The sequence below is a fragment of the Chionomys nivalis genome, chromosome 8 (assembly GCF_950005125.1).
Source record: "Chionomys nivalis chromosome 8, mChiNiv1.1, whole genome shotgun sequence".
Taxonomy (NCBI): domain Eukaryota; kingdom Metazoa; phylum Chordata; class Mammalia; order Rodentia; family Cricetidae; genus Chionomys; species Chionomys nivalis.
This window is the reverse complement of record NC_080093.1, coordinates 36,637,426-36,925,783: the sequence shown is the minus strand read 5'-3', so window position 1 is coordinate 36,925,783 and position 288,358 is coordinate 36,637,426. Positions and strand designations below refer to the sequence as shown.

Below are 288,358 nucleotides of genomic sequence, written 5' to 3'. Positions count from 1 at the left end.
TGGGAGTACCCTCTGTGTGCTGTAATTACCATTAATGAATAAAGAAACTGCCTTGGCATATTGATGGGCAGAACTTAAGTAGGCAGGGAAGACGGAACTGAATGCTGGGAGAAGGAAAGAGTCAGGGAGATGCCATGGACCTGCCACCAGAGATAGACATGTTGGAACTTTGCTGGTAGGCCATGACCTCGTGGTGATACACAGATTAATAAAAATGGGTTAAATTAAGATGTAAGAGTTAGCCAATAAGAAGTTAGAGCTAATGGGCCAAGCAGTAATTTAATTAATACAATTTCTGTGAGGTTATTTCGATTCTGGGCAGCTGGGACAAACAAGCAGGCCCTCCTCCTACAGAGAGCATGTAGAAGAATGAAGGGAGGCTAGCCCAAATTCAAGACCAACTAGACTCTCTGAAAGGAGCAGTCCTCCAAAATAGAAGAGTCTGAGACATACTAGTTGCAGGACAAGCCTTGCTCTTGTCTCCAGGAGGAATCCTGCTTTTAACTCATAAATCTGGAGAAATCCAACAGCATCTCAGCAATCTCTGAGGGACTACTGTGGCTGATAATATGGACAACAGTCCTTTGGTCCCAGGCTGGACAAGCTGGATACTGTCAGCCTTCCTTACCATGGTAGCAGGATTTTATTCCCCCGAGACCCAACAGGTCAGTTTACAGATGGTCCTTCAACAACAGTTGCCGTCTGGAACAAAACGAACCCTCATGTGACCATGCCAAGGGAGACATCTGTTCAACCCTGGATGAGCAAGCTGAGAAATTTTATGGATGTTCTCCAGTGGGGCCCCAGGATACATAATAGCTTCAGGGACAGAAAAGGAGAGACGATTTCTGCCTGACTCACTCAGTATGAAGCAGTTCCAAGAAGTATGACCTTCCACCTTCAGCTCTGCTAACAAATGAGGCAGACAAGCATAGAAGATGCTGTCGTCTCAGATCCTATTCCATTTTAATTACACACCACCTCTTCTTCTGATAATATCCTAAGCAACCTGGCTGTTTTTCCTGCATGTACTATGTCTGGTTTCTATTGCTGTGATAAACACCATGACCGAAAGCAACTTGGGGAGGACAGGGTTTATTTCAACTTACAACTCTCGGTCACAGCCCATCACAATAAAAAATCAGAGCCAGAACCTCAAGCAGGGCAGGAATCTGAAAGCAGGAACTGAAGCAGAACCACAGAGAAATGCTGTCTACTGGCTTGCTCCCCATGGTTTGTCTACTGTGCTTTTGGGGGAGTAAGGGGGTTGAGACAGGGTTTCTCTGTAGCTTTGGAACCTATCCTAGAACTAAATCTTGTAGACCAGGCTGACCTCAAACTCACAGAGGTCTGCCTGCCTCTGCCTCCTGTTGCTGGGATTAAAGGCATGCGCCACCAACACCCAGCTCTACTGTGCTTTCTTATATCGTCTAAGACCACCTACCCAGGGTTGGCACTGATTCCAGGGGGTTGGGCTCTCTCATGTTGACCATCAATCAATATCTCTAGCTTGTTTGTCAACAAACAAAAAAAAAACTGACCAGAACACACCCGTATCTGAATAGTGTAATATCAGACACTGTGGTAGTTTTAATGTAATGGGCTCCCATAATCTTACAGGGAGGAAGGACACTATTTGGAGGTTTCTCTTTGTTGGAGTGGTTATGGCCTTGTTGGGGGAAGTGTGTCACTGTGAGGACAGGCTTTGAGGTTTTCTATGCTCAGTATACCACCCAATGTCTCAGTCATCTTCCTGCTACCTCTAAGATGTAGGACTCTCAGTTATTCCTCTAACACCATGTCTGCCTGCATGTCACCATGCTCCCCGTCATGATGATAATGAAATGAACTTCTGAAACTATAAGAGAGACAACCCAATTAAATGTTTTCTTTATGACTTGCCTTGGCCATGGTGTCTCTTCACAGCAACAGAAAACCTAGCAAAGACAGACACACACCCCCACCTGCATTGTGCCACATATTAACCACTCTCTGAACAACAGTGTTTCTTCACCCTTAACAACAATTACCTTTAGGGGATGATGAGATAGTTCAGTGGTTAGAGCCTGGGCTAGCAGACCTGGGTTTACTTCTCAGTACTCTGCTTCAGGCAGTTCATAAGCATCTATGTCTATGTTGCCCTATTAGAGCTTCCAAAGGCAACTACATTCATGTGCACATATCTCCGCATAGACACACACATGCACATAAAGGAAAATAAAATAATCCTTTAAAGACATAAATGTTGGGCGATTTCTGCTCAAATATACCCTCGTTGCATCTAGTTGTAAAGATTGGGAAAGCTAATCCGGCCTGAACTGGCTTGCTAGTGAGTGCATGAATAATAACAAAACTGTGTCCTCAAGTAAATTTTAGAGTGAATCCTCTATGTATCACTTTGTGCATATGTATAATTAAACATGCATACGATTAAAATCAGATGAAGTATGGAAAAGGGCATGCACAGTAGAAAAAAGATTTTATGATCTAATCTGTCAATCAAAAGAGAATCACCCTTCTAACACCCTTTAAAAGCCAAACTATTTCTCTTGAGCCCCACAAAAGGAATCCTCCAAAAATAATCATGGCCTTTGGACTATTTCTTACTCATGGGACCCACCGCTCTCTTAGGGTGTATTTCTTTCTGATCAGTAGTATTTGCCTTGCTTTTGAATTAAGCTACTCCCTGCTATTTCACAAATCTGTGTGATTCCTTATTTTCATTTCTTTGAATAGGAGTCTGAAAACCTGAAACCATCCTACCCCAACCCCAAAAACTTGGAACAGATCTAGTAGAGGTGCAGCAGCCTTAGGAGGTCCCTTCCCATACCTCTAACACATTACCCACTTTGTTCTCCTCAATGATAAAACCTACTGCTGCAGAATCTCTTCCTTGCTTTTCTTCATACCTCTGTTTTCTAAGAATGTATCTCCCAACAACATAATTTTACCCTCTTTTGAATTTTACATAAGTAGAATAATGAACTATTTTTTGTACCAGACTTTTTAAAACTTATTTTTAAAATTATAATGGAAGTCCATTCTCTGCAGGGACTGAACTCAGGTCATCAGGCTGAGGTAAAAAGTACTTCTACCCATCGAGCCATCTTCCTAGCCCATACATTGAACATTTCTTAGCTTGACATTATATTTGTGAAATTCATTCATATTGTAGCACACAGCTACATAAGCCATGCTCATTACTGTATAGAAATCCACTGCCGAATCATACCACAATTTATTCCTGTTCTCCCACCAATGGACATTTTGCTAATTCTTAAGTTTAGTCTATTTTGAATGAAGTCATTGTAGTAAGTTTTCTTATTTTTTACTGAACATGGAATCTTTATTATTTAAATCAGAGTATCTTTATTTTATGAGATATGCCAAATTGCTTTCCAATTTGCTTAAGACAGTATCTATTCCCAATAGCAGCATAAGGGAGAGGGGACTACTTGATGCCCCATGCCCTGGGCATCAACTTTTAAATATATATTTAATTTCAGCCTTGCTATGTAATTTTAAAGTTCATTTCTCTGGTGACTAATAATGTTAAGCTTTTTGTCACACTTGATAATTAATTTAACATAGCTTACCTGAGGAGTTGTTTGTTTTGTGTACCTGAGTACACACACACAAAAAAAAAGTGGCCATTTTTTTAAAAATTTTTTCTGTTTGGGTGTTTTGCCTGCATGAATGTCTGTACACCATGTGTAGGCTAGGTGCTCTTAGAAGTCAGAAGATGGCATTGAATTCTGAAGCGAGAATTACAGACTGTCATGAACTGCTGTGTAGGAACTGGGAATCAAATCTGGGTGCTCAGAAGAGCAGCAAGAGTTCTTAGCCATCGAGTCCAACATAGCCGGTTTTGTCTACTTGTCCATTGAGTATATTTGCCCATTTTGCGTTGGGTATTAACCCTTTTTTATTGAGTTTTATGAGTTCTCAATATTCTAGCCATTTGCTGATTGTAATAAAAAACTATGAAGTGTACATTGCAAATGTCTCCGTATCTATGGCATACCTCTTTGCTATTTCCATTTTAATATTCTTAGCTTTATTATAACCAAATCAATTCACAGTCCTTAATTTTAAGAATGCTGTTTCTTTTTGTCCGTTTGTTTGTTAAGCCAGTATCTTGCTATGTAGCTTAGGCTAGCCTCATCCTTCAGAGTGCTAAAATGTTAAGTGTGAACTACCACACCTGACTAAGGCCAGTGATTCTTAATATTCGGCATACTTTTAAAAAATTGATTTTTATAAACCTTTTTCACATTATTTTCACAGATAGAGTCTACAACCTATTTAGACTTTATGTTTTTGTTTATAGTGCAAGTTGAATTACATCATCTTCCTTTGTTTTCCTTTGATAAAACAGCATCTTCTGCATCTCTCAGCAGGATCACTTTTTGGCAGTGTTTAAGCTTTTCATCAGATCCTTGGACTCTTACTTTACAAAATGAAGGCAACTGTACCTTCACGGTTTCTTGTCCCTTGCTTACCTGCCTCTCATCTCCCCAGATCTATCAGCTCGAGCTTCAACATCGTAAAAATTAATCACAATTCATTACTCCATGTTTATTGCTTGGATGTGTTAAAAGTTGACAGTCAGTGTCTTAGGGTTTCTATTGCTGTGAAAAGACACCATGACCATGGCAACTCTTATAGAAGAAAACATTTAATTGGGGCTGGCTTACAGTTCTGAGGTTTAGTCCATTATCAGCATGGCAGGAAACATGGTGTCACGCAGGCAGACATGGTGCTGGAAAAGGAGCTGAGATTTCTATAACTGAATCCAGAGGCAGCAGGAAGAGACTGAGGCCCACTAGGCCTGGTTTGAGCTTCTGAGACCTCGAAGTCTACTCCTAGAGGCACATTTCTTTCAATAATACCATATCTACTTGAACAAGGCCATACCTCCTAATAATGTCAGCCCCTATGAGCATATGGAACCATTTTTATTCAAACTACCATAGTCAATAGCAAAATTGCATTATTATCAAGCAAGTTATTCACAGTAGCACCAGAGTTCTGATAATTAGATTCTCTTGGGACAATTATGATCTCATGATTCTTGAGTCAATAAAAGATAATACACAGACAATGAGGTTAAACAGAGTCCCATCTTAAAGTTTACCAACTGCTAAAAAAAAAAAAGTAATGCTTTAAATTGTTTTAGATTGAGAAAATGACATTTCTATAAAGTGATTTGATTTATACAGAGTTTCTGGTCATTCATTGTTTTTTGTTTGTTTTTAAACGTATTAAAATGAGGCTAAAATTAAGTGGTTGAACCATATTCTAATATTTAAATATCTAGCTGATATAATTCATGTTTTCCTTGAAACAATTCTTCTGTGAGTCAGCCGAGCTCTTCTCTGCTCTGGACAGATGTCCTCCCGGGTCTGTACAGTGGTCATCCTGGGTCACCCTGGCTCTGGACAGATGTTCTTCTGGGTCTGTACAGTGGTCATCCTGGCTCTGGACAGATGTTTTTCCGGGTCTGTACAGTGGTCATCCTGACTATTGTGTCTTCAGTCCTCATATCTAGTACCACTCCCTGTCTAGCTGCGAAGACTTAGACAGGTGCAAATTCAACAAACATAATGCACAAAGGACCATCTTCATTTGTGACATCACTGTCAAGTTGGGGGAAATCTCCAAACTCTAGTCTTCAACATGATGGCTGTCTATAGAAAAATCTCAAACATTCCGCTGAAGCCTTGTATTCATGACTAAGAGTCTCTATAGAGAATGTGAAAGTAAGAGAGGCACTAGTTAGAAGGAAAGGGGGTTCCTCAGGAGATGGAGAAGGGTGAAAGAGGGGGGATAGGTTAAAATAATCATATAATACATATATCAAAGAATAAAAATAATTAAAAGGAGGAAAAATAAGATTCATCAAGAAAAGACATTGGTTAAAATTGGCCAGAGGAAGAAAAGGCACAGTGACCTCCAAGGTCACCTGGATACAGAGATTCCTTGGCCTTGCTTAGGGGGTCAGGATCATTACCTTCTGACCACTGAGAAGTGACAGTAAGCACAGACTATTTCAGCCCAGGAAGTGTTCACTGAAGCTCCATTACAGAAACAAAACTGGCGCCTATGTGGCTTGTTTAGTTTCTTATTTCCAGCCCCTTTCAGTGTGTGGTGATTTGAAGAAAAAAAAATGACCCCTACAGGCCCATAGGGAGTGGCACTATTAGGGGGTATGGCCTTGTTTGAGTAAGTGAGGCTTTGTTGGAGGAAGTATATTACTGGAGATGGGCTTTGATGTCTCAGAAGATCAAGCCAGGCCTAGTTGTTGTGGGATACTCTTTATGTACACTGTAAAGATATATCCTTGCCAAGATGCCTCTTGATTGGTTTAATAAAGAACTGGATGGCCATTAGCTTGGCAGGAGAGAATAGGTAGGATTTCCAGGGAAAGAGAGGAGCTCAGAGTTAGAATCCAGGTGCAGAGGAGATGCCAGCAAGACACTGAGAAAGTTGGAAATATGTTAAGGAGGAAAGGTAAAGAGTCACGTGGCAGAACATAGATGAATATAAAATAGGTTAATTTAAGTTATAAGAGCTAGTTGGGAAACAGGCCTAAGATAAAGCCAGGCTTTCATAATTATCTCTGAGTCATTAGTTGAGGTTTAGTAGCCCAAAAGAAAATAACAAAGCTTACTACATCTAGTGTCTCACTGGCTCTTCCTGCTGCCTTAAGACCCTGATATAAAACTCTCATCTATGTCTGCAGCACCACGGATGCCTGTGTGCCATTATGTTTCCTACCGCGGTGACAACAGACCAGACATCTGAACTGTAATTATCAGAGTTGCCATGGCCATAGCGCCTCTTCACAGCAATAGAAGCCCTAGCTAAGACAAAGTGTGAGCCAAATACCTCACCCTAAATCAAACTATTATTGTCTGTCTAACAAAGATTGTCACAAGCACTCCTGTACAGCATGGCATTCCCAGACTAGAGAGTTTCTTATCACCTGCAGTCTTTGGTGCCATTGTCAGCTCTTTTCTACCCAAGTCCACATCCTCTTCCTTGGGGTTTTTACTTTCACTTTGTTGACACACATGTTCAAATGTGGAGCATAAATATTAAATTGACATTTTAAGCCTTTGGTCTTCTGAGGTTTTACAATGGATCTCTGCTTTTTATCTTACTGAACTCTGACTCATGCATTTCTTTTGAATTGAAGATCTCGGCTCTCATTTCAGCTGGGCAAATCTTATTCCCATGCTATGGACATTTTCTCTTGCTAGGAGGCCTACTAGCAGGCTACAGAACATCTTAGATTGATACTTTGGCTCTGAGCCCAAAGCACCTCCAAGAGTTTTCACAGTCCATAGGTGACGTCCACCCTTGAGGTCCCCAACTTTCATATCCCAGAGTCCTTTTCTCCTCTTTTTTCTTCTGTGTTCTGTTTATAAATCTGAAATGTGTTTTCTCTCGAGTTGTTGACCCATAACCACCTAGAATACTCTTCACTCTTGAGGATTCTCTCTCTCTCTCTCTCTCTCTCTCTCTCTCTCTCTCTCTCTTTCTCACATGTACACACACACACACACAGAGAGAGAGAGAGAGAGAGAGAGAGAGAGAGAGAGTTCTGTCTCTTGCTCTCACTCTCTTGCTCTCTCACTCTCTCTCCAGTACTGAAGACTGAACCTAGGGCCTTGTACATGCCAGGCAAGCACTGTTGTCACTGAGCTACATTCTCAGGAGCTGGAGAGATGGCTCAGAGGTTAAGAGCTCTGGCCACTCTTCCAGAGGTCCTGAGTTCAATTCCCAGCACCCACATGGTGGCTCACTGAGCTATATTCTCAGCCCTCTTTTTACCTTTTATTTTTTCATTGTCTTTCCAGACTGTCCTTCTACTCATTTTATACCCCAGGAATGCTTGAATGTACGATCCTTCTACCTCAGTGTCATAAGTAACTTGGATTACAAACATGTGCTATCAGGCCAGTGTTGCCACCTTAAGAATTTACAGGTGTATTAAAGCTAGGTACCTGTCTCAGGGTTTCCATTGCTGTGAAGAGACACCATGACCGTGGCAACTCTTAGAAAGGAAAAACATTGAATCAGGGTGGCTTACATTTTCAGAGGTTGAGTTCATTATCATCATGGTACAACATGGTGGCATGCAGGTAGACATGGTACTAGAGGAGTAGCCAAGTGTCCTACCTCTTTTTGCCGGCAACAGCAAGTGAACTGAGGCACTGGGTATAGTTTAAGCATATATGAGAGACCTTAAAGTCTGCTTCCACAGTGACATACCTCCTTGAATAAGGCCATACCCACTCCACCAAAGTCACACCGCCTAATAGTGCCACTCCCTTTGGGGACAATTTTCTTTTAGACCACTACAAGTGTTCACACCTTTCAAATTATCTTTCAATGGCTACATCAGTGGCAGGAGAGCAGCAATAAATATAAAGGTACTTGCTTGTCAGGCCTGGAAACCTGAGTTTCAACCCTGAGACCCACATGGTGGAAGAAGAGAATGAATTCCTGAAGTCCTTAACACTGAGATAGGCACACAGCAATGCCAGTGTGCCTTGTGCTGTCATTCCTTCCAGCTGGGCACTAACATACACTTATTCTGTTCCGAGAGTCATGGAAACAAAGAAAAATAGAAGGCAAGGGCAGGGAGTGCCTTAATCCTCACAGCGTGTTGACTTTTATTAATTCTCCCAATAGCTGGCTCAAACCACACAGTGGAATTAAAGTAGGAGCTTCTCCCAACACAACAATGATATGCGTGTCTAGATGGCTACTGTAAGATCCCCCAAGGAAATGTGGGTTATGTGGAAACTGAGCACCAAGCTCACTCACAACTGTTCGTTAAAACAGCCAAAAGTGGGCAACTGTGACGAGGCCAAACAACTTTGTATTGTTGAAATCTTGGGTGCTGTTGTCTGTCTAAAAGTTTCCCTGCTAAGGATGGTAATTACACATATGAAAATACATTTTAAGGAAGATTTCATGAATGTCAAGAAAGACCTGAATTTGATTAAAGCTATCTAACAGTAAAATATAAAGCAAGTAGGATAAAAAATTTCTGGCACTGTCCTACGTTTAAAGGTTGATGTGGTTAAGACACTAAACAATGTCACTCTTGTAAGGGTTCTTCCTATGTTCTGTGTTGGAGTGGACCGAGCCTTTGCAAGACTCCAGAGCCTTCTCACTCATTCAGTTCAGATGTTTCCTGGCTTTTGAGAATCATGGTAGAAATGTGAAGTGAAGGCTTAACTCTCCTTACAGAAATTTTTTGAAATTCTGGAAATTGCTTGTGTGTGTGTGTGTGTGTGTGTGTGTGTGTGTGTGTGTGTGTTTAGCACAGGGAACTTTGTCTTTACAAGGTATCGTTTGTAGAGGCTCAAGGTATAAAACTACTGAAACCAGAGTTGAAGTCATAAGAGACAAGATGAAAAAGGATGGGAATAAATGGAGATCTACTCATTCATGCTCTCTTAGTCATTTGTTGAACAGGGTGGGGGAGCTATTGACCTGAAAGTATCTAACGGCATGTAGAACTTGACTAATGATCCTCAGACGTTCAGCGCTTAAACCAGAGTCAGAGCTTCTGGAGATCTGATTGCTCGCTTCATCCGTTCATTCTCTCCACACTATCCACTGGGTGTTTGCAGCATGCCAGGGACTCTTCTAACCATGAGAAATCAGTTGTCAGCAAAAGAGACACACTTTCTGCCTGTTGCCATGTATGCGTGGAGCATACATGATCATGGGGAAGGACAATAAACAAAAATATGCATGACTGATAAGAAAATGAACACAAACAAAAGTGAAACAATATAAGAGAACAGTGCAAGATGGTATATAAGTGTGCGGGACGTGAGGGCCCAGGGAGAGTCTCCTTGTTTAGGGAATCTTTAAGAAGAAAATAAAGGGTTGATGAAGCCGGCTCCACAAGGAGAGCTCTTGCAACCAAACCTGCTAACCCGCGTTCAATTTCCGGGTGGCAGAGACTGGAGGATCCCAGGGTATGAGAGCTAGCCAGTGTTGCAGCTGTGAGTTCCAGGTTCAGTGAGAGACCCTGTCTCAAAAAAATAAATAAATAAATAAAGTGGAAGGGCCCTAGAGATAGCTAATCAGTTAAGAGCAAGTACTCCTCTTCAAGAGGACCCGAGTTCTGTTTACAACACCGAGGTCAGGTGGTTCCTAACGACCTGGAGCTCCAGCTCCAGGGAATCTCCCCCCTCTAGATGCTGAGAGCACTCACGTGCTCACTCACACCCTTACAAGGACACATGCATACACATAATTTTAAATGCTAAAATTAAACTATATTTTTAAATAAGGTTAAAAGTGATAAAAAAAAAAAAACACATGGTGTCAGCTTCTGGCCTCCACGTGTACCTTGCCCCATACACACATGCAAACATACACACACACACACACACACATATTTAAACATGCCTTACACAGACACACAAAATGAAAATAATATTTTAGGATGGGAGATATTCCAGCAGAAGCAGCAGTAAGTGTAAAATCTTGAAAGCAGGACAGCACACAGCATGTTGGTGGAAGAGCAAAGAAGCCTGACTATCAGGAACCAAGTGAGCAAGGATGGCAACAGTCGCTAGCGTGTGAATTGAGGACATTTCTCTAAGGAAGATGTGAGTCATCCTCCCTGGAGCCCATTAGTCAGTGATGCAGTAGATTTCCTCTCCTAGTGTCTTCTCCATTGCTCTTAGCATAGAAAACTGAGTACAGTACAAAGAAAAGAGGTTTGTTTGGGCTCACAATCTGGTATAAGATTGAAGGGGCACATCTGGTGGTCTTCGTGCGAGCAGAGGAGGGACAGACTGGGCGTGGATGAGATACCTAGCCAGGCTGGCTTCTGGAGTAGACTCACTCTCGATAGCCCATTAACCTAATAATCCATTTCTTCATTAATCTGCGATTACAGACATTAAACTATGCACGAAACTAGAACCTTAGCAATCTCTTAAAGGTCCCACTTCAATCTTCCTACTAATATTTCATAATGGAGGTGAAGTTTCAACATAGACTCTTTTGTTTTGTTGTTTGGATCCTAGAAATTAAAAGCAGGGCACACCCAGGCAATAACGTGTTTTTCTGTGTGGAGAGGGATTTGCTGTTGTTGTTTTGTTTTTAAACAGGGTCTCACTGAGTAGCCTTGTTGGAACGCATAGAGATCTGGCTGCCACTGGCTGCCAAGTGCTAGGGTCAAAGGAGGGTGGATCACGAAATTGACCCAACAGCATGGTATTTGAAGAATGAAAATTATTTTCAAATAATAGCAATCTTAATATATACATGATAAACAGAATCAGATTTTTTTTTTCTTTTCAAGACAGGGTTTCTCTGTGTAGGCCCTGGGCTATCCTGGAATTCAGAGCTCTGCCTACCTCTGTCTCCCTCCTGAGTGCTGGGATTAAAGGTATGGACTACTATACCCCACAAGAAACTTCTTCCTTTTGGCAAGAAACTATAAAAAAAAATATTGAATTTCATTTGCTTGTTTATATTTGTCATTGTTTCAGCTTGGTCACTTTCTTGAGACAAGGTTTCACTTAGCCCAGGCTGGCCTCGTCATATAGCTGAGGATGACTTTGAATTTCTCAATCTGCTGCCCACAGCATCAAAGCTCTTGGATTATAGGAGCAGACCGCTGTGCGTGTCTTACAATACATTTCATTTCTTAACTCTTCTGCCCAAACCAGAGATGGGAAGTTTATGATTTATTGTCCGATACAGTGCAGAACATCCCCATCTCTTCTGGAAAGTACCATCTCCCTGTGTGCCTGGCCTCAAGAACAAAGTGTCCCTGGTGTTTACAGGTCTCACCACATCCTGAGTCAGTTTCTGATGTTCTCCCTGCTCGGATTACACTGTGGTTTGTTCCCAGGAAAATGAGGGCTGGTGAAGGATGGATGCCATTAATAACCCAGATCTCCTGGCACATAGAACACATCTTGCTTTAAATCACAAAAGCAAGAAACTGTTGCAAAATTAGTGGCTTCACTCTGTACCTCTGGATTTCATAGGGTGTCTAGGAATGTAGTTTTGGTCAGAGAATTCAATTACTCAGCAGTCTGAGCTGCATTGGTGGAAATTGATTTACTTTTCGGTTTGTGTGTGTGGAGGAAGCATCAGAGTTTAAGTGAAAAGAGTGTCTTCCCTTTTGCCTTTCTTTTGATATCAAATTTATTTATTACTTACGTATTTTGATATATTTGTCTCACACTCAGATCTAGAACTCATTAGGTCCCTTACACTGGCCTCTACTTCATGACAATCCTCCTGTCTCAACCTCCCAAGTGATAGGATTACAGGCATGAGGCCCCATGCCCAGGTTGGAGTCAGTTTCAAATATTTTTTAGGTTGGCTTAAAAACATCTTAGCAAATAGTTATGTATCTTGTGTTTACTTTAAAAGGACAATCTGGGTCCCATCGTCCCCTCTTGAGTGAATCATGCTTTTTCTGGCCCTCTTTACAATTTATGATCAAGTTGTATTTTATTTACAATTCTAAGCACAGCAAGATGATTGTACAATTAAAAAACATTCAGTCTTTGATTTGTAAAGTGTGTGTTGCCCCATCTAGCTCTGTGACATTGAGCTCCAAATCTTTGTTTGATTTAGTCTCCAAGTGCTGAGATTAGAGGCAAGTGCCACCAAACCTGGCATAATTGTATTTTAATAATATTTTGACTTTGGTGACATTTGGTTAATTGCAGATTGTTCTCTCTCTCTCTCTCTTTCTCTCTCTCTCTCTCTCTCTCTCTCTCTCTCTCTCACACACACACACACACACTACATACTTAGTTTGAATACTAAAACATCTAAAACAAGGGAAAAACAGGCATTTACTAGATCTATTCTGCACAAAGGAAGGACATTAGATTGAAATGTTTGACATTAAAAACCAAATGAGCCAAGCATGGTGGCACATACCTTTAATTCCAGCACTTGGCAGAGGAGGAATGTTATAATTTAGAAAAAGCACCATGCAAGAGAAAGATGCCTGCAACAGAGCTCAGGTGGAAGGATTTTTTTATTTGGGGGAAGTGAATGGGAAAGAGGGGAGGGGAGAGGGAGACTGGCATCTGGGGACAGGAGTAGGAGAGGAGAGGAGAGGAGAGGAGAGGAGAGGAGAGGAGAGGAGAGGAGAGGAGAGGAGAGGAGAGGAGGTGGGAGAAGGAGAGCAAGAGAGATGGATGGTGGGCAGAGCCCTTTTGAAAGGGAACATAGTGAATGTAGGCAGGTGGTGTTCATAGCGCCTACAGCTGAGAGCGTATACCCCAAGGTCAGTTCAGTGCAGATCCCTGAATACTAGCATTCCTCCCTGTTTTTAGTTATTATAAAAAGGTGAGGAGTTAGAAAGTGGTAGAAGGTGAGGTGGAGATAAGGATGCCATGTTCTCTATTTTCTGCTCACCTGGGGGTGTCATTCATCTTTGGGGACCTGGGGAAGCTGGGGTGCTGGCCATGTCCTGGAGTATTTGCTGTTTCACTTCATTGTCCGGACTCTGTGGAACTGTCAGGCACTACTTGAACCTGGCAAAATGCTGTTCAAGGTGGATCCAAGTCGACTCCATAGGGCTTAAAGCACCTGATCCTTTCCCATCACCACAGCATCACCCGGACGGGTTTGGTGGTCCTGTGCCTCAAGCTCTACGGCCAGCAGCTGGTAGTCCTGTAACAATGGCTGATCAGGAATAGTCAGAGGGTCTCCAAAAAACAACCCGATGGCTTAGCATTTATGTATGTATAGATATATAAATAAATGCCAAGACAGAAATCAGATGATCTTAATAGACATCTAAGAGGTCTTTGAAATGATTCGATATCTCTTCATTGATGTGGAATGCCCTTCTGTATGCTGTGTATATGTGTTTCTTTTATTGGTTAATGAATAAAGCTACTTTGGCCTATGAGAGGGCAGAATATAGCTAGGTGGGGAAGCCAAACTGAATATAGGGAGAAAGAAGACAGAGTCGAGGGAGATGTCAGCAGCCACTGGAGAAGCAAGATGTAGGGTAAACAAATCACAAGCCTCATGGTAAAATAGAAAATAATAGAAATGGGTTAATTTAAAAGTAAGAGCTTTTAAATAATAAGCTCAAGCTATCGGCCAAACTTTTATAATTAATATAAGTCTCTGGGTGTTTATTCAGAAACTGGTGAGCAGGAGAGAAACCTCCATTTATACTTCATGCTAAATCTTAAACTACAATATCCCAATATAATAAATACTATATAAAACAAACTAATATTCAGCATCATAATAAATGGGGGAAATTAAAATTATTTCTTCTTAAGTCTGGAAGGAGATAAGGTGCCTACTGTAGGAAGAGATGAACCAACCTGGTGCCTGCCTGAGCGCCTAGCAACAGGCACTGTCAGAAGTCCTGATGAAGCCCAGCAAATGAGGGGTGACCATGCAATCAATGTCAACAGATCTGAACACAGCCTGGGTGCTAGGAGGAGGGTACCTAAGGCTCTCCCCATTACTGAACAAATGAGTCTGCTGTTTGCCTTTAAAAATAAATTAAATAAATAAAAAAAAAGACCCAATGGGAGTGAGAAGGTACAGACAATGACACAGCTCCCATGAATGAGGCAGAGAAGTAAGACCCAAGGGTCTGCAGTCCCTAGTGTCCCAGGAAGTCAGAGAAGCTCAACTGTGAGACAGGCACAGGCCATCCAGTAGGTTATCATGCAAAGTGCAGGGGCCAAGGACTCTGAGCCCTAGAGAGACACAGTCATCTGGTACCAGGACTTCGAGAAAAGCTAGAAGGCAAGGAGAGGACTGTGCTTGAGAAATGAAGCCTCACATCCAGGGGAATGGTCAGAGGTGGATAGCCCTGCCAGAGACCCAACTGCCAATATTAAATGGAATGCAAAATGAAGAGTGAACAAGAAAGCAGATTTGTTGCGGGTGAGAGAGCAGATCTACTGAGGGTGGAGCAGGTGGGTAGGGTCCCAGCGTGAACTGATTACCTTTAGGTGGGCTCTGCCTCTAAGCAAACAGGAGTTAATGTGAGAGGTTTACTGGGGGACAGGGAAAGGGTGACCCCTCCTTCCATCTATCAGGATCACTGGCAGAATGTTGCAAAGGTCCCATAAAATATAGGATATAGAGTGCCAGGAAGTAGATTTTTGGTAAGCTTATTCCCCATGAGTGAGGCAGAACGAGATTTAATGGTTTTTTTCAAGCGAGGATTGGAACGAGAAAGGCACAAGCCACCCAATGAGCGGAGGCCATAGGGCAAAACCCAAAGAACCCAAGGGTCCAAGAAAGGCACCGGCCACCCAGTGAGTCATCATGCAAAGGGTAGGTGCTGAGGGTTCTGAGTCCGAGAGAGCCATGGCTGCCTGATTCCAGGACTAAACGAGGACAAGAAACCACGGTCCCTGGAGGAACAAGCCCTCAGCCGGGGAAATAGCCAGAGCTGGGGGAAAGGGAGGGGCTCACCAATCATGCCGGTTTTGGATGGAGGGACCCAGTGATCCCTAGAAGTGAGGCTGTCTTAAGTGGACCGGTTCCCACAATCCCGGCGTGCCTCAAACTACCTGTAGACTGGAGAAAGTGCTAGAAGAGCCTTTCCCATTCAGGGAACCAAGGAAGGGACAGCTGGGTACCTGTGAGTTGGAATCCAGTCTGATCTACACAGTGAGTTCCAGGCTAGGTGGGACTACACAGTGAGACCCTGTCCCAAAATATAAAAATAAATATATCTTTTGATGTTTTGGAGTCTGTGTGATTGAGTTCTATCTATTAATTTTCTTGTTTTGTTTTGCTTTTTGTCAGCGTGACAAAATACCTGAGACAAACAGCTTCAAAGAACGAAATGTTTTATTTGGCACGTGATTTCAGAGGTTTCAGCCTGTGGCTTGTTTTCTCGTGGCCTCCGGCTGCATGACATAGGAAATTGTTCATTTCAGAACAGCTGAGAAGCCAAGCAAAGTGTAGGGTGAGCTGGAGACAATCTGCAGTGCCCTTAGGCTCTACGATGGCTCATCCCAGTGAGCTAACTTCCTCCCTCTAGACTGCATCTCCTACCTGTTTCCATCTAACTGTGCCACAGAATGACAGTCAAGCCTTTACCATAAGACCCTTGTGGGAATACTTTAGATCTAAACCACAGCTCCCCGAGAAGCAGGGAGCTCATCACCTACCAGCATGGACTTCTTTTAAGAGACAGGATTTTTCTGTGAAGGCTTGGCAGTCCTGGAATTTGCTCTGTAAATCAGACTGACCTCAAACTCAGAGATCCACCTGCCTCTGCCTCCATAGTTCTGGGACTAAACGTATGAGCCACCACCAGCTCACTTTTTGCTTTATTTAACAGATTCTTTTATGTTGTTGTTGTTCTAATAAAACTTTATTCATAAAAAAAGTGAACTAGATTTAAAGGTTTCCTGACCTCCAGTTTGAACAAGCAATTTTTTCTTTTTTACAAATAACAAAAAGTTCCAGGGTCTGGTCAATACTGCAGCAGTATGGTTTCTTTCAGGATCTGAATTCTTTCTCTGTGCTCTGCTCTTTTAGATAGTAAATGAACTAAAAATTCATTGAAATCATTTGAATGAGCAGTGAAAAATCATGAACTCTTATGTAAATTACTCATCTGATTGACTGTTTCCTCAAGGCTCTTGTCTGAAGCCTGGTCAGTAAGGAAGGTACTCCTTAAACTCTCCACTAGAAAACAGTGGTGGGTGAAGCTTTTGAAAAGACAGAAGAGCTGGGCGGTAGTGGCTCACGCCTTTAATCCCAGCACTCGAGAGGCAGAGGCAGGCAGATCTCTGTGAGTTCAAGGACAGCCTGGTCTACAAGAGCTAGTTCCAGGACAGGAGAAACCCTGTCTCGAAAAATCCAAAAAAAAAAAAAAAAAAGAAAAAAAAGAAAAAGAAAAGAAAAGAAAAGACAGAAGAGGATTCGATACTAAAGAGGTTCCTCTGAGTGGTTGTGGGGACATCTCATTGTCTACAGCTAAAGTCTAGCCCTTACCCTAAAACTATATTGTTCTAAAAAAAAATCTGAGAAGATCAACATATAAAATGGGAAGGTATGTTTTAGCACACAGTTTGAGACCATGGATATTTGGCTCTGTTGCTTTTAGGGCCTGGGATGGCAAAGTACATAGTAGCAGGGGCACATACTGTTCACCTCCGAGTGGACAGAAAGCAAAGAGAGGGTACAAGGAATAACCCCTTAAGAGCACACCATCAACAATAATCTTCCTCTGTTAGGCACTGATCCTCAAACACATGAGTATTTGGGGAGCATTCCAGATCAAAAAACTACAGTAGCCTATGATCTTTGCCTCCAGAACTTAGAACCAGAACAAACCAGGGATTGGATTTGGGGCTTTGTATAACCTAGACAAGACTCTTCCACTCCTCTATCCTATCTCATCTTCTTTTCTTTAAAGTTACTTGACCCTCAAGTATTTTGTATTAGCAACACAAAATGTGTTAACTGTTTATTTTTCCACTCAGTATTGCAGATATCTTGGCTGCCTCTATGTTTTGGCAGTAATAAGCAATGTTGCTATAAACATCTGTAAGCAGGTTTTGTGTCAACACATCTGGATCCCCTTTTGGTATGTAGCAAGGAATGTGACTGTATATACCAAGGCATGTATAATTTGGGGAAGGGGTGGGCATCAAACTATCTTCTAAAGTGCCATTATTGTACTCTCAGTGAATGTGACTTTGTCATACCTTACTAGGGTTTCATGTCTGCCAACGTTCCAGATGATTGGCCTTTCTAGCAGGTTTTGGGTGGTATTACTGCTGTTTGTTTAGAGACAGGTTTTATCTTGCAGCCAGGTTAGCCTTGAACTTATGGTCCTCCTGTGTCCATCTCTCAAGTGTTAGGCTGAAAGGCAAACCTACCACAGTGTGTTTTAATTTTTCATTTTCCCTATAACAAATCGTGTTTAGTATCTCTTCACACATTTGTTTGCCATCCGTACATTTTTGGTGAAACTAACTTTTGTTTGCTTAATATTTCCTTTTTCAATTTGCTTTTTCACTTTATTTTTACTGGCTTCTGTATCGGTGTGCAGCCACATGTGTACATACGCTCCTACACAAGCACACGCAAGAGCTTGCACGCGCACACACATACACACACACACACTCCTCTCCACCTACATGGTTTTGGAATTGCCCTAAGTAGGGCCCTGAGAGAACAAAGACAGCATAGAAAAACTGGGATGAAGTGGGTTTTACTCTCTAATGGAGACACACCAGCAGCCAAGACACCAAGACGCTCAGCAAGTTGATTTTATACATCTGCATAAGGAGGGAGGTGTATTAGATACCTGAACCAGGAAGTAGGATTATCTTATCATGGTGAGAGGACTCCCAGGCTCTAAGCATCTGGAAGGAGGAAGTTGTGCTGTATACACTATCACCATCTACACACCAACCAGGGCAAGTCTTTGCCATTTCCCCGAGCCTGACCTGGAGAAGGCTTTGTCATTCTCGTGGGTTCGAGGCATTGGGGTCCTTGACATGAGCTTGGCATGCTCATGTGAACAACACACATTCAACTCAGGATTTAATTTCATGTCCCCAACACACACATGATTTTCCTTATATGTTTGTTTGTATGTTGCACAATTAAAGATAACTGTACTGCTGTGAATTATAATACAGAAAAAAATTAAATTGGATATATATCAATAACTACAGTTCCAGAATTTCAAGGCTCTGACTTTATTTTGTCCACTCCACAATTACTGGAACAACAAGGAATAAAACAAACTCTCTATTTCTATAGGCTTCTATTTATTTACTAATCAATAATAAAAGACAGTAGGTAGTTACAAATATTTATCCATCGACAATGTAACTTTCATTTGCAAAATAATACATAAAGTTTTGAGCTAAATTAAAATGTGATTATAAATAAAATGTCTAAATAAATATAGCTCTGCTAACAAATTCATAAACCAAGCATTTGTAAATCAAGAAAGAAGTCCAGGGAGCATGTATCTTATCTATTCAGAAGTGGATATAGCCACTGGAAGAGAGCATGTGTAACAAAGAAAGCGTGCTCCAGGCTAGCCTTGTGGAAGAGTAGCATTTAGAGATGGGATCAAGAAGTAGAGCCAGCCATGAGACAACCTGTTAAGAACTGTCGAAGGCTAACTTATAGCTGTATGCAGTGAGTTATGTACTAGGAAAGGATGCTTGACACCAAAATAAGAAATGCAGCCAAGAAGTAAAAGGGAAATGCTCCTCGTGACACAACTCTGAACCAAGGGCCACAAGGCCAGAAGCACTAGACACCTAACAATCAAGACACACACTGCATGCTCAGCTTCTGTCTACTCCACACCAAGGCAGATGGCACTCGGGTTGTTGGATGTTAATGAACACTTAAGTAGGAAAACCCTACACAAACCTACGATGCCAACTTTTGGCTTGTTGCCTAGGATTTGCATTCTCTAGGACACCGGCCCACCCATCCTGCCCTCTCTTCCTTTGCCAGTCTTCTGCCGGAATCATTCCCTTCCTAGGGGAGTCTGCCCACTTTCTGTAATTCTTTCCTGTGACCTGACAGCTAGGGCCATAGGACAGTTCCTCACTAAGCAAGTTCTGGATCATCTTAGGTGCGGGACCTGAGTCACCAGCCTGGTCTTTCCTATTTTACTGGCTGACTCCACCCATGAACCCAGGTGGTCTCTGGGTAATTCTCAGTTAACTGCTGGCATTGGAATCAAATTAACAGCTCACATTTGACATGTTGTGTTCAGTCACAAAGATTTTTTTTTTTTTTTTTTTTTTTTTTTTGGGTTTTCAAGACAGGATTTCTCTGTGGCTTTGGACCCTGTCCTGGAACTAGCTCTTGTAGACCAGGCTGGTCTCGAACTCACAGAGATCCACCTGCCTCTGCCTCCCAAGTGCTGGGATTAAAGGCGTGCGCCACCACCGCGTTTTTAAGACCAAAGGATCTTGTTTCTTAAAGGGTGATGATATTATGGCAAATTACATGTACATATTAAGCCATTCACTTCTTTTGAATTCAATTCTTGATTTACACAATGCTTAGTCTTTTAGTCTTAAAAAAACATTTCAATATTGACCATATCTTAATTGTGTCAAAAACATCTTGAATTGGGTAAAAGACTATCATGCTACTTATTTAGATTCTTCAATGAAGCTGTTTGTAGTGAAAGTACATATGACATTAAAATTCACAAGGTCAGGGCTGGAGGGCTGGGGTTCAGCAGTTCAGAGCATCTGCTGCTCTTACAGGGGATCTGGGTGGGTTCCCAGCTCCCTTCATGGTTTACAACCATCTGAACTGGTTTCAGGGGAAGGAGGCGATACCCTCTTCTGACTTCTGTAGGCACCGGGCATGAACATGGTATACAGATATAGTTCAGGCAAAACACTCATACATAGAAAATTAAAAAAATTTACAAATCATCACAAGGTCTACAAAACTAATACATGTGTTATTACTTTCTCTGGGGGGGGTGGGGGGACGGGGACACCAGCCAACCACTCATTTAGCTGAGAACAAATAGTTGATTTTCTAATGCATGTGTATTCCCATGTGAAGGACAGAGGACAACGGGAAGAAGTCAGTTCTCTGCTTCTGCCCACAGGGATCAAACTCAGGTCTGCAGGCACTTTGAGGCTAAGCCATCTCCCTCGCCCGCTAACTTATCGTAGCCCCTAATTAATACAGAGGCAAACACTGTAAAGAGCTGCTACATCGCATTTTTAACTGATCCGCTCTAAATATAACTCCATAATCCTTTTGGTTGGCAATTTCAAAAGTGACTTTTAAATACTGAGTTGGTTTGCCCTCATCTTTGAAATGTGGGAAGGACTGGAAATAAAGGAACATGATGCAAATGTCAAATTGCACCCGAAAGATTTCAGAACCCAACAAAAGCCTTGATTCTCCTGAAGTATGGGGGTGGGGAAAGAAGAGCTATCCACAGCAGGATAACTAATAATGCCAGAAGCGAAGCTGTCATTTTAATTCTATCTTTATCATGTGTGATGGCTATTCTTAGCTGTCAACTTAACTATATCTGGCATGAACACAATCCAGAATTGGAGGGCTCACCTGGGAGAGATATTTTGCTGGGTTTGAAGTGGGTGAATCCATTAGTCCAGACCCTTGAGGTAGGAAGACACACACCTGCACTCTGGGTCTTGAAGCAGGAAGACACACCTTTCATGCTGGCCACACCTTCTGCTGGAAGCCTGCATAAGGCCTTGGAAGAAGAAAGCTTTTGCTCTTTGTCTGCTTGCTCCTGCCTTGCTAGCAAGTCCATTCCTTCACTGGCATTAGAGCATACTTCTTTGGGATTCCAGTGTCTACTGAAGACCAACTGAGTCATCCAGCCTTGTGGACTGTGCAACTTCTCTGTTCTTGGACTTTCTGTTCATAGGCCTCCACTGCTGGATTAGTTGGACCATAGTATGTGATTCTATAAATCACACACACACACACACACACACACACACACGAATTGTGTTAATTCAAGGCCAGCCTGGTCTATAAAGAGAGTTCCAGGCCAGTCAGGGCCACCACGACACTCTGTCTCAAAAAACAAACCAAACTCTGTCTCTTGAATTGGCTTATCAGCACAGGTAGTGGAATCTGATAGAGCCGAGGCTTATCTTTTCTTAAAACTCTAGTTATATATACTGCAAGCAATTTTAATTTATCTGACGGTTCACATAAGTCAGTGTCACCAAGTGAACACCCTAAAAGCATAAGTACATGTAGACAATATACAGGTCTTACTAAAATCACCAGATTTTTGTGTTAATTGTCAATTTTAAGTTATAATATTGATCAGTTTTAATTTGTTAACATTAAGCAATCCTTAATCCAAAAATGACTCAGAATAAATAAAACAGAAGAGTCTTGATTTTGAAGACAGAAAGTTTAAGCCGATTATTGATTAGGATTTCAGCAGATGTGTAGACATCGGCAACTTGATTTTAAAACGACTTTGTTGTCGTTTAAATTGCAAAGCTCGTTTTTTGAAACGGGAGAATAAAGGGAGACAGACAGTAAGTTCTGCTCTTTTTTTTTTTAAATCTCTTGTTATTTTTATCCTCAATAAGTCTGGTTTCCATTAGCCTTTCCACCCTCTAGTGCTCCAGGCAATCATCCTTTATCACGACTATCTCACTCCGACAAATAGACAGGACAACATTTTTCTCAGGAAATTACTGTGATAAATTAAGGAACCCTAAATGAAAAATCTGTGACGCTGAAAATGGCTGGTAAACAGGAGACGTTATTTTTAATGTTTACTAGTTTGTGGAAATAAACACCAAAGATCCTAGAACCAATGACCCAGACTAAATCTCAAATACATTACTTGATCATAGCAATATAACCCTGAAATAGGGATTTTAAACATGTTATGTCGTTATGTCCCAGAGTTGTTTGATTTGGAGCATCGGGACAGAACCCCTCCCCCACACTACTCACATAATATCAAAACAACGAATCCCCTGTAAGTATGACCTAGAAATAAGGTTCCTGTGCTCCAGGCAAGGCCAACTCTGGTGGTACCTAGGGGAAAGGCCTAGAACTTTTAAATATTCAAGGTGAAGAGCCCTAATTGCATTCTAGTTGTAGCTAAGGTAGCCCTAACCATGTTGTGTATGTGGGTGGAAACTACATTTGTGCCCAGAAGCCGCGAAGAGGCAAGCAGAAGTGTTTCTGTTCGTGCTCTGGGCAGGTACCCAAGCTGGCCCTTGCCTGGGGTCCGGCTTATTTGTCCCCTCGCTCCATTTCTTCAGTCTTGTCCCGATTCTCCGTGCTTCGCTGAGATAGTCAATTCCCAGGCTTTTCTACAGGCTGGCCTAACAGTTCAGAACGGCGGCGCGGGACTGGGACTGGCGGGCGGTCGTAGCTCAGAGCCAGCAGCGAACCGCGACCTTGGGCGGCGGCGGCGGGCGGAGCCGCGGCGAGAGCCAGAACCGTGCCAATCTCCTCCCGGCCGCGCTGCCCGTCCCGTGGGGAAGGTACAGCGGCGGAGCTGGGGACGAGGCGTGAGAACTGGGCTGACGAGGGTGGCTGAGGGCGGACAATAGGGTTAAAAATAGACGCGCTGCCTCCGTGGACCGGCCGCGGCAGCTCCACCCAGGGAGCCAGCGGCCGGAGAATGACTAGGCTTACGGTGACCGCAACCTCCGGGCTCGCCCCGCCCCCCAGGCGCGGCCCCGCCCCCCGCCGGTGCCCGCAGGCCGGGGGCGGGGCCTTGGACAGCAACGTCACCGCGCCGCGGCGCGCCGACCGGGTTTTCGCTGACGCACAGGCCCCGCCCCCTCCGCCCTTTTCCTCAGATCCCGAGCGCCGGTCAGAGCGAGAGAGTCAGTCGGCCGGATCGTGGAGCTGTGCGCACCCAGCCAGGCGTCCGCTCGCTGCCCGGAGCCGCGCAGCTTCCCCGGCGGAGGCGGAAGCCCGAAGAGCCCCGTCCTCCAGGCCTCTCGGCGCTCAGGCCTCCCCGCGCGCTCCGTGTGTCTCGTCGCTCGGCCGGGACGCCGCTGTGGAGGCGTGAGGCGCCGGCGGCCGAGCGCCTGGAGCGGCGGTAGCCCCGCGGCCTGCGCTTCTCCTCCTCCCCCGCCGCCCTCCCACCCTAACCGCGGCGGGGCCCGGCCGCCTCGGCGCTTCTGCACGAACAAAGGAGGCCCCCGCGGCGTCGGCGTAGCTCCGCCCGCCCTCCGGTCCGCTCCGGCCCGCGGCGGCCGCTAGCCCTTCCCGGAGGCCTCGGCCCGGCCCACCGCCCGGCGTCGCGCGCCATCCTCGCTAGTGCATCCGGGCCCCCGCAGGGTAAGTGGCGCGGGCCGGGACGGCGCGGGGGCGGGAGCACGCCCGAGCAGCGAGCACAAAGACGGGCCCGGGCGAGCGGGCGGCCGGCCGGGACAATGCCCGGCGTGCTGCGACTCCCGGCGCCCACCGACCGACCGGCCGGCCGGCAGACAAAGGCCGAGGCGGCTGCCGTGCCCGGCTCCCCGCGCCGCTGAGTCGTTCCGGCGAGGGGCCGCCGAGTGCATGACTCAGTGCTTTTTGGAGCAGGCCCTGCCGGGCTTCCCGGTGCGCGGCCTGCGCTGCGAGGGGGATGGGGACCGCCGGGCCCCGGACTCGGTCGAAACCGCTGGAAGCCGGCCCCGCCGCTCGCTCCCGGAGGCTTTTTAGATTTTTCCAGCGTGATTAAGCGGCTCCCGCCGGATCCTGGTCACGGAGGCCGATGGAGCGCCTCTCCCTTTGTCTACGGGAACCTTGGGGAACATTAACATTTTGCTCGCCTTCCATGCCCTCCATGGAGCTCTGTTTTGAGGAAGGTGTTATAAGTTGTCTGTCGACCGAAGTTGCCGAAGAATATTACCTGGATATTTAGGAGGAAGTTATTATATAGGTCAGAGCCTCGTCTCCTAAATTTGGTAGTCAGTAACTGGGGGAATAGTAAGATAAAAATAAATTTTCTCATTTTGGTGATTTCTTTAAAAATGATTTCATAACTTAAGTTGATGAAAATAGCTCACTTTTACCTTTCAAGTTTATCCTTCAAGCGTCCCACCCCAAATGACGGATTTGTTTAGTTGTACCTTTTTTTTGTGTGCCCAGGACTGGTGTTAAATTTGTAAAAGGAGCTTTTAAAGAACTGAGGTGACCGAGACCTGTAGACTAGGACTCGCCCAAGGTCAGGCTCAGTGGCACTTTAGAGCCTAGAATTCGGGTCTTAGCTCGAGGTTAGTGAGTGGTCTTGCCATTTTTAGCTATGTGCACCTGAAATAGCCAACCCATAGTTTAAAAGAAAAGCTCGTTCATTTCAGTTTTTGAATTGGAAAATTCTTTAGTCCAGCGACGTTCGTTTTAGGCTATGAACTAAGAAAAGTGGTGAACTTTCTTCAAAAACAAAATAAACCCATTGCAGCTCTACCTGGAAGGGCTAATGGATGAATACTAAGTTTCTCACAACTTGTTTTGTTTTGCTTTTTCAGAATAGAAGGGAAATAAGTACACTATATGTAAACTGACAAACAGCCTATAGTTTTCATTAAATATAAGGAGTGTTTATGCTTCTGAGCATTCTCCACTGCCTTCTTACTCCCCTCTTGCCCCCTTTTCAATAACATTTTATTTTGTTCTTAATTCTACTTGGGTATTGTGGGTTGAAGGTGAAATTGTTCTTTGATTCTGCATTAGAAAAACCTGGAGGCCTTAATTGCATTTTGTTTTGTTATGTGAGATACATGAATAACTGCATCGTTAGTTCTTGGGGTTGTGTAGGAGTTGGCAGGCTCTGAGATATAAATAGAAGCTGATTTCAGAGGCCCCTGTTGACTAGGCTTTATGTGAGAGCCTCCATCCAGCTCAGCTTGTCACATTGCAGCCTTGTGACAGGCTGAAGCGCCCTCCCATGTGATCTGAGCTTCAGAGAAATATTAAAGCAAGCTGTGCACATGTGATGGCATTTAAAATCTGACTTACTAGGAGGGGGGTCTTACGCCTTCTTTCTTGCCTTTCTCTGTGCTCAAGTTTAAGAATTTGAGTTTTCTGAAGAAGGTGGAATCCTTGTCTAAGTGGGGAAGTCATTAGGTGTGGGATCTCATTCACGTAAGAAAAGTACTTTCTTACTGACTAAAAACCGGCTCGATCAACCGTTGGTCTTAAAATTCCCTCCGTATACTTTTAGAGAATGCCAGGTGTCACTGGAAGTTAGTGTAGTAACTGACATTAGCATAGTTCCTGAAAAACGCCCAACTTTCTGCATAGAGTAAAGGTCAGCGTGGAAAAACTAAAGATACATAATTTTTTATTTGAATTATTTTTTTGTGCTTGTGTTACACTCAACATTTAAAAACCTCAACTGAAAGTGTTTATTAAACTGCATAAGTAATCTTGAAATATTTATGCTGCCCAACTCTGAAGTGAGTCAGCTAAATTCCACTCACTATTTAAAGAGACAGTGTCAACTAAATTACTACTATTGTTCTAAGCAGTGGCTTTTAATCATTATAGACAAGCTTGATTTGCGCAAATTAAGTGCTCTTGTGCGAAAGAAAGGAAAGATTGCTGTCATTTAACTGTTCAAGACTGGGTACTTATGGTCAGCATTCTGTCCTGTCAAATTGATTATTCCTCCTTTCTTTGTTTTTTGTAATTTTGGTAAGGAATTAATAGGTTGTGTCTTACTGTGTAGTAGCTTAAAAAAATGCATGGCCACAATTTCCTTTTAACCAAATGCTCCCAAATAATGCTTTTTACATAATTTTTTTGAAAAGTTAAGTTTTCCTAATTTTTTTTCTCTTACATAATGGGAAACTTAGTAAATTTAGCTCATTTTTGTGCCAATTTAAACAACTTTTGGAAGGCCCAGGTATGCTTGCTAGGTAAAGTTCTATCTGGTAGTCTAGCATTAAATATTAACCATGACCAAAGAGTGTGTTTTTATATTGCTTACATCATCAAATTTGGGTTTGGAAAGTTTTTAGGTTTTAGCAAGAGAAAAATGCTTGTTAAAGATAATAGAGACTGAAAAATCTGATAATTTCTGCTTCGCAGGTTTCTAGGCACTGAGGTGCTTGTCTTAGTAGAAGTATTACTGGTGGGGCCCAAGTATGTCTTCAAGTCAGGTTCAGGGTGTGGTTTGAAGAAAACTGTAGGTGGGCTGTAGAGTGCTTGATGATCTCATAAGGAGACCTGGGTACAGTTCCCAGCACCCCCCATAGTGACTCACAACTGTTAACTCAGAGTAATATGCACATACATACATGCAAACATTTAATGCACATATAATAATCTCATACAGTAATCTTAATTTAAAACCTGTAGGGCTAAATCCAGGATTCAGCCAACGTGAACTAATAAATATCAGATAGTGATTAATTGGATTTTTTTCTTCCTGTTTATGTGTTTACCCTATTGAAGTAACCATCATTTGAAATAGTTGTACAAGAGCAGAAAGTTAAAGAGACAAATACTTAAAATTGATTCAGACAACCCTAATAAACTAGCAAGGTGACATCTTCAGAAATTGAAGTTCAGTAGTAAAAGATGAAATCGTGTATTTATTTTTTAATGGTTTAATTTCTTTTTGGTTCTAGGACAATTCTTTCACATTCTTTTGTAAGTCAATAAGATACTCATTTCTGTTTAACATAATCTTGGTTTTTGTTAGTAACAGACTTGGTGTTTAAAAATAACAAAGGAATAGTGGTGATTGTATTCAATCTGTTTTCTTGTGACATGCTAATTTCTAAAATTCTGTTTTGTTTATAGCAGAAAAATATGGCTCAGGAAACTAACCAGACCCCAGGGCCCATGCTATGTAGTACAGGATGTGGCTTTTATGGGAATCCTAGAACAAATGGAATGTGTTCTGTTTGCTACAAAGAACATCTTCAGAGACAACAGAATAGTGGCAGAATGAGCCCAATGGGTAAGTTGTTTCCAAGGAAAAAAACACTTGAACTGGTGGAGAGAAAACCTAAGAATCAAGAGAATATCAAAAACTCAAGGAGAGAGTGCCTGACGAGCTAAACATTAAGACAACAGCTCAAGTGCTTGCCGTGACTACCTCAGGAACAAGTGACTGTTCTACAAAGATCTTGTAATATTTTTAGTTTTCCTTTTTGAAGTTTTCATACATGTGTTCTTTGGAATATGACCTTTTTTGTCTGAATATCAAGTGTAGAATTGCAGTGCAGTGAAGGTGCTTAGATCATTAAATTAAATGCAAGTATTGATACTTACTAAGTCTTTATTAAATGGGCTTTTGCAGTGCTGATTTGTTTCTTACAGCTCCCTTTTTTTTACATAGGGACAGCTAGTGGTTCCAACAGTCCTACCTCAGATTCTGCATCTGTACAGAGAGCAGATGCAAGCTTAAACAACTGTGAAGGTGCTGCTGGCAGCACATCTGAAAAGTCAAGGTAAGAGTGAACATTTCTGTCTCTAACAGAAAAGTCAAGATGTCTGTGCTATATGTACAATAACCAAGGTGGTTGTGTCAGGTGGCCTTGCCTTTGCCTGCATTGTGCACTGAAGGATTCCATTAATAAATATCTGGCTCTTGGATCATTGATTAAAAGTGTATATCACAACTTAACTCCATAAACCCCTCAAGACCACTGTTAAAAATGTTGTGTTTTTATTTCTTTGTAATTGAGGATTAGGGGTTGTAAAGAGTAAGACTGTTGACTGTATTACAGTGCCCTTTTGTCCTTAAATTATAGGCAGTTAAAACACTTTCTAGGTCTACAGTGTGATTACTATACAAATATGCAGCCATGAGTCAATGAGCCATTTATGAAATTACTTTATTTTTACTCATTATTTATGTTTGGCATCCAATATCTTTTCCAAATTTTTAAATTGATGTGGTGCCGTTTGATCATGTTGAAAATAACACATAATTTGAACTTGAATGACAACTTATCTCAAAAAATAATACCCTTAACATCTTTAAAAATAATTGTTTGCTTGAACTCAAATAGAAATGTGCCTGTGGCTGCCTTGCCTGTAACTCAACAAATGACAGAAATGAGCATTTCAAGAGAGGACAAAATAACTACCCCGAAAACAGAGGTGTCAGAGCCAGGTATGCTTTTTAAGTTTAATACTAGTTCAGTTCTGAATTTCAAAGTATGAGAAAGAATTGAGTTGGTAATGGGATTCGCTCCTTTTATTGAAGGACCAAAGAGGAAGGGCTATAAATTACAGACCAAGCAAATAAGTAGTATCAAAAAATATATATATATAAACTAGTTAGTACTTTTACCCTCTTCTGCTCCTCCCTTCATTACCCTCACTCCTAAAAACAATCAAGTAGTCTGGGAACTGTTTATGTGGTAAGAACTTAATGACTTTAAATGTCATGGCCATGGGGAGTTTTATAATAACTGTTTAGTCTCAAGTCTGTCGGTGTTGTAGGAAACAGTAAAGCAAAAGAACATACTAATGCTGAGAATTGAAAAAGTGTGGGAGCCCCATTGCATGTGTTGTGAAATTTAAATGTATGGAAGGGCATTTATTTTCGATGGGTAGTGGTTTGGGAGCTATTTTTATAGCACCATCTAATGTTGTTCTATAATGTTACAAGAAGACCGACTTGTGTTAGTGTTATCTGTATGCACATGATTTACTCAAATCAGCTTGGTTTTACTGGGGGGGAGACAGTGAGGTATAAAACAAATGTAGGGGGAAATGGCAGGGAATAGCATGCTGTCTCAAAGACTTGCTAATATGCCAGTTTTTTGTTTTCCCCCTGTACTGTATCAATCTCATAGTCACATTATTTGGTCATGAAATGGAAAACTGACCAAATATGTTTAACACACACATACTCTCCCTCATTTTCTCTCACTCACTACTTGGAAGTGGATCTGTAGCTAATAACCACATTTGTTACTTAATAGAAATCTATGATTCACTGCTATTTGTTTTTTCTTTACTTTTCTATCCTCCACTTCCCCTGTATATCTAAGGAACTTATAACATTTTAGGCATGAGCAAAGGAATGGCTAACACTTACATAGCCAACTACTTACTCTCATAGCATTAGGGGAAATTATTTTAAGTTATCATAGTAGTTTTAGGAAAAAGGTGTAATGTTTTCTGTTGTGCTACTAGGCTGTTGTTAGCACTGTATATTTGCTAATAAGAATTGAGAGATCAGTTTACATTAAAACAGTCTGCTTGTCCTGGAAACTTGGTCATATTAAGCATTGGAATTGGCTTATTGTTTAGGCAGTGGTTTTGTATGACTAAATTTGCTGTTCTTGTTCTATGAATTACAGTGTAAATCTTAAAGTATACAGTTAGGTTTAATATAAATATAAGCAGATACAGTTAGGCTTAATATAAGTATTAGATTTTTGGAATTTCAGTTTGAAGAACTAGTAGGGTTGGAGCTTTAGTAAAGCAGTCTGAATTGTGACTAATCTTGTTAATAGAAATTAAGAAAGGGTGGAGCCTTTTGATAATGTCAATTAGTCAAAGTAACAGTGAAATACAGTGTTGTGCCTTTAAAAAAAAAAAAAAACCTGGTCGGAAGCCCAGTTTAGTTCTATGCCTGTTATCTTGCCACCCGTGGGATTAGGCAGAGTGATGGCATCAAATTCTAGGGCAGCCTGGGCTACAGGTATAAGACTATGTATCAGAACAACGAAAACAAATCTTGATCTAGTCTAAAATGAATACTTCAGAAACCTATCCAGTATGTTTGGTAATCTTTGTTTAAATTTTTAGAAAGCAACTGCTTTTCTTGATTAAAAGAATTTAGCTGGTCATTTACTAGAGGTATATACTAGTATAGTAATTGTCCGAAAATATTCAAACTTAGGAAAGGGCTACTTAAAAATATATTCTGAATCTTAGCTGTTTCTCTTAAATGTTATTCTTTTAAACTTAAATAATTGTCAGTTAATGATTGCCACACAAACCCTAATTTATAACCTTGTCTTTCAGTTGTCACTCAGCCCAGTCCATCAGTTTCTCAACCCAGTACTTCTCAAAGTGAAGAAAAAGCTCCTGAGTTGCCCAAACCAAAGAAGAACAGATGTTTTATGTGTAGAAAGAAAGTTGGCCTTACAGGTATTAACTCCAAAAGGAACTATTGGTTTTACACATTTAAAAAAAAGGAAGGATCCGCACATATCCAGAAAGGGTGGACCTGGTGGGTTGTTGAGAAGTTGGATTTCATTTCCATCCAGTTGTAATGTTGGCCTAATCATGTAATTATCATTAACCTCAGGCCTTGTGAATTATTTTTCTTTATTTGATAGATAAAATCTGTCCCTTTTGATTCCTTTTCCTTTGATGCTTACAGAGAAAAGGTAGCTGAACTGACAGAAGTGAATACCTACTTGGAGCCAGGCATGATATGGTCTAGGTGTTTTTTACAACAGAATTTTGCAGTTCGTTGTATATAGTTTTCATTTGAGATACTCCACTCTGGTGTGGTGTGGTAAGGCCGTGTTTTGAAAAGTCATCCTAATTCTAGAGCTTGCCTGAATTCTACCCTATTGTCAGGAGTTGACAGTCTTTCATAATTAATCAAAGCAATAAAAATCATTCTTTTTCTCTAGTGACTAGAGTGCTTGTTTCCCAATTGATACAAGTTGCCAAGTGATTTCTTCTTGTTTGTGCAGGGTTTGACTGCCGATGTGGAAATTTGTTTTGTGGACTTCATCGTTACTCTGACAAGCACAACTGTCCATACGATTACAAAGCAGAAGCTGCAGCAAAAATCAGAAAAGAGAATCCAGTTGTTGTGGCTGAAAAAATCCAGAGAATATAAAATTACTACATGTGAAGAGACTGAAACTTGTTTTTATTTTAATATATCGTAGGAAAACATTAAAGAGCAGATGCATGGCCATTTTCCTTTGATGTTCTCCAGAGTTTTGCTTTATATTTGTCTGTCTTATAATTGATATTTTAGGATGTTTGGGTGTTTGTTACAGGCAGAATTGGATAGATACAGCCCTACAAATGTATATGCCCTCCCCTCAGTAAAATTGGACAAAAATCTGCACAACAAATTAAAATACACAGATATTGGGAACAAAATTTAGTTCCATGTGCCAAATTGAATGAAATCTCTGCATGTTTGCAGCATATCTGCCTTTTGGGAATGTAATCAAGGTATAATCTTTGGCTAGTGTTATGTGCCTGTACTTAAAAAAAAAATGGTACACCAGAAAAGGACTGGCAGTCTACTACCATAGTCAAACTTCACCTTAATTTCGACATGACTTTTGGAAGCAGGAAGAAAGCTACAAAACCAGTATTTTGGTGCCATGTGTAAACCTGGTTAAATTGGTCTTCTAAAAGCTGTCAATTAGGACATTCTGCGAAAGGTAACGTCACAGCTGGTTATAAATAAAACCATCGAGTCAACAGCAGGGTGCCTGAGATAATCTTTGGAGCTTATTGTGCTGGCCTGCACCAGAAGATACCTGCATTCTCATTACTAAAAATTGTAGCACAGAACTGCACTAGGATTTGTTTACAAGAAGAAATTAAACTCTACGTTTGGTTTTCACATACAGCAGCTCTGTTAAATGACATGCATCTGAGTTTTAAGTTGCAAAGATATCTGAACAGTTAATTTTTCATGTGCATCTTTTGTTGAATGTTTTGGTTCAAGAAAGAATGTTTAAAGCTTTTTAAAGACTTCAGTTCTTAATGTAACTGTACCCTTCTGCATGGAAAATCATAACCAACATGGCTGCAGTAGACTTCTTTAGTGGTATCCAGCACCACTTGCAGAGGGCTGCTTTATCATATTGTATTTGGGTGTAGGACTCTAGTGTTCTTGGGTGTATTGCATGGGCTGCATTATCTACAGCATTGTACAATAACAACTAGAAAAGGCAGTATACTTCACTGATGCTTGTCTGGTAATATCACTTCTGTGTTATAATGGAAGGTTTTTTGTGATGTATGAAACTTGTGTTTTTTATATATAAATGAGTATAGTTAGATTAGTGTTGTGGTAATGCCTGTTTTCATCTGTAAATAGTTAAGTATGTACACAAGGCACTACTTCTGATTTATTGCAGTGTTCAGTCCTAGTTTTCTTTATTAAAACATTCAGTTTTGCTTCAATTTTATGTACTTTAGTTCTGAGTTAGATTTGCAGATGTGTACAGATAGGTTCATATTTATGTATTGCACATAATCATGCTATTCAGCATTGATGCTATATTGTATTATGTAAATAATAAAAGCAGTGTACAGAGGGAAACTTCTTGTTCATTGGGTTTTTAAGCCTTAGAACCTAAAACAGGGAAAATAGGGAAATACTCATTCAACTTGATAAAGACTCTATATTCCTAATTTATTTATCATGATCATTCTTGAACTCAGTCACGTGAATACTATGAGTTAGTCATGAAACTTACTCAGCTGTGGTAAATGCTAGACAAATGAAGAGCTCAGGTGAAATCCTAAAATTTAAAAAAGGAATGAAATTTAAATAATTGTATATATGTATGTTTTCTATGTTGTGTCTCTTCTGGTGACATAAGAATCCTGAATGATAAAGTAGGTATGACTTTTTTCCTTACAGAAAACAACTGTTTTATTTCTGTATGCGTTTGACTCTAATGTGGACAGAAAAGAAAGCACATATTTGGGAAGAGGCTTAAGATTTGGATATATATAAGGGGACCTTAAGAATTGGATTTAGACAATTTAAGAATATCAACTCAGGAGAATTATTTCAGTGTGTAAGGCACTTAGGAAGATTTTGGATTCTTCCTAGACTATTGGACTCAGTGTCTCATTTGAGACTAGACTTAACTGCTATGTGTATTGAAATTAAGTCCTATGTTAGTCCTGTAAATAGGCAAATCTTTGCATGTAATCAAGTGGGCCTTATCTCCAGGGCTTCTAACCCAGTGGATGGTTATGAAGGAAAGGTGGAGTATTTGTTTTTGCACTAAGGATTTAGTATTGGGCTATCATTTGCTTTAAGGCCTCACTGCCCTGCTCCATTTCTTAAAATGATAGTACGTAAAATTCAATGTGGTGGGCTACGTTCCTGGCACCCGACCGCCAGCACGGCTAGCTTTACCCGAAATAATTACATGGAAACTGTATTCTTTTTTTTTTTTTTTTTTTTTTTGTTATTTTTGTTTTTTGAGACAGGGTTTCTCTGTGGCTTTGGAGCCTGTCCTGGAACTAGCTCTGTAGACCAGGCTGGTCTCGAACTCACAGAGATCCGCCTGCCTCTGCCTCCCAAGTGCTGGGATTAAAGGCGTGCGAAACTGTATTCTTTTAAACACTGCCTGGCCCATTAGTTCCAGCCTCTTATTGGCTAGCTCTTATATTTCTAATAATTTCTAACCCATTTCTAATAATCTGTGTAACACCACCAGGTGGCTTACCATGAAAGATCTTAACCTGCGTCTGTCTGGAGTAGGAGAATCATGGCGAATGCCTGACTCGGCTTCTTTTTCCCAGCATTCTGTCTGTCTACTTCACCTACCTAATTTTCTGTCCTATCAGGGCCAAGGCAGTCTCTTTACTTAACCAATGAAATTAACACAAAACAGAAGACTCTTCCCACATCAATTCAATGGCACTTAAATGTTTGCTACTTAGTTTTTCAGAATGATATTTAGGACTTGGATAAAAACGTTTTGTTGCATAAAGCTACATAAGAGGCTAAGATCTGCAGCTTTGTTTTTGATTTTGAAATGATCTTGCTTTGTAGCCAAGGCTAACCTTGATTTTATGGCAATCGTCCAGTCTTGGTATTGTAAGATTGTCCCACCGTGCCTGGCTGGGTTGTTGATGTTTGAGACTAGTTGCCAACTGCAAATCACCTTTTAGCCCGGGCTGATCTCAGATTCCTACCTCAGCATTTCAAGTGCTGCCATGCCTAACTTAAGATCTCTAGCTTTGACAGTCGAAGTGATTGGAGTCATTCTGAGTTGGGTTTTCCGTGGATATGTCTATATTAAAGTTCCTAAGTAGTGCCTGGCGGTGGTGGCGCACGCCTTTAATCCCAGCACTCGGGAGGCAGAGGCAGACGGCTCTCTGAGTTCGAGGCCAGCCTGGTCTACAAAAGTTCCTAAGTAGTAACCCACAAAGGGTAAATATCTAAGGTAGTAGCAAAATGCTAAACATGTCTGGTTTTTCATATAATACGTTCTTAGGGTTTCAAACTTGATTATATGGCTATATGAAGCCTCAGCTTGTCCAATATCCACCACTTGAGGTAAATATGCATTTTAGGTAAATGTCATAACTTAGATGAGTCTTTACTTTCTGTAAATAACCTGCATATGTATAAATTCATTTAATGTGTGTCTTCATTTGAAACAATTTTTAAAGTAGATGTCAGTGATACTAGGTCATAACTGGAGAGTTAGTGTCATGAAGAATGTGTGCCCGAGGGCTGGCAAGTTCAGTTTCCAGCACCTACATTATGACTGCTTGTAACTGCAACACTTCAGGGAACATTCTAGATTGGGTAGGTACCACAAGCCTAACAACATGGGTTTGAACCGGAGGACCCAGAGAAATTCCCGTCCTTTGACCTGCATGCAAGCACCCAACACAAAAACTGAAAATTGTGTGTACAATTTTATATTCCCACAGAATACTTTTCTGTCCAAGTAAAAATGAGCTTTGTAGCACAAATATAAATCCATTTTGTTTACAACAACTAAGTGCTTTTCTTTCGATAGGGGATGCATTCTTCACATGAGAAGTTTTTTAATTTTGAGACCGGTCCCTATGTAGACCTTGGCTCCCTTGGAACTTGCAATGTAAACCAGGCTGTTTTTGAACTTTGAGAATATGCAAATTGATACTCTTGAATTTTTTCCTGATGATTTTTTTTTGCAATTGCCACCACAGAACTTAGATTGTAGCTGGACATGTAGCATTTTGTACCTCTAATTCTAGCACTCCAGAGGCTAAGAGGAGGATTACTACAAGTTTCAGGCCAATCTGGGCTGTGTGAGACACTTAGGATTTGGGGGTTATGTGTATCTGAAATGATACATACAAAGGCAGTTCAGGAGTTAATTTTGTAATTTACTCAAGTTAATAAGAAATCTATACATTATTAGCATTCTGTCACGGGCAGGAACTGTTCACAAAGAAATAGCCCATAAACTCGTGTGTGTAACACATGAGCTCAAACACTCATGTATAAATAGCTTGTGTGTGTTGTGTAATCAATCCATGGCAAGTTGAAGTTCATTGGCCTTTTTTTCCATGCTTCTGTTTTCTTGTCCCTCCCATCACTAAAGATAGTCAAACATGCAAATTAACACCTAAATAGTGCCTGAGGCTTTCTGTGGTGTCTACTACAAAACCCCTAGCTTTTTTGTTTTGGGACTTTTTTAGTTCTATGTCCACACCTATGAGAAAAATACTTCACTAGAGTAATATTTAACAAGGAAGCCTTCCTTGGACTTAAGGTATATAGCTAATAAAGTTACATAGAGGATTAAATGGCTTCTAACATTATGCTTTGAGGTTAATGTAAAGTCATTCTGCAGTAAAAACTTAGAAGAATGGTTACTCTGCCAACTTGTTAGTCTAGCCATTTGCATTTTACGTTATACAGATAAGCTAAAACTTTTTATTTTTTTTTTTTTTTTTTTTTTTGGTTTTTCGAGACAGGGTTTCTCTGTGGTTTTGGAGCCTGTCCTGGAACTAGCTCTTGTAGACCAGGCTGGCCTCGAACTCCCAGAGATCCACCTGCCTCTGCCTCCCGAGTGCTGGGATTAAAGGCGTGCGCCACCACCGCCCCGGCAAGCTAAAACTTTTTAAAGTGCCATTTTTAGCTATACTTATATTCAATTGACATAAAAATTAGATTGTGTTGAAGATCTGAGCTCAAATAACCAATTTTATTACTGCCTAGACTACCAGATGAGAAAAATAATACCAGCTGATACTTGAAGCAAGTTCAGTCTACTCATGTGTCCACCTTGGGCAGGGCTTTTAAGCATGGGTGATATGTTTGTGGCTTTAGAGGAAAGTGAGGCTTCTGTGGTGAATTTTAAAAAGTTTGTCGGTTAACTTGGTAAGTTGAGATGTGTAACTAGCAAGAAGCCCACATATAACTGGTGACTCTTCTGTGTAAGACATGACGGCTATGTAATTTAATACTAAAAGGATTCTGCCAGTAAGAAATACTGGATGAAGGAAGTAGTAAGATGACACTTATTCCTGGAAAACTTAGAACCAAGGTATAAAATGGAAAGATTAACAGTAATGTTGCCTTTATTAAGACCTTTCATTGGGCTCTTTCATGTTTTGTTGTGAGTTTTCTTAAGTGGTTTTTTGTGGTATTAAGAATAGTAGGGCCGGGCGGTGGTGGCGCACGCCTTTAATCCCAGCACTCGGGAGGTAGAGGCAGGCGGATCTCTGTGAGTTCGAGACCAGCCTGGTCTACAGAGCTAGTTCCAGGACAGGCTCCAAAGCCACAGAGAAACCCTGTCTCGAAAAACCAAATTAAAAAAAAAAAAAAGAGTAGTAGGAATCTTAAATTTCTGAAGTCCATGGTTGATTTTGTATATGGTTCTTCAACACAGTTAACTCAGTTTTATTTAATTCCTACTAGGAACATCTTGATGTGATCTTGATGTGATGAAACAAGTTCTGGTTTGGCATACTTAGCACAAGTGCAATGGGTTTAAACAAAAGCTAGAAATGGTGTGAATTTGCTTACAGTTACTAAGAATATCAGGAGCAGGGTGATTAGGCAGAATCCCCAGTATCCAGCAGGCAACATGCTCTGGTGTCTGAAGTGCTGAGGCAGCCTAAACTACTTTTTGACCAAATTGGAGTTTTTGACCATCTTGTGGAGTAGGGAGGCTTTTCTTTTCTTTTCTTTCTTTCTTTCTTTCTTTCTTTCTTTCTTTCTTTCTTTCTTTCTTTCTTTCTTTCTTTTTTTGACAGCATACCAGAAGGGATATTCTATAGGACCGATAACCAAAAAAGAAAAAAAAAAAAAAAGAAAGAAAAAAAAACTTACTCAAAATACTGTTGACTAAGAGGGTTTGTGCAGTGTTTTAAGATCCTTATACAGGTGCTGCAATAGAAATTAAAGTATATAATTTTAAGTTTCCTGGCAACCACTTCTGAATAAAAAGGATGAAATTAATTTTTGTGTATTTTGCTTAACCTCATATATCCAGAGTAGTGCCAGTATCCCAGCACTTGGAAGAGAGACGCAGTCAGCTCTCTTGTCAATTTGAGGCCAGTTTGGTCTAAAGTGAGTTCCAGGCCAGGCAGGACTACACAGTGAGATTCTATCTGAGAATAATCTGTAACTCTGTAAATGTTAACTCTTGCTCCTGAGTGCCTTCATCTATATAGATGAAATGGTGAAGTGGGTAATAGGTTGAACAGCATTAAACACAACAAGCCATTTAATGAGGTTAAATATTTTACTATTTTTCCCTTTTTAAGATTTGTGCGTGTGTGCATGTGTGTGTGTGTGTGTTTGTGTGAGTATATGTCATGTGTTATATTCAAGGCCCTCAGAGGCAAGAAGAGACTGTAGGATTTCATGAGTCAGAGTTACAGGTCTTGGGAGCCATGTGGGTTCTGGGAGCCAAACTTGCGTCCTCTGGAAGAACAGAAAGGACTCTTCGCACACACCTTTACAAAATCAAAACCAGAGTCTTAGTGGGTAGCCCAGGCTAGTTTCAAATTCAGTGTCCTCCAGCCTCAGCCTTTCCACTGCTGGAATTACAGATATACATCGCTATACCTTGCTGTTTACATCTCTTAACGCGACTGAGAACCTCTGTAAAAGGCCTATTCAAGGTGTCTAAGAAGCCTGATTTGGATAAGTGGAATGTAAGAATCAGTCTTTTGTAGTGAACTGATATCAATGTGGTGGAAGGAAAATGGAATCCCACCACTAGGCTTTCTTCATTGCCTTCTGACTTTTAGCTGGAGTCTGGCAGTCACAAATTACATTCTGTATTTGATATGTTTCTTCTTGCTCATGGAAACTGCATTTCCATGGTGTATTTCTTGGTCAAAACAGATCCATGACCCAAGATTGGTTCTAAATTGCCTTTTGGGGAAGAATCTTGAGTCCTTTCAGAGGGAATTATGTGTCACATGAGTCAAGGATACCAACTTTGCCTCCTTTACAGAAACAGTTGAAGACTAGTACTTTTCCTCGTATCAGAGGCAACAAGAATGGGTATAGGTTGAAGGAGAATATGCATTGATGAGGCACAAAAACAGCATTCTAGTTGGTCAGGCATGGTGGCATACACCTTTAACCTTAGCACTGAGGAGTTGGACTCTACATGAGTTTGAGTCCAGCCTGGTCTACATAGTGAGTTCCAAGCCACCCAAGAGCTATAAAATCAGACCCTGTCTCAAAAACAAAGTCATTATCACATCTTTCTGTGACAGATTTTTCATCTGACCACAACAAGATCCTATTCTTGAGCTGTGTTCTGGAGCCATGGCAACTAGAGCAGAACAAACAGTGGTAGCCAGATCCATGGTAATGGATCAGGAGGCCCTCACTTGGGTTCAAGTATTACTTCTCAGTTGCACATGATCTTGGGAGATGTTAGACCACATAAAGAAGTAAGACAGGCAACAGGACTTGATGAATTTGCCATCTCCATCTTTAATGAGGTGGGACTTAATGGCAATGTATCTGTTTGTAGGATTACCCATACACCTCTAAGTAACCCCTCCCCTGTGCTCTTTAAGAATGCACAATAAACTCAATCGTTCTCACCAAGTTGAACTTTATTGAAATAATGTCAGTTTGTTGGTGATACCTATCCAGGGTGGTTGGACTTTCATTTGTGTTTCCTGGAAAAGTTAACATTTGCCTAGTTAGTCTTAGTGGCTGTTGTGGTTTGAATGAGAATGAACTACATAGGCTTATATGTTTGAATGCTTGGTCCCCAGTTAGTGGAACTGGTTGGGAAGGATTAAGAAGTGTCACCTTGTTAGAGGAGGTATGTCACTGGGAATCAGCTATGGCCATACCAGGCCCAGTCTCAGTCTTTGTAACTTCATCTTACAGGTAAGATGTAAGCTCTCAGTTACTGTTCCAGCACCATGCCTACCTACCTGCTACCATGCTCCCTGCCATGAGAGTCATGGACTAACCCTCTGAGTCTGTAAGCAAGCCCCCAGTAAAATACCTTCCTTTATAAGTTGCCTATGGTGTTTCTTCATATCAATAAAACAGTAACTAAGACAGTGATACATATCTGAAATAGAGCACTTGGGAGGTAGAAGCAAGAGGATTGCCACAAGTTTGAAACCTGCCTGGCCTATATACCAAGTTCTAAGCCAAGCAAAACTATATAGTGAGATCCTATCTCAGAAAAACAACATCCTGTTCTTCCTCCTCCTCATCATCTTCTTGCCTTGACATTTTTCTGATATCCTTCTATTACTCCTCTCAAACACAGACCATGGTCTTACTTTGTTTGGTGAATATTTCCAAGCCAAGAATGTGAGTTTCAAATGTATTACCTTACACATTTGTCTTAACCTTTTCCAAATCTTTCATTGTATTCCTAGCTGAACTGTATGATGAACAAAACCGATTCATTCTACACTGCTGTCTGCATGGCTGAAATAGTAGAGAAGTTCAGTCTCAATCTAATCAGGACAGTGGTTCATTATCATTATCACTCCTCTCTTGATGTATGATTTCTACTTGAATTTGCATCCCAAACTGATTTGGGATGTCCTTCTGTATATGCGTTACTTTTATTGATTGATGAATAAAACTGTTCTGGCCAATGCAGAGCAAAGTCAGGCGGGAAATCTGAACAGAGCTATAGAGAGTAGGCAGAGTCAAATAGACTCCACGTAGCTGCCGAAAGAGAAAGACACCAGAGCCTTATCAGTAAGCCACAGCCTTGTGGCAATACATAGCCTAATAGAAATGGGTTAATTTAAGATGTAAGAGCTAGCTATAAATACATCTTATCCATTGGCCAAACAGTGCTGTGATTAATATAGTTTCTGTGGGATTATTCGGGTCAGGGTGGCTGGGAAACAAAAGCGCAGTCTCGGTTTACATCAAACTGCTAGTGCAGTAGAACTATCTTAGAATCAATCTTTAAGCTCTTCTAATCCTTTGATCCAGATGCAGACTTGGTGAGGTTTGTTTAAGTCATGTTGAAGAGTAGAGAGGCAGCTTAAGTATTTTAAAAAAGACATTCTCAAACCTTGGATCACCAACATCAACTGGAGAGTTAAAAATAACCACACATGCATGTGTGAGTACTCTCCTGGTCTTAATTCATTCCCAGTGTATCAGAAAAAATGGGAGACCCTGTATTTTTTTTTATTATTCTACCCTATGCAATTTTGTCAAGCAGCCATCAGAAACACTGTTTTGGAATATACTTACTCTCTCCTATAAACGAGACTTATATAATAAAAAGAGAGGGGAACTTAGTCCTGAGGCTCACTCACTTACATGTGGTCCCCTGGGGCAGCAGTGTTAGAAAATGGGGCTGATGCTGAGAGATGACTGGATCATAAGGGTTCTGACATCATCAAGAGTTAATGAACTGAAACATAGCCAGAGGGATTAGGAGGTGGTAGACATGATAGGAAGTCAGCTCTGATAAAGGGAGCAGGTCTGGGCTACCATCAAGCTTTTCTCTGGTCTTTGCTCGCTCTCTCTCTCTCTCTCTTTCTTTCTCTTTCTCTCTCTCTCTGTCTGTGTCTCTGTCTCTGTCTGTGTCTCTGTCTCTCTCTGTCTCTGTCTCTGTCTCTCTCCTGAAGTCAGAAACTCATTCTGCTATGCCATCTCCACCACACTGCTCTGCCGTACCACAGGCCCAGGATGGTGGTGCCAAATGACCACAGACTAAAACAGTCAATCAGATGCATCTGTCTTCCTTTAAACTGTGTTGTTGTTGTCATTGTTCTTGTTTTTGAGGAAACTTGTCATCATGTTAAGAAGTTAACAGTGGGTATACACGGTCTCATGTGTATACAGGAACACATTAAAGCACTCCACAAAATATTGACATGGAACCAAACCATTTTGATGAGAAACTAGTGTTTCTCAATGTGTAGCTCAGATGTTAGTCTGGTGGTTCTGAAAAGCACCCACTTAAACCCATCATTTCTTGGAATTCAGTAAAATCCAACAATAAGCCTCCAGCACCAATGAATATACCACTCATTTTTACCCACTTATTCACTGATACCCAGCTATTTACCATCCTTAAAGGAAAGCTACATAAAGCTTCCAGTCACTCACTCCCAAAACACTCCCACACATACCCACCTCCAGGAAAGGGATGAAGGAGGGGCACTGTGAAAAAGGATCCATTTCTAATGCACTGTGTTGAGCTATTTAGAAGTTGAGTGGGAATCTAGGGCAAGGAGGTCAGACAGTTCCCAGCATCCCACTGCACATTCCTATTCAAAGTCATTTTCAGACCAGCAAGCAACTATTTAATTGAGGGTAAATACATATTCAAAAGACATGGGATCGGCAAGATTGCTCAGCTGGTAAAGATGCCTGCCACCAAGAATAACCACCTGAGTTCAATCCCTAGAGCCCACCTGGTATAGAGAATCGTGTAAGGAAGTGTGTCCCCAGTCTCACTGAGAAATGCAGTAGAAAAAAATCAAGGACCTTGAGATTCAGTTGCTCCAGCTTTCTCTTAGAACTAATGTATAAGGAGTTTGGGGGTGAGTTGTCTAATATCTTTGTTTTCCTAATACAAAGGGATTCTAAACAAGATGCCCAGTGTTCTAAACCCAGTCAAATGAAACAATATCCAGAGAGTTAACACATTATTTATCAGAGCAGACACTGAGACGCAAACATTTTATATCCCACCACCACATGGTACTGAGCCTACCACATACAAGGCAAGTGCTCCACCCCTGATTGAATCTCCATCCCCATTTATACATTTTTTTTTTTTGTCATAAGTTTCACTCTGTTAGTCAAGTAAAGAAATACCTGACCTGGAAAGGAGTATAAAAGTCATCAAAGCCAAGCTACTGTACTGATAACTGGGTAACAGAGTAGCCTTCTTTCTGTGGAAGGGAAAGAGATCAACTGTTAGCATAAACCCTAGAAGTGAGGACTCTAAAACCTACCTAAATGAGATGACCTGCAAGGAAAAAAACATCTTGAGCTCAAGATCAGCAGAGTCACAGGGTCTAGGGAAAATGCAGACCTAGCACGCTGTTCAGGAAGATCCATAGGTTCCTCCTTCAGAAAGCAGTGAACTTTAGGACATAGTTTAGACAGTGGCACATACAGGCAAAATAGACTGAATAATTACCTCTCGAGTAATAGAGTTCTCCTCCAGAAGAGAAGTAGAATAATAGGGACGGACGTACAGAGGAGACACGGCATTGAGCTATGCGGCAGGTGACAGGAATGTCTGAATAGTATCCCCTTAGTTTTCTCTTTTGGGGGCACTGTGCGTGTTTGGGTGCTGTGTACATGTGTGCGTGTATGTATATATATGTACATGTAAGTCGTGTGTGTGTGCATGCAAGTCATGTGTGTGAACATGCATTGAAGTCAGAAGTTGAAGCTGAGTGTCTTCCTTAGTTGCTTTCCATTTTCTTTTATTGAGACAGAGTCTCTCCATGAGTCTGGACCTCACCAATTTTGTTAGATTGGATGACCAGAAAGCTCGGGACACTAGCCTGGCTTTACTACCCCAGCTTTGGGGCTATAACATATTTGTTGGAGAATTTGAACTCAGACCTTCATGCTTGAGTGATAATAAGCACTTTACCACCTGAACCATCTCCCCATCCCTCTCCTTGGAGCCTCTTGACTTGAATATTTCCTGAATGCAGAGCCATATTGAAATTTGCATTGAAGGCAACTTCAGGGTGGCTTACCTTAATCTGGCAACAGAGAACTTCAGGAGAAAATGATCTATAGACAGCTATCTCACTGAGTCTAGGCCTATTCACTTGACATTTCTTTTTCTCTGAGAAAACTGACCCACAGTACACATGATTTGGACATGACAAACTTACTTTCCACCAAGACCAAAAAAACTAAACCAATAACATTCTTGGAATTTATTTTATCTAGTCCATTAGAAAAAGCCTAGAAATTGAAACCAACATTTATTCATCTCTTTTTGCAGAGTTAGGACAACGGTGGCATGTTTTTAAAAGCCATGAATTACATACCCGCACAGTCAGAACCTCATTATGTCAGCGATATAATAAAGATGTGCAGTGAGCATGCTTTAACCCGGAACTCAGGAGGCAAGGCAGCCCCATGACTATGAGGTCAACCTGGTCTACAGAGTAAATTCCAAGTCAGGCAAGTTGATAATGATCAGGGGTCTCACACTGAACAGATGTAGCAAAACAGAACACACCCCAGATCAGCCTAGTAATCAACTACTCTTAGAAGTGATTGGAGTCTTTTTTTTTTCCATGAAAAAAAAAAAAAAAAAAACAACTATTACCTTATAACGGAGGTTCCAGAGGGCCTAGGGAGTTGGCTTGGTCCGTATGTGTATAGACAGAAGGATCCCTGGGACTTGCTGGGAAGCCCTTTTAGCTGAGTCATCAAGGTTCTGTGAGAGACCCTGTCCCAAAAATTGTTTAGATAGCAATTGAGGAAGACAATGGAGCTTGATCTTAGGCTTCTAGCCACAAGAATTATGAAGAGTAAGACTAAGATAGTAATTTACCCCTAGTCTTAAAAGGTTAAACAAACTAAAACAGTGGTGATCTGAGTTGAAAACACAATACAGCTGTTAGACATTAAAAACAACAACAACAACAAAACTGTAGCACAAGAACTGTGGTTTTTATTTTCCCTTTTTTTTTCCATATGAAATGATTTCTGGTTTTTGTGTACTTTTTAGCTTGTAGCAACATTCTAAAAGAAAAGGTCTCAACAAACATAGTATCAGTGATATTTCCTTTACAACTTCATGATAAATAAATGGATGTCTCCTTCACCTTCATCACTTATATGAAACCAGTAATATACTTACTATATGCAAAGATTGCAATCAAGCAATAGGCGTCTGTTGGACTAAAGTGAACAGTTTGACTACTGGAGGAATATTAAGAAAAGAATACAGATAGAATCTTTGACATTAGATACATTTCTTTTTGGGTTAGATATTCTAAATGACAAGAATTTTCCACCATAGAAATAAGAAATCTATTTATATATCTTTCACCTCAACTAGTTTGTAATCTCCTACGCCCTCCTGGAATCATCAGTGCCTAACAGTATTTTGCCCGAAGTACCTAAAAATCCCCTGTGTATGTTTTACTCTGTCTCTCTCATTTTGCCGATTGATTGTGTGTATGTGTGCATGTGTGTGTGAGGGAGTGTGTGTGTGTTGCATGCATATATGCACATGTGTGAGGAGTGTACCCATGCAGGCTCAAGTGGACGCCAGAAGTTGGCATTGGGATGCTTTTCTCAATTGCTTTTCCATCTTGTTTTTTCCACCAGTTTCTCTCACTAAACCTAGAACGTTCCTGTCTCTGCTTCCTAGTGCTGGGCTTGTAGACACATGCTTACTACCCAGCTTTTTATGTGGCTTCTGAGGGATCTTAACTCAGATCCTCATACTTGTGCGGCTAACATTTTACCTACAGAGTCATCTCCCCAAACCCTAAACATGACATCTCTTAAAGACTAGATTCATTATAAGTGGAATATACACATTTCATAGAGCTACAGATGACCTCGAGAAAACTGAAATTTATTTCCCCCCTGTTCTGGAATCTAGGAGTCTAGACTCAATATGTCAGAAGACTTTCTTCCTTCTAGAGGCTCCGGGAAAATCACTTCCATAACTGAATTCTAATTTCTGACAGTTGTAAATCATTCTCCCTCTCCTCTCTTCTCTCCCTCATTTCTGCCTCTATATTTCCTCTTCCTCCCTCTTCTCCCCTCATCCCCTCCCCACCTTCCTCACTCCCTCCCTCCCTTCTTTCTATAAGCTAAGGATGGAACCTAGAACTTCATGCACCGAGGCAAATGACTGAACTACACCCTCAGCCCTGAAGCAAATTCTCAAACATCTAGACTTATAGCTGTGTTATTTCAGTCTATAATTGTCTTCATGGCTGTATTTGTAGTGTGTTTGTGGGTGTTGATGATGTGCCTCGGTGTGTGTCCAAATCTTCTCTTGAGACAGCTGTCATTGGTTACAAAACTCATCATACTTTGACTTTCAAAGTCCCCATTTCCAAATAAGGTTACATTAACAACACAGGGAATTAGAACTTAGTCCTCTCTCTTTGGGAGAGAACACAAAAATGACTAAAATGTATGAGCAGGAATTATTGCTTCAACTATAACAACAAAACACAGAGAAACAGTCAAGTTGCCTACATTCCAAATGTTTCAGGTAAACTGTAGTTAAGTCCTTGATCATCAGCAGTGGCCACAGATAAAAACCATCCTCATATGTCCCTTTCCTTTGACATGACAGACTCCATGAAGGAAAATAAGCCTTCTTTCAGAAGTACCATAGTGACTATGAAAACATTTCCTATGGTAGGGAGAAGTAATGATGTCCATTTTCAATGTTCTTACATACTTGGAATGATTTGGAGAAATATGATCTGTAGTTATTTTGTAGAAATATGCTAAGGACACAAGAAAACAATAAAAACCTTCCATATAAAAAATTCTGGTTTTTTTTAAAAAAGATTTTTTTACATGTGTGTGTCTGCATGAGTTTTGTGTACCACATATATGCAGGAGCCTATGGAAGCCAGAAGAAGGTGCTGGATGCCCTGGAATTGGAGTTAAGAGGCAGTTGTGAGCTGTTATGTGGATGATGGCAACAAAGCTCAAATCCTCTGCAAGAACAACAAGTGCTCTTAACCTCTGAGTCATATCTCCCGCCAAAAGCTCTGCTTTAAAACAACAGAACTTTTACTAACTTTAGAGGGGAAAAACAACTGTGTGCTCCACACTTACGAAACTACCTTAATAAAGTTAATATAACATCCTGTAATAATGAGCTATTGGCTATTTTTTTCATAAAGATTATCACTACTTTAAAAAAAAAACTAGAAGGGACTTCATCACTTCATGAAATATTTTTTTTCCCAGGAGGAAAAGTTCTGATGGCCCCCGTGTGGCTTCAAGAGCAGTAGGCACATGTCTAGTCAGGCTTAAAATGAAGTGGGAGTGTTTATAACTGGGCAGTTAACAAACACAGATCCAGCTGGGCCAACTGGAGTTGGGGGAACGCTAAGGGACAGGGGTGTTCATGAGAATTGTTACTGACAGACCACAGCTGCAGACGCAGACAGACCGGGAGGGATTCGACCTTCAGGAAGTTTTGACGTGCATTTTGAAAAACTGATAATGAATGGCCAGCTTAGTTTCCTCAGACCAACACAACAGTAAATTCAAGCCCACAGGGGGCTGATACATTAAGAAAATGCTTGTTTGCTGGGGCCTTTTACCTCTGAAAAATACTTCAATAGATTTTTGAGTGGAAATAAAAAGCCTTCCACGTTTAAAAAAAAAACACATATGATGTATGTAAATTAAATTCATGGCTTTACACACACTAAGAAAATATACTTTATCTGACATAAAGTAATTATATATTTATAGGATCTAGTAAGAATTTAATTATCAGATTTGAATAATTGGCATAGCTCACCTCAGATGTATTTCATTATATTGGGAACATTAAAATCCTCTTTAGAAATATTCCTTTAATTATTACCAATCATAGTTATTCTTCCTGTCTAGCTGCAGCCCTGTCCCCTCTGATTACACCCTTTCCATCCCTCCACAGGCTGGACACCTTCAGCAAAGCTCTGTGTGCTTTCCAGAGTCCTAGGTGAGAAAAGTTGTGTTTGCTAAGCATGGTCACAGTGTGCCAAGGGCTAAAGCCATACACTAACTGGGGCAATACTTCGCAAATTTCTTTTCAAAGATATACAAAAAATAAAAATATAAAAAATGTAAAACAATCTGGTGTTGATTATAGGTCATTCTTATCCAGGACCCTACTCTTTTAGAATCTTTATTTTTAATGAAATAAAATTCATTTTTAATAACTTATATATTTTTACTTTTTAAACGTGCATTGGTGTACATATATGTCTTGTGAGGGTGTCAGATCTTGGAGCTACAGATAGTTGTGAGCTGCCATGTGGGTGCTGGGAATTGAACTCGGGTCCTCTGGGAGAACAGCCAGTACTCTTAACCACTGAGCCCATCTCTCCAGCCCAAAATTCATTCTTTTTGTTATTAAATCAAGTTAATTTCTTTTAAAATAATCTATAATTCAGATTTCCCTTCTCCTATTTAAATGGATTGATAAGACACTTAAATTTTAGTTTTAATAATACTTTATTAAATGGGTGCGGGAACTAAAAAGAGTAATCTCAGAAGAATTGGGGGATCTCGGTGGCTCACTGGGAGCAGAGAAGGAACTAAGCAGTGTTTTCAGTGGGTTGAGAAGAGCTCTGAGTCTTTGGAAGGCTGTGCACCATGTCTGAATCACACAGAAACCCAGCGAGATCTAATTAGAAAGACACATTTCAGTTGGTAACCAAGAGACACTTTTGCTAGAAATCTAAAATTTCCCTCATCAGGAAGCAGTTTAGTTCTCTTTCTTATAAATTATCTAGATATGATCATTTGAAAGAAGAAGATCCTTATTTTTCCTCTTCATGATGATTAGGAAATAAATGCCTGTTTGGTGGTTTGATTTATGCATTCTACAATAAACATATATCAAGATATTGCATTGTATCTCATAAACCTGCATCATTATTTTCTAATAAAAATAACATTTTCAAAATGGATTTTAAAAATAGGTCCCTGAAGGCAAGTGTAGGCTGCTCTGGGGTTTGCCCGAAGCAGTTCGGTGACTCAGGCTGGTCTTGAGTTTGGGTGTTCCTCTTATGTGTAGTGACAGTCATGCCTGAGACAGTACTGTGGTTTTGTGGTATTGTGGTTCCAGAACTCCCTCCCAGAGCCTCGTTTCCTCCCCCACCTGCCAGAACTGAACTCCGGGTTGGGCTTACTATGCTGTCTCCTGGGAAGCTCCCCATAGGGCTTAGAGCATCTACTGTGCTCTGGCATGTCACCGACTGTTACCTTCCAGGCCATTGCTGTCTTTGTTTAGATTGCCCTGCACTGGCCACTAACAAGTGTCTCACTGTCCCTCAAGTTTAAACATGGCTCAGTTCTGGCTTGACTATTCAAGAATCTGTGCTAAGCATGCCTACATCTTTGTTTCCAGAGTGAACGCAAAACTCTGAGGTAGATGGGGAGGAAGAGAAAGGCAAACACACACCAGGGAAGTCAACAACTCATTTGTCTCCTAAGCTGCCTGTGGATTTAAACATAGAAATGCCCACGGCTCCATGTCTCAGCTGCAAACCTGTGACTGTTGAGGTTGGAAGCACAGCCCATGAGTGAACTTCTGGTAAGCGATGACACTGGAGTTAAGCAATCACATTGTACACTAAGATTTGCATCTCTTTGTCCACAAAGGCCGTGTTAACACAGACGTTCTTTCTCCTTACAGCTGAACTCCCCAGATGTGAGAAGCCTCCCACAACTGCCTCTGTCAAGAACACCACATTGTCTTCTGTGGCAGTTTGAATCTTAAATGTTTCCAAAGGTCCATGTGCTTAATACTTGGTTCTGGGCATGAAGGGCCACTAGGCAACCTTTAGGGTGTGGAGTAGGAGAAAGCTGGCTGATTCTGGGATGTGGGGATCCTGATTTTCTCTTCATTTTCACTTCTCGGCTACCATGAGGAGAGCAACTTCCTTTCTCATGTGCATGGGCCAGGATGTGCTGCTTCGCCACTGGTCCTGAAGCGATGGGCTGACTAACCATGGACTGACACCTGCCACTGTGCTATATTTTCTCAGAGAAATGGACACAAGCATCTTTTCACCACAGATAGTATACCAGTGATAGACAAAGTGCCACTCTATCAAAATCCGGCTTTGAAAACCAAGGAATTTATATGTGCTTATTCACAGAGCATGGGTGAGTTAGTTATAGGAATATGGGCATCTCTAAGACAGATGACAGCCTCCTGGCTGTGTCAGAGTCCCCTCTTTGTTAACCTTCCATTTTCCATACACATTAGCATTTCCCAAGACCACTTGCAGGTGGGGACATACAGGAAGGAATAACGGTTGGGTTCCCCGTTGAGGGTCCCAGGACTTCTTGTCTATCATTGTATAAGAAATATCAACAGCTCTGTTGTCATCACCATAGGCATAACTACCTCTAAACTGGTCCATTCAATTAGTTGCCATAGCTACCAAACCAGAGTAACAACTCCAAGATGGCAACGGGGCGAGCATGCTTTCCTGGAGGAAAAGGGCCCTACTCCAAAACCATGAATTAAAATCAACCTTTCTCTTTTTTAGTTGATTATCTCAGGTAGTTGTTACAATACCAGAAAGCTGACGTATCCACTTCCCCTTTTCTAAAGAGGACTGCTTGCCATCCCTGGGTAGACATGAAATGCTGTCTCCACAAGTCCTTGACTTCATTTTTCTCCCTCCCCAGCAGGGTCTTTCTGGGCTTTCAGTTAATCAGCTTCCATTTCAGGACCTGGTGTTCTCTCTGTTCCTTTCCCATCAAGCCCCACGGCACAATGAGTTCCTTTCTTGAGTACCTCCAGCCTGTGATCACTAACCTTCCCTGCAGCTGTCAGTGAGAGGCCTGTTAACCAGCCAATCTTGAAATTCTTCTGCAGACAAATAAGAAACACATTTGTTCCTGAAACAGCTCCCAGTACATTTAAGTCTATCAGTTTCTTTGGTGTTCTCACTGCTCAGAGACTTGGATATAGGATGGAGACTGAGTTTCGGTGACAGATGGTGGGGATACTCTTTCATTTTGCCATAAAGTTAGCCCTGCCAGGGGCCAGGAAAAGACCTTTCACTTGGAAAATCAGTGACTGTCTGGTGTATGTTCGTAAGCAGATGAGGAAGGGGGTGGGGAAGGCTCCTTTCTTCTTTTCAAGCCAGAGAACACGCATGCCTTTCCTTTTAGGCTAACCTACCTTGCAAGACACCATAACAAAGCTATCCTCTCCACACTGCTTTATTTATGATACCATCAGTGCCTGCGCGTGTTCATTAATGAAGATTGCATTGTACTTGAGCCCCAGCAAGAAATAAGAAAATGAGACTATTAAAGATAATCCAATAAACAAACTCATGAAAAGCTGTCTTCCAGTGTTATTCGTTGCTATTTTTAAAGAAGGCAGACGACTAAATGAAATACAAATGCTGAAATTAATCTTCTTGAGGTTGATAAACAGAGACCATAAATGCAACTTAAAATGCCTTTTAAATCTTATGCTGGCTAAGAAATCACAGGTTTATGCGTAGATGAAGTATATATTTTATTCTTCTAGCAAGTTCAGTCAAAGTGGGGTATGACTTAATGAGGGGAAGATTCTTGATACTAGAAGATCATGATAAAATACAAAAACTACATTGACGAAAACAAAGAAATCCCAGCTCTAATCAATAAATGGCAGGCCCTAAGACAAAGTATCAATGAGGCAAATCCAGAATGTTTATTGATGATATTTTTAAAAGACTGGTATAGTGGTGGCACATGCCTGTAATTCCAGCTCACAGAAGGCTGAGGTAGGAGGATCGAGAGTTCAAACCAGCTTGGACTACAAAGCCTATCCAAGGATACTCTGAGAGAGACAGAAAGAGAGAAAGATGTGTATATCAATATCTATGCCATTTATGTCTATACCTAAACATACACCTATGCCTGTATCATTTATGCCTATATGGAGAGAGAGAGAGTTGACACGGTTCCAAGTATGACAGAAGACAAGATGTCAGGTCTGAGGGAAGGGGCTATAAAGGAAGAGAAGACCCAGACCTGAAGTCCGTACTAATAGTCATAAGGGAGATTGGCCTTCATGTGGTTTGAATAGCATTGCCCTTTCTTTCTCCTTTTTTTGTGACTTTGCATAATAGTGATGAACAACACATCCAGTCATATTAGGAAGCCTAGATACCTCAAAATCCTGACTAGAAGCAAGCCTTTGCTGTACGCTTCACCATTTCCCACACTGACAGCCTGATATGGAGACACTGGAGAACCAGAATAATGCTTTTTAAGGAACTGGAGTTAGGGGCTGGAAAGATGGTGGCTAGGAGCTCCTTTTTTAGAGAACCTAGATTTGGCTCCTAGCACCCACATGGAAGCTCACAAACATCTCTCTCTCTAGTTTCAGAGGATCCGATGCCCACTTCTGGCCTCCACAGGCAACAATGAAGGATGAGATTCTCTGATCAGCAGATAGGGATAGGTATCATAACTATGTAATAAAGGCAAACGTCCCCACCCTCTTGACCTGAGACAGAAACCTGGCACCTGAAAGCAAAGACCCAGAAACTTCTTGTTTTCTTCCATTAGTAGGCCCTCCATGCTTCTGGAATGCCTGGAGGACTTCAAGGCCAATCAGTCACCAACCCTAAATCAGGACAGGGAAACTATTCAAATAGATCCATACGTATCACCTTACACAAAACTCAACCCCAAATGGGTCAAGGACCTCAGCATAAGGCCAGATTCACAGAACCTGATAGAAGAGAAAATGGAGAATAGCCTTGAACTCATTGGTCTAGGAAAAGACTTTCTGGAAAGAACAATAGCACAGGCACTAAGATGAAAAGTTAATAAACAGGACCTCATGAAACCGAAATGTTTCTGTATGGTAAAGGACATCACCATTCAGCCAATATGGCAGCCCACAGAATAGGAAAAGATTTTTACTAACTACACATCTAATACAGGGCTAATATTCAAAATACATAAAGAATCAAAAAACTAAATATCAAGAAAAAACAAATAACTCAGTTAAAAGTGGGATATATATCTAACTAACCACGAGACCATTCCTGTCCTTGAGTGAGCAGCCTTCTCTCCAACATGCGCTTGCCGCTCAGAAGCAGCCTCACTTTCTGTCTTGTTCCTGAGGTTTGTTGTCAGCAGTATACCTTTTACTAGATAGAGTGCTCTTTTCTCATGGGCAGAACCAGAAGTCTCTTGTAGCCCTTAAGGTTGTTGGAAAAAGCAGGGCAGGCAAGCTTGAACTCAAATAACTTATAAGTCAGAATGGACTCCAGATGGAAACTGAGTCACACATGGGCTCCTATAATCTTCACATCTTTCAAACCCTGTAGATGAATTTTCAGAGGGAAACTATACAGCATCTGTGACACAGGTCAGCTTCCTTATGGATGGAATGACACTTGACAGAAAGTGGAACTAAGCAGACTAAGTTATTAGAACTCTTCAAAGGACCAGAATCTCTGGAGAGGCAGAATGGAATTATGCAGGGACTTGTTGGCTTAGCTTGCACATTGCCTTTCTGCAAGTTAGAGAGTCAGGAAAGCCAGCAACTGTTTAGTTCACCAACCTGGGAGCTACAGAGCAAATATGTCCAATGATACAGCCATGCCTGAGGCTGCTCTGGAGGACTGCTGGGGCACATTTTCATTCAAATGCTGAAGAATTTTGTCTGATGTCTGAAAGCTCCCATTCCCAGAGAGAGAGAGAGAGAGAGAGAGAGAGAGAGAGAGAGAGAGAGAGAGAGAGTGTGTGTGTGTGTGTCTGTGTGTGAATTTTCCCCTCTAGCCACTTTTTGTTCCAGCTGGGATCCCAAACTGAAGCATCCAGGCCAGCATGGGACTTCCACCCCAGTTCACTGACCCTCAGGCCAGTCATCTCCAGAAACACAATCCAACACACAGTCAGATGTATGTCTTACCAGTTTTCTAAATGACTCTCAATCTGGTCAAGTCACCACGATTAACAATTACATTGAAGAAGCAGATAGACAATGACAACCATGTGGATACCCAGTGATACTGAATGTTGGCACGAGAGGCTAAGGTCTGTAGTTCTACCATAACCTTAAAAATTCACAAACTGGGACTGGAGAGTTAGTTTGGTAGTTAAGAGCACTTGTTGCTTGTTCAAATGATCTGAGTTCCGTTCTGAGCATCCCTGTGGTGGTGCACAACCATATTTCACCCTCTTCCGATCTCTGTTGGCACCAGGGATTCATGTAGTGCACATACACACATACAGGCAAACCACTCAGATACATAACAATTCTGAAATCGCTTTTCAAAGAATACACAGACTTGGGACTTTAGATTCATGGTTCTGTGTTGATTTCAACACTGCAGCAGCACAATTAATTAACTCTCCTCTGGCTTCAAATCATTTTTTAAAAAGTGTTACCCAAAGTATAGAGTAGATAATGCTATAGACAATAACCATCACTATAAGAAGAAAAATAATATACATATATTCTGTATAAAGTGATAGAAAATACATCAAAAGTAATGGAAGGAAGTGTTGACTATTTTCACCAAAATTGTATTATCATAATTGCTACTTTCTTTTTTAAGTAGATAATTCTTTTAACTATAATTATTAGTGCACATTAATATGTACATGTTAATAGATTTCACAGTGCCCTTTCCCCGTCTGCATATATCAGGCTAATTTCTACTAATGATATCATGCACTCTGGTTTCTCCAATGTGACATGTGGGGGCTACGGGACCTGGCTAACACAACAGTAGAGAGAATTAGTATTTGTACTCGTGTGTCATCTTTGAAGCAAAAGGGGTGACTTCAGAAAGGAAGAGGTCACAGCAGAAGCAGCAGAATAACAGTGCCTCAATAATCAGTGTAGTTCTATTGAGATAATGAATGCTTCTAGAAGACAACAGAAACGCAGAAAAGAGGTAGTCCCTGATGAAATGGCACTAACTAAATGTTCCTGGGCCGGGTTGTGAAAACAGCCTGGGTCTGAACACAGGGGGCAGGGGAAATCTTAATTTTGCTAATGGAAAGATTTCTCTTCTCTGAAACTATCTTTTATTTTGTAAATTATTTTCAGTGGGTGTGTTTGTGTATGTGAGCTTTGAACATTTTTTTAATACTTATTTAATGTGTATGAGCGATTCACTGCGTGTATGTAGGTGCACCATGTGTGTGCCTGGTGCCTAGAAGGCCAGAAGAGGGTGGATTTTCTGGAACTGGAGTTACAGATGGTTATAAGCACTTTGCGGGTGCTGGGAACTGAACTGGAACCTCTGCCAAAGTGGGAACTGCTCTTGATTACTGAGCCATCTCTCTAGCCCCAGACATTCTTATTCTTGTGATTACTTTGAACCTTTATCTAGTTTCTTAAAAGTTAATGAAGTGACAGTGTTAACATCGAGCAAAAGAAACTGTTGACAAGGAAGGAATGGGGAGGCTGGTGGAAGGGGACCCAGCATGCTCAAGCCGTCACTCCAGACTCTAAAGCAGGTTCCAGTAGCTAAAACCCTGACAACAGTGCTTCCCTGGGCCAGTGTTTTAATAGGAATTAGCTTGAGAATTCCTAATCTGAAAACCCAGAATCCAAAATGCTTCGGCCCCTGGAGCAATTTGAGCGCTCACAAGATGGAAGAAAAAAACAAAAAACAAAAAAAAAAAAACACTGAACCTCATGTGAACAACGCAGTCAAGATGCCCATAGGCTGAACACATAACATAACTCTGGCGCTCAGGACACAGCTCGGTGAGAGAACTCTTGTCTAGCATGCTTGAAGCTCTACTTCCAGCCTCCAGCACCGCAAGCAAAAGAAAGCAGAAAGTCTCAAATTATCTAAGACCTGTGCATAAAGGACCCATGAAATGAGCTTTGCATTTAAACATGAGTTCCATGTTTGATTATAATATTCCACCATCCAAAATAATCTGAAGTCAGACATGCTTTTCATCTGAAGCTTTTTAGATAAGGAATATCTAGGCTGTATTGTCTATAAAGAAAATGCATTATTAGTATTCGTGAAAATAGAAACTAAATTTCAGTGGAGCTAATTTGCTCGAGTTATACAACCCCCAAGATATTTAAAACTTGTGCCAGGGACTCTCATGCCCTTAACTTCCCTGGGAGACACTTACTGTGAGGCCAGTACTTGGTCCACAGAACCTTCTTCTGTGGAAGATCTCAATGTCCACCGGCCATTTTGTCTTCCATGACTTTTCAGCAATAGGCTGGGACCTCCAATGTAGGCATCTTCCCAGAGTTGTCTAGCATGGCTTCCCTTTACTGTTTTCCTGACTGCAAAGTAAAACCTATGGTTGTTAGATGCTGCCTGGTGAAACAGACTTTCCCGAAGCTGCATCCCTTTGAAGGCTAACATGTTTTCCACCTCTTGAAAATCAAAGAAGTGGTGGCACACACCTTTAACCTCAGCACTCAGGAGGCAGAGGCAGGTGGATCTCTTGAGTTCGAGGACAGCCTGGTCTACAGAGTTTTTGTCTCAAAAAACCAAAAATAAAAATAAAAAACTAAAAAGGCATGGAGGGAGAAGTGTGACAAGAATAAAAGACGGTGATGATTGACAGTAAGAAAGCAAAACTTCTTTGCTGAAATCTGAGCAACAGACACTCCTGACCTTGCTTAACCAAGAATGGGATGCTGGGATGGAAAAATCCAGTTCAGGGGATTTCACCCGCTAAAGAAAAACTTCAGAAGTCAAAATCTCCTCCTCCCTAAGGTTTGGAACACAGAGGGGCAAGGGAAGGAGCCTAGCAGGGAGCATGAAGAAAGAGAGGAGACAGAACCGAATGCTTCGGCTCCGTTCTGCTTCTATCACTTATCAGCCAGGGACTAAAGGCACTTATTGCTTTATAAGATGGTTACAAAAGTTTGATGAATAGTTTATGAAACCTGTTCAGGATAAGTGCTAAATGAAGCTTAGGTACAAATACACTAACTCAATTGCAGGAGACGGGTATTGAGTATTACATAGACTCCCCAGTGTTTGCTGTTCCAAGTTACCACAAACTGAGGCTTTGAAGCAATAGGAATATATCTCTTCAGTTCTAAACCCAAGGTTTAGGCGGTGTCATACTCTAAAGGCTTTGTTGGAGAATCCTCCCTTTCCTGTCAGCTTCTGATGTCCATCCCACTCCTAGTGGCGGTAGCATTCCAACATCTGCCGTCATCTTCACATAACCTTCCCTGTGTATCCGCTTCTATGTTGTAGAAGGATAGCCATCATTGTGTTTAGGGAGCACCTAGGGTTATGGCAACACAAAGCCCTTAATTACATCTGTGAAGAACTTTTTCCCAATAAGGGCATATCACAAGATCTGGTTAGCAGAACAAGGACATATTTTCTTTGTCTGTCTGTTTAATATATGTGTGCCACAATATACATGTGGAAGTCACAGGACAACTTTTGTGAGACTTGGTTCTCTCCAGCCCATGGGTTCCAAAGATTGAACTCAGAACATCAGGCTTGACAGCACCTTTACCCACTGAGCCACTTCCCTGTCCCATGTCCCATTGATATAATTTAGAGGCTATTATTTAACTTACTTGACAGCAATTAAGCATGCCTTCTTGGAAGAAGATGGTGGAGGACACCTTTAATCCCAACACTCAGGACGCAGAGGCAGGTGGATTTCTGTGAGTTCAAGGCCAGCCTGGTCTCCAAAGTGAGTTCCAAGACAACCAGGACCCTTACACAGAAAAATCCTTTCTCTAAACAAAACATAATCATCATCATCATCATCATCATCTTATTTTTAAAAGGAATGCCTTCTTTTTTAACTAGGATTATCTAGGTACCAGACCTACTTTTGCTGTTTCCTATGTGTTTTTTCTCTGGTTCAGGAAACATTTATTCAAGCTGTGTATTAGACTAAGTGCCACAAAGGCTACAAGAATAAAACAACTTGACCGCAAATCTAAAACGATGGGGACATCAGGGAAGTGGAGGAGGTCTTAGAGGATAAGATGCCACTTGAAATTTGAGGTACTATAGACACCCGTGATGGGGAAACAGAGATGAGTAGAAAATAGCCAGAGTCATAGGAGCCAATGCAGAGAGCATGGCAGAGCATGTGGTATACACAGCAAGTGGTTTTAGGTTTAGACTGGGTTTCTAGTCCATTTGTCTTTGTATACATTTTAGTAAGGCTGTTATTAATATTTTTAATTGTTTAAGGGAAAATGTTAAAAGAAAACTGTGACATCTAAAGATAATGTGTACACATTTCAGATTTTAGGGCTCATCACAAAGGGCTATTGATGCATATTCCCACTCACTGTTGAAGACTGGCTATGGCTGTATTCGTACGAAAACAGCAGAGCTGACCAACTTCTTTGAATATGGCTGAAAAGCCTAAGATGTTTACAGAAAGGCTTGTTGGTTCCTAATTTAGAAGAAGCCTACCAGAAAACAATGGAAGAGGTCATACTGACCCAATCTGCCCATTTGACCCTTGGCAACAGTCTGTGCTCTGCCTCCTGTTTCCCCACCGACTTGTGCTTATCTTTTCTAAATCTCCCTTTCAGGGGTTATTTGCTAATTCTTTGAGGGCAATTTTTCTGTCTTCTACAAGCTCTGATGGAATGATAACCAGTTAGTGTAGGTTACATCTGGGCATTTTGGAGAACCCAAAACAAAGAATTGCCTGAGGTTTGCAAATTACAACTTTCTTCGATACATGCAGTTAGTTCTCGCACCTATCAAAAGCAAAGTTTTGTTTGTGTCGTGATTACTTACTTCTTCATGGTTAGTAGGGAGCCATTTGCTGCTAAACTGTCCCTTGTTCTTCGGGAGAGTTCTTTTTCCATGTATTATGGACTAAATTGTGCTCCCCCAAATTCAAAACTCTACCACTTCAAAATGTCACTGTCTTTGCAGATAGAGGTCCTGATTGAGGTACCGAAGGCAAAATAAGCTTGCCAAGCCCTATTTCAGTGCAACTGCTATCCTTATAAACCTTATAGGACATAAGGCTATACAGAGAAACCACTGTGCACAAGCGTAGACAGAAGTCAGCCATCAGCAAATCAGGGATAAAGATTACCAAAATAACCAGTTCTTGATTCCAGACATCTAAGCTCTAAGTTAACCTCTGTCTGAGGTATCCAGTCTATGCAACTTTATTGTGGCAGCCTTAGTTCTTACTAAATAATGATATATCCACACTGTATAGGACATGTGTACTGTACTGAATGAAAACTGTACTCCATGTAGTATATTCATAAGAATTCCATGTAGAGCCTTTCTACAAATGGACAAAACACATGCTGTCTCTATGCCAGTTTCCTTATCCTCTCTCCCATCTTACAATTCACTTTGGCTATAACCATCCTATCTCCATGTTCTCCATGTATACATGCATACATATGTATACATTTATATACATATGTACACAGGTTTAAATACACACACACATATAGTGGTTCTCAACCTTCCTAATGCTGGGACCTTTTAATAAAGTTACTCATGTTGTGGTGACCCCCAACCATCAAATTATTTTGTTGCTACTTCAAGACTGTGATTTTGCTACTGTTATGAGTTGTAAAGTAAATATCTGTGTTTTCTGATGGTCTTAGTCTACTTCTGTAAAAGGGTCATTTGACCCCAAATGGGCTGTGACATGTAAGTTGAGAACCACTAGGTTAAGAAGACTCAGAAAGTTTAGCAGGTAGAGTTCCATTCTAGATACCCACTGAAGTTTGTCTCATGGCTCTTATTGGAAACAACTTTAGAGACCAGCTTATAGTCCTTGGGGCTGACTGCAGCTTTTTTCCTTGCAAGCGGAGGTGACTGTCTCTGAAAGTATTTAACTGGTGACTATGATTTTCTCTACTGTCAAATGGTGCCATGGTAGAGTTTTCCTGTGCTGGCAGCTGCTCTCGAATAACCACTTGGAGTCTTAACATTAACTATAAATGCTAGGCTGATAGCTCAGGTTTATTATTAACTAGCTCTTACAACTCAGATTAACCCATTGTTATTAATCTATGCTTTGGCACATGGCTTGGTGCCTTCTCTCAGCATGGCATGCCCGTTTTGCTTCTCCCTGCATCTACTGGCAACTCCAGATTCCTCCCTTCTTTCTTCCCAGTCCTTAGTTTTGGTTGTCTTGTCTATACTTTCTCTCTGGCTACTGGCCAATCAACTTTTTTTTATTAACAATAAATAAACAATTATTAAACAATGGTTTTAGGTAGCTTTTGTATGACTCAGAGTTTGCGGCTGTAAACTGTCTCAGCAAGCAGACAACAGAGGTGGCCACGGGTGGTATACTCTGGTGTCAGATCCTTTGTGCTTGTTACAGGTCCTGGCAACTTCAGTTCTCCAACTGGAATAGCTATGGCTAAGCGTAGGAAATCATAACTTCTTAGTCCACAGCAACCGTTGGTTACTTACATGCGAGCATTCCTCCACCCTTGACAAAGTTATCCCTGTCACAGCTCCCAGGCCTGGAAATTAGTGAGATTCTTGGCTTCATGAAGGCTTGAGAACTCTCAGGAGCTCTTCAAATGACCAGGGTTTGTGCTGTCTTTTCTGGCTTCTTACAACCTTCTCTCCTTCAACATCAACTCTCTGTTCTCTCAACTTCTGTTCTATCTTTTGTTTGGGCATCAGTCACTCCCAGTTCAGCAGCCTCTTCTTCAGCTGTCAATAGCCCACCACCTGACCACTTCTGCAGCTTGGCCTACCACCCACTTCAGCTGTCAAGCAGCAGCCAGCTTCCTGGCCACTTTTGCAGCTTGGCCTTCCAACTGCCTGGCAGTTGCAGTCACTGATGCTCCAACAGCTCTGCCATTGCTGCCACCCTATCACCAGTTATCCTGCATCTTTATTTATTCATTTATTTATTTATTTATTTATTTATTTATTTATTTTTATTTATTTTTGGTTTTTCGAGACAGGGTTTCTCTGTGGTTTTGGAGCCTGTCCTGGAACTAGCTCTGTAGACCAGACTGTTCTCGAACTCCCAGAGATCCACCTGCCTCTGCCTCCCGAGTGCTGGGATTAAAGGCGTGCGCCACCATCACCCGGCTATCTTGCATCTTTAAAGAAAAAAAAGAAAAGACCACTTAAGAGGAACACAGGGGGATATTTGGACCAATCAGAGCACACTTTATATACAGATTTAGAGTTATGCTTATGCCAGTCACAGTCTCGCCCCTTTACTGCCAATCATGGCAGTTCCTTTGCTAGACCACCAGAGGAAGTTTCTTTCTCTGTCTTACATAGGAATGGTTGCAGGGTCACTTAGAGTCCACTAAGGTTTATGGTAGCAGGAAGTCAAGTTCCTTTTATGGAGATAACTTGGGATTCTACCCGGGGAGTGGTTTGCCTCAGAATGTTTTGGTCTAGGGTATGTGACTTGTTTTGTTCTAGCAACAGAATGTTTAATTATAAATGTAGCCCACAACTTTCAACTGGTATGTTCACTTCCTTGTACCATGTTAATGTAGCCTTTCGCCTTACTCCTACCTTTTGAGGTCAGGGGTATTTTAAGCAGTGGGAAATTAAACGTGGGCGAGTTTTCAGTACTCATTGGAATTTCTATACTATCCTATCTCTTTCTCCATTTTATTATTTTCATTCGCATCTTCATATTCTTTATTATATTTCTAAATCCCCATGCCTCTACCCTGGCAAGAGATATTCTTGTTGAGGCTGGTCCCTGGCACCAAGGGTATATCATTTCAACAATCCTGTATCATAACTTAGTTCTCGGGATCTTGATCATCTGTCTCTTACACAGGTATTACACTGGACCATTGTATTGATTGTATTTTGCTATTTGAACCAAGTGAGTTGGAGGTGGCATCGTCTTGGGGGTGGGACCTTAGAAAGCTGGGTGCTGGTCACATCCTGGGGTAGCTGGTCGCTTTACTCCTGTCCAGAGTTTGTGGTATGGAACTGTCCTGTGTCTCTTGGACCTGGCAAGGTGTTGGCAGAACAGAGGATAAAGTTAAGTTTAGGAAAAGGAAAAAAAAATTTCAGGACCAGGGATTGAGAAGGCTGTATCTGACCTATTTAATATGGATCCTTCAATTCAACTCCCTGGAACTCACAAGAATTTTTTGGGTTTGTGAAAACATAAGTTTTCGACATATATATTGTATAAACAGTAGCATATTTATATCAGAATAACTGTGACAGATGTTTTTGCACAATGAAAAGCATTTTTAAGACTATGGAAGGCAGCCGGGCGGTGGTGGCGCACGCCTTTAATCCCAGCACTTGGGAGGCAGAGGCAGGCGGATCTCTGTGAGTTCGAGGCCAGCCTGGTCTACAAAGGGAGTTCCAGGACAGGCTCCAAAGCTACAGAAAAACCCTGTCTCAAAAAAAAAAAAAAAAAAAAGACTATGGAAGGCAGCATGAGAGAGAGATTTGATAACTTGTGTTTGTCCTCACACCTTTATAACTTGCAGGTACACACCTTAATAACTTGTATTTGTATTTTACTGAAATTTGTTTGGCAAGGTTGTCCTTTTAAACTGACAATACCTCTCAGCTGTCAAAATGCATCAGAGATCTTTGAGAAGGACAAAATTTTACTTGAGTTATTGATTAAAAACAACAAAGAACTTACTTGGTTGTCTACCTACAGCCTCTCCTAGGGTCCTCCATGGTCATTGAGGATCGTATTTGCCTTTTGCTGTTAGTGCAAGGCCGCCAGGTTTTAGAAAATCATGTGGGTTAGAAATCTGTAGGAAGACAAGCCTTCCTTTACCTGAGCAGCTAGGCTGTCAATTCCAGTGATTCTGTCCATGTTTGGAGATCTTCAATTTAGATGAAAGGCAGTTTGTCCAGTGGTCAGCACTTGGCGGTTGATGAAGCAAATTGTGGATGGAAGTTGTTCTGTGCCCATCTGTCTTCTGTCTTCTTTGGAGGAAACAGAGTGCTGCTAGGAGCCAACCTGTCTCTGTTATGAAAAGTCTTTTAATAATTAAATATTTAAATGCCATATTCCTCAGATCTCTGAGCAGTTGAGGGCTGTTTATCGGGTATAACTAGAGTATAGAATCTGCCTGGAGAACTGAGTCTAAGCTTGACTGTACTGGCTCTCAACTTAACAGGTGATATTTGTACTTGTGAAAGACAAACAAGAAAAAAAACTGTTTGCAATAGAAGCTGAACAGTGGAACTGACAATTGTAGAGAACAGCTTAATATATTTTAAAGCAGGGCTGGATTACATAAACAGTATTTTTTTGTAAGAGACTTATAAGTACATACCAGTTTAAAACATAAGACTTACTGTTTTGTAGTCTAGAATGAGATACACTGAACAGACAATTATAACATTTAATAGTAAATATACATGCGTTTACACTCAGTTGAATTTAAGTTTTATGCACATAGAGTTAAATGAAAAGTGAGCAAAAAAAGCTGGCTGGGGAAAGGACCTCATGTGGAGAGCCTACTGCCAGTGCTCTTTGGTTAGGGGCAGAACCTCTGGCTCCTCCCTTTGTTAAGTTCAAAGAAAATGGCAGCATCCATGGTTGTCCACATGGTGTGACTATTTAAATTTAGCCATCTGCTGGTAAAAGTTAGATATGTGGTTGGTTTTCCATAGCTAAAAGCACGAGAATGGCAAAAATGATGCAAACCCCAGGACAACTAGCTGGACGTCTCCAGGCTAGTGCAGGGGTTGATGAAAAAGGCAAGATGATTCCTGGCCTGTTGACTCAGGAACCAGGGGTTAGGACTGCTCCAAGCAGTCCTTATAGCAGTGAGGACCACTTATGAGAGGTTCAAAAGAAAAACAACACACACACACACACACACACACACACATACAATATCTAAACAGCGCAAGAACCACTCTGAGTGGTCCACTCATGTTTTTAGCTATGGGAAGCAATGAGGCAGAAAAATATTTGAGGGGTCTTGGGCCCCAAAAACGAATGCACTGCTCAGTGAGTGCAGTGGTGAGGGAGAACTAAAGAAAGGGCAGTCACGCAAGAGGCTCTAGGCCAAAAAGGGAGCAGTGTCTGAGGGGCCCCAAGCCCAAAAATGAATGCACCTCTCAACAAGTGCAGTGCAAAGGGAGAACCAGAGAAAGGGCAATCATGTGAGAGGCTCTAGGCCAAAAAGGGAACAGTCTTACCAGTTATCCCAGTGGACTGATGGAAAGTTGAGAAGTGACCTAGCTGAAGGTCCAGGTTTAAAATTTTCACCCACAGCTCAGCAGTGGTAGAAATAGGGTTCCATGAATGGAAGAGAGATAAGGAGGCAGCAGGAAGGGGAGTGCCGGTGGGACAGAATGCCTGTTATGCCACCAAGCTGGGAACCGGAGTCGAGCCCACAAGACAGAGCAGGTCTCTTTGTTGAGAGAGACAACAGACATAGATGGAGGACACAGGGAGAAAAGTGAGGAATTCAAATTTGTGTTCACTCTCGATCTAAACGCTAAGAGAAAGAACATTTTTATTCTTTAATATGGCATCAGTATATACAACCCAAATCAAGGGCCATCTTGCTAGAAACATCTCTAGGAGCCTAGGGCTGTGAGATATGCAGAAATATTTCGTCTACGGTGGTACTCCTTCTAAAGTACATGCTTCTTCTCTCCACCAAAGAAGAAGAAGAAGGTCTAATGACTCATTTGGGTTTTGGAGATAGCATGTCGTCACTGGGATGTGGTACTATTTCCCATATACCAAGTGCTGCAGAAAGTTGCTAGTTTTGAGTGGGGTCAGAAACAGGAGAAAGCTCTTCAACAGGCCCAGACTACCATGCAGGCTGCTCTACCACTTGGCTCACATGATCCAGCAGACACCTTGGCACTTGAGGTATCAGTGGCAAATAAGGACACTGTTTGGAACCTTTGGCAGGTCCCTCAGGGCAAATAATAGTAGAGGCCTTTGGAATCTTGGAGCAAGAAGCTAACATCATCTGCAGACATCTGTTTTCCCTTTGAGAGACATGAGCCTTAGTAGAAACTGAGCACTTGACGATGGACTTTCAGATAACCATCCTTCCTAAAGTTCCCCTTATGAGCTGGGCATTATCCGACACACCAAGCTACAAAATGGAATATATATCAGCAATCTGTTATCAAGCAGAAGTACTACATGATTGATCCCAAATAAGTCCAAATCACATAAGTTAAATGAAGAAGTTATCTAAATCCCTTTGTCTTAGTAAATGTTCTATTGCTGTGTTGAGACACCGGGACCATAGCAACTCTTATAAAGGAAACCATTTAATTGAGGTTCGTTTCTAGTTCAGAGATTTAGTTTATTGTCATCATGGCGAGGAGCATGGCAGCATGCCGGCAGACATGGTGCTGGAGAGTAGCTGAGAGTTCTACATCTGGATCTGCAGACAGCAGGCGAAGCAGAGACACTGGGCATGGCTTGAGCATTTGAAACCAAAGCCAACTCCCAATGACACACTTCTTCTAACATGGCGACACCTGCTCCAACAAGGCCACAACCTCCTAATCCTAGTCAAGTAGCGTTACTCCCTAATAACCAAGCACTCAATGTTTGAGCCTACGGAAGCCATTCCTATTCAACACATGGCAGCTTTGATTTCTGCTCTAGTTACAATTCATTCCGTCCCTAGAAATACACTTCTGGTCTCTTGGGGATATGTCCTATGATTGATTGGGTCAGAAAGAGAAGACTGGGCCCCCATTTGCAAATGGTTCTGCTCACTATGCAGGCACAACACAGAAATGGACAGCTGAAGTAGTACATCTCCTCTTGGGACAACCTTGAGGGACAGTGGTAAGGAAAATCTTCCCCATGGGCAGAATGCCAGACAGTGCACAATGCCAGACAGTGCGCATGATTGCATTTTGCTTGGAAGGGAAAGAGCCAGGTGTATAATTATGTACTGTTATGGTCGGTGCTGAGTGTCAACTTGACAGGTTCCAGAATCACCCAGGAGAGCAATGTGACCAGCTTCTTCCAGCTCCTGTCAACTTGACACTGCTGCCATGAAGGACTGAATCCTCTAACTGTGAGCCAAAATAAACCGTTCCTTCTTTAAGTTCACTTTTGTCAGTTTTTTCCACAAGCATGTGCACACACTCATGTGCATACGTTGTGCACACACGCATAAAATAAATAAATTTAAAAGAAAAGAAAAAGAATATGGTATAATATGAAAGCTATCATCATATTACACCATCAAGTGAAGTTACAGAATGAAAATAAAATATGCCCAAATAATCATAGCTATTTTTAAATACAAAGAACTAAAAACAAAATGCATAAAAATAGACTGAGGGAAATTTAATGGTTGCAGAATGGTAAGAAGCTCTTTTGAAATTGCTATTGTTCTATTCTCAGATTCAGAATATACTCTTTTATTAACTATTAATTATTCATATCTTTTTTATACATATGTCTTTCTTCATCACTGAGCCTTAATGACTACATTTTGTACTGGGACAACAACGAGGTTCTAAAACTCCAGCTTGGACTGGATAAACTGAGGCAGCTGCTGCTACAGAGAGTCAAGGGGGGATCATCTGGCCACAGGGTGTCTGTGGGCTCCAATAGGGCAATGAAAGTGAGCTGCCGCACATCAGTGAATCATAGAGCCCTGGTTACACCCAGCTGTTCTCATGACCATGATCTCTGTGAGGACAGACTGTCAAATGCTCCTACGAAGAGTTATAAGGAACATTAGCTCAAAAAAGCACAGCGGAGAATACTAGAACGAAAACTCAATAGGTCTCAGGATCTAAAAGATTCCTCCCTTTTTAACTCTTTCAGGTAAGAATACACCTAATATAAGGCAGTTTTCAGAACGGAATTCTGTCCCCTCCCCTCGCTTCTTCCCCGACAACACCTCATGTGACTCCCTCAGATACAAAACAGGCCAAAACAACTGCTCTGGTAAAAATAGGGATCAGACCATGTGCTCCGCTCCACTTGATCTGTGTAGATCTGAGGCTTCTTGCAGAATAATCAGGAAAGTGCTGTTCAAACAGAGGTAGCTGGCTGAGGAGCTGTCTGGGAGGGAGGATTGTCACTAGGGCCCTATTGTGGTTTGAAAGAACAGCCAGGCAAAAAGGCCCATTAGGAGCAGCTGTGTCTACATTCCCAGCTACTCGAGAAAAGCATCTGTGCCTGTCTCCAGCCCCCTCTCCCAAGGAGCCCTGACCTTATTTGAGCTGGAATTGCACAAAGGGAATGTGGTCCAAGCCTGGCCCAGTGGGTTCTGAACTACCCTTTTGTTTACCATTCATCAGTAGGTGGCGGTTCCAGCTCCCTTTGATTTCTGTGGCTCCGGAGCAGTGAGTTTAGACCTGAGATGAATAAACAGCATATCATTTGGTGTTGGCATGGTTCCTGGTAGCCAGGGCCAAGCGAGGTTTAAAAAGGATTAGGCTTAGATTAGAAAAGGGGCGGGGTTCGGGCTAACCCCCTCAACCCCATATTGTGGTCTCATAAATGTCTCCATTTCATAAGAGGACAGTGGGTTGACAGCCTTGGTCTGACAGCTCCAGACGTAAAGGCTGGGTCAGCTGTTTGTTTTCAGAAGGCCCAGAACGGCTCCTTCTGCGTGTAGTTCCCCTGTGACAGCTCTGGGTCCTTGGGAATTTGTGCAAGGCTCTAGGCCTTTTTTTCTAGAAAGTTGCCACAAGAGCTTGTGCCACAAGTTGTCACAAGTGAAAACACACACACATACATGTGCATACACACACACTCATGTGCACGCACACACAAACACAGACACACAGACACACACATGCATGCATATACGTGCATGATGCACACACACTTGTGTGCCAGACACAGACCACACATATATGCATATATGCACATGCACACATACACACTCACATGTGCACACACACAGACACACACATATACTTTTGTTATTCTTATAAGTTCTGAATCACTCAGGCTGAGGCTATCCAGAGGGTCTACAGGGCTCGGTAGAGGGAGACCACATTTACCCCTCTTGAAGGCAGGATGGTGTCCTGCCAGAGGCCTCAGTAAATAGCCAGACTCTTGGGTGACCCCTGTCAGACTGAATGGACCTTGTCACCAGGCCAGGTTTCCTTGGCAGTCTGGCTACTCGCTGGGGGCTCTGGCAGGTGTTCCTGTTTATGACACACAGTCTTGCTCCATTCCCTGGCAACAGCTTGCAAACCCAAACTATTTCATCTCCCAGGACAAACAGGTGAGAGGAGAGAGGGAGCAAAGCAAAATAAGACAGGCAGCTTTTAAAAAGCACCCCTTTCTAGGTCCCCTGGAACACTGTCTTTTTACCTTAGCGTGTCCTGCTCTGGCTGCTTCTGCAGGAACTTCTGGCTTGCCCACAGGGAAAGAAGTTGTATGAGGGGCCCTCCCCATCCCAGTTTTCTGATTTTCTCTCTCAGCAAGACTTTTCTGTACTATTTTAAAACTTAGGAGGGGCTCACATTTTTCACACTCAAGTAGCTAGTCTCATCCTGAGGGTCTTATTTTAGGGGAAAAACAAACCTACAGTGTCTGTATAAGCTGTGTGGGGGAGGTGACAGCACAGGGAAGGCTAGCGGAAGCTCCCATAGGCCTCTTCTCTTTACCACACCAAATCCTGCCTCAGAACCCTTGCAGGTAGACTGTTGGGCCCTGATGAGCCCAGTTTACCATTCACTTTTTGGGTGACAGCAAACAAGATGTGTGACCCACGGAACCAGTGTTCTCTCAGGATAAAAATGCTACTCATTTCCTGGCCCAGTCCTGAAAACATGGGTCAAGTTATATCAGGTTTCCGATTCCAAGTTACTTTCAGTAACTGTTGACTGCTCATACCATAAGCCATTCTTATTCCTCCGGATACTACCCTGTGCTGCAGTGGTCTGAACATCTGTGTCTCCTCAGAACACACATATTGAAACCTAACCATCCGCGTTACCCTATCAGAACGGGGCCTTTAGGAGGAGATGGAGACATGATAGTGGAGCCCTCATGAATGGGATCAGCGCCCTTGCAGAAGAGTCCCAGCAGGGGCTGGAGAGATGGCTCAGCAGTTAAGAGGGATTGCCCTTCTTACGAAGAACCTGGGCTCGGTTCTCAGCACCCATGTCAAGCAGATCATAGCCACCTGTAACTACAGTTGCAGATCTAACATTTTTTCCTGGGCTCCTTGGCTACCCGCCTACCTACCCACCCACCTACCCACCCATGATATGTGGGTGCGTGTGTGTGTGTATGTGCATGTGTGTGTGTAAATAAATAAATAATCTTTAAAATAAAAAAGAGCCCTCAGAAACCCTCAGAGAGTTGCCTCGTCCATATCCACCATGTGACAGCATGGCAAGAGACTATCTGAGAATCCAAAACCAGGTCCTCAGCAAACACAGAATCTGCTGGCCTCTTGATTCTGGACCTCCCAGCTTCCAGAGTCTTATGAAACAAATACCTGTTTTGTAAGAATGTAGTTAGAACAGCCCAAACGGCCTAAGACAAGTGCCTGAAACACAAATATAGGCTCACTACCATTTGCCCAAGACATTTCACGAGGCACATAGAGGATGAACAACTAAATATATTCAGTATCATTTAAGCATCTGAAAGTTCTACCTCTTAGTATTATTCTTAGCAGGGAGGTCAGGAAACACAGGATGTACTGTATAGACTACTACTACAGAGTAAATATATTTACAAATATTGAAACTCCTCTCTTCCTTTTACAGTCACTGCCAAGCCCATGGAAAAGACAATAGAGGTTTCTGTCAAGATTTATTACAGAGCCGGGCGGTGGTGGCACACGCCTTTAATCCCAGCACTCGGGAGGCAGAGGCAGGCGGATCTCTGTGAGTTCGAGACCAGCCTGGTCTACAAGAGCTAGTTCCAGGACAGGCTCCAAAACCACAGAGAAACCCTGTCTCGAAAAACCAAAAAAAAAAAAAAAAAAAAAAAAAAGATTTATTACAGACACAAACGACAACCTTTCAGCTGAGTGCCACGACTGTCGTTACCACACTTCAAATACAAACACGGCTCAGAGCCGTTAAGTAAATGGCCCAAGCCCACAGGGCTCCTAAGTGTGAGAACTAATTATAAATCTCGAGCCTCTTGTTTTATGCTGCGGTCGCCTCCCTAAGTTCTTATGAGACTGTTGCTCTTTTTTCCACTCCCTAAAATGATGCGTTTCGGTGGAGAGTCCATCTTTGCTTGCTTTGAGAGGCCTGACAGCCATTCCAGCCCCAGCACAAGTCTCAGATGGCTTAACACTGTCCAGAGCCAACCTGGATTTATTTAAAGCCGGCTCCACATTGTTTCTTAAACTGCTGGATAATCTATACCTTAAACACCGTGCAGAAGAAAACCATGGAGTTGTACCTGGCCTTCAATGCTCCTTGGTGAAGAGGGAGCAGTGACAACGTTCACTTAGAAGTCCTACAGTCTATGTCACTGCAAATAAAGAAGTACTTCAAACCCATGCAAAGATACCGATTATGGTTTTCATAAGCACTTATGTGGGGGTCTCGAGTAAACACTTTATCTCTACTGGCCCTGAGCAGTTTGGGATCAGGAGCAGTTTGGGATCGGAATTAAATTTCCTTGTCTAATGTTTTTATTTTTCTCTGCTTCTAAAAGTGGCAGTTTAGAAAATGTAAAAAGTCTAAGAAGCCAATGGAAATATGGCCACTTTCTTAATGCTTGATCTGAGCTCAGATTCAAAACTCATTTGTGTTGGTACCATTGCTTTGTGAAGAATTAGAAAGAAAAACCTTCTGATTCTGAAACAGTTTATGAAGTTGAAGTAGGGAGACATAAAATGTTCTCTATGTGGTATTATTATGGGTGAGTCCCACGGAACTAAAGGAACAGCTAAACCTGTGGCGTTCATAAATACTCTATATTGCATGGCTAGCGGCACTCCTACTAGGGTGGTTTCATGAGCAATGCCCTCTGTAGTCTCACGTATGTGAACACTTGGTCCCAGCTGGTGGGACTGCCTCGAGAGGCTATGAAGACTTTAGGGGGTACAGTCTTGCTGGAGGAAGTATTTTACTAAGGTAGGCTTTGAAGATCCGAATCCTTACCTCACCTCTGGTTTGCTCTGTGCCTTCTATGGATAACAAAAGGCAGTCAGCTACCTTCCTGCTCCTGCCACGATGGCCAGATTATCCCCAGCATGACAGGCTTTATCCCCCTGGAGTTATAAACCAAGGGAAACTTTTCCTTCTTTTAAGCATCAGCGTATCTTATCATAGCAACAGAAAACTCTGTGTGTGTGTGCGCACACATGCGTGTACGAGTGCATGTGTGCACATGTATGTACATGTGCTTGCATGTGTGCATGTGTGTGCATGCCTGAGTGTGTGTATTTGTGTGTGTTGAAATAGGATCTCACTGTGTGGGTCAGGTGGTCTCATGCCTGTGACCATCTCCCTGCCTCTGCTTTCCAAGTGCTGAAATTACAGATGTGTACTACTGTACCCAGAGGATCTGGAATCAGGAACTTTTATAATTGTGAACAAACAACTTCACTGGCAATGTGATTTCTCATTCACCATTTCTTTCTAATTTACTTCTATTTATATAAAGTTAAGATACTATAACTAAGAAAATTATAAAAAAATAATATTATATGACCACAATTATGTATTTGCAATATAGAACACCTACATCTTAAACAACTGTGGTCTAAGGAATCTCATGTGAGTTTCTTTCCACCTAAAGTGATCACCAAATATTTTAAACCCATTTTAGAGACTTTTTATATACTTGTTCCCTATGATCACATAATAGAAGAATTGTGTTTAATTTCCCATGTTCTTATACCAACTACATTGAATTAATATCTTTTGAAAATATGTCCAGTGGTATGTAAAAAAGCAAAAAGGAATAACTGGGTAAATTTGGCTCTTATTTTCTTCTTTATATTCAAATTTTTTTCATACACGTGTGAAATACATGCAATGTATTTCAGCACATTTTCACCTCCTCTTCCCCCTCCATTCGTTTTCAAAGTCAGATCAGAGGGGAATAGATTTCATTTTAAACAGCATTACATCCTATGTCATCTGGGGCCCTAAGTCCTGTGAAGCAATTAGTGATTTCAAGTTTGCAATCCACAATCTGAGAGGCCTTAATTGCTTGGGTAATTACTTATTTATGTAATATTTATTTAGTTGCTTATCACTCCTCTTCATCTGAGAGCCTCAATGAGATTCATAAATATTAACTTACTGTAATTATGTTTCATTGCAAGAAAAGTGTATGATCCTGTTATCAGTCACTTCAAATCATTGTCTGGGCAGCTGATCTGAGGGGATGACTTATCTAGGTTGTACAGTGGAGCCAGAGTTGTTTGGTGCCATCGATTTCCCCTTAAATTGAGAAAATTCTGGATGACGTTTCAGCATTGCCTGATGATACATAGAACATTGAAACAAGTTCATCTTCATCTTCTTAAACACGTCCAGCATTTTCCTGATGAGATCAGAAATAGTCTTTCTCTTCGTTTTAAGACAGGGTCTTGGTGAATGGAGAGCCAGGCTGGACTGGAATTTGTGATCTTCTGCCTCAGTTTCCTTAGTGCTGGAACCACAGGTGTGTGTCGCCATGCCTAGATATTAGACACATCTTGAATAAAACACACAAAGGTTCATTCTTGAGGTCCTGTAGGTCAGGGATCCTTAATCTTCTTCCATTCGAGACTATTTTTAACCTAAGTAATTTTTAAGCTACCCTGATACACAGTGCTCTGCGTTAGGTATACAAATCAAAGATTTACTGACAATAAATCATAAAAACTTTTATTTTAAAACAATTCTTTGGTATATATGTATTTTCAGTACTTATTAAAGATAAAACTCAAAATTTTACACTGACAGGATGGTTGTACTTGTTTATTTTTACACAGAGAATTAAATCCTGACTGGATATTTGATTCTGCAGGATGTAGAACATTTTTCCCCCACAGTGATGAACATTTTAATTTTATAATCTTGATGCTGAAAAACTCCACTATATATGAGGGGAATCAGCAGAAATGTGTTTAGGACCATTGCAGAAATTGTTGGAAATTCTGTACTAAACCCATCTGAATTCATTAATATTTGTGTGTGTGTGTGTGAAACTCAAGCAAGCTACTCAAAAAGAAAAACCTAAAACCAGGCATTCTAACACAATATGACCCAAAGCTATACTCATCTGATACCTTCTGAGGAATAATGGCAGGAAAATACCAAAAGTTTTGTTTTCCTTAAGCCAGCCATTATGCCTCTACGGGGCAGAGCTGCGTGCACACAGGAAAAGCGCTGCAGCTGTGGCATACAATAGTCTTGGATGCGAGCTGCTGCTTCCAGCAGCATTGCTGGTATTGCACGGTGTGGCAGCCTATGCAGTGTAAAGTGCAGGAGTCACGTGTTCAGGCCCAAGGCTGAGGTAGAGTCACACAGTCCAATGTGGGGAAGCACAGCCTCCGTCCGATGACTTTTGACTTTTGGTTGTACGATCAGAAACCTTTTACTGTTGCCAAACCTTTTCATGACCTCCACAGTCAGTTGTGTGACCCTATGAAGGGTCACAACACGTCCTTTGAGAGACTTGACTCCAGATAACCTGTATCTCACTTCCTAGAGTGACCTTCAGGAACCAATTTACCTGGCCAACAAACAAGCAAATGCTCCTTAATTATAAGCATAGTGATTTAATAAAAAAGATCAACAAACATTTCTCTGTCTGGTTAGCAAGTTTAGGCTTGCCCATTGTCCTTTCCACCTAGGCCCTGTAGACAGCAGAATTTTCCCTTTTAACCCTCATCTCTCTTGCCTGTGTCATTTCATGTCACATCTTGACCAGCGTTCTTATCAAGTGGGGGAGCACCATATAGTGGATTGCAATTATAATCTCTGGTCATGTGTTTGTGACATTCTACTTTTTTTTCAACATGATTTATTTTGAATGTTATTTTTAACATTTGAATGCAAGGCTTTTAAAGCTCAAAGCTCCCTTTGAAGTTGTGTGTATCATGCATTGTTAGTCTTGAGTGATGGATCTGCAGGGCCACAGGGAAAAGGATCTGAAAAGAGGTCCAGAAATGTGGTGGTGGCTGCGACATTCAGCAGCCAGGGTGTAAATGCAGCTGCCGAACACCACTCAGAATAGGAACTGGATTAGACTGTCAGTCTGACTCCTGCCTGGTCTGTTCATACTCTAGTGTCTCTGAGTCCACAAAAGGGTCCCCAGTACTCAAAGGAGAAGGAGACGGAAAAGGAGGAGGAGGAGGAGGAGGAGGAGGAGGAGGAGGAGGAGGAGGAGGAGGAGGAGGAGAAGAAGAAGAAGAAGAAGAAGAAGAAGAAGAAGAAGAAGAAGAAGAAGAAGAAGAAGAAGAAGAAGAAGAAGAAGGAAGAAAGAAGAAGATGCACTTTTCCAAAAAAATAAAGAGAGGCAAAAGGTCCTCCCTTGCAACTCTGAACTATGCACTTTTCCTAGTCGATTTAATAAATCAGTACCTGTACATATCACATGCCAATCATTTTGGTCATTTACCATTTAAATGATGATAACCATGTTGCTCCTGTTATCACTACATGACAGATATGCGCCCACAAGAACATACTTAGATGGTTTTCCAAATGCTTCCTATTTAACATAATATCATAAGAAGTAATTACCTTATAAAATTACAATTCCCCAAAGGCCTTTGAGTCCAGGTGCCAATTATTTGTCTTAGGTAAAACTTAGGCTCTGCAATTTTCATCAGATTAATTATATTAATTTTCTGTTGCCTCATCTCATTTTTCTGGCATATCTTCTTAGAAACTAATGGAACTTTCCCCCAGAAGCAACGTTAGAGCAGTATTTTAAAATTCAACATTAATCTTGAGGAGCCCTGGGTGGAAAGAGTGAAGTGACCATTTTCCTTCTGCAGTTCCTTTGCTTCTTTTTTCCTGGTCCATACTAACTCAGGAACATATAGGAATCTTGACCACAAGCCCTGTGACCAGCAAGTCAGCTTTTTATTATCATCTTTTTAGTTTTTATCTTTATCTACTTAGAGACTTCTCTAGTCTCTATGAGAGAGGGAAAAGGCATTGTTAGATGGAGATTTCTTTATCTTTATTCACGGTATCTGGACGTGCTCACCTCGGTTTCAACATGCATAAAAGAGAGAAAACAATAGTTATCTGGCCGGGCGGTGGTGGCACACGCCTTTAATCCCAGCACTCGGGAGGCAGAGGCAGGTGGATCTCTGGGAGTTCAAGGTCAGCCTGGTCTACAAGAGCTAGTTCCAGGACAGGAACCAAAAGCTACGGAGAAACCCTGTCTTGAAAAATAAAAACAAAAACAAACAAACAAAAAAAAACAATAGTTATCTGATGTTAATTAATGGAATTGCAGTGAGATTAAATCAGATAAGGAATTTGAGTAATGTGTCTTTTATCTGGAAGCCGCTCTGTGTGTGGACAGAAAGTTATTAGCTAACCTCTCAAATGCCTCAACAGTTCTTGTTAACTCACCTCTCTCGCCCTCCTCTAGTAACTAACAGAAAACAACAAGCTTTTCTTTACTAACAATAATCTCACTTTTAAGAAGAAAATTTCCTCCTTCTCCGGGCCATCACAATTATTCTCTATTCATCTTTCCTTGTGTGGTCACAGAAGGACGCGGTAATGAAAACCGAAGGAGAAGTCAGAATGTTGCCTTGACTTGGCAACAGCTGATAATGAGATTTCAAATATGAATAATGTTGTCAGGTAGAGTCCATTAGAAAATCACACTAACATGGGAGGCAGAGGCAGGCGGATCTCTGTGAGTTTGAGACCAGCCTGGTCTACAAGAGCTAGTTCCAGGACAGGCTCCAAAACCACAGAGAAACCCTGTCTCGAAAAAGCAAAAAAAAAGCAAAAAAAAAGAAAAAAATCACACTAACAAGTGATCCAGATAAACAACAAGTAGCTTAAAAGCTACAACCTGTGGCTCAGGCAAGGTGTTCTGATGCGCTAGCAAATTGAAAGGTGCGGCTGCTGGACTAGTTCTCAATGATAGCTTAGCTTAGAGGAAACGACAGCGTGAAAGCCCCACTTACAACATTGCCTAACAATGTTCAAAAGATGTGGTAAATATGGTCAAAGGCATGGGTGGGAGACCAGAACGGGCGTGACACAAATGGCACAAACACCCTTCTTGTGTGGTGGTTCAGGTTTCTCAGGGCGCCCTGAGAAATGACGGTCAGGAACATTGCCATTATTTATTTACCCTTATAAAGCTGAGGCTCAGGCACAGTCAGAAAACTTCCTCCTGTCACACAGCTAGAGAGGGCAGTGGCCAGGACATGAATGCAGACCTTTCGGTTCTAAGTTCACCCCAATAAGCTGTTTAGGGGAATCAATTGGGGTTGCTTTGTGAAAAACAGCTTTGGTTATTGTTGTGTGATGCTTTGATCATATTCTGATAATAAAGCTTGCTTCGAGTCAGAGGGCGGAGCTAGTCACTATTAACCATAGAGGTTTTGGAGGACTGAAGACAGAAGACAGGAAGTAGTAAGGCGAGGCTTAGAGATGGCCCTTTTGGATGGCGGAATGGAAGAGATATGAAGCCACTACCACTTCTCTGATCATTCAGGTTCTTACCCCGATATCTGACTCCTGATTTTTTATTAATAAAGAATAATTAGCTAAGTGCATCAGATTATGCCACTTTATGAATAATAAAAGGACGAGGTTTTTATTATTTATTTATTTATTTCTGAGTACTTTCACCTACTTAATTTAGAGAAATGCTTAGAAGCCTTCACCCCAGACATGAACTTTCAGATTCTTCTAGTCTTTAAATGTGTTCTATATCAACATATTTGGTTTCTGAGCAAAATACAGGCAAACAAATGAATTGGACATGGGAATACATTCTAAGACACATGTCATCATTCAATTACTTTGTTCCACAAAGATGGCTAGTCTTATTGGTCCCTAATCACATGTGTGGTCCGTCATTGACAGAAATATCTTTACATGATACATGACTATATATATTCAGAAGAGACCCTGGGCAAATACATCCAGAAGAAGACCAAGTAGGACATGAGCCCCAAACCTATTGGATTTTCTTCCCTAGTGACCTGACCTCCACTTCTTTGTAATAAGGCTTATTACAAAGCAAATGAAAGATAATGGGTTTGGTTACTGTGTTCAAAAATCATACAAACCTTTAATAATCTTGCAGGAAATAAAATAATATTAACAACAGGTCTACACACACAAAACCACTCGCATGGTGAAATACATACGTTTTAAGTATGGTTTGATGCATTTTTTACATGTACGCAAGTGTAATTATTTCCATCAAGATCCAGAACATTTCTGCCAACTGCAGGAAATTTTACCATTCTAAACTAGTAAGAGAACGGCTTTTGTCTTTGGATTTAAGTACTGTGTGCAATGCTATTTAAATTTCAGGGGGGTCCAGAATGGGAGACGTTTAAGGGGCGTGTCAGGCACATGCTGAAGGTCACTTTCCTTGCTGTTCTGCTACAGCTCCCTTTTCTGTGGCCCTTGTAGCTGCTGCCTCTCCAAAGAGCTGCTCTGACCCCAGAGTTTTGAGTCAGACTGTCCCCACCTCTCCAACTTCAGGACTTCCCTCTCCTCCCCTGTCACAGTGACAGCCCGAGAGACAGACTTGAACATCTTGCCTTAAGCAGACTTGGGCTGAAACTTAAGACAGAACTAGACCCACCCTTTGGATTGGTGATGGGTGTTGAATGCTGGAAGACTGGAGACTTAGCGAAAATATCTTACTACAGTGAGCAACAGTCATATGAGAGGGAGGCGGGATCAGGGAGAAGAGAGCCAACAGAGCTGGAGAACGAAAGCTGATCTGGCACTAAGCTCCCCTGTCCACCCACACGTGAAACAGGATCTCTTCTCTCAGCTCTTACTTTACACTGCTCAATAGAGAGTCTCTTCAGCAGGCTGATTTGAATGAGGTTTCTGTCACTAGCAGTCCAGATGACCTGACCTGATGAGTAAGTATCTCAAAGAACAAATTCATTCTCTATGTGAAAACAGAGTGTTTCTTCTCTTCCTCCTCTTCCTTCTCCTTCTTCTTCCTCCTCCTTTTTTTCCTCCTCCTCCTTTTCTTCTTCATCTTCTCCTCCTCCTCCTCCTGCTTCTTTTCTCCTCTTAAAAGAAAGTAGGCAAGTTGAGTGTGATGGTGTATACTCTTAATCTCAGCACTGCAGAGGCAGGTGGATCTCAGTAACATCTAGGTCAGCCTGGTCAGTTCCAGGCCAGCAGGGGCTGAATAGTAAGATCTCCTCTCAAAAGAGAAAGGTGGAGAGGAGGAGGGGAAAGGGAGGGAGGAGGAAGCAGTAGCAGAGCTGTAATTGAATTGTTGAAGGAAAGGATTGAAAGTTTTGCTCTTCAGACAAGAATGAAAAATATTGCATTTGTGTGTTTTGCTTTGAATATAAAAATCTTTCACCTCCATAAAACTCTGTAGTCATCTATGTGACTATGTGTAAAAATGCAGAGAGACAGAGAGAGAGGAGGGAAGGGTGAGAAGGGGTATGACTGGAGGAAGAGAAAAGGGTGGGGGAGGAGGGAGGAAGGAGTACCAAGTTCTCCAGAGCACTGGCAGGGCACGAAATAAACGGAATAGGAGGAGGTAACCGTAACAATCTTGAAATTCGACACATTTAGCAAGCTGGACTGCAACCAGGTGTTTAGTTCCACAAACTCATCTCAGTTTCCCCCCAAAAAGATGTAAGGAAACACATTGGCAGAGCAAAATAAATTTATTTACAGTTTGGTGAAACTCACAGTTTCTCTTTTTTCTGTCTCACTGTTACAGCTTTACAGAAAAGATGGAACTAAAGTCCATGTATATTAACTGCGAACTATGCATTTATTATCACATGGGCCTGGGATTCCTGGGGAAATTTTAAGACTAATTGTTTCAGGAGATTGGGCCAGGAGTTGGCCTTGGTCATGCAAGGTCTCTGGGAACACACACTGTTGAGCAATGCCAGCGACTCCACAAGCAGTGAGGCAGGGATCTGAGCATCTCCTTTGGAAGTATGGGGGCAGCACAGCTTGCATTATTGCATTATTTCTCAGTCTGTTTGACAATAACATTATTATCTAGTTCAGACTTTCCCCATCAGTTCTAACAAGAACTAAAAGAGGTCAGGCATGGTGACACATGCCTGGAATCCCAGTTCCTGAGGAAAGAAAATGGTTAGTTGAAGGTCTTCCTGGGCTACATTGTGAGTTCAAAGCCAGCTGAGGCAATGTAAAGGGACTATGTCTGATGACAAAATTTTGGGGGTGGTAAGGGTACATGTGATCAAGATATATTGTTTACATAAATTAAACTCTTCAAGAATAGATAAAAGATATCGTATTTTAAAATGTAGCCATTTAAAAAGGAACAACCTAACAGTATAAAGCATCCACACAGCTTGTGCAAGGCCCTGTGTTCAATTCTTAGTACAAACAAAAAACAATAACACCCAAAACCCCAACTCATCATGCAAGGTATGGGGCATGGTAGCATGTTATAATCCCAGTGTGAAGGAATGCTAAGCCAAAAGGATCCTGTCTTCAAGGTCAGCCTGGGCTGCATAAACCCAGACCTAGTAAGTCCCTTTCTCAAATGAGCAAAATACACAAATAAGTATCTATATAAAGAAAAATAAAGAAACATAATAATATACCAGTCTTATTTTTAAGCATGACTTATAAGGAATTTCAATCAATAAAAACTTCCACTTTACTGATGTGTGAAGTTGGCTTTCCAGCTTCACTTAAGTGAAAGCCAGATGTATGCACCTGACAGTTCTGCCTCAGAATCTGTGCATAACACTAGGCCTCTGGCAGCTTAAATCAGTTGCCATTCTCCGAGGTTACCCATGAGTCTCAAATAAGGCCAAATGTGAAAAACGTGTGCGCTCTATGCACAGAACTGTTCTACCCTAACTTGGAAATTTCCCCATTTGTTTACTATTTGTTCAGTCCTACTGCATTTGTCTGTTTGTGAGACATGGACTATTACATAGGCAGTGTCTAGGCCTTCAGGAATTACGTGAGGAAAACAAACACAGCACTCTCACTCTCCTCTGTCTAATTCCAACTGCAGGAAAGCAACGGTATGTAGAACCTACAGAGAAGGAGAAGTCAGATATCACAGCTTGGGCTTACAGGGAAACAGATTCTGAGATGGAAGTCGGTAGTCAAGCCATGCATTTAAGAGTGTTCTCAGGATGCAGACATGTATGAACAGAGGAAAGTAAGTAAACTGACCAGAACAGCTATGTACAAACCAGGCCTGGCGGGACTCCACAGGAAGTGAGGAGGAGATGTGGGCTTGTGAACCAATCACTGGATGCTGATGGCACCCAGGCTGGGGTATGAATTTACTTGGGCCAGCTCTGAGGCCTGTCAGCTAACATCCATCTCAGAAAGAGATGAAATAATAAATCTCACTTCAAAGGGAGGCTTTGACACAGTGAACCTTACTCACAACACCTGATACTATTTCAGGTTTTGGAATCAGTTAATTTGATGGCACTCAGTTATACTGATTTCACACTTTTCTTGGTCTTGGTAGGACTAGGTCAGGGTGAATTTCCTTGAGCAGGAATCCTTTCTGAGTGTTGTCCACTTATTAATTTATCTGTAATTGCCATAGCAGGGGCACATTACAGCCAGATAGTAGCCCTACCTTGCTAGAGCGACTAATGAGAGTCACGGTGTTTGGATTTACAGTCACACAGAACAGTCAGATGCCGCCAGAATGGCCTGCATGTTTCTAACTCACTGGTATAATGGTGCATCTCATGGCTGAAATGATTGACTTGTGAAGGCTGCTGTCCCATGCCATTTGCCGTTAGAACCCCTGTAAATGAAGAGGATACCATCAAGCTTGTGGAGACACACAAAGGGAATAGTACCATTGCAGTCCAAGAACTTCAGAATTTTGAAGGCAGATTTCAGTAGGGCCGATTGTTTTTCTTTTCTTTTCAATAGGGAAGAAAATAAAAGAAAATAAGATCTTCCTTTCATTCTTTTGGTAGAATTTCTTCAGGGTCTCACTGAAATGATGTGGAACCCACAGATTTTTCAAGCATAGCTGAAACATGTTGCTGGCAGATTGACAGCAAGGGCCTCTGTGCATTATTGCTGAATGAACCAATGATCAGAATGGTCCCCACCACATTTCAGATTCTCAGAAATGTGATCTTCATGTTGCAGAAGCAAGTGACAATAATAATTTGAGAAAGACAATGTGGGCACCCGTGACAATCTGATTCCTAATCACCTAAAAATTAGGAACATCAGAGACTCTCAATTAGAAAATTTCTCATCTTTAGAAAAAGATGCTTTGTCGTATTTCTGTCTCATTACCTCTATGGGGTTTGCAGAGAGTTTGAAGGCAGCGCTATGCAAATTTAATTATACCCTGCTCCCTTGATTATAGCATGCATTTGGGTTGTTTGTCATGTGAGGAGAAGGAACTTCAACTTTGTGACACGAAAGGACTGGACGTGCCAGAGAATTATGTATTCTGTTATTTGCTAAAGTGTAGGAATTACAGCTGAGACATGTGCTTAATGCTGAGAACCTCTAATCAGTGTGAGATTGTTCATATTCAAAGCTGCGTTTACAATAGCAGAGCATAGTATACAGGCACCTTCTGTCTGCAAATTGAGTACAAGCATGCATTGTAACTGAAAGCCCTCTAAGATGTCCTCAGATGAAAGACTTAATGAGTCTGTTCATTGCAAGGAAAATAAAAAGGTATGTTTGAAAAGGACTCAGTCCCAGCACTGAAGAAAACCAAGCAAGCAGAGGACAGAATTCAGCAGTAGAGCATTTGTTTGATATGAACAAAGCACTGGGTTCAATCTCTGACATGGCCAAGTAAATTCATGAAATATAACAAAGTAACAGGGGCTGGAGAGATGGGTCCGTGGTTATGAGTACAAGCTGCTTTTGCAGAGGACCTGAGTTCAGTTCCCAGCACCCATGTCAGTTGGCTCACAACTGCCTGTAGATCTAGCTCCAGTGAAGATCCAACACTCCCTGGCCCTGTGGGCACTGCACTTGTGTGCACCCCCACATATACACGTTGCTATGATAGGGTGCGAGTTGGGACCTTCACAGGTCCCACTGATGAGGGGCGCTAGATTCCCAAGGGTCAGGGCCAAGGTATGCCTGGATACTAACACACATAATTTTAAAAAAGACACAAATCTTACAAAAAAAATAAAATAACAAAAATGAATATTTCACATCTAGGCTGTCAATGTGCCACAAAATAGTCAGACTGTATACAAAAATTTCGACACCAGACATGAGACACCCTCTTCTGAGTTGTTGGTCAGGGATGTCCAAGAGACTCCAAAAATATTAAAGGTTATTGATATTGCTCTTGATTTTCTTGGAAGGTAAGTTCTTATCACTAAAGACACCATGAACCTCAGACATGGGATCCGGGTGCCTGAGCGGAACCTGCCCTGAAAGCTTCCTGCTAAAGGACTGTCTTTCATGGTGCCAGAAGGTGCTATGCAATCTTTGAAAGGAGAGATGCTACCAACAATTCCACCCAGCAATGGTGCCTATGATCCACAACAATGAGCAGTTCTAACTGTAAGGGTGCAGTAGTGGCACAAAACACTGGAGGTAACCAGCAGATCTGACCAGACTTAAGGCCCACTCACCAGAAACCAACTACCAGGGCCAGGGAAGTCATGAATCTTGGAGGAGCACTTACAACTGCTACTGTACTAAACCAGCACAGCCCCTAACTATGTTCCAAATATTTATCCTTGAACCTACAAACCAGTGGAGTCCTCACTTCTCATCAAAGGAACTTCTCGTTGCAACAGATAGAGACAGTTCACAAAACTAAACCGATGGAAGCGCAGAGAAACGTCAGAGAAGCTACACCCGTGAAGTCCCACCAACAGGGCTGTCTTAACAAGACAACACCAAGCATGCTAATGAAGTTACAGATGGCTAGGAGCCAATATATGGGTGCTGAGAATATAACTCAGGTCCTCTGGAAGAGCAGCCAGTGCTCTTAACCACCGAGCCATCTCTCCATCTCCAAATTTGTATAACATTTGTAATTACGCTAAGCGACAGAGAGTGAAAGAATGCATCCTTTTATCCTGCAATACTTTACCGGAATCTAAACCACCCAGTAATTGGTTTTTTAAGGTGCATAGTAAAGGGTCGTGAAGTCTTGCTTCCAGAGGCATGCCTGAGAAGTTTGAGGAAGTCTCGCTTTATTTTACATTGTTTATAACCTTAGTCATCACTTTTTGGGGGATAGAGAGGAAGACTCTTTGCATCATTTATTTTGAACAGTTATTTTAAGCACAATTAAAACAATGGGATAACTCTGAAGATGACAGTAAAAATCATAGCCCTCTTGGTGTAGACGAGTCTTGTATAGCTTCTGGCTGAGGCTGCCAGTGTTTATTTTCCCTCTGAGCGCCAGCATTTCTAAGTCTGCAAGCAGCAAAAGAATACCTTCCTGAGACCCGAGCATTGCAGCCTCACTTGAGGCAGTGGGGTGAGCCGACTCCATGACAGTGAGACATTTTCATTAATTAACACACACACACACACACTTCTACATTCTGATGCCCCTTGGGCCTTTGGCTTCTTCCACCTAATCTTTATCTCCCCTGACTTTCTGTCTCACTTGGTTAATTGAAATTTGAAGCAAAGACATCTTTGAAATTTTTTGATGAATCTAGGATTTGAAAGGCAAAGAACATTTTTGTTCTCATTGCAGGACTGAATTCATTTGTTTGTATGTTCATTTGTTCACTGGATACAAAAGAACTATGCCTTGAAAGAACAGTTATATCAACTTGATAAGAGCCTGAGGGACACAAGGTTGAGGACAAGGTCTTTGAACGAACAGGGGTGGAGGACCCCGTTCCCCTCTTGCTGCCTCATTCCTTTGCCTTTGCCATTCACCCCGCTTCTACATGCCTAGGAGGTGGGCAGCCCAGAACTCTTGGTCCCTTAGACCTTACTGACCATCCCTTGCATACCATTTTATGACATGGGCCAGCAGTTACTTAGGATTATTTAAAAACACTTCTAACAAGTCATCTGGTTGTGTTGTTTTTAGGAGACTATGAAACCGTTAGGAGGTATAGCCCAGCTGGAGGAAGCAGGTCACCTTAGCGACCTTAAAGGACATACCTCATGCCCTGACTCTTGCTTTCTGACGTGAGGAGTCAGCCTCTGCCGCACATCCCACTACCTTTGTACATTGATTGCCTCACTGCAGACACCCAGACTCAGAGATGAGTAACACTACTGGATCAGGCCCAACCACAACAGCCTCACTGTAACTTAATCAGGTCTGCCAAGGCCCTATCTCCCAAACCTGGGATACAAAGAGTTGGAACATTAACAAATGACCCGGGGAGGAGAGAGAGGCAGGAAACCAGGTTCTACTTCCTTATGGACAACTGCTGAAAGCTAAACTGAATGTCAACGGGAAAGCTCCAAGGCCTCAGGCCTTCCAGTTTTCCCACTCTGCCCTGACAGGAAGCCGTTTGGGGGCTCTTCCTTAGTACCACACATATCCGGGTCACGGGGTGCTTTCTTAGTACCACACATATCCGGGTCACTAGAAAGTATACAGAGGTTTGTGTCCAGGATGCCATTCATGCCATCCTGGAACACCAAGGTGGGGTGGCACTCTTTGCAGCTTGGACTGAAACCCAGCCAAGCTCATTGTGTTATGTTTAGTCACCAGACCTGCTAATCCCAATGGCAAGAGTAAGACCACTACCACAATTTGAGCCAAATTTGAAGTGCTATGCCTAGATTGCAGGATCCCCAAAACCACCATGGAGTTGGAATTCGTATGTAAAAGCCAAGAGCTTTTATTCAAGCTTAAGCTTAGACTCTCTCTGTTCAACGCAGCGGTTGAGAGCAGAGTGTGCCAAGCCCAATCAGGGTAGGATTTTATCATAGTAGAGGTTGGGGTGAGAGGATTTCCAGGGTTCAGGACCCTGACTGGCTGGCATTTATTTGTCTAGGGTTCTTAGCAAAGGGAGAATAGGTGAGTCCCGGGCTCAGGAACATCTGGTGGTCTTATCTAATCTTATCTAATGGTTGGAATGTCAGGTTCTTCCCGGTAGAAGTTGGCCCTCCCTGGGTGGTGTGCTTATGGCTTTTCCTGGAACCCAGTGCTGCCTGCCATGACAGCTGTGTGACCTGGGCCCCTAGTGTGGCCAGGCTGCCTTGGGCCCCACAGAAGCAACCTTGATTTTTTTTAAATTGGGGTTCACCCAATAAAAGAGCTGGCCAGTGATTGCCTCTTGAGTCAGGTTAAAGAGAGCAGCCCCAAATCCATTTCTTGGACCCTTTCAAGAAGTAAAATTACAAGTAGTTGCAAAGCAGGTTTGCAGAGACAATGGGGCACTAAGGAAATACAGGGAAAAAAAAATCTCAAAAAACATCACGTGGTCACCATGTGATTAGGGAGGACTCGGGAAGAGCCAGGGAGAGTCAGGGAGGGTATGGCTATTCTCAAAAACAAGTCAGGGTCACAGGTTTGGGGAAGATCAGGTTCCCAGAAACAGTAACTCAGTTCTTACAGTAACTAGGAACTTATTTTTAACAAGGCAGCATAATGGCTTCTACCTTCAAAATGGAGTCAAGTAGGTTCCTCACCCCCCAGTCGATCTGTATGGGCTTCTGTCCCAGAGGCCTTCACGAGCACAGCCGCTTAGCCAACTCTCTGCATTCTCTTCTGCAGAATTCGATGTAGAAGCCGTGGTCTGTTCTATGCCCCTCTTGTCTCACTTGCTGCTATTGTAGATGTGATGGAGTCCATGCCAAGGGAATGAAGGACTCCTCCTCTCTTGTCTGCAGTGCAGGACCCTTCCGCCTCCAGGGTGGCCCTCCCCACTGTAAACCCTCCTGTAGACACACTCAGAAGCAGGGTTCCATGGTGGTCCTAAAGCAATCAGGTTGGCAAGGAAGAGAAAAACCCTCACAGCACCCTCTGTTTCACTCCCTGCCCTGCCAATTCCCTATTCAGCTGAAAAGGTCACCGACTTCTAACAACACTCCCTCCAAGGTCATTCACCCGTGCCCTCAAATCTGGACACCAGTGTCACCCCTTCCTTGCAAACCCTCACACTTCCTGATGTGTTCATTGCGAAATCTGAAGGGGACAATGTTGCTAATTTCTGACACTACCTTCTAAAGCACTTAGTGTCCTGTAGGCAGCGAGATTCTGCAGTCATTGCCTGACGGTAAACCCTGGTCTATGGACTCCAAGCAAATATCTTAAATCTCAGTCTACCTATACTATAGAAAAACATATAATAATAGTTGTATGTATTGTAGGCCTGAATGAGTCAAATCAATAACACTTATAAAGAATTTGTCATTTTGTCTAACATTTTCTTGAATTCTAACTTGTTTCAGGCTTTTTTGTTGTTGATGTTGTTGTTTTGTTTTTTCCTTCAGAATGTTCCCTGTTCTCAAATGGTTCCACAAGGGACATACTTTCTGGTCTATTCATCATGAGTAGACAAACAGTCAAGTTTGTACCGCAGGATCTCCTGATTATTAGGCCTCCCTGGAGAGATTATGGCCATTCTGAACCTACACACTGTGTTCCTAACACTGCTCTCAGTGACTGATATTTATTAGTCACGACCGATTAGTCAGCGGATTTTATATAGATGTTAAATGTATGTCGGTAGGCGGAGTGAGAACAAAAATGTATAAGAAGTGTTGTTTTCCTTCAAGACTTTACAGTCAGTACACTGCGTAGGTCAGCCTCAGACTCCTGGGCTAAAGCACTCCCATATCAGCCTCCTGAAACAGCCAGGATGGCTCACCCAGCTTTTTAGAGAGGTGTGACTAACTTCATTGGGAAAACCGGACGCACATATATGAAAAAGGAAGTAAAATGACAAGTCAACAAATGCAAATAAACAATGAGACAGAAATCCTTTGCCAGTTCCGAAGATCAAGAGAGACAGCTCATAGTGAGCCAGAGTGGTCAATGAAGGAAGACTTCACAGAGATGGGCATCATGCCTACACTGTAGGAGACATCCAGGTTTGAGTAGCAAATGTCCCCATAGGCTTGTGTGTTAAAGCATATGGCCCCAAATGGTGGTGTTATGTGGGAAGGTAGAACTTTATTGTAGGTGGGGTCTAGCTGAAGGAAATAGGCCACTGGTGGCAGGTCCTTGGGGTTATGTCCTGGCTCCTTCCTGTGTCCCTCTCCTCTCTTCCTGTCCACCATGAGTTAGCAGTTATGTCCTCCATTGCCCCTGTCAGTGTGCGGTTACTGAAGGACATGCGACCAAGTGATCTGACAGTTTGAAATCATGAGTCAGTATGAATATTTCTTACCTTAAAGTATTCTCTCAAGCATTTGGTCACAACCACACAAAAGAATGTAACATAGAAGACTTGAAAATGTTTCATGGTTGAAAATTAGCATATATTGAAGGAATGTCAGAAATCAGGTATGAATAAGAAAACTACCAAATAGGAAGAAGTAACAAGATGGTTCACATTAGTAATTTAAACTGACCCTGAACACATGTGTTGGAAGATACATTTAAGACAAAACTGATTTTTGCAAAATTCCATAATGCCTTAACTTCAGGGCAGTTTGAAAGCAGTAAGATTTTAATGGCATGGAGCCCTAGCCAAGCCAGGCCACATCAGGCTGCCCAGGGGCTGACAGAAGTCTTAACACACTTGCCAAAATTTTGTTCTAAACAGCTTAAAGAATAAGTCCCTGGGGAGAATAAATGCACTACTGTTTCTCAATGTGTTTTGCATAATTATAACCTGAAAGTGTCTAAAAATGACAAGTTGCATATTACTAAAACAACCAAAGGCGTGGTTGCAATTAATTTTGCATTAACCTAATGACTAAGCAAGTCCAAAGGTTTCAAAAAGAGCCAAGGGAATGGAAGCTGGCCATCATGGTTGAGAATAAGGCAAAACTAAATGGTTCTTGACCTTAAACACACTACCAAATTTTTAAAGACAATAAAAAGTCGCCATATTAGGCTGCACAGCAAGCTAGGAGTCGGATTTCACTGAACAAATGCTTCTTAAGAACGGTCTACCTGAAACAATGGGATAGCACATCTGTAAACAAAGGCATAGCACATCTGTAAACAACGGGATATCACATCTATGGCAGCTCCTGTTGGAACCCAGCACATCCGCTCCTACCTCCAAGACTCTTTGACATTCTTTGTGTTCTGCATGATTAGAACATTAAGTGGGGACCAGGGTACAACTGGAAGGAAGAGCCCTACCTTGGCACTAATAACCTAAAGCTTCTGCCTTGGCTCCCAAGACTCATCTCTTTCTATGGAGCTGGGGATCCATGGGCATTCCTTTTGACTGCCCCATCTGGAATTAAGGAGTCTTCATAACTTCTTCAAATATTGTGAAATAATTTGGGGGGATTTCTTTAGCCTTTTTCCTCCATAGCTGACCTATGGAGAAGGGGAAGGGGGAAGACAACATCGCTGGTGGGAAATCTCCAGTGTTAGGTAACCAAAGACGGGCAGTCTGTGTGAGGTTGACAGAGTTCAGAGAGGCAGGCTCAAGCATCCAGATCACTCACATAAAGTACCTTAAGACTCATTCAGGACAAAATGTTTGTGGATGGGCGTCTCCCCCCCCCATGCCATTGTGTTCCAGTGTGAAGCAGTGAGTCTGTATTCCAAATGCAAACCAATGTCCACTTTAGCATTGGCCCCATGGTCATCAGCAGACCAATGTCCACTTTGGCTTTGCCCCCGTGGTTATCAGCAGACCAATGTCCACTTTGGCATTGACTCCCATGGTCATCGACAGATCAGTGTCCACTTTGGCATTGCCCCGAGGTCATCGGCAGATGCCAGAAGATGAATCACAGTCCCCAAGACCTACAAACACAGGAACTCTGTCCTGAAGGCACAACCCTCCTCCCACAGGGCAGGTTCCTGTACAACTGGGTCTAACATCCTAAAACCTCACTGTGTGCTTTTTGTCCTTTATTCCTGAGCTGGCATTAAAGCCTTCTGCATGTGTTTACTTGCACGATACCGTATTTCAGTAGGTAATCAGTGCTTTCTTTGCATTCAAATCTTTGTCTGCTACCTTGTCTTTTATTAGTATCTTTTGCTTTAAATAGGCATCAAGCCAGAATCAATGTTAAAAGTTCATATATCTAAACAAAGCCTTCATTTAGAATACCTGGAAGAAACTCCCATTCTTGTATCCCTCTCTTTTAAAGCATTTTAAATTACATGTGTTATTTTAATATTTATCTTATCATAGTTGTTATGATCTGCTGGCCTGGTCTGTCACCTGGGTACCCAGTCCCTTTAAGAGACAAGCCCTGTCCTCTTCTCCCAACCCCTTCCCTTCCAAGGGTGGGTAGGGGGTATGAATGGATATCCTGCCTCCTCCATCCTGCCAGCTCTCTCTCTCTCTCTCTCTCTCTCTCTCTCTCTCTCTCTCTTCCTCTCTCTCTCCTAAAAAGGTAACTTCTGCTCTCTCCCTCCCCCTCTCCCTCCCCCTCTCCTCCCTCTCCTCTTTTCCTTTCCTCCCCCACCCTGTCCAGTCTCTCTTTGGAAGAGTTGGCTGCTGCCTCTTCTCCCCTCCTCTTTTTCTCTCCCTCTCCTCTTTCCCCTTCCTTTTTATAACCCACTAAATAAACTATACCCACTTTCTTCGCATAGCGTCTATCCATCTCTTACCTAATGTAGCTTCTCATGAGACCCTCAGGTGGTGGGGTCCAGTTGTACTTCGTGGCCAGCTGCCGCCCCTCAGGGAACTGTGCCATTGTATCTAAACCATTACAATAGTTATGTATGTATGTATGTATGTGTACGCATGCATATGCACATGTGTGTTTGTAGATGTACATGGGGGTTGGAAGAGGAAGTGTTGGAATCCCTTTGAGCTAGAGATACAGACATTTGTGAGCTGCCAGATATGGGTGAAGGGATCCAAATTCCTGCCCTCTGATAGACCATTCAGGGCTGAGTGCTCAAAAGCCACTTATTCTCAGCTGCACGGGGCTGACCTAAGCCCTCTGCATATACACTAGAGTTGTGTAGCTTGGTCCTCTATGGAGCCCCTAACAGTGAGAACATGGGCTGTCTCTGACTCGTTTACTGGTTTTTGGGACCCTGCTGCTTGTACGTTGGGAGCAGTAAGACCCTGGATCCTGAATTTCTTGTAATCCCCTGATCTGAGTGCCTACAGCTGCTCTGAGAATGAGACCTTCAGGAGTTCCTGATGGCAGGAGAGTGGTTTCTGGTGGGTTTGGCTGGGATGTGGCTATCTCTATATAATCTGCCTCTGAACACAATAAAGGGGGCATTCTTGGGGAATTCAAGGATGACCCGCGTTGCTGTCTCTCTGTCTGTGTGTGTCTGTGGATTTTAACCTCCAGCTCCCTTGCCCGAAGCTTGGTAACTGGGTTCAAGAGCACTGAGCGCAGACATGGGGTCGCAGTGCATGGCACTTGTACTTGGTTGCATTGCCCAGCCTTAATACGTGGGGAGGTGCTTGGCCTTTTGCAACTTGATAAGCCATGTTTTGTTGATATCCATGGGAGACCTGCCCTTACCTGAACAGAAAGGGAGGAGGAGCAGATGGGGGGTGGGCAATGGAACTGAAAGAGGGGCGGGGAAAGGACTGGGAGGAGAGGAGGGAGCGGAAACTGGCTGGGATGTAAAAATTAATTAATTAATTAATTTTAAAAAGAGAATCAGTAGTTGGTCACTCTACAAGGCTGGATATCTAAACCGATATCAAGTACATGCTGGAATCCCAAAGAAATAGGTTCTAATGCCCGTAAAGGAATAATCTTGCTATCAAGGAGGAGGCAAGTAAGCAAAGAGCAAAAGCTTCCTTCTTCTCTGTCCTTATCTAGGCTTCCAGCTGAAGGTGTGGCCCAGATTAGAGGTGTGTCTTCCTGACTCAAGATCTGGATTAAGGGAGAGAAGATTTATTTTGGCTTCTAGTTTGACATGTGTCAGCCCAGGCTGGTGGACACACATGACAGAGCACAACACTGCACATCGTGGAGCCTCTGAAGCCAGAAGAACAATAAAGAAGTCCAGGCTACCTAGAGTCCCCAAGGACATACCCACAGTTAGCTCCCTCCTTCAGGTAGGCCCTACCTCCTAACTTTCATCACTGCCCATAATAACATCATGTTCCGACTTCAGCCAGGATCAGAGTCCTTACACTAAAATCGTCACTGAAAACACATCTCACACTCTCCCAGACGTGTGTTTCACAAGTCACCTAGATATTTATTAATCCAATCAACTTGTCAATCAAAAGTAACCATCAGAGTCCCCTGCCTGCAGGCAGGAGAAGAGCTGCAAGACAGTTTCTTAACTTCAAAGTAACTTACCTGAATCCAGTTTTATGTTATTTAAAGATGTATTTATTTTTATTTCATGTGTATGGGTATTTTGCCTGCATGTATGCCTATGCACAATGTGTATGTGGTGCCCTTAGAGACCAGAAGTGAGCATCAAAGCCCCTGTAACTAGAGTTATAGACAGTTGTTAGCCACAAGGTGGGTACTGGGGATCAAACCCAGGTCCTGTGCAAGAATAAGAGCTCTCGGCTACTCTAGTTACTTTTCTAACCCCAACTTAATTCTTTTAAAAGCAGATTTAGATGTACTATCTTCTATGATTAGACAACAGGTCTTATGAAGTAGGCAAGTGATTCTAATGTGGGCTTGACAAATTAAGACCTGGCCGGGCGGTGGTGGCGCACGCCTTTAATCCCAGCACTCGGGAGGCAGAGGCAGGCGGATCTCTGTGAGTTCGAGACCAGCCTGGTCTACAAGAGCTAGTTCCAGGACTGGCTCCAAAACCACAGAGAAACCCTGTCTCGAAAAAACCAAAAAAAAAAAAAAAAAAAAAAAAAGGACAAATTAAGACCTGGTTAAAGAGAGTAATTGAACACCAGTAATATGGGAAAGATAAAAATCAAAGGTGGGTCTCCTGAGTCCATATCTGATCCATGAACGCCACCAAAGTATTCGTGTCTGTAGCTGTAATCAAGCCATTGCTTACTTGTTGCTTATCTACAGAACGGTATTTAAATGTAAAGACAAAGGCAAAATCAAACAACAAAACCCTAATGATTCAAATTAAGCCAAAGAAGGCCAGGCAGTGGCTGCGCATGCCTTTAATCCTCAGCACTGGGGAAGCAGAGAAAAGTGGATCTCTGGGAGTTTGAGGCCAGCCTGGTCTACAAGAGCTAGTTCCAGAACAAGCACCAAAAATTACAGAGAAACCCTGTCTCGAAAAAAAAAAAAAAAATTAAGCCAAAGAAATCTTTAGTTGAGTGTAATACTTTTTAAAAAGACAGTGTTTATTGCTTAGGTTTTCTAAGTAACTGCTTCATCTTTGCCTTAATATTGTTCATGTTTGCACAAAAATCCTGACAATGGTGCTTGACAGCTAACCACCTGTGGCTGCCTATGCTCACTCTGTTGAAAAGTGTTCCTTCGCTGGGCGGTCGTAGCACACACCTTTAGTCCCAGCACTTGGGAGGCAGAGGCAGGCAGATCTTTGTGAGTTCGAGGCCAGCCTGGTCAAGAGCTAGTTCCAGGACAGTCTCCAATGCTACAGAGAAACCCTGTCTCGAAAAACAAAAACCAAAAAAGTGTTCCTTCAATAGTTTATGATTTATGGATAAATTTTATTTTCTGTATTTCCTATTTAAACACCCCAAGCACATTATGGTAAAAACACTAAAAATTAAAGTCTTTGGAAGAGCATGTTAAACCTTATGAAGAAAAAATAATTGAAAACTGTGTCCTCTGCTGGAATATTGGCGTCATGACAGTAGTGGTGCAACAACCCAAAAGGAATTTGCAGTCTAATTAAGAACCACTGGAAACCCACTTGCAAGACTTTGTTATGTTCAGGTCCATGAACTACAGGTCTTATTGCCTATTTAAAATTACCTCAGTCACATACCTACTCATGCAAATTATTTGTGAGGGCACAATAAAAGCAAGTAAAAAGTTTGCCCCTTAAAATTTTGAAAAGAAATCATGCGTGTTATATATACATATGTGTGTACATGTAATTATATACAGATTATAGCTATCCTGCTATCTATAATTGAGAAATTCCTATTCATCTCAGAACTCAGCTCAAATCCATCTTTAAGCTTAGTCCTAACTCCCTGAAAGAGAATTTTTTTATTTCTCTGTGCTTTGCAAAGTAGACTTTGTGTGACTATGCTGTGCTCAACTAATTCATTTCTCTTTTGCTTCTAAATAATTTCAGAGACATTAAGTGAAGTATGAAACAACACGTAAAAATATTCTCTTAAAATCTGAACTTCATGTGATGTCTTAGAGACTTGTAGTTTGCCGTGGCTGGATTGAGACCCCAAGAGCGTTGGCCTTGCCCCTGGGCTGGGCTCCATTACATACATGAAGAAACAGAGCCCATCACATAATACAACTGTACAAGTTCCCTCATGTAGGAAAGAGAAAAGTAAGAACCTCAGCTCTTTTTCTGGATTCCAACCGCTGTTTCCATTTCAGCTTAACCATTAGCTTTTCATAGGGTAGAAATAAGAGTGTAGTCCTTTGCTTCTAAAAACTCACCCATTTATGTATGAATGTATTTATTTAATAAAGCTAAATCAGTGATATGTGTACAATTCTCAACAAAAAATATATCAATGATTATACACTTTGACTAAGTGGTGCTGAATGATTCAATAGAGAAAGGAAAATCTCCTAAGCAAACGGCAGACACATGTGCGGAAGAATGAAGTCGAGCATCTACCTTATGCCCTATACAAAGCCTTACTAAAAATGAATTGCACAGCCAAGTGATAGTGCTAAAAGAATGAGTCTTTCTCCAAAAAGAAAACACAGAAGTACACACCAGTGACCTTGGACTAGGTAAGAAACAATTTCTTAAATATGATAGCAAAAGTAGAAATTAATAAAAGAACAAAAAAAAGATTGTGTTTCCACAAAATCAAGACTTTGGGGTTGAAGAGAAAGCTTAGTCAATAAAACACAGAACATTTGCTTGATTTCTAGCACCCATGAGGAAAAATTGACTGCTTGTAATCCCAACTCTGGGGAGGCAGGTACAAGAGGACCCCTGAGAGTTGCTGGTCAGCCAGTCCAGCCTGATCAGCGACGCTGGGGTTCAATGAGGGATTCTTTCTCCAAGCATAAGGTGGACTGTGAGTGAGGAAGATGCCTGACCCCAACCTCTGGCCTCTTCACACATAATCACACACATGAACATGCACACACACATGCATAAACGCAAGAGCTTTTGTGCTTCAGAGAATACTACAGGAAATAGGAAGATAGTCCACCAAGTGAGCGATATTTGCAAATTATATATCACTAAAGGTCACTTAAAATTCTAGATATCATCTGCACAAACAGTGACTCTGGGTCCTCAATACTTTTTAAGAGTGCTAAGATATCCAAGGTTTGAAAGTTTGAAAACTCTGCAAACTTTGCCAACTTTGCTGTTCACTGGAACCAACCTAGGAAGCGTGAAGAACCTCTTTTCCGGTGCCCCATGCCCTTAGATCTGATATCATTAGCCTGAAGTCCAGCTGGGAGTATGGAGATTCATTTTTACAGCTTCCAGGTGAGCCTAATGAACAGCCAAGGCATAGGAACACTGCTTTTATTGACTTACCAATTTGTTGGTTATCTAGCTAAGCATGGCCATGGCCAACAAGATCAGTTACTGTTTCCTTGATATGACCAAAGGCCATGAGCAAACTTGCAAAAGAAAGAGTTTATTTTGCTTTCAGTTCCAGAGAGAGAATTCATAAGAGAAGAGGAAGCATGGTACCAGGTAGCCAGCGCAAGAAGCTGAGAGGTCACATCTCAACCACACACAGGAAGTGGAGGAAGCCAGCAGGAAGTGGATTAAAGCTCTCAAAGCTTAACCTCAGGGACATACTTCCTTCCACAAGTCTGTACCTCCTAAGACTTCCATAACCTCCCCCAAATAGTGCTGGAGACCAAGTGTTCAAACACACAAGCCTGTGGGGCGGCAATTCTTGTTTAGACCACTACACTGAGTATTGAGAACTCAGATACAGACCATAACAGCGGGTGGGCAGAGAAGAGTCAGGAACAAACAGTAGAGTCACCAACTTAGTCCCCAGTGTGCAACTAGATGAGATGGGGATTTTAGCAGCTCTAACAATTACACACAAAAATATCTTCATTTACCAATAATGTTGAGCTTATTCAGACACCACTATATACATTCAAATACCATGGGAAGGAAGATTTGAGCAGCTTTGGGGACAGAAAGTAAAAAGTATCTATACAGTGAACTCCAAAGAACAGGAGTAAGATCAAAGAAGTCAGCAGGGACAAAATTCCTGCAAACAACTGAATGGGAGGAATGTTGTTTATACCTCTTTTCTTTTTTTTTTTTTATTTTCTTATTTATTTATTTATTTATTTAGTCATTTATTTATTTTAGCTTTGGAGCCTGTCCCGGAACTAACTCGTGTAGACTAGGCTGGCCTTGAACTCACAGAGATCCACCTGCCTCAGGCTCGAGTGCGGGGATTAAAGACGAGCACCACCACCACCCAGCTATAGCCAACCTTTTGATATTGCAACAGGGTGTTGTCACCTACAAGGTTCATGCTCGAGAACTGTAGTATTATGCTATACTGTGGTTAAGAGTACCTACCACTCTGTAGAGGAACTAAGTTCAGTTCCCAGCACCCAATGTTGTCAGTCACAACCACCCGTAACTCTAGTTCCAGAGGATTTGATGCCTTCTTAATAGACACTATACTCATACACACACAAACCCAAATATACATGTTCATGTATACACATAATTTAAAATATTTTTTAAAAAATCATGTAAAAAAACTTCATAGTGTTCACTAAGTGACAACTTTGTGTGGCCATATTCAAAGCTCTTTTGGGGTGTTAATGGCCCATGGGCAGCAGAATATCTCAGCCTCAGCTAGATGATCACAGCCTCAGCCCAGATCCAGATCTTTTGAAGGACTGAGCTAACATACCTGGCAAACATAGTCCACACTTCAGATCCCAGTAGCCTCTCGCCTAAAAGATCAGAATTATTATTCTTTACTGGAATGACACAGACACCCTCTTCATGAATTTTTTTTTCCTTTTCTCTGTCTCAATTCGCTCATTTTTGTCTCTTGGGATGACTTCCCAGATAAACTTTCTACAGCCATGTTCTTTTCTCAGGCTGCCGTTCTCAGGAGAATCCTAACAGACACAAACACCGCGATAGACTTGATTTGCCTTGCACATTCACAGGATATTTTATTAAAAACAAGCTGCATTTGCCAGTCATGGTGGCACATGCCTCTAACCCCAGCACTTGGGACACAGAAACAGGCTGAGCTCTGTGAGTTTGAGACCAGTTTGGTCTACATCTTGATAGGTCTAGGACAGCCAGAGCTACACAGTGAGACCCGGTCTCAAACAAATAACAAACAAAACCAAAACAACCCCCCACCACACACACAGACACACACACAGACACACACACACACACACACAATTAAGCCAAGTAAACCAGGTAGCAATTTACCCAGAGTAAATTTAGGGACATGTCCAGACTTAAAGGGTTTTATTGTTACTTTGCTTTTATGTTTCTGTAATTTCAACAGAATAGACTTAAGAATTCTGAAAAACGTCACCAAAATCATGGACACTAGGAAATAGGGTTTGTGTTTGACCTCATGGGTGTTGGTCAGCAATTTTCAGATATGAGCTTTTCCACTCACAAAGCTGGTATTCCAAGCCTGTCTGAGATGACAGTTGGTCAGGACTTCAAAGGCAGCTTTCCTGACAACCTGGCTCTTGGCTTTTTTTCTCTTTCTTTCTTTCTTTCTTTCTTTCTTTCTTTCTTTCTTTCTTTCTTTCTTTTTTTCCAGGCTGGCCTCAACTCACAGAGATTCTCCTGCTTTTGCTTCCCAAGAGCTGGTATTAAAGGTATGTGTTACCACCACCATGTTGGTCTTTTTGTTTGTTTTTGCTCTAACAACAACAGCAGCAACAGAGAACAGGTTCTGTATATTTAGTGTAGAGATTTCTTAGTTCCTTTTTGGGGCCACAGTCACCTCTTCATTTAACCTTTAGCTAGAGCATAACTGTCCATTCTCTTGCTGTCCTTGGCACCCTGGGTTCGAACTCTGGAAGGTCTGGAGAACAAGGGTTTGAAGGGAGCTCTCGGCAGAGCTCATTGAGCTGTCTTGTTGACTCTGCTCTGAGAAGGCTGAGATGAATGAAAGCATTTGTGTGTTTTCCAACAGGCTTTCTCCAAAGGTTCACAAATGACAATCAGGTGTTAAGCATGTAAAATGTATTTTTCCCATAGACACAGCTATTTCTAGGGTGATCAACTCTTAGTACAAAAATCCCATGTCCCCAAACACCCTCAGGCATCAGAAACGAAGACAGGTTGTCACATCACACTAGCTATTTCTGTTTCTAAGCCAGTTCTCAGGAGCCTAATAATCTTCGATATAGCTAAAAATTTACTCTGGGTCTCAGATAATTCCTTAGTCATGGAGAAGACAAGATTAGATACTGGAGTGAGTGAGAACTTCCAAGTCAGCCAAGAGAAAGATGAGATGATAATATTTCACAGAGAACTTGCTGAGACAAGGGTAACTAAGGAAAGAAGTGTTTCATGGCAGGATGTCTTCCAAGGACAGCACAGAGCACAGGACCATCCCAAGAAAGGGGAAGAGATCAAGGGGACCCTCAGAAGAGATGAGAATTGGAGGGGTGGCTCATATTTCTAGGCAATAGCCCACAAAAAGAGGAGTGTCTACCTCAGAAAGTACCAAGGGCCTTGTTATATTGGATTGTGTGTGAGTGTGTGTGTGATGGTGAGCGTACTGTGCCTCACAGCTGTCAGGCAAGTGCCGTGTCACAGAGCTACACTCTCAGCCCCCGCTCTTGGGTTTTTTAAGTGTTTTCTGTATGACCAGCGGATGTGAGCTGCAGTTCTGTAGAGTACACAATGCAGGCAGGCTCCGAGTGACCACATGTGTGCTTCTTCCGGGCCTATTGAGGCAGCAGGTGGAAAGTATTTGTGTCTGGTACTGACAGGCTTCTCCCTGCCCGGCTCAGCCTGCCATGAAGTCAATGGCATGAAGGCTCATATGCAGTTCCCATCCCTAGCTGTCTACGTTACTCATGCATTCAGACTTCCGGCCATGGGTACCAGAGCAAAAGGTTCCCTTGATGATGACAACAAAGATGCTTTCCGCCTCTTCTCTTCCCATCGTCGCTCTGCCTTTTCAGACTCCAGTGTGATGAGGCCTTCACTTGACCTAAGGAGAAAAGTTTAACTGGAAGAGGGAGGGGATGGCAGGAGCGGGTTAGAGAGTAGGGTTAGTGATGGATCATGAAAATGCAAATGAAACACTGGACAAGCTAGGAACAGGAAGACAAACTAAGACAGGAATTTTTTTTTTTCAGGAACAATTTTGTTGTCTGGGACTCAGGAGGCAGAAACTAGAACCTGCCTATGGCAGAGATAGATATTATAAAGTTTTTATTTTAACTCGGGCCCCATACCCAGTCCATCTGTCTCACTTCTAGGAATTCTCCAATCTACATGGTGCTTGGTGGGATGTGTTACCCACCTCTCACTAAGAGAGCTCCAGATAAAACCCTCATTCTTCACTTCCATGACAGAAATGAAACCATGTGTTCTTCATTTAGCACCATCATAATGAAACATCTGAGGCTGGGCAGCTCCTGAAGGAAAGGAATTTCTTTAGCTTTCAGATCGGTAGGTGTAAGGCCCACATCTCCCTATGGTCCTCTGGCCAGCAGAGTTCCAAGGTGGCCCTGAGGATCATACAGCAAGCATGTTGTATGCTCATGGTTCATGGGTGCATGCATGTGTGTCCTGGGTTCTCTTCTTCTGACAAGCCCACCAGTATTCATTCCGAGAGGCACCATAATCCATTCTCTATTCTAACTTCCTCCTAAATGTGAGATTAAGTTCCCGCCTTCCTCATACCTCACAGTGGGTGGGAGTTAGATTTTCATTCCTGAAACGAACCGTATCTGGCCTATGATCCCCATGCTGGACAATCAGATGAGAAGCGAGGACATGCTCCGTGGAGCTGCAGCATCCAGTGGGCCCTGGTGCTCAGTTCTAACTGTGTTTACCAGAGATGTCGCCCAGCACTTGCTGTTCTCAGCCTATTTTGACTCTGGTTGCCCACAGTCAGACCACACAGGACCATGCTGTTATCTGATCATCAGGGTTGTTCACTACCTTGATTTTTAAAGCAACTCTCCTTAAATTAGCCTGAGTTGTTTGCAAGAATACTCCTGGTTAGGTTAACACCCTCACCCTCACCCTGTGTCAAAAAATCGCACATTTCTACATGTTTTTAGCATACCCAGATCTGTTTTTCAAAATCTTAAAACACAGGCAGGACCAGTTTTTGTTCCCCGGAGACAAACACTTTCCAAGGACTATTAACACTTGAATTGTCATGGCAATTCCCATCAGGATAATAGCATAGTTGTCAAACGTTTCTCTTGGTGGGCAGAAAAAGAACTCCATGAATTAGAAACGTGAAAACATTTTTATTGACCTAGTGATACAGTCATGAAAGGAAAACAAAGCGATTGACATTGTTTTTTCAATTATTGTCACAGCAAGATGCCTCTGAAATGTGTCTAATTGGATTGAATGGCCCTGGTGATGAGTCTGCAGTATGGGCAGATCTGGCCATACACGCTAATGCTTGCAGAGACAAATCATTTTCACACTCTTTGTTTAGTTTCTGAGATTAGCACCGGGTTCTAGCCCAGCTGAACACAATGTTTAGATACGCTCTCGTTTGCGTTCTACTTATAAAATGCTTTCTTCCGGTTCTGCCTCGTTGCTGGCATTATTTAGTACCACGGATGTGCCACTCACGTCTTAGTTGCAGTCATTATTCGATGAATGATTCGACTCAAAAGATGATGATAAGTCACACTTGACCTAGAAAAGGGAACAGTGAGCTTTCAGGTGCAGTCTGCTTAGGTTCGGCAAAAGAAGTTTCTCTCCACCCTGTTATTGGTCTCCCCAAGAACATGATCTCAGTGGCATTATGAGACAGTGAGTGTGTATGGATGATTATGTATGTATCTGCTTTATTAATACTAACAGGATATTAATAATTTCATATTGTTGATAAGGATGAGTTTCTATAGAATCATAAAGAGCAAAAATGTGGGCCGGCAAAGATGGCTCAGTGGTTAAAAGCATTTTTGCACCCCTATCAGGCAGCTTATACTCTAACTCCAGTTCCAAGAGATCTGATGCCCTCTTCTGGTCTCCATGGGCACCTGCACTCACGAGTGCCTACTCAAGACACAAATATCATTAAAAAGAAATCTTTTTTTAAAAAAAATGTGTGTCAGTGTCAAACTGCAGAGATGCCTTCTCATTTTGGACCAGTCTGAGCCCACATCACAGCCACTCAGTGCAGGCAACTAGTCATTCAAACAGCAGGAAACAGAGAAAGTAAAACTTATAACCGTCCAGACAATCTTGAGGGAAGTATAAAGATCCTGCTGAAAAAGGGGTACTTTGGATTCACTGGAAAGAGAATTTCACTTGGTTGCCTGGGTCAGATCTGGTCCCTAGTCACCAAGCAAAAAGAATACATTTTCCAGTGTGCGGTCCCATTAAGAACAGTAGCAAACAAATAGGGAAGTGGTCATAGAGTTCATAGTGTCAAATCATGAGTAAAATGAGGCTGGCTGCCCGTCCAGCAGAAATATGGCACTCCTGAAGACACTGTTGGGACCAGGCATTAGAGAAGCCAACCCTGAGCATAGGCCGGGCCAGGGCAGCCCCAGGTGCTAGTAGAGCAAGGATTGGGAGGCTCGTAGAACTAATGAAAGGTGCGGGAGACAAAAATCCAGGCATGGGTGGCTTCGCCCTGAGACCCTTAGCCATATGACCACTGCTTTACTGAAGAGGCCGGCCGAGAAACCACATACTGTGGAGAAATCTTTGTCATAGGAAGTCCCTCTTCAGGAGCCTAGTGAAAGCGCACCGGGGAGCCTTCTCTCTTGGGGCATCTCTGGGGCCCTCTACTGGTAAAACTGAGCATTACACTAGATGTCAAAGAAAGACTCTGTCAAGAGCTTCATGACATCTTCACAGGTCACACCACGCAAGGGCGTATTGGAAGCTGAGAGGCGGCAAGCTGATACTTCTACCACACTCTACTTATGGATGCTCTCATTTCAGTTATCTTTGGGATCGGAAAGAACTGTCTCAGAACGGAGTACCTGTGACCAGTAGTTTTCCCATGAGTCTGTAGGCCGATGGAGTTCAGCTGGATCTAATGCTATGTCACCCGGAGTGCTGACGATATAGAGGCTCAACTCCGGAGACTCTTTGCAAATATGGCTCTTGCAGAGATACCTGGAAGGCAGGACTATGTAGTGGCATGCTTCCCTCCCTCCCTCCCTCCCTCCCTCCCTTTTTCCCTCCCTCCTCCCCCTCCTCTTTTGCCTTCCTCCCTTCTCTACCCTGTCTCTCTTCCCTCAATATTTTTGTTCACTCTCTGTGAAATACCAAGACCTACTCATCTTTATGAGCCTTCCCATATGTTCTGTCTACACAGCCTCTTCAATGATAGGCCTTTTCACCTAGACTTCTTAGATGATGACTTATACCTTCCAAAGACAGACATTCCCAGGCTTTCTCAAAGGCATAGGCCCAGAATCAGCACGTCACTTCTGCTGAACGCTATTGGCTGACGTGAGCCCCGGGTATGACCCAGATTTAGCGTGTTAGCTGACTACGAAGCAGACACGCACACTGGGAGTGCAGCTAGGCTGGATGTGGTCTTTGAACGACAGGCTTAGCCATCTGTTTTCTATAAAATTGAATTAAAATGTTTGATTCCCAATCATCATTTTCAAATAATAACCACCTAGTAGTAAAGTTTTTAATAAAGATTTTAAAAGACACGAGGAACACTCCCACCTCTTCCTCTGTCCCCTGGGCCCTTGGAAGGCAGTTTATTTCACCTGCGTCTATTCATGCCTTGGCCACTAGGTGGCACACTGGTTAAACATTATCTTCACCTCCACGGATTGCTGCTGAAAAATGTCTTTTACAACGTTGTAGCAAACACTGGTTTCATCCACTTTCAAATAATTTTTTTCCCTCTAGCCTCTGGCTCACATGGAATACTTCCCTTCAATTCGGTAAAGACTTTTCTAATAATTTATGTTGTCCTATAGCGAATGATTTAGGTTAAATGAATTTCCCATCGGTGAATGTAAGCAAATAAAAGCTGAGCAACCATTTGGCACAGGAAAATTGGTAACAGATATTTTTAACTCTATTTACATATCTATTTTCTGGAAATAAGGGAATTATCTTGAATGTCCGGAGCAGAGAGTTAATACTGTTTTCTTACCCAAAGGTTAAGCTGTGACCCGAGAGTGACCCAGTGATTGCCAGCTCCTTCTGTAGAGCCTTCTACCTAAGAATGAGTTTAGACAATGAAGAACTATTTAACACATGAAATTCAAATGTCAATGTGTGTGAGTTAGTTTTTCAGACTGCGCATGCCCATTTTTGCCATCTGCCTTTGTACTGACGTCACAGAGCCGAGTTGCGGGCCGGGGACCCTCTGAGGTTCTCTCACTTCATCTACAGAACTCAGAGCATCTACTCTCTGCCTCTTTAAAAGACAGTTTGCAGGTCTCTGAGCTAACCTGCAAACCTCGAGCAAATCTTGCCAACTGCCCTACTAATGCCCTGCTAATGCCCCTCATGTGGTCTAGGATCCAACCCAGTTGCTTAACTTCTTTTATCTGAGAAGTCGGTGTGTCTTTTCCTTGGATTTTTGTGAAGATTAATTGAGTTGATACAATAAACCTCTGGACTGATGCTTTGCCCGTAGAATCAACACGCACAGTGTTTGCTATTCCTATGACTTCAGTCCTGGTTTTGCGTTTCATTTTAAAATATGCGTATGTTTCAATAAGCAGTACATAAGATGACCACAAAATTTAGGCACTGCAAATGCGGACGAGAAGGCTGCGCGGTGTAAATGGATTCCCCAGTTCCTGCAGAGGCAACTGCTTCAGACAACTGCAAGCAGCTCCGCGGGGGCTAGCTCTCTGTGTGCGGGCTTGCAGCTACAGCAATTAGGAAAATGTTTTTTGTGCTTGTCTATATGATAAATTCCCCAGAACTGAACGATTAAGGTGAGAGGACACGAGTACCCTTAGTTTCTGAAAACTGTCATCAAATTCACCCTCTCAGATTATTCCCTTGCTGCCTCAGTAGTAAAAAACAAGGGCGCCTGTTTCATGCAAATGTCAGATGGTGTGTGTGGCGGGGGTACAGGGGATTGAAAAGACAGCTTTGTATATACTAGACAAATGCTTGATTACTGTGGTATATTGCAAGGTCACATGTGAGATTATTATTTTATGTGTTTGAAGAACTATAATTTCATTTCAGTGGCTCTTATTTGGGGAATATTCCTTTACACTATGCATGTGTTGCTGTGATTGGTTTAATAAAAATGCTGGCTGGCCAAAATCTGGACAGGATAAGGTTAGGGGGAGAGCCTTAACAGAGAATGCTAGGTAGAAGAAGGGTGGAGTCAGAGGAGTCATGAGCAGAAACAGAGAGAAGTAATATGGTCATACCGTACTGAGAAAAGGTACCAAGCTACATGGCAAAGATAAGAATTATGGGTTAACTTAAATATAAGAGTTAGCTAGTAACAGGAGTGAGCTATTAGCTAAACATTTATAATTAATATTAAGCCTCTGCTTGGTTACTTGGGAGCATCTTGTAGAACAGAAACTTCTGCTTACACTTAATATTAGCAAAGATGAGCACCATTTCTTATGAAGATTCAACTATATTTTTCTGTGAATTCAGTGCTTCTATCCTTTGGTTGATTTTAAAGAATAATTGAACATTTTCTGACACTTATAGAATTTATGAATTGAGGAAATTCCTCTATGACAGGAGCTGTACTCTTTTTTTCTAAGTGACCAGAGGTTGCCTAGGTCTGTTCATGATATTTGTGTTTTGTTTTGTTTTGTTTTTAGATTGGATCACTTTCTGTAGCGTAGGCTAACCTAGAGCTCACTATGTAGCGCAGGATGGCCTCAAACTTTTGGTGATTCTCCTTTTACCTCAGCTTTCTGAGTGCTGGGAGTGCACTTGGGAGTCACCATGCCTGCCTAGTTACAGTTTCGAAAAATCACTTGAATTTTGACGTATATTAATATAATATTTATGAACACTTTCAAATTAACATAAAACTTTTGGATGATTATTCTCTTGACTTTTTTTTCATCTTGTGGGGGGCTTCACAACTTGGTGTGTAATTCAACAAACTAATTACACTGCGCGTACACCCTGAGCAGTAAAATCTATGTATTTGTGAATGTGCATATGTGTGAGTGTGTTTCTGTGTATGTGTGTCTCTCTCGGTGTGTCTGTGTGTGCACGAGAATCAGTGTTTGTGTGTGTGTCTGTGTGTGCCCGCACTCATGTGTGTCTCTGGAACTGAACCTAGAACCTTGTGCACAGTAGGCAGCCATTTTACTACTGTGTTATACCTTGTTGCAAAATCTTTTGCTTTGTTTTGTCAAGACAGGTTTCTCTTAAGACTGACTAGGATCTTGTGACCTTCCCACCCTTGCCTCCAAAGTACTGGGACTACAGGCGTGTACTCTCCTGTTCGGCATCAGAAGACATTTTAATTAATATTTTCCTCCTTAAATGGGTTGGCTCTTTGCTATTATAACAATTAGGACATCCTATGCCGGAATCTCCCAGAGAGACTCAAGGGAACTGAGAGTGTTTAAAGCAGATCTGTTCCACCAAAGGAGTTCTGTACAGCAGCTACAGGGGCTGCTGGCTGGGAAGACACTTCTGTGGTTGTTAGGAGGCTCTCCTTGGCTTCAGAGAACACTGTAGCTCAGCTCCCAGTTGTCAGCATCCATAGACTACAGTCAACCATAATGAAGTCAGGGGCTGTGAAGCATCCACTTCCAGCCCTAAAGTCAAGCCAAGCCAAGCCTGCAGCAGGCGGGACACCAAGTTCTGTCACCGCGTCATCTAACTTTTCTTTTAATCATTATACTAGTAGAAAGTGCTTTGATTTGTGTAGCGCATTTGCTTCATGGAAACACCGACAGCTACAGCAGGAGACCAGCCAGATATGAGTGCCACTCCGCTTTTGTTCGAGATTGGTGCAGTAGAAAGAACAAAGCCATGCCATGGAATTGCTCTTCTGTGGGCATACGCATGTCAAGGCATGATCGTGAGGCACATTGCTGTGGTGAATCCTAGCAGACATGCCCTGAGGTGAGGCTCATTGTCCTCAATGTCCTGAGTTTGAGTGTCCTTCAAGAATAACGGACACTTCGTCCTACAGAGGTCCCAGGATCTCCCTGCTCTTCCAGTAGCATCAGAATACCGTAAAAACTAGTCAGTAGGCGTGAAGCTTCTGGTTGGGCACCAACTTGATTCTCCATGCTTGATGACATAAGTAAATTGTATCTTCAGGAAAGAAACCTTTACCTTTAGGTTACAGAGTGTAACCAAAAGCTTTAGCAACAGTTTGTGATGCTTGGGGGAATCTGTGGGACTCTGCCTAATGACTAACAAGATGAGAGCCATTCCTTGCACTGTGTGTATTACTTGGTGGTATAATATGTCTAGCTGTGGTATTCTCGCTACCAGTATATGGTGAGTCCATATATATATATGTGTGTGTGTGTGTGTGTGTGTATACACATATATGTATATATGTGTATATATATGTGTGTGTGTGTACTTTAGGATTAAATATATTTAGAATGATGTATATATACACACAAACACACACACATATGCACACACACATATGTTAGAAAGCATCTACGGTAGCAAGTTTCCATATAGCTTTTCAAAAGGCCTTTGGTGTTACTTGTCCCCATATTCCCTGGGCTCCCACCCCTTCTCCCCACTCACTACTCCCATTCTTTAAAGGATTTAAACAAAACAAACCTGCTTTTGTTGGTAACAAAAGCTTACTGTTCTGTTCCACTGAGAAATTTCTTTATGGACTCCTGAAACGCCTTATCACAGTCTTGTATTTCTTTTATGTGTAATTCCTACGTTTTTCAAATCTTTATTTAAGTACCATAAAATAATTTGCATGTGTCTGTTAACTGCTATTACAGAACACACTGCCCTCAAATTGGGCATTATTATTATTATTGCTAATTCATGTGCATGAAGTTTCTCTTCTGCATATTTTGTCTCAATTGCTCTCTAAAAGAAAAAAAAAGCCAGAGTTAGTTGTGTCTGTACATTCATGTAATATCAGTACTCGGGAGGTGAGGGCAACGGGAACAGATCATTCTCAGGTACGCAGTGAGTGTCAGCTACACAGGTCAGCCTGGGCTACATGAAACCGTCTCCACCCTCCATACTCCCCCAGAAAACTGTGGAAGGGTCTCTATCGCTGTGATCAAACACCAGGACAAAACACCCGGAGGAAAAGGTTTATTTCATCATATAGCTGGTAGTGCATCTCCTGGGGACGTCAGGGCAGGAACTTGAGGCACTTACCTGGCGGCAGGAACTGAAGCAGAGGACCATGAAGTAATGCTACCTACTGGCTTTGTTCCTCATGAGTTGTTCAACCTGCTTCTTGTACAGCCAGGACCACCTGGGCAGGGGTGGAACCACCCACAGTGAGCTGGATCCGCCCACATCCATTGTCAATCAAATATTGCTGCACAGGTTTGCCCACAGGTCACTCTGGTGGGGACATTTTCTCCATGGAGCCTCCCTCTTCAAAAATGACTCTATTTTGTGTCAAGTTGACATAAAACTAGCCAGCCCAGTATCCGGTCCTGCGTGGGCTGCAGCTTCTGGTACATGCGTGAGTCAGGTAAGACAAAACCGCCATACAGTAAGTCAGATGAAGGGACTTTTTTATGGTGGGTAGTCCGAGGCAGTACAGTCCGAGGTTTGGCAGAGAACAGAAAACTGCCCAGGGTGGGCAGAGTCTTAATGCATTTGCTTGACATGTACCTCCACTGAAGGTCCTCAGGCTTTCTACCCAAGGGATTGAATCCCTGGGCCACCACATCTTGAAACCTGGGCAGTTCCTCAATCCTCAGAAGCTGCCCTTCCAGCAGCCCCTCCAGCTGTTCTGGGGAAGAGGGAGAAGGCTCGCAGACCTTTCCCGAGGGCATGGGGATAGGGGTAAATTTATAGATCAAATCTATGGCTGACCTTAGGCTTCATGTTGTAAGTTATGAACATAAACATATAATACTATTGAGAAATCATATGTGGGAAGCTTTATATACAGAAGATCCTTACCTTAACATTACTTGATTACTATTCAAAAATAAACTCATAAAGACTTCAATGGTTTCATTAATCTTTAGCATGTATTCCACTTTTCTGGTCCTATTACTGAAGTGTGAGCACCCAGGTAGCTGGGTGCTGTCTTACCTGCCATCTAAGTACCTCATCACTTAATCCTCATGACCTAAAGATGGACACTGTTGTATCCTTAAACAAAAGCCAAAAAACAAAACACTGGAGCCATGGAGGCTTACAGCGATTTGATTTGCCTTCCTCCACCCTGTCTTCCTGTAATGGTGAGGCCAAGCTTAAACTCAGATACTGGCACAGTGCTGATCCAGAGGGCATGGGTCTGTCCATCAATAGGCGCTCAAGAAACCAGAATCCTAAAATGCTACAGTGAAATACAAACATAGACTACAATTTGGGAAACAAAATAGAATAGTATTGAAAATAGCCTAGGACATCACAGTGTACTATTTTATAAATCCTGCTTTAAAGTTTCACACCCGTTTATATGTGTGAACTGATTCTTTCATCTTGTATAAACCATAGCTTTGCCTGGCATTTTCTTACATGCATACAACGTACTGTATACATCCTCACGGCTCCAAACTATCCTCTTCCTTCCTTTCCCCTCCTCTTGATCCCTATTTGTCCCAGTACTCTCCCTTCTTCTTCTTCTTTTGTGCCGTTTAGGTCTTTTGTCTTGATTCCATGTATGAGGGAACACTTGCAACCATTGCCTTCCTGAGTCCAGCTATGTTGTGGGAGCTACTTCCATTCCTTCAGCCAACAGATTTTAAGTTACCAGCCCACTTGGGCATGGTCTCGTTTGCTTTAAAAAGCAGCAGTAGCCATGTGCTCGCTCTCTTGCTTCCGGCTCGCTTCTGGCTACTAGATTCCTTTCCTGATCTCCCAGAGGGCTGTTGTCTGGGACGGTGATCTATAAGTTTTTTCTCTTTAAATAAGTAACCATTCTATTAATCATAATTACAAACTGGTGTGGGATTGTTTGTGAGTTACGCCTTCACAGCTAGCTTTTCCTGCTAGGATGACCTTGAATTCCATTTATTGACATACAAGCAACATGATTTTCATCTCCTCTGCTTTTGTTCTTTTGATGTTTTAAGACAGGGTCTCACAATGTGTCCCTGGCTGATCTAGAACTCACTGTGTGAACGAGGCTGACCTTGAACTCATAGAGACCCACCTACCTCTGCCTTCCAAGTGTTAGGATTAAAGGATTAAAAAAGTTTTTAACATGCTTTATTAGGTTTAATCCTAGTGGGTCTTTTCTTTGTTGACTATTGTGAATGGGACTGTTTTCCTGATTTCCTACTTGGTGACTTTGTTATTGATGTATTTTTTTAACTAATAATTTTGCAAGTTAATTTTGTATACAGCTGCTTTGCTGGAAACATTTGTCAAATCTAAGAGTCTTTAAGGTATCATATTATTTACAAATAGGGACAAATGGACTTCCCTTTTTCCCATTTGTATCTCTTTTATTTCTTTCTCTTACCTTATTGTTTTAGCTAAGATTTCCACTTATCTATTGAATAAGAGGTATAAGATTAGAAATCCCATCTTGTTCTTGATTTTAGAGGCAATGGGTTCCAGTTTGCTTTTCAGTAAGATGTTGGTTATAAGTTTAATGAATATGGCCTTTGTTACGATTTTTCTATTCCCAATTTCTTCAGCATCATTAACATAAAGCAGTGTTGAAACTCATCTAAAGCTTTTTCTATATCTATTGAGATGACCATATAATTTTGGTTCTTGATTCTATCTACACATTCTAACATGTTTATTGATTAATGGATGGTGAATTATTCTTGCTTCCCTAGAATGAGACCAACTTAGTCATGGTTGTAATGTGTTATTTGCAGCATTTTGTTGATAACTTTTGCATGTTTATTTTTGCTATTGTTGTTAATTGGCTTTTGTATTACTGCATCTTCCTTCATAAAATGAGTATTTTTTCCACTTATATTTTATAGAATATTTTCCTTTCTTTCTCTCTTTCTTTCTTTCTTTCTTTCTTTCTTTCTTTCTTTTTTTGAAATAGGGTTTCTTTGTAGCTTTGGAGCCTGTCCTGGAACTAGCTCTTGTAGTCTGGGCTGGCCTCAAACTCACTGAGATCTGCCTGATTCTGCTTCCCAAGTGCTGGGATTAAAGGCATGTGCCACCACCACCTGGCTTATAGACGTTTAAAGAACAGTATTGATAATTCTGCAACTGCCTGGTAAGATTCACCTGTAAGTGTGTTTCCAGTCCTGGGGTTTCCTCTGATGGGAGACTTCTTGTTCAATCTCATTTTTAGCAACTGTTTATTTAGATTATGTATATATTCTTGGCTCAAGTGGTAAACATATGTATTCAGGATTTTTCTATTTTTTTTCTAGATTTTCCCAGTTTGCGAGAATGCAAAATTCAAAATAATACCTAAATTTCAACGTAATTTTATTAAGTTAGGCCTTTTTCTTTAAGTTGACTTGGCTAAGGGTTTGTCCTTTCTTACTTTTTCAAGGAATCAATTCTTTAATTGATCCTCTTTGTTGACTTTTTTGTTGCTAGTTCTTTAGTTTTGACTGTGATTTTTACTATTTTTCCTTCTATAGTTTTACATTTATTTTATTTTTTTATTTCTAAGGCTTAGAAATATGTCATTACATCTCAAAGATGAAATATTGAGAGCTCCCCGGTTTTTAAAATGTAGCTGCTCGTACTCTCTTTTTTTTTCTTTTTTTTCTTTATTTTATTCTTTTTTTTAATCTTTTTTTTTATTAATTAATTTATTTAATTATTAAAGATTTCTGCCTCTTCCCCGCCACCACCTCCCATTCCCTCCCCCTCCCCCAATCATGCATTAAAGGTGAGAGCCAACACATTCAGTTAAGAATAGAATTTCAATCGCATATATAAAATTATTCCTATGAAATATTTCATAACTATAGGGAAATTCAGAATTTGTATTCCATCACTGTTTTAAGCTATATTTTCCAGAAATATTTTATGTTTAATTATGTCCTCAGTATCTACTGAAACAGACTGCTTTGTATATGATTGTAATTTTTGTGTTTATTTTTTTAATCTGATATAATTTATAGTAATTATTCTATATGCTACTTGAATATGTTTTTCTGCACTTTTATAAGTATCTCAGATTAAAATTAATTATAGTTGAGGAGTTTTAAGAGATGGTTCATTGTCTAAAGTATTCAGTGTTCTTTCAAAGGACTTGAGTTTATTTCCCATTACTTCTAGTACCAACAAACTCTAAAGAAATCAGATGCCTCTGGCCTAGCACACAATGTCACATTCACACACAATGCCACTAATGCCAAAAATAGTTACATAACTTAAAATGGGATAAAATTATAAATTTTTAATTTAGTGAATAAAAACTTTTAGAATTAATATTCCTATTTCCCCAAATAAAGATTTCATACTTTGTAATATCATTGGCATGAAATTGTCTCCTCGATGTAAATCCATATATTTAGTATAAATATATGTTTACATGTGGAAAATAGAAATGACAGAGGATCCCGGTGATAATAAAAAAAAAAATGTAGCTGCTCGTAACTTCCCCCTTAGACCTGCCTTTCCTACAGCCCAATGAACTGATTATTGATGAGAGGTGTATTTCTTATTCTGGGTTTTAGCTTTCAAAACATGACAAACAGAGCTGGAGAGATGGCTCAACAGTTGAAAAACACTTTCTGTTCGTGAGAAGGACGCGAGCTCAGTTCCTAGCACCCCCATCAGGAGCTTCACAACCTCCAGTAACTCCAGTTCCAGGAGCTATGATGTTTTCTCCTGTCCTTCACAAGCACCTGCACACACATGGGACACATAGCAGGCACAAAAATCAAAAAACAAATGCATTTTAAATACAAAAAATCAACTGTGCTAAAACCAGTGTAGCCATCTGACCCTAAAGGGAGGAGAATGTTAGCAGCATTCATTGATATGAGCAGTTTCATAGAGGACGGGTTCACTTTGCTCACGATACCAGAGGTTTCGGTCCACCACGGCAAGGAGGGCATGATGGAATGACTTCCGTCATGGCAGACAGGAAGCTGGGTGGAGCAGTAACAGAAATAGCATGTCTGTAGTGATCTACTTCCTCCCAGCAGGCCTCACCTGCTAAAGTTCCACCACCTCCCAACACTCTGGATGAATTTTGAATCCATTAGTGGATTAAACTATTCATTAGACCACAGCCTTCACGATCTGTTCATCTCTTGCACTTCTTCACAGACACAGCTGGAATAAGATTTTACTAATCCTCCCATCAACCCAAACAAGCTGCCAGTCTAGAAGAACCACCCCAGTGGCTTGATTTAAAAAGCCATGTCTAGTGATATGATGGAAGTATTGTTGGCCCACAGCTGAACATTCCAGTCTGTTTTTTAATCCATTATAAGAAAAGAAAAAAATGTATTATCAGATTCATCCTCCTTACATCATACAGATAGAACTTGCAACAAATACAGAAAACACAACAAACACTAATGCAAACACAAAATCACGTTTATTATTTTTTTTTCCTGATGCACGAAGTAGCTCACTCAGTACAGTGACAATTAGCAAATCATACAAATACTGAGGGGAAGAAGGTCCCCTTGACTACATTCACAGGTATGTCTATATTCTTAAGAACAGCCATCAAGAGGTTAACAATAAGGTCAGGAAAGATTGCTGATAGGATTTCTAGGTAAGAAGTAGACAGGTGAGTCACTGCCAAGTAACAAAGGTTAGTGATACCAGTTACTCAAGTAACCTGGTAAAAAGCCTGCTGGGGATTGACATTTCCCTCATCTTTGACTTGGCTGGCTTTTGCCTGTCACTGCATTTGGACTAGACCCATAAACAAACCCTTCAACACTTGCTCTCTCATGCTCAGTGCTGGGGATGGGTAGGAACCGTTGGGGTAGGCTTGGAAACACGCATGGCAACAAACGTCAATCAAGAGTTTTGGGGGGGGTTGTTTTTATGGCAACAAATGTCAAGAGTTTTGTTTTGTTTTCTTTCTCAGTGACTTTTCACCTATCTGCTTCCACCCAGGTCTTCAGAAAGACGTTTATTACGTCTTCTCTGGAGACATAATAAAGTACACTGTATGGTGTCATACCTGCAGCAGCTAGTAGATTAGAAAAGAAATTGCAAACATCTCCTTTCGGTCTTAAACATATTATATAGAATCTTTGTGATTTAAAGATTATTTCAAGTCATTGCTCTTGCTATGCCTCTCATTCTATTTGTTAATCGCTAAGGTAACTCTCTTAAAATATCTGAATATTCCAGCAGCAGCAGCAGCAGCAACAGCAGCAGCAACTTTAAAAAATGCCCACCAAGCTCCAGATGCATCCAGCTCTGGGTACCTTCCTCGCATGCATATAAAAGGAAGAACTGATACAATGCTCTTCCCAGCACGCCTTGAAGGCTTCCCACATGTCTGCTTCTGAAGCAAAAAAGTTTAAAAATAGGAATAATCTGGTAGGGAGTGAGGATAGAACACACTGCCAGATCTCACAGCCGTTATGTTTCCTCTGTAAAATTTCAGAGCATTTGCCAACAGAGATAGCCAAGGGAACACTTCAAAAACTCAGCTAAGCAAGGAAGAAGGGGGTTTCCACCATTTCCTTCCCTTTAACTTGGAAATTTCTCACTGAAGAAGAAAAGAGATTAAATGTTCACAGAATTAACTTAGAAAGGCCTCCTCCTGGCATGAAGGTAGACATCCTCTTGGATTCTAAAGTCTTTGACAGGGCAAGGAAAGAGCCAGCTAAGACAATGCCACAGAGGAGAGTCCAGTCTCTTTGGCCCAGTAGAATAGAAAAACCTTTTGGGTCCTAATCTCTTATTTTCAATGCCTCCCCCACGAAATCAAATTCAACTTGTTTAGTCTGCTTTTGTGTTTTGGTTACAAGAAATTTTAGGAATGTAATACACATGATACTTTTCAGTGCTTTTTAACCTTTTACAATGAAGTCCATCAAAAATTCTAGAGAAACAAGTTAAATGGTATGGAGTAGGAGGGTTAATGTTTTAATCTTCCTTCCTTCCTCCTTTCCTCCCTTCTTCTCTTCCTTCCTTCATTCTTTTCTTTTCCTTCTCCCTTTCTTCTAAAGAGAGCAAATCATTCAAACAAAAAGTGACAGTTGTAATTCAGAGAGTCAACCTAAGTTAGGCAACGGCAACATTTCAAAGTGCAGGACATCTGACTCCTCGTGTGGGGCACTGAAACGGCATAAGTCACACATTGAGGAACACTTCACTTAGGAGAATAAAACTCATAAGTTATAAGGGATGCAGGGAGATCAAAGTACATGTAAACACTTCAACACATTGTTTTTATTAGAAGTTATTCAGCTCATACACACTATCAGGACTAATCTGGATGCCTGACCGGATGGTGTCAAATGACTGTTATTCCTGCTTCCAGAATTACATATATTTATGTTACTGTGCATGAATCTTAAGTTTAAATAAAAGCTGATGCTCAACATCAAAGTGCACACCCTTAAGGAAGAGGAGTGTGGGGTCTACGAAGGTTGGAAGCAGCTGCTGACTGGCAGAACTCTTACTCAACCCACACCTAAGCTCCCAGGCTCACGTCACTCAGGTTAGATTCCCTGCAACTAAGTTCCTTTGGTAAGAGTCCAAAGATACAGCAGAAAACACTTGCCAAACTCAGAGAGAAATGGGGGAGGGGATTTGGCAGATCACTTTGATGTTACTGGTATGCTAGAAGACTAAGACCAGAAATTGGTTTTATCCACTTCTATCCCCCCCCACACACACACATATACACGCAAAATAACTCTGTCTCTAAAAAAAATAAAATAAAATAAAACTAAATGAGACTAAATATTTGTACCATCTTTAGATGTAATGTATACACAACCACATCTAAAAGTGCTTCTATCAATTTTAGAAGGAAAACAGGTCAGGACAAATTACTGCCGAGTTAGCATGCGATGTGAAGCTGAGGTTTACAGGGCAGCGGAGGAACTGTGTGCTCTCAGACTTGCTAACATATGCTAACACGGAATTAGCTCTATCATCTAAGATCTGTTGTAGGATAATACGGAAACTCACCTAAGCCCTGGGAATGAAATGATATGTTGACAAAACCTGTTCTCTGTTTTTGATGGTTTATAGAGTGTGGAATAAATTAAGAAAATGTAGAACTCACATCACTGTTTGCTAAGACTCTGCCATGCGGTTGTAATCTGGTTTTCCTTGTTATAAGAAGGGACATTGTGTAGTTAGAGAAGCTGAAATGTCCTCCTTTGTTTATTATTCCTTCATGTCTAGAATAGTGAGTCCTGCTAATAGAAGCAGTACATGGAATTTCTATAACCTTCTCATTATACTAAGATTTTGATGCTAGAAAAACCTCAAGGAATTCAAGTGACAATCTGATAAATTAGAAAAACAGGATACTTTTAATCTACAGGCCTTCAGAGCCTTATCCACAGTTCTTAAAGGGACTTGCACTTGGCTTTTAAGTTCTAGCACATTGATGGGAGGGCAAAGTTCACAGCAACAATGACCCACTGTGCTGAGTAGATGGGGCACTGCAGAGAGCCCTGTCCTGTCACTGCTAACAGTTCCCAGGGGTACAGTACTTCCCCCGATTTGTGAAGACCCTAGCCTAGACAGCAGCAGCACATGGGGCTTGTTTCTCATCTAATAAAATGGAAGCAACTGTAACACCGCACAGCCAGAAATCAAGGTGACTTTGAAGTACACAAAAACACAACTATTTATGCCATGTGGCTATATGAATACTATCCCTAAGACACTGTAAATCTTTAATACTCAGCTTCTGTCAAACACTTTGAAGCACAGAATTATATTTGAAAAGCATGTGGCATTCGGGTTCTGCCACTCATCCCTAAAGAAGGCAATGCATAACAATAACACGTCTCTGAAATGCAAATTCCATAAAGTGCAAATTTCCATAGGTAAGGTCAACCTAGAAGCACATTTTAAAATCCAAATAAGTTCTCTTTTTACATGGATGTTTTCAGTATTTAATTTCCAAGCACAATCTATGTTTTTTTCCAACATCTGTTCACCATCTAGCTTGTGCCTCTCATAAAAATCTACTTAATGGGGCACACTGAGTCTCCTACTTTTCACTTAGCTCAGAATGTCTAACCACATAGGGATATTTCTTTGCACCATATTTCCCTGCACAGAAAGGTTTGATTTCAATAGTAGAAGCACAGCGCCAGTTATTAACACTGTCTTCTGCATAAGCCTAACACAAATCTAAGCAGCCACGAAGTAGGCACCATCATGGAATTTTGAATGCTCCCCACCAGGGTCAAGGAGCATGTTACTTCCTTTGCATGATTTACCAAGTGAGCACTGGAAGCAGACATAGAAACAGAAGTCATCTGAAGAACACAATACTTTTTTTTTTAATATACTTTCTAACTGGCACCCGGGCACAAGGAAGATGCAGAACCATGTCATTCCAGGAGAATATCATGGACGCCCACGGGTCTTCTTACACTGAGCTGGAGAACGGAACCACCTGCTTTCCACCCACATAAACCTCCTCAATGTTCCGGTCATCTCCTGAAAGAAAAATCAAAGAATTGTTTGTACTGTGCTTTTGGGTCAATAATTGCCTTAATTTCCTTTGAAAGAGAACTTAAGCAAAACACTTTTCAAAGAAGAAACACAAGCAAAAAGAAAGAAGCTCTATTTTTCCCAGATCACTTATAATATCCTTGGGATGACTTGATTAAGAGATGATACCATAGCTCATTGTAGACTGGGGTTTTTATTCTGTCTCTGAGGTGGAAATGCGCCAATGTTCAATAAACCCGTCTCTGACATTTCTGCTGAAGGGGATGGTTGGCATTTCCAGTCCCAGGAGAAAAAGCATACCTATCTTTACTCCTGGAATCTTGCTTAGCACATTAAAATAAGCGGTCTACAGAATGTGCCCTCGAGAAGCTCAACTTCATCCAGCACTGAACTCACACAAAGAGATGGAAGGCTACTCTTGGGCTCTCCTGATCTAATTATGCCTCCAGGAATAGAACTCTGGCTGTGGGTTCAGTTCTGTCCCAGGATAGGGAGGTTGGGGGCACAAAAGGAGCATAAGAGGGCTTGACCAAAAGCTCTCTCCCCCTCTATGTCACAGCTCAGGACTTAAGTATGTTCTTGGGGAATTGCTAGGCATTGTGCTATAGTGCAAGCTCAGTGCTAAAAACTGTTTAAATAATGAATTAGCACAATGTAACATCCATAGAGTTTAATGTAATGTACCTAGAAGAGAGAGTCTTGACCAAAGAAAAAAAAAGTTCTGTTTATAGCCCAGAAGCATGTCTACTTACCTAAATAGAGGAACTTCTGAATAACAGCCTAAAATGGAAAATAAATGTGGTGAGAAACAGTACTTGATACATTCAGAAATGAGGTTCACAGGGAAATGCCATTGGCAAAATCCAGAAATAGAAATCTATTTCTTAATAACAAATTTACATTTTCATAAAAAATTGTCTTTCCAAAACCAAATTAATAAATGAAAACCTAAACCCAAAGCAAGCAAATGAACAAAAATTCCAGACTACTACTAAAAATGTTTATCCTTACTAAAATATTATCTATTTGTTGGTTTTTGAGACAGGGTCTCAACATAATCCTGGAACTTACTATGTACACCAGGCTGGCCTCGAACTCAAGAAGATATACCTGAGTTCCCCTCCTTAGTGCTAGAATTAAAGATGTGTTTCACCATTCTCCGCCTATTACTGGAATATTCTTGGCAAACAACCTTGAAATTGTCAGATGTAGAGTCTCACATAAATCAAAGAACTCCATACAAAAAAATGAGGCAAATACTTCAAAAAGTGCATCAAAGAAGAAAAATATAACTAAATGAATGAGATAAAGCCTATTTCTCAGAAATTTACTCTAATAATAGAAGAATAAAAGATTTTTTAAAAACATTAACACATTTCTTATAAATAAACTAAAAGAATACATGTTACTTTAATAATGATTGTTTTAAAAATGGATCCCCCCATCCACTCAAAAAAAAATAAAACCCAAATGACAAAAAGGCATTTTACTTTACTTTCTTTTACTTACATCGGAAATATCACCAACAAAATCCCCATAAAACAGATCAATAGGAGAGTCCGATGCTTTGGGGTTGATCAAGAGGGCATCAAACTCCTTGCCAACTTCAAAGTTTCCAATCTCACTGTCTAGACCAAGGGCTACAAACGGAAGTGAACAGGAGTCAGTGTTGCCATTGAATCATTGTGATGTCCTTGTTAGCCAGGATGGTTTCTGCAAACATAAAACTAATCCCTCCAAAAGTAGTATCTGAATAGTGAGGCAGAGAAGAACTCTCATCCCAACAGGTCATGTGACCTCTGTATAGATAGTAGAGAACAGGAAAGCAAATAGCTCCATTCACCACCACTGTCATAATTCTGATGAAGTTTCAATTTCAGTTCTGTCAGGGCACTCTACTGAACCCTCAAAGCAACCAGCTTGGCACAAATCTACCTCATCCTTCCTCCTTTCCCCAACACTCCTAGCTTTGTCTTTTTAGTCTGTGAAATAGTTAGTGGTATTTCTTTTCTTTGCAGTGAACTGAACCTCAAATTAAAAACTAAATCTTTGTGAAATTACTAAAACAGGCATACCTATCATGAATTCTTTAGTTTAAACCCTTTGAATTGGAAAAAATATCCAGAGATCCTGCATCTGAAGCATGCCAGTGATTTTGAAAGTGACTCTGTAACTTTAAAGGAAAGGTTTTCTGGTTGCCCAAGAAGAATAATTTTCTAAAATAGGGCACAGGCTGTCTTATAGCTGTAACTCATGTCCATGGTCCCTGGATGCTAAAGTAGAACATGGCACATTTTTATAACATATTAAAGAATGTGCAGGTATTGGGTTTTGTTGTCAATGATGTTGTTTGAGTGGCATTTCCTTAAAGTCTGTATTCTGGGAAAGACAGGCATTGAGGTCATTGCATTGAGGCCACAGCTCATTGCTGTACTGTCTACTCCAAGATCTACTCATGCCTGGTGCATCCTGTCGCTGCCAGGGTATTTTATGACGTGTAAATATTGGATAGATTTTCCTTTTCTTTTATGGAATAGCACACTATCTGACACATGATATTTCTATGCACAGGCATTCTGAAAACTTAGCAATTATCAATATACCAAATTAGAAATCATAGTCATTCTTCATGCATTGCTTAAATAGTGACTCTTTCACTCTCAGAAAAGAAAAGACTTTTTAACCTAAGCAAGTCTCATAGCTAGAGAGTGGTGTGGAAAAATTAACTGTTTGAAGCAACTATGTGGCTTCTGGGGGAGCCTGGTATGAACTGAAACTCTGGTACTTTTCTCCTTTGCTGGTTACATGCTACTTCTTTTTTTTTTTTTTTTTTTTTTTTTTTTTTGGTTTTTCGAGACAGGGTTTCTCTGTAGCTTTGGTGCCCATTCTGGAACTAGCTCTTGTAGACCAGGCTGGCCTCGAACTCCCAGAGATCCGCCTGTCTCTGCCTCCCGAGTGCTGGGATTAAAGGCGTGCTCCACCACCGCCCGGCTACATGCTACTTCTTGTCATTGACAAAGGTGCACCATATCCTGACTTTAATGACTGTATTCAGCATGGAATTGTGTGTGCTTAGTAGGGCCAGAGAAACTGGCACAGTTGAGAGGGTCCCAGAGGGTCTGGTGGCAGATCTAAACTAAACAGGCTATTCTTCAGAACATGAAGAGTTCAAAAACGAGTTAACCAAGAAACAGGTGAGGGCTTTCAGTGAACTTTCAAATGGATGCAAATCTAGATCTTTCTAGAGACCTAACCAGGTTGGTCAGCATCTCCAATGGCTTCAGGAAATGCACTTGCCACCTTTAGAGTGCTGGCCATGTGAACATGGCTGACAGGGAGTCATGTAGAAGTGTGGCAGTGCTGGGAAGTGCCACATTTGAAACAAGGATTTCTTCAACACATTTCACTTAGGCTCTACTACAGACATAAGCTGAGGAGATGAAATTCCGAACAGTAACTAGTGGTCCAACAGCATTGATTTAAAAGCTACACTCCCAGGTAGAAAGATTGGACAAGTTCCCACCGCAGTCTTATCAGAAACAGCAACAGAGTGAAGCAAAACACAGAGCTTAGGATAAGAAAGAAAGAAAGAAAGAAAGAAAGAAAGAAAGAAAGAAAGAAAGAAAGAAAGAAAGAAAGAAAGAATTGTCACTTTGGCTCAACCTGTTTTCATCAGTGGGTTGGGTAGCAGATCTTTGAGCTAACATATATAACAGAAGTAATGGTGCTGTGGGGGAGGGGCACCCTTAAGGATTTCAGAAATGAAATAGAAGGCCTAGGAAAGCACAAATGCTGTAACCATGATTCCTCTTCCTTGAAATGTTCTTTTAGTGTTCATCATATTCTGAAACATGCAGAGAAGATATTCCTGACCTTCCATTTATAATTTGGGTATTTATCATAAATCTACATAGATCTGTGTATGTGTATTTTAATTGCTCCAGAGCTGCCAGTGACATGAAGCTATTTTCATTATATCATATTTCTAGAACAAATCAATTATTTCTATTGTAGTCGCATATGAGAACCAAGAAAAGATGACGAACAATATTTGTCTATCAATCAACTACACCGCTATATCTTTCTTCATTTAAAGAGGCTTGAGAAATCAGTGTATGAACTAGGCAGGGATTTATATGGGAAGACTGTGTGATAGAGGCGAGACTCCACACTCTGGATTTATGTTTTCTGGATTCAAAACATGGCACACTTCACCTTGGCAGCTGTGTGTCCCTCAGGTCCCTTCTTTGTAAAATGAAATTGACAACAGTGATTGTGAGGACTGTGACAGCACACGAGCAGGGCGCTCACCACACTGCCCCATGGAAAGAATTCAACTAGCTTGGCAGTAACTTCTATCAACAGCATTATCACTTAAGAAGAGAAAGCACTTGACTCAATACAAGGGAGAATTATCTTGACTCATATGTATGTGGCTAGTGTAACTATTAATTAAAATAATCAATATGGCAACAGTGCATTAAGCAGTTGTCTACCGAAGAGTGAATTCATTGAAAGAATGGCGGATTCACTGCATGGCTATGCTTTGGGTGTACTATATGTCATATGTCAGTCATTAATATAGGATTTGCCTTAGTTCGCTATGGTGTACCTTTACATTATAGCCAAAGGCACACATTGGCATGGCTGTACATGACGTGAAAGACAAAGAAACTAGTCGTTACCTTGGCTTCCTCCAAGAGTGGCTAGTCTGAAGACTTCCTTGAGGGTGAGACTCTTCTCATTCACCTTATTAATTAAGAGGATATTGGAAACCATCACTGCCCTTCTGATGGCATCAAGCATGGAGTAGGAGTAACCACCAGCCACATCTGTGTAGGAAAGACAAAGCCCAAACAGTGACTTTATGAAGATGGATGGAATAACAGGTATATATGTTGCTTTCTTCCTCTGGTTTTAATGACAAACATACTATTTTTCTTTTTTTTTAAAAAAAAAGGTTTTCTTTTTCTAATATTTTATTTATTTATTATGTATACAATATTCTGTCTGTGTCTATGCCTGCAAGCCAGAAGAGGGCACCAGACCTCATTACAGATGGTTGTGAGCCACCATGTGGTTGCTGGGAATTGAACTCAGGACCTTTGGAAGAGCAGGCAATGCTCTTAACCTCTGAGCCATCTCTCCAGCCCCCAAACATTCTATTTTTCAATTTCTAAAAAGTTCTCATCTGTAAACATATAAGTATAAGCCAGCATTCAAATAAACTCAAAATTTGTCATTTGCATAAAAGCAGAAGTAGGGAGGAACAGAACAAGCAAGGAGGCATGAGAAGGGGGACAAATGAGAACAAGGTAAGTGACAATACGCACATCAAGACACTCTAACAAAATCCATTGCTTTGCTAATTTTTAAAAACCACCTTTCATTAAAATCAAATATATTTCAGAATTAGCTTCTAGGATTGCTCAAAACCTCACAAATCTTGTGACAACACAAAAGAACTGTCTTCTCTCACAGTTTTGGAAGTCAAAAGTCTAAGTATTGGCAGGGCTAGCTGAGGAGTGTGGCTCAGTGGCAGAGTGTATGGGGAGACTGTACAAGGCCAGGGCTTCAGACTTCAGCATCACTGACAGTGATGGCAAGGACCCCAGTTCTTTAGAAACTCCAGGAAACAAATCTGGATTTGTTCAGTCCAGCTCCTCACACCTCCTGGAGATCTTAGCTTATGGCAGTAACTCCAGTCTGTTCCATGTTCACATTGCCTTCTTCTCTTGGGTCTTTGTGGTTTTTCCTCTCTGTCTCTTATAAGTGTTGATCACTGAGCTCAGGAGCCATCCCATTTCAGAAAGAGTTCATCTTGCCAGCTTTACCTTAGTTCTATCTACAGAAACCTTTAGTCCTAATACAGCCATAGTTAAAAGTTCTGGTAGACTTCTTTTGGGGACTACAACCCAACCCACTATAACATCCACATGGCTAATAAAGATATATATATTTCTTAAACACTTAAGAAATTACACAGATATGGCTGTGAAAGGTTTATAATGTGGTTTAACATAAACTCACAATTACATACATTAAAGAAAATGTCCAAGTATTATTTCAACCTAGATGAAAGCTTTAGAAAATTAAATAGCAAATTTTTAAAACAATAATTCTTCAGAAAGCTTTATAATGAACATAACTTTTGGAAACTTAGTACAATAAATAACCAGAACTGATATGGGCAGCATTTCCATACTGGTTGGCATCACTGAATGAGAAATGAGAGTTTTAGTGACTCAGATTAAACCTCTAGTCATAATTAATTGAAACACTGCCTTTGGCAGGAACAAATGCACGTTATGAAATGAGTTTATGCAAAGTCAAGTAAGATAGCATGTTTTATTGGAGAGTACATTTTATAGTTAATCAAACATCCACTGTAGTTTTAAATGTTCCTGTCATTTCTGGTAAGCCTATATGATTATTATTGCCTATGAAGACTGAAATTATCTAAAGTAATTGGTTATTTAGTAGCAATTCTGGATTGCAGCTGAATTTTATGTTCAGCCATTTTATATGTCCTTAGGTAAACTTGCATGGAGTTTTTTTTTTTTTTTTAATAGAGTGCTTTTCTGCCAGGCGGTGGTGGCGCACACCTTTAATCCCAGCACTCGGGAGGCAGAGGCAGGCGGATCTCTGTGAGTTCGAGACCAACCTGGTCTATAGAGCTAGTTCCAGGACAGGCTCCAAAGCCACAGAGAAAACCCTGTCTCGAAAAACCAAAAAAAAAAAAAAAAAAAAAAAAAAAAAGAATTTTAGTTTGGGGGGTTGTAGATTACAGGCTGGTTTTTCTTTGCTTTATGTCTAAAAGCCACTTATGAGTGAGTACACATTATATTTGTCTTTTGGGGTATGGGTTACCTCACTCAATATGTTTTTTTTTTCTAGATCCATCCATTTGCCTGCAAATTTCAGAGAACCTAAACAACAAAGAGGACCCAAGAGAGATATACATGGATCTACATAGGAAGGAGAATAAGACAAGATCTCTTGAATAAATAAATTGGGAGCATGGGGGTCACAGGAGAGGGTAGAAGGGGAAAAAAGGGGAGGAAAGGAGAGAAGTACAGAAAAATACATAGCTCAATAAAAACAATAAAAAAGACTTCTGAGATAGAAACAGAATTTAGGGAAACACTACCGAAATGTTTTTGTAAAAATGAAAAATAAAGAAATATATAGTTATGGCTAGGCATCATTGAGAAACAATGATTTAACAAGGGCAGAGGGTAGCAAGGTGGAAGAGCTGGCTCTGGTAGTGTGAGTGCAGGTGATCTGGATCTGAGGCCTTGAGAACAAGAGAACTGATTCCACTTCTTGCTGCCTGCTGCATTGGGCGAGTTACCCGGGGCAGTACGGGAGAGCTCACCCAGGTGGTAGTCATGAGGGAAAACTGGCAAATTAACCAACAAACCCAGCTACCACCCAGGTCCAGAAGCAGCGCTATGATTAAGCCCACCCAATATCCACCTCATCTATGAACCTGTTAGAGCATGTGAAGGGGCTGGACCTGCAAATCCAAAACTGCAGGACCTCCACCAACACAGGACAGCAACAGATATTCAAGAGGAGTCCCAGTGGGGTCCAGCATCGACAGTTGCAGCAGAAGCCAGAGGCCTTGAACCAGACCGATGACTCATTGCAATGAAGACTCACCAGTAAAGAGGAATGAACTAAAGGGTATACTGTGTGACTCACTGGGACACGCTACAGAATCTCGTGTGTGTGTGTGTGTGTCTGTTGGTTTTCAGTTGTTCTTTTAAATTTTGATTATTTCTATGGATGGGAAGATTGCTAGGGCAGAGGGTGGATGTAAGAGGACAGGGAGATGAGTGGATTGGGATGCATAATGTGAAATCCACAAAGAATCCATAAAATGTTAAAAAAAAAAAAGAATTTGTTTTATTTTAAATTATATGTCTATGTGAGAGTTTGTGCATGTGAATGCAAGTGTTTGTGCATGCCAGAAGAAGATGTTAGGTCCCCTGGAGCTGGATAAGGCAGTTGTGAGCTGTTAGACATGAGTGCCCAGCTTAGAAACAATGAACAGGGAAAATGGCCTTGAGAGGAGGGGGTAATGACTTCCAAACTTCTCCCTCTTTGGTTGCTGTTTCTTATTAAGACACCCATCACTAGCAACCAATAAAGCACACGTTCCTTAAGCACAGCCCAAATATCTACAAATCAGCTATATCAGAATGGTGATTTATCAGTTCAGCTCCAGATGATGGCTGCTTACCTGTTCCCAGCCCTATCTTCACATTACACTTCAGGACTTCAAGCACATTCAGTAAGCCACTGCTCAGCCTGGAGAGAAAGAAAATGCAAGAACAAAGACATCCGAGTGACTTAACAGCATACAGGCACTGTCAAAAACAGCTATAGTACTAAAAACTCTGATTCTCATCCTAAGCCTAAGGCCAACAGTCAGTCAGATCAGGTCAGAAAAGTGGTGGAGCAGTGAAGACCATAAAAAGCTGCTTCCTTCTTCCTGACCTGAGGTCACTCTTGCAAGGGTTCAAATTAGCAAGGAAGGTGGAGGGCGGGAAACTACATGGAAAATTAGAATTAAGAATTAAGCTTGGTACTTAGTCTGTGAATCTAATAGAGCTGTAAGTTTTCTAGCCAACTCCTTCTTCATGATAGAAAATATAAATTAGAAAGCAACACATTCCTCTATATCCAAAACAATGCATTACCCAAAAGAGAAGCAATTTCTATTAAAGTACAAAAATAATAGCCCAGTGTATGATGCTTTGGGCCTCAGAAGTGGGCTCAAAAATCAGAGCATCTCTCTGATCTCCTCCCCTCAAGTCTCCAAACCATCTCAACCAGAATTTCTCAGGCTATGGTCTAACTCAGTGGTAGAGTGCTTACTAAGCATGCATAGGGTCCTAGTTTGCCCCAAAAGCAATAAAATAACCAAAATGTCTGCCCTTTTTTCCCTATGCCAGCCACAAATCTTGATGAGATTATTCTAATCCTCCATCCTTATGTCTTATGTTGGCCAGGAAGGAGTCTTCCAGACATATTTTGTTTGATAGACAGTCATAAGATTCTATGTTGGAAGAGGTCCTGCCCTGTTCACAGAAGGAAAACAATATGACACAATGATCAAGATCTGAAGATGCCCTCCCTGGTATCCCAACTTAATGACTTGGCATTAGATCAAAGCCTCTTTGTCCAATTACATTTCTGTGTGGTTGCCATGCTCCATCTCATCAAAGCATCAAAATACAGGAGAGCTCTCTGTGCCCATTGGCCTTCATTTAACAGTCCTGTGCACATAAAACTCTGAGGAAGCACTTTGCTGGGCTTTTCTCTCATTGATGTGTCTTATTTTAGAAGGTTGACGATGACATTATGACTGGTAAGGAAAGGTACTCTTCCTTCATGTTTTTCTTCCTCACTGCTTACAAGGTCAAAGATGAGACAACTAAAGAGGATGAGAGCATTGAAATGGGGGTCTGAGAGTACAGATGCTGCTTCCAAGGATAACAGCCTAGGAGAGAGGGCTCCCCATCTGAATTTTGGACCTCATCATCTTCATCCCATTTGATCCAGGGAAAGACAAAGGACAGCTATAACATGTAATTAGAAGTCCACGAAGACACAGTGACCAAATGGCTGTGCTCAAGGATGCGCTAAACTATAATTTCAAAGCCCCAATGTGCATGAGGAAAACCTGAAACTCTTGAAGGTCAGCATTTATTTGAACAGCCAGATCATGTTTTAATTTAGAGGGTATTTTACTGTTCATCCAGGGAATATTAAATTGTTGTCCTTAGGCTGCAATTCAGGCCACCAAGTCATATGCATTTACTTTCTGTTTCAAAACTCAGGGTCTTCTGAGACCTTTCAAACAGCTAGAGAAATGTCCTGTGTGTCCAGGAGTCCTTCTGGCATTGCCGTGAACACACATCTGTGCCATTAACGAAGTCCCTGAGCTTGCTAATACCTCCAGCTCTTTGCTGAGGTGTGCTACTCACTTCTGCTCTGTTCCTGTTGGGAGACAGTCAAAAGGGATGCTCCTCCATAGTCATCCCAGCCCTTCTGCCATTGCTGAGAGTTTGTTACCGTCCCTGTGTCAACACTTCTTGAGAGTCTTGAAGAATTAGACTCCAGGTCCCACTGTGGTAACTGGTTTGATGTTATTCACTTCTGTCCTGTGTGTCAGACCCCCCAGGAGTACTCTCTAAGACCAGCAATCATCCAAATACACTATTTGCACAACTCTTAAGTTTCTAACCCAGCATCTACAGACTAGATCACATTATCCACAAGTTCCCTAAACTTAGACACGACATTTTTCTATCTATGGACCTTTTGCTTTTGCTGGAGATATAAGCCATAACTTTCAACTGAATCATTCATGAATTCATAACCTTTGGGAAGGTTAAGGACACTGGATGGTGGCACACACCTTACAGGCTTATCTCTGTGAGTTCAAGGTCAGCCTCTTCTACAGAAGTGAGTTCTAGGACAAACCAGAGTGGCTTCACAGAGAAACCCTGTCTTGAAAACTAAACAAAGAAAACTAACATATAAAAAAGATTAAGGACATGTTTCAAATAAAGCTTTCATATTCTGGGAATTAAATAAGAGTAAATCTCTTCAGGGTTTTCCTATATGAGCTATGTCTCAACACATTCAGCAGTGTGACCAAGAGCTTTACAGCTGTAACTCCCTTCTAAACTCTGGGGCACACTATGCCCCTGGGATATGCGTTCTTACAGTTCTCAGCTGTAAAACCTGACTGAATGTTATTGATTTTAAACTCTGTTCTACTTCCCCTTGCTGCGTGTGTGTGCAAGTTAGAGATTTTCAGAGATGCGGAACTCTGCAGCAATGCCCTCTTTCAAAGGCCTTCTTTCTTTACCTTAGCACAGGGGAGCCTTCATCTACCTGGTTCCTTCTCCACTCAAACCCAGTATAGAAACAGACCCTAGAAGAAGAAACTGAGAAAACAGAAAATGCCCATCTACGCTACGTATCAATAATCTATCAAGCAATTGTGTACTTACGATAAGTTTGAGTTGGGACAATGTGCAATGGACGCTCCTCGTTCATTGAAGATGTTGAGTTCCTCTTCAGAAAGGTAACAACCATGTGCCATGACTGTCTAGAGAGAAGAATAGCCAGCATGGAATTTCCCGCTAAAAATGCTTGTACAAATACTCATGGCTATGTACTATAAGAAGGTACAGAAGCAACAGCTTGGCTACAGTGGTCTTTGCAAAGACTGTTGCTATTATTTGAAAGGACAAAAATCCCTGCATCAAATACACATTAAAAGGTCTCAACAAATTTGTACATTTTAATGATTTGTTTGTTTGTTTATTGTAGTGCTGGTAATCGAATCCAGTACCGTACCACTCCTTGCCCGGGCTCTTGATTTTGATTCTTTTGGCTGATTTACAATACAGTACAGGATCAGTCGGCTCATCCATGGCATAGGAAATCCAGCCAAAGTGAACACATTACAATTTTTATTATCTCTGCTATAGAAAATTTTCAAGTTGCTTTCTTTTCTAAATCTATATGATGTGCCTCCAGTAGGCTGATGCTTGTCTGTATTCCAATCAGGACGTTCAGAAAGTCCATGGAAGCTGTAAATGTGATTTTGTAAAGAACTATGGGTTATAGAACCAATAAAAGTTGTGGACAACAACAACAACAAAAAAAAAGAAGAGTTAAATTTCTGCATTGACTGTGCTCCAAAGTGAACTTTTAGATCCACTACGTGAAGATCCAGGTGAGAGAGATCATAGCATGAAAAACAGGGGCAAAGGCTGTCTGATTTGTGTTTTGAAATTTTTTTAGAGCCTGCTATGACAATAGGACTAACATTCCAGGTTAATGACAATTGAATTTGAGAGAAGAAATGCTGTGTCTTTGATAAACATGATCTAAATTTGTTTAAAGAGCTTGTGAACAGGTTAAGCACACCTGTCAATGCATCATGTATGTTATTTTGGGTTTGCAATTGTTCACAGGTGTGGATATATATAAAACATATTTAGACTCCAAAACAATTTCTTTACATTGAGAACAATGATTTGATCTTTAAAGAACTGTGATCTATTCACTTTAAGAAATGGGCCTCAGAAGAAGAGGAGCATTCTAGTAACCTCTTAAAGCTTAAAAAATGAGTGCAAATGACAGAAATTGCTCTCCAATGAGATTAGTTGCTAACAGACTGTAAAGAGTTCTGTAGTTCTATTGTTTTTTGAGCTTCATATACTTTGCCTTTTCATTCCATATGTCTTCCTTGAGTCATGCTCTAATCTTTAAACACAATGTGTGCCTAGGTATTTTTTTCATGGAATAATAATGAATGAATCAGCTTTATTCACTATGTGCCTGTTTGGCTGTTGAAAGAATTTTTCCTCCCAAGCTAGGAGTTTAATTCCTTCTTCTTTATGTTTTAATACCTAGAATGCTTTCCTCTTTTATGAGCTATGAAATGTTGAAAGACAAGGTCTCACAATTTTAAATCTATTTTTTGTATTACTGTAATACACTTTTCATTAGTTTAAAAGGGTACATTTTTCAGGTTGTGACATATAATTGAAATAAATATCATATTTAATAATCTAAAAAAAAAAGAACTATGGGTTAATTGTTGTAGATGGTTTGTTTTGGAGATGGGATCTTTATATAGCTAAGGCTGGCCTTGAACGATAGAGCCCAAGCTGACCTCACACTCATAATTTTTTTGCCTCAGCCTCTGGAATGCTGTTGGGAGTTTTGGCACAAGTCACCATATCTGAAAGAATTCTTCTTTATTTCTGTTACTAGTTTTAATACAGTCCCCCATGGCTCTTGACATGGACATGAAATCAGGATACATCATATCATAACAGCTTTTAGTTAAGGAGGTAAACTTTATTTAAGAAAGTAGGTTCGAGGTCAGCCTGGTCTACAAAGGGAGTTCCAGGACTCCAAAGCTACAGAGAAACCCTGTCTCGAAAAAAAAAAAAAACCAAAAACCAAAAAAAAAAGAAAGTAGGTACCACACATTTGAAACCTCTCTAAATTCTCATCCTGGTAAGATTTGTGGGTTTCCAAGCAACATTTAACTCTTTTTTTTACTTTAATATAAAATTTTTTTTACTTTAATATAAAATCTATACTCAATTGCTTTCTCCTTTGGGAGGCATAGTTCAACAGGCAAAAATTATTATTCAAATAAAACTTTCTCACCTTTGCACAAATAAGATTAACATGAAAATTTAAGGTTAATTTATTAATCATATGGTAATGTATGCAAAGGAGGATCAAACTTCCTATGTAAAACTTACATTATTTATGCAAAGTATTAACCTTTCCAATCGCTGGCACTCCTATCTCCTTTTGTGTAGTCAGTAAGAAACAACTTGCTGCATGCAGTAAACTCTCAAGGTAGCGTGTTCATTTCACAGAAAGCCAAGGCCAAAGGGTATATTGCTTTAATGAGGTCTCTTGCTACTCACATTAATTTTAATTAATTATAGAGGTGATAGATACTCAATTCCTAAACCTCAGAGTTTAAAAAGTTGCTTTTAACATTCTGTGTGTATCTCTGGGCAGGTTTTAAGTGTGAAAACTCACATGTACACACAGGTACTTGCATGTTCTACTGTATTGAATGTTCTTCTGTGGAAGCATGCATATTTGATCTTTCTGCACACTGAATGGAATTCTCACTATGTAGATTCTATGATTTAACCAATTCCTTGGGGATAGTTATTTCCAACCTTTCCTGTGTTATCAGCACACCCATTTTTACAGCCTTTAAAGAATTATCCTTGGAAATGGGTCTGCTGACTCAAAGAAAAGCCCACTGATATACTAACTGCGAAAGCATCATTGGAAAAAAGGCCATTCTTACCATCCAATGAAATTTTAGATTTAAGGATAGGTATGAAACATCAGGCCCACAAGTATTAACACACACACACACACACACACACACACACATATATAGACATACACATATAGATGATAGATACACACATACCATGCACACACATGTATCTACACACATGTGTACATACAAACATATACATACGTAGACACAAACACATATATAGTCACATACATATATCGATGCACACACAAACACATGTGTACACACAAACACAAACATGAACATATAGACACATACATACACCTACAAATACACACATACATGCGTATACCCAAAACACACACACACACACTGGGTTTACTCTAGTTTAGAAAATGCATGTGTACTGAAAAACGGTGATTACTTCTGAGATTCTGAAATTTAAAGGGTGCCACTGACTTTATATACATTATATCATGATACTGAATTTACCTTGTTTGTCAGGAGATTATTTTTATCATAGACATCTGTGTAGCTTTTGTAGCCAGGGTATAAGTTTTTCACAACTTCAACTTCTTCACGTGTTTCACTTATATGGCTCTGCAAACAAATAAATATTGTTTTCACTTTTTTGTAAAATATTTAACATTATATCTTCTATCTCAACATGCCATTGCTAGTTTCTGCTTGCTGAACTTGCTGATATGGGAGACTATAGATGAAAACATTAAACTCTGTACTTGGGTTTAATTTTAAATGATTATATGCATCCTCTATACCAATATACATGACAAAAAAACTAAATATCCCGAGCATGGCTCCGTGTGTGTGTGTGTGTGTGTGTGTGTGTGTGTGTGTGATGAGAGAGAGAGAGAGAGAGAGAGAGAGAGAGAGAGAGAGAGAGAGAGAGAGAGATCTTTCCCTAAAGTCTTGAAACTCTAATCTATTGCAAGAACAAACGTAAGTACTTTCAAAGAGCACCCAGTGCTTGGCTTGCAGCAACCTGCATATAAGAATTCAGTGACCATCTGAAGATGAATCCATGGGTCACTCAGAAAGAGACTAAAATCTGAACAAAGAACCGAATTCTGAGCCTAGTTATATGTCCTAGCAAGTCAGTTCTCTTCTGTGAGCTTCCATCTCTCATCACGCACTTAAAGCGTTGGGCTAGTTAAGTAATTTTCCATCTCTCATGCAGATGTCTTAGTCAGATTTCAGGTGTGAAATTTTACAGAACTCCATGTATTGGAGGCAGGAGGAAGACTAGGCTCAGGGCCTGACCTCAGTCTGCCTCTTTTTTTTGGCTTTCTAAATGATGTTTTCACACTAATGTGCGAATGACAGCTGAAGAACCCCACTTTCATCAGGAAGGAGCTCATGGGAGATCACACACAACCCAAGTGAGTCTGAGGCAGCCACACCAACCTTTCATGGGGGCACCTGAAATCTGAGGGGACACAAAGCGTCTTGCACTGGAAGCTACCTAAGGTCTCTAGAAAAAAAATCATTTCAGACCCAGGGTGATGGGAGTAGATCGTGGGAACAATTCTCGAGCCAACAAACTCTTGCAAAACAACTCTGCCAAGCCTCTTTTCCGTGCTAAGAAGAGACATGGCAAGATAAAAGAAAAAGTGAGCAACGACTCCAACCAGTGCTGCACCAATGTCAAACTCTAACCATAGTCAGGACTAAATTCCAGTCCTTCAATGAAATGCATGGGTGTAGCACAAGAGGAAGAACAACCAGGTGGTTTGATTGGATAATACAAATAAATGCATATCATCCATCCCTCTAATCAGAGCTCATCTCCTGTTTCCTAAAATGTCTGTGAGCTAGATTTCTAGCCAAGGACAACCTTGCACTTCTGATTCTTCCACCTCCATCTCCTGAGTGTTGTGTCCCATGCACAGGTTATGCTGGGGATCAACCTCAGGGTTTCAGGGTTTGCATGCTAGGCAAGCGCTCTGTCAATGGCATTGCACCTCCAGCCAAAAAAAAACAGACTTTCAACATGTCTTTTTCATTTATTTTTATGTAGCTTTTAATATCATTTGCATCTTCCTTCCTTCCTTTCTTCTTTTCTTTTCTCTTCCTTCCCTCTTTTCTTTCTTTCTTTCTTTCTTTCTTTCTTTCTTTCTTTCTTTCTTTCTTTCTTTCTTTCTTTCTTTCTTTCTTTCTTAGAATAAACCATGCTGTTCCCAAAGTGGAAACATTATCTAAATTTGGAATTGTATCACCATAGCATAACTGTGGGGGACTGAATCCAAAGTCCAAATATCAGAAGCCACAAACAATAATCATGGGGAAGACACACTAATGGGTCCTATGAACATACATTTTAAAAATAAATAAATAAATAAATGAAAGCAAGGGATCAATATGTTGCCTCACCCCAACTTTCTGTTCCCTCTAAGACTGTCATCTCTGAAAGAGGAGAAATTTTAATGCTGTGTGTAATTAAGCTCGAGTGGGGGAGGGGCGCTCCTAATTTTAGCCCAGCTGTGAGATTTTAAAAGTATTTTATTGCTAAATTGCAACAACTTAATGATAAAGGGCGATATACTTTTTGTTCCTGACTTTAAATTAAGACGCTCAGAACAAAAGGATTTTAAATGCACTTTCGTAAGGTAGAAATTAAGTTCTTTTTCCTTTTCAAATAATAATTGGTTCCTCTACAAATGAAGGTCTAGAACACCAGGAAAGCATCAAACAAAAGTAGGAAGGAAATGTGTTAAAACTATTGTACCAAAAATGGGTAGTCTGACATTGATTGACCTTGCTATCCTTTATAAAGCTGCCTTGGCCTGTCTAAGACGGATCAGAGAACATGGAGGATAGAACAACTTCAGGCTCATGACCCACAAAACTGACAACTGGACTAGGTGACATTAGTCAGGGTGCCTCCTGGTGATGTCAGACAGAGAGCTTCCTTCCTGGAGACATCAGTCAGGGCACTTCCTGCCCTGAAATTTTTGACTCTAGGAGATTTCAAGAGGTGAACTACAGGTTATTAGAGATGGCTTGAAGGCAATGAGAGATCTTGCAGGTGTTAAATATATTTTCTAACACGATCTCTCTGCTGATGCAAAATTCCCAATCAAGCCAAATCAAAACAAACCAAATTAAAAGATATCCAGGTTTAATTGGACTACTGCACTCTCGGGTGGCCCCAAGGGGAATTGGAAAGCTGCCAACGGGGGGGGGGGGGGAGAACGACATGTGTTTATTTTGGGGGAAGCAGTTTAAGTAGCCTGGGGGAGTGGTCTTGACCTTTTCTGGGAAAGGGTCAAAGTTCGGTGGGTTACCTTGACCCTCCTCAGGTCAAGGGGCCTCCAAAGATGGAGGCTGGAGACTGGGATTTACAGCAGGTATAGACAGAGGCACAAACCAAAGAAAAATGCCTACCTGGATGTGCAGATCATGGGTCTTGGCGATGTTGCCAAGTTTACTCATCAGGTTCTCCGTGCAGGAAAGGGAAAAGCGCGGGGTCACTATGGGTTTCACCCTTGAGTACTGGACATAATAAAAGAAATTCGTGAGGAAAATATGGAGATCATGAACATATCACACATTCCACAACAAGGATTTTGCGGTTTTAATAGTGAGAGAAAGCCCCAATTTCAGGTAGACAGAGGTTCTAGGTTCCAAAAAACAATTTATGAGTGAGAACAGCACTTTCTAAAGCATCAAGTTCACAGAAGAAAATGCTATCACTAATGAGAAGCATTCCCTTCTCGTTACCTCAGATAAGACCTGGGGTTGAGGCACCACGTGTGAGGGGGTGACTTTTTCCCTGCCTGTATATTGAGGAGGCCCCCCCAAACTCATATTGGGTGAAGGTTCTTGATTAATAGTGCTATGGGGAGGTGGTAGAACCTTTAGAAGGTAGAATCAACTAGAAGGAAGTCAACTATGGCTTCCTGGTAGCCATGAGGTAGACAGTTACCATCTGACTGAAATTTCTGCCATTGTGTTCTGCCTAACTATAGGCCTAAAAGCTACCAGGCCAAGCGATCATAGACTAAAACTGTCCAAAACAATGAGTCAAAGCAGACCTTTGTTTCTAATAAGCTACTTACTTTGAGTATTTTGTTACTGTGACAGACAGCTGGCTAACACACTAAAAGCTTAGTGAACTCGGGATGGAATTCACATACCTGACTAAACTTGGGTTCCATGCTGCACATAGACAAAGGGCACGGGAACCAAAGAGAGGTGCACACAACATCCCTGGAGTTGTAAACATAGTGTGTGCAGCACAATTTAATAGTGAATAATCAAATCCACTAAAAGCAGATCATTGTTTCTGACTACAAAACTGTGCTTACAAACACCCAGAGAGGTCGAAAGATAGTGTCCAACAAGTTTTTCCTGGAAAGCAAAAACCAGAAGTTCCCATGAATTTGACCTTTTCAGCTTGCACATTCAAATGAGAGCACGCAGTATTCCTCTTCTGAACTGGGTTTATTCAATTTAACATAATATACTCCGGATTCATCTGTGCTGTCTCAAATAGCAAGATGGTTCTTACAAATGAATAGTATCCCATTATACATGCGTGTGTGTGTACATATGTACTCATGGGATATGGGAGACATATTTAGATTGTGTACATATCCCACTTGTATGCATATATGTATATACAAAATGTACGTATAGTTTTCTTGTGTAAACGTACAATGTAAAACTGAATGGAATGAGTTTTCTTTATCTGTTCATCCATAGACTCCTAGGTTGTTCCCATATTTGAGGCTATGGTGAACACAGCTGTGGTAGACGTAGGATGCATCCATCTCCCCAAGACACCCCACTTCGCTCCCTCTGATAGACACCCAGAAAGGCAATTTCTGGATCATGTGAAGCAATATTGATCAACAGGCACAAATTCTCAGTTATAAAATGAAAAGGTACCTAAGGCTCTTGTGCAGCCCTGCCAGTGCACATGTGAATGGATCTCACTGAGATCATCATCCGGCACTGGACACGTGCAACAAACCATCCCGCTTCACTCCCCGGTACTTAGTCTTTGCCAGACGTTTTCAATTAAAAAAATAAAACATCTGACCTCTCTGAGCTGAGCTATTGGGTACACTGTGTCAACAAGCGAAGGTTCTGGGGAAATGCCTCTTACGTAAAGACTAAGCCACAGTACACAGAGTAATCTATCTACTAATCTGCTGCAGAGGCTACAGCTAACAAAGCAACACTCCAGGTGAAAATTGAACAACGTACTTACTTTCCTCTGAAGCATCTCAGACACAAATCTGCAATCAAGGGACAAGTGCAAAGTTAGAAAAGTTAGCTACCTTCAAATCAATGTTGCAAAGGGGTGAGAACAGGATCCTTACATGTCCTGATTTTCATGCAAACATTTCTGACACCGCAGGTTTCATTAGGGATTAACAAGCAAAAATTACCCAGCTTTTCCTTTGACAGCAAAAGAGGGAGAGGAAAATCACAGGGAATATTGTCCCCTGGCATCTTGTGGGCCATTCTGAGCATCCACGCAGCCCCCAGGCTGTGCTAGTGGCTCCAAGTCTGTGTGATAGAGTTGCAGGGCACCGTGTTCTGTGGATGATGGGGCCATGGACTCTTGGGCACACACGAGCACTCAGGAGCCTTAGAGACTGTTCTTCTAATCTCCTCTTATGTGGAAGCTACTTATGCTCCCCGTGTCACCATCAGTCTCTGAGGACAGCGTCTGGCAGGAGGTGGATATTGGAGGGAGGCGGAAGTTGATGACAGGTGGCTACGAAGTGTATTTGGAATGGGAGAAGTCATGAACCTAGCACTTCTGCCTACTTGAACAGTGACGGCTGTCCGATGAAATGGTTATTTCTGTCCTAGCCAGTCGTTAGTTTTCTTCCTTCTGGTACTATGTGAGACCAAAGTGTGAACTGAGAGCCTGGGGACGTAGCTCTGTGATAGACACTTGCCAGGCATGAACAAAGCTCTTGGATCCATCTTCAGCCCCAGAGAAATTAATTGTGAATTAAGCTTAGGTGACCATAACAGCGGTTTGTGCAGGAGCTGATCGTATGGCCGGTGCTGAAGGTAGATGTGTGCCCCTCTTCCCATGACCATGCAGCAGCCTCTCACCTCAGCACTCCAGAGGAAACATACTTGAAGTGAGAGAATCCCAGAAAATAGAAACAAAGCTGAGATCTAAAGTTATGCCCCAAAAGAGTAAATCTGAAGAAATTTCTTCTGTGTATCTCTTGATGTGAAATACAAATATGATGAAATTCCTTGTTAAACAGTCAAGATATCATGGAAAACCATCAAATATCATGTAAAAAAAGTACTTAAATGATTAATAAGTTCCCCCAATGTTATATGAAATTGAACATAATGAAAACTCACGAAATAACTGTAATCAAAAACTATTGAGGGGGTTGTAGATATGATCCCAGTATTTCATACGCACTTATAAAAATGTCACAGTGAAAGCTACTACTTTGTGCAACTAATGTTTTTAAAGTAATTAAATGAGCAGAGCACCATACTTAACAAATCTGGCCTCCTGGGGAAGCCCTAGCCTAATACAGGAGAATAAAGAACCCTTCGTGTTTGGGGCTGAGAAGAAGGTGCAGTGGGTAGAATGCTGACTATGCAGGCATGGAGACCTGAATTTGAATCTCGGGGACCAATGCAAAAATAAGAAAGGAAGAAAGCGAAAAAGAAACAAAGAAAGAAAGAAAAAAAGAAAGAGAGAGAGAAACAAAGAAATAAGGAAGAAAGGAGAGGGGGAAGGGAGAGAGGGAGGGAGGGAGAGAGGGAGGGAAGAAATAAAAAGTTCTGCATGCTGCCAACCCCAGTGTTGGGGTGACATAACAGCCAGGTGGATGCTGGGAGTTTTAGCCCAGCTGAAAACTTGCAGTTCAGTGAGAGACCCTGTCTCAAAGGGGTAAGGTGGAGCGTGGCTGAGCAGTACACCCAGCATCCTCTTCTGGGCCCCACTGATGTGTGCACTAGTGCATGCCCCTGTGAACACAGACATGTGCAAACGTTGTGCACAAATAGACATTTTTAAAGGAACACACCAATTTTACAAAATGGTGACTCTGGCATCCTAGAAGAGGGACTTAATTCATTTTTTTTTTAACTTTAATTCTACATCTTAAGAAGACTCTAGAGGTTGCCGATACAGTTTAAGGTTCTTGAACTTTAAAAGAAATCTGTGTGGGGGCAAAAATGGGAGGATGGGTGCTAGGAGAGATGAGAGAAACTTTGTAGTATGCAAAGGAGTGGCACAGTTGGGGAATCTGCAGTATGTGCCACTCTGTTCTATTAAAGTCTTTGTCAAGAATCACTTTCTGGTGAATCTAAAAGCAACCCTTCAAAACTATGCACTTAAAAATCTAACCTTTCCTAGTCGACTCTTAAAGAGACTGTGCACTGGAACATATTTCCATTTTTTGAAGTCATTTTCGGAGAAGTATAATTTACATATCATAAAGTTCACCCATTTTAAGAGCTCTATTCAATAAATGTAGCCAATTTACTGGGTTGCAGAGTTACCGTAATAATACAGTCTTTGAATTCTCGTCGCCAGAGTGAGATCCCCTGGATCTATAGACAGGAGATGGGCAGTGCCCCCCAACACCAGCACGAGCAAACCTGTCCATTTTCCCTCTCGTGGACTTGCAGTTTATATGCATTCAATATAAACGAAGGTTCATAACATGCTCCCTTTTGTGTTTGGCCTGTTTTTCTTGGAATGGCCATTTTAAAGTTCATCATGGTGTCAGAACTTGGGTTTTCTCATACCTGATCAACTGTACTGTATACCACATTTCCCGCTCCCAAACGGTAGTCATGTCAGGTGTGGGACAAGCCCTCCGATAGCCTCGGTGACACGGCCCTCTGCCTCTTTCTTTCTTGCAACTCCCAGAACAGCTGAAGAAGGACTGCAAATCTGACATCTGGAGGTCAGAGGGGCTGGACACAGAGTCTGGGCTCATCCTGGCTCCTCCCAGAACAGAAGACCTTTGGATTCTTTTGCTAGTTTTATCCCATGTATGTATTGACCTGCTTGTATGAGTATATCACCTGTATGAGGTGTCTGTGGAGATCAGAGGCATTGGTTTCCCTGAGACTGGAGTTACAGATGTGTGAGCAGCCATGTGTGCCCTGGGAACCAAAGTCAAACCCTGCGCTGCTGAACCATCTCTCTAGGCCTGTCCTGCATGTCAATGAGCCAAGTGTCCATCTGGAATAAAACCTCAGCTGGAGTGTGTTTTCAGGGTCCCCCACTGTGGTGCAATGTGGGTTGTGTATAGATGAGACTCCACTCATCCTGGGTATCTCTGCCGAACCTTACAAACTAGCCTGCCTTGAGTCCTAGGCTTCTCTTCTCCACCCTGATTCCTACCTGTGAATCATCCACAGGCCTGCTGGACTGAGCTTGAAGGACAGCATTGAGTACCCTACACCCTTGCAAGCAGACTTTTTGGAGTCCTGTCCTGAGGCCAACACTGGTGTGTCCAGGGCACTTGTTTTGCATTTGGCATCTGTGAGTGGCGGCTTGAGAAGCAGTCACGTTAGAGGACAGGTCACATGGACCTGTCTGTCGTGTTGTCTCTGTCCACACCGTGTTTTGACACTCTGTGTGCACATGTGCTCCCTCCTTTGAGGTACAGATCAGCCCAAAACAGGCAGTTCACATCCTTGGTGAACTCACTCTACACCCAGGGTCTTTATAATAGGTGTTGGTCTCTACCATTCAGTGTCTCTCTTGCCTGTGTATCACCGTCAAATGTGTCTAGACCTTTTACTAAAATGGATCTATTGTCCATGAGTCCACAGATGTGGAATAAAGGAATATAAGGAATACAGCCGGGGCTGGAGAGAGGCTCAGAAGTTAAGAGCACTGGCTGCTCTTCCAGGGGTCCTGAGTTCAATTCCCAGCAACCACATGGTAGCTCACAGCCATCTATAATGAGATCTGGTGCCCTCTTCTGGTGTGCAGACATACATGCAGGCAGAACACTGTATACAAAAGAAAGAAAGAAAAGAAAGAAAGGAAGGAAGGAAAGAAGGAAGGAAGGAGAGAGAGAGAGAGAGAGAGAGAGAGAGAGAGAGAGAGAGAGAGAGAAGAAAGAAAGAAAGAAAGAAAGAAAGAAAGAAAGAAAGAAAGAAAGAAATCCTTTTAGAGAAGGAATACAGCTTTCTTGCTGTATGCCTGCCTTTCACCTCCTCATGTAACAGTTCTGGGAAGGAGTTTTTCTAGTTCTTTATTTGCATATGCTGTGGTCATTCCAGAATGCGTTCAGATTTTTTTCTTTTTCTATAGTAGTATAAAAGAATAGTGCTAGGTGGCTATAACACATTGATCCAGTGGAAAGAACACTTACAAGTAAAGATGTATGGACTAAGGTGTATACTGTGTGACTCACTGGACCATGCTACAGCTTCCATACCAAAGTTTTTTCTCTCTCTCTCTTTCTCTCAATTTTGTTTGTTTTGGGGAGAAGATCATAGGGCAGAGGGTGGAGGGATGGGACAGGGAGATGAGTGGGATCTGGGTGCATGCTGTAAAACCACAAAGAATCAATAATTTTTTTTTTTACAAAACCGACTGAAAGGATATAGAGTAAAGTCTCACATCGATGTCTTTGAAAGGTTTAACTCAAGATAATGTCTCAGCTTTGCACCTCATTGGGCTTCTCTATGCTTTATGCCAGGGAAGAACATAATTTTTGGTTATTTTTTTAAGAGAGTGTCTTACTATATGGCTAAGGCTAGCTTAGAACTCGTGATCCTTTCTTCTCAGTCTCCCACACACTTGGATTGCAGGTGTGCACCGCTCCGCCTGACTATTTTTACTGAAATGTCTTTCACCCACCTGTAAATGGAACGTTTCTCATAATGTCTCACATGTTTTCTGTAATTGGCTCTTCACACCATTATTCTTGGGTGTGTGCATGAGTAAAAAATTCTTGTATACACCTCCTGACTCTCCTTTCCATTCTAAGCACGACTTGAGTAAGATTCGTGCCGTGCTATAAGGAACTCTACATTTTAAATCATAGAGATTCTTTACTCTGTTAAACCCCGGCTCTGACGCTTTAATCTATAGTAATAAATGGTTCAGATGAGTGTCCCACAAAGGTCCATGTGCCAAAGCTCGGTCCCCAGGTCATTGCTGTTGGGAAGTGGGGTATCTTAGGAAGCGGAGTCTGCTAGAAGATCACTGGGGCCGTTGGCCATGTGCCCCCAGGAGGCATTTTGGAATTCCGGCCAATTTTTTCTCTCTGTCCTTCCTGGCTTATGAGGTGAACAGTGTATACTATAGTCACTCCTGCCTAATCATATGACTACTCGGTCATGTGCTGGAGCCTCTAGAACAATAACCCCAAAGAAACCGTTTCTTTCTGTGAAATGATTATCTCTGGCAGGTTGATGGTAAGTGGGCTGCGGACAAGTCAACCAGGCTATGCCGGGCTCAGTTTTCTTATCATGAAAAAAGACACCTTGTGGAGCTTTCTGAGGGTCAAGTACAGTCTACAGAGGACAGCTCTGTGAGCTACCCACTGACCACTGTCACATGTTTGAGCACTGTGGACTAACAAGATACTGCAACAAGCGGAATAGTCTGTCACCATGCTCAGATCTCAACTGGGTCCTTATGGTGTCTACTTTCCCCTCTCTGCTTACAGCGCCGTCCATACAGATGAAAACCCCAGACACACTACCTCTCTGTCTCCTTGACCGACTCCTCGGTGCTTTCCTTGTATTCTGGAACGGTGTCATTCAAGTCCATGCATACTTTGCCCACAAAGGCTCGCTGCCCAAATTTGTCTGTGGAGCACACAGAGAAAGAATCTGAAGACGTGTTTCTTTTTTGACACTTTTTCTGAGGAGTCTAAAAACACTTTTAAATTACAATTATCCTGAAAACATGAGAATGTTAAGAGTCATCACTCGGTCTTCACACTGTGGCAATAACAAAGCCACTAAATTCAAAGAACAAATGGCTTCCACCCAGCCCCCAGCCTGCTGGAAAACAATGGGGTATTTTATACTTCCTATTTACCTTTTCCTTTTGACTATACACTTTGTCTTTATTTCTACCAATGTCATAACTATCTTGACACTCATCTTCTCACATGGTACAAGAGGGAATAGCCTCAGATGCTAGAAAATACATTAATATTCTCAATATACCACTTTTATCTTTTTCCTCTACTCATTTCTCTCCTCTCTGTTACTCTCCTGCCATCCCTGGATCAAGTTCCTCTCCGTGCATGTTAGGTCCCTTTTCTAGATAAAGGACAGCGTATAAAATGAAAGGACATGGATGCTGGGTGATCGACTTAGATTTGATTCCTCACCTCTGTGGTTACCCCAAGATGGTAGCTATCATCTGAGATCTAGACGCCAGTGTCCCAGAATCCTCTGCTCTGAGCGGGGTTGTAAGAAATACACAAAGAACGATGCACAAGGCTCATGGTGCTCAGATGACATGCTGTGGTTCTTCCTGACTGTCACAGCATTGTTTACCATTGACTGACTGCTAGGCCTAGCAGCCGCTGGCAGTGAAGGACCTCATCACCTCTGTGCTGGAGAAACTCTTACTTCGGTTGCCCTATGAAGGTGGGGCTGTGTTACAATGTCTCCTCACTGTCAAAAGTCTTTCAGAAGGCTTCCTGCCACTCTCTCTGCAAGTTATTTTAACATCTAGTTATCAGATTAATTCCTTAACATGCCGCTCTCATCATATCCCTTATCTGGCTTGAGACCTCTTGAGTCTCTGATGCATGTTCAAGGCCTCTCTGTGGTCGAAACCTGCCCACCTTCCACTCCTTTCTGACCAGCCAATGAATCCCCCCTTTCTTTAAGTCATGCTATTTCCTGTCTCTATCATCAACATCTCTGCCCCGACTCCTCTGTCCGTCTCATTTCCTCATTTTTGCCTCTCCCTCTTCCAAGCAGCTAAAGGTCACTTCCATGGAAACATTCCAGACAGGCTGCTTTTGCCTCTTCTGAGAACTTTTGTTTTTGTTTTCAGTGTCAGCCATTAGGCGTTTGGTATAAACTATGCTGGAACCCAACAGCAGGGTAAATACATCATCAGTCAATGGTGTTTACCAAGTGCCTGCTAAATGCCAGGCACTGTGCTGGGTATGTGTGGAATCGGCCACCTAGATCCAGGCTCCATTTTGCTTTCCAACTCTGTGGTCTTGGATATGTGAACACCTTTGAGCTTTGTTTAATTTGTCTGTGCTATGAGGGCACCAATAGATGTCAGAAGGCTATTTAGAGTGGAGTATTTTGTATACTGTATGGGATCTAGTAACAGAATTACACATGTTAACTAAACTAAGACAATGCTGGCATCTAACACCATGCCCTGAATCTAGCTAACCACCAAGACCTGTCTATTAATTATAATGTAATAAACTCTTGCTACAGCTACATTGATAGATGTGCTCTTAAAAAAAAACCAAATCAATATACAAAATTCAGATCTATAAACATCACCCTGGGACCAGAATCCATATAGAAATAATTAACTCCTTTAAACAATAAAAACGCACTTAAGAGTCAAGGATATTCCCAGGCATGCAGCTACTTGCAAAAAATACAAAGTGCAAATGCTCAAATTCTAGACCCAAAGGCATGGCTTCCTACAGAGTATGAACTATTGCCAGGCATGGCCTGGTTGTCTTTGCTTGATGCGCCCATAAATCCTGCTTTCAGCTGCTCACCTGTAATTTCTGCAAGGATCAGGGATGAGTCAGTGTGAATTGTTCCAAAGTAGCAAGCCGTGGTTGTGCCATTCTTTAGTGTTCTCCTCTAAAAATAAATCACAAAAGTCCTGAATTGCACGTGCTCAGAAGAGTCACATGGCACACACAGATGAAAATAGAAGTCTGCTTTTTAATTTTAACATGTGTTTATTGAAAAATATGCCATCTTGATGTGGAAGAGACCTCAGTAAATGGCATAAGTATTTATAGTCTCAAAGTGAGAACTTAAGGAGAAATTGGTATTTTTAATTTTCTGGTTGTGTGTTTCAGGAGTCACAAAATGTGGTGCCAATTAACTCCTTGTTCCTTAGGATTGTTTGCGAATATTTAAATTTTATTTATCCGTGAGCATACAAATGGGATTTTGCTCTGTATGACAAAGTAAATTGATTCAGCCAGACTTCCACTTCCACTTGGCAGAGCAACGATCATTACATCTTTATCCTCAGCAAATTTCCACTGGCACAATGATAAATGAGAGCACCAGGGGTTAACCCCCAAGAAAAACCCAAGATGAAATGACTGCAGAAGAGAGACCAGAGAAGAACCCGGAGACCTCGAGAAGAGGATGGATGCCTGGGCGTGCTAGCAGGACTCTGGCTGGTGTCCATGCAGTCACTTCCTCCTCCCTGTAGAAGTCACCCAAACATTCCTAACCTCTGTGTAGGGAGTCACTCTCTGTAGAAACTGGCAAGTGTGAAAAGGGCACAGATCCCACCCAAACAAGATGAAGAAAGGCAAGTGACAATCCAGCTGAGCTCCAGGGTCCTCAGTCTCTTTCACTAAAGCATCAAGTATGTCATTCCCACAGTTCCTGAAGAAGCTGAAGAGCTCCTTCCTAGAGAAAAGGAATGGCTGGAAGATATGTTCCCACAGCAACACTGGGGCCTGTTTGCTCCCTCCAAAGTTAATCCTATAATGAAGTTTTTCAGTTCAGCAGTGCTGACGTGGTGTGAGGAAAGTCCTCCAACCTGGGTTCTCATGAGGAAAAGCCTGAGCTAAATGAGAAGCTGTAGGTTCACATTTGACTGGAATGAACTAAAATCTATGCGAAGTCCAGTCAAGTGACAAGAAAGGGAGAACACAGGGAGGGAAGGAGGGAGGAAGAGGAGGGAAGGGGGAGGGAGGGCATGAAGGAGAAATGCCAGCTCTCTCAAGCAGAGGTCAGCTCCATTCCCATCTCTGTCAGCATGTGTAGGCCTATTCATAACCAAAACCATAGGGCAAGTTTGGCAAATAAATACTTGTCAGGCATAGACCATTTCTGGGCTCCCTGACTTTAAATACCTATATTTATGATGAAGAAATATATATACTTTGCTTGAAGGATATATAATCCTTGAAGCGCTCTCTCTCTCTCTCTCTCTCTCTCTCTCTCTCTCTCTCTCAAAGTCTCTTGAGATGAAAATTTCCCTTCCTTTCTCCTCTCTCTCTCTCTCTCTCTCTCTCTCTCTCTCTCTCTCTCTCTTCCTTTTCTCTCTCTCCTACCCCTAACCATCTTTACAAATGTATTTTGACAGTATAATGTCCATCCACATTAAGCAATGTCAGAATTAATTTTTTTAACTTCAGTATAAAGAATAGATTGCTTTGATTTCAACAAATGTGGCTCTCAAAATCACACACATTCTCTCTCTCCTTCCGCTCATGATTTGGACCTTGGGATTTCAGTCCGGTGCTCCAATGTGGGTCTCTGTCTCTGCCTCCTTTCATCACCTGATGAAGGTTAATATCCAGGAGGATAACTATATGTTTTTCTTTGGGTTCACCATCTTATTTAGCTTCTCTAGGATCACGAATGAGGGGTACACCCACACCCTGAGTCACTGGGGATGTTCTATTGGGAACTCACCAAGGCCAGCTGGCCCGGGTCTGAAAAAGCACGGGATAAAACCGGACTCGCTGAACATAGCAAACAATGAGGGCTGCTGAGAAGTCAAGAACAATGGCACTGGGTTTTGATCCTACTGCACGCACTGGCTTTGTGGGTGTCTAGGCTGTTTAGATGCTCACCTTACTAGACATGGAAGGAGGTGGGAGATCCTTGGACTTCCCACAGGGCAGGAAACCCTGACTACTCTTTGGGCTGCTGAGGGAGGGGGAGTTGATTGGGGGAGGGGGAGGGAAAAGGGAGGCGGTGGCGGGGAGGAGACAGAAATCTTTAATAAATAAGTAAATAAATAGATAAATAAATAAATAAAATTACACACATAGTGTGAATTTCATTTCTGATTTCCATCTCTTCATCACATGCTAGAAACAGAGCAAACTTGTGACAGCCTCTCCCAAGAGCGAGCATTGACTTTGGGTTTTAGTTTTCCCTTCCCCTCTTTGTCCTTTTCTGTGATTTGATGACTCATTTTCTTTTGTTCCATCCTATGCAATTTTAAGCAATTTCAGACCCGTTTTAGAACAATGTGAGGCATAAATACATTGTGAAGATAAAGATTTGGTGTGGTTAACACAATTCATTAACACAGTGTGCTAGCCAGTTCATAACCAGCTTTTAGCCCTTCTCAGTTTTCTGCTGTCATGTGGATGTAGGCTAAAACGTCAGTCCCACAATCTTAACTAAGCAAGGTAACTGAATGAATGTAAGTACCTGTTTCTACTTTTTAAGCCTGGAATGATACAAGACAAGGAACCGGCAGGAGAGCCAGGCCAGTTCATGCAGAAGGCATGTAGCCAGTAGCACAGAAGAACCACTGGTCAGTCCTGCAAGAACCCAGGAGTACGGTCTGAAGAGTTCACTGTAGGAGGCAGGGGCAAGATGAAAAGCATTTGCATTCCAGTTTCTGGGTGTGCTCTTATTCTGGAGCTAGGTTTTATAAAAGAGGAGAACATGGCCCATTTTCCCAGCCCTCAACATAACAGTGGGGTGCACACAGCAGTCCCTGATCTGACTGAATGGCTACAGTGCTCCCACTAACGCCGTCAGTGCTCATATCCCGTCCCCACCTTTTCTGTAACGTGAGGTCATCCTAGCTTCTGTCCTTGCCAACCCAACAAAACAATGTGATATCCTCCCAAAAGCAGTTTGAAATTTAATTTTTCCTTGAGCATTAAACAAATAACAAAATGTGGCTCTTACCATATGCTAGGTACTGTTTAAAGGACCTCCCAAATATTAATCTCATGAATTATCATAACAATCCATCAAGGAGGTTCTAGTGATATCTGAGTTTTACAGATGGGGACAGTGAGTCACAGAGCCTTCTGAAGGTCACATGGTCACATGGATGCTCCAGATGGTCCTCAGAACAGCACTATGAATTGGCGGCAGTGAGAGAGCACACCCGGAAGACAAGAATAAGAGAGCTGTAGTAGAATCCACCAGACTCCAGCTTAGGGTCATTACACTCACATTCTCTCCGTGCCGCTGCGAGGGTGGCAGGCTCAGTGGCTTATGAGAGGACTTAAAAATGAATGTTGCCACAGCCCGTCTCTCCCTTAACACTTTTATAACTGGAGTGTTTATAACTAGAAATGAATGTTCGTGTGAATGATCAGGCATTACGTAGCACCCCCACACAGGATACTCACAACAACTCTGGTGTAGACTTCTTCAGCGAGGTCAGTGCTCTGGAACCTCTGTTCTGTAGGAAATGTGTACTTGTTCAGCCACTCCAACAGTGGCAGGTCTACATTGCTTCCAGCAAAGGCGTACTGAGGAGCATGGATGTGTGTGTCAACAAGGCCCGGCATGAAGAACTCGCTGGGAAGTAAAGAGAAGAAGGAAATCACCGGAGAGCGTCTTTAGGCAAGGGTTTTATTTGTCCTGCACATTTACAACTCTAAATTTTCTTTTTTCTTAAAAGAAACCAGAAAATATGAATAAAATTCTGCTAGAAGAGAGAGCACCTAAGTTACAATGGTTGCAGCTCTAGTCAGAGGTGATGGAGGGAAGGAAAACACAGAAGTGCACAGACGCCGAGCTGCTGTAGCAGAAGAAAGCACGGAAGTGCACAGATGCCGAGTCACCATAGCAGAAGAAAGCACGGAAGTGCACAGATGCCAAGTCACCATAGCAGAAGAAAGCACGGAAGTGCACAGATGCCAAGTCACCATAGCAGAAGAAAGCACAGAAGTGCACAGACGCCAAGTCACCATAGCAGAAGAAAGCACGGAAGTGCACAGATGCCGAGTCACCATAGCAGAAGAAAGCACGGAAGTGCACAGATGCCGAGTCACCATAGCAGAAGAAAGGAGAGAAGCCATGGCCACATCCTATGACTCTGTTCTTCCAACTGGACAGAGAATGGAGGTGGGGATAGGGTCGTCAAGCGTCAAGAAACTGGGCTGAGGGACAAAGACACATGTCACAACAGGGGATAAAGATGAAACCAATAACTTAATGGTCCCTTTCATCTTAGAAGATGGCAAGAAATCCTATCCTCCATGTGTCCAAAGGCTGAACTCTCAACAGAATCGTCAAGAACGTGTCTGGGCTGCTTGGAGATTCCTGGTCTTTGCCAGGAAAGTGCAGACATGGACTGTTTGTCTGAGGTGAAGTATGGAGGGGTTGTGACGCTGTCACCCCCTTCTTGCTTCAACTCTTTTCCTTTCCTTTTGGAGACATGATTTTGAGGTAGAGCCCAGGCTGGCACTGAACTCATGCTCCTCCTGCCTCCACCTCCTGAGTGCTGAGAAGCCAGGCATGCACCACTGTGCCCAGCTTTCCACTCGTGCTTCTGATTGGCTGAGCCTCCCCAACCACATTTCTGTTTATTTTTATACCAACGGGTTCTGGATAGGTATTTTTAAGTTCTCAGAAGCACTATCCACGGAAGGCAGAAAAGCAAATGCTAGCAGACACATAAAGCTCATCTAAAGAGCTAATTCAGTGCCCCTGGGAATTCACCACATCAACTCATCCAAACACATATCTATTAAGAGATGCTATCTACTCCACTACTCTCACCTAGAACACCTGGACCATCACCCATGGAACTTGAACTCAACACTTGACACCACAAGAAGAAACCCTTAGCCAGCAAATGTGATGCATCCATATATCACTCCCTAGAGGCAAATGAGATGAGTCAGAGAGATACTTTGAGCATATGAGGGTGAACACACAAAGTGCAGAGAACCTGGTTGAAGAGTCAGGTGTGTAGGGTCTCTTGATATAAGATCAAGCCAAATGTCACAGAATGACGCAGTCGACTGTTTCCTATTTCTGTGACAAACTACCTAAGGGTGGATACTTTGCTTTTTAAAAGAGGCTTATATGGTTCAAACTTCTGAAAATGTATATGCATGACTTAGGCAAGACATACTTTCTTGCATGACAACACACAGAGAACTATACGAATAACGAGCTGCATACAGAATAAACCAACTGTACGGGGTAGACTCACCTTAATAGAATACATTCTCCAAAGGACTCCCTCACTTTGCAAGATCACCAACAATCATCTCCAACCAGGTCCCTCCTCTCAAAACTCACCACTTCTCAACATCTTTGCACAGGGTCCAACTTCTAGCATATGAGCTAGACCCTAGCTTGTGGCCTCTAGGTGGCCAGGAAGTTACTAAAGATGTGGGGTAAGCGGTTACACAAGAGTGAAAGACAGGATTCAGGGTTGAGAAGCTTCTCTACAAGCTCCTAATGCTAGAAATTTTCTGTAGAAATGAGGCTAACTCTTGAGCGTCAGTATTCACTTAAGAACGAGAGAGGAAGAGAAGGTGGTGACAATTGACATTGGCAGAACTGTTGTCAAGAAAATAGAGGAGACCCAGGACACAGATATCAGAGAGAGTAAAAAAGGAGGCAGGGAAGTGACCAGCAACAAAAATCTGAAGGCAAGATGTATGACGCCTCAGAGAGACTATGGGACCTCTACTGCAGTGAGCCCATGGCATTCAACATCAAAGGGATTCACTCCCAGTCTCAGGCTGCTTTAGTTCTGTCCAAGGTGCTGAGGAGTGAGGCAGTCCAGATATGGGTGATGGAGAGAGAACTGGGCATTTTTCACAGCAAAAGTCAGGAGACTTCACTTTTTTTTTTTTTTTTTTTTTTTTTTAAATCAAGGGAAACCTGTGTGTGCTAGCAGGAGCAAAGAGGCAAAGGCAAAGGCGGTGTTTGAGGGTGCCATCTTCAAGAGCAGAAGACAGGCTATGAAAGGACTCACTGCATCCTGTGTAGCTTTGCCCCAACACAGGAAGCGCTGGGACATGACATTAGCCAAGTTCACATACTCAAGGGTGAGTCTGGGGTTTGCGAGATAAAGATGCAGGAGTGTGGGATGTGAGAGAAGCTAGGTGGAATCAATGTCCTTAAATACACCACCTCATTTTACAGAGAACAAGACGCAGCTCGGGGATGATTGCTTGCAAATTGTCAATGCCCTGACCAAGATTAGAAGTCAGTTCACCATTCATAAAATGACTCGGAGCTGGATGGTAGATATCAGGAGGCAACATTAGACAGGGCCAAGAGGTGGTCCACTGGGTGTACCAGAAGGAGATGAAGAAGCTCCCTCCATCATTTTCCCATCCCCATCCCACGTTCATCAGCATAATTCTTTTAGAACATCAGCTTCACATTTTAAATCTGAAATAGTGACCTAGCCTTTTAAAAATCAAGAAAAAGAACAATATACAACCCTATGTGCAGTAATCAGAATACCCGCCCATCTTTTATATTTCTTTATTTTTATTTAACTTTATTTTTGCATTGCTGGGAATTAAAGCCAAGGACTTCATATATAATAAGCACGTGTTCGATCACTAATCAGCACCCACAGTTTCATGTCCCACCCCCACTTCTCAGTTTCTTTTTGAGGTGTGGTATCAATATGTAACCCAGACTAGCCTTGAACTTGCCTCTGCCTCCAAGGGCAGGGATTACAGGCCTATGCTGGCACTTCCCACTCTTCCACTCATGTTATAAATAAAGTGCTGGAAGAAGCCACCCAGTCAGAACAGTTCACTGGAGGCTAAGGCCCATATCACCCAATCTGTTTGATACCATCACTAGTTAAATGAGCTTCTCACTGCATCATCCTAAAGTCACCTTCCAAGCTTTAAATGTATTTTCAGAATGAAAATGGCAGTTCCACTTTTATTGGATTTGAAAAAATAGCCTTTTGAAATTAGATAAAAATATTTGAGCTTAAGAGAAGTGCTCTCACTTATATAAAAAAAAATCAGCCAGGCTATTGAGACAGTGAGCCTACCACACGAAACACATTTTATATAGATATTAAAGACCACAAAAATGTCAACTCAAATGCACTCTGGACACAGATCTTCCCTAAGCATGCCATCAGAGTGGTTGTTCCTCAGACTCTGTTCCTTGATGGGTTTCCCTGCTTCATCCCCACACCCCCCCCCCCATGCTTATTTGGGGCTAACAACTTGCCAAGACTTTAATACTGTACACAAGATACCCAACAGATGTTTGATAAAGTAACGACGGCAGCCTCTGGTCCTCAAAGTTTCTGTCCTTCAGATTGCTTTCCTCTCCCCCATCTTCCCCAATGGTGGCCAACTGCTTAATCAGACAGCTTCCCTCTCTCATTGTGTTTTCTGATCACTTGAACGTTGGTACTGGCTCCCAGCAAAAGGCAAGATGTTGGCAGAGACTTACTGGTGGCTCAGCTCTCTGATCTCACATGGTTTGAAGGACCATTCTTTGGCCAGCTTTTCCTGCTGAGATGATTCTTCTAAAAACACTATCTTTAAGAGAAAAAGGGAAAGAATCGAATATTAGCAAATCATAGCCACTTGTTAACACTAAAAACACAAATGTTTTCAAAGGAGACCATAGTGATGCTGAATGAATTTTAAAAGATATTTGGTACCAAATGGGATTGAGTTCGGAGGGAAGAATGACAACAGTTTGCATTTGGTCATCCATAAAAGTAAAATGCATACATATTCTCATCTGCAGAAACTTAGACCTGAGACTTCAGATGTGTTCTTCTGAAGACTCACTGATGGGGACCAGGAGCACTGTTTCTCCTTCACTGATGTGATTAAGGGAAACACTGTTGTGAAAAAACACCCAACTTAAACCTAATAAGATCACTGTTAGCCTGTTATGGGAAACTCTAACTCATACTTTACAAGGCTAATGTGGAGAATAAATGTGATGATTCTGGTTATGAAATCAGCATCTGCCTGGAACACAGTGAAATGATCAAGTGTGCTGCGGCTGTTTTCTCTGTAAGTAAATTGCTCAACAAGAAAAGATAGGAAGTCACAAGGTTAGAACGCAGGAAATGGCACCTTGGTTTGGCTGCTTTGGTTGCCTTGTTATGCTGTAATAGGAGAGAGATGATGATAGGTCCACCAAGCCAGATCTCGGGGCTCTTCCTGTTTTTATTTCAGATGCAATATTATGAGAAAAAAGTGTTTAAGGAAAAATTAAAATTTGAAAAACCTTTACAAAATAAAAAACTGTTTATCTAGTGAAGTGAGAATTAAGGAGATGTACCTCAGGAAGAAAAATAATTGCTTAACTGAAAAGAAAACATTAATTTCTTTGTTCATTGAGACTCGCCTTAAAAAATTGTGATAATGATCAGAAGCAATTCCTAAAGTAAAGTAATTAGATGATTATAAAGATGAAACTTTTTTAAATGGTTAAATCAATAAACATCTAAAAAAGAGGAATCAACACTCACCAGAGCCTATACATAATTATGTAAAAAGCCATAAAATTAGAATTTATCAATATTTTTTCAGAAGTGATGTATTATAAACATCATAAGTAAGTAGTAGAATATAACACTTCTATACACATATTTGAAATATATTATTAAAAAATGCTTTTGAGCACAATAAAAATGGACAAAGTTTATTCTGGAGAGACGTAAACCAAATGGGGAAACTGAGGCAATTTTGCTACCCCTGTGGAAAACTCATGATCAACAGTGACGTTCTATGATAAGCACACCCTTTGCACAGGCAAATCCTTATTAAATAATATATTACATAATATATAACCCCTAAACCTGACACCTTGTGATATTTTGCTAGTACTGAGACCTTTGCCATCAACAGAACCAACTGAATGGCAAAGGAACTAATTGCTTATCACCTAATAACCATTAAAAATAACTGGCAACTGATACATATTTTAAACAAATAATTTAAAAGTCAAAAGAACCAGTCAATTTTGCTGTAATAAAACTGTTCTTACCCCAATTATTTTGATTTATATGAAAATGGTTTTCAACACTGATATTTATGAAAATGGAAAATAAGAGAAATTAAGCTGCCCTATTTAATGTCTGCAACCAGTAATACTCACTGGCCCATTATGTAATTGGAGAAAAATCTTCTTATTTGCATATAATAAATTACCTTTCAATATATATAATAGACATTTTAAAACTTCCTCGTGTTCCTGGGAAATTTTAAATGTTTCAATTTATGCCCATGAATGGTATAATAATAGATGTTCTGTAAGACTTCCCAAAAGAAAATATACTACATTATATTAAAATTGTGTAAGGGTTTAGACCAGAATTTATAACTCAGTAGGGAAAGGGACACAGTGCAGCATTTCAGACCATCAAAAAGGAGAAAGTATATTTGGGACTCACTATGTCACCTCGGCAGGTCCAGAATTGCTATGTTGACTAGGCTGGCCTTGCACTCATGGAGATCTGCCTACCTCTGTCTCCCATGTGCTGAGATTAAAAGTGTGTGTTATCCATACTGCTCCTTTCCCCATCCAGAACATTTTAAAGATTAATATCATGGTTTAATTTGAACAAATACATATTCAAAATTTTCTAGAAATAATGGGTTCTATACATATTTACATTCAACAAATCATCTATAGCACCAGCTTTTAAAAGTTTGAAATGATTAAAATAATGAAGACATATTTAGTGAACAGCAAATTAACCTTCATATAAGGTTAAAGTATCTTTATAAAAACGCATGTATAATGACATTTTTAATAATAATATGGTGTGGGTATAGATATGGGTGTACACATGAACATGTATGTTGAAAGGATTGTATATGTATTAAGAGTAGCTGTCCCTTTATTGAAAAATTGATGGTCATTTCACTTTCTTCTTCTCACCATAAAGCTAATTCTACTTACAATGCTTAAAAAAATGTAAAATGCAAACCCCCAATACTAAAATCTAGTCTCCACATGCAGAGCCTATGGCTACAGAGCTAAAATACATCAGACAGGTGAGGAATGAAATGAACACGGTGGGGGGGGGAAGCACTACATCAGAGGGAGAAACAGTGGTGTGGACAGGAACAATCTCGAAGAAACGGGACAATCTGATGGTGAGAGAAATGAATTGGTGCTTGATTAATATCCAGGGTAGACCAAAAAGGATGGCATGGGAATGCCAGCAATGAAGGTGGGGAAGTGAAAACAACCAGAGGCACTACCAATAAAGACCAGCTGGCAATGGTATGGGAGCGCCAGGTTAGAGAACTTCAATTCACCATCCAAGGCTTCCATTTGTTTTCTTGCTCTTATTTGCATATTTGTTCATCCAGCACTGTCTGAGGCCCTCTTGTTAAGTAGCAGGGATTGGGAGCCGTCGATTCATAGTGACTATAACACATATGTCATTTGGTAGGTTGGAGTAACTAGACTAGTTGAGAGCACAGGATATGTTCAGTATGTTCAGAAACACCACACACACCTGTGGAGACCCAGAACAGGCACTAGACAAGAACAGAAGGAATACACCAGACCATAAATAATCAGGAGTTGTAAGTCATGTTCAGCCTTCAGATTTATTTTTAAGAACTCTCTAAAAAGAAAATCTAGTGAAAAATACAACTGATGTATTCTTCATGGTGAAATGGCCTCCTCACTCCTAGACAGCCAGGGTTCATGATGCCATTCACTTGCTCGCTCATTTAAGAGTCTGGCATGGCCCTCAGGCCTTCCACCTTACAGGCCATGGTCTATGTCTAGGCAAACTGTCAATCACATGCACAAATCATTAAAAACAGTTGGCAGGGGCTTTCTCAAGCCAAACCCTTCGTTTGCGAGACGAGGAACCAAAGTTCCTTCTGCTAAGTAAACAAGGCCAAGTGCCTCTTGCTTGAAACGAGGGCTGTTTAGGATGAGCAATAGTGATAACGTCAGAAGTACTGAAGCCAAAGGCAGATGAATAGCGACTATCAGTGGTACAAGTCTCTGCAAGACGCAGGCTTCAAACACCAGATGGAAAATCTGGGCAGAACGCTTGTTGCCATGGAGTAGAGTAAACTTCTGGACAACTGTGAAACAGCTCAGCTATACAGCAGAAGGGGGCAGCTTCTGTCTGTACTCATCACACAAACCTGCTCAGGTCTCTGTGGGGGGATGTAAGACCAAACCAAAGGTATTTACTTCAGAGATTTCTGAGGCTCATGGCAAAGGCACACGTTGGTATGTTAGCACAATGCGTGTCGAACCAACGAAAGGGAAAATGAGACCGGTTTGAAAAACAAATCAGCCTTTCAAGGCAGGGTGGGGTGAAGGTTACCAAAAAGTCACCGAAAACTACCATGAAGGGTTTAAGACTTTCTGATCCCGTCTTCTTTTTGTGAATGAGAGTGCAGAGGACGCTGTGACCATCTCAGGCACAGAGCTCACACTGGGATATTTGCTGTACAATCCATCTGCCTAGAGGTTTTTCTAGACAGTTGCCTAGTTGTGTGGTAATATAAATCAGAGGGGGCAGAAAAATTTCCCCACCCACCTCTGCTGGAAACCCCCTTCCCCACCGGGTGCCAGGCCAGCTCCCTGAACCCAAGGGAAGACTGCCCCCACCAAACCCGGCCTCTATCTGCCCAGTATAACCCCATCCACCCCTCCTCCTTGCCACCCATATCCCAGCCCACACCTCTGCCAGAAGCTTGCTACCCTACCAGAGGCCAGGCCAGTTCCCTCAAAACAGGGAAGCCACCACCCCGTCCTTCACTTCCTGCCCTGCCCTCACCCACCCAGCAACTCCAACTGCCCTTCCTCTCCCCATGCTACCATAGCTCACACAGCTGGCAGAAGACTCTTACACCCACCAGAAGCCAGGCCAGCATCCTGAACCCCAGAGGACCCCCGACCAGATCAGAGGCCATACACATCACCAGGACAACAGCCCCAAACTAGGGTGGCAACCCGCTGCTGGATTAGAAGCCAACCAGGTCATCAGAGGTCCAGACCCCAACTTGGGCACAGTCGGTATGTGTGCCTATAACTTATACTTAGCCCAGAGAAGTATAACTTGTGTGGATGTCTACATCTCTTGAGAGTTGAGGTTCTCAACCTGGGGGTCACAACCCCTACAAGGGTGCATAGCAGATATTTACATTATGATTCATAACAGTAGCAAAATTACAGTTATGAAGTAACAGTGGAATTCATTTTATGGTTGGGGGTCAACACAACATGAGGAAGGGTCCCAGCACTAGGAAGGTTGGGAACCCCTAGTCTAGAGAGAGTAGAGGAAATACAAAGGTGGCAAGATGCTAACCCTAGGGAAATATATGAGAGCTATTTGTACTATTCTTACAACTTTTCAAAGGCTAAGCAATATGCTACGTAGAAACATAAATTTATAAAATGAATATATAAAGATAACAGCATTACAGAAAAATATAGGATCTGAGTGGCTGGGATAATAGAGACAGCAGGCATATTGGAGTGCCTCAGAGAATGGACGGCTGCTCCATCTTTGTCATTGCACCTAACACAAAGAGAAAGTGTTCTTTCGTCTAGTAAATGAATTGATTGAAAAATACTCACTTAAAAAAAATCAAACAAACCAGGCAATGGTGGTGCATGCCTTTGATCCCAGCACTGGTCTGGAGGCAGGTTGATCTCTGGGAGTTCAAGGCCCAGCCTGGTCTACAAAGCAAGTCCCAGGACAGCCAAGGACAGAGGCAGGGAGATCTGTGGGGCTCTCTGGCCTACTTGGTGAGTTACAGGCCAGAGGGGGACCCTGTCTAAAAAAACAAGAAGATGAGCAGTACCTAAGGAACAATACCTAAAACAATTTTTTTCTGCCTCTATAAGCATGTGCACACACATGAACACACACACACACACACACACATTAAAGGAATTTCCAAAGAATTATATTTTATAGCTATCTCAGAAATAGCACAAAAAGTATTGAAAATCATAGGACATCATGTAGGAAGGCCATCTGACATGGCCTTCTAAAGCAGGATGAAAAGATGCTCGCTCTGTAAGTTACACAACAAGTAGATGCTGTTCAAGCTATTCCAATTTGTGGTTTGTTTCTATAAAGAAAATCCAATTTTATATGCTTCAAATATTTAAGGTGATAGTGTACCAAATAAATACTTGTTTAACATTTTTGCACTTCAGTTTGAAAAAAATCTCTGTGTGTGTGTATGTGTGTGTGTTTTCTGTCTGTCTGTCTGCCCTGCCCCCCCCCATTTAATAGATTCAAACCAAAATTTCCAAAACTAGTTCCTATTGATAAAAAGGGAAAAGATTAGCTAGCCAGTGGTGATGTTCTGTGGAGGAATCTATATAATTAATTTTTCCCACTCTGCCTTCACCCTGCATTCAAACCTTCTACAAAAGATTAAAGCAGACCTCACAAACAGGATCTAAAATTCCTTTCAGCAGGAGAGATGTCTTCAACAGGTTCATACTCCAGTCATCATGAAAAAGAGCTGGACTCCTTTCCACTATATGCTAAAATGCCATTTCGGTCACTGAGGCACCATCTACCCAACTTAGACTTAGAAGTCCACCACAGGCTAGGAGTCTGAAGAGATGTCTCAGCAGTTCTCAGTATGCACTTGCTACTCTTCCAGAAGACCCACGTTTAGTTCCCAGAATCTCTGTCAGGTGGCTCACAGCCACCTGTAACTCCAACTCCAAGGAGATTCAACATCCTCTTCTGGCCTCTGTGAGCATCCACACACATGAGGCATGCACACATACACACACACACACACACACACACACACACACATATGCACGCACAAATCCTGCCCAGCCTTCCTTTATGGACTTCATGTCCATGTATTTGACATTTACCTTGATATCTTATGTAGTTTTCGTTCTCCCAAAACACCACAAGGCCCAACATTGATTGTGAAATTGATCAGACTGGGGTACCTACTAGATTAATGAAGCATCTGTGTGTCTGTAAGGGTATTTCTAGAGACATTCAGATAATAAGATCTCTCATCCCATGAATGACTAGTCCCTTGAGGGGCCCAAGATATGATGATATTATTGAGAGCTGATCAAAGGGAAGATGTGGGACCTTGATGGAGGAAGTAGGTGTCTGTCTTTCCCTGGCTTTTTTCTCGATGATCCTTCTCTGCTTCTCATCCACCAAAAAGACAAAACAGAGTATCACTTCCGTGATGTTCTGCTCAAAAACCACAGACTAAGCTTTGTGAAACCATGAGCCCCAAATAAATCTTTCCTCTCTTGTTTCTGTCAAGTACACTGGTCATGGCAAAAGTGATTTATGTCACATTCAAATCAGTGTGTCTAAAGCCAGGACCATGGTTTTCTTTCTAAAACTGACCCATTTCCAGAGTTCCTGATCTAGAGAACAAAACCATAGTCCACTCAGGGTCCCATTCAGAGACTTAGGACATAGTTGTCTCTTATTCCAAGCATAAAATCTCAGAGACTTTTCATTGCATTTAGGATAAATAAAAAATGTCCAAGACATAGTTTACAGGTCTGAAATGGCTTGTGTCTTACCTGCCTCTCTAGCCTACATCTGCCAAATCTCACACCTTGCTCTCTGCCATGGTAATACCGCTTAATATCACACCTCACCTTCAAACACACCCACTCCGCACTAAAGGTCCTCACTGCTCCGGACACTTCTCAGCATCTCAGTTTGTGTGTGGAAAATGCATACAACTGTGGGTGCACCCACATGCGTACACTCGAGGCCAGAGACACACATTGGGTGTGTTCTTCCATCACCCCCTGACTTATTGTCTTATGACAAAATCTCTCACTGGGCTTAGACGCTCACATTTTTTTGGTGAGGCCAGTTGGCTTGTGAACCATGGGGCTCCTCCTGTCTCCTCCCCCACTGCTGGGGTGACAAATCAACACAACCATAGCTAACCTTTTAGGTGTTAGGAATCCACACTCAAGCACTCATGTGTGTAGAGAAATTGTGCATATGGCCTGAGCCACCACCCCAGTCCATCTCTGCCTGTCTTCTTATCTAGGAACTGGAAGACATACTTGTGAACACAGAAGAATGAAAAAGGAGATGGTATGAGGAAGGCGGTATCAGGAGAGAAAATGGCCAACTTTGTCAGAACTAATGGAAACTATCAACTCAAGACCACAGAAAGAAGAAGGAACACTTCATTCTATAGAGCAGAGTGAGCTGCAGAACGCAAGGCAAAGAACATAGTCTCAGAAGCAACAATAGAAGTTCAAGAACAGTTGACATTGGTTTTCAAAATGCTCAGAAAAAAAAATAATTGTCCTCTTAGGTTTCTCTCAAGAAGAATTACTTTTCAAGGACAAAAGCACAATAAAGATGTTTTTTACATTTTAAAAGCTAAGGGAGACAGATCTGAGGTTGGGGGAAGGAAAGTGCCTGCCACTTCAGGACTGAAGGGATGCAGGCAGGAGGGTGACAAATTCAAGGCCATTTTGAGCTACACAGTGAGTTCCCAGTCAGCTTGAACAATATATCAAGACCTTGCCTGAGCAAACTAACTAAATAGATTTTAAAGGAATTTTGGAGACCAGCAAGCCTACACACTAAGAATTCTAGAAGGTAGGTTTCAAGTGATCTCCACAAAGTTAAGCATTATGAAAAGACCAGAAGAATGATTAGAGAATCAAAACTGATAAGCTCTAAGTTTGAGGCATGAATATTGCAAATATTATCATCTACAATGTTAATGAATTAGAAAACACTAGATTGGGCTGAAGAAAATGTCATGAATGGAAAACACAGAAGAGTAACAAGGCTTGGTCACATCTGTAGGCTTTCACAGACTCTGGTCTTCTCGCTCATTCTGCTGTCTGACTGCCTTCCTTCCCAAGCATCAATCCCACATTGCCTCAGCTTTTTGCTGGTGCTCCCCCTGCCTCAGAATGCCATTCCCTACCTAACTTTGGCCAGGCTGCAAGTCCTAACTCAGATGTCATCTCATCTGTGAGGGTCTATCAAAATAACCCTGTCAGGACCAGCTTCTTCTACTCCATATTCCCTGGCATCTCCTTTATTCTTAGTGGGACATTGTTGTCTGTTAAAGATAATAAGCAGGAAGGCATGAGAAAATAGAGAGTCCTTTATACGTCCAGTGATCCTCAAATACTTAAATTGCTTTAAGGATCAAAATTAAAAATGAATAAGACACAAGATGATTATATTCATCATTATAATTTATCAGCATGAGTCTTAAAATTATGTATAAAGTATGAATAATGCAAATTATGTATTTGTATATACACAATATACATCCCAATTATGTCTATTTCATTTCAAGGAGGACATCATAAAAGTCTTAATTATAGCCATATTCCACATTATTTTTAAATTTGTTTAAAAAAAGTATGGTCCTCGGTGCCCTAATCAACAGTATTCTTAAATAATTTTTAATAAAATGTTTGAGGAGGGAAAAACATTTTCATGTGTGTGGCCTCACTTTACCGTTCAGTGCCTATCACAGACCATCTGTGTTATCATCAGCCATGAGCACCTCCCAGGAGCTCCCAGGAGACAGTGTGTCTTTATCTTTGTAACCCCATCACCCACCACAGCCCAGCACACAGTAAGCACTCAATACATAATTATGGATTTGAAGCTCTTGCTGATTTGCTCACAATAGAAAATGATTTCCAAAACTCAGACAAAGGGATAGGCAGAGACCCAACTGAGATGGTTGCTCTGATTGCTCATTTCACCAACTTCTAAGATGTCACCAACTCATGCTCACATAATCCTCTGAGAAGCAGAGTCCCTTCTAGAGAGCAGCTATCCCAACTTGTAAGCTGAGAGGGTTTTTTTTCTGTATTATTTAACTTATAAACTCTCCTTTATATACAACTTAACAAAAAACCCTGCTATTGGGTCCCGAGAAAACCGGTTGGGGTGGAAAGGCAGCAGCCAAGCTTGTGTTCTCCAGGTCTTTCACACCCGTTCCTCACTTGTGCAGGTACCGCTTGCATCCTCCTGGAGGGTCACATACACCAACCAGCATTCTGCTCTAAAATCCCTGTGTATCAATGTCCCATTCCAAGATCTCCAAGACAATTAGCTAATTAGCTCGGCACATTAGGACATGCATGCGAATGCACAGCAGTATTCACTGGTCAAACGCAAAAGAAATGATCTTTGATGTCTAATGTTCAATATTAACATGAAAATGCATCTTGTTGACCTGTTTGTCATATTTTTCTCTTTTCAACCTGCTTGGCCACTGGGACACAGCTGCACAGACTAACAGAGTTCTGGTACAAGGGTACTTCCTGTCTGTGGAGTTGCTGGGCTCACTAGCTGCATAGCTTTGGGGTCAGGGCGAGGCTTTTCATCATGACTGGTTAGTTTTCTGTCAACTTGACACAGACTAGAGTCATCATAGAGAAAGGAGCCTCCATTGAGAAAATGCCTCCTTAAGACCTGGCTACAGGCATGACTATAGGGCACTTTCTTGTTTAGTGATTGATGAGCAAAGCCTAGCTCTCTCTGGGTGGTGCCACCCCTGGGCTGGTAGTCCTGGGTGCTATAAGAAAGCAGGCTGAGCAAGCCATGAGGAGCAAGCCAGTAAGCAGCACCCCTCCATGGCCTCTGCATCAGTTCCTGGCTCCAGGTTCCTGCCCTGCTTGAGTTCCTGTCCTGACTTCCTTTGATGATGAACTGTGATATGGAAGCATAAGCTGAACCAACTCTTTCCTCCCCAAGGCCTTTGGTCACAGTGTTTCAACACAGTAATGGTAACCCCAACGAGGACAGTTAGGAACGCTAACCAGGAAAGCAAAGGGGGTGGTAGAATTCCAGCATCCTCTTCAAGACGCATCCTCCGGTAGCCTAGCTTTCTACTATGAGGTACAACCTCTGAAAAGTTCTCCAGACTCCCAACAGTGCCACCAGCTGCAGCCAAGCCTTGACTATGTGGGTACCTGCCATGCTAATCACAAAGCCATCCCCAGTGTCTCTGGAAAAAAATCAGTATCTTATACTAGCTTATTTTTACCTGGTGACTAAATCTGAGGAGTTAAGAGATAGCAGAAAAGCTAAACGTAGTCCTGTCTCAGCAGAACTCCAAAGGCTTCGTGCCTGTGGTTTTCAGACCATCTTTAAGTCACAGGAAAAAAATGTACTCCAATTTGGTTTATGGATCCTGCTTATAAAGTCAGCAGCAATATACAAAGAAATGATGCTGGCTATCTAGGAGCACACATTCAGAACAGTCAAATTCAGTAAGATCACGATTTCGCTTATAAAAGGATAGATTTTTAAATTTTTATGTGGGGATTTTCCTGCATGTATAGCTTGTGCATCATAAGCCTGTAGTACTCTCAGGAGGCCAGAAGAGGGCAACAGATCCCCTGGGACTGCATCTAATCCCTTAGAGCTGGGCTGGCAGGTGGTAGCAAGTGCCTGCCATAAGTACTGTGGCCTTAACTCCAGTTCTCTTGAAAAGCAGCAGATATATATATATATATATATATATATATATATATATATATATATATGATTGTAATTTTTAAATTTTATTTATTTACTTTTCAGACCAATCACAGTTTCCTCTCCCTCCTCTTCTCCCATTCCCTCCCCTCCTCTCCAACATACCCCCATCCACTTCTCTATTTCTGTTCAGAAAGGGGCAGGTCTCCCCTGGGTGTCAACAAGCATGGCATATCAAGTTGAGGTAAGACTGTTTCTTCCCTTGTATTAAGACTGGGCATGGCTACCCAGAAGAAAAAACAGGTTCCCAAGAGCCAACCAAAGCTTTAGGAACAGCCCCTGTTCCCATTGTTAGGAGTCCCACAAGAAGACCAAGCTACACAACTGTCACATATAGAGGGTCTAGGTCAGTCCCATGCAGGCTGCCTGGTTGTTGGTTCAGACTCTACGATCCTATGAGCCAGGTTAGTTGTTGCTGTGGATTTTCTTGTGATGGTCCTTGACCCCTCTAGCTCCTATGATCCTTCGTCCCTCTTCAGCAGGTTCCCTGAACTCAGCCTAATGTTTGACAGCAAGAATTTTTATTCATTGAGCCATCATCTCTCCAGCTCTTTCAACAACCTCCTGAGAGTTACCACACATATGCCAGGGTGAGGTTACGCAAGGGCACTTTAACTAGACAACTAAGGACAGGACATTGACCAGCACACACCATCAAACAGAATGATAGATTGTCCTCCATGTGGCTCTGTGGGAAAGTCACACCTGTGTGTGACAGGGTAACACTCAGATCATCACATCTAGAGCCTGGGAGCAGAAGTGCCAAGACAAACAGAGGGTTAACATGTGTTGGAGGAAGCTACTTGTTTGTTCCCAGCTGCTTAGCCCTGAAATAATCACATAGAAACTATATTATTTAAATCACTGCTTGGCCCAATAGCTCTAGTTTCTTATTGGCTAACTCTTAAATATTTATTTAACCCATCTCTATTAATCTGTGTATCACCATGAGCTCATGGCCTACCAGCAAAGTTTCAGCACATTTGTCCCCTGTCAGGGCTCCATGGCTTCTCTGTGACTCTGCCTTTCTTTCTCCCAGCATTCAGCCTAGCTTTCCATGCCTAATTAAGTTGTGATCTCCTAAAGGTCCAAATCAGATTCTTTATTCATTAGCCAATAAAAGCAACACATAGACAGAAGGACCTCCCACACCAAACATGCTCTTGGATGAGTTTTGGCTATGACCAGAAAGGAATCGGGTATTATTTAAGTTACATCACATGCCCATCAAATTTCAAAAAGTTCAAACAAATGTACAAGAACTCATCTTGAAGGTTTACTCTCTGCTTGAGGAAATGAAACTCTCGTAAATATTTAAAATTGAGGCTAAAGCATGGTGGTATTTTTGTATGCATCAGATTGGGGTCACAGGCTGAGTAAAGTGTGAAGCTCTAAGGAAGGATGGTGGGGTGGTTGCGGGAGATGAGTGTCATGAATAGAGGAGGGCAAGAAAGAACAGTGAGCGCTGTCAGAACACGGTCACAATAATGACATGTGATAAACAACGCCTCCCTGAAAAAAGGCAGAGGCCTTTTACCTCAGGTGCATTTTGTTCCATGAGTTGGTCTTGGATGTGATTTCGTGCCTCCTGCAATGAGCATTTACACTCATTTTATAAGATATGTTTATTCTTGTCGGGTGTCAGCACATAGCTATGGAACCCCGTCTGGGGAAAGGCTATGCTGTGTGCTGTCCTCTGTCGACCCTGAATCTGGATATGGTCTTCTGCCTTGCTATCATGCTTTTCCAGATATAATCCTTAGTGTATGCCAGACAATTGTGTTTAAATTCCCTGAAAAAGTTCCGGGAAAGGGCTACTGTCTTACTATTTCGTATGCGCTTAATGGCATAAATAAACTACATGTGCTTCTGAACTGAAATAGCCTTCCTTGGATCATGGCTTTCTTTGTTTCATCTACGTGTAAAATTACACAGGAACTGAATAAAACTGTCCACAGCATTAGACTATAGCCTGCCCATTCTTTCAGGTCCTCAGGTCCAGGTTTAGCAAACAGATCTGCACAGGTCTGCAAAAGTTGACAAAGGGTGTGGACCAAAATATGGGAGGTTCAAAGATATGAAAGAAACCTGAGTTTTTCTTGCTTGACTTGCTCCCTTATGTCCCTTTTCCTCTTGTTCTCTCACCCTCTGCCCAATCACAGGCCATTACTAAAGATCCTAATCCTGTCTGGATCGCAAGATGGCTTTCCTTATTCGCCTTTCAATCACCATAAATCTAGCACAAATCCTGGGCTCCTCCTTCTTCCCACGGATTGTTTGGACAGATGGGGGAGGGTAAGAACAGCTGTAAAAACCTCCATCCATGCAGCCAAAGGTTGTGATTTCCTTCTTCATATGAGTCATTGATGTGCTGTTTTGTTCAACTGGATTAAATCATTTTCCAGGTACAGTCATCTCTTGGGAGGGAGGTGTGAGAGGCTAGGGAGGTTGTTTTCATTTCCAAATGCTTCCCGGAACCAAAAGTTTTTGTTTTGATGCGGTGTTTGTTCTCAGTACTAAGGACAGAACCTAGGGCTCAGAACATGCTAGGCAAGTCCTCTGGCCCCACACCACATCCTCCCAGCTCTGCAATTCTGAACAATGCAAACATCTAATTCAATCATCTTACTTAGTTTCATTTATTTCACATCCCAACCTAAGTGCAGTACAGATTTTCCATACTTAGGTTGGGATGTGCTGCTTCCGAGGCACTACACAGAACCTAGTTGTTAGTATACCAGCCAGGTGGTAACAGCTGGCCTCACTATCTGTGGAAGAAGCTGTTAAAAGTATAATATATTTATAGGTAGTGGAATTAAGGAAAGTAATCTTCAATTCTTATGCTTCACCATAAAACCAAATCCTCTTAAAAATAGCATCATTTCCAATGGATTTAATCATCATCACACTTTCTGAACATTTATATTTGTTCAATAGAAGTCACTCCTGAGAACACATTAAATTACATCCAATGTTATTCTTACGAAGGTACAAGAGGAAGATGAACTGAATAGTGGTTGCTGCAATTATTCAGAACACTGAATAAATATTTTCTGAACACCTATACGATTTGAAAGAGTCTGCATTTGCTAGGAATTATGAGATACTTTCTGCTTTTTACAGATGCAACATGAACAGAGCGTACAATTTGAGCTAGCATGTACACAAATCAGATACAGCAAATGCACAGGAATTCGCTGTCAGAAAAACAGACAATAAAGGACATCAAATGGAGGAAGAAGTAATTTAAAAACAATGAGAAGATTTGTGATGATATTGGAGTTGAACTTTGCGCACAAGCAAGGAGACAAACAGCTCAGAGCTGACATACCGTCCGTCTCTTGTCCATTTCTGCTGCTGGTTCTGCATCACCATGAATGCATAAGTCATTTTAAAAAGAGACTTTGTAGAGTCCTGAGGTAGAGCAGAACACCACAGAATGAGATTGTGTGTGTGTGCGTGTGTGTGTGTGTGCGTGTGTGCGTGTGTGTGTGTGCACGCACACATGTGTGTGTATGTGTGTGCACGCATGCATGTGTGTGCATGTGTGCGTGCTTGTGTGTGTGTATGTGTGTGTGTGATTTGTCACTTATAAAGACACCAGTCTCACAGTGAGAACTGGGCTCTAATCTTATTCACATACCAAGGACCCCACCTTCTAAACCTCAGCCTCAAATCAAGTGTCTAACATCTTAGTATCTCACAATGGACATTAAACTTCAAAACATGAACGCTTAGTTGTGAAGGCTTACATACATAAGGAAATTTGACCCAGGTAAATGAAAGAGCTGAGAGTTGAATTCATAGTCTGGCTTTAGAAACCATCTTTTAAGTACTAAGAAAATACTCATTTAAAGTGCATGCAAAATTTTATGTGCTGAGAAAGAAACGTTTATCCAGTTGGAAAACAATGACTGGAGAAACTTCGGAGAAACCAAAGCTGAGCTTTGAGAGAATAAGACATTTGACGCAGGTGGACTGGGGTGTAAAAAGGAGGGCTACTTCAGGCTGAGGGATCAGCCCCCAAAACATGCAGACATAAAAGGATGGTGTGCTAGGGAACCATGGGAAACCTACCTGCTCATCCTCTGCTCAGAGACACATGACGGTGTGAGAAAGTCAGAGTCATTCTATCCCACGTTACAGAGAGATGACACTGGGGAAAGTATCAGAAAGAATGTCGTGTCTAGAGTCCTCCAAAGACATTTGGACCTTCCAGTCAATAGTAAGCCACAGATGGCTGTGGAAGAACCACCCATGATCTAAGAAAATAGCAGTCAGTCATGTGGAGGAAACACTGGAATAGGGAGGAAAACAAGATACTCCGATAATGTTTCAGTCAAGAGGCAAGGGAGAGTTGCAGGAACGGTGGTGGGAAGGAATATGAATGAACAGCTCTGGGAGACATGCTGGCCATGACTGGGTAGGAGTGCCTGAAAAGACACCGATGTTGGCGCCAACCAGAAGAAGGTACTGGGGAAAGCAGCAATTAATCCTTTGAAAATAACGTGGCAGAGCCCCTACTTCAGGAAGGTGGCCTCAGCAGAGTTACTTTTGCCTTCCTTTCCTAACCCTTACCAGCTTCCTAGTACCTGGCATTCTAGATGCTAGAGATGAGACTTTCTAGGAATGGAGCACTTTAAACTCCATCCTCAGTTTAACCTTTAACATCTCCCTGCTTTTGCTTGTCATTCTAAGCCCATAGAGAGGCTGCGCCAGGACAGTTAAACTATCAATTACTGGATGACCTCTCTCTGACCTTAAGAACATCCAGTGCACCCTGAAATGCCTCTCCATTTTCCAAAGCACAATTTTATTTACTTGTCATGTGTGTATGCGCACACAGGTATACCCACGCACACATACTACTCTGTGCGTGTGGAGGTCAGAGGGCAATGTAGGGGATTCGAGTCTCTCCTTCCCATGTTTGGGTTCCAGGGATTGAACTCAAGTAGTGAGGCTTGACCACAGATGCCGTCACCTGCTGAGCCAGCTCAAAGGCCCCATGCTCCTCACTAACTTAGTTCTTCAGTTCTTTAGCTCTCTGACAAAAATCACTTATTCTTTCATTCTCTGAAACAACGAACTTGAGTCTAGCTGTCTAAGAAGCAGATTCGGGAGTTGAACCTGGGAAATACATGCCACCTAAGAAAGATGTTTAGGAGAAGGCATATGATTTAGGCGGACTAGTGATTCCTCTCCAAGCCTTCATGTACCTCCCTTCCCCCATATCCCAGAAAAGGACCTTGGGGTCCCTAAGCCCAGGAAGGCAGAGCTTTGAGAAAGTAACTACCCTTGAGTTTCTTCATATTGGCTTCCTTCCAAAACTTGCCTCCCAAGACAGTCTGGAGCTTTGCCTGTAGTAACCATAGCACTCTTTGAGGAGTGTAGTTCAGTAACTACAGGCAATGAGCAAAGGGTCCAAGGGTTCACACAATGAAGACACTTCACCAGCTCACAAAGGAAGTTTCAGGGACGTTCAACTCTTCAAAGATGGCAGAGCCTTCTGAGTGTGCACGTGAGGAAGTTTATAGTGATTTAACCATGAGGGAGGCTCTCTCTCTGCTTCACTGCCACCACACGGCAGTTAGCCTTCCGGCCTTCATTAACCATGTTCCTGCAACCATAATCTACTTCACCGTAGACCTGATAACAATGAAGTTAGCCAATCATGTACTGCACCTCTGAAACCATGAACCAATCAAATCTTTCCTTTTAGCTTGGTGTTCTCAGATATTTTGTCACAATGATGAAACAGTCTAGCACAGTCATAGTCCCAGATGGTGGCAGCAACATCTCTAGGTATCCTTCCTCATAGAAAAACATCTAAAGAAAGTAAGAGTGCTTCTTACCACATCCCTTAGCCACAAAGAAAGCCAGGAAAATAAGGACCAGATAACTGGAAAGAGGATTATTAGGTATGAGTAGGCTTAGAGGACCCTTGGCCCACAGCCAACTTTGGACTTTATTGTCCTTTTTCTGGGTAATATCAATTTTAAGAACAGCATCCTAATGGCTCCTCTTTAAGCTTTAAAATACTATATGAGAGGGAGGAGGTACCAGGGATTCCTTAAGGCCAATGAAGAGACAGTTGCTTCCCATTAATCAAAAGAATGAGAACTGAGCTCTACCTCTGACTCTGGGTAGAGACTTGACATTCTAAACTGGTCCCAAATATCATTTGGCCATGTCCTCCTCTAAGAGATTAACCCAACTAAACCTGACAATGACCTCGATAGGAGACATCCTTCACAAAAGCTGATACACCGTAACGACCTACTGAAGGAACAACTGATCAGATAACATACTTACACATTTCAAGAACCCATCCCTCAATACTATTGGTTATAGATCATCACTAGCCTACTTTCTGAGTTCTAACCAAAAGGCATAACTTTTCCCTTGCTCCTTCCGTCTCTTTTGATACAAGCCAAAATCCCAAGCACATTTACCCTGACATACAAGATGTTCTCACTCTGTTTGGAGACACTCATGTCCCCCCTACTCTGACACAGCTGCTTGCTGATCTCCGTTACTGAGTCTGCAGCTTTCTTGGACCCTAACTCAACAGGTACCATTATCCCTTCTCCACCTCCAGCAGCTGCTGAGATTCACAGCGTGATTACTTTGTTGCTTTCAAACTCTATCAAAATGGTTCTTGAACTCCCTTTGAAATCCATTTTTTAAATTTTCTTTACCAAATGAGACCAAGAATCCACAAAAGGGGACCACGATTCCAGGATGACAGGCTTTCCATGCCTGGCTACTACCATGGTGCATCCACAAGCCAAGTAAGTACATTAGAGGCTGATCAAATTCAGGGTGTTAATTAAAACATAGTCATGACTCTTGAATGAGTAGCCAAGCTTTTGTCACAATACTTTTTGTGTATGAATATGTGTGCAGTGGTGTTGTGTGTGTGCAGTGTGTGTGTGTGTGTGTTATATAAGTGTTGCATGCAAGTATGTGAGAACATGCTCCACGTGTGCTAGAAGAGGCTGTATGTTCCTTGATTGATTTCCATTGCATTGTTTGAGACAGGGCTTTTCACTTAACTGGAAGTTCACTCTTTGGGTTAGTTGGACTGGTTAGCAAGCTCCCAGGATCTGCCTATCTCTACCCCACCCCACTCCCAATGCTAGGGTTACAGGCATGTGGGCACTGGGATCTGAACTTGGGCAAACGGCTCTTACTCACTGAGCCACCTCTCCAACCCCTGCCATGAACAGGTTGGATGGAGAAAACCACTTTCAAGACTGCAGGAAATCAGAGGATAATTCTGTGATACGTGGGCACGAATGAATCATTTTAGGAAACCCATGCTCCTGTTTCAGCAGCCTCATAATGGTGTGGTTAAGTCCAATTTTTCTCTTCAGTACTAGGACAATATTCTGAGTTTGTGAGCTTGGCAAGGAAGGTGAATCTTCATCCTTCCTGTCAGGAACAATGGATGATTCAGAGTCAGAGATTTGTAATTCAGACTAAGAACTCTATCAAAGCAAGATGGCAAAGCCATCTCAGATGAAGTAGGACTTAATCAATCTGTCAGTCTGGGGAACTGAAGAGCCCTTTGTCAGGGTTACTGACCCTTTCTCTACGTGTTCAAATCCTACCTTTTCTTTGAGGTCCAACTCAAGAATCACTTCCATGGCTGGGTAGATACTGCCTCTAGTTTTACAAATACACATCTTGGTAATCTGGTATGTGAGGCTCACACACATTTATAGACACCACTCTGGGCTCCAGAAATCAGCAATAAGACCATGTGCACAAGCCATCATCCGATTCAGCTGACTTAACCTAAATATCTCCCCACTCCTTCCACACTCCTCGTCCTCCATGGATGGCAACTGCTAGTGGATACTGGCCCTGGGCAGCCTCTCTGTCACGCATTATTCCACACAGTTTACACATATAAAATAACTTAAAACTTCCCACCACATCATGAGGTAATGATTGGAATTATTTTATATATAAGAAAGCCTAGAAATGGAAATGTTGAGTTGACCAGATTCATAGAGGAAGCAGTGACAGAGGCAGTCTTAGGAGTTCATGCAACATTCTCCTTCAGCTAAACCACTGTAGCTCTCTCTAATCTCACTCCCTGACCTATCCATCCCCATGTCCCAGTGCTTGAAAAAAAATCTTTATCTAATTCTACATGGCCTCTATCATCCTGGCCTGTCTTACATTGTATTATCTTTCTCCTCGGCTCTGAGTTTCTAATTATCTTGCCTTTCATCCTTTCTAACCCCCAGACTCTTTTTCATGGGTCATTTCCTCCATCTAAAAAGTGCTATCCTTCTCCGAATCCAACATGCCTGTGGATTCCCACTCTTCCTGAAGATCATGTTTTAAATATTATAATGTGTTCAACTGGAAAAAACCTTCCCTCTATACTCAGACCAACTCCGTTCTGACCATCACAGCAGGTCTGGTATGTCTCACTAGATTGGTGACCTCACTGCGGCTGCTTTCATAGCTCATTCATTCATTCGTCTTCACTGATGAGCCCAGTTTTGGATTCAAGACTCATTCCATTTTTATTATCACAAGTTTGGTGGCTTGGCTAAAATTATATACAGTATGCGTCTGTGTCTGTTTGGATGTGCATGTGTGCAGTGAGTGTAGGTGCCCCTGAAGGCCAGAAGAGGGCATCAGCTCCCCTAGAACTAAAGATACAGATGGTTGTGAGCTGTCATGTGGGTGTTAAGAATCAAATGAAACCTCTAGAAGAACAACCAGGCTTTTAACCACTGAGCCATCCCCTGAAAGTGTAAGTTTTAAATTCAGGGGTCATTCCTTAAGGAAGCAGACTGTTGAGGTAAACAGAGCATGGTCTTTGGTCCATGTTTTGAGAGCTGGTCACACTGCCACATCTGTGGATGATTGGCTTCTCTAACCAGCTTCTTGACTGTAGTGGGAATAACACTGCCAATACCGTCCTAGTGACCGAGCAGCTAAGGACCCTGAAACCTTTCCCAGGTGCAGCTTTATGTCACCATGCACGAATGGCAGACATGATCAGATCACAAAAATGCACAGCTGACATCCAGCACCTGTGCCTCTTCCTGCAAGGTTTACCCCAGGCCTCAGCTTTCTTCTCCACCACGTAACTGCACAAGTGGTACCACATGGAAAGCTGCAAAACTGCCACGCTGAGCAACAGGCTTAGGGCTTACTAGGGGCAGAGAAAAGGAAGGGGCCCGAATGACCAGAGTCTGAGTGCAGTACCAACTAAGTGTGAACATTGTCATACATAAGCTCTTTCCGTATCAGACTTAAACCTGAGTCTACAGAGGAGGCAGCTGGGGCTTGGGACAGGTTCAGTGTCTCATTTCATGGTCTCCAAGAAGGTGAACACTCCCACACAGGGTTTTGTTTCTACAGAGAATTTGCTCCTAACACCCAGGACACTGTCTCTACGTGGGCACACTTCCTCACTCTGGTTTCTGTGTAAAGCGTTCACTGAAAGTTCCAACCTTGATGAATTTTTTAGAGTCAACTTGACCGTGGTATATGTGGGAAGAACTGGGTAAACAGTAATATCTGAGCACACTGTGTTTCAAGATTAATGAAACATTTGAAAATGAATTATACATTTTGGAATCTTTATTGTAAAAACAAGCTGTATGCTGCTTACGTGTAAAAATTAACCCTGAATTCTAAATAACACCAAAAATGTTGGATACAGAGGGATTTTTTTTTGTTTTGCTCTTTTAAAAAATAACTCGTTTTTTAATATGCTGTACTTGAATGAATGAAACACAGTCATTACCATCCTCTAATCCTAAGTCAAGAGACAGGAAATGAGGAGTTAGACCTAGGACAGAGAAGACAAGGAAAACTGTCCCTTCCCTGAGATGCTGCCCGAGACCTAGGCCTGAAGTGATATGAACTTTGAACAATTCCCACAATGGATCCACCAGGATCACTTAGACTGGAATTCACCCACTGCCTTGCCTGAGTCTCCGAAGATGCCTGCAAGAATCTGACCCTGAGCCTGTGCATTTGGGTTCTCTGAGGATGCTATCTGGGAGTCACTATTTTCACAAGTCCTTCTAGATACTCCAATCCATCTCAGGCTGTGTCCTGGCATCAGCTTTAGGAGCTCACTACAAATCAGAGGCACCCGAACCTGATGGTCCCAAACATTCACTTCCTCACTTCAAGGACATTCTAGTTTCCATACGCCTTGGAATAGTTAAATAATATAAATATTAAGTATATAAATAAGCAGCTTGTCTTACTAATCCTAAATGTGTGGCACTCCCTACTTCAACATGAGGGAGATGGAATACTGAAATAGATACCCCGTCCTTACCCTTTAAGGCTGGGGAAGGGGTAATTACCTTACTGCCTTGCACCGAGAAGGGAGACCAATAGTTAACAATCCACTGGCAAGGGGTTTTCAACTGCAAATCTTGACTGGCTTGCCTCTATGGCTGATCCCTAGTTAATTTTGTCTCCTGTGGGAATAGCACACTCTCCAAACTGAGAGTCTCAGCATGCGCCAAGAGGAACACGCTCTCTCACTGAGAGTCTCAGCATGTTCCAACCACTAATTGCATGTTCAGGATGCTGTTATTCTTCTGAATAAACTCAAGGGAAAGATTAGTTTTCTGATAACTTACACCCTTTTCTTACTTATTCCCATCATGTCTCCAAACCTGCTGTCACGTCAGTCACACTATTAGAATTGACGGAATAGGAGATTAATCCCCAAAAGAAAGCTATCAACTGAAAAGTTGTTGTGTTCAAACTAGCACCTATTCTCCGTCACCAGTCTCCCAGTGTCTGCACTGGGTTTCTTGGGGTTTGCACCAGGTTAGAAGTTCACTAAAATTGAGGGTCATGATCCTATACATGGAGTGAATGTGCAGGTCCCCAGGTTTACTGGAGTCTCCATTAGGTGAGCTCTGAGACTTTTTATCACCTTGGAAACACAGCATCATGCTTCCCAATATACCACCACCAACAACAACAACAAAAAACAAAGACCATGAGAAAACAAGATTTTGGAGTTCATGGGGTCACTTAGCAGGTAAAAGTGCTTGCCACCAAGCCTGAGAACCTGAGTTCAGTCCCTGGAATCCACACGGAGGAAGGAGAGAACCAATTCCCACAGGTCGTTCTCTGACCATACATGTACTTGGCACATGCACACACAGAGACACGCACATTCACACACACTCACACACACACACAATTAATGTTAACAGTTTTTTAAGAATATCAATCACATTTGGTTATTCCCAAATACAAGTTATAATTCAATACTGTCAATGATTCAGTGGCACTGTAGTCTCCAACCTGGCAGCCCACAAACTGGTATACTTTGAGAAACAGCCCAAATACCCCATTCTTCCCCCAAATGAAATGACTTCACTTATCAAACTGACCAAGACATTGCTAATATATGTAGTTACCATCTGTATGAACAAAAAACAAAGCACCAGACATCATATAACACTTGTGGAATCCTAAGGGGAGCTATATAAGACCAATTATCATAGAAGGCATTTTCAACTTTAAAATGAAACCGATTGTTTTAATGCAAATGGCTGTGTGTGTGGCGGGGGGTGGGGGTTCGCGGGGAGATTGAGAGATTTTTCCAGTTCTATTCATTCCAGCATTAAACTTGTATAGCCTGCAGCATTAATGCATTTTTTTAAATGAATGACCATGTGAATGAAACCGGGTGTTTTTGTTTTTTCTACCTCTGAATTCAGTAAACAACACCAATCCAATGATGCCCCCCACCCCCACTCTGTGGCAAGAAATTCAACCACATTTTCTGAGGGTTCCTATCATGTTTTGCGAGTACTCCATAGCTCCTGGCCTCTGGGGTGTCATTCCACCCTAACCAGGCTATGAACCTAGTGACCAGGCTGTTTGCATTCCCTAAGAGCAAAACGTTCAAGTTCAACTTCAGAGCCACAGTGCTCGCTCTGTGTCAGAGCGAACCGGAATGAGCAGCACCGCGCCAGAGTCCCTCCACCTGCCCGCGGTGCCCCGGACCCCGAGCCCACTCACTTTGCCGCTGTCGCTCACGCCGAGGAGGTGATCGCGAAGCACCTCCATGGGGCAGGTCCAGGTGGAGTGGACGAAAGTCCCTCGGAAGATGTGCGCCAGCGGCGGTGGTGTCCGAGCCGCACACATGGCAGCGGCGGGGCAGCAGCGCGAGTACACGGGTCGAGGAGGGCGCACCGGGCGGGCGGGCGCAGAGCTGTCCCTGTTGCGGCGGAGCCGGAGCTGCTGGGACGCCGGTCCTCGTCTTGCCCCGGCTTCCCTGGGCAATCGCCTGCCCCCTGCAGGCCGCGCCCAGGGGCTGGCTCCCTGCCTCCTTGGTGCCAATAGGATTTTTCTCCTATGAGTTGGCTCGACTCCCGTGGGGTGTGGTTTTCCTCCCCACTGCTGCGTTGGTTTTGGATATGTTAACTCCTTGAGTTATTGAAATCAAGCTGTTCTACCTTGCTGTCATTGCACACCTAGAATCTTCTCTGAGTCTTCTACACTCGTAGGACCAGTTATCACCTCAACTTGTGCACCAGGTTCTGAACTTGCACAAACACAGCGATAAGTGAAAGGTCGGTTGGAGCCACCTGCCTTGAGACCAGTTTCCTTTTCCACGATTGCAGGATGCAGAATGTGTTCGTTCTTTGCTGGGGTTCTTGAAGCTTGTCATACAGAACCTTACAGGGAGGACCCTACCACCAAGGGTTAATATGGAATTCAAAGTCCCTCTTGTTCCCCTAAGGTTAATATTTTAGTCTTTGCGCCCACCCACATACAGTATCAAGGCCAACTTTTCTGGTCTAATGTAGATGACTCTTGATTTATTCAGTTGTACAAGAGGAGAAAATGAGGTCCCCAAGTTAAGCAGCAGCTGTGAGCCAAAATGCGTGAATAGGAATCTAGAGACCATTTATCTGCAAGGCTATGAGCCTGAGGTCCTCGACTCCTTGGTCGTGAAAACAGGACTTGGGGCAAGTCACCACAAAGGCCATCCAGGTTCCCTCCTCAGGCAACAGCCCCAGGCTCTTATAGTAAGTCTTGCCCGCAGGATGTTTGCCTTGAGAGAGTGGATACTAGGTTCTCACAGCTGCTCCTCACAGCAAGCGCTTTCCTGAGAATATAAATGGGGCGGCTTTCTTGTAATGACTTTGCCTCAAATGGTAGTACCACTCCACGCCATGTAGTGACTGCCCCTGCCCAAGAGTTAGCTGCCCCCTACCCGGAAGTTCTCTTTCCACTAATCCACCCTTTTCCTGCTATTTCAGTCTTCGTAGCCAATCCAAATGAAGGTCATATTCTCCATTTGCTTGTTACCATTTCTTTTTAATGTTAATATAGCATTTCTTTGGGAATGTCATACAACATACTTTGATCATATTTACCCATTACCCCACTCTTGCTCTTACCTCCTCCCAGATCCACCCATACCCTTTCCCCTTTTTCCTTTAATTGTTATTGCTATGTGTATAAATACATAGAAATGTCAATACAGTTTGTTGAGTCCATTTAGTTTTGCTTATATGTATATGTTTTAGGGGTGACCACTTGTTACTAGATAACTAATTAATTATCTGGGGAAGACTGACTCTCCCTCTCAGCACCTGTTAATTGCCTGTATCTCATCATCTAAAGGAGAGGCCTTATGATAGTCTCCCCATCCAAGCTTGCTCGTCAACTGATGTTATTGCTCAGGTCTCATGTAGGCTCCTATATTGCTGAGCTCTCATGGGTGGAATTTTCCTGCAATATAGAAGACATGATCTTGAAGCATCTGACTCCATCCCCTCTCCCTCATGTTCCCTGAGCTTCTGATGTAAGAGTTTTGTTATGGCTTGATCAGTTGGGTCTGGACACCCCACAGTTGTTCTCTACATCAAGGTCAGTTGTGGATTTCTGTAATGGTCTCTGCTACAAGGAGAAGCCTCCTTGATGGAAGGTGAGAGTTAAGCTTACCTGTGGATATAAGGGTAAGTATTTAGAGTGTAGCTAAAAGTTTTACTAGTTTAGTAAAGTGGCAATAGTAGATTCTCCTCTAGGGTAAATGGCCTCCCCAGCGATGGGTATTTGGACAGATTCTCAGTATCAAACCTGAATTGCCTCCTACTGAGTGGGCCTTATGTCCTATTAGAAAGGTGTTTGTTACTATTGCACCTTTAGGTACACCTTGTCATGCTGGTCATTGCTGTAGTGTGTGGGCGTCAAGGCTGGACAGGACTGTTGGCTGAGTTTTCTGTCTTGGCAGCGGCCACAGCACCTTTTGGTGCCATCAGAGCCAGTCCTCAAAGAAAAGGCTTCCAGGTCAGTCCCAGCTTTATTCCTTCCATGTGTCCAAACTATGCGGTGTCTTTAGCAACATGGACTTGACTTCAGATCTGGGAGGCAGCCAGTAACAATGCAATAGCCTACATTGTTTTTGTTTTTATGGCATCTCCTGGACTCCCTGAACCACAACTTGAAAAGAGGTTTCTCAAGCCTGTTTATTTCCACTTATACCATACACATGCATGTGCACTGGTGCACATAACAGAAGTGCCAGAAGAGCAAAGGGACTGTCCAATGCCTGAGCGAGGACTGGTGTTCCTTGCATATTTGTTAAATGAATGGGCATACTTTCTTTTCCTGTAAGCAGAACACCAGTGCAGATACGTATCTACTTTGGCTCCCATATGTAGGGTGAGACCTCATTGCATTGCTTGAGCTGCTTTTCACTGAAGTGAGCTTTTCACGACATGATGCTGGCTTACATATAAATCACTCACTTATTCCCTTCTGGGTCCTTTCACTTCCTCTCCACTGAGGAGAGGTTACAGTCTACTAAGGTCCATAGTTACCAATTCATCCCAACTTACACTAAACTTGCCTGCTTCAGTCCCTGAAGTCTTAAGATTTGAGAAAACTCTCGGTTCCAGGCACATGGAGATGGTTAGTCACCTGCCAACGACTCTGGTGCAGGCCATGGCGCAAGGGACAGCTCAAGGAGGAGGCTCAGTCACCGGCCTGCTCCCCCTTTTAGGAACATTTGTTTGTTTGTAGCTGCTCCTGAACTTGAAAATCTGTCGCTTTTGTTTTTAGGAGCTGTTGTTCGCATGATGGGGAGTTTGGTGCTTATACAGACCCTGGGGAAATATATTCATGTTCCGGGGAAATATATTCATGTTCCAGGGAGATATATTCATGTTCTGGGAAACTTTGAAGACAGGGGTCATGGCCTGAAAGCAGTCACAGAAGCAAGAGTCTTTCTTATGTGCCAAGGATTGGGGTACCAATAGGGTAGAGTCTGGGAAATTTCTTGCTCAATTCTGCATATAAAATGTCACAAGTGTATCCTCTTCTGTGGAGTTAAGGAAGACAATTAGGTCAAAAAGATCACCATGGACTTGTGGGCCCCCACACACCTGTTCCCACAGTAAAACCCCCTTACCTAGGGTTTGTAGCATATCAGATGGACGGCAGGGTAAGGATTGCTGCAAGAGGGAAAAGCTCAGTTGCTCATCTTCCTGTTGCCCTATACTGGAGCCAAAGAGAGGCGGTGAGAATGGAGTGGGTTAATAGAAAAAAAGTTCCTTTCTGGGAGACTATGAAAAGAGCAGGCCTTTGTTGTGAAACTAAGGAACAGAAAAATCTCATAAAGAGCCAGTTAAACACTTACTATAAGACATTTTGTAAATGGTTCTACAGTAACTTGGTTAAGGTGAAAAAGTTTCAGACGAACACATTGTAACCACTTGAGCTGTAAAAGGAGGACTGTGCTTTAGAAACTGCTGGCTTCCCGTTTGACAGGCACTGTCCAAAGATGACTCAAATAAGACTATTCTGTCCTTTAGACTTTCGCCCTGGACACTTAATGAGGAAGTGAAAAGAAGACCCAGGGCTCTGTCAGCTGGAACCACCCTTTCTTGGAATCAGAGATGACGTGACCTGACGCTTGCCAAATGGCTCATGTCATCATTATGCTGTTTAAATAAAGATTGCCTCCCATTGGGAAAGAGAGCCGCTGACCCCTCAGATGGCATTTGTACCTTCTACCTCCACCGACTCCATACCTCCCCTTCACAACCTAAACCCCTTTGAAGCTGGACTCAGAATTCAGAACCCTCCAAGCTGCACTCCTTACTCGAGCTTCTTGGAGACTTCAGCCATGTCACCATCACTTCCTCTCAACTCTGCAAGCCACCAGCCCTGCTTGTGTCCCAATGTCCAGTACACTGGAAATATTCGCTTACCCTAAGCCCGTGTAAACACAGACCTCAGCAGGAGAGATGCAGGAAATGTCTGCTTTTAGTGTGAAAGAGGATTTAATGTTTCCAGCACATGCTCGTGTTCCCAAAAACCAGTACAGTTAATCAGCTTTTCAATGTAAGAATCCTCATTTCCAACAGTTAAGACTAGATCTGTGAATTGTCACGCAGTACACTGTAACTGGGCACCAGGACACAAGCCTGCAATCCCAGCAACTGGAATTCCAAAAGAGGAGGCCTCCTTGAGCTCCCCAGCTCAAGACCAGTCTAAATACAATATATTATACAGTTGTTAGTATAATAGGTAAACATGTGGCGTATAAGACCATGTTAAGTTTATAAAATGCTCTCTGTTATAATTCAGGTCACGAAGGACCAGGAGCATGTAGAGTTGTAAAGGAACATCTGAACAATGGAAATTATCCTGCTGAGATAATGGAATCGATAGAATTTTGTTTTGATGCTCACTCGTGCTGTTACCGTGTGCTTTGCAGGACGAGCAAACATTGGACAACTTGCTATACAGTGAACCTTAAACAGAGGAATGGCCTGGGTCCCTGGGTGACATGATTCAGCATCCTACAAGGCGATTTAAATGGGTAGTAGCTCCTTTGAGCAGTCCATGGTTCCGGTCTGTTCCCAGACAAGTTGCTGGCACACAGGCTCAGGTTGCAGACACCCAAGACCCAGCCCAGAAGTCATGGTCTTCTCACTCATTTCTGACTCTCTACCCTCAGACCTGGGGGGCTTCCTGCAGTTTTGGATCTCATCCTGGTGTCTCCAGGCTACTGGGGATTAGAGGGAGAAAGGGGGTACAAAAATATTCTACTTGCCTTCAGAACAAAGTCTTAGCATCCCCAGGGTTCAAAGCCCTGTGCCGGCTGCTTTTAGGTTAATTTGACACAGGCTAGAATCAGAAACCTCAATTGAGAAAAATGCCTTTACCAGATTGACCTATGGGAAAGTCTCTTTGACTTTTTTATTCCCTATTGAAAACTGATGTGGGAGGGCCCAGACCACTATCAGCCATGCCATCCCTGGAGACCTGGGATGCATAAGAAAGCAAACTGAACAAGCCTTAAAGAGCAAACCAGTAAGAAGCAATGTTCCTCTACAACCTCTGCTCCGGTCCCTGACTCCAGGTCCCTGCCCTGGCCTTCTTTGGTAGTGGACTGTATGTGGAACCATAAACTGAAATAAACGCTGTATTTCCCAACTGATTTTACTGTGGCGATTTATCACAGCGATAGAAACCTAACTAACAGGACCCCACATTTCACTTTCTCTCAGAAAAAAAAAAAAAAAAAACCTGCATTGGCTCTTGGTCACATATTCAGAATCATTTCCCTTCCCTTTCCCAGAGGTAATAGATCTGCCCTGCTCATATTTCCCCTGCCTTTTGCACCCCTTGACAAGCTGGGATGATGCCTCTTGCCTCCCCACCTCTAAATGCTCCATCTAAGTCAAGCACCCCACTCTAGTCATCCAGGGCACCTGGATGTGAAGGGTTCCTTTGTGATGCTGCTTTCTTTCCCCGCTGCTCTCAGAAGACAAGGACTGTATCTCTTCTTTCCTTCCTTCCCGTTGATCTCCTCTAAATAGTGTCTGATCGCTATGAAGTGCTCAGAAGGTTAAGCACGTTGCCCTTACAGTGCTGACTAGATGCTAACGGGCAAAGTAGCGAGTTCAGGCTAACAGGGAGCAATTTATCAGGACTACCACTTAAGACATCTGGATTTCATTTATTCTATTTTTTTAGTGTTTCATAATTAAAAAAACAAGATTTCAAAAACATAAAGAAACTGAAATGTGTCATTTCACAAGATCACAATTCTCCTTAATTTGTAGGGAGTCAGATTTCCCCTCCCCAAATCCTCAAAGGTTGGCTGAAGTGTGTTCTAAACCTTTCATTTGTCAAGGCAAAGTACTAGATTGAAGCACAATCAATTGCACCATCTGGCTAGGTGATCATCCCTGTAGCTCCCTCCTGGGGGCTGCAGCCAGACTCTTTAGAAAGGCTTGTCTTTTGCTACCCCATGTAGGTCTCACAACAACCCTGTGAAGTAACAAGACCGTCAAGTTTGGACATTTTACAGAGGACACTGGGGGTTCCTATTCAGCTGGCACAGAATGAACCTAGGTCTTGACTCTGAGTCTCCTCCCACGTAGACTTGCCATAGACAACCGTGGGATTGTGCAATAGGTTCAACAGAAGTTCCCTTGGTCACTGTAGTGCATTTCACACCTCCAGGTTTCACGCCGTATTGCATTCCTAACGGTCACTGGTGGCACACAGCTAGCTAGCTGGAAGGGAAACTGCCGTGTGAACAGCAAGCCCTGAGGAGAACAGTATGCAGTCAGCACAGGTCAGTAGGCGCGTCCAGGGAGAATAATTCGTGTTTTTGTGAGATGCAGATTGAGAAGAGCAAGCAGGTTAAATGCTAGCTGCATCTCTTCTCCCATCTAGGAGAGTTGTCTTTGCAGTCAAGTAAATGCCTGCCTATTTTATTTATTCTTTTAGTGTAGCTAAATCTATCAGTTTCCATGGCACCCTGTGGTCACCATGGAAACTCTGACAAGCTCATTATGCTTTAAGGGGAAAGAAAAAGATACACCAAAAAATTTTGAGGTGGGATAAATGGATTCCTTTTAAAACTGTATTCTTCTGAGTGGGAAGATTTGATGAGCAGCGAGTCATAATGCCCTTGCCTTTCCAGTTTTGAAGGGAGAGCTTGGGCTTACCTCTCCTGAGCCCTTCCCTCGTCACCTTATCTGACAGTAGAAATGTCCGTATCTCACTCACTTGCTAGTAGAGAGGTGGTCCAATCTTTACCTTGCTGATTTTCGTGAGACAGTAGTGCAAATACCGAAAATATTGTCCATGAAGCCTTTCATTGGACCTCCCTACTCCCTACCATGCTAAGTGCCCCAGATATTGTCCTGTCCACATGGCATATCCACTAGCCTTCCTTCTCTATGCCATCTCCACAGAGAAAAGGAGCGGCTTTCTTAGGGTCAATGTAGCATTACTCTAGACAGCTGGAGGTGGGTGTCATATCAGAAACGCCACATGCCACATTCTAAACAACCTGCACACAATGACTATGACAGGCCCGAAGACTAGTGCTGAAGCGCCATGTTGATAATGATGTGGAGATCTCCTTTGTTAACATTTCAAAGAAATCTGGGGATTTAAGATGCTACTTGGTTACTTTTGTCAAATTGGAATGTGTGTATTGTTTCAAGAGTTGAGCTTGAAAGAAAACATCTACCATCTCACTACCCAGATGTCCCATCTGCATTAGCGCCCTCATCCCTTTCTCAGAAAAGATAAGAAAACTCAGGTTAAGTTCTTGAAAGAGAAGAGCAGATGAGAGGGAAAGTTGCCTCTAGCTTGGAAAAGAGCAACAAGGTGTACGGAAATGACAAGAGTTTTACCTAGGTTCTAGTAAAGGGAAGGAAATTTCTCAATGAGTGTATTGAGTTGTGATTCAAACTCACCTCACCCCAAGTAGAGGGGATTTTTTTTTCCAGTCTGGAGGGCTTTAGGGACTTAATAAACAGAGGTTTCTTTACCAATTCATTGTCAGTGAGGCTCAGGGGGACAGCTCAGCCAAGTTCTACTTATGCCTTCCCCAGTGTGACAGCAAGCTTGAAGTAAGCATCATGACTCTGGGTCACGTTGTACATGTTTGTACTCTAACAAAGAGATGTTTCTACTACCAAGGGACAAGCAACAATAAATAGCACCTTTGGATCCTCATTCCAGTTCGGCTATTTGCTAGTGCTACTTGGGAAGGCCATTCCATGTGCTAAGCGGTAGAGTCTGTACCTGTAAGACTGGAGATCCCATAATGCTGCTGGTTCCACACAGTTCTTCCCTCCCTGGAGCCTTCATTCTCCTTTTTCTGGCTCAGATATTACATTTTAAGAGCATGTTATCTGTCAAAGAAGGTAATATAAAGTAGATAAAACAGACATTCAATACATTGGTTGAGTAAGTGGTTTTCCCCAGTCAGAGCTTCTGGCTGGCATAAACTGTCCAGCATCATGTTGAGTTTGTGCGATCAATTCAGATGAAAAGTAGAGCCAATATCTTATTTGGCTTTTCTATCTCTCTCTGGTTGGAAGATTTTATCAAAGCCGTGGAAATGTTAGAATTGCCTTAGGGGACATCTGACTCCATTGAATAGTCCTCCTCAGCATCCTGAACACTAGTTCTAGAAACAATGAAGCAGGTCAGGGAAGCCATTAGCAAAGCTTCTCACATTTGGTGGAACTAGTTGTAAATCTTCCTGCCTTAAACTAGAAGGATGCATACACTTCCACTGTGCCACAGTACAGCTAAAATCTGCACGATGACACTTCAGAGCTTCATGAAGAGACAGTGGAGAGAGGTCAATTAGGTTCAAGCATTAACCAGCTCAACCACACACGTCAACCAGGTCAAGACTACAGTCATCCCAAAGTAGAAGATGCTCAGCCAGCCAGTGCGTTGAGATGGTCAACATACTGAGCTGTCTCCACATCCATCTGACCTTCACGGTCATAGAAACCATGCTAAATTTGACCAACAACCTAGCAGAAAGCCAGACACTGTTGTCACAATAGACTCTGGGGTTCAGTTCCCTGTTTCATAGGAAGTTAGGAAATTGATAACGTACATGAAGACCAACTAACCACAAGATGGTTTTGCAAAAAAAATTAAAAATTGAATTAAGCTAACTAAAATGAATTTCAAGATTCCTGGGATATTTCTACAGGCTTAGTTTTTAGTGTCATTCATAGATGATCCTTCCACATGAAACTTAGAAGTCATTGATTATATTAATCTAACCTTAATGAAGAGGAGAAACCGTTTCTGAAAGGAAATTTTAGTAGTTGCTTTTTAAAGTTTGGTGTGTGCTTTTACAAATGTGGAGTGAGGTTTAATACGGGAAAGATTCAGTAAATTGTCAGTGAATTAATGTGATTTTTAGCGATGCAGAAACTCCAAATCAGGGAGTTTATCTTCCCTCTGGAACATTTAAATAGCCACAGTGCACCTAATACTACTGGGAAATGTGCTGGGAAAGTAGGGATGTGCCATTGTGACTGGCGGCATGTAGAAACTAAAAGTCTCAGAAAAAGAGCCCAAGCTTCGCAGGCCACGTGGAGATGCTAATACAGTGGCTTATGGCAAGTGCATCCACCATCACACTGCACTCTGGCCACACCATTCTGGTGCAGCTCCAATTCATATCGGCAGCTCTGCATCCATCTTTTCCTCTGTACCTGTCGCCTTCCCTCTGTCTTTGATCTTGTCTTCTCCCACCCTCTCCTTGTCCGTGTTCCTCTTCCTTTTTCTCTTGCCTTGCTTCATCTCTTCCCATTTCTCAGCCACAACCATACCATTTTTTTCAGACCTCTTTTTTTTTCTTATAATAGCAACCCCAACACCAGACTTTCTATTTTGTCCAATTCAAGTGAAGAAAATGAAACAATTGACTTCTGAAAGTTTCGAGGTATCGTGTGCGTGTGTTTGTGTGTGCATATTTTCATGTGTGTGCATATTTTCTCTTTTATTGATTTCTATTGAGCTTTATAATTGTCTCTGCTCCCCTCCCTGCCTCTCCCCTACACCCTTCAAACATCCCCCAAGGTCCCCATGTTCCTAATTTACTCAGGAGATCTTGTCTTTTTCTACTTCCCATATAAATTAGATCTATGTAAGTTTCTCTTAGTGTCCGCATTGTCTAAGTTCTCTGGGATTGTGGTTTGTGGGCTGGCTTTCTTTGCTTTATGTTTAAAAACCACCTATGAGTGAGTACATGTGATAATTGTCTTTCTGGGTCTGGTTTACCTCACTCAAAATAATGTTTTCTAGCTCCATCCATTTGCCTGCAAAATTCAATATGTCTTTATTTTTTTCTGCTGTGTAGTACTCCATTGTGTAAATGTACCACATTTTCCTTATCCATTCTTCGGTCGAGAGGCATTTAGGTTGTTTCCAGGTTCTGGTTATGACAAACAAAGCTGCTATGAACATAGTTAAGCACATGTCCTTGTGGCATGATTGAGCACCCAAAAGTGGTATTACTGCGTCTTGAGGAAGGTTGTTTCCTAATTTTCTGAGAAATTGCCACACTGACATCTAAAGGGGCTGTACCAGCTTGTATTCTCACCAGCGATGCAGAAGTGTTCCCTTTTCCCCACAACCTCTCCAACATAAGTTGTCATCAGTGTTTTTGATCTTGGCCATTCTTACAGGTGTAAGATGGAGTCTCAGAGCTGTTTTGATTTGCATTTCTCTGATGACTAAGGATGTTGAACATTTCCTTAAGTGTCTTTCAGCCATTTTAGATTCCTCTGTTGAGAGTTCTCTGTTTTGGTCTGTACTTTTTTTTTTTTTTTTTTTTGGATTATGTTTTCTTTTGGTGATCAATTTCTTGAGTTCTTTGTATATTTTGGAGATCAGACTTCTGTCTGATGTGGGGTTAGTGAAGATCTTTTCCCATTCTGTAGGCTGTCGTTTTGTGTTGTTGACCATGTCCTTTGCTTTACAGAAGCTTTTCAGTTTCAGGAGGTCCCGTTTATTAATTGTTTCTCTCAGTGTCTGTGCTGCTGGGATTATATTTAGGAAGTGCTCTTCTGTGCCAATGCATTCAAGTGTATTTCCCACTTTCTCTTCTATAAGGTTCAGTGTAGCTGGCTTTATGTTGAGGTCTTTGATCCATTTGGACTTGAGTTTTGGGCATGGTAATAGATAATATGGATCTATTTTCATTCTTCTACATGTTGATATCCAGTTATGCCAGCACCACTTGTTAAATGTGCTTTCTTTCTTCCATTTGATATTTTTTGCTTCTTTGTCAAAAATCCGGTGTTCGAAAATGTGTGGATTGGATTGATATCCAGGTCTTCTATTCGGTTCCATTTGGTCTTCCTGTCTGTTCTTATGCCAATACCAGGCTGTTTTCAGTACTGTAGCTCTGTAGTAGAGTTTGAAGTCAGGGATTGTGATGTCTCCAGAAGCTCTTTTATTGTACAGGATTGTTTTGACTATCCTGAATTTTTTGTTTTTCCATATGATGTTGAGTACCGTTTTTTCGAGGTCTTTGAAGAATTTTGCTGGGATTTTGCTGGGCATTGCATTGAATCTGTAGATTGCTTTTGGTAAGATAGCCACTTTTACTATGTTAATTCTGCCTACCCAGGAGCATGGGAGATCTTTCCACTTTCTGGTGTCTTCTTCAATTTCTTTTCTTCAAAGATTTAAAGTTCTTGTCATACAAGTCTTCCACTTGTTTGGTTAGAGTTACTCTGAGATGTTTTATGCTATCTGTGGCTATTGTTAAGGGTGTTGATTCTCTGATTTCTTTCCCAGCCCTTTTATCATCTGTGTACAGGAGAAATACTGATTTTTTTTTTTTAGTTAATCTTGTATCCTGCTACATTACTGAAAGTGTTTATGAGTTGTAGTAGTTCTTTGGTAGAATTTTTGGGATCGCTTATGTAAACTATCATATCATCAGCAAACAGTGAGAGTATGACTTCTTCTTTTCCAATCTGTATACCCTTGATCTCCCTTTGGTGTCTTATTGCTCTAGTTAGGACCTCAAGAACTATATTGACTAGGTATGTAGAGAGTGGGCAACCTTGTCTTGCTCCTGATTTCAGTGTAATCGCTGGGAGTTTCTCTTCATTTAGTTTGATGTTGTCTGTTGGCTTGCTATATATTGTCTTTATTATGTTTAGGTAAGTTCCGTGTATCCCTGCTCTCCTCAAGACCTTTATCATGAAGGGATGTTGTATTTTGTAAAAAGCTTTTTCGACATCTAATGAGATGATCATGTGGTTTTTGTTTTTCAACTTGTTTATATGGTGATGACGTTGACAGATTTTCATATGTTGAACCATCCCTGCATCTCTGGGATGAAGCAGAGTCCTTAAACCATTACCAGATCAAGGCTTTGAGAAGAAATTGAATGTCGTTTGTAAGTGGGAGAGATGTGACCTGTGGTCAGAGACTAGATTCTGACAGTCTCTTTTCCAGATATGGCCACATATACAGCATCTCGTGTTCTCTTATATGGTGCTGATGTTCCTCTCTGTGCTGATATCTTGTTTGTACTCTAACAAGTAAAGCGTGCCCGAAGATCAGAGGGTGGAGCTGACCACTAGTTTAACCATAGAGGTCTGGAGGTCTGGACAGACAGATAGGAAGTGATATGGCTGGGTGGAGAGAGGAATGAAAGGCAGGAAAAGACAGGAGCTTGGCCTCTTTTTGGGCTGAGGATTTCATAGAGGTAAGAACTCTAGTGGCTGGCTGCTCTTCTTCTCTGATGTTTCAGCTTTCACCCGCTGATATCTGACTCTGGATTTTTTATTATTAAGGCCAATTAGAACTCATGCTACCCCACACATTGGGGACCCCCTATCTCCCCTTCTTCGTGCACCTGGCTAGACCTTTGACAACAGCAACAGAACTCAATAGAAGGGCTGCTCTGTGATTTCTGAGACCAGTCGTACAATCCCTTACATCGTGATTTACCACGTTCACACTTGGGGCCATTTGATAAAGACACACTGCTGTGGGATATTATTTTAACTGGGCAAAGATGCGTTAATTTGCTTATATTGCAGTATATTACTTTAACTGTGTAAAGGTGTGTTACTTTTGTTTATGTTGTGTCAGGGGCCAGCCAGGACATAAAACATTTCTCATACTAGAGTGGAGGTGTGGGAATAAATGAGGCACAATTTACACAACAGTATCGGGAGGGAGTTTTGAATTTATTTAAATCCTGAAATCACCCACGTTTATTTTCCAAAGAGCTTTTATATCAAGATAAACTGAGGGGGGCAGGTAACACAGACATTTTTAGCATTGTTTCCTAGATAGTGGGGAATGACTTAGGTCACGTCCTGTTCATGGCTATTTTGTCACATAGACTGAAAACACCTCTTCCCCAGGTGACCTCCTAATTTACAACAGAAGGAGCAGAAGGACATTAGCATATCCCGACCACCTGTTAGGATGGCATCAGGTTGTTTTATCAAAGAGCCAGGCCACCACCTCCTATGTGGAAGGGGCAAACTGCACCTTGAAAGTTACTTAGATTCTCTGACGCCAGACAAAATGGAATATGGGCCTGCATAATTTGGCCCCCACAATGCTGCATGTATTTAATTATGTAAAGATGTGTTACATTTGTTTCACTGCCTAAGGCACCTGGTTGGTCTAATAAAAAGCTGAACAGCCAATAGCTGGGCAGGAAAAAGGGCAGGCATGACTGGCGGGCAGAGAGCATACATAGGAGGAGAAATCTAAGAATGAGAGAGAGAAGGAGAGAAAAAGGGAAACAACTGTGCCAGAAGCTGTGCAGCCGCCAACCAGACAGAAGCAGTGATAGTAAGACAAGATGTACGGAAGGGAAGAAAGTAAAAAGCCCTGAGGCAAACGGTAGATAAAGGGAAACTGGTTCAGTTAAAGGAGCAGCCAGAAAGAAGCCTAAGCTAGGCAAAGCATGCAGAACTAGTAAGTCTCCGTGTCACGATTGTGGAGCTAGGTAGCAGCCCAAAAGAAAAGGCCTGGTACAACACCCAGACCCTATGCTCCAGCTGACAATCCTAACTTAGGAGCCCAGTTGAGCCAGATGGTGGTGGCACACACCTTTAATCCCAGCGCTCAGGAGGCAGAGGCAGGCAGATCTCTAAGTTTGAGGTTAGCCTGGTCTACAGAGAGGGTCAGCCAGGACTATGCAGAGAAAAACAAAACAAAACAAAACAAAACGATCCCAGTTGAATGTGAGTGAGAAGTGTGAGTCAGGAAACCTCTGAGCTGGCTGTGCCCAGTTAAAATAATATCCCACAGCAGTGTGTCTTTATCAAATGGCCCCAAGTGTGAACGTGGTAAATCACGATGTAAGGGATTGTACGACTGGTCTCAGAAATCACAGAGCAGCCCTTCTATTGAGTTCTGTTGCTGTTGTCAAAGGTCTAGCCAGGTGCACGAAGAAGGGGAGATAGGGGGTCCCCAATGTGTGGGGTAGCATGAGTTCTAATTGGCCTTAATAATAAAAAATCCAGAGTCAGATATTAGCGGGTGAAAGCTGAAACATCAGAGAAGAAGAGCAGCAGCCACTAGAGTTCTTACCTCTATGAAATCCTCAGCCCGAAAAGAGGCCAAGCTCCTGTCTTTTCCTGCCTTTCATTCCTCTCTCCACCCAGCCATATCACTTCCTGTCTGTCTGTACAGACCTCCAGACCTCTATGGTTAAACTAGTGGTCAGCTCCACCCTCTGATCTTCGTGCACACTTTACTTGTTAGAGTACAAACAAGATATCAGCACAGAGAGGAACATTAGCGCCATATAAGGGAACACGAGATGCTGTATATGTGGCCATATCTGGAAAAGAGACTGTCAGAATCTAGTCTCTGACCACAGGTCACATCTCTCCCACTTACAAACGACATTCAATTTCTTCTCAAAGCCTTGATCTGGTAATGGCTTTGGTTTAAGGTCCAGGGTCTCATCCAAGTGTAGACAAAAACCCCTGGGGATCTTTCTCAGGCAAACCCTTTTTTACGTCCTATGAGTTCTTTGTGGCTTCTGGCTTCAGCTTTTAGGAATTCATTTATTCGTGACATGAGTCTATGTATGTGTGTGAAGTGTATGAGGGGTGTCGCACACGTGCAGAGGGCAGAGGACAACCTTTGAGTATCACTGCTTACCTTTCCACCTTGTCCTCCCATTTCTGTGTAAGCCGGGATGACTGTCCCATGGGCTTGTAGAGCATTTCAAGTTTCTACATGGGCCCTGGGGGTCGCAGGTGGTCAGGCTGTGGGCAAGCATCTTACCCATTGTCTCCCAGGCCAGCCTTTAGGATTTTAGCTCCCTCTTGGGAGTCATCCTTCTACCATGTTGATTGACAGCTCTCACTGTGATTCTTGTGTACAGAAGTCTGCAGGCCCAACGCTTGCTTTTGTCTTTGTACTATTTCTTTTCCTTTCGGTCCAGGCATGTTAGTCATGAGCAAACAATAACAGTGTCAAGTCTGTACACATTGTATGTCTCAGCTCCAATCCTGCCTGTCCGTCAAAACACTTAGGCGTTTCTTTATGGTGCCCTTTTCTATTTTAAACAGGTGAGACAGCATCTCATGCAATTCAGACTTGCTTCAATCTTGTTATATAGCAGAGGCTAGCCTTGAACTCACGTTCTTTCTGCCTTGTCCTTGAAAGTACTAGGAAAATACAGGTAAGCAACACTCACTGACCTTGATTTTCTCTGTTGTCCAGGCATGCCCTGAAGAGGCTTGGATCTTGTCTGTTTAAAGTAGCGGTGCTCAACATGTGGGTTGTGATTTTTTGGGGGTCGAATGACCTTTTCACAGGGTCGCCTCACCTAGGACCATCGGAAAACACATTTACATTATAAGTCATAACAGAAGCAAAATTACAGTTCTGAAAATAATTTTGGGAGACTGGAGAGATGGCTCCGAGGTTAAGAGTATTGCCTGCTCTTCCAAAGGTCCTGAGTTCAATTCCCAGCAACCTCATGGTGGCTCACAACCATCTGTAATGGGGTCTTGTGCCCTCTTCTGGCATGCAGGTATACACACAGACAGAATATTATATACATAATAAATAAATGAATAAATAAATATTTTTAAAAAATAATTTTAAGGTTGGGGGTCACCACGATATGAACTTCTGTCACAGTGTGTGTGTGTGTGTGTGTGTGTGTGTGTGTGCTGTCACAGTGTCTTTGTGTGCTGTCACAGTGCGTGTGTGTGCTGTCACAGTGTGTGCCTGGAAAAAAGGATCTTTGGGTTGAAGAGTGCTTAGTATCTCTCTTTATCTCACCACCCCACACCAGGGCAGTCCCAGCTATGCAGAACTGAGTAGTACAAGTGCCTAAGACTTGGAGATGTGCCTTGCGTTGAGCAAGAGAGCTGAAGAAAATGGACCTCAGAAGTTGGCAAGAGTAGGCAGATACTGAGCAGGAAGGAGCTGGAGAAAAGAAGCCTGAATTGTGTCTATGAACTGATACAAGTTCTGGGCTCATTGCAGAGATGTGCATGCCAAGAGCAGGTTAACATTAGCAGAGCAATCGATGCCACTGAGAGACAGGATTATGACATCATAAACCGTGATTTAAGTTCCAGACCACCAGAAAGCAGACAGAGCCGATATGAAGCGGCTTAGGCAAAGGTGACGCTGAAAGCACAGAAAGCAAGAGAGATGGTGAACTTGAACTCACTATCGTGTGTAGCTTCCCCTGGGGAATAGGAAATCATTTGAACCAGTGCATCAACAACCAGCCAAAGAAACCATTCCACTCAAGCTTGGCAAGCATGGGGGCTAAAAGACAGCTGCATTTCCAAGAAGCACCCCAGCATGAGGGACAGCTCACAAAGGCTGTTTTGTTTTTTGTTTTTTTAACTTTGAAATGATGTTTATCGCCCCCCACCCCCACTGCACGCATCACGTGGAAGTCAGAGAATGTAGGAGTTGGTTTTCTTCTTTCAACTTGTGGGTCCTACATATCAAACTCTGTCCATCAGGACTCGCAACAAGCACCCATACCCACGGAGCCAGCTCACCTGGGCAGAAAAGCGGCTTTTAGACCAACTTGTAGGCATTGTAGGCCATAAATGTGAATCAGGCTTCACTTCTGCCTAAATAAAGATGGTGTGGGCCATCCTGTCCCACAGGAGTCCTGTGAGAGGTTGAAGGTGGCTTGAAAACTGTTAAGGAATATAAGTTTGCATGAAAGCTTTATTATGGTTGAATATGGTGAAACATGCATATTTTTAATTTAATTTAATCCCAACACTCAGGAGATCTCGAGAGTGAGTTCCAGGCCGGCCAGGACTTTGTGGTGAGACTCTGATTTTTAAAATAATTCTGAGAGAGAAAAATGACATGGAATTGGATGAACGTGAAGGGGGGGAGAATTTGGGAGGAGCTGAGGAAGGGGAAACCATGATCAAAATATATTGCATGAAAAAATATTTTCAATAAAAAAAATAATAGTTATAAACCTCACACCCACAAAGAAAATGGGTAAAGAACTCCCTCAAGGAGCTGTCAAAATATTAAGAAAAGTAATTAATCCACACTAACTATATTACCACACATTATATAACAACATTGGAAACTGAAAAATATTATCTGACTTCCATTGCTGCTGCGAAGGTAATGAAGACGAAATGCCTAAGTGTGTGGGAGGCGCTCAAAAATAATAACAGTTGTTTTAAAACGAGTATCATTATTGCTATTAAAGTAGCAAAGTAATTGTCAATGAGCATCAAGATTTTTCAGGAAAGGATGGCAAGAAATCTACCCAAGGAGTTCCAGCCACCACTGCTCCCCCCCCCGCTGCGGGGTCTGAGCCACTTGTTTGGAAGTCACGGAAGTGCAGAAGAGAACACAGGATGTAAGCAGCTTTCTTCAGGCCTTTCCATCCATTAAGAAGTACAGATAGCTTTGTAAATATGTCAGAGGTAATGTGGCCATAATAGGCCCAGAAGCAGACACGAATGGTAGTTAATCTGTTTATTTCTTTACCGTTTGCCTTCATGTCATTCTAATGTAAAATTACTTTCTGTTTCAGTGGTCCATGTTCTCTGGGGAATGTGGGTAACAGGTAACCAAACCCATAAACAATGAAACCTGGAGCTAAAATGAAACCACCAGGCAAAGTAGTTGGCAGGATTGCAGTAGGATTCAAAGTCCCTTAGCAAATGGCTTATCGTTTCTCACAGATAAGAACTAGAACACAGAGGCCAAATGGAAGAGATAAGCAGGTTCATAAAAATTAGCCAGAAAAACCCATCTTGAGTCTCTGAGAGCAATCAGTGCTGGGTGGTCAGCTGACAGACAGTGGCGCCTGTAGCGTCAGGTCTCAGCCCTCGCTCTTTCTTACAAGAGCAGCGTGCTGAACACACGCTAGTGCTTCCAAGAATTCGCCCAAGGGAGACAAGAACTGGAACCTTAGGCATCTTGGCAATTGTCCCCAAGAAGACTTCCTTCCGGGCTCTGTTTTTATTCCTTATGATTTGTACATTTCTGAAAAGAGGTGTTTTCTCGATAGCTAAATTCAATATCAAAAAAAAAATAAAACTGGTTTCAATTCAACCTCGTTCTAACACTTACTGAAAAAAAAAAAAAAAGAATGTCTACTTGATTCCAAGTGCTCATTCCATGATTCCGTGTAGCGAGTGTCACAGTCTGGACAGTCCCTAGTTTACTAAGTACTGACAGGCCTAGAGGCAACGTATTTGTACGCAGTCATTTATATACTTTTTGTGATAACCAGAATTTCTTTTCTTTACTGTTTTTGGTCCAGTAGTCTTCTGCACTTTCTCCTCTCCTCTCTTCCTCCTTCTTCTACCCTTTCATCTGTGGTTTTGACAGTCTTATGTTGTAGAATATTATTTTAAGATGTGTTGTATTTGGTTATGCTATAGGATATTTGTTTAATAATGCAAAGATGTGTTGCATTCTTTTATGTTGCACTTGTTTAACTCTGTGAAGCTGTGTTGCTTTGCCTGCCTAAACACCTGATTGGTCTAATAAAGAGATGAACAGTAGGTAGCAAGGCAGGAGAAAGGATAGGTGGGACTGGCAAACAGAGAGAATCAATAGAAAGGAAAATCTGGGAGATCAAGGAGTGAGAAAAGATGGGGCCAGCCAGTCAGCCACACAGCCAGACATGGAATAAGAAGGAAAGAAAAGATATATGGAAATGAGAAAGATAAAATCCCAGAGGCAAAAGATAGATGGGGCAGTTTAAGAAAAATGGCAAGAGGCCGGGTGGTGGTGGCACACGCCTTTCATCCCAGCACTCTGGAGGCAGATACATGCGAATCTCTGTGAATTCGAGGCCAACCTGGTCTACCAGAGCAAGTTCCAGAACAGTCTCCAAGGTTACACAGAGAAACCCTGTCTTAAAAGAGAAAAGAAATGAAAGAAAGGAAGAAAGGAGAGGAGGGCAGAGGAGAGAAGGGGAGGGGAGGGGAGGGGAGGGGGGGAGGGAGGGAGGGGAGGGGAGGGGAGGGGAGGGGAGGGGAGGGGAGGGGAGGGGAGAGGAGAGGAGAGGAGAGGAGAGGAGAGGAGAGGAGAGGAGAGGAGAGGAGAGGAGAGGAGAAGAGAGGAGAAGAGAAGAGAAGAGAGCTGGCAAGAAACAAGCCAGGTTAAGGCCAGGCATTCATAAGTTAAAAATAAGTCTCTCTGTGTGTATTTATTTGGAAACTGGTGGTAGGTCCTCCAAAGAGCCAAAGAGTTATAAAAAAGCAACAACCAACTACAGTCTTACTATTTATTCAGACTGTCCTAGAACTCACTATGTAGCCCAAACTGGCCTTGATCATACCCATACCACTCTCCTGTTCCTGCCTCCTGGGTGTCAGGATCACAGATAGACATCACTGGACCCAGCTTTCTTCTTTTTAGTTTGGGTCTATGATAAATAAGGTACCAGGACATTAACATACAAGAGTATCAGACAACATAGGCCCATCTGATGGGAGAGCAGGCATTGAAGAGCAATAATATCGCTACACATGAACTGAGCGCTCCGTGTAGCCCTCCTGGCAGGAATGGGCATATTATACAAGAGGCCCCAGCACTACTCTTTTGTCTATTTACTATTAACACAAGGGGTCCGAAAACTGAAAATTTTCCAGAAATGAGGAGAACAATGAGACCTGGTGCCAATCAGAGGGGGACTTGTCTCCTCAAAAAAGACTTCACATGGTGCAGACAGCTAGACAGGGCATCATGGAGGAGAGACAGAGCAGAATACTGCTGAAGGTTGCTGACTTCTGCCCACCTCCTGATTTTCCTTTAAACCTAACCCCATGTTGGCAGCTGGAGATGGATGTGGGGGTTCACAGGGTCCCCTAGTTCCTCTTCTTAATGAAGTCACATTGGCAGCATTGCTTTTCCTGCTTTTCACCCTCACTGCGTCTCTTTAGTGGGCCTGTTGCTGAGGATGGGAACAAACACTGGCTTGTTGGGACTGGCAGGACCCAGACTCCCACACTATCACTGCTACAGGGGATGCTTTTATTTGTAGAAAAGAAGATTTTTCTTTCAAAAAAAAATAAAATACATGTATGTGTGTGAAAATGAACATAAACCTACGAATGCACACATTCAAAGGATCACTTTCAAGGCTCATGGACCCTTCTGACATCAGTGTGACACTTACTACTGCCCTGTCTTAGGAGCAGAGGTAATTTGCAACATCATGTTTTAAAAATGAAGAAAGGAACAAGTATAGTCTGCACTTGGAAACTTCCTCGTGCTTATCTCCTTGAATGCTCCAGAAATAGTTAGACATCACCATCCTCATTTTTTAAAAACAAAATTCTTGTTAGTGTTATGTTGTATTATACACACCCAAGTCATGGGCTATGTGTGGAGGTCAGAAGGCAACTTACATACTCGATTCTATGCTTCCAACATGAATATTAGGGATCAAATTCCTCTCATCAGGAGGTGCCTAGTTCACAGCAGTGCCATACAGGATTTCCCACTAAAATGCCTCAATGCATTTTTCAAAGCTAGAGACCCTTTTTCCTACATGCTATGAGCAATCTCTCCACAACCAAGACGAACACAGCAGACACTGAATTCCACATATATTCATGTTTTCTCATCACTGCTATTTCAAGGAAAATTGTAGTCGGCAGCATTTCATGGCCTACATAGTACCAGTTTTAAGCATGTCCTAGTAAATCTTGCCCTTGTTTTCTTCTCTAGGTAACCATGGTATGCTATATCACAGATGCTCTTCCCTTCTACCATTAGCATGAAGAGATTTCCATGGGCTTTGCACGGTCTCCGGGTGCTATTCTGCCTAATCAGAGTCATTTGAGCACAAGACAATTGCTTGATGCTTTCTCATTATACTTATTTAGAAAGTGTGTGAGGTCTTCTTTACAATGACATCCAGAAAAACAAAAGGAGGAAACCGCTCTGGGCTGTGATCTCACAGTAGAGAAATAAGAAAGCTAATTGGCTTGAGGGACGGGAAATAAAGAACAGCAAAGAGCGTCTAAAATGTCTCTCAGCAGTGTTTTGATAACAGCTGAGAAGACATCTTCAAGTAAAACAGTGTCACAGATGCACAGAGAGTCAGAATCAGAAAATAAATTCTAGAATTAAAAAATTATGCAGGGATTTTAGCAGGCCATGGACATCTCCCCAAATATAAAGCCGAATCCCTCACCCCACTGTCTGAGAGGAAGAGAACTAGAAAGAGGTCACCTTTAGTGCAGGTGAACAAAGCTTGGGAGAAGTTGTCCCTATAGAATGGGAGATGGTAGAAAGGCTGAATCATCTTAAACCCGTGCGGCTGGAGGTGTGGGCCATTGTTAGTTAGTGTGTTCACCACACAAGACATCTGGGTACAACCTTTAGCACCAAAGAGATACTTAACAAAATGATGAAGGCATTAACATCAAAGGTAAAATAAAACTAAACTTTAAAAAGGACTGTAAGGCTGGGCAGTTGCGTTCCCTTGTTGGCAGTGTGACTTTCCATGGTTTATGTTAACCATGGTCAACTCTACTTTGAAAATACCAAATGGAAATCCCATAAATAAATACTAAAATTTTAACTATGTGTTTTTCTCAGTAGTATGAGATGCACTGCATCCAGTTTATATCCATCCCACGAGGGACAGAAGTCACCCAGGTCCTGTGTATCCACACTGTCTTTGCTACATAGTCTTTAATCACTTAAGAGCGCTCCCTCTCTCTCTCTCTCTCTCTCTCTCTCTCTCTCTCTCTCTCTCTCTCTCTCTCATCAAATTATGCTGCTTGGGTCCAAACACTGTTATTTCATTTCATAATGTCCCAAAGCGAAAGAGCAATAATTCTGGCAGTTCCCATAAGCCAGTGAGAAGCTGGAGAGTGTTCCTTTGGAGTAAAAATACAATAGGATACCTTGAGATGGGAGGACATTCACATAATTTCGATCATGATGTATTGTTACAATTTGTCTATTTGATCATTATTTAGTCTTGATAATATTTTGTGCCAAATTATTAATAAGCTTAACAGCAGTTATATGTGTGCAGGATAGAACAGATTCTTTAGGAATCAATCCAAGCTATGGAATCAGCCACCATAGTGGGGCGTGGGATGTATTGCCTATGGATCAGGGACCTACTGTACAAGTGAATTTGCTTCTATCATGGTACATGTGCTCCTATGTATTTATGGATAGATGTACTTTTTTCAAAGGTGATAAAATGAGAGGTTCCTGAATAAGCACAAGATGGAAAGCAAAGCATGGAGCTGGCCCACAAAATGTGTTCCATGACATGTTTTTAGTATCCATTTCATAAATTTCCTCACAATAGTAATTTCCACAGGAGAGGCACTGTCACAAGTACCTTCCAAAGACCTTTTCATTTAATATTTACAATGCCCTATCAGATAATAATGAAAATGTTCTCCATTTTACACTTGAGGAAAATGAGGGCCCAGAACGAGGCATGCTCAGAGAAATAAGGTTCTACCCGCCTAAGAGCAAAGTCAAAAGTCTCACAAGCAGCAGATATTCAAGTCTAAAGGTCAGGATAGAGTCAGGCTCCAGAGACACGTGGGCTTTATCAACAGTGGATATGAAACGCTGGGAGCCAACGAGGTCCCCAGGACAATAAAGAGAGGACAAGCCTGACCTAACAGCTTACCCATAAAAGAGGGTTAGAGTTTGGACCTTAAATGTCCCCTAAACACTCAGGTGTTGAAAGCTTGATCTCAATGTAACAATGTTCAGAGATGGGGGCTTCTGACCTCATTAGTGTATTCATTCATAGATGTGCATACATACATACGTACGTACATATATACATACATATTTATGTATATATAATATATTTGAATTGACTACTGAAAGATGGTAGACACTGTAGGAGATGGGGCCTAGTTGAAGAAAGTGTGTGTGTGTGTGTGTGTCTGTGTGTCTGTGTATGATTTTCTTGGTTGTCACGGGTTTGCCACATGTTCTCTATCTTGGTCCCAAATTACTACAGGCAACAGACATATTAGATGTTCTGTGAGCATGAAGTTGTTCCAGAAAAGAGGGATGGACACAAGAAATGAAGCAACCTGCAACCCCAGAGATTAGTAGCAGGGAAACAAGTAAGGTGGGTATTTCATGAAAGCCTGTGGAAAGACTGCTTCGAAGCCAGGATTGTCAAGAATGCTACAAGTCAAGATCAGATGGAGGACCCAAGATCCTTTGGTCTTAGAACCACGAAGGGAGGACTGGAGATATGGCCTGGTCATAAAAGTCTAGGCTCTTAACCAGCAAGCTAAGAAATAGAAAGCTAATTGGTTATGTGCCCAGAGCAGTTTCAGTGATGTGGGGCACATGCCAAGATGCTCAGCTGTGGGCTGAGGTGTACAAAGGGAGGAGGAGATGGCAAGTATGCACAAGTCTCCAGGAAGTCTGTCCATGATGAGGTAGATGGATACTGCCCAGGTTCAAAGGGGAATTTTTCAAATATTACCCCTGATTAAGATATAATCTCATAACCACAGTTTTGAATGTGTGCTTTTCTGCTTACACGTGGCATAATACTGAATGGTGCTTAACCCTTCTGACATTTTGTTTCCTCCTATGGAAAGTACAGAAAAGATCCTGAAAGAGAGATTAGGAAAAATCATGGAATGTATTTAAAAGCCACTAGTTCTGTGTTCAATAGAGACAAAATGCTTAGAAACTGGAAGCTGTCATTTCAGTGATGTTACTCAAGATGTGTCTGAAACCCCCACTGTTGAAGGAAGAAGCTTGTAGGGACATAGCCCCACCCATTGGGGGCGTGTTCGCCTCGGGCTAATGTTTACGGATAAAGCTGCAGAGCCCAGCAGCCCTTTTTCTTTTGCTCCGCTTTTCCAGTGCTCCGCGGGAACCTGTGGTCCTGTAAGTCTATTTCCTTATTAAAGCTGTATATATCTATATAATCTGTCTACATTCATTTGCTCCGCCACAGAAGCTGAGTTAAGGAAAGGAAGAAAGTAAGTGATGGAGAACAGTCCTTGAAGACACACGACAAGATGAAAGCCAGAGCCAAGTAAAGAAACTAATCGTGGAGAGGAAAGAAGTTGACATAAGACCCCACTGCTTCTTCTAATCAGCTTCGAATAGCATCCAGTCACATGATAAATGCCTTTTGCTTAGAGTTAAAGAAGAAAAACAAGCTACATGTCTTTGATAAAGGGATTTCTATTTCTTCTAATTAGTGATATGACTCCTCCATCCTATTGATAAGTGAACTTACCAAAACATTTTAATAGCCCTGTTGTGGGGGGCAGGAAGAACTTTCTTGTCCTGGTGTTGCTTTGCTTGCTAATAGGATTCACAAGGTGGAAGCTCAACTTTAGAACAGAAGAGCCAAGCAGGCCAGATGTCAAAGACCCAGTTCCATAATTTAAACAAGAAGGCGATTCTTTTGTAACCTTTATATTATTTTAAACATTGGATATTTTCTGCAGCTATCACTGAGAAAACAGCCCACAATCTGTCACAAAAAAATACAACTAATTGCTCTTTGTGCTTAGTTTGGTTGACAAAGTGTAGATCTTTATCGCATCATTGTTATTTACCAAAGTAAGAAACATTTGATGAGGGACAATTGGATGACATTCTCTTTTCAAATCATTCACTTAAACAAAAGGACATTTATTTCCATTTCTTATTATTAAAAATAAAACAGTTATTAACCAAGTTGGTGTAGCACTCCTGTAATCCCAGCACCCATTCGATGAGGGTAGGAAGTTTAGAAGTTTAAGGTCATCCTCAGCTTCCAAGCGAATTCAAAGTTAGCCCTGTTGTGACATCTCCACATGAGTCTGTCCCAAATGAAAGAAAAGAAGAGATTCATGTTAAGTGAATGATAACCATCAAAGAGCTACCTTGTCATTAAAGTGACATGGGGCTGCTCACAGTTTGCTCTGTATTCTTATTGTACTTTCCTATACATTTACCCCTCCATGTTTTTTAACAGAATCTAGTTGGATTTGATGGTATATATTACAAACAAATTGAATGTTACTATTTTTTTCCAATTATCTTTTTTTAAAAGATTTTTTTATGTGTATGGGTGTTTGAATGCATATTTGTATGTGTGTCATATGCATGTCGGGGGCCTGAGGAGGCCAGAAGATGGCATTGGATCTCCTGGAACTGGAGTTACAGGTGGCTGAGAACCACCATGTGCGTGCTGGGAACTAAACCTGGGTCTTCTGGAAGAGCAGCCAATGCTCTTAAATGCTGATCTATCTCTTCAGACCTACAACAATCTTTTCAATAGTTGTTATCCTGAACATGCCAAAATTTAGAAAGGCAATCCGTTATTGCCATCTATGTCTATTTCCTCCAACATTTTTTCTTGTGTCTGTAACCCTACAGCAGAATAAACATCTTTATACAAAATTCTTGGTATATAATTCATATCTTTCATGTAGGCTCCTGGAAACCTAATGAGACAGTAAAGACTTCTTAAAATATTTGTTAATAAAAATTAAACAACCCTTCAAAAAGTATCTAAAAATTAAATACACATCTGGTAAAAGATTGCTGGTCTGGGCCCAAGGTAGGCTCAGCTGTAGCAGTCTGGGCCCCACGTGGTCCTAAAGCATGTGGAGGAGAGAGAGATCCAACAACCCTTTGTCACAGAACGACAACCATGATGAGGAGAAAGGGCACCGGAAGTCCGTCCCCATCAGCATATTAGAGCCCCTGCTTCCACAAGCTCCACCATCGTCAGTACTAAAGCTTAAAGAGGAATCTCAGCTTGATGTGTGCAGCACTGCCATGGTCTTTTGTCTTCTTGGAACCAGTACGAATGGAACTTAGGCATCTTTCAGTTTTCCCCCATATACTTACACTGCTGTGACATATTTTGGAGAGAAAATGCTACTTAAAAGTCAGCACATTGTTTGACTTGTCTGTGAATCTCCTAGAGTTTCATTTTCCTCAGCTCCTGAGAGTTGGCTTGGAGTCATCAATATCGTGAAGGAGCCTGTACTTGCGGGGGTAACTTTGCGGTGCTCAGTTGTCTTGATAGCAGCACGGGGGAGAAGGAGAGAGAAATCTTTACACGGTTTGTATGGATGTTTGCATAAGCTATCAAGTTCTTAGAGGGTCTAAAGAAAGAAACAAGGTGGCTACCTGCCGTCTCAGTATCTGAATTCACACGCACATTTCTCTTTCTATCCACTCACGCAAGCAATATTTTGTTTAGTTGGAAGGCTCCCAGCATCAGTCTTAAAGAGGCTATCACAGTTATTGACACTAGCAAACTGTTCCCTTGACCTCGTCTGTGTTTTGAAATAAGACATGTAGCCCAATTTGTTCTTAAACCTATAATCCTTCTACCTCAGTCTCCCAAGTGGGAGATTACAGGTGTGGACTACTATGCCCCACAGTGATCTTTCCCCTGCTTCTTTTGTGTCTACAGATCTAGCTATCTACCCACCAAGGAAAGTAGCCCTCAATGGCTCTCAGTGGTACGTCCCAGTGGATGCCTAATGTTTGTGCCACAATAGTTAGATTGTTTCTTAGCACATGGTATTCTTGTTTGTATGTTTGATACTGAAGCATGGTCTCAAACTGTAGCTCAGAGTGGCCTGGAATTTTCTATATCCAGCAGACCAGGTTGGATTCAAACTTGCAGCAGTCCCCCTGCTTCTGCCTCTCAGGAGGGAGAATTGCAGGTGACATCACCACATTCAAGGATGTGATACAATTTTAGGCAGTGAATTGAAAGAGAGGTCCAGTGTGTCAACTTCCACTGACCCGTGCAGCTCTCTCTGCGAGACCTGGGATCTGAGGACCTGAAAGAATGGTGAACTACACTTGAATGCTGTAGATAACAGTTTCAGTGTACTTTATACACAAATGTAACAAAGAAAGCAATGATCCAAGTGAGGGTGCTTAAGTTCAGAAAAACATCATAGGAAATTCTGTAAATAAACGTGAACAAACATACACTAAACATTAACAGAGCAACCCTTTCTCAGAACTTTCTCAGGACAGACAACTTAAACACAATTGTCTGGGATGTGCTATAGATTATACCTGGAAAATCATGAAGGGAAAGCGGAAGGCCATATCTAGGCTCAGGGTGCACTGAGCAGATTGGGTTCCATAGCTATATTCTGACATCCACGCGAGTAGACATGTCTTATAATTGAGGTAAGTATTTATTACAGGAGGTATGAAACCTCATCCGAGAACAATCCAGGGAATGAAATTCACCTGAGGGAAAGGGCCCTCTGACATTTTCCTGGAGCCTCTCTCGCAGTTCCCTGGGGTATTGTTCACCCTATTTATGTCATTCTTTTGATGTCTGGAAAAGATTTCCTCGATGTTACAAAAGACAAACACAAACAAAGCCTTTTTCTTCACCTGTAATCTCCAGGAGTGACTCCCTCCTTGATAACAGTGTGATACTATTGAATATGGCAAACAGACACCCCTAGGCTAGAACCCACACTTAAGTACATCATCTCACTTCTTAGAGGTCAGTTTCTTCTTGGGGTTCTGTAGGGACTGGAGTGGGTGTGCTGTGTTTTTCTAATTTTTTCCCATCAGATTATCATCGGCTTTATTTATTTATTATGTCTTGAGATTATTATATCATTTCCCCCTTGTCTTTCCTCCCTCCAACCCTCATGTAGGCCCCTTCTTCTTCTCTTTCAAATTCATGGACACATTTATTATTAACTGTATGTGTGTATTTTTTTTCCATTTAATATATTCTGATCATGGTTTTCCCTCCCTTCTGTCCTCCTAGATCCTCCCACACCCCTCCCATTCATCCAAATCTACCCTTTCTTTCTCTCACTCTTTAGAAAACAAACAGGTAAATCTAAAACCAAGCATACCATAATAAAATAAAACAAACAAACATGGAGAACAAAAACCAAGAAAAAGTCTAAGAAACACACCAGGCAGTGGTGGTGCATGCCTTTAATCTCAGCACTCAGGAGGCAGAGGCAGGTGGATCTCCGCAGGTTCGAGGCCAACCTGGTCTACAAGAGCTAGTTCCAGGACACGCTCCAAAGCTACAGAGAAACCCTGTCTCAAAAAAAGAAACACATATATGCATACCTTAAAAACACATAATTGGAAAATACAATATCAAACAAAGGGCCCATAAGGCAAAAAGTGCCCAAAGTATTAAGAGACAAAACATCTCCAAAAGTACAATTAAGTTTATTTTGGGTTGGCCATCTACGGCTTGACATGGTGCCTGTCCATTAGTGTAATTTGTATTGAAGAAAGCTTCTGGGTAAGGCATGGGAGCTTCATCTACTCCCCCTCCCAGCACTGGGACCCCATCTAACTTAGACCTCTACAGGCCTTGTACATGCTGCCATAGTCTCTGTGAGTTCACATAGTCCTGCTATGTCTGTAAGACATTGTGTGCGTGGTGTCTCCCTGCCTCACTGGTTCTTACAACTAGCGTGCTTTTCCCTGGGGAAGATACTGCACCTGCTCTCAGCATTCTTTACTCTCCTGTAGTTCTTTGTGCTGAGTTGAGACCTAATGGTCCTTCCCTCTTTTTCCATATCTATTGTTGTCCTCTTTCAAGTCATACTTAGACAGCTACTTTGGTGAGACTTCATCTGTGTAGCCTCTGATATTGCTGGGAGACACAATCTTATAGCAAACTCCCTGTTCCTCTGAGTCTTACAATCTTTCTGTTCCCTCCTCCACAGTGATCCCTGAGCCTTAGGTTTAGGAGTTGTGCTGTAGGTGTGTCAGTAGTGGTTGTAGGGTTGTGGACTCTCTGAGATCCATGGTACACTAGCCCTGGGGAGCTGCCTAGGTTTCCAGTAACAGACAAGATTTCCTTCTTGTTGAACAGATCTCAAGTCCAATTACAGAGCTGTTGGTTTCTTCCCAGGTGTGTGCCATTACTGTGCCCTTAGGATTACTGGGGCATGATGGTTGTCGTGGTGGTTCATATGCCTCATAGCTAAGTACTTCCATCCTTTGGAGTCTTCCATGGTGCCTTGGTATCATGAAAGCTAGTCCTCAGAGGGGATGCTTTAAGATCAGTTTCAGATCACCTATCTCTGGGCTCTGTGGCCGAAGTATATGGTGTCTTCAGCAATAGGGACTTAATCTCCACCTGTGCGAGGGGGCAGCCAAGGGCAGTAGCGATAGCCTGTAATGTTTTCGGGACTCTCTTAGAAAACCTTGACTAGCAACTCAAAAGACAGTTGTTCATGCTTACTGTTGAGGGGTTTTGTATATCTTCTATGACTCTTGATGGGAGTAGTGTCGCTCCAAATAGGAGTTTTTTTTTTCATCTAAATTATATGTGTGGATTTATACACCAGTTTATATGTATTATAGGAATTTTCGGAAGTTAACAATATGGCTCTTCATGATCAAGTCATGATTTTATAAAGATCATCTGACCATTAAAAAACAGAAAAGAAAATATTTTAAGGCTGAATTAGTTTAACCTTTCTAATTCCCAACAACGTGCCTGTCTGCCTGCCTGCCTTTCTTGAGTATAAAATTTCTTCAGACTCTGGTTTATAATCCACTTCATAAAACAAATCACTTACTCAGAAACTAGTGATGCTATGGACGTATTTCTGGTTCTATATAAGACAAATGTAGTGGAAGATAGGATCAACATCATAGCATTGGTCAGGGACTTGCATCAGTTTTTGAAAAGAAAGGCATACAGTCTAGTCAAGTAATTTTCGCCAACAAGAGCCAAGGCCAAGAAGACACTGGAGCTATGAAGATGTGGAGTAGCATTTCATCCTGAGTAGGGTGGATATCCAGTTAGCAAAATGTTTTATAAAAATAAGGTTCACAGACTTTGAAAGCAAGTTTTCTCCAAATTCCTGCCGTTTTCAAAGAAGAATTTTGCATTTAACGGCATCATTTCATCATTACTATAAAGCATTTGTGAAGCCAACATCTTCATGATGACCATCTAAACTTCAATGTACCACATGGCAAGAGGACTTACTTTGATATTTGAGTTTATGATCTGGTTTATGTAAAAAAAAAATTCTGGTTATATGTAAACTATTATATATATTTATATATATATAAATCTTTACATATATGCTACATGATTTATATCTATATGTAAATTATACATGAAGATGTATGCTATGTAATGAGGACTATTGGGGTTTATTGTTTCCTTCCCCTTTCAGTACATACCTAGACTTCAAGCACTCAGCTCCATTACCATTATAACAGATGCACTAGCTTCATGATCAGCAGATCCATTCCCTAGATAATAAATAACCTTATTCTATTTATGACAGTACAAGTGCAGAGCTCTCAGAACTCTAAACATTTTTAGGATCCTACCTCACCACATTGCTGCTTTGGGGATTAAATTCCCAACACACAAACTTTGGAAGCCATATTGAGATCACATCACTTCTAAACTGAATTATAAAATATTCACTGTGGGGGGCTGGAGAGATGGCTCAGTGGTTAAGAGCATTGCCTGCTCTTCCAAACGCCCTGAGTTCAATTCCCAGCAACCACATGGTGGCTCACAACCATCTGTAATGAGGTCTGGTGCCCTCTTCTGGCCTGCAGGCATACACACAGACAGAATATTGTATACATAATAAATAAATAAACATTTAAAAAAAATATTCACTGTGAAACAGGCAAGCTTAGGAAATTGCTTAGAAACCTGGGATCCCATTTACTTGGGCTATGCACCTAGCAGCCTGTGAACAACCCAGGAACCCCCCCACAAACACACAGACACACATCCCTGTGATAAAGATGCATATATACCTGCTTTGAAAATGGAATTAAATTACTCCCCTTAGCAGGCCTCTGGCAATACCTCATTTCTATTCAGACACATCCTGTATTACAATCCAAAATGGGCAATGGGCCAAACTGTGTATGCAATAAGGGGAACCATGTCTCCAGTGTGAACTTTTAGGTAGAATCCTCTATGTACTATCATACTTATGCATAATTGGGCATGCATAGATTAAAATAAGATACATTATGGGAAAGGACATGTGCAGTAGCACTTTTGCATAATCAAAGCCCATCAACCAAAATAGAAAAATGACCTGAACTATATCCCTACTAACCAAACTCCTCCTTCTGTTGAACTCCAAAGCAGAAGTCAGGGCCCTTCCTTTTTAACTCAAGTGACCCATTGTCCTCTTGACAAGTACTTTCTAACCTGAACTGTTGTTTTCCCTTGAAGTAAAGTTTCTTTGATACTTTGCTGTCTATGTAGACTTCTATTTCATTCTCAACAAAAGACCAAGACTCCAACCTCTGGTAGCAACTTCACACCAAAATCTACCCCACCACACAGTCGTCTGTTTGTTTTGCTGGCTGAGCAAAAGGGCCCTGAAGAGTAAAGGAAGAGAGTCGCAGCATGAAGGCACTACAGATCCTTGAAGAACAAACACAAAATGCTCCTAACTAGATTTGTGGCAGAAACAAGACATGCGCTTTGCTGGGTTCCCCCACTGAAAATGCAGGGGTTGGCTGTTAGAGCAGCCAGCACTGTCTTTGGATCGTGAAGATGACTTCTCAAAGAGAGAAGCAGGTGGAAAATGAAAGCACCATAGAGCAGGGTGGTAGCCTTGTCCTTGCTCAGCTCATGAGAACCTGATTTCAGGCTACATCAGCAACTGTTCAGAATAGATAAGAAATCATTTTTGATAGTAGTTAGTATGCAACTAATCTGGTAAAGTTTCGGTTTTACTTTCTGGTAGTAATATAACCAGCTAATAAATAATGTGGAATTCAGTGCGGATAAGGCAGGATGATGACCTCGTCTTCAAGTAACATAATTCTGTTACAGTGCTTTGGTCAAATTGGCATCTGACTCAAAGTTATTAATAATATCATGAACATTACATTTACATTAACCCTTAATCACTACAGATCCTGATTATCTATAGCAATTACCAGTGTTTGGTATTTTTTCCAGATAACCTGAGCAATTGTGAGAAAAATATCTTCTCCTGTCAAGTTAATGCAATTAATTGAAGTTTTATTGGTTTTACATATTACTTAGTATTATGTTTGGATTTTTTTTCATTTTTATGTTAATATAAGAGGTACATGACAAAGGATATGCCTCTGGTTCAGTTAGTGTAACCAGAGACTGCTGCCCAGACCCAAATAATCACACAGAAAGTATATTAATTACAACACTGCTTGGACAATAGTTTAGGCATATTCCTAACTAGCTCTTACATCTTAAATTAACCATTTCTATTAATCTGTCTATCACCATGAGGCAGTTGCCTGCCATGAGGTTCTGGCATCCTTCTCCTTAGGCAGCTACACGGCCTCTCTCTGACTCTGCCTACTCTCTCTATATATCTCTTCCAGCCTGGCTATATTCTGCCCTGCCATAGGTCAAAGTAGCTTCTTTGTTAACCAATGGTAATAAAACATATTTGTGGCATACAGAGGAGAATTCCACATCAAGTTAATGTTGGTCTAGCATGCATGAGGTTCTGGCTTGGATTTCTAGCACATAGACTAGGTGTGGTAATACATGCTTTAGATGAAGACCCCTACAATGAGATTAAGGCCATAACAGGCAGAGGCAGCAGATAGTCCTTTGTTATACATGAAGATACTCTGAGAAATCACTGTCTGTAAGCCAAGAAGAGAAGTCACTGCAGGCACTGACTCTGCAGGTACCTTGACCTCATATGTCCCCTCCTCCAGATAAGATGTGAAAAAGTCCTGTCAAGCCACTTGCTCTACAGTATTTTGTTATGATAACCAAAACCCAAGATGGCTGAGATCCCATTCTCCTATGTGCTTTTTCTATTCCTACCAACATAAACATTATACTTCCTAATCTTGGTCCCAGCCATCAGCTCCAAATTATACAGGTTAATAAAAGCTCAGAGCAAGTACTCCTAAGTCTCCTGAAATGATTTCAATTAAGTGAGATTGGCTTTTGAAAGGCATTAAAATGTACTGGCATGAAAAGAAGAAAATGATGTCTTTTCACTTAATTGTTACAGTCCCTTCATTTATGTCCTGCCCACATAATTCCCAACTAATAATAGCCTATTTTACTCAGCGTGAGCAAAGAATGCAGGGTGCTGTAATTCACATGTGTGTTATTTTGTCGCACATGTCTGCAAACTATAATTAGTAGATATCTTCTTCAAACATCAAGTTAAACATTTTTTGAGCATTTTTTTTCTTGCCCTGCTTACCAGAAAATTCAAAGGCAGGCAGTTTAGAAAAACATTTAAAAAGGAGAGAGAGAAAGAGAGAGAGAGAGAGAGAGAGAGAGAGAGAGAGAAATGAACCCTGTTCTATCTTAAAATCACGATTTTATTTTGCTCATCCTTTTAAAGCTATGTGACTTGAAGCAAAGAATACACCCCTCATGGAAACAACAAAGAACACTCATGGAGGAGGATGGCAGCAGGAGACATCTACATTAGATATACCTGAGAAGGAATTCACTGAAGGCTGGGGATCTGGCTCAGTGAGTAATAGCACTCGCTTTGCAAGCCTGAGAACCCGAGTTCAGATTTCCAATTGATGGAGATGGGTCTTGTATTAATCTGTTGCTTTCATTGGTTAATTAATAAAGAAACTGCCTAGGCCCATTTGATAGGCCAACCCTTAGGTGGGTGGAGTAAACAGAACAGAATGCTGGGAGAAAGAAGCTGAGTCAGGGAGTCGCCATGATTCTCCCACTCCAGACAGATGCAGGTTAAGATCCTCCCTGGTAAGCCAGCTAGTGGTACTACACAGAATATTAGAAATGGGTTAGATCAATATGTAAGAGCTAGCCAATAAGAGGCTGGAACTAATGGGCCAGGCAGTGATTAAAAGAATACAGTTTCCGTGTAATTATTTCAGGTATAAAGCTAGCCCTGCGGGCGGCTGGGTGCCAGGGACACAGCCCCGCTGCTCTTAGTACTACATCCAATATCTACACAAAAAGTTGGTCAAGGATACACACTCATGGGGACAGACACAGGCAGGTCCTAGCAGCTAACTAGTGAGTCATCCTAAATGAAACCATGAACCTCCAATTTAGAAAAGACCCTGTATCAGAACAGAGAACCACAGGGAAACCATTCAACATCTTTTTCTGGTGTATGCATGGGAGTGTGTACCCATATACTCACATGCATGCACTAAACACACATGCCACAAACACACATGCATACACATGTGAACAAATACACACTACACAAACACATGTATACACACACGACACACATGTATCATTAGATGTGGAGACATGAAAATCATTGGTGACTTTGACAAGAGTGGTTTTATTATCATAAATACAGAAGCACAACTGCAGTGGGTAAAAAAAAAAAATCCTTTTGGCATCTACATGCACAGGATGCTCCTACAAAGCTCAAAGGGATTACGGTATGTCTGCAACTACAGTGTTAGAACTGCATCCGTGAGAAAAACAGCTAACTGCCAAACAACATGAAGAACATAATTTCATGTTTGCATTAGTTAAATTATTAGTGTATAGAAATGTGTGTATCCATAGACAGCTTTGTTGCATATCTGTAAGTGTCTAAAGTCCAAACATTTTGGACCCTAAGTCTCATCTACTCGGCCCATCTCTGAATTCAGACAAAGGTGTGGTAGATGGTGCCACGCAAGCTCTGACTTGTACTGCTGACACTGAACCAAAAGAGCTCCCTGTGGTTTCTCCACACTACCCGTCATGGTCTTCCCAAGGAGCCCACCTAGCCTTGCATACAGGAGCCAGGTAGGACAGAATAGGGACCACTATCTGTAGAGGACTGTGATAAAGTAGTCCCATATTAGCTCAGAATGCAGGATAAGAAAGGATTCTTTATTTAGGGGTAGACTCACAGATCAACCGTCCTCTGTACAGGTGGGGAACAGGAACCAAATCCAGCAGCCAGGAGAGAGAGCACACACTTCTATATGGGCTTACTCACACTAATAATAATAGTGAATAATAGAGTGAATACTTGTGAGTTATTATTTATAGACAATTTACATTGGTATAGATTCTTATATATTGATACAAATTCAAATCATATTTGTAATATTAAATATGCTTCTATTTCTGTTTATGATATTTGTACACCTATGCAAAGTTATTTTGTCATATTGTATGCATGCATGCTTTTACCTCTGCTTAAGACAGTTTTACATTGATACAATTTTAGGATATATTTATCATATCACACTCTACATTTCTAGCGCTGATGAAGATACTTACACATTGTTTACATTTTGAGGTCATTGTCCTCGTTTGCTGCATAGTTGTTTAAAGAGTGTCTGGTATTCTAATATGAAGCCTTAGTCTTTTAGCTATAAAGGTACTAAAAATTATAGGTCAATAGCCATCCATGTTTGCCATACTTATAGTTAGAATAATCAGGTTCTTTAGATACATAGAGATTGTATTCCACATAGATAGGTAATCTTCAGCCACTCCAAAGAACTATAAAATATGACATTTAAATAACTTAGGGTTCTGTTGATGTGAGACACGACTTCTCCTGACAGCATTGATCTATTCTCATGAGAATGTTGAGCACCAAAGACACTCCACTTGGAGCTTGTTTTATTCTTAACAAAATTAGCCTTTGGACAAAGAGCTGCCCATGCCTCAACCACTGACAAAATGCACAGAGTCTGGACTGGGCAAGCAAGATACAAAAAAAAAGACTGCCAAACCTTGCCAAAACAGGAAAAGGTGGTTTTGTAAATTTTCCTGCCTCTGAAAATGGTCTGTCAGTTACTATAGGCCTCAGCAAAGTTGGTTTCTTTAGTGTTGCAAATGAGATTTTGGGTGATTGCCCTGGTAGATAGTTGTTTCTGTCATTTATTGCACATTTTGAAAGTTGCTTGATTGCACTTCCTGTTTACTTAAGTAATATTATTTCTCTTCTCAAGACTTTGATGGGCTTAAAGACTAGATAATCATAGTTACTTTCCTCTCATGACTTAGCCAAGCCATTTCTAATACACAACTTAGACTCCTTAGAATAGAACAATTAGTAAAACTTTTAATATATGTTTCTTGCTTAATATTGTTTATGCTGGTTGTAATTCTAATTTTTATACTTGATATATGTTCTTATTGTATATAGTTTTGGATTGGGTTTGAAATTTTTATTTATACAAAATGGGGAGGTGCTGGGGGAACTCCTTCAGCCAACGGCCTTTGAGATACCACTTTGGGCATGGTCTTGGGTACTATAAAAACAGATGTAGAAGCGTGCACTCTCTCTCTTGACTGCTGGGTTTAGTTCCTGTTCATGACCCGTGGAGAGGACTGTGATCTGTAAGCCCACCCCTAAATAAAGAACTCTATTATAATCCATTCTAAGCCAGTGTGGGACTACTTTATTGCAATCCTCTACAACTATTAGAAACAGTACCGAGCTGGTGGACAGAGGGCCTAATGGGTAAATTTGCTAACACACTCTGGCAGCCTTTAAATAAATAGACAGGTTCAGGAGCTATTTCTTGATAAAGTGTGCAGTAAATAAGCTTACTATTTTAACCATTTTCAATGCAAAAATCAATAGCATTAAATACACTCATGATCTTATATAATCACCATCAGTATCTACTTTCAGACCTTTCATGTCTTCCCCAATATAAACTTTATGTTAAAATTAGTACCCATAAACCAGTAGTTTTACTTCTCCCTATTCTTGGTCCCTGCTAACCTCTATTATACTTGCTGTGTTTGTACAGGTAATTATTCTGTATAATAAAGCCAGGTGTGGTAGTGGATCCCAGTATCTGGGAGGCTGAGCTGGGAGGAATGGAGACTTTCAAGCTAGCCTAGGATACACTGTAAGTTCCTGTCTAGAAAAAAAAAAGTAAGAAAAGTGGAATCACCCATTCTTTGTCCTATTTACTCTGGCTTAGGTGGAATGACAAATTTGTATCTGGAATGCCCCCAGGTCCCTTATGTTAATAGCTCAGTCTTCAGCATGGAACAACTGGAAGATAAAAGCATCCTGAGACAGCGGGGCCTAACTGGAGGAAGTTGTGTCACTGAGGACATGCTCTTGAAGGGGACTTGAGACACTCATCTGCTCATCTGTCATTTATGCTTCCTGACTTTCCTGTGCTCAGCATCTTCATCTGTCATGAACTCCCACCATATTGCTCTGCCTTCCTGCAGGCCCAAAAGCAATGGACCAACTGATACTGACTAAGCCTCCAACATCTCTTTTTGAGTTGATCGTCTCATGCATTTTTGTAGCAGTAGAGATCTCCTGACTTTCTTAATTTGCCAAGCGCAACCTTTTGAAGTCCATTCTTTTTGTAGCACATATAAACATTTTGTTCTTTTTGTTCCACTGTGAGATAAACCACCTTTTCTTCACACAGTCAGTAGTTGATGGGTATTTATGCTGTTTCTAGCTTTGGGGTGTTATGAACAATCCACCATGAGCACTGATACACAAGACCTGCTCACATTTGTGTTCCTAATAGCATTCAGTGATTTAGGGTCTTTAATTTGCAGTGAAAAATGCTGGTTCATACTATAACTTGAAGTTTAATGTTTTGAGGAATACCAAAACATCCTTCTTCTGGGTCTTGAAAAGGAATCTCCGGATCTTGACTATATGACCACATGTGGTACCACCCACAATGGACAGGTCTGACCTAACCACCTCAGTTAAAGTAATCAACAGAACCCAAGAGACCTGCCTCCAGGTGTTTTTAGATTCGGCTTCGTTAACACTGACAACTCTGGGTCTGCATGCTCATAGCGACTAAGTGCTTTGCTGTTATCTCTCGCAGAGATTTAATTTCAAGACTAGGTTTATGCAAAGGAAAAGGAATATTTTTCTTCTCATTTTAATTGGGATTTCTATCGGTGTAACTATAAACTAAATGAAATAAGAGGAACAAAAACCGGGGCAATTCTGAATTGATATTTTTTGAAGCCGATGTGCCTATATAACTGAAAAACTCCAGAATATGCACTGGAAAAGGTCATAAAAAATAGTAAGGAAAATTAACAAAATAGATAAAACTACTTTTTTCTTTATAGAGTAACACCCAACTTCAAAAATAACATGTACACCCAGAAATAAACTAAACAGAATTATGTGAAAACGCTTTCTAATACTTGAAATTAAAGATTTAATATCATAAAGATAGATTTTATTTTATTTTATTTTGGTTTTTCAAGACAGACTTTCTCTGTGTAACAGTCCTGGCTGTCTGGGAACTCACTGTGTAGACCAGGCTGGTTTTGAACTCACAGACATTCACCTGTCTCTGCCTCCCAAGTGCTGGAATTAAAGGCATGCACCACAACCACCCAGCAAAGTTAGTATTTCTATAAATTACTCATTAATGACACCAGACCCATGTTTTGTCCTGAAGAAGAAGATTCTGAGTTGTTTGTTTGTTTGTTTTGAAAACTGAGTCAGACAGAATAGCTGAGAAAAACTCTTAGAAATTTTCTAAATAAGTAATACTGATTAATTAACTAAAAATATGATTAACAATAGGGTTAAGTGATCTATATGCAGTATATGGGTATATATTCATATGTACATTTATGTCTCTGATTAGCAGAATCTGCTCGTGTTTCATGAAAAGACAGATGAGTGTACAGAATGAGGAGTCTAGAAATAGACAAAGATACATATGGGAATTTAGAATATGATCAAGGTGGCATTTTAATTGGGAGATAAAGAACACTAGCACAGTCCACTGAGAAGAAACAAGAGGAGCCGGGCAGTGGTGGCGCACGCCTTTAATCCCAGCACTCCGGAGGCAGAGGCAGGCGGATCTCTGGGAGTTAGAGGCCAGCCTGGTCTACAGAGCTAGTTCAGGGACGGGCACCAAAGTTACAGAGAAACCCTGTCTCGAAAAACCAAAAAAAAAAAAAAAAAGAAAAGAAAAGAAAAAAGAAACAAGAGGAACTTCACAGAGAATGAGACTGTATAAAGCAGGGTGAAGGGAATGTTTCACCTACCAGAAAAGCAAAATATATGGCTATTTGTAGCATACTGGAAGATGAGACTCTTAGAAAACAGACACCATCAAATAAGATAGAGGAGGTATATATTGCAGAACACTTTGGGAGCAATTTGATAATCAATACCAAAGCTTAGATATAGAAATCTCTTCTAGAAAAATATCCAACATGTTCGTTTACACACCTGCAGACTTAGAATGATGGCTATTGTAGCATATTTATAACACAAAATACCAAAGCACAATTAAATTTAACTAGCAAGACTTTAGTTATGAGTATCTAGTAGGAAAATATGAATCTGTTGAAAAATATGATAAGCCTATACTGACAGTTCTGAAATGATCTCCTGAACACATTTCATGCAGAAAAAACAAAACAAAACAAAACAAAAAAGAAACCAAGCAATAAAATAGTGGAGCTGTAATATTCTAATTATCTAGAAGAATGAAAGAAAACATGTGTGCACATGCAAATAATACGAAATTCATATAGGATATCTCCTAAAGGCTAACTCTCAAAGAACAATAACAGCAAAAACAAAATAAAAACAAACAACAAAAATAACCCAAATATGTAACAATGGTAGTTTATAAGGAATTGGGTTTCAAACAGAGATCGCAGGGAGAGTGGCTTCTTCACCATGCCAGGGCAACACAGAAGAGCTGGCCCTGAAGGTGTACGTGAGGGACAACCAAGTGGGAGAGCTGGCCAGACCCCTTGTTTATCGCTGCAAGTGTTGAACTAACCAGGGCAATGCAGGAAAGCTCACTGTTGTGCTGAGAACAAGGGACAGCTGGCGGGCTGACCAACCCTGAAACTACCCAGGCCCAGAACCAGGATTATGAGTGGGCCCACCTCAACATCCACCCCATCTGTGATCTGCTGGAGCACATGAAGGGACCAGTCCTGCAGACACAGGATCTCTACGACACATAGGATTCCCAAGAGGATTTCCAGTGAGAGCACAGTATCAGTAGTGTAACAGAAACCAGAGGCCTTGAATCAGACAGTAACTCTTTGCAAGTAAAGATAAATGGATAAAGGGGTAAACCACATGGCTCACTGTGTGACACTACAGCTTCCATGATGAGACTGACTCTTCTTTTCCTTCTCCTCCTTCTCCTCCTCCTCATCTTCTTCTTTCCCCTCCTCCTCCTATTCCTTCTCCTCCTTCTCTTTATTTTATTTTATTTGCGGAGGGAGGGGTGCTGCAAGGGCAGATACAAAGGGACAGAGAAATGAATGGGATGGAGATGCATGATGTAAAAGACACAAAGACTAAATAAAAAGAAAGTTAAAAAGAAAAACAGGGATCCCCCCAGTGCATTATTTAGTCTCCAGTAACCCCTTTATGAGATCCCAAATTTTAGCTAATCCTGTGGCTTCTTGTAACAAAAACTTTCGCGACAATTAAGTATGACTTATTTCTGAGCAATGGTTACTTTAAAAAGTAGGGCATCTGCCTTTCTCCCCCTCCCCCTACGAGTCTTCCTGCTAGCAAGATTAAGGACCTTTATGTCTACAGAGACCATGAAAAAATGTCCCATAGTCACACTGATGAATATCTCGAATATCCACCATAGAACCTTCGTCCGGCGATGGATGGAGATAGAGACAGAGACCCACATCAGAGCACTGGACTGAGCTCCCAAGGTCCAGTTGAAGAGCAGAAGGAGAGAGAAGATGAGCAAAGAAGTCAGGACCCCGAGGGGTAGGTGTGCCTGAGTCAGTGTGCCTGATCTAATGGGAGCTCACCAAATCCAGCTGGACTGGGACTGAATGAGCATGTGATCAAACTGGACTCTCTGAATGTGGCTGACAATGGAGGCTGACTGAGAAGCCATTGATAATGGTACTGGGACCTGTTCTACTGCATGTACTGGCTTTTTGGGATCCTAGTCTATTTGGATGCATAGCTTCCTAGGCCTCGATGGAGGTGGCGAGGGCCTTGGACTTCCCACAGGGCAGGATACCCTGCCCTTTCTTAAGACTGGAGGGGGAGGGAGAAGGGGAAGTGGGGGAGCAAGAGGGAAATGGGAGGAGGGGTGGAAGTGGAAATTTTTGAATGGAAAAATAAAAATATAAAAAAAAAAAGAAAAAGAATGCTCACATTTGACCATGGCAAGACCACGGGGTAACAGTAGCTTCATCATGTCAATGTCTGGCTGCTCACCCACTAGAAATCAATGTCTAGGTTGTACGAATAATTAGTACATGGGGGTTTTTGTCATGTGTTGCCAAATCTAACCCTGACCTACTCAGGAAAGGAGCCAAGCAAAGACAAGAGAAAGCAGACAACAACGCCCCTGAGTTCCCTTTGCAGTTTAAAATTTGGAAGTTTATGAGCATTCTGAAATTAAAAAAAAAAAAAAAAAACTCTTCTTAAGTTTCACTGGCCTTGTAGGGACTGTTGAGAACATCTTCATCCACTAAGATTATCACAGTTTCAGGTAGTTATTCACTTAAAAAGCCTAAAAGCCCACATGACAGACCAAATTGTTTCTTACTGAGTGTTCTGGCTGTGGCAATCTATGAAAAGAACAGGTGGGTGGGTGCGCAGTGGGCAGAGACGGGGGGAGGGGCAACATCCAGCACACCTCAGTCTCCCCTGGAGTCTTCCTAATTACAGACACTGGGAGGCTAGGGCTTTTTATACCAACATAAATTAAACTGTTTGTTGCTGGATCGATTCTTAGCTGGATCCATTCCAGTGCTCTGCGAGGAGAAGCAGCTCTTTTATTTAATTTAGGATGTTCTGGAAAGACTGCCAAACATCAAGGACCCAGAGACATTCTCCGAGAGAAGGCAAGCTACACAGTCAGGGTGTCTGTTATCTCTTAGTTCTCAACTCTGATTTATGCATGTGGTCTTAAGAGACTCAAATAGAGAGAGGATTTATTTGGCGTGGATGACCCAAAACCGTGTTTCAGAACCACTGTTTTGGTTTGGTTTGGTTTTTTACAACATTAGCCAACAAAGGCAAGCAAGGGAGTTTGGGAATGTTGACCAGCATGCTGGAGCACAGGAGTCCTGTGACTTTCTTTTATATGCACTGAGATATATTCCTCTGATATTCTTATTATGTGCTAGGGACTTTCAATCATAGTTCAACATTGGAATCATCGTAGGGGACATTAATTAATATACTTTCCTGGATTTCTTAGTTCAAAAACTCCAATTCTACACCTTCATTAAAGCCTAAGTAATTCCTCCCCCCTCCCCAGAAAGTTGTTCTAATGAGTTGAATCAAGTCATCATTTTTACTTAGTCATTGTGCGTTAAATTTCTTGTCAGAAGCAGGGTGATGGGCACTCAGTTTTGTCTCTTGGCTCTGGGATAATATACACCAGATATATCTTGCAATGCCTTTCGACAAAACTCAGACACAGCATGCTTCTATCACTGTTTAATTCTGCTTTGCCTCTCCTCAGTTGATCTCTCTTTTCTCATTAGTCCACTATTCCTCTAGGATTTCCTCTGCATGTTTTACCCAATGATTCTCTCTTATAGCTTCACGTATTGCCTCCTGGGGATGCCCACAAGAATTCACATTGTTGCATGCCACACAGTTTCCCACGTTTATGTGGCCTCCTGTGCATTCACCTGAAATCTTGTTGGGTGCATCCATAACAGCACGACTCTCGCAGTCAGTCATCATGTCTGTAAATAATGACAGTGACTTGTCTGATGGCACAAGCCTGTGGTCATAGTTACTCGGGAAGCTGAAGTGAAGAGTGTTCAAGGTCTTTTTGAACTACAGACTGACTTTAAGACCACCCTAGCTATCTTAGCAAGACCCTGTCTTAAAATAAAAAGTGAAGAAAACACTAGGAATATGTCTTAGTCATGGAGTGCTAGAGAATGCTTGCCTAGTAAGAACAAGTCCAAAGGTTCAAACCCATGTACTGAAGAATTATATATATATATATATATATATATATATATATATATATGTATATATATATATTCTTCATATATATCACATATATATATGATAGATGGATAGATGGATAGATAGATAGATAGATAGATAGATAGATAGATAGATAGATAGATAGATAGATAGATAGGCAGGCAGGCAGGCAGGCAGGCAGGCAGGCAGGCAGGCAGGCAGGCAGATTGAATGGTGGGGAAGAGAATGATTCATTCATTATAGAAAATGCCAAAGTCTACCACCAGTGGGAGCAGGAGCCAGCTACATGAACCATGACCACAACAGCCTCTGAGTACTTTCTTGGCAACACAGAATAATTTAGATCCTAGGGAAACAATTGCTAGGCCGTTTTCTGAGGTTAGGGCACACTGTGGTTTTTGATCCTACTGCACGTACTGGCTTTGTGGGAGCCTAGGCTGTTTGGATGTTCACCTTACTAGACCTGGAAGAAGGTGGGAGATCCTTGGACTTCCCACAAGACAGGGAACCCTGACTGCTCTTCGGGCTGCTGAGGGAGGGGGAGTTGATTGGGGGAGGGGGAGGGAAATGGGAGGCAGTGGTAGGGAGGAGGCAGAAATCTATAATTAATTAATTAATTAAGAAAATAAAATAAAAACAAAGTCAAAAACAGCTTGGCCTCTTGCATCCTTGAGTTTTCAGTATGTGAGGTGTTACCAACTATTAAGATGTCCTCAAGAATTCTTTACTTTTGATCCAGTACAAAGTTCTTGGATTTTTTTTTCCCCAATGATTCCAATGTCTTTAGCAGTCATAGCCACCTGGCTAAACTTTAAGTGTATCCTTTCATGCAAAAATGGCTAGGTTTTTGTTTACTTTTATTTCACTTTTCAGTCCTCAGTCTCTCCATAAATCTGGATAAAGTAGCCAGCAGTGCTCATGCCACTGCCTGAACGCTCCGCTTCATTGAGATTTCCTCAGCCACACAATCCTACCCGCCACCTTTAAATCCAGCCTCCCACAGAAGACTCATGATCATTAGCCAGAATATAGCATAAATGGCCTCCAGCATAAATCCAGCCTTCGGTAGAATTCTCATTTCTGATTCTTCAATAATGTTGCTTACCGTCCTCATTCCTATCAGCAGTCTGGTCTCCTAAGTCACCACCAGAGTTCCCCAGTGTTCTCCATTTACCACATACTAAGGATTTTCTATTCTACTTCTCTATATTTTTTTCCAGAATCCTGCCACTCTGAACCACATTATCAGGTCGGGTCACAATGATCCCACATTCCTGTTTTCCTTCAGCTTTTGGATACCTAAGATAAATACCTAAGAGAAACTACTTAACAAGAGGAAAATTTAATCGGGGCTCATAGTTTGGGTCATGGTTTCTTCATCAATTGTTCGGGAGCCTGTGGTAAGGCGGTACCATGATGGGGTGTGTGTGTGAGGGAGGGAGCTTTTCATCTCAGAGTAACTGGGAAGCAAAGGAAGAGAAGGAGATTGAACTCCCAATATCCCTTTCAAAGGCACAGCCTCAATGACTTAGCTTTCTTCCACCGAGGCACACCTCCCACATTTGGGGAACAAGCCTTTAAAGTGAAGTCTTTGGGGGGACATTTAAGATCCAAACCATAACACAAAATTCCCATTGAAAAGAAAAAGAATCAACGGCCAGGCCACAATCAGTGAGTTCCTCCAGCGTCCATGTTTTTACCCTTAAATATTTTCTTCTTAAAGCTCTCTGGAAAAGCATAATTAATTCTAGCAAAGAATGTGAAAGCCATATTGGAATACCTGCTACTAAAGAATAAAGAAGGCAATTGAAGACCATCAAGGCTGTGTTAAATGTGCTCAGGAGCCGACACACACGAGCTACTCTTGGGACAGAGGGAACCTGAGCTCCAAGGACAGCACCCCTTCAAGCTAACTGTTTACATCTGAAAGATGACAGAAAACTATCGTACCATTTGAAATCAGATGAAGGGTAAACATGGAGCCGTGGTCCAATGGCAAACTGTGGATAGCATTTGGATTTCAAAAAGTTGTTAAAAGTTTTAACAAAGCAAGCAGGTCAAAGTGAACATTTGTAGGATAGTATTAATGCATTATAATTTGACTTACATATGATGAGAATGCTGTTATGGGTCCACTTATAAAGAAAGACCTGAACTGATCATAGCAACATACACTCAGGAGTCAGAGGCAGGGTTACTGTGAGGGCCAGGCTGAGTTACAGACTGATACTCTACAGTTAACAAATCATGATAAAACACCAAAGACTGGGGTGTAATTCAATGACAAAAAACTTGCCTAGCCTACCACAAGTTAAAGATTCAGTCCTCCAACATAATTAGTTAACTAAATTATCTAATTTCCAGGACTTGCTTCAACATAATCTCAATGAGGGGAAAAGTTGGGGACATACAGATGAGAAGATCTTGACTATATATTGACAATCCTAAAGTTGAGTTATTAATAAATAAAGTTAATTATAGAATTTTCTTTTATGTTTATAATTTGTTAAAAGTTTTAAAACATCAGCATTAGGGGCTTCCAAATATGATGGTAGATTAGATGCTATCCCTGTACACACAATAATAACTAAAATTGAAGGATAGGAATGTAATTCAATGATGGGGTGCTGACCTCATATGTGATGGATGCTGAGTTCAATCCCAGCACTAATTAATTAATTCAAAATGGAAAACAAAGTAGTTATGCTTAGTATAAAGAGAAAATTCAATCCCAAACACAGAAAGGGAAGACTTTCCAAGACTCAGAAAGGGAGGGACAGGACAGCTGAGAAAGTCCAGAGAAACAAAACAGAGACATGGCAGTAAGCAGATCTGAACATAACAAAACACACCGATCTCTGGCAGGGGAGAGGCAGCAGATGCCTCACTAAAAGTAAATCATGCCAGGCAGTGGTGGCTCACGCCTTTAATGCCGGCACTTGGGAAGCAGAGGTAGGTAGATTCTGTGAGTTTGAGGCCCGCCTGGTCTACAAGAGCTAGTATAGGACAGGACAGGCTCCAAAGCTACAGAGAAACCCTGCCTCGGAAAAAGCAAAGTAAATCAAGAAGTCCCTGGTGAAAAGAGGTTAGCCGTGCTGCACACAGGACAAGCCGCCAGCTCCCACATGCCTCGGATTCCGTTGCAGGTTTTGGAGAGGGTGAATCCTCCAGTGGATGGGTCAACACTACAGAGGAATCCCACTTAGTTATGTTCTCTGACTCAGAGGGCTGGACTGTGGCTCGGTGCTGTCTTGAGAGCAAATCCATCATATAAAACCAAGTTACCTTAAGGACCTGAGAACAGAAAACAGCTACAAGCCAGGGAGCCTGAATTCAACCTGCTACAGCCTCTGGGTGAGAGACAGCTCTGACTGGAAGACAGTTACACGGGAAGTGGGAGAGCCAGATTCTGACAAGCTAAGACGTGCAGACAGCAGGAGGTTCAAGCAAAGACGCAAACATAAAGGTAGCCTCATTCTCGTTGCCTAGAAGCAGATTTCAACAGTGCAGAGTAATTCCAGAGTTTGATAGCCTTGAGCCTGGGGTCAGTGAGGGGATCAGCCTCTGCCTCAGAGCCAGCTAGCTACCATGAACTTTACCACTGTACAGCCTAAGAACTCCTGGGTTCTTGCCAACCACTTGCCATCCGCCCACAGGTGCATCTCTCCAGCGGGGTGATAAACGCTTACTGTGTTTGGAAACTACCAAGAGAGCTCTGCCTGTTTGGATCTAGTGCATTGGGAGACAAACCTGAGCTGAAACCTTACACATTCCAGGGGATATGAACTAGGAAGTCCCTGGAGGGTTGGAGAATCTGCCCTGCGCACAGAACCCCCTTTGTATGCAGAGACAAGAAGCTAGGGAAGTGAGGGCAGCTGTGGCAGATACAATGTGTCCAGTACAGCCTCAACACCAGCGAAAATCATAGGAAAAGCAGGAAATCGCAAGACTCAGGACCAATATAAATCATAGGAAAGATAGGAAAACACGTTCATCTGGCCGCCAGCCCCACATAAACCCGGCAGTCTCCAGTTCTCCAGGACCCTGAGCAAACCTCCTCCAGCATGTCATTTCCCTCCAACCTTGTATTTTCGCTTTTACTTTTCACTATGCTACTTTAGGCAGGGTTCTCTAGAGGAATAGCGTCATTAGAAAATCACAGAGTAGAAGAAAGGATTCACTGGACTGGGTAGCATATGAAGGGCTACATTGTTAGACAAAGAGCTGCCTAATGATAGACAATCTGAAAAACCTGGCAACTGCTCAATTCTTGAAGCCAAATACCTCAGTAGTCCCAGGCTCCTACAGGATCCCCAAAGAGTCAACAATGATCAATACACAATGGAGGCGGAAGAAGTTTGAGTCTGAAGAAGATGACCACAGCAGCACCAAAGCTGGGTGGTGTAGAGAAGGGGGGATTCAGGGAAGAGTTGGAGAAAGGGTGAATATGATCAAGCACATCCTACAAAATTTACAATTTTTAAAATGAGGGAAAAGGTGTTTAACACATTTAACTAGCCCTAAAGTGGAAATTTAGGTTGCTCTGAGACTCTATTTTACCCAGATAGAATGGCTGTCGTGAAGAAAACAAACGATAATAAATGCTGGCAAGGACACTAGGAAAGGAGACCTGTCAGACAGTGCTGTTGGGACAGAAACTGACTCGGCCACTGTGGAAGCCAATAGAGCTTCATACAAACTAAAATCAGGACTACCATACGGCCCAGCCATACCATGCCTGCATGTATCATCAAACAATCCCAGGTCAGCACACACAGACATACTTGCTCCATGCTAACTGTTGCATTTTTCAAAATAGCCAGGACATAGAACTACCCTGGTTACCCAATAAGCAGTAAGTTGAAAAAGAAAATGCTCTATGTGTGCACAATGGAATTTTATTCAACTATACAGAAAAGTGAGATAATTGCATTTTCACAAAAACGGATGGAACGGGAGATCGCTGTGTTAAATCTGACTTGGGGAAATACCATGATTTCTCTCATGTGGAATTCAAATTTAAATATGTACTTAGATAAAATTAAGAACGGGGACTGTACAAATAAAGGAAGAGGTCTCAAAAGGGGGTGAAAGAGGGGGTAACAGAATATACATGACACAGAAGCAGAGGGTGAGTATCTAGGGGAAAGACAGACAAGAAGGCAAGATGGAGTCTGGAGAAGGAATAAGAACAAACCACAAAGATATATATGTAGAAAAGTAACTCAACTGTTGAGCAGTGGTGGTGCACAATTTTAACCTCAGCACTCAGGAGGCAGAGGCAGGTGGATCCCTGTGAGTTTGAGGCCAGCCTGGTCTACAGATCGAGTTCCAGGGCAACCAAGCCTATACAGAGAAAACCCAGTCTTCGGGGGGGGCGGCAGGAATAAAATGAAATGCATTATTTTACATACTAACCAAGAAATCAATTTTAAAAATCAAAATAAATAAGTAAAATATCAGTATTTACTAAGGAATAAAGTGAAAGCCAACTGGTAGAACCACAGGATCTGGTCGAACCCTTCCTTCTGCACCCTCTCCTGTGGACTTATAAACACGCATGACCATGCCTGACCTACGTGAGGGCTGAACCCAGGGCTTTGTCCTTGCAAGCCCTCTGCCAAATGACCTCCATCCCAGCCCTTCACTGCATATTAATAACTATTTTTATTATCAATATCAAATATTATCACTCTGGGCAAATTTAGTTCATCACCTATGAATTTAAAAGGCTCCTGATTTTGCTCACAAATGTTAGAAATAAATAGCCCCAGCAATTTGTGTTGAGTAAAATCAGGTATACAACCCATAAAACATTAAACCACCTAGATAGGCCTCTACCTGTTCCTGGTGGTAGCATTGTGTTAAACATCAGCCAGCAGGCTTTCCTGCCCAAGTATCAGCCTTCCTCCAGTGTGCCCCTGAGGAACCTCTGAAATCTCAGCGTCTTTTTTCTTCATACTGCACTTCTGAGGCTTCGGTCAAACCTAAACTTCTGACGGTTTTGCTCCTGATTTACTGAATCCAGAACCACCTAGCACTTGTTAGATAGTAGGAGGAAAGAGGAAACCCAGCCAGAAGATGAAACAGGAATTGTCTGGAAAATAGAGTCTAAATATAAAAGGCTTAAGTTATTTATTCATTGTAGATCCATATTTCTACATGGTATGGTGATCAAAATCTCAGGCCATAGTTTGCACCTGCCACACAGGAGGTGATCGGTCACTTAGCCTGTCACCATCCCTAACAAAGGGTCAGGATGTTGTTCTGCTCCTTCTTTGCAATTTGAAGGATGCCTGAAAAGAGATGTTAATTCAGCCTATGTGACAGAGCTGGCATACAGAGCAAGAAGATAGGGAGACGTGACAAGATGGGCATAGAAAGGTGTGGTCAAAGGTATGGACCTCACTAGAGACATTCACCTGGTTACCTAGGAAACAGAATGCTAATGAATTTCCCCCTCATTTTATGTTTTGGTATATAAGGGTGTTTGAAGAATAAACAGAGGAATTTTTCAGGATGTGAACTCAGGATTTCACTGAGAATCTCCCTCCCAATAAAGCCATGTGTGTTGTGTCTTTAATTCCATGCCTCCCTTCTGGCCCGGAGAAATAATTTAGGGTCCAAGCTGACACTGGACCCCAACAATTCATCTTTAGATATTTTAAAGAAAAAATTGGCGTCACTTTTATGTTGGAATATTTGACCCCTCAGTTTGACAGGCATGCAATGGGATGCTGGACAGATAATTTTACAAAAAAAAAGGCTTCATATATGGGAGGAATGCATTGGCTATCCATTCACCTGGAGGTAAATCTCGTTAGCATGAAATGACACAGAACGGGCAGAGCAGAGGCAATGAATATGTTGTTCTGTGTTCTGAAGGCCTCCAACAGCGTCAACAGGAGAGAACACACCTGAAAAGGCAACAGGCCAGCGTTGGGTTAATTGTTCTGGTTACTTCTAGGTATGAAAATATTGGGAGACAAAGGATTATGGGAAACATCTTGGCTTTCCCTTTCCAAAATACTCTTGGCAACTAAGTTGGTGTTCATGTAGAAGACATCTGCTTGTAGGAGATGGATGAGAAATGAAATAAGAATAAAGCATAAACCGTCTGCCCCCGACTCCATACTTTGCCAGCCACTACCAGTACACGTGGGTGTGGAGTTGGTAGCAGTCCCGGATTTCCTAAAAGCAGAGATGGCTCTCAGATAAAAATGGCAACTTGAGGATGCATTTACCCACCCTTTTATTCCATGCAGGTCTCCTATTGAAATGGCCTGTGAGATGCTCTAAGCAGAGAACCCCTTACAGCATTGGTGGTAGCTGAGAAAGGGAGGAGTCTGCTGAGTGCGTAAGGATGGAACCCTGGAGAAAAGTCCTGTCACCCCAGGTTTCCATGCAGTTGGTTCTAGCCCTCAGTGGGGCCAAGGAAAAGTAAGCACATGCTCTTTTTCTCTTTCTCTTCTCTCTCTCTCTCTCTCTCTCTCTCTCTCTCTCTCTCTCTCTCTCTCCCTCCCTCCCTCCTTCCCTCCCTCCCTCCCTCCCTTTCTCCCTTTCTCCCCTTTTAATAAATGCTTTTATGGCAAAAAAAAAAAAAAGTAAGCACATGACTTCACTCGCTGAATGACTCTGCTATTGGCCCCACGACGAGGAGGGAGAACTCCACCTGGGTCTTCCTAAAGCCTTAGACGGACTATGAAAGCTGAGCTGGGAAACCAAAAAAAAAAAAAATGACACCAACAACTCTTTCCAAATAAAGGTAACTCTGTTAGAAACAAGATGGGCCCCTGCCCCAAATATCAACCACCCCGTCTGTGTTCAGAAAGAACTCACCAACCAAAGGCTCAGATTACTAAATTTCTGGACCAGAAAAAAGTATACATTTTAATTTATGAGTACAGCAAGTTGAATTATTCCCCCTTCTCTTAGTTTGCCTACAACTTTAAATATGCACAATCTCCATAAAATCTCAAACCATGAGTATTAGACAAGGCCTGACCTCCCTCTTTAACTGGGCAAATGATAGGAAATAAGAGAAGAATGGATAAGGAAAATGTGGTACATTTATACTGTGGAGTATAAAAAATAATGATATCTTAAATTTTGCAGGCAAATGGATGGAGTTAGAAAACATCATTTTGCATGAGGTAACCCGGACCCAGAAAGACAATTATCACATGTACTTACTCATAAATGTTTTTTAAACATAAAGCAAAGAAAGCCAGCCCACAAATCACAATCCCAGGGAACCTAGACAACAATGAGAACCCTAAGAGAGACATACATGGATCTAATCTTCATGGGAAGTAAAAAAAGACAAGATCTTCTGAGTAAATTGGGAGCATGGGGACCTTGGGAGAGGGTTGAAAGGGAGGGGAGAGGCAGGGAGGGGAGCAGAGAAAAATGTAGAGCTCAATAAAAATCAATAAAAAAAGAGAGAGAAGACACTAGGAATCAAGCAGGGCACTCATACCAGAGACAATGGGAGTAGCCTTGAGAAACATTCCCTACAGGAGATGCTGGAGCCCTCTGAGTAGTTGCGGACTTCACACATTGGACATCAGAATAAGTGCTCACAAAATAGAAGGGATTGTAAAAACAGAAAAGACTGGAAAATGGAAAACCTTTCAGATGTTGGGAGCATGCTCCTGTAATCCCCTGAGATGTGGAGACAGACAGATCGCAAATTCAAGAGCGGCCTCATCACTGAGCAAACTCAAGGCCATCCTGGCTCACATGAGATCCTGTTCCAAAGAAAGAAAAAGAGAGGAGAGGGGAAGAGAGGTGAAGAGAGAAAAAGAGAGAGAAGAAGAGAGATAACCTTGAATGTGCAGCTCCTTTTGCCACAGCGGAGATAAGACCTAGGGCCTTGAGCTTGCCCTGCAATCATGTTAGCTCCATGGCACATTCCTTTGGCACATGACTGAATATATAATTTTTGCAAAATAAATTTAAACATAAGTAAAGCAGCTTGCCTGAAATTACACCTTTTGGTAAGAGACAGAGCATTAATTTGAAACTTTGAAGCATCTTTAAAATAAACAGGAAAGCTTCGCATTTATTTAAAGAATTTCCATAATGCTGAGAAGAAACCTGACCCAAATAGCAAATATATACACTACATGCACATACACAAGAGTACACACCCACATACACACACACACACATGCACACGCACAATACCAGGCAGATTTAGTTCACTCGGTACAGACAGAAAAAGCAGAAATGAAACCGCAGAGAGCCAAATGCATGCTAAAATAAAATAACACGGTGTGATGGTGTTCATCTCAAGAATGCAAGGATCACTCTGAGATCTTGTAAAAGCATAATAGCATATCAATATATTTGAAGACAAGACTCACAGTAATTTTGGTAGATTTAATATCAAGGACAGATGATTATGCAAGTCAATGCTATTTGCTCATAAAAACTCAGAAAACATTTCCTTAATTTGGTTAAGCCTGATTCTTTTCCAAAATGCGAGCATGCAAGATTTAACCATTATCAGCCCAAAAGCAAAGGAACACATTCCTATGATATTCCTGTTCCAAAGAAGGGAAAAGAGAGGAGAGGGGAAGAGAGGTGATGAAAAAAGAGGAGAGAGAAGAAGAGAGATAACCTTCAATGTGTGGCTCCTTTTGCCACAGCGGAGATAAGACCTAAGGCCTTGAGCTTGCCCGGCAATCATGTTAGCTCCATGGCACATTCCTTTGGCACGCGACTGAATACATGATTTTTGCAAAGTAAATTTAAACATAAGTAAAGCAGCTTGCCTAAAATTACACCTTTTGGTAAGAGACAGCATTAATTTGAAACTTTGAAGCATCTTTAAAATAAACAGGAAAGCTTCACTTTCACTTAAAGAATTTCCATAATGCTGAGCAGAAACCTGACCCAAATAGCAAAAATATATACACTACAGTACTCAAATTGAAATCTGAGATGTTCTTACTGAATTAATAAAAATGAACAAAATTACACTGTGGAAAAGTTAAACTGTAAAATTTTAAGCTTCATCTTCCTTATTTTAACTTATATGTCTTTAAACCCCCTCATTTTTTTTGTGAGGCATCAACTCATGACCACAGAGCACTTCCCCGAAAGACCTGTGGTTCCCACTTGCAATCCCAGGATTTGTAGAAAGACCTGGTGTGCTGTGGTTCACAGATGTAATCCAAGCATTTATAGTGTGACCTAGTGTGTTCTGGGTCACAGCTATAAGCCCAGCACTTAGGAAGCCAGTGTAGGAGAACCGTTGGAGTTTGAGGCCAGACTGTGCTACAGTGAAACTCCTGTTTGTTTCAAGGGGCAGGGAGTGGAGAGGTAGCTCCACAGTTAAGAAGAACACTGGCTGATTTTGTAAAGGACACAGTTTAGTTCCCAGCACCCATGTCGTAGCTTACAACCATGTATAATTTGACTCCAGTTCTGATGCACTTTGGGGGCCTCTGTGGACAGCAGGTGTACAAGTGATTCACAGACATACACACAAGCGAAAAACTCAGGTACATTAAAATAAAAATATATCATCTTTCTTGAAGGGAAGAACCAGAAGAGGGAGTAAAGAGAGGAAGAGAGAGAGGGGAAGAAAGGGAAGATTGAGGGAAGGAGAAAACACCTGCTAGATAAATTTTGTTATGTTCTTATGACTCCTGCTTGACCGATCAAGAATTAATTCCTAGCTGGGCGGTGGTGGCGCACGCCTTTAATCCCAGCACTCGGGAGGCAGAGGCAGGCAGATATCTGTGAGTTCGAGACCAGCCTGGTCTACAAGAGCTAGTTCCAGGACAGGCTCCAAAAATCACAGAGAAACCCTGTCTCGAAAAACCAAAAAAAAAGAAAAAGAAAGAAAAGAAAAGAAAAGAAAAGAAAAGAAAAGAAAAGAAAAGAAAAGAAAAGAAAAAAATTAATTCCTAAGAATAACAGTAAAATATCTCTTCCATACATCAGATAAGATATTGGTCATCACTGTTATGATATTGAAGCCACCTGATCACACATCCTGCTGGGGATAACAAATATGACACAGAGGAGAGAGGTAGAAGTTTCTTTCTTCTTTTTTTCTTTCTTCCCCTTTTATTTTTTTTGAGGGGGGAGTCTAGGGTGATTGAAATGTACATAAAAGAAGAGTGCACTCATATGTTACTTCCAGAGTTCACTGCAAGGTTTGTCCTTCTGAAGAGCTGTAATCACATGAATCCGAGGCGTGAAAAAGGAACTTGCTGCCATTCTCCCTCTTAGAAGAAGCCACAAAGCAGGCTTCATACCAACATACGGTTGTCAGATAAGATTCAAAGAGCAGACTGAGGGCAGGGGCAATGACTCCGTGGGTACCGTGCTTGCCATACAAGCCTAACAACATGAGTTCAGATTCCCCAGAACCCACATAACAGCTCATTGTGTAGTGTGCATCTGTAATCCCAACACTCCCGTGCTGAGGTGGGAGGCAAAGACAAGAGAATTGCTGGAGGCTAGCTGGTTGGCTAACCTGGTGCACACCATCTCAAACAAGGTGGAGGACAAGAACTGACACCAAAGGTGCCTGACGTCCACACAATCTCTAGCACTGAAGTGACAAAAAGAAACACACACACACACTCACGCACATGCACACCCAAATGCATACACACATATGCACACCTGCACACAAACACATACAGACGCACATCTGTCCACTCACATGTGCACTCACACAAATGCACACACAGAGACCCATGCACACACATGCATGTATGCACACATACATACATACATACATACACACAAACACACAAACACACATACACATACATGCACGCGCACACACAGAAGGACTATACCAGCCAGCAAGGACCGATAGTGACGAGTGCTCTCACTCACGGCTTCGTATGCTGTGTTGACAATTCCGGGTGGGAAAAGCAAAATCCAAAGCCTTGATAGCTTAAAAACATAGCTTTTCATCATTTTACCTTGTAATTTATGTTTCATGAACATGAAAACACAATGTGTTTTCTTCTTACAGCTGAGCTAGTCTTAGGCAAGATTGCTGAAGGCAGGGTCTGGGTGATGGAGAGGGAGCAGGCTTAACAGGGAAGTCTAGCTACTTACTGCAGGAGTTGCCATGACCCAATAGACTTGCCAATATCACCCTCTGGGAAATGCCCTCCCCTTGGCCGGCCCCTCCTTCCTGGTCCCCTTTGTTGGCTGCACCTCCTCTCCCACACAAGGCCTTCTGTTTTTCTTTGTGTTTTATCTTTTATTCAGTTTTGATAGTTAAAAATGCTGATTAACCTTACAAAATATATGTCTATATGACTTTTGCAAGTCATGAAGCTTACGAACACCAAGGCCAATGGCCAAGGTAATTCATATTTTAATGACGTATTTAAAAATCAAAGCTAATAGGAAAAAGTCTGAGAAGGAAAATATGACATTTTTTAATAAAAAAGAGGATCTGGCCCTGTGCTTTTCCACCACAGATGCGTTTGTCTCATTCTAGCCTCAAGCCCTGCTGTATACAATTTTGTTCACAAGAGCAGGTGGCTGACTCCAGGGCTGTGATCTGCCAAGTTCACATTTTAAAGCACAGCATTAGAGGACAATTTATGTTGATAACTGTTGGTAGCCCCTTGTATTTTGCACATAAGGTGAAGGCCTTGCTCTCTCACCCCATCCTACCCTGCCTACTGCCTGGTTTATGACCATAAGAACGCACTGATAAATTATAGACTTTTAAAAGTTCAATTTCTTATTCTATGACATACTAGTTTCTCTGACTTAATAGTTGCCTCAAAGATTCCCCGGTGCCTGTATGAGTGGCTGTGGTTCATCCATGTCCACGGGGCCACTCTGTCCCCTCACATGGCCGTATCATGGTTTATTTGTCCATATTTTTACCCCAAGATAATGGTTGTCAGCATTTATTTGTGGTTTTTAACCTTGCTTCCGTGAAAATTCTTGAACACAACATACATTTCTAAACAAAGGGCTTCTGTAGGCTCCTGAGCAAAAAGAATCGCTGATTCCCAGGAACGTACACTTCTAGTCCCAAATGCTTGGACAATTTGCACTGCATAATCTACCACCACCAAGAGTTTCTGTTGCTTCTCGGTTCCAACAAAACTTCTTTAAAGGTTTTGCTAACTCAGATGTCTTGTTTGTGTTTTTTTCATTTGGGCTCCCATAATTAAAATGAGAATACTTAAGTATTTCACACTTTCTCTTCTACAATAAAGACAAAATAAAGTCCCAAGTTCTGCAAACTTTATAGCTCATCTTTCCACTGTTTCTGAAATCTTCCAGCTCACAAAGCCCTACATTTACTATAAACACATGTGCTATGTCTAGCTCTTACAATTAGTACTTATGGTTTTTTGCTTATAGAGTCATTGTATCTTTTGTTATTATGTAGACTTTATTCTATATTTCTTCAAACAGTATTTAGTTTGACTTGCATACATCTGGATTGATGTTTGGACATCAAGAGGCAGGTGAACCTCTAAGTTTGAGGCCAGCGTGGTCTACAAAGTGAGTTCCAGGACAGTCAGGGCTACACAGAGAAAACCCTGCTCAATAAAAAACAAACAAACAACAATAACAACAAAATGAACTTCGATTTCTAAATGTGGATAATCTGTTGCTGTAGAAGTGTTTGCTAGAAAGGCATTCGTTAAGAGCCTTTAACGTCACCTCTCATATATAGGAGACCCTGCATAAGTGTCTGCTTAACTTTATGCTGCTGGTACGTAGTCTTAGAATAGTTTCCAAATGCCTTGATCTTCCCCTGCAGTTCTTCCGTTCTTGCTGTTGCTTGCTACCAACAAGTGAAAATTCATTTCTATATCCATTATCATAATTAACAAAACTGCTGCTGTTGGGTTTTTGTTATTGTTTGCTTTGAATAAAAATTGATTTTTTTTCCCTCAGATAATAAACCTTTATTAGGGTTTCTCCTCCCTCTGCTCCTCCCAGTTCCTCTCCATTTCCCCTCCCATTCAGATCCATTCCCTTATCAAATACAGGAAAAACTCTAATATGACGTCATGAGACAACTACCAGCCAAAGATGCTGTTGAGTTTGTTTTCTATTGGCCTTATACTGCTGGGCAAGCAGCCTACCCTTAAAAGTAGTTTATTTCCGGGGCTGGAACGATGCTCGGCAGTTGAGAGCACTGACAGTTCTTCTAGAGGATCCAAGTTCAATTCCCAACACCCACTTGGCAGTTCACACCTGTCTGTAACTCCAGTTCCAGGGGATCTGGCACCCTCACACAGACATGCATGCAGGCAAAACACATTTATTTATTTAAAAATAAATAAATCTTTTTTAAAAAAAAATAGTAGTTTGTTTCCTCAGAGAGACTCTGTTAGAGAAGCTAAATTTTTGTTTTCAAGTGACTATCAATTGAAAATTTCTTCTCGGTTAAGGATGAGGGCATAGACCCATCTGGTGCAGCATTGTGCAGGCCCCGTGCAGGCTGCCTCAGCCTCTGTGAGTTCACGAGCCCTGCAGTTGTTCTTAAGGAACATTTGGTTGTTTCTTTTTTAATGAAGTTATTAGATAAATGTCTAATGTTTGGCAAAGATTAATGTCTTCATAGCCATGAATGTGGTACATTGCTTCATTTATGATATTCTTTATTGTATAAGATTGAGCAGCGGACCCAGATGTGCCTGCGTTCTTGTCCATGGGATTTATGAAGTTCTTTGCAGACATGAGATTAAACAATCTTGGAAGATCTGGGTGACCTTACATGTCATACAAATACCACAGAGACAGAAGAGACTCTAGAGATAAGGAGAAGAAGCTCCATGAAGAGAAAGAGGCAGCGTCACTGGAATCACAAGCCCCAGGACACAGAGACTCCCCAGAGGCTATCAGAGGCAGGGAAGGACTCTCTACAGCCTGAGAGCAGAGGGTGGCCTGACCGCATCCATGGTTTGCCCTTGTGGCACAGAGAACTGTAAGAGGTAATTTCTGTTCTCTTAAGCCATGAAGTCTTTGCCAAGTTATGACAAAGTTATGACAGCTGAATTAGGTCTTTTGAGTGTCTGTGACCATGATCCCTGACAGAAGCAACGTAAGGCAGGAAAGATTTATTTTGGCTGCTAATGTCAGAGGCTTTCAGCCCACTGTGTCCAAGAGAACATAGAAGAGAAGTTTACTCACCTCACCAGAAGCATGTATCTCATATAATAGACCAAAAAGCAAAGGTAAAATGAGAACCAGAAGCCAGTGGTGACCGTGAGAGACCCAGCCCTACCTACACTACTTCCAGGAGCAAGGTCCCACTCGCAAAATATGAGCATTTCAGGTTCAAATTATAGCAGTTGCCTTAAATAACTAATAGACTGTCAATAAATTTTTACAAATATTCATAATGGTCTTGTTTATATATTATTGTATTTATTCTAATTTTTTATTTTTTATTTCTGCTATACATGACATTGATTAATTTTTATTTTTAGTAGCTTATTATTATATTTATATAAGCCATTAGTCTTGGATGTAGATCTAGAAATTTCACTAAAATCCGTATTGTATTGGAATATTAACACAAACAGAAAAATGTCCTTTGTAGATGGATAAAAATGTCACTTATTCTTTGTACTTTGACCATCTATGAGTCACTACTTTAACAGTCACCCACTGAAAAAGATTAACTTTTTTTGCCCAAGTCTGAAATCAGTACTGGTCTATAGATATAAGCATGGATATTTAGAAGGTAGTTTGGCTACATGTCATTTAGAAAAAAACAGTAGATTTCCCCTCAGGAGTCTGTGACTTTCCCATACACAGGCTTTCAACCATGATGACAATACCAAATATGTGCTCACTCTCATTAATTAAGCCTGAATCCAATTAAAACAACAACAAAAAAGCAGTTGGTTACACCACAAACAGTAATGCCACTATTGTACCAAAGGACATATATTGTTCTTGAGGTCAGTGTTATAACATGCAGGGTTCACAGCTGTGTAAGACGATCAACTAGGTTTTCCCAGCAGCCTGCATAGCATATTCTGCAGGTATTTATGGAAATGCAACTTTTTTCTGCAAGATTGGTTGAATTCACACATGCGCAACTGATAGATATGGAGGAATGGCCATCCCTTCATTCAAAAACCTTCTTTCCTCAACTCTCTAAATCCCCTTTTCAGAGCTCAACTTAAGGGCACTTCTTCCGAATCTTCCCGGACTCCCTGGTATAAATTGGAAGCCCTCTTATTGTTTCTTTTAATCCTCACTATGTCTCCCTAACAACACCCATGGCATTTTCACTATAATTTCGGTGGATATTTATTGAAACTCACTCCTTTAGCATACAGTTCTGTGTGTAGCCTGCTAATGACTGCTGCAAGCAGAAGGCAGAATAGCTTGATCAGCACTCATTCCCAGCAAAGTTTCTTCATGGCTTCTTTTTCTTTGGGGAGGGAGGTTCAAGACAAGGTTTCTTTGTGTAACAGTCCTGGCTGTTCTGGAACTTGCTTTGTAGACCAGGCTGGCCTTGAATTCACTGAGATCCCCCTGCCTGTGTCTCCCAAGTGCTGGAATTAAAGGTGTGTGCCATCACTGCCCGGCTCATGCCCTCTTTTTGTGGTCAATTCTTCATCTCGCTTTCAATCCCTGGCAACCGTTGTAGTTTTGCCTTTCCCAGAATGTCACTAAGCCACTCTTAAAGTAACCAAAAAGTAGTCAGCACGTGTGATATGGCTTTCTGTCATTCATCATAGTGACACTGACATCCATTATACTGGTCATGCATCATCAACTCCTTACTTTGTTGTTGAATAAATAAGTGTTCTATTATATGGACATACCAATGGCTTGCTAATTCATTGCTCGTCTACCATAAATATTCAGGTACAAATTTTTGTTATGCAATAAGTATATGTTTCTGTTTATTCAACAATTCTGCAAAATTGTTTGCCAGCGAGGGTGGTTGGCACGTTGGTATTGGATAAGCAGCTGGGAGCCTCGTCCCTGGAGAAGACTGATTCTCCTTCTCTCAGCAGTGACTAACTGCCTATTGCTCTTCATCTAGGGGTGGGGCCTTGTGAAATTTCCCCCATCCTCATTGACATGACAACTGGTGTTGCCATTGTGTAAGTCTTGCTTAAATGACCGTATGGTTGGGATTTCACAGGTACAGCTTCCCTGTCCTATAGAGAAGACACTGTCTCACAGAAGACGTCCTGGTCTCTGGTTCTTACATTTTGTGCTCTCTTCTGTAACCGTCCCTGGGCCTTAGTTGTAGGGGGTTGTTTTGGAGATGTATCAGCTGAGGATGACTGCCCCATGGCCGACTGTTCTCTGTTTTGTGAACAGTTGTAGATTTCTGCAATGGGCTCTGTCTGCTGAAACAGAAGTTTTTGCTGAGGGATGAGAACTACGTTTACCCGACTAACGAGCATGCAGAATGTGTAACCCAAGCTGGGCCCCTAGGGTTGGATGCGGCCTGTGTATTTTCTTCAAGAAAATTTCTGGGAGCAGAAAATGGTGGCAGATGCCTTTATTCCCAGCACTTTGGAGGAAGAGGCAGGGGGATTTCTCTGTGTCTGAGACCAGTTTGGTCTACATGGTGAGCTCTGGTAAGCTGAGGCTATATATTGTGAGACTTTGTCCCTATACTCACCCAACCCCCAAAAATATACAAGAAAGAAAAAAATGTCTGTTCAAGATTTTTTTCAATTTTGTTGAAAAATAAAATCATTGAACTATTTAATTTCATAAATTTTGAAAGCTTTTTTTTAATACAAGGTTTTCATCAAACAAGATTTTTCAAATTTTTCAAATCTCCTGCTTTACTGTCCCTCATTCCAATCTAGTAATATCTTTTGTAGAGTAAGGCTTTTTTTTTTAGCTTTAATAAAATATATTTTATTGGGGGTTTCTTTTAATATGTCTTGTATGGATTCTGATTTTTCTGTTTTGTTTTGGAAGATAGAGTTCTGTTCTACATGTGTTTCTATGATACATTTTAGTTTTTGTAAAGTAGGAGACGTAGGCTCAGGTGTTTTATGTTCATTTATTTCTTTTTCTTTCACATAGCTAGGTAATTGCTTTGGCTTTATTCCTTGTAAGAATATCTTTTTGATTTTTGATACATAAAACATACATGGTTTTGTTTTTGTTTTGTTTTTTCTGATAGAGTCTCCTTAGGAAGTTCTGGTGAGCCTGGAACTCTGTGTGGACTAGACTGAGACTGTCCTTAAGTTTACAGAAATGTATCTGCTTCTACCTCGCAAGTACTGGGATTAAGGCATATACCTCTATGAATGGCTTAAAAAACACAAATGCAAAGTATTATACAGTCCATCATTGTGAACATTCAGCATACACTATGAGAGAATTGCAGGGCTTCCATCTCTGTGGATGATGTGGTATGTGCTGCATCTTCTGGTGTTATTGCTAATGTAGTTGCTATAGCAACTGCAGTACACATACCTTCCTTGATCTACTTGGAATTAATATTTTGCCACTAAAAAGAAGAAGACAGAAAGAAGCCTTTCAAACTGGTACTGCTGATACTCCCACCAGCATATGCTATATCTTTTGCTTCAACTATCCTATATACCATACGTGGAAAGAAACCTGTTGAACTCATCCAAATACTTGCCATTTTATTTCTCTTTTATTTTCAGATTCAGAGACTCTCCTAAATGCTAGCATGTCTTTTAGAGCAAGTTTTTTGGCTTTCCTTCAATAGAGAGTTCCTGCTTCTAGCTCCACCCAGCAGGGAGGTTCCTTGTCTCTGGATGTAGAATTCACATTTGACGATTCTTTGTTGAACTTTTCAATTTTGTTAGCATGTTTAATAAGGTTTATTTCTATTTCTGTGTTTGTGGGGTGTGTATGTGCGCACGTGTGTGTGTGTGCTATTTATGTGTAGCATCTGTGGGAGCCAAAAGACGGAGTCAGAGCCCCTAAAGCTGAACACAGGAAGTTATGAACCACCCAGCATGGGTGCTATGAACGGAACTCCAGTCTCTGGCAAGAGCAGTGTCCTCTCTTAATTGCTGAGCCATCTCTACAGCCTTTTTTTTTTTTTTTTTTGGTTTTTCAAGACAGGATTTCTCTATAGCTTTTGGAGTCTGTCCTGGAACTAGCTCTTGTAGACCAGGGAGGCTTTTATGTTATAAAATTTTATTGGAACACCTATATCAGGTGGCACAACGTACTTGGAGAGTGGAGGTACTTTGAGTCTCAAATAATTAAAAGAATTTATTCAAGTAGTAAGTTCAAGGTTGGCTTCTTGGGAATCTGATTCCAAGCGCTATACTTGGGAGGATTAGCCATGATGCCCTTCTTTATGAGAATCACTGATGTTAAACATCATGAGGAATTTTCTAGACTTCATTTCTTCAACCTTCCTGTGTTTTCCATGTTAAAATGTTAAACTTGGTTTTCTCTGTCAGAAAAGCCACCATATACTTGTGAGGTATTGTCATTTTATTATTTTTTGACCTTTTTATAATAAGAAGCTTGATGACAGAGTGTTTTTTGAGAATTGTAAGTAATACAGAGAATATATTTTGCATTCTGTATAACACAAATATTATTAGCATTCCATGCCATCAATATTATCCTTCATTTTATCATAATTTTCCCCCATAATCTCATCTTACATCTCAAACTATCATTGGGTATCTTTTTTGTTTGGGAGTGTTTGTCTATCTGTCTACCTGTCTGTTTTGGGGGGACAGGTTGTCCATATGTACATGACTGGCTTGACACTATGTAACTCCAGCTGCCTTGAACTCATAGCAATCCCCCTGCCTTAGCATTCCAATTGCTAGGATTCGAATTGTGAGTCACCATACCCAGTATTATTTCCTTTCTTGTTGAAGTACAGCTTTCAGAAGTTATTGGAACAAATCTTATTTTGGAGTGATAGTTAATTTTTATTAAAATGTCTGCATAAATGATCTTCATTTTTGAAGGATGACCTTTCTGAGTGTCTACTTTCAGCAGCTAATTGCTTTATCTCAGTACCTTGAAGATACTACCTCACACCGTGCCCCATCCTTGAATTCAGTTGTCAATGTTGATATCATCCCGATGCTTTTATCTCCACCTACCTTAAAAATCTTATTTCTGTAAGATGGGCCTAATTAATCATCAGTTTGAAGAATGCATCAACCAGTAAGTCTTTGAAAACGGTTTCCCACGTTCTGCCAGGTTCCTTTTGTAACTGTATCGTCTTACTCTCATCTGACCCACGTTTTCAAATCTGTATGTTACTTATTTGGAGGTTGTTTGGGGGTTTTGTTTGTGGGATTTGGTTTTCACTTTGATTATTTTTTGAGACAAGGTATCATTGACTAGCCTGGAGCTTGCCACAGAGACCAAGGTGACCTCACACTTGCCAAGATCCTGCTGCCTCTGCCTCTCTTTCTGCTCCCCCATGCTGTGATTATGTGGATGTGCCAGCATGAATGTTTGTGCCACCATGTATGCGTGTGCCACCGTGTATGCGTGTACCATCATGTATGTGTGTACCACCGTATGTGTGTGCCGTGTACATGTGTGTCACCATGTGCGTGTGTGCCACCGTGTGTGTGTGGCACTGTCCCCAGGAATTTGTGTTTTTGCAAACCCTCTGATGTCATGTTTTATTTTCCACCACACTAATTCTTACTTCGGCTTGCATTAATTGCTCTTCGATCCTTCCTCCATTTGTAATTGCATTTGCTTCTCTCTCTCTCTCTCTCTCTCTCTCTCTCTCTCTCTCTCTCTCTCTCTCAAAAGTGAGCTGTGTTAAATAAGTACTTGTCGTTCTTTTGTTCCTGTGGTGAACCCAGTTACCAGGAGGACGCCTGTCATGCAGCAGATGCTCAAGAAGCATTTGTTGGCAAACAGTTGTGCTTTTTATTCTTGGAAATCCTATTTGCCTTTTTTGCACTGTGTGCTCAGTGTGGTGGTCTCTCTTGCCTGTTTCAGATTTTATCCCTGCCTCCCACATCTAACTTAAGCTATCATGTCTCAGTTTGGATTCTGTATCCAGCAATTCTAAATCTACATAGATTTAGTTGTTCTTAATCTGACTCCTTTCTCAAGCCCTCATTTGTGGTAGGTGGCTTCCTTGTGGGTTTCAAGTTTGCATGGGTTTTATGTTCAAGGATTTTTTTGAATATTCCTAGGAAGACTTAAACTGGTGTTGTTGTTCCTGGGGGTCCCACAGTTTTTACTTTCTCCCTCTTTGGATTTGTTTTTTAGACTGAATCTTGTATGGTCCAGGCTGATCTTAAACTTGAGAGCCTCCTGAATCTGCCTGCCAAGTGCTAGGACTACAAGCCTGTGCCTGGGTCTTGCAGTTGATTTTAAACTTCAATTTTTTCTCTATATTTCTAAAGATTATGAAAATAATATAGATGAAGCCAAGTCTATTGAAGAAATTTTTAGGGGGAAATATATGGCATTGTGTTGCTGTTATTTCTGTCTGTCTTGCAGAGGGTATCATTTGCTTTATTTTTATTATTAAAAGTTTATTGTAGGCCAGGTGGTGGTGGCACATGCTTTTAATCCCAGCACTCAGAAGACAGAGGCAAGCAGATCTCTGTGAGTTTGAGGCCAGCCTGGTCTGCAGAGCTAGTTCCAGGACAGCCATAGCTACACGAAGAAACCCTGTCTCAAACACACACACACACACACACACACACACACACACACACACCACAATATATTGTAAAGAACTTACAAATTTTTAAAAAATCATGCACTAAAATTAACCAGATTTTTAAAAAGATATCAAAAGTATAAAATTTAAATGGAGCGCCACAGCTTCAAAATGGCTACTCTAATTGTACAGAATTTTACTGAGATGCATAGACTTTAGGTCTCCTTAATTTGCATAGTTAATTTGGGGGTGTGGCCATCTGTTTTCTAGGAGAGCACACACGGCTGTTCACTACATTGCCTGCTCGGGCTATAGGACAACTGTTCACTGCATCACCAACTCGGGCTGTAGGACAACTGTTCCCTGCATCACCTGATCACACTGTACGACTATCACCTGCTCAGACTGTAGTGAAAGACCCCCGGTAGGGACCTTCCCTCAGGTGGAGACCCCCGGACCCAAGAACCAAGCCGAGACCGCGGAACGGATGCAAACTGCAAGAGGTTTATTAGGTAGACACAGGTACCTGCGGGCAGCAAAGTCTTTCGGAGGACTTGCGCGCCCGCAGACTGCGTGAGGGTTCTTTTTATAGCAAAAGCAGGGCACAGAAGCTGATGCATGGTTACAGGGATTCCATCGGTCAGTACAGATAAGGCGAGGGGTTCACCCTGAGGACAAGTTCCTCAGGAACATCAAGATCTGATAATAACTGACTTGACTCTATCTAGGGTGCAGGTGGGTTTCCCCAGAATTTTCCGTTCCCCTCCCAGGTCAGATGTCTGACCACAGACATTCTGTTTGGCAACCTCTGTTTGGCAACCTAAGAGCACTGACCTTGCCCTGGACCTATACTTGGTTGTGTGCAGGCCCCGCAAAATGGCGTTACAACGGCTAAGCTGGGTTTAGGCAATATAGCAGGGCTGGGGGTCTTTCAGTAGGACAACTGTTCCCTGCATCACCTGCTCAGGCTGTAGGACAACTGTTCACTGCAATACCTGCTCGGGCTGTAGGACTTAGTTGCCTCTGTAAATGCCTGTCTCAGACTGCAGCCATACTGAGGCTTAGGATTTCAAAACGTGAATTTGAGGGAGACAAATATATTCAGTCCATAACAGTCAACACAAGAGTGCGGAGATCTGGAGAGACCCCCGGGGCCCCTTGTATTCTTTATCTTACCGTATGTCCATTGGTTTCACAGAAGCTTCATTTTGATCATTGCCAAACTTTGTGTTTTTCCATTGATGATATTTAAGGGTCGTGTAGCCAACAAGAGTTTCTGAATCGATAGCTTGCTATTCTGCAAGAAAAATTCATTCCCCCTCTGTAGTATAAGCATCCGTAGGCAGTCTCCTTGAGTCTCATATACATGCTTCAAGTAACACATGGGATTAAAAGCTAGTGTTGACTTCTCTTTTACAATTGAGGCTCACAGCCACCTGATACTTGATGTCTTTACTTGAAACCTTCTCAAACGGAGCTCATAAATTTCCTATCAAATTTATTTCTCACTTGACCTCAATTTTTTGGTTAATGTCATAATAAAGTGCCCAATTGCCCAAGTCAAAACCCCTAAGAGTCAGCCTTCACTCCTGCTTTTGCCCTTCTCCCCATGTGCAACTCAGAACAAGCCCTGCCTTCCTCACTTTCCACATCGCTCTCTACCACCTTCCTACGACACTCAGCCAATCCCAAATCATCTGGGATTCACTTCCCTAACTGTGCCCAGGAGCGGCAGCTCCCCTCCCTAGCAAGCGTCCACTGCTCCAGGCCTCTTGCAAGAAGCAGGAAGGAGATGGCAGGACATCTCTTCACTGAATCTCTTATTAGAGAGAGGTCTTGTAATGTGTTAAGTAGCAAGTATAGGAGAAGTTAGTCCTAGCTGCCCACAGATCTCCAGGGTGAAGACAGGGAGCCCTAGGTACTGGGGAGCCTTTGGTCCCTGCACTTCTCTTTTCTACTAGCTCTTTGCCATTCTCTCAACTCCCTCCTCTTCCAGTCTTCATCAGCTCTCCACTGCAAAGCTTCCAACCAACCATGTGGACTCGTGATCCTTCGCTTGATAATTGCCTTGTATTTGGGTTGTTGTACTGTGAGGGACCAGACTGACTCAAGAGTTTCTTAGAGGCTCTGACAAAAATGACAAAAGAAACTATAATTCTGTGTCCTTGTCCAGGAATGGACTTGGCAAGGTCAGTCTGAGGCTGGAGCCAGCGCCTCATAGGAGTCAGTGTTGTGGCTTCTGAGGACCCAATTCTTCCTCCTGCGCTGTGCTGATCAGTTCTTTGGCAGCTGTGTTTGAGGTATCCCATGCTCTTTGCCAATACTGTCTGATTTAGCTCTCTACTAACCTCTCCTTGCTACCTCTGCCCACTGTAAATAATATATAAATTATATATATATATATATATATATATATATATATATATACTGTACTTCTTAACAAACTTGCTTGGCATAAGTCATTAGTTTATTAGCTAATTACTTACTAATTGCATTAGCAAGATCTCTTGGCCCCAGATATTTCTTTTGTCTTATTTCTCCTCCCCAGGCCTCCCATTCAATACCTCACCATCTGGGACCCTTTATTGTTACTGGTTTGGGTCATGGTATTCTTATTTTTGTTCAATCTTCAGAACAAAGTCTTAGGAGTAGATTCAATGGCACAAAGACATTAACCATTAATAAGCCCTTTGATGAGCATCCACAAGTGTTTTCCAGAACAGCCATGCCCATTTAGTGCACAAGTTGTCATGCCCATTTTTTGGTTCTAGAACTTACCATGGGGGCTTGACTACAAAATGCTTTGAATTGATGATACTCTCATTTGCTTCCTTTCCAAGTTTTCCTTCCATTTGTCATTATAAACTGTTCTCTGGCCTTAATGAGCTGGCATCAGAAATGTATTTCCTTGAATGAAGGTGAAATCATTCGCTTATTCTATAAGTAAACCCTAGCCCACCAATATAAACTCCGGTATCAGGCACAAGGCTACTTTTAGAGACATATGGCACCAAATATCCTTTCCTTTAAGGATAATTGAGTTTTCTAACTTTTTTAAGCAAGACAATTTGTTGGAAATTTCAAAATCATGCTCATTTAACTCCTGGAGAGTAGACTTGCTTTCCCATGCTTAGGAAAGTACCAACACATTTTTATGTAAAAGAAAAACTATTTGAGCCCTGGTCACCATCACAATACCCATAGCCCAGGCCACCCATGACCCAGCAGGCACTGTGTGGAAAGAACTCTTTGCCCAAGGCCATTCTCTTTTGATATTCACAAAATCTGCATGAGCTTCATGCTACTGTTATCCCTAATTCTGACTCAAGAGCCTTATTAATATATATTACAGGGCTGGAGAGATGGCTCAGAGGTTAAGAGCATTACCTCTCTTCCTAGAGGTCCTGAGTTCAATTCCCAGCAACCACATGGTGGCTCACAACCATCTGTAATGGGGTCTGGTGTCCTCTTCTGGCCTGCAGGCATACACACAGACAGAATATTGTATACATAATAAATAAATAAATAAATAAATAAATAAATAAATAAATATTTAAAATATAATATATAACACACACATACGTGCACGCTTTGTTTTAGTGAAAGCAGGAAAAACAATGTAGAGTGTTAGGCCTCAGAAAGTGACCGCCCGCCGGGTGTCTTGGAATTTAGAGACAGACATTGTTATCAGATGAATTAGACACAATGCTAGATACAAAATGATGATGCCTGCATCAGTGCAGTATTTACTGTATGGACCTATAAATTTCAAGATCAGGTACCGTTAACCAATAGTATTTAAAAAGGGGATAGTGATTATTTCTGAAAATAATAGCTGGAAATAATAACTAGAAAAGGGGTGTGAGCAGACAGACCTCTGAGACAAAAGAAAACGTGGTATGTTTGATCTGAGTGGTGACCACCCGCACCCATGCAAAGGTGATTGATTGCTGGTCATTCAGCCATACACCCAATATTTGTGTTTTATGAACTCTTTAGTAGCTAGTATTTTTTTCATTCCCTTGCTTCTGAGATTCAAATCAGTGGAAATTTTGAAGTAGATTTTTTTAAATTGACATAAGAAGGTTGTAGTAATATTTTCAAATGAAATTCAAAGGAAAAGTAAGCAGAGCATATTATCTTTACAAAGATAACCCTAGAAGCAATAATGGTACATATTTCGTTGCTACAAGGAAATGATGAAGTTGAGCAGAAAAAGAGTCCATCTGGATAAACCGTGGGATATAATTTGCTGAGAAACACCTGACATTTTCATAATGGGGTTATTTACTTATGAGAACGGCATGGGGTTTGGTGGCAGCATTGTCAAAGAGACTCTGATGTTCTTAAAACTTTCATTTGTTTCCAGAAGAATCTACTGATTCCAACCTGTGCATTAGCTAAGAATAAACATTACCTTTAAACTCAAATGCTTCTGTAATTTGATCAAATTTTCGATCTAAGGATTCCCTGGTATTTTTTTCAGAGACATCAAAATCAGGCTTCCCAGTGCAGCTGAGTGGGTAGGGACTTGATAAGCGTGTGTGTGTGGCCCTGGTTTTAAACCCCAGCAAGCATCCCCCCTCCCAAAGGAAAGCCGAGTGCTTTATACACTAAGCGGTGAGACCACACAGTGCGGGTGTCCAACCTGTATAACCTATAGAAAACGCCAGGCCCCTTTACAGTGAGTAGGCTGACTTGTCCTTGGTACGGTTCCTGACTAAGGAGAACGGACTCCATCCAGATGAGGGCGCTCAAGGGCAATTCCGGAATGTTGTTGCGTGGGTATCTGTTACAGTTCAACTGCTTAGAACCTAGAGGATCAGGCTGTTGGATTCAGTTACAGCGCGTCTCACTCACTAAAAACTGTGATCAGGCATTTTAAGAAGTGTAGACAGGGAAAATCGCCCCGCGAGAGGTAGGTGTGGGTGACTAGTAACATCTTAGCCGTTCTGATGACTTAATGACCACCGCCGTTGCTATCACGTGGCCTCCCCTCCTGCCTACGACCATTTGCGGTGAGCTTCAGTCCCTGAAGCTGAGAGGAACATTTCCTTTTGAACAGCAGAAGGATTTTTGAAGACATTAACCAAGAAACATCACTGACCCCACTTCATATTTTGCCTGAAGCAACTGTAATTAAGGGGGAAGCAAAATGAGATGGCAGCATTGGTTTAAAAAAAAAAAAAAGATATCTAAATTTCAGAACTAGAAATGGCTTTACAGTTATTTTTATAAAGAAGGATGCCCTTAATTTAATGGGGGGAAAAAAGTGATTTAGCCAATATCTCCCCTTTAAATGGCTACCATGTGCTTGTCTGTCTTCCTCAGAAAGAGGTGATGGTTGGACCTGTCTTTCCTTCTACCTTTCTTTGGCCTGCGAATCTAAGAATGAGGACTGCCATTGCTGGGGTTTTTATCCTATCCTGCCTCTTGAGTGGTAAGTCATGATAAAGGAGGAGTCAGATGGAGGGACAGCCGGTTAAGAAAATGAAGATACTACAATCTGCCTGAGTGGAGAGTGGACGTAAGGGAGGTGGTAGCGGAAGTGCGATTGTAGAAGCTGCCTGCTCTTGCTTCCTCTAAACCTCCTCTTAGGTTAATTATCTTCTCTCTCTGCGAGATGCTAGGAGACTCTGGATGCGGACAGAAGACCTTAGTCTGGACATCTAGTGAGCAGACTCTGCCCTGAACGTTCATGTGTATTGATTGATTTACTCCTCACTAGACAGGTTCCTGTGTATTGATTGATTTACTCCTCACCAGACATCAGGTGTTTTTATTCTCATTTTGTAGAGGAAGAACCTGCATTAGCGAACCGAGTAGGGAAGAGTTGTCAAAGTAGAAAATGCAGCACAGACCTTCTTTTCCTACACTTCTCATTAAATACAGGACGCAGCTCAGGTCTGGGCAGCATCTTCTACTTAGACATCTCTTCCAGAAAGGAGAGGCACGTAAGAAAGGTGAAACAGCACGAGAAGACATCTTCCATGACTTGGATGTCATGAAAAATAAGATGGTGCTAGAGATTATCGAGTTAAGAAAAATAAACCAGGGGGCTGGAGAGATGGCTCAGCGGTTAAGAGCATTGCCTGCTCTTCCAAAAGTCCTGAGTTCAATTCCCAGCAACCACATGGTGGCTCACAACCATCTGTAATGAGGTCTGGTGCCCTCTTCTGGCCTTCAGGCATACACACAGACAGAATATTGTATACATAATAAATAAATAAATATTAAAAAAGAAAAATAAACCAGACCCACAACAAATAGCTTATATGATTCCTTATATTTAGATTCTAGATTTTTACACTTTGTGTGTATGTGTGTGACAGAGAGAGAGGCAGAGACAGAAAGAAATAGACCATTTGACAAGAAGAGGACCAGTGCCAGGCGGTGGTGGTGCATGTCTTTAATCCCAGCACTTGGGAGGCAGAGGCAGGCGTATCTCTGTGAGTTCGAGACCAGCCTGGTCTACAAGAGCTAGTTCCAGGACAGGCTCCAAAACCACAGAGAAACCCTGTCTCAAAAAACCAAAAAAAAAAAAAAAAAAAAAAAAAAAGAAGAAGAAGAAGAAGAAGAAGAGGACCAGTTAGAAGGGATGGGAGACAAGGTAATGAAGAGGTGAATATGAACAGGGTACACTGATACATATATAAAGAAAGCCATTATCTTTGTGTGCTAATTAAATCAACAAAACACCTACATTTTTAAATAATTCAGAGACTTGCATTACTTCTTCTGTACACAGAGGAAGATGTGAGGACAAGCGGATAAAGATTGTCATCAAAAGGAGAGTTCTTGTTGGTGGTCGTAAGCGCACCCATCTTAGTCCTCCTATGCCTTGAAAGAAGGGCTGAAGAATGAGGTGGGTCTCTATGGGCGGGCTGTAAGACTGGGTGATGACAAACCCAAGAAGAGAACTCCCTCAGGGACTCCCTGAGAAGCGGTTGGCCCAGTAATCCATCCAGCCCCTGACCCTCAGCCAGAAGAACCAAGTTCTTTAGCAGAAGAAGATGAGGGAAGGCTGGGGACACATGAAAGCCTGGCAGCTTCAGGGTCTCAGAGCGACTACCAAGGACAAGGGCTTAGGTTTCAAAGAAGCTTTTTGTCTCCATCTTTTCCACTTATGAAAGCTATTAAGATTTATTTCAAGGGAGATTTTGGCACATATAATTTCTGGCTGAAACAAACATTGTTTTGAAAATAACTGGGCTATTGTGTGTAAATTGCTTAGCAGATTTCTAGGTGTAAATGTCACTCTTTTGCTGTGGTGGTTGTTGTTTAGTTCTGAGACTGTATTTTAAATACAACATTTCCCCTCCCTTTCCTCTCTCCATGCTCTCCCGTACACCTGTTCCCATTCTCCTTCAAATTCATGGCTTCAGCTGTTATTGCATGCAGAGCCACACAAAAATATATTTGTTAATTCATCTGACTAAAGGGTGGTGTTACCCAGACTGCCTTCTATTGAAAGTCACCTTAGTTGTAGCAAAGGAAGATAAAAAATGCATTGCACCATGTGTCTCGTAAGTTCTTATATGAATTACTAGTAAATAAAAGCACTTTGGCTGTGGGGATTATATGTTGAAAGAGGAGGAAATGCCAAGTGTGGTGGTGCACACCTTTAATCCCAGCAGTCAGCAGGCAGAGGCAACAAGGTCTCTGTGAGTTCAAGGCCATCCTGATCTACAGAGCACCTTCCAGACCTGCCAAGACTACACAGTGAGACCTGTCTTTAAAAAGAAAAGAAAAACAAGCAAACAAACATAAAACAAAATGAAAGGAAGGAAGGGAGAAAGAAGGAAGAGCGTAAAAAAAGTAGAAAGGGAAAGTATGAACACGAGGCCAATTTGTGTCTTTGAACTGCCTGGGTTATTAACAGTAACAAGCATTCTGTTGTGACCAAGGCTTCCTGCTGGAGTCATCATCAAGGATTTCTGAATAGACGACCTTACATCCGTGTCCAAGTTCTGCCCCGTCAACTAGCACTGCACATCTGAAATGAAGATTCGTGAACTCAGCCTCCCATGCACTGTCGTTCAAGTCTTCTGGATGCACAGAAACCTATTTTAGCCACTCACCTTCATCTGATGCACTCAGAAACTGGGAACTAATGTTCTAGATGCTGACTAAGTCCAAAAACCTCTGAGATAGTTGTACGTAATCAATTGAGCAATGTGGTTGAACAACTGGATTTGAGTACTGAGGATAACGGATGAGTATGCATTAATCAAGTAATGAATATTTGCATGTATAACATGCTACCTGGATTTGGAAATGACCTAACTGTTGGTATGTGGCTGGTGAAATCCATGTTTTAGTTAGGCACCAAGAAGATGTCCTCATTTCTGATTCCTGTCAGTTCAGAGGGCTTCTGATTCATTAACGTAGCACGTGCTTTGAAACCTCCCTCATTAAATATACAAACTGAAATAATCTTAATTTATGTGGATTTTTAAACAATTTTTTAAGCATTTCTTATTCTTTAACGTTAAAAAATTACTGATATTTTTCGGTCCCTCTCTCTCCTCTCTCCACTCTGCTCATTCGCTCTGGTCTCCATCGCAATTGCCCCCTTCTTCGCTGTCCTTGGAGATGTCGGAGGTGTGATTTGCAGGTCGTGCAATCTCTCCATCCCGTTCCATGGATGTCTGTTAGACCTTGGAACCTGCAGAACAAAGCCCGGTCAATTTTGTATAAAAGAGAGCCTTGCTAAAGGTAAGTCTTGCTATGTAGAAGTGCAGAGGCAATTCCTTTATCATTTGTTAACACCAGCCATATGCCCAATGTTTGGGCAGGACTACATTGCTTCAATCATGCAATGATATGACCTGGATGGATCCCCATCACTAATCCCCCTCCCCAAATCCCCTCACTCAATTTTCTTATTTTTTGAGTGCTGGAGCTTGAAACCAAGGCTATACAGATGGCAAGTGCTCACCAACAGTGCTATGTTCATAACTCATTATCCCCATTTTAAAGGAGTATTTATATATTACTCATACATGTATATGTGTGTGCGTGCATAGGTTTATGCACATTACATGTTTGCAGCAGCTTCTGAAGGCCAGAAGAGGGCACTGGATCCTCTGGAACTGGAGTTACAGGGCCACCCTGTGAGCACTGGGAACCCTAACTGGGTCTTCTGCAAGACCTCTGGGTTATCTCTCAATTATCTCTATTTTTAATGAAAAATTGGAGGCACATAAAGGCTAAATAAATTTTTACAAAGTTTCTAGTAAGTGAGTATAGTAGCCAAAATTCAAATACAAGTATCTTGAGTCCCCAAATATTAATAAATCTACATGTAGCCTCATTCACAGAATTCACATCTCAGAAAACATTAATAGATTATTTACAGAGTTTTCTAAATGCAGGCTCCTGTGCAACTGCTCAGATTCCATGTTAAACACAAAAACCAAATGCTGACAAGATCAAAAGAAAATGCTGGTGAGCACATTTCAAATTTGAAAGAGAGGAGGCCCCTTTATATCCAAAACCCAAAAGTCAAAAAGAATATAATTGATTTAAATGTGTCTATATTTTGTGATTTGTAAAATAAATGACAATGTTAAATGATAAGCAAATGTAAAAGACCAAAGAGCTAGTTAGCTGGAAATAATAAAAATAGATTACAGAAAAACATTATTATCTGTCCAGAAAAATAAGGAGCTTCCAAAAAATCTTTTTTTAGAAGATGAGTTAAGGACTGGGTAGATGGTTCAGCCAAGTAAGTGCATGGAGAGATGAATTTAGATCCCAGGAATCCAAGTAAAAAAGACAGGCCCGGTAGTGTATGCCTGTATCCCAGTAGGTCAAAGTCAGGCAGATCCATGAAACTCATTGGCCAGTCAGCCTGGCTGAATCAGTGAGCTTCAAACCCAGAAAGAGATCCAGCATGCCAGACTAAGATAGAGAGCAACTGAAGAAAGAAACCTGACATCAATCTCTACACACATGCACACACACACCTACAAGAACACATACTGTACACTAAATATACAACACACACACAAGACCAACTATCAGAAAAAAAATAAAACATGAAAGCAAGCCGGGCGGTGGTGGCGCACGCCTAATCCCAGCACTTGGGAGACAGAGGCAGGAGGATCTCTGTGAGTTTGAGACCAGCCTGGTCTACAAGAACTAGTTCCAGGACAGGCTCCAAAACCACAGAGAAACCCTGTCTCGAAAAAAACCAAAAAAAAAAAAAAAAAGCAATCCTTGGCACAGAAAATAGCAACATGGAAAGAAACAAAAGAGCAGTTTAACCTTGCTAGCAAAAATCAAGGCAATGTAAAGTATAGAAAAATGTAACATGTTTAGCCCGTAAGACTGATAACGAATATGCCTTATTATATAAAGGTTAATTGCACACACACACATACACACACTAAATAAAAAATGGCAAAACATTCTTTTAATAGACGACCTCCAAGCTCACATACAGGAAGCAGTTGGACTGTCTTGTCTCCAAACCATGCAATGCTGTCTACAATATAGCATCTTCCACATTTACTTGCTAATATGGGCAAATATCTAAACTGTTGTCAAGTGGGATGAAATCAATACAAATTAATACACATAGTAGTCTACATATAAATAGAAGTCAGCAACGCAATACTTCATGGGGTTGGAAGGAAAGAACAAAAATCAGAGGTCATCGAAGTTATGCAAGAGAGAGGAAGAGCCACATTTTCCACCTCAAGGGGATTGGTTGGTATTAAGAAACTTCTGGGCTCTGCCCTGTAACTTTGAACTTTGCTATTCAAGTCTATTATTGATGGAGAAAGGTCCCAAAGCCCCTCAGAGCCAAAGACATTGGTTCTCAGGCATTGCTCTTCTACTCTTGAATTCTGAGCACTCATATTGACATCAGCGTAAGAATTAAGGGATTCTGTGCATGGACTAAAGCCTGAAAGCTTGCCTAGAAAAATACCGACAACCTCCTATGGCAAATCAATGACCTGGAATGGCTATGCTATGTGAGCAGAGTTCAGTGTCTTGGAATTTTTTACCATTTCCCACTGAACTGAATTAAACTAAATTAAACAGAATTGAAAGTTACATAAAGTTACATTCTAATGTGGCCTTATCAATAGCTTCTCAACATTGCCAGTAGTGGCACTTGTGGGAGATTGATGCCTTGTGCAGACAGTTGCTAAGGCTTGAATCTTGAATGTTCCCTAAAGGCCCATGTCTTATAGGCTTGATCACCAGCCTTTAGCACGTCCGGGAAATGCTGGAACTTTTAGTGTGATTGGGAAATAGTGGAACTTTAGGAGGCAAGGCTGAGGAGAAGGAAGTTATGTCTGGGACACATGCTACTGCAGGGAACATTGAGTTCCCAGCCTTCTCCTTTTTGTTTCCTGGACACCATGAGATGTGTGGCTTTCTTGGCCAAGCTCTTCCCACTACAAGTTTGTTAACCACAGACCAAAAAGCAACATTGCCAAAAAACTGTGGGCTGAGACTTTTGAAATTGTGAGACCAAACAAACTTTTGGTTTTTCAACTTACCCAGGTGTCTTGTCCCAGGCCAGGGTAGTGAGAAGCTCGGGTACATCTTCTATTATGAAATGGACAGCAACATCCCTAGCCTTTTTCTTCTTAAATGCCCAGAACAGATGGCCCCTGCTGCTGTATCCAACTGTAATAGCAGAAGTCTCTGAGCGACAGCTGACATCCTGGGCCTGGGGAAGCAGAAACAGCTGTGCTGAGAAAGCACTTTTGTCTTTGTTGCTCTGAGGATGCTCATTAGTGCTCTGGGCACATCTGAAACTTGGGCAGGAGGACTGTGGAACTACTGGAACTTGCTTTTCACGTTGTCCATTTGTCTGTGTTCTACAGTGATTTAACCAAGAAGGAAAAACTGGGTATGGTGGTACAAACTTAGGAACTCCTAGAACCCGAAAGGTTGAAGTGGAAGGATTAAGAACTGAGGGCCAGCCTACCCAGAAAAATAGTGACGTTCTGTATGATAAGATTCCATCTCTAGGAAGCACTTGCTAGAGTGCCCTTGTGCAGATGTGGCCTTTTGAATGACAGACCTTAGTGATGCTGAGGAGTGGTTATATGCAAGCTCGCCCACAGCTATCACAGTGAGAAAAGCCTAGACAATAGCAGTTGCAAGCAGAAAGCTGTGGTTGTTCTACAGTTCTGAAGCATGTGTACTACAAAGTCCCCAGTTCAGATAGTTTACCCGGGAGTTCTTTAGCAGTGAGGGCGCCACTCCTCACGGTAGGAAGTCTAGATTCGTGTCTGGGTGAAGCTGGAGAATGCACTTCGTCTTCTATTGTTACGTGTTTAGTGTGTAACGCCCGCCAGGCAGGTAGGCAGCACCCACCCGTCTCAGCATCGTTCCTTCCTTCAGGTGGGGTCCAGTGGTATTCAGTGAAAGGCTGCACGGAGGACAAATCGGAGTGCTTCAAGAGAACGGTGAAGAATTACGAAATCCGCGCTACTCACTGCTGCCACCGTCCCCTGTGCAACTTCTGAGGGAGCTGCCATATCCTCATCTCCTCGTGACCTGACTAGCCATCGGGTCTGAAGCCCATTCTGGTCTCCACCCGATGGCAGCTTCTGTCTTGTAGGTGCTTAGGGCCCATAGTCAGACATTGACTCTGGCGTTCACTATGTCCGTGTCCCCCGACCCTCCATGGTCTCCAGAGTATCTCACAAGAGCTCTGTGTCACAGGTGCTTTGCTTCTCTTGCTATGATAAAATATGATGAAAAGCATTTTGGAAAGGAAAGGGTTTATTCGACTTAACTTCCGAGTCTCAGTCTACCAGTGAGGAAAATCAGGGCAGGAACTCAAGGCCAAAACCTGGAGGCAGGAATTGAAGCACAGGCCAAGGAGGAGCAAGGCTTACTGGCTTGTTCCTCATGTTGCTTTCTTATATATCCCAGGTGCACCAGGGATGGTACCACCCAAAGTGGGCTGGGACCTCCCACATTAATCTTCAATCAGGAAAATGCTCCCGTAGACCTGCCCTCAGGCCAATCCGATGGAGACATTTCCTTAGCTGAGGCTCTCTCTTCCCAAATGACTCCAGCTTTGTCAAGTTGACCCCTTACCCCAAAATAATTTACCCCCCTTCTCCATAGCAAGGCTACGGAGAAGCAAAATGTCCACTGTTTTCCAAGTCAAGCCAGAAATATAATCTCTCATTAGTTTACCTCCCTAAATATTTCCAGACTAAAAAAATCTGCTGACAAGTGAATTACATGATAAGACTTAAAGCGATATGCATCCTGATATGGTTTATGGGAGAAATTAGCAGATCCCATAAAAAATAATAAGCCACAAATCAGCAAACCAGGCCCGCGGGAACAGGGAACAGGGAACCCCCAAACAAAGGCCTGAGACAGGCGGGAATGCCACCACTCAGTTCTTCCTTCTGCATCAGGATAGGCCCGGGTGCTGGGTTTTATAGGTAACCCATGCCCAGGTGCTTGTCTGCCGTGGGTCAATCAAGCCATCCTAGACAAGCAAGGCCAGGTGGCCCCCCTCGGGGAAACCAAGGGGCCGGCTTGACATGCTGGGTTTCTGTTATGCCCGTTCTGTGCCCCCCTTCCGCAGCCTGAGCACTTTACAACTAAACTTGGATTTCTCTGCAGTTTTAGGGTTTGAAAAATATCAAAATCTTCTTACCATTTTCTAAGGTTTAAGATACCTAATGTCTTGAAATCTACTTTCCTATAAACTTTGAGGCAAAAAAAAAAAAAGTTTTTTTCAAATGCAACAGCAGCCAAGCCTGAGAGTAAATGCTTGTGCCTCCAACATACAGGAACCAGAGGCAGGAGAATCAGGAATTGGGCCATGCAGCAAGACCTTGTCTCAAAACAAAAATTAAACTAAAGCCTAGGACAGACATTCCCCACACTTCAACTATATTCTTTAGATCATGTTTCTGAAACTAAGAGAACAATGTCTTCATCCTCATATTTATATCCGATCACCCCATTCTGTCATTCTTAAAAATGCATCAGTAAACAGCTGTTACCTCAGATCAGCAAACTAGGAAAAACTTTTGATTTTCCTGTGCTTTTTAGAAATGTCCTGTCATGAGCCCAATGTGATGGAGACGAATGCCCAGCTTACTTAGCCAGGGGCCCTGACTGACTGTGTGAACTCCTCCTCCACAGAGAAGTCTTTCCATGCAGGTCTTTCCTCCCCACAGGCCCTCCTCTCTTCCCTCCTCTTTGTTAGCCCCTCTGCACCTCATTCCTTTCACACATAAGACGAAGAGGAGGGGTTCACACAGTCTGAGACACCCTAGTGTTCTAATCCAAGGTGAATGAACAAAGAGTCCTGACATTGTAACTCTTGGTTTTCTTAGGTACAAATGGCAGTGTGCTGACCACAATCCCCAGGGTGGGCCCAGGTCTGACAATCAATGTTCCCCCAGACCTGCAAAACCCAGGAAACTGGGCAGCGAAATGTAAGCCTGAGAAAAGCAAATGACATTGATGTGGTTGACTGCTGCAACAATACCACCCCCAAAGTCACCATGGCAACAGCAATAACCCATTCAAACACTGGTGTGTAGGCGGAATGTGACCCCCTAATGATATCCACGTTCTACTTCCTGTAACTCGTGAATGTGTTTCCTTGACAGAACGGCTTTGTGCAGGTGTGCTTAGATGAAGGGCTGTTAAGACTACTGAATGGATCCTAAAAGTGTAAGAGAGGCAGGAGGGTCAGAGTGAGGGGAGACGTGATGAGGAAGGCTGAGGTCACAGGTGGGTGGATGCTTCATTGCTGGTTTAGAGAGTAAAGGAAGGGGGTCAAAAGCCAAGGAAGGAAGTTCAGCTAAGACAGAACACATCTTCTCCATCCTTCCAGCAGAACGCAGTCTGAAAGACACAGTCTAAATTTCTTTCCTCTGGATCTGTGAGACACTAAATTTGCTGGGTTTTGTTAGTGTGCATGCGTGAGCCCCAGCCTGTGTCTACAGGTCAGTCGACAATGTTGAAGGAGTGGGTTATTGCTAGATGATTGCTTCTGCCACGCTGTGCTCCGGGACATCTGGGCTGCAAGCTCCCGTCCCATCTCAACACAGGAGCCCTGGGATTAGAGTATTACGCCATGCATCCAGTCTTTCTCTTGGGTTCCGAGGACTGGCCTCGGGTTGCCAGGCTTGTGCGGCAAGAACTTTTCTCTCTGAACCCTCACCCCAGCCATGCCTTCTGTTTTTATTATGGCCATTCATTATTTATAGCCATGGGAAATACGTACACTTGGACATATGGAGAACGATAAGACATTTTCTCTCCCACCGTGGACAGCTTTGGCATTTAAGTGACACCAGGGGATCTGAGGCCTAGCATAGCAGGGCGGCGCCATGTCTCTCACCTTTCTGTGTGTCTTCTCAGTCACGGTTTCCCCTGAAACACACAGAGGGACTGCAGGCCCGCAGTTATATCCTTGCAGCTGACCCCTCCCACTCAAGCCTTCATTCATTCAGGTATTATTCAGCTAATAAGCTGACTCTTTTCAAGCCCTTCACACTTAAAGAGACAGCGATACCAAATTAGCCTGCAAGTCACCTGTAAAACACCAGCCTGGGGACTAATGGTTCAAGGATCTCCCTAGAGCCTCTGAACACCAGGTTGGCCTCCTTGTCTAATACAATACACTCCCTCTGCCACTGAAATCTTAGTGGCTAAAGTTTCTTATTGCTTTAAATGGAAAGTCTTGGGGCTGGAGATTAGGCCCAGGAAGGTGCTTGCTGCCATGAAGGATTGGGTTTAGATCCCCAGCACCCACAGAAATAGCTGGAAGCAATGACACAGGCCTATGGCCCTAGAACTCGAGAGGTGGAGGAAGAAGGCTCCGTGGGCCTTGCTGGCTAGCCAGTCTGGCTGAATCTGTGGTGCGTGAGAGAACTTACCTCAAAAACTAAGGTAGAGAACCAGTAAAGATATCTGACATCCACTTCTGGCCTCCATATTCACAAACCTGTGTGCACACGCAAACAGAAGCAAATTTTTTAAAGGCAGGTCTCAATGGTTGATCAACTGGAGGCCTCCAGAGAATGTGGCAGGCCTGTACCAGAGACAGTCTGTCAGCAAAAAAGGGATAAACATTTCACCTCACAGAGTTTGGCTGTAAGAGGTTTTCTAAAATTCCTGAGAGCGTCCTTTTTAATCACAGAGCAAGCCAGAGCTGAGCTCCTCTATGGTACTCGTGAGTAAAAGCCCCTGTGTGGACCATTGATGGAGCCGAAACTGCTGGGCTTTGGGATCCTCACAAGTGTCCTAGGCATCCTGTGGGTAGAAGCTGAGCCTCTGGGGTGTACGCACACTCCTCAGTCTACCCTGGAAGACTTAGAAACGTCACTCGGGCTTCGTGGAAGGAAGGAAGGAAAGACACAAAGAAAAAAAAAACTGAGGTTGGCGATTAGAAGCAAAGCAATCACAGGGAGCCAGATGTTGTGGGTTGACCCCTGTCCATGGTGCAGATGCAGGGCTGTTTTCTACTCAGAACTTCCTGCTTAGCATCCTTCATCTTCACACCCCACACCTAGAGATAATAGTTCTACAATAGCAGAATATGCACGTGCTGTACACAGGGCCTGGGGAGCCAGCTCAGCAGTTCAGAGTGCATCCCACTGTTGTGGAAGACACGGGTTCAGGTCCCAGTGCCCACACGGCAGAACTCACAAACACTGGCAAATCCAGCCCCAGAGACCAGAGGCTCTCTTCTGGCCTCTACAGGCACCTAAAGTCATGCAAATACCGCCCCCCCCCCCAACACACACACTAAGAGACATTACACATAAAGATAAACTTTAAGGGCTGGAGAGATGGCTCAGTGGTTAAGAGCATTGCCTGCTCTTCCAAAGGTCCTGAGTTCAATTCCCGGCAACCACATGGTGGCTCACAACCATCTGTAATGAGGTCTGGTGCACTCTTCTGGCCTGCAGACATACACACAGACACAATATTGTATACATAATAAATAAATAAATAAATAAATAAATAAATAAATAAATACTTTTTTAAAAAAATGTTGCTAGAATTTTTTCCCAATGTCCACCCCTCCTCCTAAGGCCTCCGTGACAAACTGGGGTGCAACTCCACCAGATTGCTGCCTTCCTGAGCAATGGGTAAGGGGTTATGGGGAGGCACACAGATGACCATAAGGCGGCCACAGTGGAAGATCTGCATCCAGCAGGAATGACGGCTTCCTTCTAGAACTGGATAACAGACACTTAGCCCCAACCTTATCTCTAGCCGTCAGGGGAAAACTGCAAAGGACCGGTTGGGAGCGGTGACTGGATACTCAGGTGAGGGTGCCATGTCCTTCTCTCCCTTCTTCTAAAAGGAAAGTCAACCGTCCAGAGACCCCGCAGAACTCCTGAGGACAGTGGGAGATTGGCTCGGAGGATAGTCCCGTTCTCCAAAAGGTCTATCAATACTAGAATGTTCAGAACTAGTAACTGTGGCATCCTTTTCTAATTGTGCATCTGCCTGAACCTTTGGTCCTCCCTGCTGAGAAAAACTGTCAACAAATCTTGCGCCTCTGCTCTCAGGCCTGTGATTTCAAACCTTGTCTGTAACCAGACCTTGGGCTCATGTTTGCCTCCTCTCTGCCTGAGCTGGCTGGCTCTGCCACCTAGTGGTCAATAGTGGTAACTGCATGCCCCATCTAACGGGGTACTGTAACAGATTTCTTTGTAGATCCCAGAGTCTTTTATTAAAGCATATGCCATCTTGTCTTTGTGGCATGATTCATGTGCCCATGAATCAGAGGCTGTAATAGTGCCTGTGGAAAAGCCTTTAAACCCGAAAAAACTTAAGCTTAAGGGTGGAGGGAAAAGAGAAAGGTTCTTGGGGCCCTTGTGAACTCACTTGGCACAGGACACTGTGTAGCCCTGACGTTCATAAAACAGCTTGTTCTTCAGGCACAGTTGCAGTCCACAGCTGTCGTCTGTCCTAAACACACAACTGACCGGCTGGGGCAAGGAATGTAACTGTTGTTCTTGCCATCATTATATGTAGCCCATGTTGTTGCTCTAAAAATTTAAAATATTTAGTGAAGTATATTCATCCGTCTCAGTTTGCAAAGGGTAGTGCATGCCAGTAGCCAAAGCATGGAAGGCTGAGGCAGGTGTATTGCGGGTTCCAGAACAGCCTGAGTTACACAGTATGTCTGAGAAAATCCTAGACTACATGTCTCAAACAAAACAGCCAGAAAGAAAGAAAAAAAAATAAACCCACTCTGTTGTCTCATAGGCTGCAGGTGCTCAGATATTAGCTTCAGTTGACACTATAGAACCAGTGACTAGCACACCGTGTGTCTAAGGTCCTAGAAATGCTAACAATGCAGTAGGCTTAGAGATACATACAGATCTGAGGGACAGTTGGGGTTTATGACATTTTATTTTTGGAGAAGTCATCTAAATTTTGTAAGCCTGAGAGTGAAAATAGGCCACAGTCATGTTCTGTCTCAGGGCTTCTATTGCTGTGATAAAGCAGCGTAACCAAAAGCAAGTTGGAGAGAAGAGGGTTTACTTTACCTTACAGTTCCCCATCACAGTGCATCACTGAGGGAAGTCGGGGCAGGAACTCAGAGCCGGGCAGGAACCTGGAATCAGAGCCGTGCTTGCAGAAGCTGAGGGTGCTGCTCACTGGTTTGCTCCTCCTGGCTTGCTCATTTTGATTCTAGCTCCCCAAGTAATATTGACTAAAGTATACTTTTCTATTTGCCATGTAAGAAAGTCTTCCACAGCTGGCTGGAAACACTCTGCACAGATCTCCCGCGCATGCTGTCTGCACAAATCGCAGCAGATATTATGGGATTGAAAGCGTAGATGTTCGACTTCTTAACACTTGCTGATTGGGGGACGTTTGGAACCCTCCAGAAGTTTCCATTTCCTTGTCTGTGAACTTGACAAATGACAATACCATCCTGTTCTAAACACATTCATCGCTTTCCATGCATCAAACACTCCAACCTTATTCCCATTTCAGGAACATTGTCCTTCTGGCGGCTTTTGAGGCTCTTTTAGAGACAGCTTTGTCGTCAGCTAGCTGCTTTATGGGCATTTCCATCATTGCTTGCCACAGTAAGTGCGCTGGAAGAGTGATCGTGATTATCCCTTAACTTTTGCTGTGCTTGAGAATGGTTTGCTTAAAGTATAGTTTACAGAGGGCTCCCCTCAAGAAGCCAGTAAAAGATGGAGACAGGTAGAAGGCTTAAGAGGTGATTGAAGTGCTGCCTCGTGAGTAATCCACTCACACAATAAATTATGAGTTAGTCGTCAGTTGATGTGCTGTCTTGAGGAGGCCTGCTCTAAAGTCAGTTGGGATGAGTGTCTCTCTATTGTGGAGGCCCAAATATGCAAGCCTATTTCTATCTTGTCTGAAGTTCAGAGAGTTTCAGCTTGCTCAAAGTTGCTGCCATTCCACCCTGACCAAAAATCAGAGAAATGGAATTTACATCTATCCCTTCAAATTATTGTCTGTTTTTACCTAAAACAAAGGTCCCACCTAGATTTAGTTCAGAGAGTTCTGCTCTCTCAAGGTTATTGTCAACAGGTGTGGCTAATATCAGATCTTGTGTTTCAGGTAATGAGAAGTAGACCTGTTTCTACCTCAAACAAAAGTCTAAGGATCCAGCTAAGTTTCTACTCCCTTAGAGAAATAGCATTGGATTCCACCCAGGGAGTGGTTTACCTACAGAATGTTTTGATCTAGGATGTGAGCATTACTTGTCTTGTTCTACCAACAGACTGTTTAACTAGGAAAGTAGCCCACAACCTTCAACCAGTATGTTCATTTCCTTGTATCATGTTAATGCAGTTTTTTTTTTTTATCTTACTCTTACCTTCTGGGGTCGGGCAGGTATTTTACGCAAATGGAAGTTAAACGTGAGCGATCTCAGCATTCACTAGAACTCCCTCCCCATACTATACTATGTTTCTGTTTTATTATTTTCACCCAGGTCTTAGTTCTCTTTTCTTATTTTTCTAATCCCCATATCCTTACCCTGGTAAGTGGCATATTTGTCGAAGCTGATCTCTGAAACTCCATGTGATGGGCTGTGCCAACTTGGAACTCTAATAGCAAGAAGCCTAACACTAGATGTGGCCTTTGGTCTTAGGCCAAGAATATGTACCAAATAAATGCCTTCTCTCTCTCTCTCTCTCTCTCTCTCTCTCTCTCTCTCTCTCTCTCTCTCTCTCTGCCTTACCCACTCTTGGGAACTGTGTTATCGCAACAGAGAGCAGAAGACAATGATTCTGATAACTGAAGTTCTGATAGCTATGCTGGGCCTCCACAAATCGTATCTGTCCAGAATACAAACACACGGGAGCACAGGGACTTGTTTATTGTGTCCCTTAATACTTCAACTATTCTCAAATCACATGTAGCTTTCAGCTCTCAGCTTTCCTTTAATCATTATTTTGCTAGAGTTGACAATTAGAAAACTCAAGCTTGTGTCTCTGCTCAGAGCCTTTTTGGGAGAACTTTGGATCCATTGAGCCACTTTTCAGTATCTTATCACAAATTCCCTCATTATTTGTCAAAGAACTAAGCAAGTTAATATAACTTGTATTTGTGTAAGCCATATTGACTCACTGACTTGTTCAATGGTTCTCTCTTGTCCGTAAAACAAAACTAAACACCTCATTATGGCTTTTTCTAGGAGGCCACACCCCACTACAGCCATGTCCTGCTTGGTTTGGTCATAGAAGCCTGACTAGGAACAGAGACACAGATGGACAGAGAAGGAATGAAAAAGTGGGGACAGACACACAGACTTTAACAGGACAGACACATACATATATCTACACAGAAAAGCTGGGGCTGTTTAGACTCTGATAGAACTGCACCAACTTCAGCAACAACCAGGAATCTCAAAGTCTAAATTATGTACAGCACACAAAGGAGGGTGTGGCTAGTCTCAGATGGTCTCTGTAAACACCCAGGAGGAGGAAGCTGCAGTTACCGGGTGTTTGTACACTCTGGTCACCTGCTCCCATTGACCTCTTCATTTATCAAGACACCGAGTCAGCTCAGGAACTCTACCTTTGTGGTTTCACGCATGTAATGCTTTCAGATTGGTGACTTTGGGACTGGCAGGCTGACTGCTTAGCCTGTTGATTGGTTGGTGGCTGGCAGGCTGGTTGGTGGCTGACTGCCTAGCCTGCTGGTTGGTTGGTGGTTGGTTGGTTAAGGTTGATTGAATTGTTGGTTATTTTGTTTGCTACTCATTTATTGGCTGGTTAATTTGTCTCGGGCACTGAAGTCTCTGGTTAAGACTCCATCTTCAAAGAGGCTTCTGTCACAGGTCACATGCCTTCTTAAGTGGTGTCATCGTCCCCTGTCACTCCCTATCACTTTATACTGTTTTATTTCTCTCACTATATTTATTACTATCTAAAATTATTTCTCTTAACAATTTTCTCTGGGTTTAAAGATACTGTCTGTCTGGTCCATTCTTCTCCTGCCCAAGTATGCTGATGATGATGCCCTGACTAGGAGAAGTAGTCACTAAACATTCGTATCAATGTGCTATTTTTGCAGCAAAGATACTTAAATAAAAAGGCAGTTGAATGGGCCAGTATTGGCACAAGATACCCCAAGACCAAGTTCTCAGCACAAAGGATATTTATCTGCCCAGAGTGACAAAGGGCAGGGGGAAAAAACAGAAATAGGAGGCAGAGGACAAGGGAGAAGGGGAATGGAACAAGGGAGAGGCGAAGGGATATTTGTCCCAGAGGAACAAAGGACTGCTTCTGGACAGAGAGGAGACAGATGTGGCACATAGGCAAATGGCAGTTTATAAAGGTACAAGGGAAATCCCATCTTAAGATGAGGTGTTCATTAGGGTAGCCAAAGCGGGGCTTTTAATTGCTGGACTTCAATACTTTGATAGCTGGACCTTGGCAGTCAGCCTCAGGGTAGCTAAATAACAGAATAAATAATGGTGGCTAGCTTTAAGAATGTAATCTAGGGCTGGAGAGATGGCTCAGAGGTTAAGAGCACTGGCTGCTCTTCCAGAGGTCCTGAGTTCAATTCCCAGCAACCACATGGTGGCTCACAACCATCTGTAATGAGTTCTGGCGCCCTCTTCTGGTGTGTGGGCATACATCGAGGCAGAATGTTGTATACATAATAAATAAATAAATCTTAAAAAAAAAAAAGAATGTAATCTAATGATTTTTAACAAGGAAGAGGGGAAGGCAAGGCCTGCCAGAGCCATGTTTGCCATGCTCTGGCCTGCTAGAGCCCATCAGCAGTACCCTGGAGAACAGAAAGAAGTGACTTGCTGTGGCCAAGAGAGCTGGAAAGCTTCACAAATCCAGAAGTCTTTTTACCCAAGGATGTTCAAGAGGAAGTAGCAGTGAAGATGTCTTAGTTACAGTTTTTTATTTCTGTGTGAAGAGGCACCATGACCACTGTAGCTCTCATAAGAACATTTATTTGGGGTGGCCTACTTACAATTTCAGAGGTTCAGTCCATTATCATCATGGCAGGGAGCATGGCAGCATGCAGGAAGACATGGTGCTGGTTACATCTTGATTAGAAGGCAATGGGAAGTCAGCTGAGACATCGGACCGTATCCTGAGCATAGGAAACCTCAAAGCCTGCCCCCACAGTGATGCACTTCCTCCAATAAGCCATACCCACTCCAACAAAGTCACCCCTCCTAATAGTGCCACTTCCTACGAGACTATGGGGGTCAATCACATTCAATCTATCACAGTAAATAAAGAACATGAGTGGGGGGGTATGAGAAAATCTACATATAAAGAGAAGAGCTGTGAACCCCAAAAACAAGAAAAGGGGCTCTTCACAGCATCTGTAAAAGGCAACAGCTCCTAGAAAGAAAAGCCAGACCCAGGGAGACCACATGGAATGTCATGTCTTGAGCAGAGAAAAGGCAAAAGGGTGTCACAAGCTGAACTCAAAACTACAACAGTAATATGACAGCCTTGCAGGCAGCTGTAGAAACCATCAGCCTCCACAGAAAGGTGCATTTTGTCACTGACCTGGTTTTTAGCTATAAGTAAGAACAAAAAGCAGTTGAGTTTTAATCACCTTTATTGTTGTTTGATTTTCTACAGACAAGGTAGCTCTTTCCTGCCTGCATCTAGGTAAGGACATACATTTTCATGAACCACTGGAATGGGAACAAAACATCCTCTGTTGTTGTAGTCGGAGACTGTTGGTTTGTTTCTTGGCTGCCCAGACCCAAAATAATCACACAAAGACTATATTAATTGCAATACTGTTTGGCTAATATCTTAAGCATATTTCTAACTAGCTCTTACATTTTAAATTAACCCATTTCTATTATTTTATATTTTACCACAATGCTCATGGTTTACAGGTAAAGTTCCTGGGTGTCTGTCTCCTTCTGCAGCTACATGGCTTCTCCCTGATTCCGCCTACTTTTCTCCTCTATCTCCACTTGGAATTCCTGCCCTGCTCCACTCTGCCCTGCCAGTAGGCTGAAGCAGCTTTATTCATTAACCAATGGCAACAAAATACTCTCACAGCATACAGAGGGGAATCCCATATCATCTCCCCTTTTCTTTTTCTTTTTTTTTTTTGGTTTTTCGAGACAGGGTTTCTCTGTGGCTTTGGAGCCTGTCCTGGAACTAGCTCTGTAGACCAGGCTGGTCTCGAACTCACAGAGATCCGCCTGCCTCTGCCTCCCAAGTGCTGGGATTAAAGGCGTGCGCCACCACCGCCCGGCTCATCTCCCCTTTTCTATCTAAATAAAAAGGAAGGTTTTAACTTTAACATAGTAAAATTACAAATAACAAAGCAGTTATCAAGCAAGAATTATAGTTACAATATTTATAACTACTTTATCTTTTATCATAACTAAGGAAAATTACAACTATTTTTCAACTCCATCAAAGACCCCAGAAGGATATAATATTACCTAAGTTAAAAGGAGGTACATTATAAGCAACTTCCAAACTCTAGAATTGACAGAGACATCTCACTACCTGATATTCACCCAAAGGTCTTCTGTAATGTTGCAAGCACACATATTCAGTCTACAGGCCCATAGTGTCTGGCAGACTTTTTCATGAAGCAGGAAATTTCAAAGACAGTTCCACCTATATTGGCATTTTGTCAGTCATTTTCTTCTGTGTCTGGTAGACTCGTTTATGAAGCAGGAAACCTAAAGACCATCTCACCTTTAGGCAAGATCGCAGTCATTTTTCTGTGGGTCCTGCATGTCCAGTTCATATAGCATAACATCAAGCAGTCCAGGCTAGAGCAGTTTCTTGCCCAAATGGCTAACAAACCCCATAAGGAGCCTCTTCAATGCCCGTCATCCTCTTGAAGTAGACTGGTGCTGCCAGGAGCAGATGTGTCTCGTTGTCACAAAAAGTCTTAAGTTTTTAAAACATTTTAAATGCCATATTCTGTTAACCTTTGAAAGGTTTGAAGAATACCTATCTAACTGAAAATATCTTATATATCTAGGAAACCTTACTATAAGTTTGACTATTATAGATGACTATCTATTAACCTGTATTTTTAATTATACATTACTTTTTTAAATGAGCTACACAAACACAATACCTTAATCAAGAGCAGAAATATAGATACACAGTGTAACAAAATCAACCTTAAACTTGTATCAGTAGACCAAGCCCATACCAGTGCAAAGCATTCATGTCTATATCATGGTATGTTCTTACCAACAGACTTAGTCTCATCTTAGAGCTCCGTGGGTGCTCTGCATAGCCATAAAGACCTGGGGACTGGCTCACTGACTCCTGCCTCTGGAGGAGAACACTGGCTGTAGCTCAGTTTTGTTTGTTTGTTTTTTGTTGTTTGAAGATAGGATTTCTCTGTAGCTTTAGAGCCTATCTTGGAACTAGCTCTTGTAGATCAGGCTGAAATGAAGGAAGGAAGGAGGGAGGGAAGGAGGGAGGGAGGGAGGGGGGGGAGAGAGAGAGAGAGAGAGAGAGAGAGAGAGAGAGAGAGAGAGAGAGAGAGAGAGAAACATAACAAAATATAAGTCCAAACTTCTAGTGGTTTATATATATTCATAATTCTCGATTCTGAATATCTTGACTATTGTCGGGGTCAGAAGCCCCAACATAAAAACTACTTTTCCCTAACTGGACGGATATGGGGGGGCGGGAAATAATGAGACACAGTTTACACAGCAATATCGGAAGGGAGTTTCAGGCTTCATTCATTCCTGAAGATCACCAGCGTTTATTCTTCAAACACCTTTTATTCCCCCAGGTAAAACAAGGTGGAAACTCATTAATATTCTCTTGGGGGGGGGGAAGTACCGTAACACCTGCAACTCAGTCACCTGCTTGGAATCCACACCTCTTTCCAGGTGATCTACATAATAACAAAGAGAAGGAGCAGTTGGTCCTGAACCTTTTGTTAGGTAGCCACAGGTGGTCTGGCAGGCTAGCAGCTGCCCTTGGAAAATAAGCCCGGCCAGGGACCCTGGCTGCAAATATCTCGTGTGAAATTTGGGCCTACAGACTATGTGTACTTTTTCGTTCATCTACCTAGGTTTAACTTAAGGGCATTGACCTTAAGAGTAGATAAAACCCGGACTTTAATACTGGCGTTGTCACTTTTCATACTCGGCAGTTCACTCTGGTTGAGAACAGGTGGACATTTAAGGGCATTTCACACGGAGAATTGCACGAAGAAAGACAGTTGGGGCGGTCCAGGAATAACGAATGCATGCTAACTACGGGCCGTATTAATTCATGTATTCATCTGAAAGTAATTTCACATCGCCTCTCACCAAGGACACAGCGCCTTAGCAGGGATCAAAGGGAATCTACTGTGGCCCCAGCCCTCCAAAAGCTCCTCCTAGCAAAGGGCACAGTTGTAGGAGGCTTGTAGCGGCTCCTGGTGTTGCCTGAGCGGCATAAACAAAGAAAAAAGCAAGCAGCAGTTCTCCCTATGGGAGGCCAGCAAGAGCTGAAAATGCGAGCAGGAGCCTGCTGCAGAGGTTTGAGACAAGGCTGCGAGACTGCTCAATGGAGAGCCCTTGAAAGGTTTTGAATATGGAAATAAAACAAGGACCAGAAATGAAAGAGAGAAACTGATCAGTAAATGCCCATTTTTCTAACCAGGCTCACCCATCTTCAAAACGGCGGCACCCCTTCGTTAAATCAAGCTGGAGCCTCTGAAGTTGCCGGCAGTAGTCTCTGTATGGAGATGGGCTGTAGGACTTGCTAGCCTGGACCCTTGACTCTGGCCTCCCTGGGTACATGGACCTACTTCTGGTGGCTGAGGCCATGTGGCCTCCAGGAGGCGCTATTTCCTTTCGCTGTCCTGGTGGAACTGTGGTTCTCAACCAACACCAGAATTTCCCTGAAGGCTCGTTAACTTAGTGTCACTGGGTCCCATTCCCACAGTTCCTGGTACAGTAGGTCGGGAGGGTGGGTCAAAGAATGTGCATTAGTGATACGTCCCCAGAGTGTGTCGGCTCTGCTGACCTGCAAGGATCTAAGACCCTTCTTGAAACCAGGTAAAACGGTTAGAAATTTTAAAGGGTGCCCTTTATAAAACACACAAAAGAATATATGTTTATGTGTGTATATATATTTAATATACAATACAGTGTGTGTGTGTGTGTGTGTGTGTGTATACATGTATATATGGTTGGGGACTGAGGTGCAGTTCCCTGGGAAGAGGCAGTTTCCTGGGACAGTGCATGCTTGGCACGGGAGACGCCTGGGACTCAATTCCTACACCAAATCAAGCAAAGGCAACAGAGCAAGAGCCAAGCCACAATGCAGTTCACACGTTGAGGCAATGAGTGCTGGCTGTCCTCTCCCCAGGTCCCTTCTTCAGGGTAGCTACCTACCTGCTCTGATGATAAGATTTTTACACCATAGCCGGAAAGAGTCAATGGAAACATAACGCAGAATACAAAATGGCATGATCCAAACAAGCAACGTAGTGGTAAAACAAAGGAATATTTTTATTTCCTTAACAGGCTCTTATTTATGTTGTAGCTGCCTCCAGTCCCAAGAGTGGGGCTTTGCTTTGTGCCTTGCGAATGCCTAAGGAATGTCAAAAGCAAAAAAATTAATTTCAGCATTCAGCATCCCCTGACTGAGAGCACAGCTCACAGTACCAACGTTTCTCATTTGTTCCCGGATAGCTATATTTATCCTGTGAACTTTGAATCACATGTTATTTTTAACATAACTGCAGCTTCCTCATAGCATCCAGCCTAATAAATACAGATGTCTTCTTCCTTATTTCTGTACTGTGTCTTCCTTGGCTACCACATCTTGCCAAAAATGGTGAGACTGTTCTTAGAAACTGGTGCTTAATGGCCAGACTGGTGTTTAAAAAAGTGGCAGGGCTTGGTGTGACTGTTGGTCATTCTTGAAAGGAAAAATATGCATAAAATGTCTCCCTTAAAGGAAAATAATCCCTTGTTATCTGCCCTTGAGGATAGAAGGCCAGAAAAGCTCCTTCATAATCCCAAACACCCACGGACCTCAGGACAGTAGGAGGTAAGGATAGTAGGGGAGATGGTGACTGTGCCCAGGCCCACATGAAGTTCCTCTGTGAACTTCAATGTAGATTCCCATACATAGAACATGGAGGATAGAGGGATGCAAGAGGAGAAAGAGCGATCCAGGCAAGTTCCAGCCACGCAGCTGGGGTCTGCACTGCTACATCTCAGGCAAAAGCCTTTCAACTAATAAGGAGGCATGAGAAAGAAACAGGAGCTAAACTGGCCTGAGAGGAAATGGAACAGTTCTAGAGTGTAAGAATTGGAGTAAACAGGATAGATGGAAGGGGTGGGGTGGAAAGAAAAGGGGAGAGAAACTCTTCCCCATTCATGGTTCTTGTCGCCAATCTATGCACACACACACACACACACACACACACACACACTGTCCCCCAAGCACTCCCATAAGTTCCTCGTGTTTGAACCTCTTTGAACTGGCTCTCACCACCTGAGCCCCAAATAAACTGCTAGGACTAGTTCTGAAGCAGATTAATTACCGTTGCCTTAGCCTCTCCTTTCTAGGAACAGGGGCCACAGATTTTATCCTCCCCAGGTAACTAAAGTCATTTTATTTATTTATTTATATTTTTTAAAAATATTTATATTATGTATACAATATTCTGTCTGTGTGTATGCCTGCAGGCCAGAAGAGGGCACCAGACTTCATTACAGATGGCTGTGAGCCACCATATGGTTGCTGGTAATTGAACTCAGGACCTTTGGAAGAACAGGCAATGCTCTTAACCACTGAGCCATCTCTCCAGCCCCAGTTATTTTTATTTTTAAGCCTTTTTTTTTCATTTTTTGAGAGTATATAATTGCATCATATCCCCCTTCCCTTTCCTCCCTACAAATTTTGCCATTTGCCCCACCTTGTACTTTTTCAAATTTATGACCTCGTTTTTGTCACAACATATATGTGTGTGTGTGTGTGTGTATACACACACACACACACATACACATATTCTTAAATACTTAAATACGACCTGCTCAGTCTGTATAATGTTATTTATATTATGTTTTCAGGACCGACCTTTTGATCTGGGAAAACCAACTGCTGTGCTCTTCCCCGGGAAAGACTACTCTTCCCACACAGTCTTTTTTTCCCCATTATATATTTTTATCTGAGTGAGTGTGTGTGTGTGTTCACATGTGCACAGTATGCATGAGGAGATGAGAGGACAATCTGCATGAGCAGGTTCTCTCCTTCCTTCCTACTGGATTCAGGATGTCATCTGGCTTAGTAGCAGTCCCCTTTATACAGCGAGCCATCTTACTGGCCCTAAAGTCATTTTCCTTGGTTAAAAATGTATGAAGTCGGGGCTGGAGAGATGGCTCAGAGGTTAAGAGCACTGACTGCTCTTCCAGAGGTCCTGAGTTCAATTCCCAGCAACCACATGATGGCTCACAACCATCTGTAATGAGATCTGGCGCCCTCTTCTGGTGTGTGGGAAGCAGAATGTTGTACACATAATAAATAAATAATAAAAAAAAATGTATGAAGTCACATTTGTATTTAGGAGGCTGAATTTGATAGGACATGGCTCCAGGATTCTCATCCAGAAAGGAAACATTGCAATTGACCACTCACCTCAGACAGGGGTAGAGATGAAAACCAGCAAGTCAGGGATGAAGATGCAGATGTTATTGCAAGCACCAAAGACCATTCTTCCTATAGATTTATATGCTAAGGGATGGAGAGATGGCTCCGCTGTTAAGAGCACTGGCTGCTCATCCAGAGGACCCATGTTTGAGTCCCAGCACCCACATGGCAGCTCACAGCCACATATTGCAAAGAATCTGATGATGTCTTCTAGCCTATGTTGGCACAGGCACACATGTGACACACAGACATCCATGCAAACAAAATACCCATACATATAAAATAAAATGAAAATTAATGTTAAAAATATGTTAAGGAGCCAATATCTGGCAGATGTGAAATGAAAGAACTTAAGTATCAAACTGACAGTTGATGGAGAAAAAAAAATCTCATTTCCAGACAGAATTGGTTTGATTGACACGGGGAACCTGAAGATCAGACAGGGAGGGTGAGGGTCATATCTGTGATTGCACGGTAAGAAGAGTCTAGCCCTTGTAGAAGACCTTTGGAAAACCAAAGACAGAAATAGAGTTTCTACTGCTACTCATGCCAAATTTACATTCCCTTATGGAAAACAGATTGTTATTATAAAAAGATTAAGGGTGCTTAGATTTTTTTTCTACAAAGACAATATGTGAATTTGAGAGGAAAAGAGCACTCATAAATTTAACTAAATGCTTAGTTCAACAACATGGCCAGACATTTTTTTATTCTCACTTCCTGTTATTTTCCCTAGAAAATTGTGTTTGTTAAAAACTTTCCCTAGAAAGTTGTGTTTGTTAAAAATCAGTGATAGCCAGATAGTGTGGAAAGCTTCAAGTAGAGCATGTGTGTGTGCATGCACACATGTACATACTAGGAAACACGTGTGTATGTGCATGCACACATGTACATACTAGGAAACACAGAAGAAGGAGCTAAAATGCAGGAAGTAGAATAAATGATTCTTTTTTATCTTTTTATCATGTGTATATGATGTGCGTGCTAATGTGTATAGGTATTCATGTGTACGTGTGCACACATGTGTGCATATTTGCACATGCATGTATGTGTATACGTGTAACATGAGGTCCTACTTGGGGCTCTGTCCTGCCCAGTTCCTGCAATCATTAGGTCCCAAAGAAAATCACTCAGAGGTCTCCATACGTTATAAAACTGATTGGACCATAGCTCAGGCTTTGTATAAGCTCTTATAATTTATATTAAGCCATTATTCTTATCTATGTTAGTCACATGGCTTGGTACCTTTTTCAGCTGGGCAGGTTGCATCTTCCTTCTGCTGTGTCTGGACAGGACTGTGGGAAGAGCTTCCTTCTTCCCAGAATTCTCCTGTTCTCTTTGCCCTGCCTCTACTTCCTGTCTGGTTGTCCCTCCTATACTTCCTGCCTGGCTACTGGCCAATCAGTGTTTATTTAAAACATAATTGACAGAATACAGAATTGTTCCCCACCATATACATGTACATGTGTATGCCCAAAACTGCAGCAAGGTGCCTCCCTCCACGCTCTCCACCATGTATATAGTGTATATATCTTACTTGAACCTGAAGTTCATGGGTTTGCCCAGTCTAGCTATCTAGCTTGCTGTGGGGATACCTCTCACACTCCAGCATTCTAGAAAGTCCACCATGTCAGGCTGGCATTTACATGAGCACTGGCAATCTGAACTCTGGTCTCATGCTTTCACAGTTAGAGCATCACCCACTGAACCATCTCTTCAGCTACATATGTAGGCAAAACACCCACCACATACATAAAAATAAATCTTTAATTTAAAAAAATCTTAAACCTAGTCACATCTTTCTCTAAGCTCCCACCATTGAATTCCTGATAGGATCAGAGGGCTCTGCTGTGCCTTTATATATATGCATTATACAAGGTATTATGTTCCATAAGGTTTCACAAAAGTGTACATGTTAAACACATTCCTACCCATGTTCCTATCTTTCCCTTTCAGCCCCCCTCCCAAATTCCCTTTACCACCCCCCCACAAGACAGACATCTTTACCTTCATGTCAAAAATATGTGCATGATCTTAGGCACCTAAATAAAATCTAGGAATCACAAGTGAGAGATAGCATACTTTGTCTAAGTATGAATTAGCCTGGAATTGTTGTTTATTACAGAAGTGTGATGTCTGCAGGCCTCTGTAGAGCATCTCATAAATATTACTGTTCAGGTAACAGTGAGCTGAAGTCATCTCTGCCAATAGAGATAAAATTATTTTAGATGCTGCTTATCCAACAGCTTTCCTGCAGTTGTTCATTTTTAGCAGTTTTACTTGTATTCATGAAACATGTTTCAAAATTCAGTTGCCAGTTTGTTTAGAAAATGCAGATATTCCTAGGATGGGGATGCCCCAGCGATGCTTGCTTTGCTGGTCCTGACCATCACCCTCTCTACAGTAAGGACTCTAGTAAAAGTTCATCCGCAAACGGGAAGCCTGTAGGAATTCTGGGTGTTGTGCAGTGATAAGAGGAAACATACATATTTCTCTAAATTTCCATAGCTGTGCCATTACCTAATAATTAGCATTTCTAATTTTTTCATACTTTTATTTATTCTGCACAAATTACTAGGCTTGCATGCAATCTTTATTTCCCAGCCACTTTATCATTTGTGCTCATGACGAATAAATACACTTTTCTTTTATTACAATAGCAAGTCTGATACATAAATGGCTTTATTTTGTTAAACAAACAAGAGTGTGCACATTCTCTCTGTTCAGTCTGTCTAACATCAGCACTAATCAATGGTGCATTTTCTCTCTGTTCAGTCTATCTAACAAACATCAGCACTAATAAATGCTACATTTTCTTCGGCAGTGAAGGGTGAAATGGAGAAGAAGCGGCTGCTTCAGGGTAAGCAAAGATCTGAGGACCAGCCTTGCCCAAAGCATCCTAAAGCAGGAGTGAGGTTAGTGTTTGAGAGGAAGTCTGGAGTGTGTACAACTACCAGTGAAAGGGGCTCTCAGATAAGTCGGGAAGGGAGTCACAGGTCACATGGGCCAGAGTGCATTGGTGAAGGGTCTGCATTCTAGTCCAAGCACAATAAAAATTCAAAGAAGCGGGGTGAGCAGGTGAGTCTTCCTAGTCCTGTCAATCATCCGCCTACTGGGCCAGGCAGGCTGAGTTGTGAGAGTAAAGATGCTGGGACCCTTTAACAAGCTTCATAGTTTGTAGCATCTGGGCTACAAAATCCCCAGAGAGATTGCCATCCTAGTAAGATGACAAATTCCAGAGTTTGTTTCTCCTCTTGCTATGCTTTGCTCTGTTTGCTCCAAAGTGCATAGCAATCTACTAAATAACTCATTACCTTGTTTGCAACACATGAAACAGTGAAGTGTTATTAGCACTCAGACTTCAAGAAAAGCTGAACAGCAACAAAGAAGAATGAAAGAAGGGCTTGAAGATAACAACCTAAAGAATGAGGGGATAGAGAGATGGTTTAATACTCAAGTAGGGGACCCCAGTTCCATTACCGACACCCATATGAGTACAAGACAAGATTCCTTCCCAGCCATCGGTTACTCCAGTTCCAGGGACCCAATGAGTTCTTCTAATCTCCACACCAGGAGCACCAGGCCCTTAAATCCATGTGAGCACGAACATACACATAAAGGAAAACAATGTAAAGAATGAGAATCCTGAGGTAATGTGGAGCAAACTCCTGTAATCTGAGTACTGGAAGCCTGAGGTGTGAGAAGCCAGTTATGTGGGGAATCCTTGTTTCAAAAAACAGGCAAACAAACAACAAGAATGAGAATTGTGCTTCCTTGTTTTCCCAGGGACAGGACTGTTAGACCGAGGGCCAGCTGTTTGGAGAACACACTGCGCTCTATTGTGGTGGAAGGTCACTGTGTGGTGGTGTCTTCTGCTTTTTCTTTCATTGGGACAACTGGGAGGTGGAGGACACAGGAATGTCAAGTATTTATTTTGCAGCCCTTCTTCTCTCTCAGCAGGTTGGCAGCGCCCATGTTTCTCCTTAACAGCCAAGAGCTCCCACAACTTCTCAGCTTCAACACCTGCTTCGTTCCTTTGCCTCTCCCTAGGAACTGTACATTTCCCACAGTCCTACTCTTGCTGGCTCTAGCATGCGCAGCTGTCCTTTGGGAGTCCCCACCCCATCCCCAGCCATACACAGACCTTGTAACCAATCGTCCCCGGGACACTTTCCCTAGACCCTCCACGGGCACTTACCATCTGCTTTCTGTCGGGATGCTCTCTGACCATGCACACGTTGAGCTGCTAGATTTGCCTGGAAACAACCTGAGATTGTTTTCAAAGTATACAATTTTATACATTTCAGTTTCTAAATCTTGTGACTCTATTACATATCCAAAATATTTAACACATGTATCCATTATTTTAAAAGGATCAGAATCACAGGAAGTTGGAAAACATAAAGTTAAAAAACGATCAAACTGGGACCCTGTAGCCTTCAACCAGTCTTGTATGACGAACACTTCTTAGGTAACTGTATGGAGTGCATTATCAAGACAAGGAAATCGACACAGGTCCTCTGTCTGTCTGTCTGTCTCTCTCTGTCTCTGTCTCTGTCTCTGTCTCTCTGTCTCTCTCTCTCTCTCTCTCTCTCTCGTGTGTGTGTGTATGTGTGTGTGTGTGTGGTGTGTGTCCCTGTGGCCATTCTACAATAGCCCCAGATCACAATACAATGAGAATAAGCCTTACCTAAGAAACACCTCCTTTGTGCAGCCCCTTGTGCAGTCACGCCTATCCTTTCCACCCATTTATTTCCTACCTCTCTGATTTTATCACTTGGAAAATGTTAAATCAGTGGAACTACACAATGTGTAGCCTTCTGTGGCTGCTTCCCCACCCCTTCGCTCAGTGCAACGCCCTTATGTTATCTAAGTTGCTGCAGGTATCAACCCTCTCCAGCTTGGAACTTTTAATTAGTGAGTTGTATTTTATCTGTTACCACAGCCAGGGGAGCGGGGCTCGCTTACAGGGCTACTACAAACAAAATTTCTATGTATATTTATATATAGGTTTTCAGGTAGACATAAAATTTCATTTTCTGAAAAAGAGCCTAGCAGTAAGCCTGTCGGTCATGTGACAAGTGTGCTTATTTCTTTCAAACACTGGCCAAGTGGTCTCTCAGAGTGGCTGTTTCATTTGCAGCCTCATGAAATCCAGTTTCCCTTCCTACTGTCATCTCCCTGTGACTGCAGGAAGAGCCCTCACCCTTCAGTCAGCTTTTCTGATTGTCTACCTGCAATCCCAACGAGAAACCAAGAGCTCACTCCTTTTTTTTTTTTTCTCAATTAACTGTCTAAGAAACCAGGTAGTGCCATGAACCATACAACTGTCACGATCACCACAGGGACAATGCCCACAGTTATGACTTTTGATGCCAAGCTGGCATCTACCCGCCATATCATGCACACGGAAACTTTTAAGTCATGACGGTGCCACATTTCAGGCATTATGTGGACTTACCTCTATGTTCTGTGTTCTTCAAACACATGGCTATCCAAACCCAGAGTTCAATGCTAAACATTTCTCATAAAGCCATTTATAGAAGCAATTTCTATATCAGTGAGGATCCAGAAAGAAAAAGATGGCACACTCCAATTGAGCAGTTTAAAGAGAATAAAGGCAGTGTCTACAAGACTCTGAGTATGGTACAGGAAATCCACAAATCATGGTCCATCTGAGCAGGGTGCAGTAACAACTTCCTACCACAAGGTCCAAGGGAGCAATAGCCAGCAATGCTTTCCTTGAGCTGGAAGACGGAGAAGCCTGTATGTAGAGGGCCATGAAAACAACTGTCTTAGTTAGGGTTCCTACTGCTGCGACAAAACACCATGGCCAAAAGGCAAGCTGGGAAGTAGAGGGTTTACTTGGCTTACATTTCCAGTGTAGTCCATCATTGAAGGAAGTCAGGACAGGAACTCAAGCAGGGCAGGAACCTGGAGGCAGGAAGTAATGCAGAGGCCATGGAGGAGGGGTGCTGCTTACTGACTTGCTTCACGTAGCTTGCCAAGCCTGCTTTCTTATAGAACCAAGGGCCACCAGCCCAGGGATGGCACCACCTATCATGGGCTGGGCCCTCCCCCATTGATCTCTGATTGAGAAAAGGCCTTATAGCTGGTTCTCATGGAGGCATTTCCTCAACTGAGACTCCTTCCTCTCTGATGACTCTAGCTTGTGTCAAGTTACCACACAAAACCAGCCAGTACCCCACTCAAGAACTGAGGGAGAGGATCCTGCTTCCAGGAATCCCATTGCCCATATCCAAATAAAAGTGAAAAGGGCAGGGGCGTCCATTGTTCTAAACATTTAGGACAGCCTCCTGGGTACATAGCAGGAAGTGCTGAAGCGGAGAAACAAATGGGAGATGAGTGCGTAGTTTTCATCTGTGAAAAGATCTAGAAGAGTAGCTTCATGGCAGCATACAGAACTCATGTTTTCAATAACGAAGATTTAAACCTGAGGCTTGACACACGACACTAACAACTTTACCAGGGCTCCCATCCTACCCCTCAGAGAGCTTGCTTCCTGCAGTGTGTTCCTACAGGTTCTCCTACAGCACGAGGGGCAGTTCGCTGTGAGGGCTGAAGTTACTTCTACGCTCAGCGTTACTCCATAACGTGTCCATAGATATAGCTACAAAGTATAATTTAAAAATATCTGAAGTAAAGCACCACTGTCCTATATATCCTATTCAGTTCCTACAGGGTGGCATCAAAGTGATTGGGGCACAATGGCACAAAGGGAGTGGATAGGGTGACACTCTAACAGCATTTCATATACTTGCCGTTGATCAAAGATTTTGGCTGTCTTCAAATGCTTTTCTAGGCCTGCCTCAGACATCTACTGCCCCACCCCCTACTTTTGATGTTTGTAAAGTGCATTCCCTAAAACCGATCCCCAGCCTGTGGCTTGGAGACCATAGCTGAGCCTTTGCCTTTGCCTGTCTTTTCTGATCAGGCTTCTTTCCAACAGATTTTTCGGCATTCTGCTAAGTGGTTCTGGTTTCCCTTTTCTCAACACATTTTTTTCCTTCTTAAATGGCCTTCAGATCTGCCTTATTTTGATGGTGAGTAGCTTGGCGCATTTTCAGGATTTCTCTGCTGTACACACAGATTCCTCTTATCTTGCTCGACGTGCTGGGATGCATTTGACCTCTTGCCACCGACAGCAGAAGAGCGAGGTCTTTTCCTGCAGATAATATAGAGCAGACAGCTTCATTTCTTAGATTTATTATAAAATCTGAGGAGTAAGGAAGAGATAACAGAAGGTTGCTATATTAATTCAGTCTCTTGAATGTATTGCTGCAGAAATCAGGGACCCAGGGCATTAACACATATGCTTTAAATTAATATGAAATTAATGTGCTGTGCTCATTTCTTAGTGACCATAGATGTTAAGATAATCACCAACCAACTAGGAGAGGTCTACTGTGACAATTATTTCCCTGAGGACTACATTTCAATTCTGTAGTTATTTGTGGGGAGCCCACAGATATGAGTCCACTCCACCTTGACTAAAGGTCAGAGAGCTTGATCTTAGTTTTACTCTTTCAAAGTTGTTGACAACAGGTGTAGCTACAAAGATATTCTGACCTAGGGTGTGGTTATTTCGTGTTTTGGACAACAAGACAGCCCCGTAAATGCAGATCCTCTCCACCCTGACCAAAGGTCAGAGAATTCAAGGATTCTGCTCCTTCATTTTAAAATAGGAGGCTTCTCACAGGGAGTGGCTGCCTATCGGATACTTGGTCTAGGGTGTCTTCATGCATTTCCTGCCCAAAACATCAGAATGCTTAACTCAGGAAATAGTGGCTTGATGTCTGAAGTATTGAAGCAAGTAACTGTTCTGGATTTCTTTTATGTCATGTTAAAGCAGTCTTCCACCCCCCCCCCCCCATTGAGGTATATAAACATTTGGGGAAAAAAAAGCAGGCAGATTCAGTATGCAGTATTCACTGAGCTGCTCTCCTGGTACTATCCATGACTATCCTGTATTCTTTTCTATCTCTGTCTATTCTGCCTAACATTTTAAATCCACACACCCCTGCCCTAGAACGTATGAACCCATCGTGGCTGGACAATAACAGACGTCACTCAACGTGTGACTCACAACAGATGTCACCCTACGTGGACTATGACAGTTATTAAGGGAGAGTAACATAAACAGTAAAGTATTCAAAAACTCGGTCAGTTTTTTAAGGATTGACTTTTTACATGTGTCTGATTATTTGCCTTCATGTATGTCTGTGTACCACATGTGTGTCTAATGTCTTCAGAAGCCAGAAGAGGATATCAGATCCTTTAGAACTGGAGTTCCAGAAGGTTGTGAGCCACAATGTGGGTTTGGGACTCAACCTGGGTCCTCTGGAAGAGTAACGTGTACTCTTGACCACTGAGCCATCTCTCCAGCCCCAAGGTATTCAAATGGAAGAGAATAAATTAGTGTGTGCCTTTGTATATATGCCAATGCATATTTGTATATAACTATCACCAGGAAAAAAAATTGAATATTTTAAGGGGTTCCCTAGTGCTATCTTCTAATTATTAGCTGTCTATTGCCATCAATACCACAGAATAGCTTAACCTGTTTTTTTTTTCTCCTTTTGAAAGTAACTGCATCATATATGTGCACTTTTTATTTCTTTTATTCTTTTTTTCCTCCTGTGAGTCTAGGAGTCAAAGTGTGCTAAGCAAATATTCTACCTGTGGTCAGATTTACAGTTAATCAGTCTATTGTGAGACACAGCCATATCATTGTATATGGCAGTAGTTTATTTCTTCCTATGAAGGTAGTTTAATATATTCATGTCCACACTTATTCATGTTATCATTCAGATTTACTTAAACAAACTGCAACAAACTGAAAGTGAACACTTTTCAAATTGCATTTAGATATAAATCACAGAATATCCTCTTTTTTTTTTTTTTTTTCGAGACAGGGTTTCTCTGTGGTTTTGGAGCCTGTCCTGGAACTAGCTCTTGTAGACCAGGCTGGTCTCGAACTCACAGAGATCCGCCTGCCTCTACAGAATATCCTCTTATCAATGATATGTATTCCTCTTCTCTGGGTATCTCCTTGAAATGCCTTTTCATCTCTATTAGAGCAACACCTAGAGGATGCAGGTCTGAGCTGCCACAGACTGACTTCTAGCTTTGAAAACCTTCAATATAGCAGAGACTATACCCCACTTAAGGCTGTTTCAATCAGAGACTTTGGAGCAAGGATCTAAGATTGATAGTTAGAAAAGAGGTCCAACGATTTTAATGTCCAACCAAAGCTAAGAACTACTAACCGGAGCTAGCATTCTTAACCTTTAGACCTAACAGCAAGATGGCCTTCAGCTGCAGGTCGCTGGTCCCCACCCCTAGAGTGGGAGTCAGTAGGCTGGAGGTAGAATTCAAGAATCCGTTTGCTTAACAAATTTCCAGTCAGGCTGATGTTGCTATAGGAATCATAGCAGAAGAGGCGTGGAGACAACCGTCTCTAGAAATGTTATACAGGGAAGAACTTCAGCTCTGACAGCATAAGGAATTCACCGGAGCCACAGAAGAGGTTACTGACAAAATAGCACTCCACCAGAGGCCTCACAACCTCCGTCTCACCTTCACAGATATGACGGAAGTTAGGCCATCTGGAGCAATGATAAAACACTACATTCCCAAAACAAAATTAAAAGGTTTGAAGGATGTGTAGAATAATTCTTTCCCATAAACCTACTTGCAAAAAAAGTAAGCATCCAGAGAATGGAGAAGCTGACACCGCCTTAGAACCAAGATTGGGGGAGGGCTAGAAGGGTGGGAATGGAGACTGTGTGTTCTTGGGTGTGAAGGGAGACTGTTTGCTCGTTTCCCAGCTGCCCAGACCCGAACCCAAATAATCACACAGAAACTATATTAAATACAACACTGCTTGGTCTATAAACTCAGCTTTCTTATTAACTAACTCTCTCTCTCTCTCTCTCTCTCTCTATATATATATATATATATATATATATATATATATATATATATATTATGTATGTAATATTCTGTCTGTGTCTATGCCTGCAGGCCAGAAGAGGGCACCAGACCCCATTACAGATGGTTGTGAGCCACCATGTGGTTGCTGGGAATTGAACTCAGGACCTTTGGTAGAGCAGGCAATGCTCTTAACCTCTGAGCCATCTCTCCAGCCCCTTATTAACTAACTCTTACATCTTAAATAAACCCCATTTTTATTAATCTGTGTATTGGCACGAGGCTGGGCTTACTGGTAAGGGTCTGTGTCTATCTCCTTTGGCAGCTACATGGAGTCTCTCTGACTCTGCCTACTCTATCTCTTCCAGGCTGGTTATATTCTGCCCTACCATAGACCAAAGTACCTTCTTTATTAACCAATGATAATAAAACATATTCATAGCATACTGAGGTGAATCCCATATCATTTGGGCAGCCTAAATTCTAATCCATGCTCAGGGACGGGCACATCTGCCTTTTTGGAACTCTTTGTCTCCATCAACCTTGACTTTCAGAGCCGGGGAAGCCTGTTTTTATGGCTCCTGGAACTGCACCGGCATGTTTTCCACGGTGGTGTAGATTCTTAGGGGACTCAGGTGAGTCTCGTATATATCCAGGTGTGAAAGCCTCTGGGTATTTAATGAGTACTCTTGATCCATGAAGTTGCAAAGTGTTTTGTTTTCTTTTTCTTTTAGAGTGTCTTGCTTAATGACATAATTTTTATCATGTCTATACTTTTGAGCAGTATGGAAAATATTTTCAGCTTAAGTTTGAAGCAGGAACTGATTCTATCATACAAAAATAGAGAAGAGATGAGAAATGAAACCGTACAGCCGGAGCAGGTGTGGGCATTCACATAGATCTTAAAATATATTTCTATAGAAACAAAATTAAAACCTGCAGCTTTGACTGACACAAACTAACATTTATGAACTCCTGACTCTGGAATAAAATGAAGTCAAGTTCACTGACGACAACAGCAATGTATGGGAACAAACACAGAAGGGGTCTGAAGTGAGCCCAAACAAGCCCCGCCACTAGGCTGCTCACACAGCCATTATCTTAGGCTCCTGTCAGAATTCAAATTTTGTCTTGATTGTGGTCTATAGTTTCCATATTTGGAAGTAGGTCCAATTGCTGTTTTGTTTCATTGTCTCTAGGTGAGCCACTCCTTCCTGGCATTTTATTTACCTACATCCACACAGAGGTGTATAAATCCCTTCAACAACTTCCTGTCAACCTTAGCTGACAGATGGTTAAAGTCATTTCTCTACCTTATCACAGGGAGTCATTCCCTTCCTTTGCCAGTCATGATGACCTAGCCACAATGTATTGACCACAGAGGAAAACAAAAGCATAACAGCTCACACAAACACATTTTTGGAGATCATGTGCTCAATTACATGGTTTTTCTGTTTTCCAATTCTGTAGCGGCGTAAATGAACGGCAGACAAAAATTATAATAAAATATTCAACTTTAATTAGGGAAAGACTTACCGAACCGAAGTTCCAGCAGAGAACAGGAAAGCAGAATGGGCGGGGGGGGGGGGGCACACCAGCAATATTTATTAGTAAAAAATATCTTCAGGGGACCCTGCCCTACAAGCAAGGTGATTGACTGGGGCTTCCCCTACACAATTCTAAAGGCTTTAAACAATCAAAACTGTACATATACTGATTGCTTTAATATTTTCACAAGCCATAAGTATTACAAGGATGGGCAGTGGGTAGTCCTCATGCTTCCAGGCTCAAACTCTCTCACTGATTGCATGGTTATCTCTCCAGTAAAGGATTTCTTAGCTAGGATATAACAAGTCACTAACTAACTGAAACAATTTCCAAGTTACATCTGATAAGGATCTACATGTTATCTAGGATTTATGTAAACAATCAATAATAATAATGACAACCAAATTTTGTAAGTGAACAACAAATCTGAATACATATTATATCAAAGAAGATACATGACTGACTTTTAATCACTTGCAAACATGCCGAGTCATCAATAAGTCATTAGAAATATACAAAGCCAGGGATATTTCACAAAGCCACCAGAATGGCAATATTAAAAATAGCCGGGCGGTGGTGGCGCACGCCTTTAATCCCAGCACTTGGGAGGTAGAGGCAGGCGGATCTCTGTGAGTTCGGGACCAGCCTGGTCTACAAGAGCTAGTTCCAGGACAGGCTTCAAAACCACAGAGAAACCCTGTCTCGAAAAACCAAAAAAAAAAAAAAAAAAAAAAAAAAAAAAATGCACTGGCAGTTACAACTGAGGGTGAGGACATGGAACCTTTTTATGAGCACCCCTGCTGAATTTTCCCTGAGGAGTTCTAAACAAACCTATGTACAGCAGATAGAACACAGGGTCCACCCAACTCTAGCTTGGTGAGTCGATGAACTGATTGGGTTAACTTACAGGACTACTTATAGTCAGGTACTTACAGGAGCACGGATGACACCCAGAGCGTTGAATCACCTACAGGTCTCATCTTACTGAATAAATACATCCTCATGCCTTCATAGTTGGGATCTTTCCATATCCCCCATCTGCCCAGATAAACTTCTACCTGCTGTATACTCTAGCACAAAGGTTGTCAATCTGTGGGTCATGACCTATGTGAAAGTTCAAATGACCCTTCTATGGAGGTCATCTAAGACGATTAGTAAACACAGATAGGGGGGCTGGAGAGATGGCTCAGTGGTTAAGAGCATTGCCTGCTTTTCCAAAGGTCCTGAGTTCAATTCCCGGCAACCACATGGTGGCTCACAACCATCTGTAATGAGGTCTGGTGCCCTCTTCTGGCCTGCAGACATACACACAGACACAATATTGTATACATAATAAATAAAGAAAGAAAGAAAACACAATTTGTAACAGTAGCAAAATTACAGTTATGAAGTGGCAACAAAAATTATTTTTATGGCTGGGGGGTCACCACAACATGAGGAACTATGAAAAAGGGTTACAGCATTAGGAAGGCTGAGAAATGCTCTAACCCTTCCTACCTCCTGACCCCTTTCTTCGGATGGCATGTCTACAGGTCCGGTTGCAAGGGTTGCTTACCGGTAACCACAGCTGCCCTGATTAAGATAGGCTTGGAGGCCAGGACTCCATAATTACCGCCTGCTGCTGACATTCTCTCTGCCGCCTCTTGCGTGTTTCCTTAGCCTCAGAGGGAGCCACAGATGTTGCGGCTGTTTTCCCCGCCTGTGGTTGAGCTCTGGAGAGCACACTGCAGCAACACTTGTCTGACTAAACCTATCTCTACAGGAACTACTACGCACTGCAAACGGAGGCTTCCCTCTGACAAAGGCTGACAGCAGCAGCCATGTATGAGTGTAAATGTACGTTCTTAGACAGCAGTTGATGGACACATCACGACCGTTTAGCAGAACAGCAACAGTAGCTGCCCCCCACCCCGCCCCAACGTCCTATGACTTCCCTAGCTACGGGCTTTTGACCAGACACTCATAGTACCAAATGTGAATTCCCTCTTGTATCATGGGCCCCAAATCCAACAGGACAGTAGCTGTTGTGTTTGTAACAATCATTTCACTGTTGATCAGGGGGCACATCTTGCCCGGCATCTTGGTGATAGAGCAAGTAGCAGCCCTTCCTCGAAAACTAGGTAGAACTGTTGATGGCCTTTTCCTCCAGCAGTCTGCACGGTATGGTATCTTCTGCCGCCTTGAAAGCCTGCCGGCAGGGAGACACTTACAGCTCATCCTGGCTTTAGTTCTCCATGTCCTGTAATAAAAAGCCTGTGTTACCTTCAGTAAAAGAGACTCACTGCCTAGTTCTGGTGGGCAGTCAACAGCAGTATCAATAACTTGCATTGTTTGGGGGGGTGCTTCAGGGACCTCCCGGGGCAACAATTCCCAGGGAGGAGACCCACCCCTGGCACTGGAATGCTATGACTCTTTCCATCCGCAGAGGTGCCTTCACCAAACTCTTCTAACCATTGTTTTTACACTTACAGGTACAGGCTCTTGGAGGATTTCCTCTCCCCTTGTTGGGTGTCGTAAAGCTACCCGGAATTTACAGCTATGCCCCGTCCATGCATCCTGCATGACCTGATTTCCCATCCTTGCTCCTCTCGGTGCACTTGCAGGTCTTTCCAGTGCTTTTATTATACGTCTGTAAAAAGACAGTGATTAGCATTATATAACGAGAACTTTCTACAGAGTGTGGGCAGGATGTCTGGATGTCCACCACCTCCCAGTCTATCAGATGTACTCAGGACTCAGCAGCTAAGGGGTCATTTGTTGGTGACTGTGGGCCCCCAAACCCTGAATTTCCTGTGACCCTCTGCCTGCTGGAGTAAACAACTTGTTTTCCTATGCTTGCAGCTGCTCTGAGCAAACAACTTGTTTTACAGCTGCTCTGAGCACGAGACCCGCAGGAGTTCCTGATGGCAGGGGAGCGGTTTCTGGTGGGCTTGCAGCTGAGAGTTAGGGTGTGGTGATTAGTCAAGGGAAGACACTATATAAGCTGCCCTGGAACACAATAAAGGGGCATTCTTGACATTACCCGTGTCTGTGTGTTTTAATCTCCAGGCCCTTGCCCAACTCGCGAACCGTACAGTAGCGGGTAGCACGTAGCAGTCACTAAAGAAAGATGTTAGTAAGATCCAGCATAGCATGTTCCAATCACCTGTATCAGCTGTTTCCTCAAAAGACCAATGCATGGATGGGAAGCACTAGTTTGTTTAGCCCTCTGTAAGACAAAAATCATAAAAAAAATTCATAGACACAAAACAATAATTAGTTCCTTGGGGCTGGAGTTAGAAAACAGGAGTGACTATAAGTCGGCATGAAGGGTCTTGATGGATTGTGGTGATAATTATATAACATTGTAAATTTACCACAGCAGTAGATTACATACTTTATACAAAATTTATACAAAAAGTTGTATAAATCGTACCTCAAAAAATTTAAAATATAGACAGAATTATCACTCCATTATGGAAAAGCTTTTTACAGCAGTTAACAGAATAATGAAGAATGTTTTCTTTTTATCTGTGGTTCCCAATTATTTCAAGGCTCCCAAATACCTTTTAAAAAGGGAAGCAGTTATAGCTTTCCAGAGCTGAATTAGACCTTACCTATAATTTAAGAAAATATGTAACTTAAGGCAAAGTCAGTAAAATAATGTTAATTGAATTTGCAGTTAATTGGTTACAACTATCACATATACATACACTAGACATCTGAGACACTTCGTCAGACTACTGACCATGTGAGTTGCACACATGGGGTCACCAGCTCTGTGTCCCTAAGCTGAAACTTCCCCCAAGATGATTCACCTCCACGATACAATATTGAACAAGGAAGGGCAGAAGGACTCAGTTCAATTCCATGATGTGTTCAGTCTTCTCTGCAGCCCAAGGGGAGAAGGTTGCTCCCTTTGTAGCCTTCAGGATGTCCAGCGTATGGACAAACCGTACTTGAGAAGACAATCACAGAACAAGGGAAACCTCATGCCTGGACAAACACTTCAAGGTTGACCAGAAGGATGCCTATCTGAACACATTATAAACCAGTTTATGGGTTTATTTTCGCTCTCTATCCACTCCTCAAGGATCCACTGCAGTGGTTATGGTACGTGGTTCTATCACTACAGCTTGACAAAGTGGACTTTTCATGACGTGGTCTTGATCCCCAAACAGGCTACCTCAGAAGAAGGCTTCCTTGCTAGAGGGCTTTTATTTTTGTAGGGTTTCCTCCCTGACTTCCTGGCAGGAACATGGCATCAGGAATGTACTCCTAACTGAGGTCTTCCCACGTATAAATCAGTTGCTTGACAGGACCTGAAATGTCCTTGTCTAGTGCCAAGAAATGCATTCCAAACCCTTCCCTAAATTGTGTACAGGAGACACTTGCCAGTTTCAGCAAGCTGCTGTCTCTGTCCATTGGCAGCTGTTCACACTGCACCTGTCTCGGGGCAGCTGGCAGCTAGGACGGGAAGAAATGGGTGAATCTTATTTTTAGCCATGTAACTGCTCTTACACTTCCATGCACTCTGCCCAGTATGTTCGTGGGTGAAATAAAATAAATTCACTATTCTCATTGTTTCCAGGCTTTCTGAGCACAGCACAGAATACTCAATTTTTCCTTCCAGAGGAGTAACTAGGCCTATTGGTTCAGAGCAGATCACCAGAAAACAGACTGAATGTAAATCACAACTCATTTCATGGGGACTGGGGAGATGGTTCAGCAGGTAAGAGCACTAGCTGCTCTTCTAGAGGACCGGGGTTCAAGTTTCAGCACCCTCTAACTTCTAGTCCTTAGGGATCTAATGCCCTCTTCTGCTTTCCTTGGTCTCCAGGCATGTGTGTGGTACATAGACAAACATTCAAGAAAACACTCATATACACATTAAAAAAAATAAAAATAAATCACTGTACTTTATTTCCTGACTTGGCAGGCAGGGTAGCATCCTAAGCTGAGGGACGTCAGGACTGTCCTTCAGAGTGTCTAACCTCAAGTGGTCCTGGCAGTATTCAAAGGGCTGATTCATTTCCTGTATCATAAATCACTGTCCCATGTTACCATGATTCTTCCTGATATTTATAAAACAAATGAAAAAACAACCGATTAAAATATAATCTACAAATATATCTATGATTAATCAAGTAAAAACAAAATGTGGATTGGGTAAGATCACCTTCAATGTGCAAACTTACGTTTTAAATGAGAGTTCATTGTAAAGACGTATGCCGTTTTCAAATTCACTTCCCATTCTCAGTTAGCTGTTATTTTAAAAATAAACCCCTTGATCAGTCGATTTACTGAGCCTTTTGTGTATGTGCATGTGATAACAATTAGTGTTAGAAATAGGTCCCAGTTTGACAAAGAAACCAAAACAAACTGTAACATTATTACTGCCAGAAACATACTTTCTAGAGCTTGCTGCTGCACTAAATTTGCAAATCGTGTTATTGAAGGGTCCACATCTCACAAGTAGTAAAAACAGCCTAAAGCAAGCTACCTCTTCTGGTTTAAGCGTTTTCCTTGGTTGCATCTGCTTCCTCCTTTAGCAGAGGGGGATTCGTACCAAGCTTGCTTGCTTTCCTTTTATCCAAGAATTTTAGTTGACCTGCTTTGCAAACCCACAAACCTCTTACGAGAAATCGAAATAAAATGTCTAAGCCAAAAATGACAAAGGAGCATTTCCTTTGCGGAATATAAAAAGCTGTGCTTGGCTCAGTGGGTGAAGGCACTTGCCACCAAACCCGAGGACCCGAGTTTGAGTCCCTGAACCCACGTGAAAAAAGGCGAGAACTGTTTCCTTTGAGCTGTCTTCCTCCAATCGTGCTCTGTGGCGTGCATGAACGCACAGAGACATGCATTGCACTGGCTAATGTGATATCAAATTGACATAAGCGAGACTCATCTGAGAGAAGGGACCCTCAATGAAGAAAATGTGAAGCCGTAAGATACACGAGCCTGTAGGGCATGTTCTTAATGAGTGATGGGAAAGGGTCTGGCCCATTGTGGATGGCGACATCTGTGAGCTGGTGGGAGAAAACAGGAAACCATGGAGAACAAGCCAGTAAGCTGCTGCGGTCCTCCACAGCCTCTGCATCAGCTTCTGCCTCCAGGTTCCTGCCCTGTGTGAGTTCTTGTCCTTACTTCCTGTGTGGATGAACAGTGCTGTGGAAGTGTAAGCCAGATAAACCCTTTCCTCCCCAAACTGCTTTGGTCATGGTGTTTGACCACAGCAATAGAAGCCTTATGTAAGACATGCACAAGCTAAAAATAAAGAAATATATTTTTAAAGCTGATCTTACAGAAGCCAAAGACTCCAGATGCTGGGAAGAATAAGGAAGAGGAAAAGTGGACCAGTGGGTTCTAAGTTACAACTATATAGGAGGAGGAAGGTGGACTATGGAGGGTACCTATGGAGAATGATAATTACTGTGTATTTCAAGAAGCTAGATTTTCAATGTTTGCATCATAAAAAAATGTTTGAGACATTTAACCTGATTCACACATTACACAAAACATACATTTATCATCACACAGTACCCATAAATATTTACATTTTTTTTAGTTAATTTAGAAACAGATTTTATGTAAAGTTAAGAGATTGAAACAGCTACAAACATAATACCAGCCACAGGGTAACCTTCCTGAGTAGAGAGAGACGCTGTAGGATCTCAGGCATTCTCTGTGTTTGCATCCACTGTAGGCTCACAGTGGCCATCACATCCTTGTTAGACAACGGCATGGGAAGGGACTGTCCTAGTGGACAGGGTCCCAGGGCCACACTGCTCAGAGGCAGGAGTTCTTTCTCCCTCAGAATCACTTTACTGTATGTTCTTCCTTAAGTCAAGGGCCATATCATCTAATCAAGGCCTGGATTTGACAGAAGTGGACTTTTATTTTGTAATTATTACTTTCAATTTAAGCAAAATTTACATACAATAAAGTCAAATCACAAGGGTGGAACTTTGAATTTCTTTTTTTTTTTTTTTTTTTTTTTTTTGGTTTTTCGAGACAGGGTTTCTCTGTGGTTTTGGAGCCTGTCCTGGAACTAGCTCTTGTAGACCAGGCTGGTCTCGAACTCACAGAGATCCGCCTGCCTCTGCCTCCCAAGTGCTGGGATTAAAGGCGTGCGCCACCACCGCCCGGCGGAACTTTGAATTTCTGTACCTGTGCAAACACCTAAGTCAAGATTCAGCTCTTGGATCTGGATTCTTTTACCCACTGAGTCTGTGAAGAGACCAATGAACAAAATATAATTTTTAAAATATTAATTTTAACTTAATGCTAATTCCAATGATATTCAAAAATATTTTAAAAGGAAAAAGTAGATTTTAAAATAGCATTTAAATTCTTGCACACATTTAATATTAAAACTTTAATTTATATACTTAAAATTGATACTGGGTCTTGTAACCAGGATTGGATGAACTACTGATGTCACCTGGTTGATGTCTTGCAAAGCTAAGTATTTTATTTTTATTTTTTGAGACAGGCATGCTCTATGCTGGTCAGGCTGGCTTTGGGCTTAGTCATTCCACTTCCACCTTTGTAGACTATAGCCAGAAGCCATCTGTCTTAGTTGGTTTGGCTTGTTTTTTCGTGTAGTTGTGGTAAAATACAAAAGCAACTCAAGGGAGGACGGGTTTATTCAGCACGTAGTTCCAGGATACCTTACGTGAATCACGCAGGGAGCTCCTATCAAGAGGTTTGAAGCAGTTGGGCATGCTCAGAAGAGGGTGATGACTACTTGGTCTCTGACAAAGGCCCAATGGCAGCAAATGTACTGCTGCTAATCATGTAGCTCTGAGCAGATACAGGAAGGCAAGAAGGGACAGCAGAGGCCCAGACACAGGAAGGTACACTCCATGAGAACTGATGTGCCTTCAGGAGAAACAGTCCAACCTCACTGGACATTATCACCTCTCTTTAAAATCCTATACTCCGACACAACTGTATCACCAGCCACATTTCAATGTGAGCTTTGGTAGGAGCAGCCTCCATCCAAACTGTAGCGCATAGAAGTAAAAGATGCAAGTGGCCGTGTAGCTGTGGTACTCGGTTTCTTTAAAAGTTGTATGTGTGAGATTTGGGGAGGTGAACATTTTCCTGTATGTGTGATGGTTGACAGAATTGTGGGACTCACTAGCATGAGGCTGCCCAATAAGAATTCGTGGGAAATGGTCCTGTGGCCTTCAGGACTATTGACAACTAACAAAATGAGCTATGGAAATTCTAGGGCAAGATGAGAGGAGAGGAGCTATGCTCTATGTAAGTGACTTTTGAACAGCATCATCATCCAAGACAGAAACAGTGTGAGGCAGAAAAGAAGACAGTCACAGAGAAGAACGAAGAGAGAGAGAGAGAGAGAGCTGTGCTAATGTCACAGATGCATTAAATTAAGAAAACGGAAGTTTAGGAGAGTGTGATAGTTACAACTTCTCCTGAGCGTGGCTGACATAACACAGGCTTAAGAGACAGACAGAGCTCATGGGTAACTCTGGTGTCTTATTTTTTGACTTTGACTACTTTGCTGGCAGCATGGAAACAGGACACTCATCAGAAACTGTCATTTATTTATCTTATATTATTTTAAAATGGTAATATAGGTGCCAACTATGCACGTACTCACACACACATGTGCACATGCAATAAACTCCTGCATACATGCACACGTACATGTACACACCCACTCCTGCACTCATGCACATGCCTGTAATAACTATCATTTCTTTCTGAGAGTCATCACTATGCTAAGTGGTCACCGTGAACAACCTTCTTAGTCTGTAATCCATACCACATACCCAGTGTTGACACAAACACCCGTGTTCTTTTATTATGCCAACAGATCTCACAATAAAGTGGCGTCATCTAATCAGAACGATTACAGATGTTTCATACAGTGCGTTGATATGCATAGGGAAATATTAAAAAGTGACGAGAATTCAAATCATCACTTACAGATAAGCAACCACGTACTTTCCAATAGTGACTGAGACTCAAAGAATGAAGCAGCTGGCGAACAGTGAAAGATGATTCTGTTGGTGTATTTCGTGCCGCTGTAACAAAGCATTCAAGTACTTTATAAAATAATACCATTGATCTGGCTCACAATTCTGGCAATGAAGGGGTCAAAGAATCACGACAAAGGCTTCTTGGCCTCTGAATCCCTTCTAGCAAGAACTCACTCAGTTCCTTGCAAAGGTGGTTCCTTCATGACCTAATTAGCTTACACTGAGCCCCTCTTCTCAGAGTGTCTGCCACTTCAAGCCCTCAACCCAAGGGCCAGTGCTTCCAGCATATCATCCAGATTGCTCATACCATATCTTAATACAACAGACAGATATTATTACATCACAGAAAACGGAAAAACCTGCACAAAGCAGGCATGATGGAAATTCCAATAGTTATAATCTACGCAAAAATCAGACGTTTTAGAACTATAAATTCACTGTCTTGAGATTAATGACTTGTCAAAGGTTTAAAAGCACCTTGAGCGCATTAATCTACTAGAAAACTCGTGAATGCAGAGTGGCAAACAGGAAGCAACCGCTGAGGCACAGAGGAAGAGGCGAATAAAAACAGGCAGGGGAGTCAGAGCACACAACCCAGAGGATCTACTCGTGGGCAGCACTAGTTTCAGAAACGGAATAGATGCTATTTGCAGAAATGACAGAAGACAGTTCTCTGAGTCTGATGATGAAGGTAGCAACAGATTTCAGGGGCTCAGAATATTTCACATAGAACAACAAATACATTCACGTCAGTGAAATCAGTCAAAGGGCTGAAACAAAACAGTAGAAGGGAAAGAAGCGCTTTGTTTCGTGAGACAGTCTCATGTAGCCTAGGCTGGCCTCAAACTCACCGTGCAGCAGAGGCTGACGACACTCAGTGGGTTCGGACCCTTCTGTCACCTCTCTGGGATCATCCCTTAAGGGCTCTAAGGTAAACAGCTCTACCATGCAGCTCCTGGAACAGACCAACAAGTTCTCCTTTCGACGCTTCCCAATGTGATTTTTCTGCCTGGAACATTGTCTTAATTTGGGTTTCTACTGCTGTGAGGAAACACCGTGACCACGACGACTCTCACAAAAGAAAAACATTTAATTGGGGTGGATTACAGTTTCAGAGGTGTAGTCCATTATCAACATGGTTCAACATGGTGGCATACAGGCAGACATGGTGCTGGAGAAGGAGCTGAGAGTTCTACATCTTGACACAGGCAACAGGAAGTGGCTATAGCACTTGTGAGACCGCCAAGCCTGCCTCCACAGTGACACTTCTTCCAACAATGCTGTGCCTACTCCAGAAAAGCCAAACTTCCTAACAGTGCCACTCCCTTTGGGGTCCATTTTCTTTCAAACCACCACAAACACCTTTCTCATGTCTCTTACCTCTGTTTTCAATGAGTCACTTTAAAAATCATT

At 42.0% G+C, this 288,358-nt stretch overlaps 3 protein-coding genes across 4 annotated transcripts; 2 read left to right on the top strand and 1 right to left on the bottom strand.

The window, feature by feature from the left end:
• The first annotated feature begins 23,340 nt into the window (after positions 1–23,340).
• Positions 23,341–31,392, top strand: Zfand5 (zinc finger AN1-type containing 5). Of its 2 annotated transcripts, none has more exons than XM_057778406.1 (6): positions 23,341–23,832; positions 27,289–27,445; positions 27,827–27,938; positions 28,503–28,606; positions 30,475–30,600; positions 31,158–31,392. In XM_057778406.1, exons 2-6 carry the CDS (start codon positions 27,295–27,297, stop codon positions 31,304–31,306), a joined length of 642 nt encoding a protein of 213 aa, XP_057634389.1. In that variant the 5' UTR covers positions 23,341–23,832; positions 27,289–27,294; the 3' UTR covers positions 31,307–31,392. The 2 variants fall into 2 exon arrangements, with proteins under 2 accessions (XP_057634389.1, XP_057634388.1); XM_057778405.1 differs by having other exon boundaries at positions 27,286–27,445.
• A 79,837-nt stretch (positions 31,393–111,229) lies between these two features.
• Positions 111,230–172,880, bottom strand: Gda (guanine deaminase). Its single transcript, XM_057778269.1, has 14 exons — positions 172,612–172,880; positions 149,520–149,608; positions 145,469–145,640; positions 141,884–141,971; positions 139,868–139,973; positions 134,407–134,434; positions 132,576–132,683; positions 129,663–129,770; positions 126,364–126,461; positions 123,579–123,646; positions 120,016–120,162; positions 116,840–116,970; positions 116,083–116,110; positions 111,230–115,315 (listed from the first exon to the last, which is right to left on the bottom strand). The coding sequence occupies exons 1-14, from the start codon at positions 172,735–172,737 to the stop codon at positions 115,245–115,247; spliced, it is 1,368 nt and encodes a 455-aa protein (XP_057634252.1). The 5' UTR covers positions 172,738–172,880; the 3' UTR covers positions 111,230–115,244.
• Positions 172,736–249,845, top strand: C8H9orf57 (chromosome 8 C9orf57 homolog). The gene is made up of 3 exons (XM_057777614.1): positions 172,736–172,925; positions 245,944–246,066; positions 249,721–249,845. Exons 1-3 carry the CDS (start codon positions 172,736–172,738, stop codon positions 249,843–249,845), a joined length of 438 nt encoding a protein of 145 aa, XP_057633597.1.
• Positions 249,846–288,358: the final 38,513 nt, after the last annotated feature.

Bases quoted from the DNA above. Each gene is read 5' to 3' on its own strand.
- Zfand5 (XM_057778406.1), top strand. From the start codon at position 27,295: ATGGCTCAGGAAACTAACCAGACCCCAGGGCCCATGCTATGTAGTACA. The intron at 27,446-27,826 runs GTAAGTTGTTTC...TTTTTTACATAG, and splicing joins TGGCAGAATGAGCCCAATGG to GGACAGCTAGTGGTTCCAAC. The intron at 27,939-28,502 runs GTAAGAGTGAAC...GAACTCAAATAG, and splicing joins AGCACATCTGAAAAGTCAAG to AAATGTGCCTGTGGCTGCCT.
- C8H9orf57 (XM_057777614.1), top strand. From the start codon at position 172,736: ATGGCAGCGGCGGGGCAGCAGCGCGAGTACACGGGTCGAGGAGGGCGC. The intron at 172,926-245,943 runs GTGCCAATAGGA...CTGTCCTTGGAG, and splicing joins GCTGGCTCCCTGCCTCCTTG to ATGTCGGAGGTGTGATTTGC. The intron at 246,067-249,720 runs GTAAGTCTTGCT...TCCTTCCTTCAG, and splicing joins AAAAGAGAGCCTTGCTAAAG to GTGGGGTCCAGTGGTATTCA.
- Gda (XM_057778269.1), bottom strand. From the start codon at position 172,737: ATGTGTGCGGCTCGGACACCACCGCCGCTGGCGCACATCTTCCGAGGG. The intron at 149,609-172,611 runs GTGAGTGGGCTC...TTTCTCTTAAAG, and splicing joins GCGTGAGCGACAGCGGCAAA to ATAGTGTTTTTAGAAGAATC. The intron at 123,647-126,363 runs GTAAGTACACAA...CTTTCTCTCCAG, and splicing joins TGTCCCAACTCAAACTTATC to GCTGAGCAGTGGCTTACTGA.